The 268,487-nt window shown below is 44.2% G+C and overlaps 8 protein-coding genes across 18 annotated transcripts; 4 read left to right on the forward strand and 4 right to left on the reverse strand.

The window, feature by feature from the left end:
• Positions 1 to 72,083: 72,083 nt before the first annotated feature.
• LOC126536762 (uncharacterized) lies at positions 72,084 to 86,203 on the reverse strand. Its single transcript, XM_050183768.2, has 6 exons — positions 85,984 to 86,203; positions 82,141 to 82,200; positions 80,697 to 80,825; positions 79,733 to 79,792; positions 73,671 to 73,724; positions 72,084 to 72,355 (listed from the first exon to the last, which is right to left on the reverse strand). The coding sequence occupies exons 1-6, from the start codon at positions 86,062 to 86,064 to the stop codon at positions 72,194 to 72,196; spliced, it is 546 nt and encodes a 181-aa protein (XP_050039725.1). The 5' UTR covers positions 86,065 to 86,203; the 3' UTR covers positions 72,084 to 72,193.
• A 22,176-nt stretch (positions 86,204 to 108,379) lies between these two features.
• On the forward strand, positions 108,380 to 175,374 carry Naprt (nicotinate phosphoribosyltransferase). Of its 6 annotated transcripts, XM_055073892.2 has the most exons (15): positions 108,380 to 108,686; positions 109,119 to 109,289; positions 109,654 to 109,864; positions 111,633 to 111,763; positions 117,341 to 117,456; positions 119,997 to 120,187; positions 127,351 to 127,576; positions 141,253 to 141,285; positions 141,699 to 141,779; positions 145,228 to 145,330; positions 146,498 to 146,583; positions 155,721 to 155,792; positions 157,399 to 157,506; positions 158,767 to 158,880; positions 175,133 to 175,374. In XM_055073892.2, the coding sequence occupies exons 1-15, from the start codon at positions 108,599 to 108,601 to the stop codon at positions 175,163 to 175,165; spliced, it is 1,764 nt and encodes a 587-aa protein (XP_054929867.1). In that variant the 5' UTR covers positions 108,380 to 108,598; the 3' UTR covers positions 175,166 to 175,374. The 6 variants fall into 6 exon arrangements, with proteins under 6 accessions (XP_054929867.1, XP_054929864.2, XP_054929868.1 ...); XM_055073889.2 differs by lacking the exon at positions 175,133 to 175,374 and having other exon boundaries at positions 158,767 to 161,846; XM_055073893.2 differs by lacking the exon at positions 175,133 to 175,374 and having other exon boundaries at positions 158,075 to 158,948.
• On the reverse strand, positions 171,542 to 176,968 carry LOC126536262 (dnaJ homolog subfamily C member 27-B-like). Of its 2 annotated transcripts, none has more exons than XM_050183167.3 (7): positions 176,770 to 176,968; positions 176,096 to 176,178; positions 175,929 to 175,998; positions 175,689 to 175,850; positions 175,464 to 175,580; positions 174,666 to 174,826; positions 171,542 to 172,524 (listed from the first exon to the last, which is right to left on the reverse strand). In XM_050183167.3, exons 1-7 carry the CDS (start codon positions 176,821 to 176,823, stop codon positions 172,389 to 172,391), a joined length of 783 nt encoding a protein of 260 aa, XP_050039124.1. In that variant the 5' UTR covers positions 176,824 to 176,968; the 3' UTR covers positions 171,542 to 172,388. The 2 variants fall into 2 exon arrangements, with proteins under 2 accessions (XP_050039124.1, XP_050039123.1); XM_050183166.3 differs by having other exon boundaries at positions 176,525 to 176,812.
• A 115-nt stretch (positions 176,969 to 177,083) lies between these two features.
• Positions 177,084 to 178,098, forward strand: LOC126536263 (large ribosomal subunit protein mL64-like). The gene has a single exon (XM_050183168.3). The coding sequence runs from the start codon at positions 177,251 to 177,253 to the stop codon at positions 178,046 to 178,048; it is 798 nt and encodes a 265-aa protein (XP_050039125.2). The 5' UTR covers positions 177,084 to 177,250; the 3' UTR covers positions 178,049 to 178,098.
• Positions 178,099 to 180,714: 2,616 nt separating this feature from the next.
• On the reverse strand, positions 180,715 to 189,244 carry Sf3b6 (splicing factor 3b subunit 6). Its single transcript, XM_050183171.2, has 4 exons — positions 189,164 to 189,244; positions 188,835 to 188,953; positions 184,780 to 184,918; positions 180,715 to 180,870 (listed from the first exon to the last, which is right to left on the reverse strand). The coding sequence occupies exons 1-4, from the start codon at positions 189,185 to 189,187 to the stop codon at positions 180,790 to 180,792; spliced, it is 363 nt and encodes a 120-aa protein (XP_050039128.1). The 5' UTR covers positions 189,188 to 189,244; the 3' UTR covers positions 180,715 to 180,789.
• Positions 189,245 to 189,441: 197 nt separating this feature from the next.
• Positions 189,442 to 228,030, forward strand: LOC126536261 (tumor protein D54). 5 transcript variants are annotated; one of them, XM_050183164.3, is made up of 7 exons: positions 189,442 to 189,621; positions 205,831 to 205,964; positions 207,822 to 207,970; positions 214,387 to 214,446; positions 217,390 to 217,491; positions 220,627 to 220,687; positions 225,245 to 228,030. In XM_050183164.3, the coding sequence occupies exons 1-7, from the start codon at positions 189,570 to 189,572 to the stop codon at positions 225,374 to 225,376; spliced, it is 690 nt and encodes a 229-aa protein (XP_050039121.1). In that variant the 5' UTR covers positions 189,442 to 189,569; the 3' UTR covers positions 225,377 to 228,030. The 5 variants fall into 5 exon arrangements, with proteins under 5 accessions (XP_050039121.1, XP_072143954.1, XP_050039117.1 ...); XM_072287853.1 differs by lacking the exons at positions 189,442 to 189,621; positions 214,387 to 214,446 and adding exons at positions 202,770 to 203,285; positions 215,404 to 215,436; XM_050183160.3 differs by lacking the exon at positions 189,442 to 189,621 and adding an exon at positions 202,772 to 203,285.
• Positions 228,031 to 233,324: 5,294 nt separating this feature from the next.
• On the reverse strand, positions 233,325 to 235,384 carry HemK2 (HemK methyltransferase 2). The gene is made up of 6 exons (XM_050183172.3): positions 235,203 to 235,384; positions 235,063 to 235,149; positions 234,891 to 234,981; positions 234,685 to 234,768; positions 233,555 to 233,699; positions 233,325 to 233,459 (listed from the first exon to the last, which is right to left on the reverse strand). The coding sequence occupies exons 1-6, from the start codon at positions 235,325 to 235,327 to the stop codon at positions 233,341 to 233,343; spliced, it is 651 nt and encodes a 216-aa protein (XP_050039129.1). The 5' UTR covers positions 235,328 to 235,384; the 3' UTR covers positions 233,325 to 233,340.
• A 13,480-nt stretch (positions 235,385 to 248,864) lies between these two features.
• Positions 248,865 to 267,014, forward strand: LOC126536275 (pancreatic lipase-related protein 2-like). The gene is made up of 7 exons (XM_050183173.3): positions 248,865 to 248,969; positions 256,291 to 256,349; positions 258,521 to 258,774; positions 259,417 to 259,644; positions 260,711 to 260,957; positions 261,579 to 261,782; positions 263,745 to 267,014. Exons 2-7 carry the CDS (start codon positions 256,316 to 256,318, stop codon positions 264,044 to 264,046), a joined length of 1,269 nt encoding a protein of 422 aa, XP_050039130.2. The 5' UTR covers positions 248,865 to 248,969; positions 256,291 to 256,315; the 3' UTR covers positions 264,047 to 267,014.
• The last annotated feature ends 1,473 nt before the right edge of the window (positions 267,015 to 268,487 follow it).

Here is a 268,487-nt window from a genome sequence, read left to right on the forward strand (position 1 = left end):
AAACCCCATGATTTTTTATTATATTCCTCTGCGGATAGCGCTGGTTCACGTTTATCGGCGAGGGGCTGCACGTGTGTTGCGACACAGCCTGGATTAAGTAAAACTTGGCAATTTGCTCGGAAGCAAAATGGGTTGCAAAACTGTAATGACAAATCGTTTCCAATTTAATTCACTTATGGAAAACGAGCACGATTTATTTGACCACTGAGGAAACCAGCTATGAAAGTGGAGGCTTTTCTCCCGTGTTACAATGTGACACTTTTTGAAATAGAAAACGGAAGGCGTGCGCTTTCCTGGCGTACACACCGAGGTCAAAGAAGCAAGGATATCAGGTTGGCTCCAAGGGTCGCGCGTCACGTTCTTGGCTAATCTCGGTGGGCAGCTAGTCGCCTGTCTGGCGCGACGCGAGCAGATGCGTAATCACTTCGTGCCGTCGCAAAGCGCTGTTATGAAACCGGGCTTTTTCCAACACAGATCGTGCGCAGGGAGCGAAACAACAAAGCAGGCGAAGACAAGACTGAATGATAATAACGCATAGGGGTTGCTTCATCGAGTTATACACATGGCACAGCTCAGACTCTGGAGACTCAACTGCTTCGCATAAGTGCGCATCTCAATTCACGGAAGATTGACATAGGATGGCTGATACTTTCGCCAGTCTTTACAGCCAAGCGCTGTCAGATGACCTTATACGTGTCAAATGCCTTCATAAATAAGCACTCGAGACCTTCAAATCCTTCGTTATATAGGTCATTTCGTTGTAAACAACAGGCAACGTACGGCGCCCGACTGAGCAGGCTAAGTGCTCCCAGCGAAATAAAACCTTTATTTAACATGAATTCAATAAATATTTAGTGAAAGAAGTCGCTAATTTTCTTCTGCACAGCCCCTCCGACGGAATGTGCGAGTGCGGCCGATCCCCCGTCATGTACGTTTACGTATGCTCCGAGGCGAAACCCGAAAACGATGCAAGGTACCGCTGCAGAGCGTCCAATGCGTCCGTCTTCGCGAGTGGTTTTCGTAAAGGCGTCCACAATGCGCATGAAAGATGGGAATTCGGCCGGTGGCACAGGGAATCCTTCGTTGTGCACGTAATTCCGGTATAGTGGCGCTCGATGTAGAGCAGTTCGACTGTATTGCGCCTTTATTGTGAGTGTAAATCTGGGTTTCAGGACACGCAGGCGTCTCTTGATTTTTACAGGGAAGCTGTATGTGGCTAGCGGATTCGTCCGTCCGTCCGTCCGTCCGTCCGTCTGTCGCCTGTACGCCGAAAACACCTCTGGCGCAACCCCGTGTGCATGAGCGAAAAAAATATTATGAGGTTTTACGTGCCAAAACCACTTTCTGATTATGAGGCACGCCGTAGTGGGGGACTCCGGAAATTCCGACCACCTGGGGTTCTTTAACGTGCACCTAAATCTAAGCACACGGGTGTTTTCGCCCCCATCGAAATGCGGCCGCCGAGGCCGGGATTCGATCCCGCGACCACGTGCTCAGCAGCCTAACACCATAGCGACTGAGCAACCACGGCGGGTGTGTGCATGAGCGAAAACAAGAAAGAAAGTTAGGCACGCGATTGCCTGCGCCAGTAGTGACGTCGTTGCTGTACGTCGCAGCCAAGCGCACGAAGCAGTTTCTCTCCAGCTCCGAAATGGGTAGGCCATGCGCCATGCATACTCCCGAGGAACAGGCAGCTTTCGATCAGCAACGCCGCGAGCAGAACCGGGAACGAACTCGTCTACTCCGTGCCGATGCCGCAGCCAGGGCACACTAACAAGCTAGTGCAGCCGAGCGTAAGCAGCAACTGCAAACAGCAAACATCGGAGCCCCGCGTTTCAGCTGCGCTGCTTAATCACCTGTACGGAGTGCTTGGGCAGTGACTTTTTTTTTGTACATGTACGGGTCTATACTTTAGGCTGCGAGTAGAGCTGTCCGGTAGGCGTTTTGCCCCTTCCTTCTCTCATCACCACCCATCTTGTTCATTTCCCTTATCTCCTTTCCCCAGCGCCGTGTAGCTGCAGGCTATGCGAATGTGCCTCAAGCCAACTTCCGTGTCCTTCTTGTCATTAAATTTCTATATCTCGCTTATCTACATTGGCACTTTCTATCGTATGCGCGTCGCACCGTCCTGCATCTACCGTGCACGTGGCCTCTAACTACGCAACAAATATCCCAAGGCGGCCTGAAGACGAACAATGAGATTTGAAACTGAGAACGCTCGCCCATTGTTTGCAAACATGAGCTCGTCTATGCGCCGGATGCTGCTGTATAGCTTTCATACAAAAGTTTTTTTTTTCCCAGCAGGAGCACGAATTTACAAGGATACCCTCTACAACGCTGCGCAGGTCACGTGCTCTTGTTATTCTAGCGCCGAAGCAGGCCTTTGAATAGGACAAGGAAGACAAAGGAACACGGTGCCTAGCTGCGACGTACACCGTCTGTTCAACAGAACTCTCTCTTGAACCGCATGTTCCTATTCTCACATTCTTCTAAAGCGGTGCAGTCCACTATTGTAGGAGCCCCAAAGAAAAGATGATGTTCTTAGCGAGCGACGACTGGACAGAAACAGGAGGTCCGAGACAATAGGGATCACTCGCCTTGCTTTTACGCAACAAGTAAAATGTCTGGTACGTCCGCACTGTAATGTGGCGAAGTACACAAGCGTGCGGAGTACACCGAAGCGGTTTGTGTAGCTGTTTCTAGCATATAATACAAAAAAAAAGAACGCAGTGATTGGTGACAAATGACAAGGCTTAGACGAATCGTACACGCTCCAGCAACATAAAATGTTGATTTAAATATTTTCGCATAATGGGCACATATGCGAGCATTTACGTATGAACAAGACAACGCGGCATTCGTTGAATGCATTGATCCTATATTGTCTATCGCAAACGATCTGAGAGACTGTTCTTCAGTCTAAAGCACAGTTGACCTGATTTTAAGTCCCACCATAGGAATTATACCTGCGGACGAACGATAAATATAAAGGAGAGGAAGACACAATTCAATGATTGTAGAAAAAGGTAATAGCGGTGAAAGTAACAAAAAGCAAAGCTTAGGTCTTTTTATTTATTTATTTCGAAAAGCTATTCTTGATTAGGGTGGACTGCCTTCCGATGTCGTGAATACTGCTTCATTTAGACAAATTTGAAGCCCATGTTATGGCCAGTGTTGCTTTTAAGAGCCCATGTTACATCATCCATATTGTTGAACTTTGTTTAAGTGTATTTCCAAGGAAGTGCTGCTGATATAATTGAGAACGTTGTGACAATTGTACCGCTCTCGCTCTATTGTGATGCCTCATTGCCGCTGGAGGTGCCCCATAAATAAATGACAAATAAACAAACTTAAGTGGCGCGTAGAAATACGTATTCTAGATAACTGCGAAAGTAATAAACGAGCATTGAAGACGCGCTCGCGCGACTCGTTCCTATTTAACGGAGCGCCCTTCCAGAGGTCGTGCGGCCGGAGCAGGCGTCTCGTCGGCTGTGACGAAAAACTTGGAAGAGCTGGTGGGCTCTTCGGACATGGGTGACCCTTTTCCATTATTGGGCCTGGATAGTTCGCGGCCCAAGCGTTCGGGCCACCTTCCGGTGTCTCTGTCTGCACGGCAGTACGCGCCGCGGTTGTCGAAAACTGTCGTGTACGTCGCTGGGGGTGTCTTGACCGCGGTTCTGACGCCGCCGTCTCGAGCAGGTGTAGAAGCCGCCGTCGTCGACCTGGTGCCGCCCACCTGCTCGCCAAGCTTCTTGCTCTGGTCGTCCGTATGAAGGTTGCCAGATAAACCTGGGCGACCAACAAGATGGCCGTCTCGAAAGAAGGCAGAGGCTCCGGTGTTACAATAACAAACAAAAAATGAAAGGAACATTTCGCCTATGTAATGTACCGGGTGTTTTTCTTTTTCCGTAGACCAAATAGAATTGTTAGGAATTACGTGTGGCAGATAGCATATATAGTTCTATTCATTGAGCAGGATTACTCAAAGAAGCAGACATTACTTTCAGAAGAAATCAAAATGCATAGTGGACGAATTAACACAGACCAACTAATTAACTCTGTAATTAATTACATTATGGCACATATTGCAATTTACGAATTGCATCCAGTGAGTTCACAAGGTGTATCCGCGTGGAAGAAATTTTCAGGATGAGACCAATTTCGAGATATTCATTCCCAAGGCGTGCGACTAAATAGATGGATGTTTCAGTTTCCTCAATGCATAAAATGGCGCTTTGTTAAAAAAAAAAAAAGTAACTGGAACATTAGTGCATTTTTACCGCAAGTTTCACGGCGCATATCTCAAACCCACGTAATCCTTAGGACTTGTTCCATGTGGGTATGTCTTGCAAACTCACTGGCTACAATACACAAATTGTAATGTGCGCCGCAAAGTAAATAATTGAGAAGTGAATTAGCGAATTTTGTTAATTAGCCTATCAGCCAGTCCGACTTCTCGTGTGAGTAATATCCCCCGCTTCGAGTAACCCAGCTCAAAGACTGCAATTTAAACATCGCAATTAAACATTGCAATTAAACATCGCCTGCAAAACACGCGATGCTTAAAAATTCTGTATATGATCTACAAAAGAAAAACCCAATATATTCAAAGTGGGGTGTATCATGCGGAAATGTATGGTACTTATTCAAACGTACCTCTTTGAAGAATGCATTAAAATATATATATTTTTTCCTAATATTGAAAGTATATCTGTACTAAAGGTTACACTGATGTATTGCAAAAAATTACTTAGTTAATTCATTAAAGAGGTAAGGAAATGGTGATCAGATAAATTGATACATTGCTCAAGACGACGCCGCCTTGCACTACCAATTAACAAATTTTATAGCTGCTAAGCTGCGGTTCGTCGTTAGCAAGGGCAAAAACACTTTAACCAGTCTACCTTTCCATAACCCGAAAGGCTCAAAAGTGCGAGAGTGCGTCAAATTATCAAGGAATGACAGTAAGTAATACTACATCCTCAAAGAAAGTGAGAAAAAAAGCGGAAAGACTAATTTAATAATGCTCCCAGCAACTCGGTGAATTAAGAAGCCCAAATACGCTTATTCAGGGAGCAGAGCAGTTTCGTTCACTAAATTCCGCCAGGTTGTCCTTTCGAGTGGCTGCTCTTCTGATTTGCCGTTCTGGGTCGAGTGACGTCATATCTACTACTTCGCTCGAAGGACACAAGGTGGTATTCGGTAGTAGTCAAAACTCACTCATTTACTAGAAAGGTGTTAGGATCAGCATTCGTTCGAACATCTTGAGAAATGTTGCGAAGCATTGCTTTCAGCTTGACATTGTTGACTTGCACATTAAACGGACTCAATTGTTCGACTTCGTCAGCGTTTGTCTGCTTCTGTCCAGTACAGATACGATATTCTTGTTAGCTTTGTCATTTTCTGCGGTTTCCACATCATCTCCAAGGAATGCACAATTCTTTATATTAACGACCTTCCCTCAACAAGATCCCACGGCGGCGTCTTGACGCTACCGCCGGTATAGTGATGGTACCGCCGGTATAGTGTTCACGAGCAGAAACTTACAAACTTTCAAGCTCACGGTGCCCTACGTCGATTGCTACGCCTCTGATGATAAATCTTGCGAACAAGAAGTGCGAAATAAAGCGTTGTAGTACTGTGTTGCCGCGGGAGTGTCGCGGAATTCACACAAATTACGCGGTCGCGTAAATTGGCCATGATGACATAAGCCGTTACGCGAATTACCACACCAGGCCCGCAACCAGCAATCGAAGTTTAAGGGCTGCGCTTGTCATTCCACTCATTCAAAAATTGATATAAACTCCAGCTTCGAAAAAAATCCCGCAAACAGGACCACTAATTTCGGTGGGTATATAACGTTTCAAAACGTTCGCGCCAGCCACGAAGCGCCTAGGCCGCTCTTTCGTCATCATCACCTCTGCACTTGCGGGGAGAACCCGAGCACGGTGAGCCATCGCGCACTCCTTCGGGAGTTCCTGGAACTGCGTACGGCGGAGCGTCGACAGAACGCGGTGTGTGCGCTTCGCCGGTGCCCTGGGCCTGCATGTCGCGCGTTCGCTCCAGTATCGAGTGCAACGTCGAGCGGCGCCTCGCGTAGGCGTCCTTCCAGGAGGCGATCTGCGACAGGGACACGTGCGATATGCTGCTCGACTCGTGGTCGCTGCCGGCGTGCGCTGTCGCGGGCTCGCGATCGCTGTACTGCTTGAACATGATCAGCACCAGCACCTGCGCCGGAGTGGGCCATCGTCGCATAGCTGAAAGTTATGCGGAATTTCCGCCGTCTCGCGGTGTTTATCGACGTGCGTTAGGTAGACGCTGTCACGGGGCATTGCCGCGTGTCAAGAGAGAACGTTAACAAGGCCCGTCGAGGGGATCTTAAGCTATTCGGACAGAGCGCAATATGTAGACCGCCAATGTGAGACACGGGTTTTTCCTGAATGAGCAGCACGCACACATGCACGAGCGTGTGTTTGCACGCAACACTTGGGGCTTTCTGTCGACTCTGTTGTGTACCTGTAGTGGTCTACGGCAGAAGAGACACAAAGCCTTGAACATGCTGCCTGCGACACTTAGGACCACGGATATTAGCTCGTGGCGGCACCTTCCACCTTGCCTGGGCATCCAAGAAACATTCTTAGAGAGCGTGCTTCTGTGTGAACACGTGAGCGACCGTAGCTCACGATCTTTAAAAACCCATAATCCTTGCCCCCTTTCCTTTTCATCCATATATGGTCAATACCAATGAATGATCCTATCCAAATAGAGAAATGAACATGTTAAACAAGCAAGGAACTGGCACACGTACAAAAAGAAAAGCGTTCTTTAATGTGCATCGAAATCTAAATACCAGTGTGGTGTTGCATTCCGTCTCATTGAAGTGTGGCCCTATTGGCTGAGGATCAGACTCGTGGTCTAGCGCTTATCGTCAGAACATTGTAGGCAATGAACCACTGAAGAGGGTACGGGGAAAGGATACAGTAAAGTGCAAACAGAAGGAGGAAATTTATGCTAACATCAAACAGTAAATGTAAAAAGCAAATTACATAATGACTATGGCTAGTAATCATTGCAATTGTGAGTATGACCAGACCCAGTAGACCCACTAATCCGACAGTCAGAGGTGAAACAAGCCTGTCTACATGGACGGCTCCGGTTAACCTGAAGTCTCCCTGAAGTCTGACCTGACGTCTGACCTCAGGAGACCTGGTCTCCCTACGCTGTGGAACTCTTTTCCCAAACAATTTCAACGTAATTTATGACTAAAAGCCAATGAACGCACGTGCTTAATGTGTCACCATTGCAAGTTTCTCTCTGGCATCGCTTCAACGTGCAAATAAGACTCCCTCCAACTTGTCTTTCTTCTGTGGTTAATTTTTCTTACGCAATTCGGTTACTTACCTTAAATATCGCCACGAGAACAATTCGAGGAAGAGACGGCTTTGACTGGATTTTCTGCAAGGAGGAGGCATTACGCTCATTTCAGAATGACTTCAATATCTAAACTCATCAGCCTTGCCCTAGTTGCTCACGTAACGTTTAACGCATAACGCATTCTCCAACGCAGATAAACCAGTACGTACGCGTGCGTGCGTGTGTGTGTGTGTGTGTGTGTGTGTGTGCGTGCGTGTGTGTGTGTGTGTGTGTGTGTGTGTGAGAGAGAGAGAGAGAGAGAGAGAGAGAGGGGGAATGTCCGGGAGGGTACGTAAAGGAAGATTCGCTTTAAAAACCTGGCAAGCATCACCTGGCAAATATGCTGGCATTGTACAGTACATATGAGTTGACGTAGGTGCTTTACTAACAATCATGTATTTTTTCACAGCCCCTTTTTCGCATAACTGTAATGTAATGAATAACTGTAACTGTAATAACTGTCTTACAGGAATGTTCGGGCTGGTGCGTGTGCTTATGCAGTGACGTGCATACAGCATTCTTTGGCGGACCGCTTCGTGACTCAGGGCAATGGATTTCTAGCAACGGGCGGTCATCGCGAAGAGGCCGACACGTGCACGTTATTTGACAAATTGACTAACGCCAGAAAAAGAAAGTTATGTATGAAAAAAGCTGCACCGAATGTGGCACACGGACCTCTGTAAAGGCCACAACCTTACGGGGGAACGATTCTCTTGTAGTGATGCGTTCAGTCGTGGTCTCGTAATCCTGCGAAAACCAAGTTGACCTTGTAGCGTATACATGAGCACTGCTAAATGTCGACAACTCGACCTGTTAGTGTTCAAGGTCAAGTGCGCAGGCGCACATAAGCACTGTATACTTTACCGAATCGAAATGGTCACGTCCTAAAGGATATCTCTCCATTATGTTCTCTTGCACGTAATCCAACGTGGACGTTGTCTGAAGAGTAAAAAAATAAGCATGGAATCGGTTGTAACGTCGTAATTCAGGTTACGTGGGAGCTTCGAATACCGGCCGTGGCGAAACTACACGTATGCCTATTATAATTAATTACTATAGTATCGACACGTCTCGCAGCGTCCTTGGAATGATTTAGTTGCTTTTTTGCCTCTCCCCGTACTTCGATCCTTCATAGTCTGACCTCGCGTTTGTTAAATCAAAATGTTTTTCATTAAAAGAAAAGCAGCTACTTTCTTCGGTGGTTCTGCGTAAGAATAGAACATGCGTATGAGGGAGCCAGTGAAAAAAGGATGATGCAAAGGTGCAACATAGTTACGCATTGCTCTCCTATATCATCGCTGTTGCTGCGAGCGTTGCAACCGCTGATCCATTTCTCTTCGTTTTGTACAGCGCGATTGTTAGGACGGGCTAAATCATTGAATTCACAATAACTGACCAGATGTCCCACCTCGGCTATATACCCTGGTATTTAGGGCCGTCGCAGCAGAGGGTTTAGAATACTTTAAACCACATCTTCTTCGTTAAAGTGCAGATGCGTTACGAAAGCTCTTAAAGGCACATTCTCCCCGGCCTTCGTGGCGTGTTCTGTCACCGTTAACATCATCAGGTTTCCTTGGCAGTCATCGAGCGATAGCCTCCACATAGCTAAGTGAGCAATATTGGTAGAGATGGTATATAAACAAAGAAGACCAAGAATGGCTTGCTTACGTCTTCTCTTGTGGTCTCCGTGGCGCTTTTCAAGGCCCTGTAGCCCTTGAGTAAGAATGAGAACACCGGAATAAGTTTTACCAGCGCTGTTTGCACTTTGCTATTTCGTGCACGGTACACTGGACTCAAGTACAAATACGGCAACATGCATACAGGGCGAGATATATAAAATCATCCAGCTGGTTGGTTTTCGCAGATCTCGAAGTGGTACCGGTATGAAATTCTCAATCTGAGGTAACCCCGTAGATATAGTGAAGTTCCAGGAATAAAATTTAGCTGTGGCCTAAACCACGTCTCTATTGGTCTTAAGGTCTGTTGAGAAAGCCATCTTTAAAGGCATGTATACCGCAAGAGATTTAGGGTTAAGTTTAAGGGAATTTTATAATTTAGCCTATTGTGCGTTGTTATCTTTCGTGCAAGTAATGTCCGCCTCTTCAATTCCGTAATTATAGAGTTAAACGTTCCGAATTTGCTTAGTAGGTTACGATGGACGCCATAGTGGAGAGCTCCGCATTTATTTCGACAACTTGAATTTTTACAGCTGAGCTGTCTATGGATAGGGCCCCAGGATTTTTTTCGCCTCCGTCACATCGACAGAATACTCCGGGGGCCGAACCTGGCGGCAGTGCAGGGACAGGAGCAATGCCTCGTACCCCCGTAAGGCAGAGGCGTGACGCGAACTTACAGCACAGCTTCCGTTTCAATACGAAACGCACATATAAAAACAGCCGTCAAACCATACGATTGATGAAGAGGCGCGCGCACTGCCGCGTTGATCAACGTACGTTGTCGCCAATCCCTCGCTGATGGTCGTTGTCGGAGACTTTAACGTAGGCTTCTCAAAACCGGACACAATGCAATGGTTCACTCACTTCGTGGAAGACCTTGGCCTCGGTTGCTTCAACGATTCGATTCAACCAACTACCGTACACGGGTCATGCATGGATTTACCTCGGCCAAAAACATTTCTCAAATCAGTGACAGTGACAAGAACTTTATTGGAGTGTCCTGAAGAACTTGATTGGGGGGAGCCGAAGGGTCCCTAATCAAGTTGGTGGCTCCGCCGGGAGGCGGTGACTCTCTGCGACGTCGCGGGCCCTCTGGACGGGCTGTAGTTGGTGTGTGAATTCCGAGCTCTTCAGCAAGGCGTCCCACTTGGAAATGTATTGAAGTTCGGAGTCCGCGTTGTACGGGCACAGCCAGAGCATGTGGTCAAAGGAGCAGCATGCGTGACCGCCTTTGGAGCATGGCGTAGGAAATAGGGGTCTATCCAACTAAGCGCTCTGGGGGCGAGTTAGAATCTCGTCTGTAAGAGCCTGAAAGTAACGGTCTGAGCCTTGTTCAGTTTCGGGCTGGGGGGAGGGAATTTCCTCCTGCTGTGTCTTTAATGAGACATGATTTCGTGGGAGATGGTAAGAGGATCTTTGAAAGGGCAATCCTGTGGTAAAGCCGGACCGTTAGCTCGGGCGCGGTTCGTGAATTCACGTGCCAGGCAGTTGGCCCGCTCGCTAGCGTTGCAACCCGCTTGGTTAGTTATACTGTTCACGTGGGCCAGGAACCACGCTATGCTATGACCTCCAGTTTCTTCGCCCGTAGTAATGCGAAAGGAACTGTTGACGATGCCGGCTGCGTGTTTAGAAACTAGAGCGGACGAGAAAGCCCTAACCGCCTTGCGCGAGTCGGAGAAAATTGTTGTCGGGCGTTTTGCGGCTTGAAGAGCCAAGGCTATCGCGGTTTCCTTCGCCTCGTTGACGTGTTTAGTGTAGATTGACGCGGCGCTGATAAGTGCTCCGCGCGCGTCAACGACCGAGATTGCAAACGGGTCTTCGCTGCCATATTTGGCGGAGTCGACGAAGAATGTATCTGCCACGTAAGGATCGATTCGTTGAAGGATGGTCCTAGCTCAAGTAAGAACTGAAAACAACTGTGTCTATCATAGTGACTACAAAGCAGTTATAGCAGTAGCTTCAAAGTAATACATGTAAAATGAAGGTTTTGTAAACTGCACTGAAACATGTGTTTGTGTCGTGTATCACATTGAACGGCAATGTGAGTTATCGTTGTACATCATGGGATCAGTGTTTGACAAGTTGTCCTACATTAAGCGCAACGTGTCTACAGCTTCGCTGACCAACCATCTTCACAGGGGTGAATCGGCAGAGATTATTTTTAACGCGCACCCAGAGCAAAGTATACACAAGCGTTTTTGCATTCCTTCCCCATTCCAAATGCGGCCGCCGCAGCTAGGAATCAAACCCGCAACCTTTCTGCATCGCTGGTGCAAAGCAAACGCTATTAGACTGATCCTAAGTAAAACTGTTCTTATTGTGTTCCACTCAGAAGCTAAGAAAATCGCATATTTTACCGATAGCGCCATATAAGAGTTCTCCTATCTATCCTGCTGACCATCCCAAGTTTTTGGGTGCGCTAGTCGACTGTCATTTCAGTTCACATGTCATGTGCGTTCTGTAATACAAAAAGGTTTCCTATGCTCTGCACGTTCTCTCTCGATGCAGACATATTGTTGCCCAAGACATCCTATAGTTAACCTGTACTACGATTTTGTTCATTCACACATAAATTATCGCACAGCTGTTTGGGGCTTCACCAATAAAACGCACTTGGTACCCATCTTAAATTTATAGAAAAAGGCTCTTCGTTTAATAACAGACAAAATCAGCAAGCTTATTTAAATAACTTGGTATATAAAAACGTCTGTGAACTAACTACATATAAGGCTGCTTCCTTGACGACTGAGCTTATACAGAGGAACATTCGATTAACGACTGTTACCCCGCTTTAATCTGCATTAAAAATAAAATCACTAGACGCCGTTTCCTATTACCAAAAGTGCGCACTAATTACGGTTGATTTACCTTGGGATATTTATTAACTTTGGGTTGTAATAACCTGAACTCTAATATTACATGGCTTCAATTCTTGCACTTGTTTAAAGATACCCAAGGGTGTCGCTGATTAACCGTGCACGGTAATAAAACTGTTCGCCTTGTTGGTTGCTGTCATTGCAGCTCGCATTCTTTTGTATACCTTTAATTATTTTGGTATGGTACCCTTAAACAGTATTGTTGGGTCCCCGAAGTTGTTTATGTGAAAGAACGTAAATTCAACTCAAATAAACTTAAACTTAACTTGAACATCGTAGTCAGCAGCCGAGCGTCATAACAACGGAGCCTCAGCGGCACCATTACTTCAGCTAAAGCGGTGAATCTTGCTGCATGCCACCGACACTTAAAAAAAAGTGCTTAATTTAATAATAGCGGCTCTTACCTTTTCAGGACTGCGAAAGATTTGCCTTATTGCGCCACATGATTGATTGATTGATTGATTGATTGATTGATTGATTGATTGATTGATTGATTGATTGATTGATTGATTGATTGATTGATTGATTGATTGATTGATTGATTGATTGATTGATTGATTGTGGAGGGGCTATTCTTTCTAAGGTTTGTGAGGAAATTATTTTCACCACAGATACTAGTAACTTGCCTTCAGTCTCAGGGGAGGAGCGTTTTTGCATTCCGCCACTTTCAAAATGTGGCCGCCGCTGACGGGAATGAAACCGACGACTTCATACATAGCATTCGAACGCCGTGGTCTAGCCACCATAGCCATGACGGCAGAAACACAGAGGTAGGTATTTATTGGAAGTTCATTCAAACACAATGAAGTGTGATTTCCTTGCAGTCTCCTCTGAAGGTACTGAAAGGTTTTATCATTCACATTGAAGCTGAAAAGTACTGAAAAGTTGCGCGACTCGGGCGCTTCGCTTTGGCCCAGAAGCATGTAAATGTGTCGACTCATATATCGTAAATTTTTGGACTTGTTTGTCTTCCCACTGTGCTGTTCCAAAAAACACTGCAGTTCTGCATGCATTATTTCTCTGCGCGACTCCTTTTCAAGTGCTCAGACATCGTGATGGCCTTTGCTGCTACATCGACTTAGACGGGTGCCTCTCTACGAAAACAAGATCGACCTATAAAAAGTTATCGGCACTTTTGCTTAGCGCAGGGAACACTGACGATTATACTATAGTTTCTAACATTAATTCTCAGTGTTGATAGCAAATTCAGCCATCTCTCTCTAAATGCATATGGACATGTTCAAATTCAAGCAAGTTGCACTTCAAAATTTATTATTAACGTGAATTATTCAGTTTGTAACGAGATATCTTTTACATAACCAAGGTCATTTGTTTTCGCCTGTTTTGCGACGGCTAACCCTCCCGTTAGTCTTCATTCATTTGGCCACTCCGATGACCAAGTGAACGTTTCTTCTGTGGATATGTCTAAACAAAATTGATTACTTTACTCTCAGCACATGTTGCACGCATGTGGTATATTGATCTAAGTCAACGTTAATGCGTATATATTTCAAAGTTTTAAGCACTGATTAGACATTCTCTTGAGCATTAGTCTTGTTAGTCTTGGTATTTTTTCTGTGCAGTCGCTAAGGTGTTATTAACGTTTAACGCGTAAACAATGAGCCTGCCTACTTTTCAAACTGCACTCGGGAAGCGTGCTAGAATGTTATCGTGGCGCTTACGTAAAGAAAGCCTACGTGCGTCTACGTGCCAGTTCGAAAAAAAAAAATAAGGAAGAAATAGATAAAACGCACGAAGGCCATTCCTCGACATTAAGTTAAGGTTAGATTGGGTTAGAAAAAAAATACTGCTTTCTGAAGCGTACACGTCATAGAAATGCGCTTGTGGCTTCTTCTAAAGTAGAGCAACTCTGGGTCCACGAACAAGGTATAAAGGATTACCCAGTTTGTCTTTTTGTTTGGCCATTGTTGCGGCAAAGCGCAAAACGACCTAGTTGGGCACCGGTTCTATTATTTTACTTCTTTTACCTTCCGTGCCAGTGTCTTATTCCGGTATTTTTCCGCTATCTCGGACAGCAAAAGAATAGGCGACAGTAAAGTATATAGAGCAGGAATAGCGAGTATTCCGCAGCGGCAGTGTGACGTAAAAGACGTGAGCAGAATGTTCAATAGACATAATAAGTTGCATCACTTTTCTAGAGTGATGTACTTGCTTTAACAAAGAATAAAGTCTTGTCACGACGGAGTAGCTCGAATGTTGAGAACGTCATGGCAGTGACTCAATTCAGCCCCCCTTTTTTTACCTTTAGCCATGTGACATAAATTAAAGCACGTTCTACCTTGCATTGCTCAATGGGAGTCAGTGGAAATATACGGGAAAACACGTCCTCCCTGCATGCAAAACACGGTCAGAGAATTGTTTGTGAATGCGTTATTAATCCCCGGAGGGAAGAGAATAAGTGACCATATTAATGCAGGACACGGCTCAGGAAAACGTATCAGCAACACTGTCATACGCAGAGCTTACTCAGCATCAGCTAATACTTTCTTGGGTATTGTAGGCTTAATCGCCCTTCCCGGGTGGTCAATAATAACCTGGACTCCTGATCACTACAGCGTGTCTCGTAATCAAATCATGGTTTTTGCACGTTAAACCCCAGAATGTATTTTTTAATTAATCGTCCTCTACGTACACTGCAGCTGAGTCCTAATTTAAGTGCCAATGAGGCGGCATAACTGCTAAAGCATTGTGCAGCAAATCGTCGTTTCTAAATATTTTGATGACTTTGCTTCTCTTACCTCGTCGGATACGGACTGAACCAAATAGTATAGTGCGATGTCACACACGAAAGTGACGACGATGTCGAATGCGTTCCATAGAAGAAAGGCCCTGACGCAGATAAGGTTTCCCTGAAAAGAGTTTGATGACGGCCGTTTTCAAGCGAACGGTCGCAGTAGACGCGTTACACATTCTACAGAAATGTGCACAGAAGTTTGTCAGCTGGACTTGAGATGGACTCCCTGTATGAGTGGGACATCGACACCACTGATCGACTCAGAAATATAATCCCGAATCGTTGCGTTACGGGTATGTACAAGACATTTTTTTTTTTTTTACTATACAGAATTTTTGAAAACCGACTGCGGCAGATAGCACAATCCGAGCCTTTAAACTCGATTACTCGAAGAGTCGGAATTAGTTGCACAATAAATTGACATACATGTGGCTAAAGAACAAAATATCATTAATTATTATTTGAACCAATTACCTTACGGCACATATTGCAATACACGAATTGTAACCGGTTGGCTCGCAAGGCGATACACTTGAAACGAATTCTGAGGATGACACCAGTTTCGACATATTCATTCTCAAAAGAGGCGACTAAATACATTGGCGTCCAATTTACTTTGGCGTCTCAATGCATAAAACTGCATTTAGTTCAAAAAGTACGTGGAACTACAGTGCATTTTTACCGCAACTTTGGCAGCGCATATGTCGAACCTTGTGTCACCCCGACAATTCGTTCCAAGTTGATACGCCTTGCGAACTCGCCAGTTACAGTTCATAATTTGTACTATCTGGCGTAAATTTAATTAGTTCGAAATATAATTGGTAAGATTTTGTTAATAATTGGATCCTGCACTTTGATGCCTTGTGTTATTCTATTCAAGTAATCCAGCTCGATGATTAGAAATGTGTTAGCTGCAACACTCAGTTTAAAAATGCTGTATAGATAAAAAAAACTTTCGACTGAACTTATTTCACGATGAACGTCGACGTTAACGCAATTAGCACTAAAGAGATGTGGTGACACACTGGGCTGCCCCCGCCGAAATGCGTCATGTACGAGGCTTGTATGCAGCCGGGCTCCTCTCCCTCGCATATTATTATTATTATTATTAATATTATTATTATTATTATTTTGAATTATTATTATGTTATGCAGTTCCTCGTTCAGCTACAAGGTATGGCGCGGCCAGACGCTGTGCTAATGTGCCTGACATATTTAACAATTACAAGAAGACATTCTTAACGCGACATCAAACAGCACGCTCAAACACTTCTTAAAGCAGCTACAGTAAAATTAACCTCTTGTACATTTTTTTGCATCGCGATATTTACCTCTTCAACTTTTGTTATATGTAAATAACCAAATGTTATCTTGTTCTTTTCAATTTTTTGCCTTTCGTTTCATTTTTTTATTTTTTTTATTCATGTCTCATCAATTTATGTATACTTTTTGCCTTGTCTATCATATTCATTGGCACGGTCCTACAAGCCAACTGAGGCTTAGACCGGCCTGCTTGTGTTGTTTTGTATATTTTGTGGCAATAGACATTATTATTATTATTATTATTATTATTATTATTATTATTATTATTATTATTATTATTATTATTATTATTATTATTATTATTATTATTATTTACTGACATTCCCTTCGAAACGGGGCGGCGACAAATAGTCACCGGTCTTGCCTGAGCTAATCCAGTAATCTATAGATGTTTATCAGTCGAGCATGTTGTCTGTGTTTCCTTAATCTTTTCTTTCTCCCTTAAAACCTCTATCAACACCGGCTAAATTTTAAATGACATGTGTTCCCATTGAAGGCTAGAACACACCCAGTGGGACATACCCAGTGACTCAAGTTGACATGAAAAAGGTTCATTGAAGAGCGGCACACAACATGTTACACATACCTGCCGTGTTTGCTTAGCGGTTATGGTGTTGGGCGGCTAAGCACGAAATTCTCGGAATGGAACCGCTGCCGCGGCGGCCACATTTCGATGGGGCCGGTATGCGAAAACACCCGTGTACTTAGATTTAGCTGCACGTCAAAGAAGCGCAGGTGGTCCAAATTATTCCGGAGTCCCCCACTACGGCGTGCCGCATAATCAGATCGTGGCTTCGGCACGTAAGACCCCATAATTTATTTTAATTTTAACCTGTGGCGCATCTCCTGTGAGACGATCTTTGGTATCGAAGAGGTTCATTGAAGAGCGGAACATACTCAGTGGCCCACGTTGGTCTAACGGTTGGTTTCGAACACGGTTATCTCAGATCAGCAGCCCGAAGCCCTACCATCTGCACCAGGGACTACCCAGTGAAAGAAGTTGGCGGGAAAATGGTTAGATTCTGAGACAGATAAGTGGACAGACAGATGGGACAGACACTGTAAAATGCGTGAAGTATCCTAAGAAAGTTAGTCGCATAAGGACACCTTGTATATAGAGCAGTAGGATCAACAGTGGCCGAATTAGGGAAGGCTCAACCTAGAGCCAACGTTTGTCCTCTGTTGATCCCCTACAGTCTTTATCGTACTGCGAGCATCCATCTTGTTTGGTATTGCTGCATGTATTTGCTTGTCTCGTTTTTTTTTTGCTGCTCCAGCAGAACGCACTGCGTCGTTAGCATGCCAATGTGTTGCGGCGCGGAAGTCCGACGAATTTTGTGGCAAGTTAGCGCCCGGCGGTGCGTACTGTCAAATTAGGCGGTGAATTGTTTTACAAAGGACCTCCAGCTATAGCTCAGCAGGGCGCCCCATATAGTTAGAATTTCGCGCTGAACGCTTGGGCCTTTTTACTTTGCAGCATGTAACGAATGATATGCAGGTACGCTCTAATTCTCTGTGGCATAGTTCATGCAAACGACACGATAATTTACACTGGTTATTCTTGGATGTTGCACGCTTGCGCATACCTAACGGTATTAGCAAAGTGGCATCTCCCTTTTTTTTCCCCTGTGTTGTAGCGATTGTCTATTGTATAACATCCCCATAATTGTCAAATTACGATGCCAGGGAACGGCACCAGCGCGTCCAGTGCCAGCTGGAACACACGGAGTGGCATCGCGGCGTAACGGATGAAAACAAACACCAAGAACTGCCTATTCATGGATGGGGCCTTCTGCATGAGCCTTCGATTCCACGACTTCCCTACATAATTTGCTGTTGCCAGACGGCTTTATGCACTTCGTCAAAAGTATACCATGCCAAATGCTTGTCGTCAGTTTGCCTCCGCCAGGCTGACCACAGGCTATATTAAGGGAGTTCTTGTGGCATGTAAGTTCCAACGTCCTGGGGAAAAGAGAACTTTCGTGCTGCCCTTCCAGACGTGTGGAGTGACAGGATCGCCAGGGAAACCGCACCACAAAGCTGAACAATACGTATGGTGAATGCAAAGAGTAACCCGCACACCTTTCACATGTACTGTGGTTCTGTGGTTCAAAAATGAATCTATTCAGAGTTTTCGCTCGACTATCGACTAGTTCTGACCACCATGTAAGTACGACACCACGACCAAGAGTAGCACCGTGGCTGCTGACTTTCCGTCAATTTTCCACAACCTGTAATTTCTGAAGTTTTCCTTAAACGCATGATCTGATTTGTGGGGTTTAACTCTAGGAAGGTGAGAGACGTCGCGCTGTAGGGGGTGCCGGATAAATATTGAACTGGGATTATTTGACGCCCGCCTAAAGAAAGGTAATTAATTAAATTAACTTATGGGGTTTTACGTGCCAAAACCACTTTTTGATTATGAGGCACGCCGTAGTGGAGGGCTCCGGAAATTTCGACCACCTGGGGTTCTTTAACGTGCACCTAAATCTAAGCACACGGGTGTTTTCGCATTTCGCCACCATCGAAATGCGGCCGCCGTAGCCGGGATTCGATCCCGCGACCTCGTGCTCAGCAGCCCAACAGCATAGCCACTGAGCAACCGCGGCGGGTCTAAAGAAAGGTAGGCGAGTGTATCTGCATTCTGCCCCCATGGGAATGCGGCCGGATAATCGTATCTACGACCTCGTGCTCAGCGTCATAACGCTAGAACCATGCAATGTAAAGATCACCAAGCTTGTTACCACGTCAATCGGCGATCGCTGCTGAGAGCTAGGTATAATTAGACCTCCAGGACATCTATTTCAACGTATTGGGTGATCCGCTGGAAGGGCACAGGAGGCCGCTATATATCGCTCGATGCTCTTTTGCGGGATTCCTTCTCAGGGATCCTAAAATATCCACCTTATTACAGTGTTTGCATTGGCATATTCTCAACGTAAGTTATCTGTAAAGTAACTGAAGAATGGGAGTGATACCCATATTCGCAATGCAGTTAGAATGGGCTGGAGACCATAATAACAGAACAGCCAATCATGATAGTTGCTATATTATTCAAGGGACAGCCGGCTGATGACAAACAGTTCTTGCGAACGCTAACAATTATGAACTAGATAGTAGGTTCGTAAGCCTTTTCGTACGCGAGATCAGTTTCGTTAGTCTTGCTGAAGCTATCTATATATATATAAAAAACAGGTATAAGAAAAGAAAAAAGAAACGTTTTGTTTATTTCTTGCATTGGCCTGCATCGAATCGGTAACCGAGCGAATTACTGTAAAAAAGAATAGCTCTAACCTCTTAGTTTGCCCACATAGTGAAAAATGTTATATTGAAAAACCGAAGGGAACGGGAACACGGGAGCCGACGACACTCACCGTACACTGGGAGCAGAGGAAGGCTACGTCGGAGATGCAGCAGAGTGTGGACGAGAATACGGTTACGTACAGCACCGCCGCCAGGGCAGCTAATCCTGTGAGAGAAAAGACGAAAGTAGCGAGTCCTCGTTGTCTGCGCACAACATGTTGCGAGCTTGGCGACCGTTGCTTATCTTCCCTTAAAGAATTCTTCCTTAATGTCCTGAAACTGTACAGTGCCGTGTGCGGGACACCGTTGCGAAGGGTGTCGGATAAAGTTACACGAGCTGGGTTCGATAGCGTGCACCACACGAACACTTAGGCGCCAGCTTTGAATTCCGCGCCCGCCGTTAGACTGCAGCTGCCGCTGGGAATCGAACCCATGAGAGTGCGCTCAGCAGCAGGACGCCATACTTACTGAGTCACCACGGTGGGCTTTTCTCTTTACTTAATTTCATTTAATAGAACATAAAGCAGGGCTAGTTGGTTTACGCTATAAGCATTGGTCTTAAGTAGCGCTAACTGGACGAAACACAAGAACGAAGAAGATGGACACGCACCAAGCGCTCCGAGCTTCATTTAGTCTCCTTTATTTTTACGACCCAGGGCAACACCTGAACTATGAGCCACAGGGCAGGAAAAAGCTTTGGATTTAGTTTCTATCACCCGATGCCAGTATAAGGACCCTAACGTGTGCCACATTACCCACTCGCAGGCCTTTCTTTTCACTCCGTCGCCATATTATTGTTTGTGAAGAGAACTTCAGTTAAATACAATACAGCGCAAGGACTAAAATATAAGACCATCTTTAGTCCCGTTCTCACGGTTTCTTTTTTTTTTCTTTTTTTAACCGCATTACGTTGTCATACCAACAAGATTAACTGTCGGGCTACAATAACCAGCACTTGTTTTTAGTGTCTATATAGCGCGAAAAAACTATTCAAATAGCTTTCAGCTATAGTATGCATACTTGCATACTATATATTTACAAAAATTCCTTACGCTATAATTCCGTATTTACAAATAAAAATTCCGTATTTACAAAAATTCCTTACGCTATAATTGTTCGTAAGAGCAATTCTCAGCCAATGCTGATGTTAGACGTATAGTACTAGCGAAGGCGACCGGCCCTAAATACCTTTACGTGTGCATTCCGCCCCTGTTCCTTAGAACCTGAAACATACTAGGCATATCGCGCAGGCTTGTAGAAAAAAAAGGGCTGCCAGCACGAGTGAAATCGCGTTTCTTGACGCCTCCTGATTGGTTCTGAAGCTGTCACTGTGTCACGCGAGTATATGTTTAAGATACTGACAAGGGCTCCTAAGAGCGGTCGAGTATGACATTAAGAAGGCTCACCTCGAAAAGTTCTCGTAGTCTCCCTCCGCATATTAACTCGGAGGCGATGCCCTTCAGCAAGCGATTGCGCGTTCTCAAGAACCAAATAACAGTTCGTACACTGAAAGATAAAAGTATACATAAAAAAAGACCATTACTGTCCTAAGTTTTCGCGAAGTGGTGCATTTTTGTTCCCACACTGTTCTTAACGTAAACAACGGGTATAAAGTAGGTGAGAAAACGAAACGCGAAATAAGATTTGCTAATTTATTTGCTCCCCGATGCTCATAATTACCTTAAGTTCCCTAGGAAACCAACAGCGGGAACAAGCTCGCATGTGCTGGCCCGTTCACGTAAAAGTTAAACGATAGCCAGGCAGAACCTCGTTCCCTGGCTACAATAAAGATAATAAGGATCTTCAATAGCCACACAAGGTCTGACCTATAGTTGCAACGCGCGGCAGAATTTCATGGCAAAATTTTGTCATAGTTGTTTCTGTGTCGCTTTGACAAGTTGCTTTGTGGTTCACACATCGACCATACGTGTCTACTTCCCACACATGCAATATTCTTTACCCGCGTCCGCATTGAGAAAACAAGGTAACAAGGCTACAAGTACAACAAGCAACAAGGACAACAGGCTGGATTTTCTTACCAGGCAGTGTTCAACCTGACACCCAAGAAAAATCTAGAAGCTTCGCCGGCAGCTATATCCCTAAGATATAACATTTTGAGTATCTAGCGTTAAGAAGGCTCCAGCAAAACGCACGCTACATTTACGAAAAGCATCTACACGGAGTCCAACCAGGCGAGGATGAGACTTACAAAGCAACCGATGGCGATGATGTTGAGAAGGACTGTCCTAGACATGGAAGATTGTACTGCTCTCCCACTTCTAGCACGCATATACATTCAAGAACACTCGGCGCAAAAAAATTTGCACGATTTTTACGTGCTGCCGAGCTGTCCTGTATACGCTTGCGGCAGCGCAGAACGCTAGCATGGTGTGACGCAATGGCGATGTAACTGCGTTTGTAGCAAGGAAAGACGAAGCAAAACGCGCACGCTGGACTCCTCGAGTGAGGAGACAACCCACTGCAGATCGGAGGTGCTACCCGCGCTCGCTTCGCTCGCGTGCTGCTTTGGATGAAGTTTATTCCACTGATCTCTACTATTAGAGAAGACATCAGTGGCTTATTCTCCCCCTCCCCTTCTATTTCGAGTTACTGACGCCAAACCCGCGAGTTTTCCTGACATACCTTTGGCCACAGTAGCTTTCGGAGTGTGACTGCTGCAAAAATTACAATTTATATGACCGCTTCCCAAGTAAACCAGATAATCAAGGGTTTAGTAGGGTGGTGCCACACGTCTTGTGTGGATGACTTTCCTGTGACAAAATGTTGTTGTTTCGCCAATCTCGCGGTCCGAAAGCTTCTGTAGGAAAGCGTAATTTAAAACAGTACTTTGCGTTGATTATGTTCGCAATAAATCCACTTTATAAGCCTCCTTTTCTTAGGTGGAGGAAGGGGGAATCGTAGAGGATCACTAAAATGAAAGTCTTTAGTGCCACTGAAACTGCATAAGTTCGTCAAAAAACAACTCTCGTGTGTTTCCATAGTAGCCCTCATATGACCATTAAGCCATCCCATCCAATTTATCTACATATGTGTACTTGTCACATCTGTCTCTGTTATCTGATCGCTCTGTCACTGACTTTTAAGTATTTAGAAAGGATTTCCAATTTAACGCTGTCTTAGAATTATCATTTAGAACATGTAGCAAATCGTTTAGGGATGGTCAGTGCACTTCTGTATTCGCTGAAATTCATTTCAAGCTTGTTCATGCGTAACTATTCTATAAAGGCTTAGGTGAGTCAATTGTTAAATATGACGTGTGTGCTTACGGTTTAGCACCTCCGTATAGGCTCAAAACAATTGACTGCACCATAAGCATATTACATATTGTCATCATCATCATCATCATCATCATCAGCCTGATTACGCCCACTGCAGGGCAAAGGCCTCTCCCATACTTCTCCAACTACCCCGGTCATGTACTAATTGTGGCCATGTTGACCCTCCAAACTTCCTTATCTCATCTGCCCACCTAACTTTCTGTCGCCCCCTGCTACGCTTCCCTTCCCTCGGAATCCAGTCCGTAACCCTTAATGACCATCGGTTATCTTCCCTCCTCATTACATGTCCTGCCCATGCCCATTTCTTTTTCTTGATTTCAACTAAGATGTCATTAACGCGCGTTTGTTCCCTCACCCAATCTGCTCTTTTCTTATCCCTTAACGTTACACCTATCATTCTTCTTTCCATAGCTCGTTGCGTCGTCCTCAATTTAAGTAGAACCCTTTTCGTAAGCCTCCAGGTTTCTGCCCCGTACGTGAGTACTGGTAAGACACAGCTGTTATACACTTTTCGCTTGAGGGATAATGGCAACCTGCTGTTCATGATCTGCGAATGCCTGCCAAACGCACCCCAGCCCATTCTTATTCTTCTGATTATTTCACTCTCATGATCTGGATCAGCAGTCACTACCTGTCCTAAGTAGATGTATTCTCTTACCACTTCCAGTGCCTCGCTACCTATCGTAAACTGCTGTTCCCTTCCGAGACTGTTAAACATTACTTTAGTTTTCTGCAGATTCATTTTTAGTCCCACCCTTCTGCTCTGCCTCTCCAGATCAGTGAGCATGCATTGCAGTTGGTCCCCTGAGTTACTAAGCAAGGCAATATCATCAGCGAAGCGCAAGTTACTAAGGTATTCTCCATTTACTCTTATCCCCAATTCTTCCCAATCCAGGTCTCTGAATACCTCCTGTAAACACGCTGTGAATAGCATTGGAGAGATCGTATCTCCCTGCCTGACGCCTTTCTTTATTGGGATTTTGTTGCTTTCTTTATGGAGGAGTACAGTGGCTGTGGAGCCGCTATAGATATCTTTCAGTATTTTTACATACGGCTCGTCTACACCCTGATTCCGCAATGCCTCCATGACTGCTGAGGTTTCGACTGAATCAAACGCTTTCTCGTAATCAATGAAAGCTATATATAATGGTTGGTTATATTCCGCACATTTCTCTATCACCTGATTGATAGTGTGAATATGATCTATTGTTGAGTAGCCTTTACGGAATCCTGCCTGGTCCTTTGGTTGACGGAACTCTAAGGTGTTCCGGATTCTATTTGCAATTACCTTAGTAAATACTTTGTAGGCAACGGACAGTAAGCTGATCGGTCTATAATTTTTCAAGTCTTTGGCGTCGCCTTTCTTATGGATTAGGATTATGTTAGCGTTCTTCCAAGATTCCGGTACGCTCGAGGTCTTGAGGCATTGTGTATACAGGGTGGCCAGTTTTTCTAGAACAATCTGCCCACCATCCTTCAGCAAATCTGCTGTTACCTGATCCTCCCCAGCTGCCTTCCCCCTTTGTATAGCTCCCAAGGCTTTCTTTACTTCTTCCGGCGTTACTTCTGGGATATCAAATTCCTCTAGATTATTATCTCTTCCATTATCATCGTGGGTGCCACTCGTACTGTATAAATCTCTATAGAACTCCTCAGCCACTTGAACTATCTTACATATTGTGCGTGAGATATATTCAAATGCTTCCTGTAGCTAAATAGTTAACATTAGGTGTTTTATATAAGCAATATTTTTCCGGTGTCCTTGAAATTCCAGAACAAGAAGGCAGCCAACCGTACGTCGAGTCGTAAATCTGTTATTCCCAGACTATGTACTAATTACGGAACGATGACTCGTGCTTTAAGCGTCCCGTGTTGCAGAAAATCTGCTGTCGGCGTTGGCGGCGTTGTCCGCGAGTGACTAATCATCCCGAACCAACCCAGGCCCTTCGCGTGGCACATAGGCGTTACTGGAATAATTTACTTTCTCAAGATAAAATGCGTCGGGAAATTCGTAAAGTACGACTTACTCACAACCTACAGACATAATAGCGTTGGGTTGCAATTTCAATATACGGGAAAACATAATTCTGTAACGCGGCAACTCAAACAGGACCCCCTTTTCTAGCTGCTGTTTGAGGTGTGGCGCATGTGTGCACAGCCACCGCGATCGGCCCACGCAAGACGCCGCGTTTCCCGGTAAACATTATGGTTAGATAAGCTGCAGTTGCCGGGAAGCGTAACAAGCAGTCAGGGATCTTTGAACGCTATCTCGTTCCACTCTTATGGTGAATTTCAGTGGCAGATTCCATGCATTTCCGGTAGTAGTTTTTTTTGCTCCTTGCGGAGCAAGTCTATTCCATTGGGAGATTGAGGGTGCCTCCCGTATCTTTCATTGGATGACTGGAAGCAGCTCCACCGCTAGATGCACTCCACGGAGCAGCGCTCTCTACTCCGCAAAAAATTGATGAAGTCGACCGGAAGTCGCTTGATGTCATGGTCACCCAGAGCCAACGTACCGCTAAGGCGCGCGCACCCATGCACGCGAATCGCGGCCTCTCGGAAGAAATGAGTGGTCCGTCGCGTCATGAACTTGCGCTTTTACTGCTTGCGAAGAGCGATGATTCATCCAGCTCTAGATCCGATTCGACCAGCTGGGACTCAAGCGACAAAGAAGCTTCGGAAGTTATGGTGTATTCTGGCAAGCTTTCGACATCACGTTTCGGCCGCCGGCCAAGAGACCGAAAGTTGTGCGTTTCGTCGACGACATCGTTTCCCCAGCATTCGGATCAAGAGGTAACAGTGACTCCACTTTGCGAAACTCGCATTTTAAAAGCCTTTATTTTCGTTGATGAAATGCAGATCTGAAGGCGCTTCAAGCTGGCTCGATGCGTTGCCACCGAAGGGATTGCGGGTTTCGCTGCGTCTCCGACGTTTGCGACACACGATTACGGCGCACAAGAGAAACCGCCTTACATGCGGCGTGGCTTCCATTGGAGCGCCAGGAGGCTAAAGAGAAACATGAAACTTCTAAAGACAACGTGCGCGCGAGTTGAAGCCGAAAACAACGAAAAACGCGAGGAATGCTGGGCGCTTTTGGAAGCGGATGTGCGCTAGCACCCCCTGCCAATTGCTCTGGAAGGAGTGCCTGTGTTTCAGTCGCAGATTCCATTCTGTTGCGCTCCAGCATATCGGAGTGCTCTTGTGGATAGTTCGTCGGCCACACCGAATATGCCAATTGAATTCACTCTTAAATGCGAAGTTGAAGCGTCCTCCAATTTCTATTTACCATTGAACTGTGAATGGTTAACTGTGAACTCGATGGTAACAGCCATAAAAGCAATGAAGACGTGCCTAAGGTCATGGATCCCAGAAAACAATTAACACGACTCTGTCCCTTGCCCGTCAACACTATCACTGCGTCAATTCTCCTTTACTTATTTGTTGCGATAAGCATGTTACATCCCTGTTGTAGTTATTGATCGACTTTATTTTTCCTCTTCTTCCTTTTTTTTCTTTCCTCGTCTTCTTTTCCCCCATTTTGACACATCGGACAAGATTAACATGCACCCGCTTTGGTTGCTTAGTGGCTATGGTGCTGCGCTGCAAAGCACGAGGTCGCGGGATCAAATCCAAGCCAGGGCGGTCGCATTTCGATGGGACCGAAATGCGAAAACACCCGTGTACTTAGATTTAGGTGCACGGTAACGAACCCCAAGTGGTCCATATTTCCGGAGTCCCTCCCTACGGCGTCGTGCCTCATAATCTGATCGTGGTTTTGGCACGTAAAATTCTATAATATAATTTTTAAGCTTAACATGGTTTAAGGCTTATGTTCTACAACGCCCGTACGACACTTTGTACTAATCAGGCGCGCACAAGCACTTGTGCTTGTGCGGGCTCATCACATGGTGCTGTACCATGTTGGTACTATTGTACAAATGTTACGGGAAACAATAGATTTCAAACTAGCCATAGCTGGTACGACTATAATGATGTTGACGACAGAAGGACGATGACAACGGCGATGACATGAGGATGGCAAGGGCAACAGTGACGATGATGTCGCGACGACTGCGGCTATGGCGTAAGTACTGCTACTGAACACAATGTCGCTAGTTCGATCTGCAGCCGTGGAGGCCGCATAGCTTTGTGGGAGCGGGCTGTAGAAAAGGCTAGCGTTCGCTATGCGCTTGTTAAAAAACCTGCAGTGGCCAAAATAATCTAGAGCTGTTGGCTATGGGGTGTCTGATAGCATGTGCTGATTCATAAACATTAAACTAAATCAATCAGTCAATCAATCAATCAATCAATCAATCAATCAATCAATCAATCAATCAATCAATCAATCAATCAATCAATCAATCAATCAATCAATCAATCAATCAATCAATCAATCAATTATTCATGAGAATGCCGGCCTTAAAACGAAGGCTCGATGGATGGAATGTTCTGGAGCCTTGATATAATCCTGGGAAATTACAGATGATTTCTTGCTACATCTTTGTAGAAAGAAAACATGATTAGGACCCATTGAAACTTACCTTAAGTACCCTCGACAGCTATCATTGTGAAATGGTTAGCACGTGTTGCCTGCGAGCGTTGTCTGAAGATTCCAGTGGCTCAGTGTGTTTGACGGTGGAATGGCTTCTCTACATTTCTGACTAGGAAAGCTGTCCCTCTTTCAAGCAAAGTAAATAAAAACTGACTCGATTGGTAAGCAGTGCGCGATGCGGGAATAGAGAATGCATCTTACTGTATCATCGCTACGCTCAAGTCTGATACTTACAGCCGGCGGGAACCAGGCGCTACAATAACTTACAAGAATATATTGTATAGAATACACAGTGGCTAAGCTACGACGTAGTCGTACAGTAGGTGGAACATACGCACCCATCCAGAATACATTATCAGTCATTATTTTATCCTCCTGACAGCCAGCGTCAGAGCATTTCTTTTTTTTTTTTTCATCCGTTACCCTTCAGAGTAGCATCTACACCCAATATCTATCGGCAGAAAACTGTCAATGAAGATTTGTATTTCTCTTTCTCTGTCATGATCTTGCCATAAGAGTGTGAGAAAAACATGTTCACGCAGGGGCCTTATGCCACTTCTCCCATTAAAGCGTCGACACATTTCTTTACTTCAGGCTACGAAACAGATTTAAGTATCGCTAAAGTATGTTTATTGCGCCTTCGTACGGTGTTCTTTTGACACCAGTTGCAATCACGTGTCGAAACTCTATAGAGTCACGGATTCCATTATTTGTATATTGTCTATGCTCCAGAATTTTGTATGGTATTTTCTTCTTCGCATTCCGAGATGTGCCCTCTTCCGCGCAAAACTCTTAGCTTACAAACAAATGTTGCAGTTTCGCCATTAGAGTGAAGCAATTAATGCGATAGCAACCTGTTAGAATATTCCACGAAGTGTAAGACTCGTAGCTGTAGTGGCTGTATAAATTGAAGTAAACGTATAGCTGACTAATTAAAAACGAGCTGTTGTGCTACCAGTCCTCCGTTTGAATCCTTCCATCAGACAATGTCATTTATGTTTACTAATTAAGCCAACGTCTTTCTTAGTGGCTTTACCACCACTTTTTCGTATCGGGTATGTTTCAAACCTCTTTTCTGGGCCAATCCCGGAGGTAGTGCATGGCCACGCCAATAAAATTACATCATTTTTAGGTTTGAGCTCCCTGTCGGTGTTTTGTTTCATGACATTTGCTTAAGGGCTGCCATTCTAAAAAAAATTGAGGAATAATTTTGCCAAGAATGTAAGATTATGAACTTCAGTGATAGAATGGTGCGGCAATAGAACCAGCTTATACCGCATGTCGTATAGCATGGCATGACATATAGCATACATATACCTAAATATATACATAACCTCAGGGTGACGGTGACGACAAACGTTCGCTTGGAAAGTCCATATAATTGCTATCGCAATAATAATCTGTACCGATATGAACCACCGAACGTCTGGCAGGAGGTAGTTAGCGTGGACATTTGTGTACGCAATTTGCTGCAGTCTTGACGTGGACGCACGAAAGTGTAACTATTAAACTAAGAAAAGTACTATGATACGGTGATATCGCAAATACAAAAATAATTCTCCGGACATTGAAACAATTTAAGCGTATGCGCAAGAAAGAGAGAATGACAGCACGCCATGGACTACGAGCGAATCGGCACGTTGCCATTAAGGACAAAATTAGTTTACTTAAGTGTGCCATTTAAGGTAGTGAACGCGCATGCTAGCTAAACATCTAAAAGTGCCGAAAAACGTGGGATTCGTAAGACGTGCTAATGCAAGACATCAGCGGCCAAATTTTGGGCTCTCCGCAACACGCCGCTGCAGCCATTAATTTCACAGCCCGAAATATAAAGAAATGCGTGAAGTTTATTCCGTCGGCTAATTCGCGCCTCCAGCGTCGAACGGGTCTTTACTGGCTTCCGGTGGACCTGGCGATATTTCGGGTGGAGCTCTAGGAGGCAGATCTGGCGGGGCTTCAGACTGTTCCTCTGCAGCTTGCGGATAATCTTTCGGCGCTCTCTCCAGATCTTTCTCGCTTCTGGAAAAGGTCCCCGGAGTAGCCGGTGGTGCCAGAGGAGCCTCCGACGAGTCTGCTCCAACTTGAGGAATGTCTTGTAGAGATTGCGGTAGCTCAGGTGGGATTTTCGGCGGCACTTGCGGAGCTGTCGGCAACTTATCTGCATCTTTCGGCAGACCTTCTACAGATTTCGGCAACTCATCCGCCGGTTTCTTCAGGTATACAGTGCTGGCGGACTGTTGGGGCTGCTGCGGTTTTATATCCACAAGCTTTGGGAGAGACTGCGTGATGCCTCCTCGAATTACACACATCGGCATGTCATCCGATCCGGCCGAACCGGCAAACTTGAAAAAGGATGGTTCAATTCTTCGGCGCCGACTTGACGGCGGCGGCGGTAGTGGTGGTGGCGGTGGTGGCGGCGGTGGCGGCGGTGGCGGGGGTGGAGCTGACGACGGCGGCGAATCATCGGCGATCCCTCCGAAGGGTCCCCCCGTTGAGGGTAGCATGGCGGGGCCCTCCTGTGCTGCTGGTACCGTTTTGTCCGGCACTCTAGGAGTGAAGTTGGCTTTTATGAGCACCGACTGCAGCGCCTTTAATCGAGGGTCAAACCGTAACGCTAGCTTGTGCTGCCCAACTCTGTCCTCCGTCGATCGTCCGAGGGTTGCCTGTCGCACTGTTCCCGCAGTTCCTGCTTGCGGCAAATGCGGTGGTAGCGTTACTTCTGGCTGTGGGAGGCAGGCGGTCGCTCTCGCCGGCGTAACGCATACAGAACCGCGTGCTTCATCGGGAAGCGGTGGAAGCAGTGGCAGCGAACCACTAGGGGGTGGATGCAGGCAGTAGAATCCCGTCCGCCGCTGCGCCGATGCGTGGGGCGTATGTATTCCGGCCGTAATGTTTACGAAATGGGGAGACTGCATCTGTTGCTGTAACTGCCGCTCGACTTGCGCGACTATTCCGTGTACCCAGGGTGATGACGAGCGCGTTGTGCCGGTCTGCACGGGCTCCCCTCGGACTGTGGCAGCATGGGCCACTGTTTCGGGACCTTTTTCGCGCAGCAGGGGTTCGAATACGGCCCGTATTTGCACATATGGCTTGAACTCTTCTTCGTTGCTTTTCTGGCCTCGCCCTTCTTCTTGCCTGCCCATTGCACCTTGGCTGGCCAATTGTCCCGCGTGAGACGTTCCTCGCGTTGGTTCTTGTAACTTCTCGTGCCATTTTACCTGCTCCTGCTGCGACTCCGTCGCCGTGGCTGGCGTGAATCTGCCTTCCGTGCCAACTGGAAAGGCCGGCGGTGCATCTTCGAACACGGCGTTGAGATCCAATTCCCGGGTCTTGAAGTACTGCGCTCTTCCCACTGACCTAGAGGGCTTGGATTCCGTTAACAGTTCGCGCTCTGATGCATGTGTAGCTATTCCTCTAGTTATTCTTTCAGCTTCTACTGAAGCTTCAGCTCTGTCGTCACGTGCTACCGCGTCAGCTGGCGTGCTCCTCAGCATGGGTTTCTGCGTCAGCACTTGGGTCGACTTCCGCCCGCCCTGAGGTGCGTCTTCGCGTGTCAGCGCGGCCGTTTGAGTCGGAGAGCCTAGAAACCTCCGGATCTTCACAACGGGGCCCATAATTGGAGTGCGCCCAAGCTGCGCAGATCGTCCACGCACGTACTGGAAGCCTGCCTTGATTCTCGTAATGGTCTTACTCAAGGGAGGTGGGGCACGTTGATCCACACTACTATGCTTGAGCTTCTGATCCTTATCGTTGTCACTGTGCCTGCCCTCCTTCCTACTGCCCGTTTTGTCGTTAACTGCTGCTGACGATCGCTTCGGTTGTACTGGCGGCGCTGTACCTGGTTGTTCTTGCGGCGGCTGTTGTGCTGGTGTTGGCCTTAATACAAGCTTATTCAGCTGGCGCCTACTTGACCGTCGTTTCGCGGCATACCGTGCCAAGGAAGACTCAGATAAACTCTGGCGTAGGGCTGTCAACCGTTCGTCGCTTGCAGCCATCGCCATGCTGTAGCCGTAGAGGCACAGTAACAGCATGAGCTGTGATAAAATAAAGGCAAATATATTAGCACCTTCAACCGTTACAACGCGAATACAACAAAGACGACAAAGTAAGCAGGCTCGCGCGCAGCGGAACATAGTTGGTCGCCGTCGTGGCGAGTCAATTACACCTTCCACCACGGAAGGATTTGTCATAAGCGTGTTCGCCTTCGTGAGCCCGCATTATGTCTAAGAGGTGTCGCACCAGCAGCAAAGGCTATTTTAAAATGCAGAGCTTAGAAGCGCGCACATGCTATTCTTGTCTGTCTTATAGCCGATGAAATCTGAAATTAGAATCACTGTTCTTACCATCCCCTGACTGAAATGTATCTGAGGCGTTCTAGCTTAAAAATATTATACCTGCCACTCGCTGACAGCGGCTTCTATAATAAGTGCATCTTTTTTTCTTTTTTCGGAACTGACTGTCTTTTCTCGAGCATTGATATTAGATTTGAAATTTAATTACTTCTACTAGATTTTCCGCTTCTGCAAATAATACTCTTCTTGAGCACGCCTTAAGCAATATCACACCACCTCCAGTACAGGTGTCATTGACATGCCTATCACGGATCATTTTCCAATTTTTATTACCTTCGCCGAAGAAAAACCTATAACACTAGTTATTTCACTTCCAGTTTCAACCGGGATGACATTGTTAATACAATGAGTGGTAACAATGGGGCATCAATTAGCACTCTATATGATCCTGAAAAATCACTCGAAGAATTTTGTTCATTATTTTTGAAGGCCGTGTACGCTAGCACTAAAGTGGTCAATGCAAAACTATCTAATTTAATTTCCCTGTAATCCTGGGATAAACAAAGGTTTGTTAACCGGCATGAAAAAAAAATCGTCTTTACAGGAAGACTACAAAACAGCCGTTCAATGTAAGCCTAGCACATCGCTATAAAAAAAAATACAATATCATGTTGAAATATCTACAGAAAAAATCAAAACAGCTTTGTTATGAGAAAGAATTCTGCAAACCCAGAAATAATCTTGAGAAACACTGGCAACTTTTCAAAGATTTATAATGCACACCAGGGTATTAGAACCATTGATAAAATAACTTATGAACATTAAACCTGCACTGAATCATCTTGTAAGACAACTCATTTAGCAATTACTTCTATGAAGTATACAGTAATATTCCGACAGCCTCTTCGTATCCGTTTAACTGCTGCAATCATACCTTCTTTCTTTTTCGCATTTCAACCAATGAGGCCTGTTCTGCTATGTTAGATCTAAGAAACATTAGCCCAGGACTAGATAACGTCTCTACCTATCACTGAAGATTTGTTGCTCCTTGTATTGTGGAGAGACTGAGCAACGTAACCTAATTTTTAAATGTAGTACCTTTCCCAGTTCGCTTAAGAAGGCGAAATTATTTCCTGTCCATAAAAAAGACGATAAATTTGAAATGCCTAATTATCGCCCAATCTGTATTCTGTCCTACGTTAGTAACCTTATCAAGAAATTATTTCTGAAACATGTAAACAGCTACCTAAGAAAATTTAAATTGTTGAAACCTTGCCAATTTGGTTTCCGTCCTGGCAGTTCGACCAGCTTAGCTTTTATAGCATTAACCGATTGCATAAGGTGTTCTATTGATAGCAGTAAATTCGTCGGCACAGTATTTTTAGATTTTACTGAAGCTTTCGACATTGATAATCATACCATTTTATTCACCAAAATAAAATATTTAGGTATAACAGGTTCAGCCTTAACGGTTTTAAGAGGCTACTTACTTGACTAAGAGCAAACAGTTTGTGTAAGGGACGCTTATTCTGAGTCAAACGTTATTAATCAAGGAGTACCGCAGCGCTCAATACTAAGGTCTTTGTTGTTTTGCATTTACATTAACGACTTACTTAATTTTCCTAATCTTTCTAATACTACGACATATGCTGTTGATACCACAATTTCGATGTCAGGCAAGTCTTTAACCTTATTCCTTAAGTTGAACAATGAACTAGCGAAAGTTGTATAACAGTGTCAATTAAATCATTTAATTTTAAACCCTGTTAAAAAGCAGTTCATGTCATTTAAAACGAAGCATAGGATGTTTCCACGTATGCCCCAAGTAACCTTCGACCATCACTTTATTCCTGCAGTAGAATGTGCGTCATTCCTTGGCCTAAATTAGATTCTAACTTAAAGTTTACTAATCATATTGCTGTTGCTAAACAAACAAAAAAGGCTTCTTTCGGCATATGAGCATTGATTAAATCACGAGCTTTTCTTTTTTTACACAAACACGCATTATTATATTTATACTTTGGTTTCATTCATAATCATATCACCTATGATATTGCTTCCTGGGAAAGACATATAACTGTCACCTCTCGTCTATTCAACGCATACAGAACGAGCTGTTCGCATAGTCACAAACAGTTTTTTTTTACTCAGGTGATCTGCCGCTTCTTCAATCTAACATTATTCTACTTGTATCTGGCTTGTTAAGTATAATGCAAGTATATTCTTTTTTTTAAATTAGTTAACGAACAGGTACGTTGCTTACGAATTTGTAGAGTGTAGATTACTCACTAATACCAAGTGCACTAGGTTTGCGCATAGTTTCAGCTTTCTACTACCTAAATGTAACACCAACTATGGAATAATGGCATCCTCGTTTTCTGCGTTAACATGGAATGACCTACCACATCCCCTTAAACACCATCTTTTAATACATTCAAAGATGAATTGAAATTATTTTTTTTTTGTAAATAGTCTCATACTCGATAACATGTTCTTCTGCATAATTATGCTTTTTGATATATGTACTTCTTTGTTTATTGTCTCTTACATTACGCGTTCTTTTATTGTCCTGTTTTTTTTTTCTGATTTAACCCACATCCTGTATACATCTTTGTTTTAATTTTAACAGAGGGTCCCGCTGAAGTCGTTGACTTTGGGACCCTTGTCTGCATGCTGTCTGTTACTGGATGGATAATAAACTGAAACTGTAACTGAACCACGCCAAATAAGTGTTCGTTCCAACATTTCGGGGCTTCCAGGTACATCGGCAGCTGCTCATGAGAAAAGCCAGATTTTCGTTTATCTATGTTGCGAGCAGCAAACCGACTATCACGTCGTCTTTCAACAATCCCAGCATTCTTGAGTGACGCCAGCAACGTAAGCGCAACGGCATCGAGGCGTCTTACCTCGAGCCCGGATACTGCAGCGTCGATTACGAAGTCTGCAACCAATACCGAAAGCTATAAAAGAAAAGGAATGTGCGAAACAGTTATTCGAGATTGTTCATGCCCCCTCTGTTGTCGCAGCTCTCGGTTCTGTGAGACACCGTCACGTGAACACATTCGAGTACAGCGGGTGGTGGCTAACGCCGCTGTGTGCTGGGCAAGCTAGACCGGTACTATCTATGCACAGTCTCACCGAAAGTATGTGCGGCCGCGTCAGTCAGTCTGGAAAAGACTGCTAACTTGGGCTGGTTGGTAGATGCTATATAGTCAACTACTCGACGGAAACCTGTCTGGCGAGGAAAGGACATCACTGATATAAAACATAGACTCGCCAAATAAGTAAAATAAAATATTGTCCTTTGACGCTTCGGGTCCCGTACGGGTCTCCTTGTTCGCAATGGCCAACAAGGGACAAGGGACCCGTATGGGCCCCGAAATGTCAATCGCCATAATTTTATTTGTTTGCCGCGTGTATGTTCTATCAATGATGGATTGATAGATTTTACAGTAACAGCGCATAGTACAAGGCAAACGGAGTGGATGGACGAAGCCCTGAGGTCGGAGCTCTCATTCAGTTTGTCCTGTCCCGTGTGCTGTTACTCCAACTATAACACGTACTAACCTGCCCAAGTAAGCACTGTCTTGCAGTTCACTTCTATATTACATCGGGCATCACTTTACCCTCTCTCCGGACAAATTCTTCGATTGTTCGGGAAACAGCGCTTCGTCCGTTCATTCCATTTGTTCTGTCCTATATGCGCTGCTACGCTATCAAGGTGAGAGCGCCTCCGAGCGCTCTGATTTGGAGCGCGGCGCTCTGAACGAACAAAGTGTGTGTGTTCTGAACACCCACTTACGACCAACCGAATGCACCGTTAGCGAATCAAGAGCGAGACTCGAAAGAAAGGGTCGTTGGTTCCCCTTGCCAGCCATGCCGGACATGGAATTTGTTTCATTGAAGGATTACGGGTAGATTAGGGGCGCATCATGGCCGAATGAGATTTCTTTCTGGAGGACACACAAACGGTTCTCCTTCTAGGTTGGCTAATGGGATCCAACGCACAATCTCCGCTGTGCCGCACAGAGCAGTAGGTGAAAGTGTGCACAAAGCATAGCTACAGTATGCCGCAGAAAGGCAAAGCGGTAGACAGGTGGCAACCCTGCTTTTCAGTATCACCTTTTTATGACGTCATTTATTCTGGAATCCACCGGACGTGGTTGTCGCTCGTCGGTTACTTGAGTATTGAGTTATGATGCAACGCAATGCGATCCAATGCAATGAGTTACAGTACAAGATATATATACAATGCATGAATGAGATATGAGACTCTCTAACGTAAAGCTATTCCAATCTGTTTCTATTATATTCCTGCCACTAGCCCTACACGATTGGTAAAACGTATTTCGGGCCACCCCGACTCCGCCTATCACATGAGGTCACGAAAGGCGTGAAAACTCCTCAATTGCTTTGACGTGTACAGACTGATTATGCATGATTAGGACGACTAAATATATACAGGGTGTCCCACATAACTTGAGCCAAGAATTTAAATATGAAAGGGCATCGGAAGCGAATTGAACCGAACGCATACTATTCGCAATAGCATATAGTAACTCAGACAATTTTTGGTTTCCCTATAACTCACTAATTAATTAAGTTTAATTAGCCAACTTTTTAATTATTGGCTGAGGACCCCAAGTATGAAGAGAAGATTTGTAGAGCACCTTCAGAAACCACTGATCGAGTTGTTTCCTTTACGATACGTTTCACGTAGTCCTTTTGTCCGGGTTGCAAAGAAAGCACGCGAAATATGAAAAAAGCCACGTGATGGAGCGCTTGCGCAGTGGTATCGTGCTGCTCTCAAGCATCCGTTCGGTGAACAAGGTGGCCTCCCGTCGGATGACGGCGCAAATGCATGCTGCTGGCCGAGCGCTGCCGATGGGATAAAGAGCGCCCTGCCGCTTCCTCGTCGCCATTCACGATGCAGCCGACCTTGTGCACCGAACGCACGCTTGAGAGCAGCACAATACGAATGCGTAAGCGCTCCGTCACGTGGCTTTTTTTTTCATATTTCGCGGGCCTTCTTTGCAACCCGGAAAAGATGAGTACGTGAGACGTATCGTACAGGAAACAACTCGATCGGTGGTTTCTGAAAGTGCTCCACAAATCTGCGTATCATACTTGGGGTCCTCATCCAATAATGAAAAAGTTGGCTAAATAAACTTAAGTAATGAATTATGAGGAAAACAAAAAGTGTGCTGAGTTACTATAGGCCAGTGCGAATAATATGCGTTTGGTTCAAATCGCTTCCGACGCGCCTTTAATATTTAAATTCTTGGCTCAAGTTATGACACCATGCATGGAAAAGGGGAAATGTTATGTCAACATTTTTTGGGCTACGCACATTTCGCCTGCTTGTCACGCGACGTCAAAAAACGGCGAATACTCACCACGGCAATGAGACGTGAACGTTTTAAAGATGCATTAGTATGCAGAACAAAACTGAAATATTTGGTAATAACCAGAGACTGCCCCGTTTCGAAGGTAATAGAACCGATCACTCTGGAACTGGCTACTCGGAACTGCCGGGAAAAACGGATTTATTTGCGTATATTAAAAAAAAATTGCGTAGCACTATAACGTTGTCATGCTCTTTCGGCACATGCACGACATCGCTCTGCCAACTCTCCTTCACTGAGGATATGGTTTAGCGCCATTTTTAGACTTCCGTTGCAAGTCGCCACGATTTCCGACCAATCCCCTCAAACTGAGCAAGGGAAAGTGGACCAATCGCAGACGTCGGCACCGTTCTCCTTATCCGCCGTTATCGACTTTCATTGCGTTTGCTCAGCCAGGTGGATCCCTCTCCACTTCTTTCTGCGCGCTCCTGGCCCCTTTTCAGCTAATCAGATAAAAAGAAGCCTACCAAGGAGACAACGCTATCTGCTTTTAAAGCAAGCAAAAGTGACCTCCTATAAATGAGAAGAGCGTTTGATTGGGCTGTTCAAACAACAACGCGGGTCACTGCCCGATGCTTGTGTCGGCAGTTGAGTAAATTTAACGGCAGAGGTTTGGAATAAAACCAGAATGAAATAGGTTTACGTTACACAGTACATAGACCGGTATAAACTAAGGATTCATTTCGCTGGATTATGTTCCTTTCTCAGCATCGTGTACCACTCATGGCCGGCCAGTCACGGTGATAACGTGAGGGGAACGCCTCTCGTACCACTGACAAAGCGCGAAAACAAATAGCATTATAATAAAATCATTACATTACATTGCCGCCATGGTGTTGAAGACGGTATAAAGGAAAGAAATGAATCAGTTTACTCGCAAGCAATAAGCAATCCTGCCCGTTTGCACCTATTATGCGGAAAGTACGGCCAGTATTTGTTACCTCTGGGAGTGATAACAGCGGAGCTGTGGTTTAATCGCAAGGATAATATAAAAGGGCACGTCCAGCCTGTCTGGGCCTTCAAGTGCGTTAATAAGTCAGCGTTCTCTGCTAAAATAGAACATTGCCCTTCTTTCAATCTTTCTTTCTTTCTTTTCTTTCTTTTCTTTCTTTTCTTTCTTTCCTTTCTTTTCTTTCTTTTCTTTCTTTTCTTTCTTTCTTTCTTTGCACTTTTTAAACACTGACTTTGAGAAGTATACGAGCACAGCCTAATTTACTGTATTCTTTGTGCCCGTACTAACTTTAGTATGCACTATAACATGCGAAACTTTAACAGCGCTGTCAGGTATCACGAGCTGTAGCTTACCATTGTAAAGGAGTGCGAAGCAGGGGAGTCGACGCAGCTTACTCGAAGCCATGCGTGAACCTAATGAAACACGAAAAAAAGATGTTTTCTCATGTCTTACGTGCTGAAATTGGTATACAAATTTCCCGGATTTCGGGATTTAGTTGAGCCAAAGCAATGCAGTACGTACGTTGGACGACTGCTTGGCGTGATCGTAGTCGTCGCAAGCAAGGGCTAGCGACTCGGTGCAACGCAGCAAGAATATTGCCACGATCAACCAGAAACCGTTGACAACCAGGAATCTGATAGCCGACTTGGGGTCCTAATGTGATGGGAGAGTTGTCATTCAGGGGCGAATTAACGTAAAGTTATTCCAAACTTTTCATTTCCAATTCTGCAATCAGCTCTCCACGATTAGTCAAAAACTTTTTTGCACCACCCCAACTTCGCCTGTCTGTCATGCGACGTCACGAAAACCGCGATAGCTCCCAATCTGACATTACGTGTACACACTGTGGTTATGCTTGATTCGACCGAACAAAAGAAAATGATTATTTCCGATTCGACGCCTTTTCGACATTAACCCTCTGCTATTGGTCAGAAGGTTTCAGGCTGCACCCACTTTACTTTTCTGTCACGCGACGTCACAAAACCATGAATACTCATTGCGTCAATGTGACGTGTGCGCGTTAAAAATGCAACAATATGACGAACGAAATGGATTTTTTTCTGAATAGCCGCAGGCTGCCCCGTTCTGAAAGGAATAGAAGGCGGCTGCCGCCGATCGTTCAGGCACTGGATACTCACACCTGCCGGAGAGCATAGGTTTATTTGTGCATAACAAAACTCTTTGCGCAGCCGTATAACGTTATCGAGCCCTTTCGGCACGTATACGACATCGCTCTGCCAGCTATTCTTTGCTGAGGATCCGTTTTAGCGGCATCTTTAAATGTCCGTTGCACGCCGCCGCGATTTTAGACAAGCCACCGCAAGCTAAGTAAGGGAAAGCGGGCCAATCGTAGAACGCCGGCACCTCCCTCTTCATCCGGTTATCTATCTTCAGTGCGCTGGCTCGGCCCCATCGAAACCCTCTCCACTTGAGCGTGCTGCTCGCCTCTTTTAAGCCAATTAAATAAGAAAAACCACTCAACGTAGGCAGTGTTATTAGTATTGAAAGCAAACAAAAGGTACTTCATAGAAACGAGGAGAGCGTTTGATTGGGCTGTTCAGGCCATGCTGCGGGTCCCCACCCAATGCTTGTGTCCGCGATTAGGTAAATTTGACGTCAGGAAATTGGAATAAAAACATATTGGTGTAGTATTACGCTATATGGCCCCTGTTTAGTGTGACTATTGAAAAAAAAAATCGACCCATAATTTATACAAGGGTGCCACCATATAGAATGTAACTACAAAATTAACAAAAAGAATCACAAACAAAAAGCATAGAACAATATACCTGCCATGTTATGTTCGTCGTGGCATTGTGTGTCTGTCGTTGATCTAACGGTAATCATTACAAAGCTAGCTATAGTTTACCGACGTTGACTGGTAAATAACAAGGGCGTGCAGTCATTACCATGAAATCCGGCACGAAGGCAGGATCTAGAATAACTTACTTGCTTTTTCAGTTTTGCCTTATACTTTCGTATGAGGATTGTAACGATAAATGAAAGAAGCTCGGAAGAAACAAAACGAGCGAGAACTGGTTGCAAGAATTTGCCTACAAGAAGAGAGCGCACGCGTAGCGGTAGTCGAAGTCGCAATAGTCTCACCAGTATATCTTTCCACGGTATATAGGAAGAAAAAAAGATCCCCCGAAGCTTAAGGTGGACTGAAATTCTATGATTTTGCCATAGCACACTTATGCTGACTGTGGAAAACAGGGGGAATGCTGAATGTGCGATTCATAAATGTTTAATGACGTCACTTCCCTCACTTATTACCAACACGTGGTTGCCCAATAAGCTGTTCAAGCCCTAGGTGCTCGGGGCATGAACGGCGATGAGGGCAAGTACATTAGAGTGCATGCTACGCGTGGTGGCTCAGGCAGGACGTTATCTCATGTGAATCAACTTGAACAAGTAGGTTTTGGTTTGATAACGCGCCATTAAGAGCGGCAAGAGCGAGGTACATCCCGTTTAGTTAAGTAACAGACGCTGTGTATATTACATATTGGTAACTGGCAGTGGTCAGAGACCGAAACACACGGCGGGCCTACTACGTATCTAAGAATTGTTATGGGTTAGTTAACAAACGAAACGACTCGCCATTGTTTGACTTACCATTGGCACCAGCCACGATGAGTACCGGGACGCCGGAACTTCCCACGTGTACCAAAAACACAAAGTCTGCAAGGCGAAACCGTAATATAACAAACAAAAATTATGAAGGACACCGGTCGCTATCCGAGAATGTGTTTATCGTGCGGTGGGATGGGGTCATTTGTGGCACTATGTTGCACGTAGCACTATGTTGCACGTGGCACTATGTTGCACAGTGTTTACGGATGCCGTTTTCCTTGCCACCGTGCCTTACCCGTACGCGGGAGCCAACCGGTACTTTGTGCGCCACTTCCTCAAGAACCCCGTGCTGTGTTTGCGACCGTCTCAGGTCGGCGCAGCGCGTCAAGCGACAGCGTCTACGTCTTGGGACAAAGGCTGAGCATCTCAAGAACAGGGTCTCAAAACGCTAGCTGTCACGAGGGAAGAACGCGAGGAATGCTCACCTTGCCACAGGTACCACGGGTACCGGCACCACCGCGCGGTTTTCACTGCTGCGTTATACGGCACTAAGTTCGGGATCGGCTAACACAAAACGGCTTGCAAGCACAAATTGTGGTTAGTTACTAGTGTTAAACACACTAAGAAGGAACCGAAATTACCGTACCTATAAGAAACTTAGCGTGATACCTTCATTAATAGGTGATGCATTCGTAGGACTACTCGCACCTCTTCCTTTCTTTCTTCCTTCCTTTCTTTCTTTCTTTTTTTTTTTTGCAGGAAAGGGTTTAGCCACGGAAACAAATGTAGAATTGTTTTCTAAATATGATGCCCAAAATGCGGCTTTTATGACGTCAGTCTCACGTAACGTATTACGAAGTTGCTCGTCCACGCACTTCTTCGACATACGTTTATGTATAACTGTAGACGCATTTTCATATAGGTAACTGCGAATTCTATCTGAAAGGTGCATGAGCAAGATTCATTAAGTTTTCTTCTTTTCTTGCTTATTGTGCCCTCCATAGTTATAGTTGTGATGTACGACATCTTCTACCACCGCTGAATTGTGTCCCTAATATGCGTGCGACCAATCACTCTTTGCACCAACTGCGGGGCAGCATGCTATAGTAACAAGGGTGGAGAGAGACGGGGCAGTCGCACCAGAATTTATCTCTGGAAAATTGAGTTCCACATTAGACTTGCAGTTACTCCCCCAAAATTTACCGGTCAGCTGCACGATCATTTCTCTATCTGAAATGAAGTTTGATATTGGACAAACATTTACTCTCGAAAAAAATAAAAAGGACCAGCCAGCACTCGTTTTGTCATCAGGGTGAGAGCGATGTGGAATCGGGTTCAGATAGTGAGTGAGTCATTCAGGCAGGTGGGATCATGCGTTTGGTGAATTGTGTTGAGCGCGTCGGTCCGGTATTCGTGCGCTCCTCCAGTGGCGTGTCCGTGATAGCTGGCAAGCCCCCAACGTATGGCGGAGAATCCAAGTATAGAGCACAGTGGCGTGCCGCAGAGGAACAGGTTACCCTTCAACTAAATTTGGAAGCTCCAGTATGGGAAAAGACTGAGCAAGCGCAAGAGAATAGGACAAGTGCGCATTGAGGTCCATAATGTGGACCGTTAAAAACACACTATGACATTTCGTTAATTTGCTCGCTTAACAACGTTTATTAGCACATTGTTTTTCATTTGATCGCTCACTGGACAATGTTTATTAGCACACCGTTAAGTACTGATTTGATATCCACAGAAGGGCGTGTCACTTGGCGAAGTGCATGTGTGGCATTGGACATACATAAAAAACGTTTTATTTTCGCGTTGACTCTTTTGTTTCTTGCCCATGTCGTAAAATTTGCACGGCGCATGTATTTATAAAACATGCCGCACCAACCTTGTATTATTACGGGCTTTTCGTCGCTTACTTATATACAATGGCTTTACGCTTATCGACACGCTCCTTGTGCTGAATGAAACTGACGCGAGCGGCATGAGCCCAGTCTTTACACACAAATGGATGTGCTTTAAATTTTCTAGCCCTGAAATGCACCTTCGGCTATTTCTGTCTATATGGGTTTGACATGAAATTATATTAGTGCTGATATTAATTGACCTAGGCCCCGTAAAATATCACTAGGCGCTTCCTCTTTTGCCAACAGTGCCAAGGCCCCTGCAGCCCCTCTTCCTTTAAACGACTCTTACGTAGTACAGGGAAGCGAGTGCCACCAAGAAGAGGTAGAAGAGGCCTGCCCGGAGTACGGCCATGGCAATGTAGACGCATAGAAATGCTGCAATTGAGGAACAAGATGTGATCGTCACGCTCCTCTATAAGAAAAACTATGTGCTTCATGCTTCATAAGAGTCGCGGATTGCGCACGCATTCTGAATCAAAACTTACGTAATATAATCAATCAATCAATCAATCAATCAATCAATCAATCAATCAATCAATCAATCAATCAATCAATCAATCAATCAATCAATCAATCAATCAATCAATCAATCAATCAATCAATTGTTAAAATATATTGCACTTTTATAACTTCCCCCTAATACCTCATGACCAAATATCATACTGCCAGCCTATCGCTCGGCAAAAACCAGCGGGAAATAGTGCGTAATTTTCGTAATCACTGCATTTCTGTAATTAGCGTAATGAAGGCATACACACGAGGTAAACAAAGACAAAGTTTCTTCATCCTGGCCTCCGTAAACAGTACTAAAATTTATTAAAAATTAGGCGCCTACCGCACTGTTGTTGCAATACCGAGGATAGGGCGCTGAAGAATGCACAATCGAAAGGGTAGCTAGTTCAAAATCTAAGAGCACTTCACTCGACTAACACCTTCACGTTATCCTGGCTTGTCGTACTTAACATCTCACAATTTATTATCTTATACAGATCACTTTTCTTGTCATACACGATTGTCTGTCATATACGGGCGACTATCATAGCTAAAACAAGTTCTAACGGCTCCTGAAGAATGTTTTTACCAAGCTTGCGATGCTATGCACCGCCTCGACTGCACTGTAAAAGCAAAGATATTGCCCGCGACTCCTTACGCTGAAGTTACCGCTCGTACCTAGTCTGATTGGACATAATCAGATCAAACGAGTTTTCTCGGGTGAGTACATGAATGTGAGTACAATTGCAAGGTATAGGCACGAGAATGTACAAGATAGATATGAAACAAAAATTCAGGCCTGCTTAAGAGAGTTGTAAGCAATTGTCTTCCAAATGCCGCACCACCTTCTGGTCTCCACCAAGTGCATAGCAGCACCGCCTCTCGTTGAAGTATATTCGCCGCTTTTCAATGCCCTTCATCGACGATTTCTGAGCTATAGTTTCATTATCACAAAAGTTTCTTCATCTTATTTGAAGCACTGGAATAAATGTTTTTTTTTTTGCTAACTCGTCATCACAGATATGCCCTAGAAGGGCAATTGAAGCGCAGTGACTCCTTTACAGGTGCGACGCAGTCCTCCAGAAAAAGTTGAGAACATTCAAGTCGAAGAGCATCGCCGGAGCTGTCCGTGCACGGTCGTAACCGAACGTGTATTGAACGATACAAAGGCGGCTTCCCCGCAGCACGCAAATCTAATTTCTTGAGCAAGGTTGGTGAGGCAGGTGATGGGTTTTCGTCTTTGGCGACGCAACGGAAGGCGTTCACTCGAAAGAAAGGCGACGAACGATCGCGACAAGTGCAGAATGTGGCTGTCAAAGGACCTGCTTTCGAAGAACACGCAAGAATGACAATAAATATGAAATAAACTGTAAACGCAACTATGTAATTGGAACGTGGTGTCACACAGGGTGATCAGTTATACCTGGAGCTTAAGTTGCACGTGCGTCGGTGGCCGAGAACCAGTGAATATTACAATAGCTTTATTCAATGCATTTGAGTTTATCTAACTGTAAGTAGTGCCCGAACCTCTGCCGAGAATATCGAATGTTCGGCGTACAGATCTAAGATCTCAAATTTCAAATTTCACACTTACGAACAGCCCTCCGTACACTCGAAGTATATTAAAGTGTTGTTGATAGACTACTGATTGTTATGCGTTTGAAAGCTGCTTCAATTAAAACAGCCATAGAAAAGCCTTGCGACGAAAATAGAACATTGGTTTAGGCAAAACGAATCAACTCTGCCAACAAATCCTACGAGATCCTTGAAAATGGTTATAATTATTCATTAATGAAGCTCATTTTGTTGCGATGTGGTCGAATCTCAAGAGAAGCTTAGTTCCCAAATTGCGCGGAGAGGTCCACGTTATATGCGATAGACACTAACACGCAATCACCCATCAAAACAATGAAAATCTATGAAAACTATGAACGCTATAAAACACTATCAAAACTCTATGAAAACCAGCCGCCCCATAGAAACAGCAATTCATAGACTTTGGATCGGCACAGTCTATACAAAGTGCTTCTTGTACAAAATAAGAAAAACCGACAGCATCGTGTGCTCTTGTGAGTAGGCCGATCACGACATAGAATACCTACTATCACACTCCAAAAATTACGATAATCTTCGTAAAAGGCTTTTGCGAAGATACAGGCCCTGTACAAGACACCACTACGGCTAGATGAAATCCCGGGTGCATGCATGGGCATCAGAAAACTTTCAGAACAGTGCAGCTCGCGCGTTACTTCAGCTTCTTCAAGAATTGCGAATATCCAAAGGTCATGAAATGTTATTATTGCAACCTTGATCACGACGCTCTATTTGTCGAAGTAATTTATTTTCGTATATACCTGTTTCGGATATTCGCTCACGTTATCGTGTTCCTGGGGTTCTTGTGTTTGTGGTTGTGCGCGTCGGGTTTTCCGCCAACGAGGATAGCCGTGCCTACGCTAACATCACCACTCGAACGCTTGTGAACTGCTCAGAAACAATTGCCTTTGTTATGTGTATATGAACTCTAGCACTGCTGTTACTATTGACTGGGATCTATTCTTTTCTTACACATATTTTTGAGCTCGTCTATGAATTAAGAGAAGAGGAGTAGCCGTCACCGTCTAACGGGTACCAACATCTCCTTGCATACAGTTAATAATAAATAAAAAGGCGTTTTTCACACTCACCCCAGTTCAAAGGCCGTTGAAAGCCCTCTGGAAGAAAGTTACATACCCGTTTATACAAGCGCTGCATTTCTCTTCTTTACTTGAAATGCGACTATTGTTCGCCAAGTAAAATAAAAATAAAACAACTGTAAAAAAAATAATAAGCTACAACCGAACTAACCTGGTATGCTGAAGATAGCAGACTTAACGAAATGACCGAAAAAAAGTACTTGGACAATCTGAAAACAGCAAAGAAGCGCATAAAACCACAATGCAAGATTCATTTCACAAGCAGTATACTCAATGCAATCTAGGAGCATCACAAGAAGACTGCCATGTGTGATATTAGAATGGTCAAGCTGAAGCAGCTTCTACCCGGTCTTTCTTACTATTTACTCCTAGTACAGGAACTGCGAGAAAATAAACTAAAACATAATGAAAGAAAAAGCGCGAAGGACACTTGGAAACCAGCAGTGTATGTGCCACAGATACTAAATCCACGTGTATGCGAGGAAACCTATAGAATAAAATTGATCCGACAAATAATTCGAAGCCTTCGCCGCCCAAGGACAATTTATTTGTGTGGAGAACGCAGACGAACTCAGAACTCATTGTTTGGAAAACTCAGAGAGCTTTCCAAAGACACTTTAATCGTATGTCATTACCCCAAGGGGAAAGTGGGCATTGCTTTTAGTTGCCAACTGACTTGGGCATATGAATAACCTATTTGGTAAGACTCACTGCGACGAAGTATAATGACATAAAAGTGCTCATTTCTAATTCTAACTGTGACATTGCACAAGGCTACCAGGCCTCAAGCGTGCCCCTTGCGTGTTGTTGCAGTCGCCTGTTGCATGCGGGTGTTGTCGCACGTCGACTTATGCTAGGTATCCTGTTACACAAAATTTTCTGTGCGCGGGAAGGGGGGGGGGAGGGAGGGCAGGGCGTAACGCCGAAGCTACTGCCCGGTGTCATACATTCGAGTTTCACACATAATGGTCTTTGTTTTGACATTCTAAAGGTCCTCTCACGAAGTCTGGGTATTTCAGACAAACCGACTGCGTAGATCACGCGATGCCGATCGTATCTACAGAGTATATCACACTGACTCACGCCAATAAAACGGCTGAAAATTCAAACTAAAGCCCGCGCGTCAATCCTCGTTCTCCGAGGAGCCGCTCTCCACGCCATCAGAGACAACGTCACAAGCTCTCGTCTCTACGTCACAAGCACCTCCTACATCGCACAAATAGCCACCAGCAATGCTCATAACTAAAGCAATCCCGTGCAACGGTGAGAGCATGAAACCATCACCAGAAATTCGGCTCGCATAAAAAAGGCACGAAACTTGGAGGACTCTTAAGCTTCGCCTTTAAGAGTGGAACGCGACAGCATTTAAATATCCCTGAGTGCTTCTCACGCTTCCTGGGAACTGCAGCTTATGTAACCGTAATGTTCACCGGAAAACGCTGCACGCGAACGCTATGCACGAAGGCGAGCTTTGCGGAACCTAGGGGCCGCGTCGCTCCTACTAAGACAGACCTGAAACGGCAGCTCGAAAACGCTATCGCGTTAAGAGATGTTTGTGTTTGAGTTTCCGCGTAACAGAACTATGTTTTCTTGTATATTTAAATTGCAATCCGACGCTATCATGTCTGCAGGTTGTGTGTAAGTCGTACTTTACAATTTTTCTACATATTTTACCTTGAGAAATTCAATTGGTTCAGCAATTTGCTTGCGCCACACGGCGGGCTTGTGTGGTTGGATATGCGTGGTTCTAAATTGTACGCGGGACGCCGACGCCGAACATTCTGCGACACGGAGCCCTTAACGCTATCGCGTTAAATAAGAAGAGTAAGAGGAAAAAAATAGGCGGAATTCGTGACGTAAGCGTCACCTCGGTGCTCGGGTGAATGAATGTCGCTTGTAGGCGCGCTGGTCGATGCATCAAAAAGAGAGCATATATGCCTCGGTAAGGGTAGCTTGCCTATTCTCACCATTGCTTCGCAATATTTTGTTAGCTTCTGTCTCGGCTACTACTAAAGTATCTTTTAAAATATTGTTGCGGTAGAGTACTAGCTGGCCGGTGCTTTGCAACTTGTAGTGTACAATCAAAATTTCCTACAGGCCCTCGTGAGGTGTCCCTTAATTCCGGGGCTCTTGCATTCCAGTCGAATACTCAACTCAAATATCGAAGCAGTAAGTTGGCGTCAAGTAAAAGGAAACGTCTCGCAATGTCGGACCATTTTCAAGAAAGCGTGGGCCACACAGCCGTCCTCGCAAAAGTACTCGTTAACTCTTACTTACCAAAGCAAAGATGAGCAGCCAAATCATGATCTTGGTGACTTTCACCCGCATATCTGTAAGTACAACAGCGTCCGCCAAAGTAAAGTTAAAACAAGCGTTGACCGCAGACAAAGAACGCGGCAAAAGGACCTATTCGCAGCGTAAGCTTCTTGAGATCACCAGAAAGTTTGCTGGTACGCTTCCATCGCCTTGCCTTAACTCATATGGTTGGAATATGATTTTGCTTTGTAACTCTTCAAACGAACAAAACACATGATTTTTATCTTCGTTGCTTTACATGCGGCATAAGTTAAGGGCTGCAAAGAGGTTTTACGCCTTCGATTCGTCCGTTCCGTTGCGCTGGCGTCATGCGTCGTTGTGCTGTGACCAATAAATTGTTTAATTACTATAAATACGGTTGCCATAAGCCACGGTATACTGCGACAGCAGTCATGAACTCTAAGAAGGTTCACTCTATGTACTTTGTTACGCCGTGACGGGTGTCGTTATGCCACCGCCGTAGTTTTTGTTGCGTTGGCGTCGTTGCATATTACAGTTCACTGAGCCCGAACAGGAATGCACCAAGTCAGGAGCGTTGGAAGTAGTCAGATGAGCATCTGCTATTACCGAATAATGAGTTCACAACCATAGTAATTGCTGAAGTAGGCTGATATTTTTTTCCTTTTGTTTCAAGCGACCCTGTACAGTCGAACGAGAACATAACGAATCCAGATAGAAACCATTATTCTCTCTATTGATCATGGGAAAAAATATTCTAACTGAAGCTCAGGTAAAGTAACTCCCTCGTAACGAACTCGACATTAGCTGTATCAAGCTCGGCGCATTCACTACCAGCACCAAAATGCCGCTTGCATGCCGCAAACTCAGCCGTCAGGGGAGCGATTCTTTGGTGAACGCGCTTTCTGCAATGGATATTGGACGCTGGTATACTGTGCCGACATTGATGGAAGTAGACTAGTGCAGGTCTGCACAATTTGGCGCATCGAAAAAGTGAAAACGTTGAGAGACAGTCTAAGGCTATCTGTAGGTAAAAATTACTACCTACCAGGCGTAGTTTTGTGTTTAATATGTCTACCGCTTGTTTGCGTCTTTTCTTCCCCGGGGACGACAAATTCGCGTAGACAATATGCATCACAAAAGTTCATATGGGTCCGTTACATGCGAGTACAGGTATACAGAATTACCCGTTATATCGAACTACATTTAGCACACAAGCCTGCATTACCGCCTGTCTCTGAAACGTTAGCTGGAACTAAGCGTTTGTGTGCGTTGGTTCTTTGTTCTGTTTAGCGCTGGCCTCTCGCCGAGGGTATTGATGAAGTGTTAATGCGTAACACCTGCATCTTGAAGGAAAGACTCCGCTATAAATATCCATATAATGCCAATTATCTGGTAAACTATTGACCCCGGTACCAACTAGCCAGTGCTCATAAACTGCTATGGGTGAATACGTTTACCACCACATCCGACAATGCGATATAAACAACAAATGCATTCAAAGGCCCACGCCAGCATCACAAGGGTCGACAAGCGTCAGCTAACCTTCACGTACGATTAACAATGATTAAAATTTTGGAAGTCATGCAACCCCCCCGTGGTGGCTTATAGCGGTGGCGTTGCGCTGCAAAGCACAAAGTCACGGGATCGAATCCCGGTCGCGGTGGCCGTATTTATGACGGGGACAAATCGCAAAAACGCCCGTGTGCCGTGCATTGGATGCACGTTATAGAACCTCAGTTAGTCAAAACTCATCGGGAGTCTGCCCACCGATGCAATGGCGACGAAATATTTACGAAAATAATGCTTTTTGGGCTTCATGACAATGCCGTCATGCTGAAATGCTACCCCAGGTCAACAAATGCCGTAATAGATCCAAGAAAACGTTGAGGTGAAATAGGACTCCATATTCATTTTTACTAAACAGAAGTCTCTCATTCCAAAAAAGCTCTGAAGTAGTTTATTTATTGTTGTTTTATTTATTAAAATGTTCTCAAAACAAAGTACTTCCCTGCAACGTGAAAAAGAAAGGTGTAAAGAAATAACAAACAACTTTCAAAATTTTTTCTGAGTTTTCGACCAATGAAATATTTACTTCACAAGGTTCGAGAAAATGGGCCTTTTTCCTTTATTTTTTTTATTGAAATAAGAGTTTATCATATATTGCTGTTGGTCACTAAGTTCACTCAGAGATACGAGGAATACTAAACGTTCGTTATAAGAGCCAATAATAAAGAAACAGAAAAAGAAAGTTAATCGATTTGCATGTCATTTCGAGCCAAGAGTTTGGCTTTTCCTGGACCGGTGTAACGCAAGGAATCATTTGGCTCAATCCCATTCCTTCTGTATTACCCACCACTCGCGATTGCTTGATCTCGGTAATGAAGGCGGGTGCTGCTCGAACCATTAAAGTGCGAGGACAGATTGGGTTGGAGGAGAATCGTTACAAAGACCCAATCCTGGTACATTAAGGTACTTTGCCGGCTTGAGTGCACTTTGCCATGGACCGCGTGCATGTCACTGTGAACTATAAAGAAGGACTGGCAAAACAACGCTGCATAGATGTTCCAATATGAAGCTGAGGCAAAGTCAGTACCATAACTCAGTCAAAATATCGTGACAAGAGTCAAGCCACCGCCGCCTTCAGCAAGCTGAGCGATGAAGAGTTCCTACCAATTGGGCTTCCATGCTCTTCTGTACCTCCAGTTTCTGGTGAGGTCGTGGCTTTGAACTTAGATCCCATAGGCACAGCTGAAGCGTGGGGCGCCTTGTTGGAGGCCGGGGGTCCAGCGCGCTCAACGTTGGTTCCAGCCGCGTAGACGGGTGCCGCTGCGGACTTCGCGTCGGCGACCGCCATCGTGGCCTGCTGGCGGCCCTACTGTGGGCCCTGTGACTGGGTGATTCGAATAAACCGTTGCGCCGCAGTGCCGCCACTTGCTGCTGACGATGGCGATGACCCCAAATCATGGCGCATACCCACAAATGGGTATTGGCCAAGAATCGAGTGGCATAGGCAAAATGCATTAATTGAGCAGATTTTTAAAGCTAAACAAATGGAGCGAAGAAGATCAGAAGGGGTGAGATTGAACAGACAGACCCGGATGATGTGACTTCGTGTTTCAAAATTAATTAATTATTTATTTAATTAATTTTTAATACGCGAAAATGTAACAGAAATCATAAATAAGAGCTTAATAATGTTAACAATTCGTCAGTCAGATTCAGAAATGAAGTTATCTGTGGCATTGCATACATTTCTGTGCGCGTCCCCAGTACGTGTCGTTCAGAAACATTCCAGAAACACAGACACAATCGAGGGCACGACAAGCTGGCGCAGTAGAATTTCCAACGCACTGCTCCTCCAGGAGGAGCGCCGACAAGTCAGTGAAAAATTATCAGCCAACACCTTGCTTGCTGTCGGAGACGATGAACTTGAACTAAAGCACGTGCCCAATACTGCGGATTGGCCAGGACTGCTGAGCCTTTATTCAACGGTTGGTTGTGGTTGGTTGATTGACGGCATATATCCATCGGACACTTACGTCTCGCAGCGGGAAAGTAAAAAGGACTACACATAATGCCAAACTTAGCAATAAAAACAGTTAGTTTTATGTAGTCTCGAGAAGATGAGTAATAAAAGATCATAGTTCATTTACTGGTGGCGAAAAGTAGGTAAAGAAGAACAGGAAACACAGTAGCTAAGACGACTCCATTAGCGTAATGCAAGAAAAGCTTTAATTAGCTGATTCTGGGAGTGCAGTGCAAACTGTGCCGTGGCTTCGCCCAATGTGAACAGCGCCGAACAATAATAAAACTGTAACTACAATGAATAGCATAAAATAAATATGGCCCATGAGGAATATTCTGAACAGTGTGGTAAGTGTTGACACGCGAGAAAAAATAAAACGATTAATTCCCTCTTTCAAATTGCCTTTCGGACTGATATAGAGTAAATGATTTGGAAAGGCGAAATTACGTGTTAGAATGAGAAGAAGGGCAACAGTATGCATGAGTAATCATTATTAAAAAGTGCAAAAGACGACACAATGATAACCAGGCATTCTATTGGACTCGAAAGGAATTCCTGGACGCCGTTACAAACATCCTGTGGCGGAATCCCAGAGCTCCGAACGAAAGAATGACAAAGTTCAAGTCTTTATCAGCCCTTAAAGTTTAGTCATGATTATAACTTCAGATAATCTATTCAATTTTTCGGCAATCTCCCATAGAGGGTATGATCCATAATTTTGACTTTACAACTGTAATCTTACCATGCTTCTACATCTAACAAAACGAGACGCCACTCTTGTAAAAGAAAAAATGAAGTTTGCAGATGGAACTCTGCAACGGAAACTGGTCAATGTCACCTCACAGCAGGAAAAAAAGCACTGAACCACATCCCACGAACATCGTTAATGCTTGAGAAATACCAAAGATATCAAGATGGACTATACGGAGCGTTTTCATTATGAAAGCACCATTCCCTGTTTTCTAGCCACTTCCTCCAATCTAACTGCACCCCTTTGATCTTAAAATTTTAATAATTTATTCTTTCGGCCTGTGGCATGCGGCCTATTGACCCAATTCCTTCGTGTTTGCTTTTCGCAGGACACGAACATGAATGGGGAATAGTTGCATGCGGATGAGCCTGTTTCTCGAACTCTGGTGCAAACGCGTTAGCAAATAGAAAGAATAGCTGGACAGAACCGTGATAAACGAGTAAGAGAAAAGTGAACAAATAAATGTATTCACCCTCAGGGGTTTTTCGATGTCCCCGTAAACGCTTACTACCACGCCTTAAAAGGTACACACTGGGCTTTTAAAAAGACGCTTCATACAATTATAAACGCGGGAACATGCGGAACGCGGAAACATGCACTAATTTAAATGGAAACTGAAGAGAAAAACAGCTTGAGCTTCATTAGTAAATTACTCTTCTACAGTAAAAAAAGAATTCACTCTTACAGTAAGTAGAGGCTTGTTAAGGCAGAAAACACGCGAAAATGAAAGGCAGGTGGCGATGCAGTCTTGAGTTTCCGTACCAGGTTGACGTAACGTCACGGGTTTTGATGGCGCCTGCCCAGATCCAGTGAATTATTTATTGTTAAAGATGCGCATCACTGCATTCTAAATAGAGCCAAGGACTTCAAGAACCTTTACTGAGCTACATCATCTCAAATACGAAAAAAATAGCTTGAAATCCGGGACGTTGAACATTACGTAGCAGCGCTGGGGTACACAACAAAAAAGTGTGAACAAAAGAAATTCCAATATACACAGCACACGACAGCATTAAATTAGTGAGACAAGTTCCAGCAATATCCCTTGAAGATAAGGAATTCCTTGCGATTATTTACACGAAAAGCACAAAACAATTTGAGCACTGTCATTTATAATTCGGCAAAAAAATTGAGAAGGGGTGTGTCAATAACGCCAGTGGCTGACTATGTGACCCTGGAGGCAATTAAATACTATGCATGTTTCCGGGTAGAAAGCATGCGAGTATATATAGTATTCGATTGATGAGGAGCATGGACTTTTTTTTTTGTGGTCTATTCATTCAAATAACTTTATTCAGTGCCCTGCGATTTTGTGGGGTCGGCCTGGACCCTGCCTAGGTTTCGGCCAAGGGTTGTTGGCCCTTGGCGGCTTCCTCGGCTCGCTGGACGGCCTAGAGTTGGTACTGCAAGTCAGAGCTGAGCAACGCAGTTGTAATATGGTCTATTAGGGGAAATAAATGGTGGTGGGCGGGTGAAATTCTCGCGAAGATGGTCATTATGACAGCAAATTGTGGCCCAGTATACGTGGTATAAATAACTTCTTTAGGGTAATTGGAGACATGAAATGTTCTTGCTAATGTATTATAGTTTTTTATTGGCAACATAGTGTCATCAACGCAACATTATCAAACATCTTCCCTTCAAGAAAGTTTACTAGAAAAGTGAACGGAATTTATATGAAACCGAAGCATGAAACTTTGGTCATCAACGCAACATTATCAAACATGTTCCCTTCAGGAAAGCTTACTAGAAAAGTGAACGGAATTTATATGAAACTGAAGCATGAAACTTTGGTCATCAACCAACATTATCAAACATGTTCCCTTTAAGAAAGCTTACTAGAAAAGTGAACAGAATTTATATGAAACTGAAGCATGAAACTTTCATAATGGGGGCTTCGAAGCGCAAGTTCTTTTCTACAAGCAACGTCACTAAGCCCTGGTAAAACCGAAACAAACCCTGCCCTGGAGCACTGTATTTTTGCTCTTCTGTACTATCTGCTCTGTGAGAGGAACAGAATTGTTTTCACTCGAACGTTTTGCTTAACTAGTCGTTGCGATATAACAATATATCCGTGAAGAATCATGGTCGAGAACAGTAAAGTATTGAGCCATATAGCCGTCTCAAAGATGTTTCAGATAGATTAGCTGTACTGCGAATCATTCCCGTGCTAGCCGGACCACAATGTAGCCGGCCCCTCGGAGAGGCTATAGCGTCATACCCCTTTCTAGTGGCTTCACACGCGACGAAATGTCCGGCCCATTTTCCATACTTGGGTTCTTTACAAGTTCGCGATTAAAACATAGAACAAGTGTCTTAAAGTGCGTACAACTGACCCTCACAAACGTTGTGGGCCAACAGTTCGGTGGAGATGTCAACTAGCAGCGCTACACATACAACGCTACACATACAACATATAACACGAAATCGAAAATTCAGTGTGATATTCCTCACTGCATTTTTGCAAAAGAGGAAACAAACAAAAGAAGAAAGAAAGGAAAGAAACGAGACAAGGACGAAATGTAATGCACTTGAGCATCCCATTATCGTTGCTTGGTGTAATACTACGCAGAATGTTTGCTAACGTCGGTGGCCAAAACGGAGCATTTGTAAATGTATTCACGACGGGTACTTCGCTGTGTTCTCGAGCGGCGAAGAGGACACCTTAAAAAAATGTACGCATGGTTATTCGACGCACAGTGCCGCGGAGCGAGCTTCCGAAGTATAAAGTTTCATTTGCACTCATTTGCATTCCTTCAGCCCAATTGTTTGTAGCACCCAGCCAACCTTATCAGGAAAACAAATCGGGCCTCGGATACTGTGGAGGTAAACGAACAGGGGCCGCGTATGTAACACAAAGGATTGTTCATGAATAACCGTGAGATAACTAACATGCGCGGTTCGCGAGCGCTTACGCCTATAGTGTCTACACCTCTAGTGAGACGTGCTCGGACTTTCATTCAGCAATTGTCGCGGCCATTGCGACACACTGGCGTCCACGTCTCCGCTGGGCTGGCGGTTTCCGAGATTTGACGAGAGATCTACGCCACCAACATGGCGCATCCCTGTTGGTAATGCTCTGGCGTTCACGTTCTTATCGGGGACGTCCTCGGGCTTAGCCGAGAGCCCGACGTCCTCCTCCTGTTGGTTGGGAAACCCCGCCGAGCCGTCTATGTCGGACTCGGTTCCGGATGTCGCAAGATCTGCGCGGGCCCCAGTGGCCGGGTGCGGGTGCTCAAGCTGCGATCCCTCGCCAGGGCTCGAGGACTGCATCTCGAGCGTGTGCTCCCGGATTGTGCGAAGCCTCGAGCGGTGCTGCGCGTACACTGCCTTCCAGACGGCGATGCGCGACAGGGAGGAGCTGCTGACGTCCTGCGGATAGCTGCTGCTGGTCAAATCCTCGTGGTCCGCCGTGTTCTGCTGGAACATGGCAAGCACCATCACCTGCGCTCCATAATTATTTGGTGCGTAAATCACAAGGCGTAGAAAGTGAGCGCCTAAAGAATTTTTTGTTTAAATCACAACGCAATGTTGCACCGACATTGTTGGGTCCATATATTGACGCACGAATTGATCAGCAAAACTGCACAAGACCTAAACAACGCAACGATGATATTCGAATTATTTTCCTCTTTTTTTGCGCTCCGTCATTGGTCCGAGCGGCGCTTCGTCTACATTGTCATTATAGGATCGGCCGATCGTGAGCGCAGGGGATGATAAGAAAAGATCATAATCGAGCAAGAGAAGTCTTGCCTTTATACCAATCGCACATTATAGCACGCAGTAAGAGCACTGGTTTTAGAAACCAAGGGTTGAATTTACAAAGCTTTTCGTTCGTAAGTGCTGCTTTTCATTGGCTGATGGCCTTCCCTAATATGTTCTACATCATTGGTTGGCACGAGCGCTTTTAGCGTAAGAACGTTTTGCGAATACGGGCCCAAATTCTCAAAGCTTCACGTTCGTATACATGCTTCTTCCCACAGGCCCGCCGCTATCGCTAATGATATATTCGACATGACTTACAGGCATCTGATATCTCTTTTAAAAAGTTTTACTCCTTCGTGAATAAGCCTTCAGATCACATCCATAAGCATAATCTATAAATGCTGTAATATAAATTTATTTTAAATCGCTTTATCTTAGTGAGATCCATACTCAACATTTGCTGTGCTTGTCCATAACAGCAATAATGCAGCTCACGTAGCGACTGTATGAAACCGTACCACTTCGCGTACACTTCATTTCGTACCACTTCATTCCTTATTGGCGCCAGCCAATCAAAAGTCGAATTCCCAAACATTATCGCACGTTGCTGTGCTTGTCCATAACAGCAATAATGCAGCTCACGTAGCGACTGTATGAAACCGTAACACTTCGCGTACACTTCATTCCGTACCACTTCATTCCTTATTGGCGCCAGCCAATCAAAAGTCGAATTCCCAAACATTATCGCACGCGGTAACGGTCTACTACTGGAGGACGAATAGGCGCTGTCATACAGCGTTGCATTGCTAAGGTGACCACCAATAAATTCAGGGCTTTGCAAATTTGGCACCTGACGAGCTTACGCCAGCTTTAGCTTACAGGAAAGCTGCTAGTGAAATACCTGCACACCGATAGTTTCAATACAGAAGTGGGGCGCCTGGAAAAGGCTGCAGAAACGCACCAATTGTTTTCAATGTTGTGCACTTGGTTTATGGTTCTATACTAATGTTAAGTATGTATATCATATATATATATGATAATTCAGCAAGAAATTTCGGACTTTCTGCATATTGTAGTTGAATCCCCGACCGTCTATCTGTTTCATTAAGAGCGGTGTGACGCATATTTCTTCGCCCACCAAACATATTTGCGCGAGAGCGCAAGTTGCTTACCTTAAACACTGCCGCAAGAAAGATGTACGACAGCGACGGCTTCAGGCGAAGCGTCTGCAATGGGATCACTTTGTCAGTCTACATGCTCACACATAAACGGCACAAATTGAAAACATTGGGAACACAAGGACACCGTTAAGCAGTGGGGATAAATTAAATTCAATGCAATCAGTCCCTGAAACAATGGGCAATGGCCCATCAGAGTGCGTGAATCTACTTTAAAGGTATGTCTTCAGAATCAGAATCAGAATCAGGATCGGTTTTATTGGGATGATTAGAAAGATAATAGGCTGTTAATATACAGAAGGAGATCCCAAAGTCAAAGACTGCAATGGGACGTTCTTTACAAACAAAACGTAATAAAACACAGATTACAGCAGTTTAACCAAACAGTTAACAAAGAATTACAGGTTTTAGTATGAGTAGCATAATTGAAGAATTAAACGTGCATAAATACGAGTCATATAAAAAAGCACTGTAGCATGATCTCATTGAACGCTAATAAATTAACAGCGTAAATCACATGATGTACACAGCATAATTGGCGAACTCGAATATATAAATGCATATATATGCATGGCAAGGACATCAAGCAGAAACCTCATGATATGATGATGAAAATGAAATGAAGGCACACTGAAGAAATGATTGTGGGTACGAACAGGCATCAGTATTCGACAGAATATATTCTTTTAGTTGTTTCTTGAATTCGTGAATTTTAAGTGTTTCTACATCCAATGGTAGCGTGTTCTAAAATGCGACAGAAGGAAAATGGACGCTCTACTTGCATTAAAGGAAACAGAAAAAAAGAAAGATATCCGCGAGCGAGATCATGTGCATCAGTATGCACCTCAACAAAGCAAGAGGTACTTGACTGATTGATTGATTGATTGATTGATTGATTGATTGATTGATTGATTGATTGATTGATTGATTGATTGATTGATTGATTGATTGATTGATTGATTGATTGATTGATTGATTGATTGATTGATTGATTGATTGATTCTATGTCCTATAGTCAGCCTAGTGATCCGCGTTAACTTTTGGGGCTTCATGTTCAGCTCCAGCACGCAGTAGCCGGTTCAGGTCAACAAGGAGACCCATTCTTTGCGTACTTGGTGACCCGCCCCTTAAACAGGAAGACGCGCGTACTATAGATCAGACACGTTATTCTCCCCGTATATAGGAGCAGGCCTTGGCGAGAACATGAGAACTGAACGCTTCAGGAAGAGCCGCATATACCAACCTCTGCGAATGCTATGACCTTCTTAGGATAAGAGTCGCTTCTCGTTGTGATGACTTCTGTAGGGGTTTCATCCTGCGAAATGAAGTGGCCACCAACACACTTGCATAAAAGCAACGGAAAGATTATCAAGGCACTTAAGTAGCATTTGACGTGTTTTACCGTATCGACTTCTTCCCGACCAGACGGCAATTTGTCCATAAGAGTTGCTTGTATATAGTCCCACGAGGAAGTAGTAATCTTAAATAGCGCGTAAAAAGAAAAAAGATTAAAAATTTTTATTGGATGGCTACAGCAGGCTGCAAAGTTAACATACGTCTAGATTTCTCAAGATAATTACTAGGTGCGTGTATTTTTTTTTTCCGTACATGTTTATTGCTCCCCAGCTCCGCGCTGTCGCCTCTTTCTAAACGAACCTGGCGAGTCATAATAGGGTGCACATGACATGTGAGAGGGTCCTGCTATTAAATGAAAATTATTTTTCACTGTTAACACCATACATGAGCCTCTAAGAGGACATATGCAAACATTGTGTTCAGGTGGCATATTTCGCACGTGTTCTATGTAACGAAAGAAATAAAAAAAAATTGATACGGCCTTTGAAGAACGGCTACATAACATGTTACAGCTGGTTTGTCTCGCTTGGGCGGCAGGGGCCGCATTCGCAAAGCTTTTTCTTCGTAAGCACTGTTTGTATTGGCCTTTGCTAAAACTATGTCACTCATCATGACTGGCTGACATCTGCTCGTACAAACAGTTCTCGTGTAAGCGCCTTTTTTTGTGTGTGAATATAGGTTTCCCTTTTCTTTCTCTAGACATTAATTGTTCGTCATAGTTTTACATATCTACGGCGATAAGTATTCTATGAAATCTAGCAAACTTTACGATACCTTTTCGAGCACATCTTTGTCTTTTGCGCCAAACTACATATCTCAACAATTTATACTCTTGGCGTATGAGTGAAATCAAACGTCTTGTTGAGCTCAGCTTGCCTTTCATGAAGCAATAAGAAACCAAAATTGTAATATAACTAGAAGAACATCATGCTCACCTCCTCCTCAACGGTTTGGGTGACAGTCTGCAAGGCTTTGTAACCCTGAGCAAAAAAAAAAAAAACAACATCAGAAAGGAAAATAAACAAATAGAGGAAGAAAAAAAGGCAAGAGAGCTTATTTTTAGACTCCAACAGCTTGACGTTTCTTATGGTAAAAGAAATCGCGCGTTCTCTATAATAGGATAGCGCAAAGTGGTCGTCTGCTTTTAAAGTCAATAGCTTTCTTTGCCTCTTTCACCCGTTTTCGTGGTTCGTCGGCATTCGGACTCGGCAAGGAAAACGATCGCTCTCCCTCCCTCCCTCCCTCCCTCCCTCCCTCCCTCGTTCGTTCGTTCGTTCGTTCGTTCGTTCGTTCGCTCGCTCGCTCGCTCGCTCGCTCGTTCGCTCGCTCGCTCGCTCGCTCGCTCGTTCGTTCGTTCGTTCGTTCGTTCGTTCGTTCGTTCGTTCGTTCGTTCGTTCGTTCGTTCGTTCGTTCGTTCGTTCGTTCGTTCGTTCGTTCGTTCGTTCGTTCGTTCGTTCGTTCGTTCGTTCGTTCGTTCGTTCGTTCGTTCGTTCGTTCGTTCGTTCGTTCGTTCGTTCGTTCGTTCGTTCGTTCGTTCGTTCGTTCGTTCGTTCGTTCGTTCGTTCGTTCGTTCGTTCGTTCGTTCGTTCGTTCGTTCGTTCGTTCGTTCGTTCGTTCGTTCGTTCGTTCGTTCGTTCGTTCGTTCGTTCGTTCGTTCGTTCGTTCGTTCGTTCGTTCGTTCGTTCGTTCGTTCGTTCGTTCGTTCGTTCGTTCGTTCGTTCGTTCGTTCGTTCGTTCGTTCGTTCGTTCGTTCGTTCGTTCGTTCGTTCGTTCGTTCGTTCGTTCGTTCGTTCGTTCGTTCGTTCGTTCGTTCGTTCGTTCGTTCGTTCGTTCGTTCGTTCGTTCGTTCGTTCGTTCGTTCGTTCGTTCGTTCGTTCGTTCGTTCGTTCGTTCGTTCGTTCGTTCGTTCGTTCGTTCGTTCGTTCGTTCGTTCGTTCGTTCGTTCGTTCGTTCGTTCGTTCGTTCGTTCGTTCGTTCGTTCGTTCGTTCGTTCGTTCGTTCGTTCGTTCGTTCGTTCGTTCGTTCGTTCGTTCGTTCGTTCGTTCGTTCGTTCGTTCGTTCGTTCGTTCGTTCGTTCGTTCGTTCGTTCGTTCGTTCGTTCGTTCGTTCGTTCGTTCGTTCGTTCGTTCGTTCGTTCGTTCGTTCGTTCGTTCGTTCGTTCGTTCGTTCGTTCGTTCGTTCGTTCGTTCGTTCGTTCGTTCGTTCGTTCGTTCGTTCGTTCGTTCGTTCGTTCGTTCGTTCGTTCGTTCGTTCGTTCGTTCGTTCGTTCGTTCGTTCGTTCGTTCGTTCGTTCGTTCGTTCGTTCGTTCGTTCGTTCGTTCGTCCGTCCGTCCGTCCGTCCGTCCGTCCGTCCGTCCGTCCGTCCGTCCGTCCGTCCGTCCGTCCGTCCGTCCGTCCGTCCGTCCGTCCGTCCGTTCGTTCGTCCGTCCGTCCGTCCGTCCGTCCGTCCGTCCGTCCGTTCGTCCGTCCGTCCGTCCGTCCGTCCGTCCGTCCGTCCGTCCGTCCGTCCGTCCGTCCGCCCGTTCGTTCGTTCGTTCGTTCGTTCGTTCGTTCGTTCGTTCTCTTCGCTTACACTGACAATCATTGTTGATGGTTCCGCACTATGTTCTAATGTTATTTATTCTAGACGTGACATTACGTTATTACCTTGTACTAAGAACTGCCGGAAATTTTCAGTATTAGGTAAGATATTGCTAAGCAAACTGTCACACTTCGAAAAGTTCAAAGCATTACATCCACGCTGTAGCGTATTACACGTCAGGTAACGTCAGGCATTACCCTCGGCAATCGGGTAATGCAGAATGGCGAGCGACAGCGAGGATAAAAGGAACAATGTCCGAATAAGATCGCGCTCGTGATAAGCGCTCGGCCGCCACGCAAAAGCACTAAAAGAAGTCGTAACAACGGCCAGTTAAAGTTAAGTCCTTCCGGAACACAACATGAAGCGGAGAACACAACATTGTGGCTTGTGTCTTCGTGTCGCTTTGTTTTCTTTTTGATTCACTTCAGTTTCCAAATGTTACCGCTATCTACCACATGGCGGAGAGTTAGACACCATTCCACTAAAGAAGACTGTCAACACTGGCTTAGGCTTTCTTCGGCGTCCAATGAAAAAAAAAAGTATATATATATATATATATATATATATAGAAACGAAGGTGCACACTTACGAAAATAGCATCTTTAATGTTTATAACGTTTCGGCCGTGGCACGGCCGAAACGTTAAAAACATTTGTGCACCTTGGTTTCTAACACTACCTATGCACCGGACCTACAGAACGTCTCATTGAACTATATATATATATATATATATATATATATATATCCTGTTAGAGGTTGTGTGCCATCGCTTGGAGATACTCAGATTATTTTTTGCATTACGCCTAACTACATAATTAGCCTTAATTAATCACCTTCTGAAATATTATAGCTATATGAAAAGTGTCAATGAGAAAATTGTACAGAGCAACATACAGCAATACTGCCGCTCGAATAGACGCTTGAGGCACTTTGCGTGTATTCGGGGGCTACTTTCACGCTCGGAAAAAGCACTTTTATGTAGCACGTATTTAGCAACGGAAAGCCGTATCGGGAGTGTTTCACGTTGCTCTACAATTTTATCATTGACACTTTTCATTTGTTATATTTGAGAAGTTAATTCGTTAATTAAGACTAAGCACGCAATTACGCGGAATGCGAAAAATTATCTATCTCCAAGGGACAGCAAACAACATTACCTTGGTTCTGCCCAGCTACGTGGCTTTTGCGTATCTTTAAATCTTGGTGCATGATAGTTGGTACACCTTGTATAACCACTTTTTTTTATATGGGGCTCAGAGCGTCACGAAGTTTATAGTGTTAACAGAAAAACTAAAGCGCAAGCATATTATGTCATCAAGGGCGGCATTGATCAAATACAAATTTCCTCCTGCCATTCGCATCAGATGGAATACCAGCTTCTTCAGAGCAATCGCAGTTATCTACTGTAGAACGGCAGAATCGAACACGTGAAAGAACTGGAGAAGCTCTGGAATAAAGCTTGCAGTTGCATCGATTGCAGTCGCGGAGACAGGCGTTATAAAAGGACGGTCGCTGACAACTCCTCGCTCTATTCCGTTCGTCACAGAGAGGGGCCTTGCGTACAGCCCCTATATCAACGCAACCCTGTTTTTTTTTTTTTTTTTTCTCAGCCCCTGCTGCTTATCCAGCTGTTTTGATTCAGCATTTGTCTATACATATTACGCTTTTTTTTTTTTTTGTAAGCGGATGATGAATATAGCCCGCGTAAGGCTGCCATACCACACCATTAATTTCAACTTCTTGCTGTTCATGCAATATAAAATGAAAAAAAAAAAAGGAAGCGCTCGTAAAATACTGACGTCATCGTGCGTCATAGAAAAATGACGCATCAAACAGGATTTGCGAGTTCTGGCACCATTCATTGCTATTTCACATCTCGGTTTGCTTATTTTACTTTGTGTACCGGTTATACGGGAGTGCTTGATGTTTTGGATGGAAAACACAGGAACTACCCGTTTTCATGGCCGTGGTTTGAATTTAACACATTTCTCGAGGACAACAAGAAATAGAATAAGTATCTACAGGATACCTGTTGGGAAACTAAGCGTCGCTTTCGGCGTGCGCAACGCAACGTGGTTAGAATTTTAATGCCTGCTGTCAAGGATAACAGGTTACTGCAGTGACACGAGGCTTGTGCAACGAATGCTCGAGCTCTTCTGCGTAGTAGAAAATCTGAAAGAAACCTGCTTCATTGTTGCCTCTTCAGGCATCGCGAAATCAATCTAAACAGGCCTGCCAACGTTGCGTTTGAGCTGCGACAAATGTATTATGTGCACTCGACAGCAAAGTAAGGAGCAACACCATATTTGTTTGAAAGCAACTATTGCTTGCAACGTCTGGATTCGACCCATGACTTGTGAGTGTGGCCCAAGTATATTTCCCCTAGATCATTTAATTTAGGTTGCTTATTACAGGCGCTGATCGGCCACGGTCTATTCAACGCCAATTTTAAGTTTCCTTTCATATAGTTATCCCGGGCGCACAAAACCTAGCTTTTGTTTCTTTTCAGCGCACAGAACTCGCTTGAGTGTAGACCATTTCTGCAAGACTGTATCAGCCTGAACACACATATAGCTTTAGTGGCTGATTACGAGCACATAGCTATACACGCAGTATTAGTATTTGTCCAAATTAGACGCTTGAATGTTGTCATGTAGCAGTAGAGGTACTTCAATGTTCACTAATACTTCGTCGCAGTTTATTCTTTTATAAAAGGGTATAATATAAGCGAACTGCTAATCTCTTGGGTGACAATGCTCATGGTATGATAAAAAAAGATACCAATTTACGTATGTTTATATCCTTATGTTTTTCCCACGCCAAGCTCACCTCGTTGGTCACGGACTGCACCATGTAATACAGCGCGATGTCGCACACAAAGGTGATTAAGATGTCGATGGCATTCCAGAGTAAGAAAACCTTGAAGCAGTTCTGGTTCCCCTGAAAATTTTGTAAGTGACAAATTAGGGAAGAGTCACCTTATAGCGATACAGTATTACGGTAATATATTGGAAGCACACAACCACGAAGGAATACGCGGAGAAATTCCTACACATTACGTGCGCACGTAACTTGCACAAGTGTATTTATACATACATACATACATACATACATACATACATACATACATACATACATACATACATACATACATACATACATACATACATACATACATACATACATACATACATACATACATACATACATACATACATACATACATACATACATACGCACGCACGCACGCACGCTCCGTAGAATTTATCCCTACCTGCTGGTGAAGTTTTCCTGGCTTCCTGCCCACTCGCTACCCTTTTATGTAGGGTGTCCCAGCTAACGCTATAGTCAAGCTGTTGAAAGAAAAAAAAAAGAATAACAAAACATGGTGCAAGATACAGTTATAAGACCTACGGTGTTACGTCGTCAGACTTCTGATGACCGAACACCGTAGCTCTTGTAACTGTATCTTGCACCATGTTTTGTTATTCTTTTTTTTTTATTTGACAGCTTGGCTAACGTTAGCTGGGACACATGGTATAGCGTCAGTTCGCGTGTATATTCTGTTGGTGTCACACTGTTTTCAACAACCTCCCTACACCAATGTAGAACAGCACATCTAAAGTCATCCTGGCAACTTGATGCTGCTGCTGCGGGCCAGCTCGTAACAATTTACCATGCCACCTTCTATCGCCTAACGCTATTATGAAGATAAACGTTGAGAATCACTCAGTTGAGTCCTCCCCGTGCAAGTTGCGCTTCCGTCCTCCAACATTAACCATTCATCTGCAAGTGTCAAATGAGCGACGCTCGCCTACGCAGTGTGCTTATTGTTTATTTCAGTGCTTGCCAACAGCTGTAAAGCCTTGGCGAGAGGTTGCTAGGGCGTACACGAGCATGAACTTATACTAAGTGACTACTTGAAACAGGATCGACAAATTGTGAAGGGGAAGAAAGGTATTTTCTCCAGGTTATTGAAATGCAAGATTTACCCACCGAGATTACAGTTCGTTAGCGGACCGCGTGTAAGTTGCAAGATATCTGTTCGTAGCATAACGTTCCGCACCGTCGCCGTATGGACTTCGTACTTGCTATTTAATCAGGGATATACGTGTATTCAGGTATAGAAAACAGAGTTTAATGTCGCGTGACCCGAGCCGATGTGTGCGCCAATTATTCTGTAAAATGCATGACATGACTAACAAGGTAACTTTCCCAGTTTGAACAGTTCTCACGCGCACATCTAATGAAGGCCCATTAAAACCTCATCCATGGTAAGGTGAGCAGGAATGCTCAACAACATCTACAGGCTTTCTTTCTTGGCAGCGAAGGACACTGACTCAGCATTTGGTGTTTACACTTTTTGTTTAGGCAAGGACGTCTAATCAAAAGCTGCTTTCGTCAGGCCCTTTAGTGCTATCACAGTAAGAATGATTAAAACAAGCGTCCCGTCAAGTTTGTTTTCCTTTTTTTTTTCACTTTCTATATGCCCTTGTCCACATTTGCAGCGCAACCTGCTGTCGGGCAACATTTGCCGGTTTCGATAGCATGCACTAGAAGTACTGAACGCTGGGAGAGTTGGCATTCCATTCTAAGGAAGAATAGCGCGAATAAGCAAGGGACGAGAAAGGAACAGGACACGAGCGCTCGTGTCGCGTTTCTTGCTCATCCTTTATTTATTCGCACTCTTCCCCATTTATACCATTTCAGTACGCCTGAACAAAGAACTTCACAGCGAGCTTATAGAAACATTACCGTGCATTGAAAGCAGATGAAGACCACGTCGGAGATGCAGCTGAGTGTTGAGGAGAATATGGTTACGTACAGCACGGCGGCAAGAACTGCGAGACCTGCGATGGGGGAAGGGAACTCGTTGTGCGCGAGCACGGGGGAAGGAGTGTGGGGGGTTATGGAATGGGGGAATGGGAGAGAGCGGGGAGGTACAACATTCGTAAGTGCCAGCCCACCTCAAGTTCGAAGCCAAAAATGGCACATCATTGGCCTGACCTTCGCCGCTAAAACGCAGGCAACCGTTTTGATAGGTCCGACTCGGTCCAATTCGAGCGCCATCGCCGCAGTTTCGTCGTGGAAGCGGATCGAAACATGGGGCCGAATTCACAAAGCCCTTCGGTCATACGTGCTCTTTCCCATTGGCCGGCTGCCTTCGCTAATGATATCTGCAGCATCAAGATTGGCCCAAATTTTACCTTTAGAACTATTCTAGCGCAAGAGCTTGTTGTGAATACGGGCCTTGATTACTAGAAGGTTGTTATGTGTGAATAGAGATAATAATATAAAACATTATAAAAGAGGTCTCACTTCAGTATTGTACTCTAGAATTTGATTCGGCATACTGCTCCAGTGTGCCTTCTAATATGCATAAGACAACCTAAAAGGCCATGTATTGCTATTACTGCGACTACTAGTAAAAAAGAAAGAAAGAAAGAAAGAAAGAAAGAAAGAAAGAAAGAAAGAAAGAAAGAAAGAAAGAAAGAAAGAAAGCTGGAGCAGTGAAAATTTCATGCTACACGGGATACATATGCGGGTAAGAAGTACATGGGCCTGCCGAATAACGCTCACGTACCAAGTTGTAGTGCCAAGAGTAAGAGCAATTAGCTGACTGGCTTCAGCTTCAACTACGTTTGCCCCACAACATAACACACACAGTGAATATTTGGTCAGCGAAAACCGTAACTTCAATTTACTTGGCTCTTCTTTGCTATTGCCGACGCTGCTCGAAAACCACTGCCGAGCTCCCCTTGACAGCTTCGCTGTATAAAGATAAATTTTATTCACTAGTAACAGTAAGGTTTCCCTTCATTGCTTTCTATGTTTATTATTACTATTATTTATGTGTTCTTTTATTTATGTTTCGCGCTGCGTCGATGGCACCCGGTAACTACTGGCACGATCTCCATATGTTCTGTCTGAGAAAAATCAGAGGGCGCCACCAGCTCCGTTCATTGTGAGGCAGCATTTGCTGGGTTTTTCTCGCCGACTACGCAGTTCGCGATATATAAGAATGCTGGTTTACCCTTCCAAGACTGGTCCCGTCCCCAAAGCAGAATGTGAGACGCGGTAACCTTGTTCTTTGGACTCACTAACTACACTTTTCAGTTGAAAACGTCTGGTTAGGTCTTTCCGACTACCTATCCCAGCATAATTGTTCCGTCCTGTCCAAAATGCGGGGCATTTCACCACAGGATAACGTAACAATCATATCAGAATTTTTTAGTGGAATATTGCTTTTGCTTAATGCCAGGAACAATCTATTTCATTCAAATCTCCGACGAATTGCACTGCCTACAACTTTGCTCCATACTGCACCTTCACTGCATAACAGCTGTAATGCAGTGAAGCTACAGTATGGAGGAACGATGCAGGTGGAGCGAGCTGATGAAGAAAAAAAAATCCAGCATCCATGCAAACATTCAGCACAACATGCAATGCATTTCACAACAGGATTATACAAAAGTTATGTCAAAATGTCTGAGTGGAATGATATTTGTTTTTTCCAATGTCATCAAAATGTTTTTGAATTTGCATTGCAGTGCCTGCAGCTTTGCTCCGTACAGTACCTTCACTGCATTAAATACTGTATTAAAGGGAAGTTGCAGTATTGAGCAACGTTGTAGGTGGGACGACAAGTTATTATTATTTTTTTTTTGCACGAATTTCACTGCGTCACGCTGTTCAATCAACTACATCCTGTGTTACAATACAAAAAATACCAGCACAAAACTAGCATCTGGACAGATGACAGAAGTCCCGCCTTTTACGCATCTTCACACACATTTATTTTCTATCTACAAAAAAAGTTTTGGTAAATCTTACTGAAGCAATAATCGCTATGGCTTGCTATTAAGTGTACCGTATATTAAGTGTTTACATCATATAACAAGCCTCAAATCTCTGTAACACTGTGCTTCTTCATCTCATGTAAATGAGAAATGAAATGGCATTATATAAGAGAAAAAACTTTGGAATCATATTGAGGTGCCAAGTTATCGCAATTTTGAACATCACTATTTGCCCCACTCCGAGAAATCAAGATAGTGCTTACACAAAATACTTTTAAAAACCCTTCTTGATAATGAGAGCGATGATTTCTTAAACGAAATCGAATACGATCGAGTTGAACGCTTGGCGTAATTTGGCTGGAATGACCCTGTAAGTTGGTGGTCACCACTGCGGTGAAAAACGGTAGGGCATGTAGCAGGAAGCAGGAAGATAGGTTCGAAGGTCTGGTTCTGATAAGACCAAGAAAATTGCTTTCGTGAGTCTTACGAACAGTTGCTCTGACCGTCGAATGAGCCTCGCCCGGATCCCGGCTACGTTCGTGCATTTAGAACGGTCTTACCGCTGAAAGTGTTCGCCGACTCGCTGCTGACCCGCAGGCGGTTTCCTTGTGCCAGTGATTGAGAATTCTCGAGCACCGAAAAGCAATTGACACACTGTAGGAAAAACAGAAGTCAATGACTATGAAAGAGTAATAATAATAATAATAATAATAATAATAATAATAATAATAATAATAATAATAATAATAATAATAATAATAATAATAATAATAATAATAACCAATCCATCAATAAATGAGCTAATAATTTATTTTGCCCAGGAACAACGCTGAGGTCTGTCTAGGAGCTGGCGCACAGAAAAACAAAAAGGTAAAAAAAATATAGAGCGAGTACGACTAAACAGCTAAAACATGCGCACAAATACAGCATTAACACACATTGGAAAGACGGAGAACATGGATGGAAGGAAAGAGAAACTATGTGAAGTCTGGAAAGGAGTGCAGCTAGAAAAAGGCTGAAGAGAAAGTGCGAAGCTAGGAACAACACGTTTTTAAACATATCAAGATGGAGAAAATAACAATTGTAAACAATTGTAAACATTTCGCACCCTATTGAGAGACAGGTAATAATAATAATAATAATAATAATAATAATAATAATAATAATAAACTTGACATCATACACTGCCCCAGCAGTAAATTAAAAACCACAGACGTGGGCCTCAGAAACTGTTTTTGTAACCAAGCTTGCCGACCCAATTTCAATTTATGAAATGTTGAACAGGTGGGCATCAGACGATCGAAATATTGTAACAATGCTGAAACCTTCCTATCTGGTTTCCTTGTGATTTATTGTGAGGTTTCCGTACGTGGCTTGTACCATATGGAGATGGTACGCGTCAGCTACGTACCATCTCCTAAAATATCGCACGTAACAGTGTATGTAACAGTTGTATTGTGTGCAGAAGGTTTCAGCCGAGACTGTTAGTCGCCTTCCACGAAAATCAAAACATAGTTTCTCTTTCCTCGCTCACTCGCAGAAAATGTGCGAAACTAACGATTGTCACATTTTAACCACCAGTTAACATTGTTTATTATCGTTCACACGCGAGAAAACTATGCTGGCAAAGCATTTGCTCTTTATGCTTTGCGGTAGCAGCTACTGAATTCCCCAGAAAGTCGGCGGGAGCTCCACCGACCCATGATAGACATACTCCTAATGCAAGACCTTCAGCTGGTACCTTCAAGCGTCCCGACAGATATATCACTGCCGCTGACCATGCCGTAGGGCCAGATAGCAGCGCCTAGCATCAAAAGCATTTCCCAATGAGCATAAAAAGCGACTTACAAAGCAGACAGTCACTATCAAGTTGAGAGCCACCACCCTGCTCATGAGGAGTCTGCGCTTTGGTCTCGGCCTTCCAAGGCAGTTCAACGTCCAAGCGCCTTCAAAGGCATAGAACACTTCTTCTTGCCTTGTCTTGTTTCCTAACCCTGGCGCATACCCACTATGGGAGAGCGGCCAAGAAGCAGGCGGTTCCCAGTATGCCTACAATAAAAAGAAAACTAAATATGAATAGCAGAGCGTGGGAGCAAAGAAGTGCGCTTTATAAATTAAAAATATTTTTAGGAATTTTGAGATAAAATAATTTAACATAAAGAAGTGAAATAATAGAAATAATTGCTAATTTTAGAAATTCAGCAAGGTACTCTTTTTCTCTCTCTAATAAAATTGTAAACTGCGAGAACAGCATCCCTGGGGCTGGATCCCAGTGAAGTCGCGATCACCCCCAAAGAAAGACTGGTTGGCGAGGTTGGCGACGTTAGCGACAGAGACAGAGAGAGAAAAAAAACTTTATTCGAAGTCCTTGCTGGGGTCAAGGGAGGCGGGGGGCTGGGAGACTAGCCCCACCGGAGCCTCCCTTCCTCAGGTGGTGGCCAGACCTTGAGTCTCGGCGCCGGAGGTGGCCAGCCGGACAAGCCAGATTTGGTCCTTCGGGCATTCGCTGAGCAGCATGGCCTCCCAATGCTCGCCCAAGTTGGCGACATTAATTTTCCAAAAATTTTCTTTGTCTGAAAAATCGGCGGCACGTGAAAAAGAAATGCTCAGTATATTCAGGTGCATTGCAAAAAGAACATAGAGGGGACACAGCGAGACCTGACCTGCGTAAGTAAAATTTAGAGGCGGTATACGAGATTTAGATTTTGTAAAGGAAACATCAAATTTCCTTGAAGGGTACCAATTATTATTCCATGGGAAACAAAGATGGTGGAATTCCGAAGACGATGTTAGCATGGATATTGCAGAATTCTGCGATATAGAGAAATTTCTGTACCTAGTCGCGGTAACGTAAGCTGATGTCGGCAAAACAGACGTGACAGGGACGTTGAAGGATGCTGGTGCGAGTGATTCAGCCATTTCATTCAAGTGCAACCCACGATGTTTCCGTACCCAAAGCTGGTATACTTGCCGTTAGTACGAAGGTATGACCAAACGCAGAATTTTTGAATTTGAAGATGCATTAAGTGCTGTGCTTGCAGACAGCGAGTCGGTAACAATAACAGCTAATGGGTCATTTTGGGGAAGCTTTCGTAGTGCTAATACAATCTCCTTCTATTTACCTGTTTAAACATAACGCTTTCAAGTCCTTTTCTTTCATGGAAGAATGGACTCGCGAATGTACTCACAGAAGCACTCACAGAAGCGCGCGGAGAAAATGAGGAAGTTGGTAAACACGAGAAAGGAAGGGAAAGGAAGATATCGACCAATGAAGCAGTGTGAAGACAGGGTTTTATGGGCCTAATGAAGCGGACCGATTTCAATTTCCATTTCAATTTCAATTTATTCATTTATTGGTAAAACTACAGAAACATTACAGCGATAACAGCGTTTTCCTCGTGTATCCTTTCAAGGAATTTGTATCCTGGCCGGAGAAAAATAAAGACGTTAAATTACATTGATTCTGTGTGCTTCTGCAGTCTTACAAATATTGCTCGAGATGGTGAGTGAACTTGCGGCTGGGCGTTCGAGAAGACAAATGTGACTCGCAAATTGTATGCTCGAAGGTTTCTGCTAGCCGTCAGTCACCGGCGGTGCACGGCAGTGAATCATAGGCAGGGAGCTAATAAAACCTGCAGTTATGAACACTCACGAAATTTCTTTATTTAGGAAGTTGTGGAGCTACGCCGCCGAACTTGCAACTCCTGCTGAAAAATAATTGAAAAAATAAAAACGACAACGACAACCCCTGTAGACGAGCCCGGAAAATAACAAAGATTGTCGTTGTCAATGGCCACTTGAGAGCACGCAGTTAGGGCCGATTTACTCTCGAGCCGCCCATCACCGCAAGCAGCACCGCACACTTGCGGTCGCGCGAAATATTGCACGTATCCAGCACTTGTGCACAAATTACCATCTACACTGAGTGCACAGTGTATACCTTACACATTGTAAACCGAAATTTGTGCACAAGTGTTTGATACGTGCAATCTTCCGCGCGACCGCACGCGTGCGGTGCGGCTTGCGGCGATGGGCGGCTCGAGCGTAAATCGGCCCTTACAGGTTGATCACTCAGAAAGCAGCGCCACGATCAGGCTTGCGGCTAGAGAACATTTTGCATCAGTCATTGTACGTGACTGACTACATAAGACTGATTGTCAGTCCTATGTGCGTGGAAAATGTAGAGAAAGAACACGACTCCAGAAATAAAGCAGAAAGTCTCATGGTGGCGCTCTACGGTTCGGAGACGTTCCCACGTATTTCCCGTTACGAAACAGGATACTTATTGGAACTTGTACCAAATTTACTTTGCTTGTCTTTGTTTGAAGAGTATGAGTTCATGGTAACGCGCTTATTGTTGCCGTTAGCCGAAGTGGCATCGTGAAAGTGGCACGTACTCGGTATGAAGGACACATATTTAATGCTAAGCGGTCGTACACGGTAGACATAGTTCACAGGTAGAGCATGGGACGGCACGCAGTCAGACGCCTCGTCCAGGCGGGCCAGCATTCATCTACATGGCCAACGACGTCGCCTCCTTCGATTGGGCAGGACTTCCGTAGTAGCTGGGCTTGTCGTAATCAAGTAGATCTCGAACCTTGGTGGCTAGCGTGTTCAACCTGACCGTCTCGCTTATGTCGTCGTACAGCTCGAACAAGCGCAGCATGACGACAGCCTGAAATTTTAGGCAGAGGTGGACACAGTATAAGGGGTCTACGAGTGGCACACGTGTAATGAGACAAGAGGCACGTGGGCGCCCAATTGGCGAAAAGCGAATATTATCCTCGTGCGAATCCTTGTATATTGAAATGCGCGTCACTTAACATGCCTTGTCAAAATGAGCTCGGAAGCGGTTACGTTAAATATTCATCCTAGATATGAAGTCAGATGCGCATGGAACTACACTTTAATCGTCTTCTTGCCTTCGGGTTTTGCGAAAACTGATGCTAATTTTATTTTGTCATCACAGACGATGAACTGCCCTCGTGAAGTGTGTTTCGATGCCGCCAGTTGACACGAAAATTCACGACGTTGCACCAACATGCCAACCTACCACGCGATGGCACACGCCTTCGTCCCCGTGTTTAGGCAAACAACAGTGGTTTTACGACAGCAAGCCTGACAAAACCTACAGTTACGAACATTCACGGAATTTCTTTATTTAGGAAGATGTAGAGTTGATCGGATGGACATGACTGGACGGTTACTTTCTCCACTTATATGCATTACTTCATCCCTTAACCTTGGCATGAAAAAGAGTTTTTCCCGGACAAACCGCATCAGTCGGTAATAAGAACCGAAAGATAAAAGTGATTATGTCCCTGAGTTGTCTTTGGGTCAGAGGAGGACATGCCACATGTGGGTCAGGTGGAGCCACATGTGGGTCAGGTGAAACCACAGTGGGTCACAGGTGGAACTGTGCCAGACATTGAAAATTCAGAACAATAGCATTACTAGAGCACAATATAAAAAGCAAGTATAACAAGCGATTCACGGGTTCACTGCAGCACATACTAGAACGGATTCAAGTAAGCGTCATAAACACTTGATAAAGGAGAGGAAATGCTTGTATTTGCGCTGTTCGACCGGCGTAATGTAGAAAATCTATATATGTCACACGAGCTTGGGTCGGGTAGTGGATTTGAAACGAGTCCGCCATCCAAGTATTCACGGCCGACGTTCTATCTAGTCAACCCGCACCTGCTGAAGCCAGCGGTGTCCTTTCTACCCTAATTATGTAACCGCAGAGTGCGATTAAACGGCTTTGCGTCTTTCTCACCGTAAGCAAGTGCTGTTGTCGGCCCAGAACATGTCAAGCGCGGTTTCTTTTAAACATTTCAGTACACCAGTTTCATCTTTATTTTCCGCAAACCAGGGCAACAAGTGATTTAGGATACTCGCCCAGATGAACGTTGGAAGAAATAACAGGGTTTGTGATATTGTCGACGTAGCAAAAAGCAGGAGGTACCACTCATATAAGCACAACGTACCTTAAACCCGGTCATCAGGAAGTTGATGATGGCAAACCCGACGTACCTTGACACCTGAAATCACGTATGCAAATAAAACAAGCCTGCTGCATTAACGGAAGATCATAATACTGCACTCTATGCAATGAGAGCCCTTTGATCGGATTTGCGGAATTCGTACCGAGTGTTCAAATTCGTGGCTGCTGGGACAGCTCTTCAGCGCGCTATACAAAGTTACGCCATGCGCATGCGCATGCGTTGCCTGCATGCGACGGTGAAGCATGTGCTCCAGCCACTTCCCAAGTGACGAAGAAAATATGTTCGCCTAAGTTCGTCTGAACAGAAGTTATCAAACAATATAGAGACAGAAGTGTAAAAGAAGACAATTCTTGCGCTTGCCTTACACAAAGGGCCATATTTCATGCGCGCTTATTTAAGCCATTTGGCACGTTTCGTAGCACAGCTCATACTTGAACTAGTCGATCAGACGTTCTGACATAAGTATCGTAGCGCGAGAAGACGAGACCAAAGAAACAATGCACGTATATGTTTCTTTGTCCTCGTTTCCCCCCGCCATAGTAACTATACCAGAGCGTTTTGATTGCTAGCGCTGTGCACAAAATCTGACATTTAATCTAACTTGCTAAAAAAGAATCCTACATTTCCTTCGTCTTATTCAGTAAAATATGCGTCAAATTATTTAGGACATTGTCAGATGCGTCAAGCGTGGACAGCACTGGTTCTTGTGCGTCCTCGGCAGTGTCGTCACCACCGTTATCAGCCTGCGTCTAGCTGACCTTCCTCCAACGTCTCCACGGTGTCAGCCTTGCGTCCTCTTCGACGCTGGCACACACGGTTACGTCCATCAACACATATATATTTGCTTCTAGGGCGGTTGCTCTGAGCCTCTCGTTGAGCCAAGTAACAAGTCGAATGAAAAAAAACAGTCACAAAAGACAAAGGATAAGAAGAGACGTTCACACCACAACGACTTCTTGTCCTTTGTCTTTTGTAACTGGTTTTTTTCTTTCAACTATGTACCAACTGGCCCGGATTTCAACCCTTCTGCAAACCAAGTAACAAGCGTCGGTGTACGGCGATCGCGCAAGTTCGCCTTTTCGGGCACTGTATATATATGCATTTTGTAGAATGCCGACAGCCCTTTGCGCACACTTGATTAGCACCACCACCGTGAAGGATAAACGTGCGGGAGCCCGCAGGACGTTCGTATCTGCAGGCAGCGTGCGCTCTGCTACAGATCTCGTTGAGTTTGCGGTGGTGTACGAATATACACGTAGCCTGCTCGCAGCATAATGTGACCTGCGACCGCAAGGTTGTTTCCCCGTATAACAGGATAGGTGCAATATTTTGGCGCGCTCACCCGCCGCGATGGCTTCGCGTCTGTGGTGTTGTGCAGCTGTAGCACGAGGTCGCGGGGTCAAATCCCGGCCGCGGCGGTGGCATTTCGATGGGGGCAAAATGCAAAAAACGTCTTGTGTCCTGTGCATTCCCTGTGGTTCCCTGGTGGTCAAAATTAATCCGAAGTCCCCAACTACGGCATGTCCGATAACCAAAATCTTGGTTTTCGCACGTAAAATCCCAGAATTTAATTCAACTTATTGGCATATGCTCCTGGACTTGCACCACGAACGCGTCTTTGCCTATGGCAAAGCGAAAGCGGCGACAGTGAGAGGCCTTGACTGCAGGAGCTATAACTTGTTGAGTCTTGCATCATTCTGGGACCCCATCAGAGCGAAGTACGGGTAATATACACGAAAAAGAGGGAAGACAACCAAGAAGCGTAGCGTGCTGCGATATCTCGTGCACTCGTATAGCAATTTCGCGCGGTCGTCTATCTCACGGCTTCAGCGTGGCCTCGCTAACGCTATAGAGTATGTATGTATAGTCATACGCTCGGATAAGCTGTCGCAGCCTCTGTTAACTGGTATCTCATCCTTGGTTCGAGACATCCGACTGTCTTCGCCTACGTAGCATGGCTTTAGGCGAGCGACGTTGCTTATTACGGCGGTGTTGTAGCTGTAGCTCGTAAGTGTGAAAAACAGATAACTATATATAGTCGTGTGGCGGCGCTGTGCACATTCATTTAAATATACTGTGTTACTGTTGAATCATAGCTACTATGCTTAACCGTTACGATTAGGGTGAAATGTTGGCGAGCAGTCAGCCTCGCCAAGCAGCGGCCGAACTCGCAGGTAATGCCGGTGCACTGAATCTCCTTTCTTGCGCTGATGTATCTGGTGGCCGGAAATGTACATGCAGACACACTGCCTGCAGAGAGGCAAACAGCTGTCGGTTGACATGTCGCCGTTTCAGCGGGAAAACATAACAAAACATGCCAGAGCATGGTTGGGCAAATTGTGCTAGAGCCTGTTCGTGTTTATCACTAACAATGGCGGGCCCAAAAAATAAGCGTCTCCCTGACTGCAGCACCGGGCATCTGGAGGTATCGAGGGTATAGAGGGTGAGACTACATACAATACTAGTCCAGCATCCTTCATTGTAGAGAAAATTAGATATGTTTTAATGTGTCGGTATAGCTTTTGTGCCATCTTGCCGCAATGCCGAGAATGAAACAAGTGTTTGCACACAATTTACATCAACTTTCCTGAAATAAACTTGAAACTTGAAACATTGTTTAATTGTTATGGCACACTTCACTACAATATTTAAATGAACAGGAAGCCAACGATGACTCATACGAGCTGAGCAATTGCTGTCTATACACAGTGCCCGAAAGAAATCGCCCATGGGTGATTTCGTTTGCGCCCATGCAGCTTGACGTGTACTGTCATTCCGGTTGAATAATTTTGAATGTACATTGAATTTACGATGTGGGACGTATTGACTGGATGGTGCATTCCGCATTTGAAAGCAAACTAGAATATTTCACGCATCTCGGATGGAAGAACCTTCTAACTCTCGGCCCATGACGACGCTTGCATGAGGTAGCTTCAGCATGCAGCAATTTCGCTTGCGGGACGTGGCTCCAAGCTAGCATGGTCAAAACAATAAAACACGAAAAAAGAAACACTAAAATGGAATTGTAAAGTTAACCTGAATTGATGCACTACACTTTTGCAATTACGAAGAGGATGGGTTGGTGTGAGCGGAGGCTTGCTAAGCCAAAGCTCCCTGTGACGTCACAGATTTTATTACCATCTGCTCAGGGCGGCCTATGCGCTCTCCAGTAAAAACTGGTTACACGGCAGAAGTACTCGCGGCGGTGGCGCAGTGGGTATGAAGCGTTGTGCTCCTGAGTGCGGGGTCGCGGGTTCCGATTCCCATCCCGAGCGGTTGCATTCCGATGGGAGCGGAAGGCAAAAAACACTTGTGTGCTGAGCCTGGGGAGCAAGATGCGGCGCGGCGTATACAAGCTGCACGATAAAGCCCTGTCAGCGTCGGCATTCACTCATATTGAATTATTTAAGGAGCAGTGTAATGAAACCATTAAATTTGCAAAACACTACAGCCATCACATGGACAGCTATGAAGAAAAAAAAAATGTTTTCGTGCGTTGCGTATACAGATTCGTTCTCTGAATCTGAGTCACCGTATAGGCCCTTCATTTCTTTAAATAGCTTAGTAAACTGTGCTAATATCCAAAGAAATTTGTTTTCAACTATTCAAAGAATATTGTTTCAGCATCTGCAGCGCAGCTAAATGACAAAGGAACTATTCACATATCTAAACATAGTTTATTTTTCAGCCCACCGAGAATTTTTGAAGCTCACATGTTGCAGGTAGTGTAATTGTAGTACTTGGACTGAATTACTCGAAGCGGCGGCCGTTGCTTGCACTAGTAATTGTCGCGATAAAAGCTATACAACAGCTTTTATGGTGCCTTTGACGAGCCCTACGTTTTGCTGTCCCAGCGTCATAATAAATGCGACGCCACTTTAAGACTGTGCATGACGTGTTTGTATTGTACATGGTCGATGCTCTCGCCTCTTTTTGTAATACAACAGCGCTTATTCGAACTTTTGGACAAATTTCATCCATTAACTGCATGATTATATGCGTGCTACCAACGTCAAGAACAAGAGAAAAACCAACTTTCTGCAGCAACGAAAGAAATGTTACAGAGGCAAGTCATGCATGACCAAATGCGCTCATGAAAAAAATTCCGTGCTAGCCCATCCTGGGGAAGAGAAAACAGAATTTACAGCAATTAAACAAGGCCAAATACTCTAAAAAGCGCTAAATTTGACTTTGTTTTCTGCTTTTCTCTTCCGCGCGTTTAGGAAAATGCGAAACCGTCGCATGAGGAAGCTACGCTGATTCCAATGCCGTTCCGAGAAAGCGAAAACGCTGTCAGGTTCAGCCGGACTACTTGGCGCACTAAAACATGTGTAGACGTTCCGCCCCTGTAACTTTTACCTGCATTGCCACAGCAAGTTGTCCAAGGTTATCTAGCTTGTATTCCTTGTTTATGACGCGAATGCTAAGCCGACAAACACAAACGTCGAGCTGCGCTTTTAGTCCTTCGTGACGTGTCGCTTCACAAATGATTGCGTCGCATTGACTACGTCATTGATTGCGTCATCAATGATCACGCCACTGCAAAATGCCACGCAGGAACCTCTCCTCGTTACTAAAGAAAGAAATTGAAACCTCACTCACTCATACCGCACCCTTATAGGCGATATGAACGATAAAACACTTCCATCAGCTGTCTGGCATGGAGAAGAAGCAAATATTCTGCTGCCAGAGGCCCGACATTTGAAAATCAAGATCGGAGTCTGATTAAAGCATCTTATGAGAGAAATCTTGAACGACTGGACGTTGAGCAAGTTGGTAGGGTATCATGATGCCGAAAGTTAGGCGTGCAAACAACAACAAAAAGGACAAACACGGCTATCAACTGAAAGGACGCGCGCAATGGTGGAAAAGAAGATACAAGACTTATCAGCGCTTGCTTAAGGGAAGGCAACGCGACAGCCTGTCAATCAATAAATAGGTGGGCGCACTCCCGAAAGATAACTAAGCAAGATAATTCTTCATTGCGCAAGATAATCGATGGCTGACTTACGCACGTGCTACCGCTATTAGCGATATGCTTGGCCTCGACCATAAGGCGAACTTTTTCAATCTTGTGTCTCTACAAAACTATACTGTCTGCAAACTTTGAAGTGCACTTGAAATCGCGACAGTGCCGCGAAAGGTTGGACGATGTTCCATCAGTCAACGAAATTTTATGCTCAATTAATATCTGATTGATGCAACAAAAGGTCCTGTTTGCACGGCTGCGTTTCACTAACGTAATCTATGCTTTTAAATTGTCTCACTTACGAAGGTTCATCCAATTTATGAGCAAGAAGTGCGTGGCAGAGTTCGTTCAACTCTAAAAACATGTGCCGGTACCCCTTTCAACCAGAAAGAATTATGGCTTCCTGACACAGAAAGAACGCATACCATTGACTTATGCTTTATGTGCCAGCAACTGGATATGTACACGACGCTCTGAAATAAAACTTAGTTGAAGGTACCGGAGGTATTTGTTTCTATTCCTGCGCCATATACGCATGTTCATTCAATTGAAAATTCATATTATGCTTAACCAATGGTTGCCCCAAAGACCATTTAGTACTGCTGAACCCAGCGCTCGGTTTTGGACTCGCCTTCGCTTCAACCAGCAAAGCTGTCTTGATTTGAATATTGTGACAGCGCTAGCACATGCATCCACAAAGTAACAAGGACGAGACACAAGCGCTGTGTCTTGTCCTTGTTACTTTGTGGATGCATGTGTTAGCGCTGTTACAATATTAAAATCAAGTATGCACCAACTCGTCCAGAAAGAATTTTTAGTGAAGCAAAGTTGTTGACGCCCTTTCTGGCTAGGGATGTGTTGAGGCCCAGAACTGCAACCCAAGATAACGAGGAACGTTGACTACGCACTTAGGTGAAGCGCCACTTTTGCAGGTGTATGCTTAAACATCTGGATGCTAACGCGAACTAGCAGAGTTTAACACGCAATTTCATTATCAATGCGTAAAACTTATCGTAATTTAACACGTGAAGACGTCCACTGGAGATAATATTGGAGGCCGAATACTGCGACTTACTGTATTCGCACTGTACTCTGGGTTGTCGAAGCGTCCCCTGTGGTGCAGAAACCACTTGAGCTGGAATAGAATAGCAACGCACCTGTGAACATGCTGGAACAGCGACTTCCACAATCAGGAAACGCAATGCAACATGGTCGACACAACCTAACCACTTTCATGGCGCCAAGACTGGCATAGCTGGTATTGCTATTGCGTTGAATTTGTCATATTGTGACAATGAAGTCATAATGCCTGAGGATTTAGGATATAACATGATATGTTAGGTTATATTAAAGTATTAGGATATAGTACAGAAGTTCTCCCAGTAGCGGTTGACTTGTAGAACGGCTACAGAGAATGTCGAGTATCATTATGCAAAGCACCCAATTTTTTTACGTATGTCTTTGCTGTTCTTAATTATATGCGGGCAAGAACACAAGGTTAAATTCTAGAAATTAGTGTTCCTGTGCGTTATCCCCCTGCCTGGAGCATATAATTTCTTTTTCATGGGCGCCGCCATATTGCTTAGACAGTGGCGCCATCTATAGGCAATTGTCATGGTGGCTTAAATGGGCGAGCGCGCCATGTTTTATGCCAGCTGTATACGCTCGGCGTGTTTCTGGTGGTCGTTTCCGTGCTCGCGGGGTCTATTTAGTATGACGTGCGTCTTCTACGTGAGAAATAATCAACGCGAAACGTCGGTTCCATTTTTTACCTTGGTCTCGTTTTGCTCATCGCATTAAAAACTCAGCGTGCTCCCAAGAGCCACTCTCCATTTTTTTGTTGCAATCGCCGCACACATATTATTCAAGTAGACTCAGCAGTTGGCAAATGCGATCATTTCTGCGTCACACACACATTTGAATAAGGAGTGTTACAAGGTCTCCAGCGTATACGATCAACTCAGCTCGACTAAACGTGCACAACAGTGAGGAAGAAACAAGCGGGTAGAGCTACCTTGCGAACGGAAATAATAGCTCACCCCGCAGCACTCGGTAGTGTCGTACGGCGTAAACGTCATAATGTAGATTTCGACGGTCCGACAGAGAGCCGATGCGATGGTCAACACGATGGAGCAACCCAGGTACATGGCCAAGGCGTCCCGCCCATCCTGCACAACGCGTGAGAAGTTGTACTGAGCCCAGAAGTCTGGAGATCATGTTATAGTGATCGATGATCGATCCCTGCGAATTCAACTTACCTTGTATACAACTTTTTAAAGCGAAGCCTTATTTTCAGAATGGGCATGCGCCACCATGACACGGCCGGTGGGTAGAAACATCAAATACGTTTAGATATGTTTCACACTACTCCGTGCATCCCCCCTTCTCCCCCCCCCCCCCCCCCACACACACCTCTCATCACAATTCTTCCCTCGGCAAGAATCATGCGCCGACTTCGCGACATTGCCAGCGTCGACGTCTCACACTGTGCATCTGCGCCTGATTTGGTGTTTGCATTTCGGCATGTAGCTTGTGAACGGTGCATGCAGTGCATAAACATAAACATTGCATGAGACTAAGGTTGCCACCTTATGGTTGCCGCCTGTGCGATGCGCAAACATAAATATTGTGTGAGGTTACACGTTACATGAAATGGAAATAAAGACAATTTTACGCATTGACTTTAGCTGTATATGGCTTTTGACCGCCTCACGTATATTCCAGCATGTGCGTTGGGTCGGCATATCTTTTTTTTAAAGTGACATCGAAGCGCAGAACAAGGAAATTATAACTAAAAGATACGCGTTCACAACACGTATATTTCGATTGTAATGCATAGTTATATCCTACATCGTGGTTCAGGAATAATAACTATAGCCGTTCTGCAGATAAGCTCGCAGATTACAACAAAAACGCCCCTTTAATGAAAATGCGGCGGCCCTTAGAGAACTCCAAACTGTACATTTCTTTCTGGGGCCCTACCTCACAGCTTTTCTCGCCGCTTAAGGGCGCAGCTTGATCAGGACGTTAAATGCAACAAATTAGTTAGTTGTAACTTGCCGTCAATCGAATAGCTGAAATTTGGTGCCCGCAATGACTTGCATTGCACGTTTATACCGTCTTCTTATGTTTCAGCATCGTTTCGCAGTATGGTTTCATTACCAATGTAACATCAGCAGTCCCAAGCTATAACTCATTTTTATTTACCTCCGACACAGAAATCGCTCTGGGACCGCAATATTTTATATTCTTTGCACTGCGAAGAACTTCCTCATAGGCTTATGAACTGTACTGTGCATTCAGATGTATTAGACGTGAATGATGAAGGGGTTAATGTACATAAGACATTCCTATTGCAAACTATAGCTTGTTTCTTTGTCGTTGTTTTTTTAAAAAGCCAGGAGCTATAGAAGCGACAAAGTGAAACTGTAATGTGCGTTATGTCTACAGAAGGACGTGGTCCTGATTTTGTGTTATACTCACGCAGCAGCATCGGACCAGGATCCAACCGCTTCTGGATATTATGAAACCATTTTGCAGCGTCTGCGGAAGAGATGAAGACGGCTGCGTCAACAAGATTTGAAGTTGGACTGTGCTATTTTATTTGTTTCGAGTGATTATGACCACTTCGTTGATTGGACACACGAAGAAAGGAAGGGAAGTAAATAAAGACATTGCTTAACAGGGTAACCAATAAATACTTTCTGGCACACGTTCGAGGCGCGGTAGTCCCTTTTAAAGAAACCCACATTGCTCCAACGCGCTGCAATGTGACCTTCTTCGCGTTGATAAGACTTCTATAGATGGGCTATATTTGTTCTTTCAAGCAAGTATAAGTTGCGCTGCACAGGTTACTGGTAAACACGAAGACGGAACAGGATACAGGCAGAATAGCCATATGCGTTAGTGAGCCATCGGTTTCGCCATCTGAACAGAATAAATATATTTACAATGATGGAAGGTTGTAGCTGTATACCTGAATTCTTCCGTTTGATGTTGATCACGTGACCCATGAATATATATTTTCTCATAATGTCTTGTTTTTTTCTTTTTTGTTTTCACGTCTGGATATAAGTTTACGTTCTAAGAATAAACTTCAGTTGGTAACTTACACACTTCTTTTCATGTCCTGTTTTGTCTATAATTCGCGCTGTTTTTTAGTGAATTCGGTAGCGCAGTTTATTTTGACTTTGTTTTTAATGCAAGGCCCCAATTTAGAACCCATAGAAATTCGAGGAATGCAATCATGGGACTTCGTCTCCGGGTTCCTAGAGTACCAGCAGTCGTGCCGTTTATTTTAAACTTCCTGTCTATAGTTGCCTATGGTCCTATAGTTGACCAAACCGATTGCACAACGATTTTAGTCGTACGTGCTAGTTTTGTGCTGCATATTGTCACGTAGTAGTGACGGTGAAGAAGGCAGCCAAACTGTGATCATAGAAACTGGCGTTTTATTGGGCGAACTTGCGCCCTCAAAAGCAGGTTACACTCAAAGAACAACGATAGCGGCGAACACAGTCGGCGATCGGCAAAAATCAGCGGGTCAAGCGCGTCGGCTTTTATACATCAGTCGTCGAGTTCTACACCATTCGCGTCGCGCATGCATGCAATCAGATTACGCAAGGTTCGGCGACAACAGACAGCGGATGGAAGGATCGATAACATTCCGGAAACTTCCGATACATGCAGGCGCGTCCTGCGCTGTGCGATAAAATTTGTTAGGTGATGAAACGTACCGCCCGATAAATACAAGTACACGTGTCAGTATTGTTACAGAGAACGCACTACCTTCAGTGCGACGCTAGTTTTTCTGCCGTGTCATTGTTTTTCCAGTCACTCGCCTGTTCGCACGCGCGTGTGCGATAACGATTACCGTCCGCACGTCTGAGCAATCGCATCGTGCACTTTAACATACTCAGCTCATTCATGGTTGCATCACTTCGCTACGTTTACTGCGGTGCAGTTAGCCATCTTGTGTTTTTCTCACCAAGCCACTGTGCGTACAGGCCAGAGTTATCTGGTATCCATATCAAGTTGACTAACTTGGCACTGAGTTTGTTAGTTGGAAAAAAAAAGATTAGCGAAGAAAAGAAAGCAAGCTGAAATCGAACAAAAGAACTATTTTAGCTGTCTACACAAACAAGCTGGAAACAGCCGGTGCTTTTGTTCTCTCGGCAGAGCATTGTCTTTTCTCTCATTTTTCCTTGAACGGAGACGGACTCACGTTGAATCGACTTCCGTCTGAAATTCCATCATATGCACGTTACAGAGAACCGGTGCTATACGTCCTTCACTGAGTGCGTTCTATTACTTTCTCGTCCTTTCTTACACATGGCGTTCCTCTGATAATTTCTTTTTCTGATTTTTTTTCCTACCGACCTGAAATGCGTCAGACCTTCCGAAGGTCAACAAACACATGATCCTTGAAAATCTGAGCATTACACATCGCTTCACCAGTAATAAAGACAGTGCAAAAACGCCAGTGTGCTCTGATTTAGGTCGCTGTCAAAGGTCCGCAGCTTATTACGAAACTATCCACCATCACAGCTTCCCTCATAGAGCATGTGTTGCTTTCGGACGCTAAACTCAGTTAGCTATCAATCCATAAATCAACCAATCCATCAGTCAGACAGTGAGTCAGTAAGGTCGGTCAGTCAGGTCGGTCAGTCAGGTAGTTCAGTTGGTTACCTTACGACCACGCCACATTTCAAGAAATGTTCGGTCTCAGCCATAGTTTGATTACTTCGATTAATGTAGTAATAATAGGGTTTTACCAGTGACTACAATTGTTTTATTGAATTGAATGCTGCAGTCCTAGAGACCCATTCATAAGCGTGAATATAGAAGTAGCAGAAAACTCAGAAGACACGTTATTTTAGCAGTGCTCGACAGGCCAGGCAAGAAGCTTGAATTATTTAGCCGTGTAACGTCCAATAAGTATCTTATATGCTACGCTGATTCGTTACCTCAAAATTATTACTTTACCACGCATTACTACACTCAGTTTGCAGTAGCGCTTTGAATACGCTGGAGATAATTTTTAGCTGTGCATACTTCAGCAAATCATTCACTATTTAGTTAATCCCTTTAATACCTCAGATAACCTCAAATAACATTTCCTAGCTGTTCTTGTACAAATTTGCTGCCCGTGGCCGGAAATGAAGGTTGACGAGTTGTTCTGATTTTCCTCGATGCGGAACTGCGTTCGCCCATTACAGGGTTAACCGAGAATCCCTTTCGAAATGCATTGAGTGGATCAACTAAGCTTTGCGAATTAACTCAATTTTACCGACATTGCGAGTTCTCCGATATCAAGCTTCATCGTTAGTCGACTGTGGTCTTACCTCTACAGCGAAATGAAAATATTTTACTTTTATTGTTACGTCCTCATCATTGCCACCCGCCGTGGTTGCTCAGTGGCTATGGTGTTGGGCTGCTGAGCACGAGGTCGCGGGATCGAATCCCGGCCATGGCGGCCGCATTTCGATGGGGGCGAAATGCGAAAACACCCGTGTGCTTAGATTTAGGTGCACGTTAAAGAACCCCAGGTGGTCAAAATTTCCGGAGTCCTCCACTACGGCGTGCCTCATAATCAGAAAGTGGTTTTGGCACGTAAAACCCCAAATATTATTATTATTATTATTCATTGCCGCATGCCGAGTGGGAACGTCGGATAGTACTCACGGTTGGCATATCAAAACGATTACGTCTGAGTTCTTTTTTTTTCTTTTTTAACCGCGTGTCTGCAGTAGTCCGAGCGGCACTCCGCCGTTATCAGCAGTATCGGTTTGGTCGAGAGCGGCGGGTGATAAGAAAGGAATAGAATAGAGCAAGAGGGACCGCTACGCTATACAGGCCCAGTTATCGTGTAGGACAAATAGCGCTTTGAAACTTCACACGCCATTGTTTGAAACAACAGACAGCAGCGTCACATACGCTGCCACTGTACGTGTGAGACCCAAGCTGCTAAAATAACAAGGGACTTGCAGTTTCACGTGGAGCGCTGTTTACGAAGAAACCAAGAGCAACTAGGTCCACATGGTGAACCTTCATACCCGCTATAGTGGCGTACAACTAGTGGCTTCGGCCTTGCGCTGCTGGATCGAATCCCGGCCGCGACGACCGCATTTTGACGAAGTGAAAAAAAAAAAACGCCTTGCATGGGGTGCACGTTAAGGAACCCCAGGTGGTCAAAATTAATCCGGAGTCCCCCACTATAGGGCGTGCCTCGTAAACATATCGCGATTTTGGCACGAAATTTGACCCGAGAATTTGATTTTTCATGTTTTGAAGCTTCATTTTGTGCGTTCATCTGAATGAACTTACCCTGACCAGGGCGGTAAGGGCGCTGACGTCGACAAGTACATTGATGACGTTGAGCACGGTTCGAATGCCGTAGAAGGTCATGCTACCTGTGAATTGAGGTACAGGAGTGAGAGTAGGATGTTCACCAGGGATAGTCAGGACTAAGAAAGATACAGTGGCTGCTTTTAAATTTCGTCAAGGTTTGCAGCTTTGAAGTGTGGCAGACACGCAGAAACAGCGCTACAAGGTGTCGCCACGATATCACTGTATGGTGTTACTGCTTCCATCTACATATGCACCTCCTCGCCCCCCCCCCCTCCCACCCAAGTACGTACGCCGGTATTCATTAGGCATATTTCACTAAAACCGCATTTATCTATACTCAAAGGTTGTTGCGTCTTGCGCGTACGTGTCCTTCAGGGCACCCGATGTCAAACGATGCGTAACATAATCACTTTCTCACTGATCTTTATAATATATAGCGAGGTCTTATAGATTATAGATTGTAGATTATAGATTACATCAGGTGTTTTTTTTTTTGGCTGTGCTAAATATTAAAAAAATATCCTATGGCAGAGCACAATTTTAACCCTTGACCTAAATTGCTCAATGAGGCGACTGCGACATTTACGAGAAATCAAAATGCTTTTTTGAATAATTAACACAATTATACTAGTTGACTTCTTAATTAATCACATTACAGCATATGTTTCAATTTGCGAGCTGTAGCAGGTGAGTTCGCAAGGCGCTTGGAACGATTTCTCAGGAAGTTTCGAGATATTAATCTTCAATGTTTCCGACAAAGTGCATTGGTGTGCCAGTTACTTTTGTGCTTCAATGCACAGGACAGCGTTTCTTTTTTATGTGGAACAACAGCGCATTTCTTATCGCAAGCTTGACATCGCATATCTCGAAACCGGTGCCATTTTCAGAATTCGTTCCGAGTGGATATGCCTTGCAAACTCACTAGCAAGAATTCATAAATTGAGGAACCTGCCGTAATGTGATCAATAAAAGAATAATCAGTACAATTATGTTAATTATTCAGTTAGCCATTTCGATTTCTCGTAGAAGTAATGGGCCGCCTCATTGAGTCAGAATTGAGTCATTGAGTCATTGAGTCAGGGCCGCCTCAAAGGTCAGAATTGTGTTTTGTGCCACAGGTAAACTTGGCTGGAGCATCGGTGACAACACCAAGGACAGCCTTCATGCAGTACGACTTTTCGCATGCACGGGGCATCACTTCGCTCTTATCGCGTTAATGTTTTACGAGTCAAATAGCACGTGCACGAAAGTGAAGAATTATACACCGTGGCACCTGCCTCGTGCACTGCATGCTCACCGCCGTCAATTTCAGCCACTCGTATAGTACGACAGCATGGCTATATCACACAGCGCCACCGGCCATCAACATTAATCGAGGCCCCGTCGCTTCGATGGCAAACCGGACAAATGAGACCATTCGGGCTCAGTCATTTGCAGCACGTTTGAGCGGGCTGTTCTCGCAGCGCACAATACAGCGACCGGCGCGGCGCAATTTGCATCGAACAGCTATTAACGCCGCTATTCGGGTCAACGCTGCCAGTTCGGCGTCGCCTCATACATTTCTGACCTCGGATCGACTTGCTGTATACGGCCTGCTTGGTGAGCGCCTCCTGGAGAAACACCACGGTTCATGAACAGTGCACGTTTACGCACGCCTCATCTTCTAAAAAGAGTCATATTGTGTATCGAGGTGCATAGACACCGGGCCGTCGTAGCCGCGACCTTAGCGATGCCCTTTGGAAAATCAAGGAGCGGAATTAACCGCACAAATCCCAACGTATCATGACGATACGCTCAGTGTGATACCTCCGTATGATGATATAAGCGCGGGAATCTTTACGCCATAGCCATTGTTGGCACGCTGAAGCGAAATGTATAGTTGTGGATAATACAGAAAACCTGTCACTTTGTTCGTTCGTTCGTGTTTATTTATTTATTTATTTATTTATTTATTTATTTATTTATTTATACTTGAAATGACGGTTACTCACTTGTTAGCTTGTCTGTCTGTCTGTCTGTCTGTCTGTCTGTCTGTCTGTCTGTCTGTCTGTCTGTCTGTCTGTCTGTCTGTCTGTCTGTCTGTCTGTCTGTCTGTCTGTCTGTTTGTTTGTTTGTTTGTTTGTTTGTTTGTTTGTTTTTGTGCGAATTTGCGCTGTAGAAAATTCGGGTATTTCTTGTGATCGCGATCAGTCATTGTGTACATATCTTAACAACGCTGTGCAAGTGCTCGCCTATGTAAATATTCATCACATGTACAATAAAAGCTGTATCTTGTGCGGACGCCGTGGGCTCTGCTTGTAGACGTTGTCTTTAGCGTTTTTTAACTCAATGATACAGGTTTGCTTGATGCTTAAGCATGTATGGGAATTTTTCTATGTTTCTTTCCCTTTTTTTCATTTTTTCTTTCTTTTACGCGTTCGGGCGACCGCTTCCTATAAAACCCGGAGAACTGCTACGTGTATCAGCTGGGAGCAACTATATCTGCATGGTGACAGAGAACAGTGAAACAAGAGTTATATACGCGAAGATAACATTGTATTGCTTCTTTTAATGCATGGCTAATGTTATCTGGGACAAATAGTATTCAGGACGAGCCCTAGTATAACATAGTCTAATTGAGTAGAATTCGGACTTTGCCACAAATCCGACCCGCCGCGGTTGCTCAGTGGCTGTGGTGTTTGGCTGCTAAGCACGGGGTCGCGGGATCGAATTCCGGCCAGGGCAGCCGCATTTCGATGGGGGCAAAAACATCCGTGTACTTAGATTTAGGTGCACGTTAGAAAAACCCCAGGTGGTCAAAATTTCCGGATTCACCCGCTACGGCGTGCCTCATCAGATCGTGGTTTTGGCACGTAAAACCCGCTAATTTAATTTTTTAATCACAAATCCGTACGGTTACTTACTACTGTAGACTTCCTTTGCTTGCGCATTGGTGTTTTTGTTGAGCCCTGCAGCAGATGCCAAAAAAGGAAAAAACAGAGAAACGCGATAACAGAGATGATGATTGAACACCCTTATGAAGAACACACACGAACACACACGCGCATACACACAAGCCCGCGCGCGTGCCAAGATTGAAGTGTCGTTCTCCACAAATGCGCAGAGGGGATATATACAACAAATGTTTGTTTGTTTGTTTGTTTGTTTGTTTGTTTGTTTGTTTGTTTGTTTGTTTGTTTGTTTGTTTGTTTGTTTGTTTGTTTGTTTGTGTCACTGTTCTCGAAGATACAAATGCAAACTTAAATCCCTTGAGCATTCAAAAGGCAGGTCGCCAGAGTTCATTGACAAATTTTTCTTAACTCAGTTACTGCGACGAGTGTTCCAATTTGTGATCGCTTCCTGCACAATATCTGCACCCACTTGTTTATGTGCATTCATAGCGAATAAAATATTCAGGATCAACCAGTTGATGCCCAGTGGCGTAGCTAGGTCGCCTGGCACCCGGGGCCCAATTGTCTTCTGTCAACCCCCCCCCCCCCCCCCCCCCTCGGTGTAGTCAGGAAGGCGAGGATATCGAAAATTTCCGGGGAGTGGGGAGATGATGTTTCAGCACCAGCACAGCCGCCTTGAAACCCCCCAATCCCCTTTCGCTTTCGTTCCGAGAGATCGCTAATGTAACAGGTATACAGGCTGTTGTATTTTCTGTACTAAATAACACAGGGTGCTGCAGTGATAACATTGTGATAAGCGCAATTGCACATCTGCTGTCAGACTGTAAGGCTTGGCAGCCAATACAGATAAAGTTTTAATTAGCGTACAGTATTTACGGCGTGCAGTATTTTGGCTGTGGCCAGCCCTGAACCCAAACGAAAATTAAATAGCGTGTCAGTGACGCTGATCTCCCCACCCTATCAGAAAACGCCACCTGCTTCCAATTACGAGTTCTCTTCATTCTGATCCATAAAGCCTTTCTCTATTTGCTGCTATTGGCAAACGTGATCGCCGAGCTGCGGTATCGTCACAAGATTGGAAACGGAATAGAGCACGCTCCGCGTCGATTTCTGGCGTCACCATGCTAAAACGAGAAGGCCGCGATGAAGCCCGTGCCAGCAAAAGCTTGAACAACTGTTGGTCTGCACTCGCAATGAAGAGGGTAGAGATATCGACGTCACTGGTGCGCTATTTCATAGTTCTTTCGGTACTGCCAGTACCTGAGTGCCAAAGTACTTGAGGCTCTAGCGCCCAAGGCTATTTTGTTTAGAGAAGAAGCTTTTGTTGAGTTGATAATATTAATTTGGGTCCCCAATTCCCGTGCAATATTTCCTCTATAGTTGCTAATTAACCAGTTATTTTTAAGATATTCTTATTAACTGCCATATTTTGCACGATACCGAGTTCCTAGTGGTCACAAATACATATAACCTGATAGAATATCGAGAGATACCCTCACAAAATTCACCTTTTCGTAAAATTCCGTGTAGCTGAAACAGGACACTGTATTTGTGACATGAAGTCACACAACAACAACAACAACATGAGGAGGAGGAGGAGGAAAAGAAGGACGGAAAGGGAAGATAGGAAGGTCAACCAGACGCACGTCCGGTTTGCTACTCTACACAGCGGAATGGGCTTAAGGGAAGAAAGGAGAGGGAGGGAAGAAAATACTATCAGTGTGAATGCGTGCAGTTGTCCATAACTTCAGGTCTATAATCGGTCACTGAGGCCAGTCGATTTCATGAAACGTAGCAGTGCCCGCGTCGCTTTGTAAGCCTGCGATGCGTGGGGCAATGGTCTGAGAATCTTAGTCTCTGAAAATGATCTGCTATCTAATCGGTTTAATACCCTCCGATTGGATTGGATTGGATTGGAGCCAACTTTATTTGTGCCTGCAGTTGGGCGCTCGCGCGCGCCGACGAGGGCCTACGTCATCTACGAAGTCGCCGTTACTCGGCGCGGGTCTCCGCTCGCCGTTGCCGGCTCGCTGGGTCCCTGCCTTTCGAGTGCCCCGAGGACCTGCTGGACGGCCCAGAAGAAGGTCGTGTTCGATCTCATAGAGATTACAAAAACGCAATAAGTGCTCGATCGTCTCTTCACATTTGCACGAGTCAGAAATCGGTGTGTCGGTCAATGGGATAAGGAAGGAATAGGCTTTCGTATAAAAGCCACCCCTAACCAGAGGTTGCACAGTAAAGTTTCATCACGACGGGAGATGTTCGATGAAATCTGCAGCTTCAATGTAGGATCCAGCCGCTGGAAAAGACAGTTGGAGAAAATCAGGGTGTTCCACAAAGTTTCAGTCTTGGTTTGAGCAGGTAAACGACACCTCGCAGCGTCTGTCCTTGATAAGGGTATAGGAAGTGTCAGGGTTTTTTTATGGACTGACCGGGCGGCATCATCACCAAGGTCATTTCCGACGATGCCACAGTGTCCCGCAAGCCATTGGAAGATGATATCATGTCCGTTTATGAGGGCTTGATAGAGAACCTCTCTGGTGTCAAACACTAGTTGTTCATGGGTCTTGCGTCGTAAGGCTGACTGCAGACTCTGAAGGGCTGCCTTGGAGTCCCAAAAAACGACGCACTTTCAAGGTTTGGCTTGTGCGATGTAATTAACAGCGACACGTAGAGCGTCACATTCTGTTGCCGTAGAGGTCGTTATATGGGACATTTTGAATGTAATTGTGACTTGTATAAGGCCAGGATGATAACAGCGCCTGTGGAGCTGGTGGCTGAGACAGATCCGTCGGTGTAAATGTTCGTTCTTTGTTAATATGTCTCGTTCAGTAATGACAGTGTGAACTAGCGTAGAGCCACTGTTGATTAACGGGCCTTCTTCGTAATTTCCGGAATCGTGAGGCGTACTTGTGGCTTTCGTAGGCACCAAAGGGGTACAGAGTAATCTTGCTGCTAGTGTAAAGCCCAACAGAAGGTACCCTTGATGTGTCGCAACAATTTTTGGAAAATGATGTGCCTCGAGGTCTTTGTGCTGGCAAAGCCGCAGTATAGTGACTAGGTACGCGACACAGATGTTGAATGTGTGCTCTAAGTCTGTCAATTGTTATATATGTTGGAACCAAGTATAGTCGCAAGCAATCACGATTAGTGCGTGAGTCGAGGCGCATCGTGGTAGTCCAAGACCTCTCCGCGTGAGCCTGACCTGGCGAACTTTCGAGGCTACGAATGTTTGTTTTACATGTGTTTCCCAAAACCGACAAGCTTTACCCCTAGAACGCCCAGAAACAGTACTCTGTAGAGCTGCAGGATGGACCGTACCGACGTGCCCCTGGTTTTTCCGCACAGGAACCCCATTACACGTACAATAGAAATTAGTCTCCGCTTAAGGTAGATGCATTGAGAGCTCTACGAAAGGGGTTTGTCAATAATCACACCTAAGAAGCGGTGCGACTTCTGGTATTTGGTACCCTGGTCATTGAGAGGAACATGGAGCCATGGGTTAGCGCGTAAACGCAATTAAGGCGCATTTTTCGATGGACACACTAAGGCTGTTTGCGGAGATACGAACAAGTTCTGGCGACTGCCAGCCGAATTCTTGCGCGCACTTGAAGACGAGTCACCGTAGAAGACCAGAGACAAATGTCATCAGCGTACATTGGTATAGGTGAATTGCCTTGGGTAATATTTCAGCAAGGCCAACCATAGTTAGGTTAAAGAGAATAGGGCTCAATACCCCGCCCTACGGGACGCCACCGTGACAACAACAAAATGACAAGGAGATGGTTAGATATGGCTAGGAGGCAGTGTTTTTATTCAACACCGCGAAACTGATACAAAACTAATACGAACGATACAAAACTGATAAATGGAACACTGTATGCATACTGACGACACACATACCATGGTGGGGCATGAGCGCACCGCACATGAAACATTCTGCTAAAGCGCGTAGTTTAGCGACCACTTAGTGAATTAATTTTTTTAGCCCGCACATTCGTGGAATTATTGCGTAGGATGTTGATAAAGCTGCAGCCGACAAATCTGCGGCACTAAACATCTGGGGCATCGTGTACATGAGCTCGGGTTGCTGGTTACCGAAGCATTCTTTACCATTTACGCCCAATCAAGGCGGCAGAAAGAGCGGGGTCTTCAGACACCCCCCGACCTGGCAATTGACACCCACCCGTTACTACGCCACTGTTGATGCCCCAACAACTCGCTTAGCATGATCGTTGGTGGCTGTTTGTACGGCTGGTTATTCTTTGCGTTGCCGTCAGTGGCATAGCCAAAAGAATTTTTTAAGGGGGGGGGGGGGAGTGCAAGGGGAGGAGGACGGAGGAAGGCTGGGCACGCTGGCCGCTTACTAACACAGATTTCACAGGGAGGGGAAGGGGTGGGGGTGCAAGTGCCCGCTGTGCCACTCCCTGCCTTCGCCACTGGTTGCAGTGCAAGACAGCCAGGTTCACAAGAACCTAAACGCTGCGCCCGCGGTGTATGTTTTTATTTTTTTGCATCACTCTCTGTCCTTCGCTGAAACCCAAGGAACCGGCTGCTCTGTAGATTTAAAAGGCTCCTATGCGGAATCTTACGAACGCACTGGTGCTCCTGGAAAACACTGACAGAACTCCTGTGCCCCTTGAAGAAATCCTCAAAACTCCTACAGGCAGCGCTAAGATTCTCCCCCTAAATCTGAAAAAAAAAGCAAGCAACCTGCATGCAGCAGCGTACAAGCGCTGTTCGCAGCGCCATTCGTTGGCACGTCGGACAAGCAAGACCACTCTATGACTTCTAGATCACTCTACGAATTTACCATTACCATAGCATTTTTATCATATTTGTAACCATGAGCCCGCGAATCTCGCATGCAGCGCAATGCGAATGCTGCAGTGCACGGAGCGAAGAGAAAGGAAAGGAAGGAACTAGTAGGGAGCGTCGCGGGCTGGAATTGGAGCCAAAAAATGTCGGTCCAAGATCTGACCGGGTCAAGGTAGGTTTTAGTGTCTTGCACCGCCGCGCTAGAGTCTACAAGTAGCCGCGCCATTCTCAGCGCGCGCGGTCTTCCGGAAAGACAACGGGCACGAAAGCAACTGCCTGGCTGACACGTTGCAAAGAAGACGATAACTGTATATGTTGCAACAAACGATCGAATTCGCACAAGTATAGCGCTAGATATGAACAGAGTGGTTGGCAAAGCATCCGAGCAAGCGCGCCTCGACTAAGACCTATCGGAAGCCGCACACACTGGGCCGAGGCTGTGGAGCATGGCCACATGTTGGGCCACGTTTTGGAGGCACATGAGAGAAAAAAAGAAAAATTCAAGGCCACTCTACTCTGCGAAGGTGGATAACCAGCGAAGCTGTAAACATCGTGGTAAGAAAACTTGTGGCAAATACTTTATTGCATCACTCATTGTCAATTAGTAACGACAGTCACAATGGATTTGTGGTCGCTATGACGTACACTGACCGGCATATACTCACAACTGCAGACACATTCTTTGATAATGTCAAATCGATGCACGTAGGCCGATGGGTGTTCGGTTGGGCCGGATCGGTGAGGCATCGCAAGCGAAATGTCTCCCACACTAAAACGTGTAAACCGCTCCCTCTTCGGTCCCGACACGTCCACATTGAAATCACAGACAACGACCTCAGGAGTAGTGTCATCGCAATTAACCAACGCAAACTGAGTAACCATGAATGTTTCGACATCGCTTTTCGACACCGAAGAGACCTTTGCGCCTCTTCGCCGCATTCTCCGATTCGCGACACGCGTCATCCCGTCTGGCCTGCCGCTTACGGTCGGCCTCTCGGGCGCGACTTTCGGAGGTGTTTGCCGCGCGCCGCCGTCGTACTTTCGTCTAAGTTCGCGCCGTTGCGCTTCGTAAGCGAGCGGCTCTTCGGGAGTCCTAACCGTGCACGTTTGGCTTCCCCACCACAAATCATACTCAACACTACCCAACTAAGCTTCTCCGAGGCAGCCTATGTCAGTTTTCGACATGCTCACCCTGTTCTCCGTTCCTTTTCATTACCCCTTCCACCTTCCCTTTTTGCTCGTTCTGAGCTGCGCTACAAGCCTAAAGAAGGGCAATGAGCCATGGCATTTTTTGCTTGCTTAGGGTGTATTAGTGCTTACGTGGGTATGAGCCATTGATGATGATAGTTTTTTTGTGCGAACACGAAAATTCTATGGTACCCTAGCCATATACAGCTCCGCTGTAAAATCTGTCGGATCTCACACACTGTGGGAATAGATGTAAGCGAAGGTTCTATTAGCCCGCAAGACAAAACGACGCCTCACGAAAGAAACGCGCAGCAGATGTCGCCAACGAACGCGTCTCGTAACGGTCATCAGCCACGGGTAGCGTACGTTGCAGAGAAAAGGGAAGATTTATTCAAAGGCGATATTCTCGAGCTACCACTTTCGGTTGCGCTATAACCTCCGCGAGATTTCGCGTGACTTGGCACCGGAAGCGTCGAAGTAGACAGTTGGCAGCGTTTGTGGCACTGTGCGAAGATGGTGAGTTTGGTGCAGCGCCAGAAGCAAACGCTTTCACAAACAAACACGCTTTCACATATCGCACACATAGTTGCATTATACGCCAGCAACGACCACATTTTCCATTTAACGTATAACAAACGTTGAGGTTGTATCGTACAGATTACCAACGAAGTGGCTCATGCAAGAGTGTACGACCCTTTAGCTCTGCATGTCAGAGACCATACGCACCACGTGCTTCCTGCCATATAGTTTCGTACAAGGTATTCTATAAATAACAATAGGAAACTGACGCTATAAGCTGCCAAAACATGGAGATTCAACCCGGGGTCGTTCTCTGGACCTCCTGGACAATGCCAAATTCGCCATTTTGCCAGATCTTATTGCTGTGACTTTTACTGCTGTGACTTCTACTGCTGTGACTTACTTCTACGATTGCCTCAAGATGCCACAATTTACAAAATTTTACAATATGGAGGAATTGGGCGATGTTAAGAATAGCACCCCAGCATGGGAATGACGGGTAGTACATGGGTGTGCTTTAACATCATCCTTCTGGCTTCAAACGACTTTATAAATTTGCAGATTTAACATATGCAACGATATATTGCGTCATAAATACAAGAATTCGTGATGATTATTCGTGTGCGCCGAGACTTATTGCGTTCATTCCTTTAGTATACGCACGAATGCTTGAAAATTTGGAAAATATAAACAGCAATAAAGAATGTCTGATGCCACAAGCACGAATATTGAGAAATTGAAGTACTAACCATCATTCCCATGGTAGCTTAAAGATAGTAATTTCTGTGGAAAACTGTTTATTTGCGAATTACTATCCATCTTTCCGCAATTATTACGTCCCTATTATTTTTTTCTTTCCTCGCTTTTTATTCCCTTAGATTGCGCATATTTTCCTTTCCCTCTGTTTCTGCGCACCATTTCTTGCTAGGTGTCCTCTCCAACACGAGAAACTATCGCTACATGAAATGTTCTTGTTGTTGCTGTTATTATTGTTTTTTTTTTTCATGTATGCGTGCGCCAGCACTCAGAACTTGGGTTGTTCCTGGGCACGGCAAATAAATTATTGATTGATTGATTGATTGATTGATTGATTGATTGATTGATTGATTGATTGATTGATTGATTGATTGATTGAAAATAGAAAAGCGGGGGAATAGACTTAGATAAGCAGAAACTTCAATTTGAGCGCTGTCGTCCTTGCAAACTTTATTATAACAACAATCACTACAACCACATTAGACGTGTTGAAGGCAGCATGACATGTATTTAAAAATATTTCTGGAACTACGTGCGTTCTCACTCTTCACTGCTGAAGCCATCGCGGAACATTTCTGTTCTGCATTTGGTCTGAAAGATGCTTCCACCTAAGTAACCTTCTTATAGTCTGGTACGGTGCGTACGTTATCACTCAATGAAGCCCTTGCTTTCAATTGTATGGAGCGCCTCTAACCTTCCCTCTCTTGTGGCGCTGACCTCCCACAATGCTTAAGGCGTACGGAAGCATATATACTTGTTCCTGTTCTCACAAGCATCTTCAAGAGTTTCCTAAAGTCTAGTACGTTTCCTATCGCTTGGAAGGTAACACGGATAGTGCCCGTGCACAAATCGGGCGATAGAAGTGCAGTTACTATCAGTCTATATCATCCTCTACACTGCATCAAAAGTGTTAGAATATTTATTGCATTCCCTGGTGCTAAGAACATTTTATTATTATCTTATTATATTAACGACAGTATATTGTATTAGGGCTCCACAACAACGAACTTGGTCACATTTATGACCCATGTATTCCAGTGTGGTACATAGTAGGGGCCAATTAGATGCTCTTTACTTTGACCAAAGTAAAGAATTTGACGTAGTTGTCATGAGTTCCTTATCACAAAGCTCACTCAAATGGACATACCCTTTTCCATCACTGCCCTGGTATCAAATTACCTAAGCAATAGGTCGTGCTTCGTTGGCATCAACGGACAGAGTTAGTTATATTAGCTAAGAGGTCACTAGCGGAGTTCTTCAAGGATCTGTCCTTGGCGCTCTTCTCTTCCTACTGTTCATAAATGACATTTCGTCAGCGATTCAACACTCTTCATTCCTTCGATGTGCTGGCTACTTAACGCCATTTAAGACTGCCAACAGTGTCCACGACTGCATTGACCTACAACCAGTTTCTTTTTCCTCGCAAACTTATGCAGAAACAATAAGCTACTCTTAAGTGCTTCCAAAATTATGGTATTGAGTTATACGCAAAAAATACACCATGTGCTATTTCCATGCACCCTTCTGGATGCTCCACGGCTCAGGGTCGATGAAATGAAAGATCTTGACGTGTACATCGACAGAATGCTAAGCTTCTCTTCGGACGCTAAATATGCGAAACAACGTGGATTTGGCGCTCGTGGTGATGTTTGTCGCATATCGCGTGACTTCCACTCCCCTGTTGCCTGTCTGAAATTGCATTCTACTGTGCGCATTCCACTACTAGAATAATATGCCTCTGTAGTTTGGGGCGGAACGCGCGAACCTAATTATGCGCTCATTGAACGCGTCCAGAATAAGTTGACATCCATCTTCAAGCACCGCTTTCGCCGTTCTGGCGACCATAGTCCAGCCCTCTCAAAGATACTTCAACTCACACGTCTGAAATAAATACATATTAAATCAGACCTGTTGTTCATCTGTAAGGTGATCCAGGCCATTAAACATTGTCCAATGCTTCTTGATCATGTGCAATTTTCCAAGCAGCAAAAGTATACCAGGCAACATTCCACGTGCCCAGCCCTGTTGCATTAAAGATTGCCCTATGGCTTGACTTTAAAATAAAAAGGGGGGGGGGGGGGGGGCGGTAGAAGAAAACATGTAAGTATTCTGCCTGTATCGACATAGCTAAGAGTTCGTTTCCTGTGTTTTGTGTAATTTTATATAATCGTATTGTATGATGAATCTCTTTTACGCCCGCCTCGTTTTCTGTTTCCCCATTTGTTTCTTTATCTCACATTGTGTTGTCCTCCACATTTGTCTTCTCTGTACATATTGTCTCACATATTATATTTTAAGTATAACTTCAAGCAGCGCGAAGACGAGGACAGGAACCGAGAACAAACACAACAGGCCGAGCGCTGACATTTTAAGTGCACCAGTACGAAGGCTCCGTAGTTGTCCCTGGGCAATATAATAAACATTTATTATTATTATTATTATTATTATTATTATTATTATTATTATTATTATTATTATTATTATTATTATTATTATTATTATTATTATTATTATTATTATTATAAGCTTTTAAAGAAAGGGCCGTCTTCAATTTGAGGTTATCGTTTGTCGTATAGGTATATCTTCACTTGATTTAATTTAGTTGCTTTGAATTGTATTTTTTGTATAAGCGCGAAAATAAATTTTCTCTCTACGTTGGAATAAAATGTATTAGATATTTTCTTTTTCTTTTACAATGTTTGGTCGGCGTTAGGGCAACGCTTGTATATACTCTGACCTTATCATTGTTACCAACGCTGCCGGTCCTATAGTCACGAAAGCCATTCAGACTTCGACAGGCACGCCTACCGTGTATTTACTCTAGTGGTGCATAAATAATTTTTTATGTATACGTGTGCCAGCACTCAGACCTTAGGGTTGTTCCTGGGCACGGTAAGTAAATAAATGATTGATTAACTGAAATAATACGTTACTATTATTTCACTCAAAGAAAGAAAATATGCAGCTCTTGTGAACACACACGCCAAAGAAGGCAGTAATTCTACGAAGTCTGTCCTTATACTATGGTCTGGCCTCTTCATTGGCCCACGACCGTTCTACCCGACGTCTCCCTCATCCATTACAGAAGTCCCATTCTTCCTCCGTCCTACACTCCACCTCTTGCATATGTGGCCTCCATCAAGCCATTGCAACAGTTACGACAAAAAAAAAAATCATTTCTGTATCTCTGGGCTGACCTACATAGGGAATTGGAGAACAATACATATATCCATGTCAACCTGCCAACTGCCCGCCAACGAATACCCTCCTTTTAATATCTCAATATATTTTAAGAACTTGCGCCGCCACTTGTAAGAGAGAGGTCGAACCGATGGTTTTATTCGGCAACTCCCAGACAGCTAGAACACCCGCAAGAATATCACATCTATGATAATGATGAATATATACAATGAAAAGGATGAATAACATAGAGTGATTACACTATATATGAAAAATATGTTGGTATTAGTAGTCTCACGCTATATTCAAGAGTACGCAAAATTTTCAAACTTTTCTTTCGTGAGAATTTATTGAGCGAATAAAGTTGTTTGCGTTTTCTTTTTTCCTCCACTTTATTTGTGTCGAATGAACATCAGACCAAGCTGTAGGCCATTTGAAAGCAAAATAAATCTACAGGTTGCCGAAACTGACTCCCTCTTAAAGCGAATTGGAGAATGAGCGTTGTAAAACCTATGCATTCGGCATGTTTTGTAGCGCGTTGAGATAACATATTTGAGTGGAATGGTGGCTTAGCGGTTATGGCGTTGTGTTGCTAAGCACGAGGTCACGGGATTAAGTCCCGGCCGTGTCAGCCGCATTTCGGTGAAGGCGGGAAAAAAATAAAAGAAAAAGAATAGAAAGAAAGAAATGAAGAAAAAAGAAAGAAAGAAGAAGAAAAGGAAAACGTCAGTGTGCCGTGCATTGGGCGTGCCTTAAAGAAACCCGGGTGGCCAAAATTAATCCGGTACCATCCACTACGGCATGTCTCGTAACATCACTGTGCAGTTCCGACACGTTATGCTCCACAATTTATTTGCATGTAGAGCTGCACGTTCTGTGGACATTCTCGGAGAGTCAGGTCATCCGATGGTGTTGAGCTGTATGTCAAACGATTCAAATGTTTAATTGTGGGATTTAGCGCCCAGAAACTGGGCAGCTGCTTATGGGGGACGCTGTATAGTGGAGAGCTCTGGTTTAATCTTGACCCCCATCGAAATGAGGCCGTCATGGCGGGTATACTGTACGTGGTATTCGAACCCGACAGCTCGTGCTTCGCGGCAGAAAGCAGCAAGCACTGAGCAACCTCGTGCAGGTTAGAACATTAAGGCTGTTTCTGCTTGCATATTAATTTAATTATTGACCGAGTCATTTGGTAGCGGGTCGCATGCGCCTAATTATAGTCGAGCTTCATTTCGCTAACGGCCTTCTGCGAAACAGTATTAAAACTTTTAAAAAATAATAAAGAAAACTATTTCTGTCCTTTGTGCTCAATAACAGTATACCTACTAAATTTTAAAACGTTTTTTTTTTTCTGCAGTTAACTAACAGACGGCAGTTATCGAAGAGTTCCGGTTATGCAATGCTAAATTTCTAATGGATACGAAGCCCTACACTTACTGTATTTGTCGAGGCAGAGGAGCACATTCCGGAAGGTGTAATGTAAGAAGACGCAGTGAATAATCTGGAAAGAGAGAGAGAAAGAGTTGCACTGGTTACACAGCACAGTTTATGCGAGTGCAAATCGCCTCGGAAATGCTGATAGAAAGTAACGTCTTACGAGGTAAACGACAATGATGGCCACAGATACAAGCACCGCCTTCCTAGTCATGTCTGTGGCAAGAGAGCGCAAACTAATACGGCGTGAATTGTTGCTCGGAGGAAAGCTAATCGGTCACGCTCTTAAGAGAGGTCCCCTTGATGCCTTCGGTTCCTTCGGCGCCAACGCGGAAAGAGATGCTAATGTGTGACACTGTGGTTGTTATCGGCAGGATATACGCCCGAACCTGACAGGATTCACACAGGACGCACGCGAAAGGGTCTTCTTTTTCTCCGCACCGCACCTCGTTTGCTTGGATTTTACCCACTACGAATGATCGGCCATGAAAGTGGAGGTGAAAGTGGAGGAGAGAAAAGGTAAGGTGTAAAAGAGAAAGTAAGAGAGGAAAAATTTCTATGGAGGAAATTGTAGAAATCATGTTGAAATAAACTAATTTTAAGAGGAGGCTTTAGCTCGTGCCCAACTCCGACGCGGCCTATTGGAGCACATGTAAAACGCAGAAACGCTTTTCTGAGATAACCCCTGTACAGATTTTAATTAAATTTGTTACATTTGAGAAATAAAGCTAAATTCTAGTGACTGTTGAAAGCGGAATCTCGATTTAGGGCCTGAATTTTGTTAAACGAGTTTTTAAAAATTCGAACGTTCTAAAAAAATAGAAGCACGAAGTTTACGAATTGATAGCTCTGGATCAAGAACAGATATATCGCGGTTCTGTAAACGGCATTCATTATATCATTCAACGAGGACAAATTTGGTATGTCAATTTATTTCTTATGTGAATTCGTTACGTTGTGTACAAGGATTCAGCAAAAGTTGTATTTTCATATTACTAACTCTTTGAGATTCATGTTTAACGTATCAATTTTGTCCGCTGTAGATGTACTATTAGATTCAATTCACAGAATTGTGATATCATTTTGCATCGCTTAGGTACAGAGGTGTAAACTTGATAGTTTCGTTTCCTGAAAATTTACGATTTTTCCCAATTTTTAATAAAACATTGACGGACCAAACTTAATAATTCGAAACGAACAGTCACTAGATTTTAAGTTGTTTTAAATGCGACAAACCTCGTCAAATTTGGTGCAGTGGCTTCCGAGAAAAACGAGTTCTCCTTTTACATGTACTTAGATAGGAGCACCCGAGCTAAAGCTTCCTATTACGAATGATCTTATGCAGAAACGAAAAGAAACACATGATTTACAAAAAGAACAAATTTGGAGGTAATAAAACGATTTCAATTTTTTTATTATTCGCTTGGGCATAATGTCGCAGCATAATGTCAGAATGAAATTACATACAAGCATGGAGGTCAATGTTTCATGCAGATACTGCAAAAGCGACTCTTGGAGCGACTCTTTGAGGAGCTATAAGACATTGCTTAGGATATATTGCCCTTAGTGAGATAAGAAGAACTGGTGAAGCTTACACAGCACTTACTAACGGCCATGTCATCTACTATAAAGGTCTCCCCGATAAGAAGCAATACAGAGTAGGATTCTTAATCCATAAGGACATAGTGGGCAACATCGACGAATTCTACAGCATTAATCAGAGAGTAGCAGTAGTCGTAATCAAACTTAATAAGATGTAAAGATTAAAGGTAGCACCAACCTACGCTCCAACATCAATTCACTATGATGATGAAGTAGATCAGTTTTATGAAGATGCTGAATTAGCGATAAGAAAAGTGCAAACTCAGTATGCTGTAGTAATGGGCGATTTCAGTGCAAAAGTAGGGAAAAAGCAAGCTGGTGAACAAGCAACTGGCAACTACGGAGTCGATTCTAGGAACGATAGAGGAGAGGTGCTGGTAGAATTCGCAGAAAGGAATAAGCTGCGAATAATGAACACCTTTTTCAGGAAGCGTAGCAACAGAAAGTAGACCTGGAAAAGACCTATATAATGGTTAAACGAGAAATGAAATTGATTTCATACTTTCTGCCGATCCCAGCATAGTGCAGGATGTAGAAGTGGTAGGTAGCGTAAAGTGCAGGGATCATGTTAGTGAGGGCTAGAATTCACCTCAGTTTGAAGAGACAAAGAGTAAAATTGGTCAAGAAGAAACAGGTCAACTTAGAGGCAATAAGGGTACAAGCTGACACATTCAGGCTGGTACTTGCAAACAAATATGCAGCCTTAGAACAAAGAGATGAAGATGACATAGAGGTAATGAACGAAACCGTAACTAGGCTGGTTTAAGAGGCAGCAATTAAAGTGGAAGGAAAGGCACCAAGGCAACCAGTAGGCAAGCTCTCCCAGGTAACAAAAGACCTCATAAATAAACGACAAAGAATGAAAGTGTCCAACTGAAGAGATCAGATAGATTTCGCGGAACTGTCAAAACTGATCAAAAAGGCGAAAACAAGGGATGTTCGAAATCATAACGTGAGAAAGACTGAAGAAGCTGTAAGAAATGGACGCAGCCTGAAATCAGTGAGGAGGAAACTTGCCATAGGACAAACCAACATGTATGCACTGAAATATAAGCAGGGAAATATCATCAGCGATCTCGAAGGTATAGTAACAGCAGCGGAAGAATTCTATACTGGCCTGTACAGTACCCAGAGGAGTCGGAATGCCTCCATTCGAAGCAGTATTGAACTGGATACAGAAACTCCTGCTATGACTAGCGATGAGGTCAGAAGGGCCTTGCAAGACATGAAACGAGTAAGAGCGGCAGGAGAAGATGGAATAACAGTCGATCTAATCAAAGATGGAGGAGACCTAGTGCTTGGAAAACTGGCGGCTCTCTGTACGAAGTGTCAATTGACTGCGAGGGTCTCAGAAAACTGGAAGAATGCAAACATTATACTCATCCACAAAAAACGGAGAGGTTAAAAAATTTAAAAATTATAGGCTCATTAGCTTACTCCCAGTCTTATATAAAATATTCACCAAGATAATTTGCAATGGAATAAGGGCAGCATTGGACTTTAGCCAACCAAGGGAACAGGCTGGCTTCAGGAAGGGATACTCTACAATGGATCACATCAATGTCATTAATCAGGTAATCGAGAAATCTGCAAAGTACAATCAGCCTCTCTATATGGCTTTCATTGATTACGAGAAGTCATTTGATTCAATGGAGATACCAGCAGTCATAGAGGCATTACGTAATCAAGGAGTACAAAGCGCTTACGTGAATATCTTGGAAAATGTCTACAGAGATTCCACAGCTACCTTAATTCTGCACAACAAAATTAAGAAGATGCCTATAAAGAAAGGGGTCAGACAACTAGACACAATCTCTCCAATGCTATTCACTGCGTGCTTGGAAGAAGTAGTCAAGCTTTTAAACTGGGAAGGCTTAGGAGTAAGGATCGACGGCGAACATCTCAGCAACCTTCCGTTTGCCGATGACATTGTTCAATACAGCAATACTGGAGACGAGTTACAACAAATGATTGAGGACTTTAACAGAGAGAGCACAAGAGTGGGGTTGAAGATTAATGTGCAGAAGACAAAGATAATGATGAATAGCCGGGCAAGGGAACAAGAGTTTAGGATCGCCATTCTGTCTTTAGAGTCTGTGAAGGAGTATGTTTATCTGGCTCAATTAATCACAGGTAGCCCTGATCATGAGAAGGACATTCATAGAAGAATAAAAATGGGTTGGATCGCATACGGCAGACACTGTCAGCTCCTGACTGGAAGCTTAGCATTATCATTGAAAAGGAAGGTCTACAATCAGTGCATTTTACCGGGGCTGACACACGGGGCAGAGACTTTGAGACTGCCAAATAAGCTTTAGAACAAGTTAAGGATCGTGCAAAAAGCGATGAACGAAGAATGCAAGGCATAACGTTAAGAAACAGAAAGAGAGTAGTTTGGATCAGAGAGCAAACGGGTATAGCCGATATTCTAATTGACATTAAGATAAAAAAATGGAGCTGGGCAGGTCATGTAATGCTCAGGTTAGATAATCGTTGGACCATTAGGGTTACAGAATGGGTGCCAAGTGAAGGGAAGCGCAGTTCAGGATGGCAGAAGACTAGGTGGGGTGATGAAATCAGGAATTTCGCGGGCGCTAGTTGGAATCGGTTGGCGCAGGACAGGGGTAATTGGAGATTGCAGGGAGAGGCATTCGTCCTGCAGTGGACATAAAATGAACTGCGTATGATTATAATTATGATAAGCATCGTTCACAGTCTTCACATTGGTCACTTCTCAACTTCACACCTCACACTTTCGCGCAGACATTTCTTTTATACCAGGGCACGTCCAAAGTAAATGGCGGGCATCCGCTACAGGCGCATACGATCGGCGATGTTGTGAACGATTAAATTATTATTCTAGGAAATAAGCATAGCATTCTGCATGTGTCACAGAGGTACTTGCAAATGCCCATGCAAGCGTTCCTGTGACTGAAACACGATGCAGAGACACGTGAAGGCGATATCCTTTTGAAAATTTACAGGAGTACCTTGCTAAGGAGTACAGAGTGAGTGAGTGAGTGAGTGAGTGAGTGAGTGAGTGAGTGAGTGAGTGAGTGAGTGAGTGAGTGAGTGAGTGAGTGAGTGAGTGAGTGAGTGAGTGAGTGAGTGAGTGAGTGAGTGAGTGAGTGAGTGAGTGAGTGAGTGAGTGAGTGAGTAAAAGCTTTATTGAAAATAAATTAAATAAGGCACGATGGTTGGGGCGCCTATTCCAGGGCCCCACTGGCACGAGCGGCTCGCTGGGCTTGGTCCAGAAGAGCAAATTGGCTCTCCCGACCCTCGTTCGCAAGCCATGCATCCCACTTCCTGCTCCTCATTAGCGGATGTTGGTGTATTTGGGGCTGTCTACGTGCGGACGCCTCTTGGGGCACTCCCCTGTGATGTGTTTTAGTGTGGATGTGTCTGTGCACCACGGGCACTCGTCAGTGAACTTCGTGGGGTGTATTCTGTGTAGGCGGTGCAGGTTGGGGTATGTATTCGTCTGAACACGACGCCAGTCCCTCTCGTGTTCGCTGTTTAAATAGGAGTGAGCATGTCCAAAACGTATCCGCTCCTGCCTTTGCTGTAGGAAGATGTCACGAGAATTCGGTGGAAGGTCGTCGCTGGGCCATGCTGTTGCTCGGACGTTTAATCCTCCATCAATACGATCTGCCCTCGCGTTTCCTGCCAGTCCCTCGTGTGACGGAGAGCATATGATAGTGTGGTGCCCTTCTAGTCGATTGCCTAAAATTTTGATTGTTGATTGGGGTGCCGTTCCATTTGGAAACAGGCGGCAAGCCGCTTGTGAGTCGGATAATATGACAGCCTAATTGGTTTGGCACTCGGCGTCCCAAATGGCCAAGGCTATGGTTGCAGCCTCTGCTACGCATGCCGAGGTGGTGTTGAAGGATGCCGTAATTACGTTGTTCTGACACGTATAGACTATGGTGAAGGTGTCTGAGCTGGTTCGACTGACATATAATACACTCCCGGTCCCATGCCTAAACGTTTGTGAAGAGTCTTTATCCTTGGTCTGCGTCGTCCGGTATGGTTAAGAGGAAATGGTCAATGGTATCACGTTCTTTACAAATATGGCGTTGAGGGGATGGCGCGTCAAACCAGACCCGTGTAATAAAATGTTAGCAGTGTAATACAGCAGGACGACTTTGTGAGGGAAATTTCCACTTCACGTTTGCAGCACAACTGATCGTACCAAGGGAAAAGGGGACGGTTAAGGTCTGATACCGCAATCGCCAGTTTTGTAGAAATTTGAAACCTTAGCTTGCACCGGGTTATGGCTATGTAACAAATTTAACTCAAGGAGGAAAAAAAAACTAATTGTATGTTACAGCAACTGAAAATGAAAAAAAAAATAGCGGCAGAAAGAACCCCCACAGCATATTACACTTCCATTTTTCTTTCTTTTATTTTTAAGCGCTCTTTAGTTGCACTTTTGCTGAATGAAGCAGAAAGCAAGAACCAGGCAGAAAATAAGGTCAATAAAACGAAGTTTTTAAAAATATGGCGAGAGTGAATTAACGAATGAATTGCTTAGATATTGCTCTTTAGCTTGTCTGAACAAAGGCTGCTACAAAAATAGTAAAATTTTGGCACAAGGATGCACTGTTTATATGCAAAACAATTCCCTACAGACGCCTTTCGGTCTAATATTTGCTCTAAAAAACGACCGATTTCATGTTTTTTTTTTTTCAGGTGACACCATAACGCCCCGAACACAAAAACGCATGTCACGTTGATATCGTTCTTTTCTATCGCCTCCTTTATAGCACTATGGCCCGAATATGATAGTGTCAGATAATGCACTTGCGCGATTGGCACGCTTGGCATTCTCGCTCTTGCCAGTGACACTGCGCTCCCGGAAACACCTAGGCAATTGACCTTGGTCTTGGGAATGGAATAAGACAAAGAAGCAACAACCTAGCTCACATTATCCGAGTCATCGTCAAGAGACTCCGAATACACCAGGGTGACCGTTTATCTTGTGACTGGGAAAACCGGGGCATCTTAAACGCTGCTTAGGACCCTATCTTTGAAGCTGGTGTGTACTCTGTGGGAGCGACACGGCCGCATTTTGTTTTTGGTTACATAGTGAATTGAGATAATTGACCACTTGAAACCAATTAACAGCACCACGCAAACGAGTGCGGCCGTCTTTAACATTATGCGGGAGACAGAGCTTTGATCATAATAATGTGTAACACATTCCTTTTGATGCCGTAGGGCAAAGTAACCGACCTTTTGAACAAACTTTACTGCTTCTTAATACACTGGTTTTCGCTCGATAGGACGCAGCGATTTCAAGTTTTTTATTAGATCGGCGTTTAAACTGCGCCAGCGTCGAAAACACGCGACAAGCACATAACAAGGAAATCTACAAGGGGGCCTGTTCCTTGTTACTTTTTGTTTCATTTTGAGTTCATTTTTTACATTTACAGCTGCCAGCGAAGTTTTGCGGCTACATTGCACAATTTGCAGGGGGAACAACTGGGATGACATCTATTGAGGCAGTACTATTTGTTCCCAAATGACATTAACAATGAGTTGAGAAGCTATCGCATAAGTCCTTTGCAGATGTCTGTTACGTCGACAGGCTTCATCGCGGCATGCGTCATTTACAAGAAAATCTTCATTGCAGATGCGCTGACCATGTCGCTGGCAGCTGCATGCAGAACTCCTTGGTAATGAGAAGCTGGAACTCTGCTTGATCAAAAGCATGCAGTGTTACACAAAGGCTATACATGTATCGGCAGGTACGATTTTCGTTATGCGCGCGCGCCAGCAGTCTCGATCTTTCGTTCTAGCCACATCTAAATATGTAAGCAGTCTGTCTGTAATTCCTAGAAGAAAGATTTATGAATCAACCGATATCGCGCTGAACAAACGCCGATAGTTCCGGACCGGCGAATTGCGCGCCACACGGAAACTCTTTCACTTGGTTCAGCCCCATCGCAATGGCAATCTCAATTGCACATTGCATATGAAAGCCTACGCACGCTACAACCCTACAACTAGCGCAGCTGTGCGTTGGTTGCCTGCGCCTTGCCGCTTAGTCTATGTAACCTTGGCAAGGACCTGTTTGCTCGCAGTATTCTCCGTTGGCGACAGCAACACAGGCGTGTGCATGTATCTCGACTCGTGATAAGACAATAACTATTCGCAGCTACAAAATTGCGGGACACTTTCGGAGAGACGGCACACTTGGCATGGCACTTGTGGGAGGATCCCATCATGGGCCCGAAGCCCGGACTTCAACTTCGTTGCGAGTTGGCGTCGTCCAGCCCTTGCTCACAGGTGGGCAGGGGAAGTGTCAGTTAATGGAGAAGCGTTAGTTTTGCTTGCGTTGTGTGCGGCGGTGTGAGTGTGAGGCCAAGCTGCGGGTTGGTTTGGCATGCACTACGTGCAGCGGAGTCTAGTACTTTCTTTTTTCGCGCTGGAGCCGAGCGCGTAAGACGAGCCCCCGGACAGCGTGACACTTATTCATTCACGCCCGCTGTATTGTGTTTTGGCTGGAAGGGGGAGCAGCGGCTCCTGTGCAAGCTGCCAGGAAGCGAGCGTTGCATACCCTGTGCTTCAGTGGCGAGCGGGCTTTGGTTTCTGATCCCTGGGTATGGCGCTTCTTACAGGTATAAAGCTATAGCGGCACGCTTTTGTATCATATTTAATATGGACGTCGATAATCGACGCCTCGGTTACGTTACCTTACACAGTTTCGCTTCATTTCAGATCTTTACCAGATCACTATGGCCTACGCTTACTGGAAAAGCGGCAAGCACGACGACGGCGCCGTGTTCGACCTTTTTTTCAGGAAGAATCCGTTTCAAGGAGAGTTCACCGTGTTCGCTGGTTTGGAGGATTGCATTCGCTTTCTGCAAGCCTTCCGTTACTCCAAAAGCGGTGAGTTAATGTCTCCTACCTCGCTCGCACGAAATGTGATTTTCTAGCGGGTTAACTACTGCGCAATCAGCGGCACTACGTATACTCGGTAAACGAGGCATTTTCTCCATCAGCTCTGCTGAATTACAGCGTTCTTGCCAACTACCGGGAAGCGTTAAGTTTTCCAAGTTCCTTGCTTGATTTCGGCCTGAGAGAGGGAACTTTATATTCGGCCCATATTGGACAATATCCGGCCTGCTTTGACTGCATGTTCTTTAGGCAATTTCCTGACAGCAGTATGTTTGAAGTGATGTGTTAGTATTTATTTTGTTTTCTTACTGCGTTTCTAGATAAGGATGAATGCAACTAAACAACATATTTTCAGATATCGAATACTTGAAGACTATTCTCCCAGCCAGTGTTGACCCTGCTTACTACGATTACCTCTCGTCTTTAACTGCGGAAAAAGTGAAGCTTTATGCAGTACCAGAAGGAACTGTTGTGTTCCCAAGGGTGCCACTAATACGAGTGGAAGGTCCACTTGCTGTGTTGCAGCTCTTCGAAACCACACTGTTAAACCTTGTAAATTATGCCAGGTAAGTTGTCTATGACTGCACTTAGCATTATCTTCTGTTCTGAATACAAAGCATGGCCTTTTCTATTGCTGTTTGCTGTTTTTTACTGGCTGTAACTATTGCTTGCAAGTGTTATGTTCACATATATGTATTGACTTTCTATTCAGAACTCTCTGCTACCTGCATTTTTTACAGCTCATGGAGAAATTTGCATTAATGCAACAATGTTTTACATGTTAAAAATTAACATGGTGCTGTCCCTCAAATGCAAACTGCAGTGACATTATTAGGTGGGCTAGTTAGTGCATAATTTGAGACCAGACAGCGTTAAGATGGGACACAGGGCACACCTGGGCTGCAATTTTCTTGTGATGCCTTTTCCCAATGCTAATACTTTTTGGCGCTTTGTCGCATTCATGAGTGGTCAAAGCGGTGCTCCACTCTGGGTGGAGCATCATCTTCTGTTTCGTCTGATTGTGACCTTGTCTGAGAAAGAGAAAACTTTATGCTACATACTACAATGTGTCATGGTCGGAAGCTAGTTAAAGGGGCACTGAATTGAAATGCTAAATTAACCTAGACTGGCAGATTATTCTTTTGCAGTTGCAGATATGTCAGTCTTACATTGAGCAATCACTTGTTAGGGAAAGAAGCATGGAGAAACGAAAAGTTACTGGGTACACTGTCCTGAAATTCTCGCACCACCACCCCATAGCTCAGTTGATTTTGGCAGCTTCTTGGTGCTGGTTAACTTTTTACCTGTAAAAAGGAATTGCTCTGCACTTAACAGTTAACTTTCGCCCGACTTTGCGAGATATGTATACGTTTCCCGCTCCGAAAGTGCCCACATACACGAAAATACCATGAAATCTCTTATGATGAACTGATGTCATTGGCACATGGCTTAAGCACAAAATTCAGAAAGGGAAATGTATAGCTGTCACCTTCTCTGCTTCGACCTTTTTTCACCAATAGAGCCTAAATAAATTGGAAATGGATGCTCTAGCTTTCTAAGCAAGTTTAGTGTGTCAGTTAAGTGTTTTTTGAACTTCTAGGGAGCAATACACTTATGAAATGACCTAATATTAGTGTTAGGACCCGTTGTGGTTGCTTAGGGGCTGTGGTGTTGGGCATGAGGTCGCGGGATCGAATCCCAGCCACGGTGGCTGCATTTTGATGGGAGCGAAATGCGAAAACACCTGTGTACTTTGATTTAGCTGCAAGAACCCCAGGTGGTCCAAATTTCCAGAGTCTCTCACTGCGGCATACCTCATAACCATAGTGGTTTTGGCACATAAAACCCCATTAAAAAATATATATATATGTTTAGTTTTAGGCCGTGTTCACTTAGCAATCTGTTAACTATTGGTTGCATGTTGTTAAGGCATTGAATTTTTTTTTTTTTCTGTGGAAGTCGTTTAGACATGGCACATATTGCTGCATTTATTATCTGCTGGGCTGCAAATATGTAGCAATGCATTTTTTTTATGCAATTCTTTTTCATGCTTCATCAGTGGTCAAAGTGACACTTTGGTCACATTATCAATAGGATCAGCCAGCCATGAATGGTAGACGGTAAGAGTGGCAAACAATCAAGCAGAAGGCATCAGTACAAATTCATGCACTGCTTTACTTCTACAAATGGAGATATTTTATGCTTTTAGGTCATAAGTGACGCACGAGTGTCTTGGGGCTTTTAGGATAGGTGCAGGCAATGCTTGTTAACCTCCCATAGCTTTATCATTGAGCTTTTAATGAAGTTGCTGCATGTTGCATCTCTTTAATGTAGTTTAGTGACTACAAATGCTGCGAGGTTCCGGTTAGCGGCTGGGTCAAGCATAAGCCTTCTTGAGTTTGGTCTGAGGCGAGCTCAAGGTCCCGATGGAGGCCTGTCAGCATCCAAGTACACCTACCTTGGTGGTGAGTTTATGCGTTTTTATAATAAAATTGGCAATATCTTTTAAAAGCATACTTAAATAGCTGACAAACAGCAGGATTAACAATAAAAGTATTACTCTATTATTATTCATTTATTTCACCTTCGGGGCCTGTAGGCATTACTTAAGGGGAGGTACATTTGTGGTTTACATCTGTAAATCCCTATTTCTGAGTTGGCCGTAACAGGCATTTGTTCCGATTCACATCTGGAAATGAAGTGTAAGGTGCTGAGTAAGAGTAAGGTTGCTGGGGAGCCTTGCCAACATTGCCAAGTCTCGCCATTGAGACTCCATGACACTAGGAAAGTTCTATGACACTAGCGAGCCTCCACAACACTGTGACACTGGCGAGACTTTATAACGATAGCTAAGCCCCACAACACCTCCATAGATCTGATGCCAATGAGGCTCAACAATGCTTTAAAGTCTCTACCAGCAAAGCTCAGTGATACCAATGAAGCTCCATGACACCGAGGTGCTATGGCCCTGTGGAGGCACTACCAGTTGAGCTCTGTGACACCAGCAAGGCTCCAGGATACCAAGGTGGTGGCTTAGCTGAGTTAGTACTGCATTTTAACCTTGTATCAGAGAGAGAGAGAGAGAGAGAGAGAGGGCTCTTTATTAGAAAAACAGAGAATTTTGCCGGCGCGTATATAACCGCTGGCATGCTACTCTGTATAGGGATGGGGAATGGGATTAAGATTCCAGAAGAGAGTGGGAGAAAAAGAGGAGAAAAATAAATATGAAATGTCTGAGTGGACCTGATACTGATATTTACAGGTGACATGGCGGATAAATTTAGGCTTTTGTATATGAAGGGTGCAATTTTTAAAGCTTTCCTATTAGACCAATTTCTGATAGGTATTTGAACAATAAATCCAAAACCCTTCGCTGTTTTGAAGGGCCGGGCATTGGACCTAAGATGCTCGGTAACGTTAACGGTGCGTGGCAAATCATGTCCATTTGTTGCTCAAAAAATTGTCTCTCGTCGCGGTATGCGGGGCATTCTAGTAATATGTGCTCAATTGTCTCCAAGTTGCGACAGTTATCACAGTATGGGTTAGTGGTAAGCCCTATGCGGTACAGATAATTGTTCATGTATGCCACATTCAGTCGAAGACGATGGTACAACGTCTCTAAATTTCGAGGAAGTGGTCGTGGAATTTTCGGTCTCATTTCTGGGTCAGTGTAACGCAAGAAGTTATCTTGGTGAAGCGGCAGATTCCAGATGGAGTCTTTTTCTTGATAGGCATATTTTTTTGCCATGGTTGAAGCGTCGACTTTTGTAAAAAATGTTCTTTTGAACTTGCGGTATTGGAGTCCATTTCTGGCAGCTTCATCCGCTCTTTCATTTCCTGAAATGCCGGCATGGCCAGGTATCCACAGGAACTTTATGCAGTGCCCAGCAATCTTAGCCCTGTGGTGAAGATAAGCAATGTCACATGCTGCAGGTTGATTATTGCAATGCTTGTGCCTGTTCCACATATTTTGTAGGGCTGCTTTTGAATCTGTGAAAATCACCCATGTCTTTGGCGGCTGCTGTCGAAGTACATACACAAGGGCCTCCTTAATGCCATATAGCTCCGCTGAAGTGCACAGCAAATGGTGTAGGGTAGGCTTGTCTTTGTCCCTTCTTGTTAGCTGCACTGACATTCAACTATGGCATCAATGCTGGATGACACGGTTGACATCCCTACCAGCAGGGCTCGACACCAACAAGGCTTTGTGACACCAGTGACACCAATGAAGCTTCGCAGCACCAATGGGGCTCTACAGTGCTAGTGAGACTCAACAACACTATAATATTCGTGAACATGGCTCATTGACACCAATGAGTCTTTACGACATGGGTGAGGCTCTACAATACCAATGAAACTCCACCACACTGAGGCTCAACAACACAGAGACTCAGTGACGCTGTCAAGGCCTTATGGTCATGGTTGAATGACACCAATGAGGCTTTGACACAGTGAAGCTCCACAACACAGAGGCTCAACAATGCTTCTGAGGCCTTTTTGGCATGGCTCTACAACACTGAGACTCAATGATGTTGTCAAGGCTTTATGGTCATGGCCTAATGACACCAGTGAGGCTTTGACACGGTGAAGCTACATGACAGAAAGGCTGTACAATACTGCATCGTAAAAAAATGCCAGTTCGGTTCAGATTCGAGTTCAATTCGCTCTGGTTTTATTCCGGTTCAGCTCCAGTTTGGAGAAATAAATATTTACAATGCTTCAACGTAGTCTATTATATCTTGCCCCATGTGACATGCTGCAGAGTGCTATCAACCTCTCCACATGGTGCATGTGCTAGTTTTGTCTAGAGGAGGCATAGATGGACTCCCTGGTGAATGGGAGGGACGCAGATATTGATATTTTTACATAAATATCTATTAATGGAGTTTAATGTTGTACAGCTACAGCGGGCATACAGATAAAGGTACCTTTTTAATCGGAGCTGTCGTGACCGTGTGCGGCATGTGGTGTAGTTCCTCAGCACATCCATCCCTGTGCTTCCTTGTTCCCGTATTTGCATTTATAGTCATCCATACTGAGTACATGTAAAACCATGGATAATGCTGGGCCCTTCTAATGCGTTAGCATTATTATTGTCAAAAGTGGAAAACAGTGTATGTGTGTGAAGTGTGGCAAGCCAGTATATACAGTATATAGTCGTAAAAAGCTAACAAGCAAAGACGCAAGGGTCTCTGCTAACAAAAATTTGGCCCCTTGGTTTTTCCTGTTTTCTCATTCAGTGTGTGTGTGTGTGTGTGTGTGTTACACACGCACACACTCAACTGATCGTGGTATACTTCGCACCTCAGAGGCAGGACGTGTCGAATGAGCTCCGGTACAACACTTTGCGATGTGGTGAATGTGATTTAAATCAATGGATCATGGAATTGGGATCTCAAAGAGGTGCGATGGACTGCTAACGCATTTCTCACATTTACTGCCAAAATGCCAGTGAATATTTTTAAGATGCATATAGCATTCATTGCCTATTTCTGGAATTTTGAGTCTATTCATCTTCGCCATTCCGTTATTACTGCAGCGGCATCATGCCGTAGCGGCCATGGCTGACTCTGGCGAACAAGTTAGGTGAAAAGTGGACTGATCCTGAAGACAGTGTATGCCTCATATTGCCAAGGCAATGGAAATCTCAGATTCACCACTATAGAGTGTTAATAACTGTCTAGCAATATAGTGTCTTGTTGCATTGCTTGAATGCTTATCACATTAACGTCAACAGTCATCATGAGATAAGTTCTGCTGAAGCGTTTTCGCTATAATGTGCAGTTAATGAATAGATTGCACAAATATGGGGGAAATGTTTGTACACTTAATAAAGAGAGAGGCAATTAGTGAGAATCGCCGTGTCTGCGTAGGATGTTTCCACACCTCAGTACTTTGGCAGCAGTGCAGTTTATCTCCATTTTGCATTGGGTATTTGATTTGGTCGGGGATTGATTGTGAACAACAAACTGTGGCATATGATCTGTGGTATTGAAGACAGCATGAATTCGCATTGTGTTACATAAGTTACAACTCCACATATCCAGTCTTTAGCAAGGAAAGATGCCAGCAATTCATTCACAATTTGCATAGTATTTGCTGCTTTTTTATAAGTAGGGGAGGATATTGATACTTATGGACAAGGATGGTTTGTTCTGAGCCTCGCATGAACTTTTGTTGCACTTCTACACGTGTTGCAGAGTCTTGCACTGGATTATAAGGGTGGACAAAAGTGTCTAAATCACACACATTGTACCCCAAGAAAGATTTTGCAACTCGAAAAGCATTGTGCGGTGCTTAGAAGTGCCAAGGGTGCATTTAATTATTGCTTGTAACAAAAGCAGATGTTGTGTGTTGTTTACAGCTGTGATTATCATGCACTGAGACAGTGACGGTAACCATTAGGAACAGTCACTGTTATAGATACTATAATTAAGCCATGCAGCTGAAGTCGCTGATATTCTTATTTTCCCTCCTCGATGACCTTGCCACCCGCCGTGGTCAGTGGCTATGGTGTTGGGCTGCTGAGCACGAGGTCGCGGGATCGAATCCCGGCCACGGCGGCCGCATTTCGATGGGGGCAAAATGCGAAAACACCCGTGTGCTTAGATTTAGGTGCACGTTAAAGAACCCCAGGTGGTCGAAATTTCTGGAGTCCTCCACTACGGCGTGCCTCATAATCCGAAAGTGGTTTTGGCGCGTAAAACCCAATAATTAAATTTTTTTTTTTTCGATGACCTTGCCTTTCCTGATCTACGTGTATCCTGGTGTGGATGTATTACACTTTATCTAGTTGTAGTAATGAGCTGACCTGCAGCATCATGGGGAGCTTCAACAGAAATGCTGATTCCACAGAGCCTCTGAGGCAGCATTTTGGGTGTGGTACATGACTGTTATAGACAAGTTCAGAAGTGCAAGAGTCTCTGCTGAGGTGACCATAGTAACCAGCACATAGCCCTAGTCTATCCCTGTACTTGCACATAATGCAAGTGAGTTGAAACAATCTGCTAGTGAGTTGCACTGAGTGCAGAAGTAGTTATTCTGAAAACTCACAAGTCTAGTGAGCACTTGTTCTTACCCAAAATGCATGAAACACTTCGTGCCAAACCAGTAACCATTGCTTATCTTTTTTCAGGTTCGGTTTCGGTTCAGTCACATTCCAAGATTATCAGTTCGGTTACGGTTTTGGGTTCACATTCGGTTCAGCACCCTGGTTTATGCACTAGTTTTCATGATGCATTCATACCAACTCTCCCAGCTTACTGTGCTTCTACAATACTGAGACTCAATGATGCTGTCGAGGCCTTGTGAACATGGCCCAGTGACATTGAGGCTTTGCATCACTGGTGAGGCTCCATGATGCCAATGAGCCTTTACAACACAAAGGCTGTACAACATTGAAAGACTCAAAGTCGCTGTCGAGGCTTTATGAGCATGGCCCAGTGACATCGCCAGGAGTTTACGACACAAGACTCAATGACAGTGTAGAGGTCTTATAAGCAAGGCTCAGTGACACTGGCAATGCTCCACATTACCACTGACACACTATGGACAGAGAGAGTCCAGCAAAAACTGACCTTAAGATGCCTATAAGCATTTTATGCTTGCTATGCTTGCATCTGCTGTGACTTGCAAAGCATTGTTTTACTAGTGCTCTGCCCTGCTAAACATGCCATCACACAAACTAGATGCTTAGGATGTGCTCGCAAAGCATTGAAGACAGTCATTCACTCAAGCGTATTCATACTATTGAAAGAGCTGGTGGGTGAATGTTGCATGTGAATGTCATTCAAGTGCATCCTATTAAATATTGTTCAGTATTGCTTGTGGACATTTGCATTAGAGTAATGTGTCAATGAAACATATAATTTTAGTATTGCTATTGCAGCGCACAGTCTAGTACTTTGGTAGCTGCTAGGAAGAAATTCTTGGGTATATTGTATGGACAGGCTCAAGCACCTTTGTTTGTGTTTACATGTCTGTTGAAGATGCAAGAGATCTATTATGCTGTGCTTTCTACACATAACAGTACTGTTTTCCAGGGTTTGATGGGACAAGCAATGTGCTGGCAGGAAAGCTATTCAATATTCCATTGAAAGGAACCCATGCCCATGCTTTTATCATGAGTTTTTCTTGCTTGGAAGATTGCAAACTCCGAGTAAGTATCATACCAAAACTGGTGCTAAGCCTCAGTGATTTTACTGCTTCACCCCTCTTGCCTTCTGTATGAAAAGGGAGTCCTTACCATTGTGTTGTGGTTTCTTCTCACATTTTCACTGATATTTTTTTAAATGGACAAACTGGAAAAGTAAGTGCTTTGGTTCCTAGACATGCAGCGTACGAGTGTGTGCTGCATTTTGAGTGTAGAACCTATGCTTCTTTATTTTCAGCCAGACACTGTTTCCACACCTGGCCTTGAGCTACGATAAGTTTACCATAACAGTAGGGTTAAAGGGGCCTTAAACCACTTTTTATCTAAGTGGAGAAAGGCATTTGAAGTGAAAATAGGCTATTTCAGAAATACTTTGCTGCAAAAAGTACTTCGATACATTCAGCAGAAGCGGAGTTATTGGCAGTCAAACACGGCCTCCACTGTGCTCTTGTTCCTTCTTCAATGCTTTGCACTGCAAAGGCTACGGCACGGTGGGGCCTGCCCACAACGCTCCACCTTCTAAATGTCACTGTGGCACACAGTTCAAATTTCATTTTAGATGTTAACGTAGATGCCATGATTTCCGCCTTTGGTGCCTACGATGTGCTAAACATAAGCCAAACACAGTTGTTCTCAGCGAGTCGCAGTGCGCTTATCCATTGGACTCGTGGTGGCACCCCACGGCGGCTGCCGTATCTACGCCATGTAGCCGACCGCAGCATGATGTCAGCTATCGGCCAATAGTACCCGTCTAAGGGAATGATGAAATAGTACATCCGATGACGAAATAGTGCGTCTAGAAAAGAGTGAGACTTCGCGATCTGCTTGCAAGTTCTACGCTCTGCGTACGACAGCAAAACTTGGCAGAGATCTTCGCAGCAGCTTATGCTACCCGCGGAGTATGTTATTTCACAAAACTTGGGGGGTGTTTTAGGGCTTCTTTAATGAAGCAACAAGTGGCAGCAGGGATCCATAAAAAACAGACTTTGGCAATTCCTCCTGCTTTGAGCGCATCATGTTTTCTGCAACAGCAGCAGGCTCTCACCACCATCTTAACACCGCCATCTTAAGAACGTCTTTGCAAAGTATACAATGTTGCCTTGTTCACTACAGTGTCTCTTGCTGTGGCCTCTGAATTTCATGCACAGGTGCACAAATTGCTAAGTGTCAAAGCAGTGCAACATCTGTGATTAGCATGTCTGCCTCCAAATTGCGCATTGCCAAAGAGACAGAATCTTGATCCCCATGTGACGGTGAAGCGTAATTATCCTTTATTTTTATTTTTCGTCGAATGATGACGCTGAAGCTAATAACAAGGTGGTGTGATGACGACATGTAAGTGAGGACAACTGAACTGTGAAGATGATGGTCATCATTGTTAGCATAACTGAAGAGACGTCTAGACACAGCAAAACCAGTTTCCAGCTCTTTACTGGTGTTGAGGTAAAACAATTGCAAAAGCCAGGCTGGTTACTTAGCTACCAAATCACTTCAAAAATTAATCCTAATTCATCAAGACAGCTACAAACAATATGCTGCTGGTCTTATTCCCCAAAATGGACTTCTTTTAAATGTTTGATTCATGTTGCATGAATCACTTTGTACAGTTTCAGTGTATATTCAGTATAGTTCGGTGCATGTGTGCAAAAGATGCTTGTAAACTATCGAAAACAGAACAAATGTCTTAAATGCAGCAGTATGCTCTAAATGGGTTACATTGCGTGGTTTATTATTATTGCCAATAGTAATGAACCACACAATGCCCAGACACTCCAGGCGCATTTCTGCTGTTAGCATCGCCTTGAAATTCCATATAAAGTCCAAGAGTGATAAAATCGTCACCGCGCACTGCATGCTTTATGTGTGAGTGAAAGCTTGCAAGGGTGAGCCGGCGATCACAGCTCAGTCTTGTGCACACAAGGGAGGACAGCAGGTAGGAACCGCACCGTCTTCCGTCGCGCTCATGAATTCGGGGGGAGGGTAGAGTTTGGGGGCACATTCTACTCCAGGTGGCCTAGGTGGCGGTGCGCACCCAGCCAGGCCGCTTTATTTTGAAAGCCATCTGCGACAGGTACAGAGTCTGTGCTGCATTGTTTTCGCAGCGTAGCTTGCATTGATGCGAGTAGGCACCATGAAGGTCGATTCGCTCGCTGCTGCTGCACACTTCCTCACTACAGCGTTTTGACAGCGAGTTTCCAAAGTCAAGTAAGATGTGTTCATGTTGGCTTGTGTGCACGTGATACCAAGCTTGTTAATTTATTTAGTATGCCTATGTTTACAAGTATATATGGCCGATTAAGCTACTATCCTTAGTTCATATAGATGTCCACTAATTTGCTATCGCAATCAATGCTTCTCCTTTTGAGCATGACTGCGACTTTTTGGCAAGTAATACAAAAGGTCTTGTGACATAGTTGTGTAGGACTTGCACTTAGTGGTATTGATGCAATATGCTACAATGAGTGCAGTTTGGGATTGGGAGTAAGTTGCATAGTTCTTTCCTTGTTAAGTTCGTATTTTGTTGTCTTTATTTTCTTGCATGGTAGACACTGAAGGCAACTGGAGGGGATGAAGTAGACTTCATGGCGTTGTGCTGCAAATGGCGGAAAGAACTGACTGGCCTGTTCAAGACCATAGAAGATGAGGCAAGCAGTGGGGAGTTGGCTGCGTTCATCTCGTATGCAGTTTCCTTTCCCCAAAATTTTCTCGCATTGGTTGACACCTACGATGTCCTTCGGTGAGTCCTGCGCTTAGAAAACATGTCTGACAGTGAGTTTTTGAAAACATTCTTCGCATCAGTCATATTCATTAGAAAGCACGCATTTTTTAAATAAATGTTTCTCAAACTGCAGGTCATGACCCCTTAAATGGTTTAATGAGCTTTTCTTTCTGGGGGTCATGGAAAGTCCAACGATATGTACATCCTGCTTGCCAGAAAAAAATATTTTTCAGGCTCAGTGCCCATACTCATGCCCATGCATGCGTTGGTATATATATTGCTACAGCATGGTCCGGGAAAGGAGAACAGCTCCTTTTGAAGACTAAAGCTACTCTTCAAAGCCTAAAGCTAGTGGCAGTCTCGAGGCCATCATTGACGCCTGTAGATAAACCCCAATAACCTATAACAGCTTGTGTTGGAGGTGTCGGGTACGTGACAAAGGAAGATGGAGCAGCCGCTGCCAGTCCCACATCAAGCCCTTCCCTCGCTTGCCTGTCTCCTATTGGAGAGCCTGATGTCGCACAATGGGTAAGGACAGCTATCTCTGGCAGCCCTTGCGAGTGCACCTGGTTTCTGGATAGGGCCGCATTCCTTCTCTGGAAAATCTGGCGAGGGCATGGAGGAATGGCTCACGCTCTACAAACGTTGAAAACTCTGCACGGCATTTCTAACGCCGAAGGGCATGTCGGTAAATTCGAACAGCCCAAATGGTGTGACAATGGCGGTTTTGGGGACGTCTTCTGGAGCAACGATAATTTGGTTGTATGCCTTCTCAAGCTCAAGCTTAAAGAATATCCTGCATCCATACAAGTCCATCGTGAAGTCTTGGATGTTGGGTAAGGGGTAGTGGTCTGGAACAAGTGCCAAGTTGAGAGTGTGGTAATCCCCACAGGGCCATCAGTCCCTACTTCCCTTTTTTTGGAATCATGTGCAAGGATGCCGACCAGCTGCTTGATGACAGGCCCTTGATTCCAATCTCAACCATATGCTTGAACTCCTGACATAAAGTACAGAGTTTTTCAGGTGTGAGATGGTGGTGTGTCAGCTGGTCATTGGTGATGATATGATCGACGACGTCATGCTTCACAGGCTTAGTCCAGTCTAGTGCAGCGGGGCTTGAGGGAAACCCCCAGATATCCGTAAAGCAAATCCCCGTGTGGTGTTGGAACTGGCACACAAAGTGTAAATGCAAACAGGTAGAGGCAAGAAGCACCCGTGACTGAGAGACCTACGCTGAGGTCGAGCATTTTCTTTTGGGCCATATCAACCAGAAGAGAGAAGTGGGAAAGGAAATCTACTCCCTGTATAGTATGGCTTACATTGGCGACGAGGAAAATCCAATGGAACAATTGGTGTCAGTACACGGGAATGCTCGTAGCATTCACCAGTTGAAGATGGCAGATGGAGGAAAGGGTGCACTCAGCACAAGATCCAACGGAGCGATTGGTGCAGGCGTAGGCTTACAAGCAGCAATCGGCATCGGTGCACAGGAATACTCGTAGCATTCACCGCTTCAAGATGACAGATGGAGGAAAGGGTGCAGTCAACTGAATTTGCGGACAGGACACTGACCTCAGTGCCAGTATCGACAAGAAACTTCACCCTGCTGGTGGTGTCGATGACTTGGAATGTTCAGAGAACTGCTCATTGCCATTAGTGGTTCTTGTCGGCATTTTCTGGCCAGGCACATGTGCATGTGCAGTGCACTGAGGCAGCACTGAAATGCTGATGGTACCAGCAAAAGCAAGTGCCATGTTGCGGGCTGAGTGAGCAGTTCGGGAAGATTGAGTGCAGCAGCTGGTGTAACTAGTGTAGGATCGCCCGGAGGATTCAGAGCATGAGCCGCGGTCACCATTTGGATGGGTTTGTAGAAGCATGGATGCAAGAAGTTCCCCAAGGCTGTGTTGTCTTGGTGCAGTGCCCTGATCTCGTTAGTTGAGGTGCCAGACTTAGATAGATCGTGCGGTGAAACCACAGGATTGTGCGCTTGTGTTATTGCTGGTGCGATGGGAGAGGGTTCAGCAGCTTCTATAATTTTGGTGCTGGGGACAACCAAAGCCGACAGGGAGAAGTCTTACGCCATGGCCAAGATCATCTGCATGGACGCTGGTAGATGCTGGAGGAACAGCTCGTTCAGGAACTGCTATTCATAAGTTGCTGCTTGATCTCCTAACAGGGCTTGCTTGTGACGGAGAAGTTCTGTAAGTCGGCGGTCACAGAGTTACGTTCGGACAGCATGGTATGCTAAAGGACAATTGCCTTGAGAGTGTCATACTTGTTTGCTGTGAGTGGATTGGAGAGGACATTGTACACTTCCAGTATGATGTCACTAGGAAGGGAAGACTGGATGGGGGCAAAGTGAACATGTTGAGATGCGATACAGTGTAGGCAGTCCTTCAGCGTGTATGAAATAGACTTTGTGATGTTGTGCCCAGAAAGGAGGAAGGCGAACAATGGTTGCTTGAAAAGCTGGTGGAGATGATGCATCAAACGCGGTTTCTTCGTTGGAAGCATTGTGTTCAGCCATTCCAAGTCACCACTGTATAGATGAGGCTCATGGGGCACAAACCCTGGTCAGGGTAAAAGCCAGTCTGCTTTATTGCTGCTGCTGCTGCTGCTCAAGAGACTCCATCTTCCTGTGTCGAAGGGCACCACCACACATATAATTTTTTTATCGGAAGTATGATGTGTGGAATACAAAAAAGAGCACAGAATATCCTCAACACCAGATGCCAAGATTTAAAAATGCAAATAAGCAGCCGGTTGTTAAAGAAAGGGTCAGCTTGAACCATCGATGAATGAGATTTCAGTTTTAGTGTGACCGAGGGATGCCAGAGCCCAGCTTACACAAGTGTCGCTGCTTCTGGAAATAAAGCATGCCCGTATGGTTTTCCTCACGTCATCGTCGTGGTGTCAGTTCTGTCTATATAGGTAATGTCTGTTATTGTGCAATTCCAGACATTTACTGGTGCAAAAATGTACTGCCTCTTTGTCTTTACTGTGCTATTCTTAAGACATCACTTTAATGTCTTTGCTGCAGCACCCAGTAGGTGAGCATAGTAAATATCCATGGCCAAACCATGTAGCGCTATAATTGTATGCATCATTGTTTTTTATGCTGGTCTCCATTTTCTCTGGATTGTCACTGCTATCAAGTTATTGCTCAGCATAAGACACACCTACTGTTTAAAAATTTTTATGAACATTGTCACCAGTTCTGTAGCAAAAGATACACGTCTAATCAGCTTGAGTGCATATAATGAACAATGTGCATTCTCAAACACACATAAGCAATAGTTTTTACTCTAACGTACAGTGATGCTTGTATAAATAGCAGGGGTGTTCAAATACGAATACAGTCAAACCTCGATATAACGAACACGCATATAACGAATTACTGAATATATCGAACTCTCCCGAAATATTTTTCTCAAACACGTGTATCTTTAACTTCCTATAGCGAACGCGGTTTGGCATAAAACGGATATAACGAACTTCGCGACGCCAAGCCCTACCTCACTTTAATAGCACGCGGCAGGCTTCGTTGCACTACAAGTGTGTTGTGCGGCGCAGCAAACGTTCAGGACTACCTCGCAGGCGCTGACAGCGCCACAGATGCCACGTCTGTGCCCGCAACAGATGCCCGCAACAATGACTGTGGAAGACTTCGTAGGTGGCGACGACATCTCAGCGACCACGGCTGTACTGACGGACGCCGAAATCGCTGCGGAAGTCTCTGAACATCTCGCAGACGAAGCTCAGGCTGACCCTGTAGACGATGAGAACATTCCGACTTCACAAAAAGCACTTGCTGCGTTGGATTTACTGCGCCGCCACTGCAGTGCTATTGAGGGCAGTGGGTTTGCCCTTGTTGAGTGTTTGCAAACTGTGGAACAGGGCGTGATACGGAATGCGATCAACACCAAGAAGCAGGCCGCGATAACGCAGTTCTTTCTGCGTAAATAAATGAACGTGACCCAAGTAAGCATCGTTCGAGTTGCTGTGTCTTCTCCGATTGAATTTTGCTCCTCTTGCATGTATTTTTTACGAAATTTTATATTACGAATTATGGATATAGCGAACTAATTTCCGACTTTTTAACTGTTCGTTATAACGAGGTTTCACTGTATTAGAGAAAGGCAACCTGCGAATATTGAATCAGATATACAATACTTTTCTCATTTCTGAAGAAACACAATTTAAGAAATTTGCTCAGAGTCTGTTTAGCAAAAAAAAATAAGGCTTGTATATACTGAAATAAACACGTAATACCATAACCATTAAACATCCAGACAACTGAGGAGCTTGTAAATGATAAACAGCTGCTTTCAACTATTGGGGCCCCATGACAATAAATGTAATGAAACAAGGGTACTGCGTGTTGCCAGATGCGTGTACAGTATTGTGTTCACAGAAGGAGAGAAGTGTATTACGACAGCATTACACTTGTTTGAAAGAGATGCTAACATGGTGAGACAGGCTGATTATAAATTGGAACACATTTGCATATAGGCTGCCTAAAAGTGAGCCATTCTTATTGAGTCGCAAATATTGAGCCAAAGTTATCTGCCCCTTGCAACAACCGCAGCTATCCTGTTGCAGAATCATTCGAAACTGTCCTCACGTTTATCGTTCTGTCTCTCTTGAGACTCCAATAACTGTTAATAAGTGCTTGTATTGTTTATCTGTTCGAAAGAAACAAATATTATATATACCCGCGTAATGAACGCACTTTTTTTCTCAATATATCGAAGTAAAGCTGGGGGGTGTGTTGATTATGTGGGCTAAATTTTATGGAGACATTTTCGAAACAGCAAAAATGGAAAAATAAGACGGTAATGATTTGGAACAGGCATAAGGTAACTTATCTTTGCAGTATATATACATGTATACCATTTGCAAACCATAAATTCACATTGAAACCACCAGACCTGCTGTTTGAGTCGCTGGCCACTTCACCCACATCGTGGTTCCACCAAAGAATAAAGAAACAAAGTGTCAGCCGTGTGAAGTCGGCAGAGGCTAAGGCAATCACAGGCAGCGAAGCTGAACGCGCGCTCCGAACAGCGTTCTTCAATCGCGCCCCAGCTTGTCTTTCCAGCCACTTCCGGACATCTGCCATTATCATAAGCATCAGGTAGTAGCGCGCACCTTTTCACGCGAAAGCATTATTTGCCCCCATATCCAGAAAATCCAGCGTCTGCATTTGGCATCCAGCATTTGACGTCGTTTCGGCAAAGATTTTCGAACTATGCATACCCAGGCTCTCCATGTTGCACAAGGAAGTTACCGAAGTAACTTAATTTCTCTAGCTGCAAACGTCTGGGCATAGGAGGATTGTATGACCAGGTTTCACAACATCACGACACACTACCAGTTACAAAGACACGCATACCCATTTCCTCACGCTAGGTTAGACAGGACACAAGCAGTATACTTCAGACAATTACAAACGGATTCTTACAGAAACCCCAGACAAATGCACGCCATGTATCCAGACATGTACACTACAAACAGGTGCACATCGTGTGGCGAGATTGCCGCACTTAATCACATGCTATGGGAGTGTCGGGACTTAGCAAACAAGTCGGGCAGCGCCGACCCCTCCGTCTCTTCCACCGCCAGCCTCAGGTCGCGCTGGAAGATCGCATTGCTCAGGTCGAACCTGACAGCACAACTCTAGGCCGTCCAGGGAGCCGAGGAAGCCGCTTCGAGACAAGGTTTCGGAACCGCGTCTGCGGTGGGTGCCCAGACCCACTAAAAAAACGCCGGACTCAAATCTTATTGATTTGAAAATAAAAGTTTACGCTCTCTCTAGCTAAAATACGTAGAAAAATCGCAAAGTACGACTTACACACAACCTACAGACATCATAGCGTTGGATTGTAATTTGAATAGACGAGAAAACATAATTCTGTTACGCGAAAACTCAAACCCCTTTTACCAGCATTTCTGCCATTCATAGACTGGCCACAGTGTCCACCATTTACATGCACCGGCATGCGAATATCTTGGAGGCCACGGAGCAACGTGCCTGGTTCCTTGCAACACCTCCAGATGGCACTCACCTCCACCGCCTCGCGGCCCACACAAGAGGCCACGTTTCTACCAGAAAGCTCGCCTTCATGCATAACGTTCACTGCCAGTGTTTCCCAGTAAACATTACGGTTACATATGCTGCAGTTGCCGGGAAGCATGAGAAGCAGTCGGGGATCTTTGAATGCTCTCGCATTCCACTATTAAAGGCGAAGCTTAACCACCCTCCAAATTTTTTAACAAGCACACTGTGTGCGTTTCTTTATGTGACCATCCTGCTCATCGGCATGCCAAAGTTTATCAGTGTTTGATCAGCATTTCCGTTTTGTGAGCAGATAAACTCTGTCGCATAGCAGGCGTGTAAATCGACTTAAGGCCCATCACACACATCGAAACCGAAGGCAGGCTAAAAGAGAGCCACAAACATGCGAATTCGACAATACACCTGACTATGACCACTGTGCCAATCAAGTGCCGGCTGCCCCTACTCTCCCGTGCACCCTTCCCGGCCGCACATCTCGTGCACGTGCTCTTCTGTTACGTCAGCATAAAGTACATAAACTGTGTATGTGGCAGAGAGCCAGATGCATTTTTTTCTCTCTTGAATCGGCAAGGTGCCTTTGCGCCGGCACTGGTGGAAAGGATGCATGAAGCATTAAGCGCATTTACCTTAAACAAATGTGCAAGAGTCAAAGATTGTAGTCTCTTCGAAAAACTACAGCACAGCTGTTCGATCATGGGACTGCACAGTAGCAAAGTTGGGGGTGCATTCATTACGCGAGGAAAAATTCAGATTTTTCGCGACTAATTTGCGGGCGCGTTCATTACACGAGTGCGTTCATTACACAAGTAAATATGGTATTCAACAGCTTCAAATAGCGAATTTTCAAATCGAATATGAATCAAATAGCAGGAACTATTTCATTCGTATATAAAATTTCGTATGTTTGCACACCCCTAATAAAATACTGATGGACTTAATCTGCCAGGTCAGATTCGACGATAGACCACTGTGCCGACTGCTATAATTGTGGTGTGAGCGTTGCTTGTCTTTCTAAATGCAACTTGCACATTTGGAATTGTTTGGTTTTCTGCCGTCACTACAATGTGACAATACGAACGTTTCTCTGACAACCATGGTGCAGGAGTGGACTGCTGAATTTCTCTGCTGTAGCCATGGCACTGAATGACCTTGGCTACCGTGCGCTGGGCATACGCATTGACAGCGGTGACCTGGCCTATCTCTCCTCGTGCGCCTACCACATCTTTAGTGAGCTCGCCGACAAGTACAGACAGGAGTGGTTCAGGAGCCTCACCATTGTGGCCAGCAATGACATCAATGAGGAGACCATCATCTCACTCAATGAGCAGGTTAGAACCAGAAATTTTAAAAAAGTACCCTTTTTTGCATTTGTTATGTCTCTGTTACTTTGACTAAGGCTTCGTGGCAAGTGGAAGCAGAGAATGCCTGGCTATATGGTTCCATTTCCTTGTTAGTTTACCTCCAAAGCAGAAACATTAACCCTTTGAGGGTCGATTTTTTTGCATCATATGCGACCGCCCAGGGTTGATTTTTTTTATTGTAGATTCCAATTCATTTAGGGACTTATTTCGAAAAAAATTTACCGCAATTTTTCTAGGGTGACCGTAAAGTGAGAAAAAGATATTTTACGTTGGTGTATATGTACACTTCATTCATGAATAACAAAAATAAAAAAGGAAATAAACTTATAAGGATTAAAAATTTCATGCATTTTTATACACATAGTTCAAGGCCATCGATGGGGGCGAATTGCGAAAACAGCTGTGTACTTAGATTTAGGTGCACGTTAAAGAACCCCAGGTAGTCGAAATTTCCGGAGTCCTCCACTACGGCGTGCCTCATAATCAGAAAGTGGTTTTGGCACGTAAAACCCCATAATTTTTTTTCAAGGCCATGAAAATGCGCACACGAGAATATTTCGCAAGACCCATATGTTCCTGTTCTTACACTAATATGTACATCCATAACGTAATCGAACTGCATAGGTGTGCACACTCAAGAAAACTGTGTGGTTGTGTGCCCGTCAAGAAAGCACAGTGCGTGACAAACATCCGCTAATCTTCATCTTATCGCCAACCAGAGGCAATTAGTTTCCGCGAGTGTAAAAAAAATAAGAAATAGAAGCAATGGAAACGCATTCACGGCAGCATCCTTCCTATGCGCACCCCTGTGAGCACTAAACGAGCGAGAAACAAGCAGTCACCCTTTGAGCGATTAGTAATGAGATAGCCATCAGTTTTGCAAGCACAAGAAGCCGAAACCGCCTGTGGAACAAAACCCAAACCACCGCCCGCCCACATGCGCGCCAATGCGCGAGCGGAGCTAACTAGCACTAAAACAAACCATGCAATGAAAACCGAGAGAGGGAGGCGCGTGAAAAAAATTCCCTGTATCCTCACATTGTGGCAGCACATGACAGAAAAGAAGATGTTAGGAAATTGGCGCGTTTTTTAAACGTACAGACGGCGCCATAAATATATGGCATCAACCATTTTTGGACTTGTTCGTGGCGCTGCATATTTACGTCATTCACCCTCAAAAGGTTAAATGAGTAATGACGTGACATTTATGGCGTTATATATATATTTTCTTGTGTGTGTGTGTGTGTGTGTATGAAAGCCCAAGCTAGCTGAATCCAGCTAAACCTTAGAAAACGTAATGACAAACATGAGAGTGGCCTAAATAATTTACCATAATACTTGTCTTCAAACCAGTTTCGGTACCCAAGAAGTGGACTTGTCATGACGTCACACCGAACTGGCTCCCTGCATTCCTGTGAAAGCTGTGGCTGCTACATGAGAACACAACCAGAAGAAACACAAGCAGCACTCGTGCTTGTTGTATAAACAATGTTATCATACCCACCCTTATTGCTACGCGTTGGCAAAGCTTATGCGGTGTCATGACGTGACATGAATGTTGATGACATCAAGTCCAACATTTTAAGGCCAACGTTAGTATTAAGTTCAAATATATCTGCCAACCTCTGTACTCATTAACTGTAATGCTTTCGTATGCAAAATACATGAGGCATAGTTTATGCAACTTCAAAAATATGTCAGTACTCCTTTAAGAAATGGCTTTGTGCAAGTTTTCTGCATTGTATGTCATTCCTACTATGAGACAAATGAATAATCTTATGAAGAAACCACTTCGCTTTGTGATTCGAATGCATTAATAAAAACATGACCTTGATACACACTAGAGCATTCATGGCCAAAGTTTAGTCTATCTTGCATATGCTCCATGTGAACTAGACGATGAACCACCAGACTGTTCAGTCTCATGTACCACATGCAAATTCATTCATGACTGGTCTTGCATGTATCTTAGGGCCCTATATGTACTGATCTTTGCCTGTATGTAGAGCTGCATTTTATACAACGAAAGCATGAAATAGTTGTTCTAAGTGTGCTTCCCTTTGGTCTAAAAACCTCTACTTCAAACCTCTACTTCATATACTGAAACCTCTACTTCATCATCATCAACTGCAAGACCAAAATGTTATCACAAGAATCTCGCTTACATCTTGCAATGCTTACAGAGCATTTATACCATTTCCACTGAAGTTTATGCTGCATCAGTACTAGCACTCAGTCATATGTGTGTGACTTGTGCCAATCATACAGCCACTTGATAAGGAACTTCCTGTGGCCTTTCGTATGCACTGAAACTGATGACGTACGCATTGCCGCTAGTTACACTCTGTCTCGGCAACCACGCAGCAAAGGCTATGGTTTGTGTTCAGCAATCAGTGATGAGGGCTGGCTGTATGTTTCTAAGCAGGAAGGAAGGCTCACCATTGTATGCCAATAGAGACCTTTAGCGTGTCCGCTGTTCCGGCAAACCCGGGCAGCTTGGGCGGATTACTGGATGGTGGGGGGCGTAAACGTGAGCAGTGGGAGCGGTGCAGCCGCCTGGTGTTGTAGAGCTCAATAAGACAAACGCAGAACTAAAATTGCAGTAACCTACTTTATTCTGCTTCGCTGCTGGTGCAAATTCTTGGCAGCGGTGTAATTGTGTTCACAATTACGCCGCTGTCGAAAACTTACTCCCCAGCTAAGAAGAATACAGTAATTGGCTCTGTGTTTAGGTGGTTGAGCTATGCACTACCAGCTGGTGCCACCAATCTGGCCGCTCACGTTTATGCCCCTGACCATCCGGTAATCCACCCAAACCGCCCTGGTTTGCCGGAATATCGGACACGCTAAAGGTCTCTGATAATATGTACACTCAACCACAAAATTTTATGGAACACGAAATCTGAGAAAAAGCTGAATATCTAGACAGCCTCACAACACAGCCTCTACCAGTATATGTGATCAACATTGTGATGTTCTGTTTTTCTGACTACTGTTACAGGCTGCTTGGCAATTGGAATGTTTTCTGAAATACTGTGGTCCGTAAACTTTTGTGGTTGACTGTACTTGCATGAAGCTTCCATTTAGTTGACATTGTGCTGAAAGTGATTGGAGGTGGGCATTCGGCTTTTCCTCTGGTTCTGTTTTAATTGGCTGAAGCCACCCATAGCTTTCTCTGCAATGTGTGTAAATGGTTAGAAAGTCCACCTAATAACATATAGTGTGCTTGCCTAAGAGGGGACACAAGTTTTAGAGGCAAAAAGAAACGCAAGAAAAACAGTATTTTGAAAATAGTATTTTCGGAATTTCCAACTATTATTCTACCACTTTGCCAAGTTTTGCGCATTATAAATCAATATTTCAGCCGTAATATAAATTTTTGGCACCAGTATGGGCTAAAGATGAGCCATAGCTTCTGTAAAAAATTGCTTTTTCTGCAGCGCATGACGGCCCCCACAGTCGTTTGGTCGTGCCGACCCATATGTTGTTTGAAAGAGCAGTCTCTTGCCTTCATTTTCCTGCCACCACTGCCTTCATACGCACATTGGTAGTGAAGAAATTTTGCCTCAAAAATAAGACCCAATGTGTGCTGTAATTGGTCGACAAAAGCATGTGACCCTCAGCTAGCCATGCCATTAGCTAGACTGGCGTTATCTGCATCGCTCCGTGGCCACTCTGCACACGTCATGCGTGCCAACGAGGTTTTCCACGCTGACAGCGATGCCGACCTCGACTCCAAAGTTCTCTACGAAGTACAAATTTAAAAGAAAAAAAGGAAGAGGAAGTTGGCATACAACGTCAGGAACAGTTTAAATTCTACCAGCACCACTTACTTCTTTAACTGCTTCTTAATATTAGGTGGTTTTTCACGTGTTTATTTTAAGTGGCGGTAATTTGAAGTAAGGCTAATTGAGGCTTGCAGTTGTTTGTAGAATACGAAGAGGAATGTACAAATATATTAATCCCTTTTCCGTGCTACACGTTCAACTCACTTCAGCAATTTACTGATATTTGTTGCTTGCGGAATATACATGACGAATCTATTCGGCGAACTGACACAGGCTGCTCGGCCCAAATTTTTTTGTGACATATGCCTTTTGGACTGTATGGCCACAGCCAGAAAGAAGCCAAAACGTCATTCATTAATAGTATGAGACATATTGAAGATGTCATAATTCCCCGGTGGAGGGTGAAGTGATATATGTAAGGCTTGTGGTGTCTCCATCAAATCCATCAAAGCCCTCAAGTGATATAACCTCAAGCCCACGACAGCAACAAGTGTCCTCAAGGTCGCAGCAGAAGAACAGGAAGAACCAAGAAAAGTTGTTAGATGGTAGCACTGCAAATGAGATACCAAGTATGCTGATTCCCATGATGTTCGCCGCAATCAAGGCTATTCTGCGTGCCAGCCCATCGTTTAAGAGCATCCCTGAAATAGAGGCCGTCCTGGCTTTGGAACCGCTAGTGTCGTCTTCTTTCACGGCGCAAAGCCGTGATTCTTCGCAGTAGCAACGATGGCTTCGCCAACAATCGTCTCACAAGTGGTGTCAACCAACAAACACTTCCGCACATGTACTATATTCCAGTACTATTACGCTCGCGGCTTGCGCTCGAAGTTAGCAGACTTTAAGCATCTTACGCGAGTGTACCGATTCCCTTTTTTAGTCATTTCCGAGTCTCGCGTCGACGAGCACTTTAGGATAAAGGGGTATTATTTTCATCATTCAAGGCGACAAAATGGAATTAGCCGACTTCTCGTTGGATTTCGCAACGACATACCTGCCTCTGCGATTGACGTAGCACCACATGACAAGAACGAATATATTTGCGCAACCACAGTGATTGCATCTAAAGTGTTTACCCTGATCGGCGTCTACTTGGAACCAGGATCACCTTTCGACGTGACAAGATTGGAAAACTTGTTGACAAACACTCAGTCTCCACATATTATTTGTGGCGATTTCAACGCACATAACGAGATCTGGGGCAGTTCACATACATGTGCTCGGGGTGCCAAGCTGGCGAAGCTTTTTGCAAAATACGATATAGAGCCCTTGAACGATGGCAGCATAACATACCTGAAAAATCCGACGACTGTTAGCTGCATTGACGTCACATTCGTATCAAGTCAAGTGGCCCCTATGTTCGGATGGTGTACAGATTTCGAGACTCGAGGTAGTGATCACTACCCGATCCTAATCTCTGCCCTCCATTTTCGGACGTCGCCCAGAAAAGTGAAACTGAAGTCGGTAGACTGGGAAGCTTACACAGCAGCCGTAGACAAAGGAATCACAGCCTCAACTACGAATAGAGAAATAATACCGACAATAGCTCATTGCCTTAAACAAAGTACCCGCTCTGCCACTAAGCATTGTAATGTACCAACAAACGACGAGGAATTTGAAAGGTTATGTGCCATTCGAAGGCGTGCCGAAAGGAAGGCTCTACGTACGAAGGATATCGAAGACCTCAGAACTTGTCGACGGGCACAAAGACATATACGACGTTACCTCACCAAACTGGACCGAAAAAGGTGGAGGGACTTTTGTGGGACACTGGACATACGACAACCGCTGAGCAAAATCTGGCGAGTCGTCGGAGGCATTCGCAAAGAGCCGCAACAGCTGTATCCTTTTATCGCCCTCTCATTACATGAGCGCGCATCCCTGAAAGAGGTGGCAGAGCAGTACTGCAGGCTCCTTTCCAACGGGGCACAACCTTTGCGGCAAATTGCAAGTCGTCAGCCTAGTCCACCTCGAGCTACCCTTCCTGACTTAGAATTACCATTCACCATCGAAGAGCTCACGGCAGCAATCGGCGACGTAAACAAGCGATCATCACCTGGCCATGACGGCGTGAGTTATGAAGCGCTCGCAAATCTATGCCACACATCTCGCCTACGCCTTCTGGAGTACTACAACGCCTCATGGATAACTGGGGAGGTTCCTACGGAATGGAAGCTTGCGAAAGTCATTCCTATATTGAAACCAGCGAAGCAGCCAACAAATTACGCCTCCTTCAGACCCATATCTCTGCTTAGCTGCGTAGGGAAGCTATTCGAAAAAATGATCTACAAACGACTAAATTGGTTCTTGGAAACTGCAAAAGTTTACCCGGAGGAAATGAATGGCTTCCGGCAAAATAGATCCGCAATTGATAATGTCATTGCCTTGGTCTCATCAATTGAAGAGGAATTGGTCTCTGGAAACATACCTACTGCATTATTCTTAGACATTAAGGCAGCATATGATTCGGTCTATCATAAAGCAATACTTGACGCTTTGGAAACCCTTGGTCTTGGAGGGCGGCTCTACGCATGGATTGAAGACTATCTTCAAGGACGCCAACTTTTCATGTGTACCCCGGATGGCCCCACGGCGCTTTATGCCGTCGAGAAGGGAGTGCCACAAGGAGCTGTGTTAAGCCCGGTATTATTTAATTTAGTCCTCATCCATCTGAAAAGAAACCTGCCCCCTGGCGTCAAAATCACACTGTATGCGGACGACATCTGCATTTGGAGTGCGGCGCGTTCCCGCAGTACCACCCAACAACGCCTCCAGAGAGCGCTAGCAAATATATCGGCCTACCTAAATCCAAGGGGTCTGAAATTGTCCCCCGACAAAAGCGTTGCCATGGCTTTCACGCGGAGGTGTATGGAAAAATACCCACTAGTGTTGAGTGGTCGTACCCTTCCATACGTCAAGACGCAAAGGTTTCTTGGAGTGACGATCGATAGGAACCTCACATGGTCGCCCCAAGTGAAAAAACTGAGTGAGAAGATTTCCTCGGCGTCGCACGTATTCCGATTTTTAGCCGGATCACAGTGGGGCAGCAACTGTAGATCAATGGTGCTCCTCCATAAGGCCTACGTCGACGGAACACTACGATATTACTTCCCGATCCTGCACAAAATATCTCCCACAAGCAAGAGAAAACTCGAGGCAGCACGAAACAACTGCCTTCGCGTATGTCTTGGCCTTCCGAAGGGGTCATCCCGGTCAGGGACTGTAGCAGAAGCTGGATGCCTGCCTCTGGAAGTGCTATGTTCGCAGGAGACACTTCGGATACACCTCTGCCACGTCATTCATACGAAGACTCACTTTTTAAAGGATATTTCCAGAACCCGTGCTACATCTAGCTTTGGGCAGGCCGTCGGAAGCATATCTATTTCGATTCCTGCTCAGGCGTCACAAATTATGCCGCGAAACATTTCACCATGGACACTGTCCCCACTGGAAATCGTGCCATATATACCTGGAATCAGTGCGAAAAAGAAAATGCCTCAGGCAGCGACTTATCAGATAGCTTTAGAATATATGCACAAAGAATACGCAGCCGCAACGCACATTTTCACAGATGGCTCTACAACTCCACATCGTTCGTCATGCGGACTTTTTGTAACCTCTACAGGGCAACGATTCTCGTTTCGTCTTGAGCAAGCGACATCATCTACTTCAGCGGAGCTATATGGCATTAAGGAGGCCCTTGTGTATGTACTTCGACAGCAGCCGCCAAGGACATGGGTGATTTTCACAGACTCAAAAGCGGCCCTACAAAGTATCTGGAACAGGCACAAGCGTTGCAATAATCAACCAGCAGCATTTGACATTGCTTATCTTCACCACAGGGCTAAGATTGCTGGGCATTGCATAAAGTTCCAGTGGATACCTGGCCATGCCGGCATTTCGGGAAATGAAAGAGCGGACGAAGCCGCCAGAAATGGACTCCAATACCGCAAGTTCAAAAGAACATATTTTACAAAAGCCGATGCTTCAAACATGGCAAAAAAATATGCCTATCAAGAAAAAGACCGCATCTTGAATCTGCCGCTTCACCAAGATAACTTCCTACGTTACATTGACCCAGAAATGAGACCGAAAATTCCACGACCACTTCCTCGACACTTAGAGACATTGTACCATCGTCTTCGACTGAACGTGGCATACACGAACAATTATCTGTACCGCATAGGACTTACCACTAACCCATACTGTGATAACTGTCGCAACTTAGAGACAATTGAGCACATATTACTAGAATGCCCCGCGTACCGCGACGAGAGACAATTTTTTGAGCACCAAATGGACATGATTTGCCACGAACCGTTAACGTTACCGAGCATCTTAGGTCCAATGCCCGGCCCTTCAAAACAGCGACGGGTTTTGGATTTATTGTTCAATTACCTGACAGAAATTGGTCAAATAGGAAAGCTTTAAAAATTGCATCCTTCCTATACAAAAGCTTAAACTTACCCGCCATGTCACCTGTAAATATTAGTATCAGGTCCACTCGGACATTTCATATTTACTTTTATCCTTTTTTTCTCGAACTCTTTTCTGGAATCTTTTAATCCCATTCCCCATCCCTATACAGAGTAGCATGCCAGCAGTTATATACGCGCCGGCAAAATTCTCTGTTTTTCCAATAAAGAGCCCTCTCTCTCTCTCTGTGGTGTCTTCTTTATGGAGGTTTGCGAGGTTCTCTCTTATGTACTGATGAAGCGGATAGTTCTCCATTTGTATAGTTAAACAACGCTGGATTGAGACATGGTGAGGCAGAAGGTGCTTCAATTTTCCTTTTATAAGCACCCTAAGCTGCGCTGTAGTACCTCGAGTATACTTTAGGCATTACAATTGGCATTGTAAAGAACTGCTTCATGGTTTCGATTCGAAGTTGTAGTGAACTGATGGGTTTCGCAAACAATTCGTGCCTCGCCATAACGACAGTTGGTTGCTACCGTTGTGTGAGGGATGTACCATATTGTCGATAAAGGCTACTGAGGGCCAACATGAAACATTTCATCGCTTGCACTTGATTGGCTCTCGATCTTAACCACGAAACTTTTCTTTCATGTTACTGCTACTATGGTATTTGTGAATTAACTATGTAAATACTCTACATGACATGCCATCATGTTAGCAGCCATGAGAAATTCGTTTTATGGGGGCCTGTTTAAGAGAGCGGTGAAAGTATCAGCAAACTTTTTCATATGAAATGCATGCCCAACTCTTTTCTTTTATGCATTAATAAAGTGGCCATATTTGACTAGAACAACTCACCAGAGTAATAAGAATCATGATGACAGCTTCAGTGGGCAGTGTCTTCCTAACACGGATAACATGTTGACACCAAATACCAAGATTTTCCTTCCATGTAAAATGCAACGTCTCTCATAGCTAAGTACTAAGGGAATATTAACTGTTTAGCGAAGCATCATATACAACTTCGCATGTTGAATTTGCAGACATTCTTTTTACGTAAAATTTATGGACAGACGATGCATATATGCATTGCAAAACCAGTAGACCCCTTCAACGCTACATAGCTTGCGATATCAAAGCTGCAAATTTTATTGACTTGCGCTTTTGAAGAAGGAACTGTGGTTCAGGCATGGCAGCAGCAGAAAGCTGACATCACGAGCCACCCATACCCCAAGCATACATGAAGGGAACGAGTGCGCTCGGCAGCTGAGCAAGCTGGAGCGAACAACGTCCTGGCCGTGACGTCACTCGCGATAGGGCGCCACTCCAAGTTCTCGCCGCTAATAGATGCTGTTGTTCTCGCCAACATGAGTTAACATGTGAGCGTGCCGATGCTATGTCGGACCCGCCCGCTCCCGCATTCGAGCGATGTTGGAGATCCCGATGTTGTGTTAGGCCTAGTCCCCCAAAGCGCTCCTGACAACGGCCGCATTTCATCGACGTTTCAGCAGGATGCTGCTATTCTGCAGCCGGAATTTTTGTGGCGTATTGACAGTGAAACTCAAGGAAAACTTCAAGCATTAGTGTCAACTCCTGCTACTGACCGAAAATCGGAACTACTAGATCGCATTGATGACATCGCTGCCGAAGCAGACGAGCTGGCTACATCTGCTAAGCATGCGTCTGCTGAAAACTTGCAGCAGATGCTCGGAAGGCATCACCGTACTGACACTAGCCAGACAGACTACATTCCTGGAGGCTACTAATGCAATAGCACTTCTATATTTCAAAAATTTTGTGGTGTTCTGTTATAAAATTAAGCTCATTTTGTTTTTTCAAGTTTTTTCAGAATCCCATTTTTGGTGTTTTTAAGCTTGCCAAAGCGCTATCTCGGTCTTAAGGGCACTTAGAACCATAATTTTAGGTGACATGTAGCTACATGTGTGTACTACACCATGCTAGGAGCAGATTTCTTAATTTCGCTTTTGTAAATTTTAGAATCTGGCTACTAATTGGACCACATGATCGTCATGTCTGGAGATCGAAGTTCAAATTGCTGTAAAATTGGTAATACCTGCAGTATAAAAAAGTAGCCCTACAGTTGTGTTGCTTACACTTTGTAGTTTCCAGCCATTTGTCTTTATAAACATTCTGGTTGATACTCTAGTTACAATTGTTCCGATAAACAATAGGTGATTAATTTTAATTATATCTGGAACCACTCAGTCAATTTAAAAAGTTATATTTTTTAAATCGGCTTGAAAAGAAGTTTCTAAACACCTTTTCCCCCCCTTAAGCGACAACTTAGTGCAATGCATCTGTGATGTGCTTTTGCCGTCAGCTTCTTACTGTTGGTGTGTCTATTTTGTGCTACGTGAAGAGCACATATTATTATTCTGAGTAAAATGTGTACCATAGTGCATGCCCATTACACAGGAGCCACACAAAACACTTCTTGGCAGAGGCAAAGGGTAGTAGGAGCATGATGAATCGACCTGGTAGGAACATTTCAGAACTTGAAGCTAACAGTGCTTCCTTATACTGATATTGACGTTGACATGCACTAAAATTTGAACTGTGCTGGCAAAACTGGTGGTTGTCAGCACAGTGTTTGTCTGCTCTGGTCTTGCTCCTGTATTTAGTGCTCTTACCTTCAAGTTCTGTAAAGTGTCAATGATCTACTTGAAGCACAGTCGCCTTCAAGTAACTGTGCTAGTGGTGCCATAGAGCATGCATCATACAATATTTTCATTTCTGCTTGTGCACAAGGAGGTAGACATAGCATTGTGTTCATCACAGTCATGATCACCAATTTCAGTTTCGCTAGACAGTGACCGCAAATGTAACCAATAGTTTGGTGCGACCCACGTGGCCATACCTCTCTATTTTCACTCAGTGGCTGTGTTAGTCCTTTCAGTTTCTTTTTTTCCTCCAAGCAGTGGTATTCTCTGGACTTGCAAACAGAGAACTGGAGTGGAACCTCATTGCTACGATCTTCATGAGAACCAGAAAATAAAATGTAACATCCGAGAATCATATTATCCAAAGCAAGCTCATAAAAGTATGAAAATCTGCATACTCAGTGACAAACTCAATAGTAAAAATTCACGTGGCGTGGAGTGAACCTGCTCTGCATAACACGTTATGAGAAGCAGCATCACTCGACGCCACACAAACCGCAGCAATCGCACTTTTATTCCGCAATGCTTAACTAGATCATTAGTTTGCGCTGAACGGTCTTCTTTTCAATGTCCATAAAAAATTTATTCTAGAAGTTAAAAAAAGAAGCGGCTCTTCCCTTACTCAACTGAGCAGCGATGCTCCACCAGTCTGTGTGTGTGTGGCCACACTGTCGCAGCAGCGGTTTGCAGATGCTGGTGCGCCGCGCGTGTTTTCCTCCAGTGTGGCTGGGGCTTCACACATTTTTCGTGAATCGTTGAAATGTCATTTAAGCTAGTACACTACAATATAAGGTTCTGAGTTTTATAAATGCAAGTACAAGCCTACTTTTACAGTCCTATTATCCTACTTCAGGTGAATACGCAATCAAAATAACTATATTCAAATACAGTTAAACTTCAATATAATAAACTGAAGTATATCGCAATACAGCTTTTGTTTGGGCCATTTGGTTCATAGCTGAAAACCTTGACGAGTAACACAAAAAACATGGACCAAGAAAGACACAAGTACACAAGATGAGCGCCATCTTCCAGCTGTATTCCAGAAGCCGTTACAGACGCTTATATATGCACGACACCAACCCGTGCCACACAGGTTTCATGGAGTATTGTTTTTGCCGTTAACATGATGGTAACTTGGAACTATCATTTGTCAACGCACTAAGACCAGTCAAATTGCACTTGTCGATTTCTTTATGAAAATACGAGCGTGCGCACTATCTCAAAATAACCTAAGCAAAGCAAAGCTAATGAGTTACCCAAAGCAAAGGCGGCGCTTCGTGATTTCTGGTGCGCGTCTCGGCTGTGGCTGCGCATGGCTGGTAAGCGTGGGTGAGCACACACGCAGCCGCGCACCCTGCTTTAGAGGTAATCTGCCGCGTGTGCAAACACTGGGCGTGCTGAAACGGCTTAGCATGATGTTAGCTGTCTTCCCGTTTAGTATTGGAGGTTGCGTAATCTTGAGTTTCGGTGACTCGTTGGAGCAAGAGGCAGATGAAGCATTTGCACCCCGCTGCCGGTGCTTTTCATGATCGCGTCGTCCCAGTGCGGGCAACGCTATCAGCTGCGGAGGCGGAGTGCACGAGAAAGTGTGGCTAGCTTCGCTTAATTTGTACTGCCAAGAAATCATCAACGTACATGGCATGAAACCGTATCATTTGCCTCCGACTTCCTAATTCATCAACAAAAATTTTCTCATTCAAATTTGCTTTTTGCGATTGGCCGATAATTTGCAAAATTCTGCAGCCTTTTTTCATGTAAGAAAAATCGATCGGCGATTATACATAATTGCATAAAGGGTCGAATTTCAATCCAACGAAATTTTGATATAACAAAGCAAATTGCCGATTTCACCTACTTCGTTATATCAAAATTTAACTGTACATTGCTCCTGTTGGAAATTGGCCGGGAAGTGAAAAACAAATGTATTACCCCGCAAAACTTATTATGCAGATTCTTATCGAGAAGATTCCACTGTATATTTGGGCCGTGTATTTGTGCCATGGAGCATGCATCATGCACGATTTGCTCCCCAACATTTCACTTATCACCTTCCTTTCTATGTGTCTACAGCAAGTGTGTCATGCACAGCTTTTTTGTGTGTCACTTGGAAATGTTGGTTGGGAGGAGAAAATTCCTACACATCAGGGAGGATCTCTTGCCCCCTTGCAAAAATGTCTGTCATCATCTGATTTGTCTGACTCTCCATTTTTACTCAACCCTTATTGAAGAAGTTAGTGCCAGAAAATGTTTTTTGAGTGACTCTTTACAATTATCGGTGTATAATACTACTTCGTATGAAGCCTATGAAGCTGACCTTTAAGGCAAGCATTATTGCAGCTTGAAAACCTACTCTTCATACAAGTTAGCTTAAAATAAGCCTATAGTACCTTGGAAAAGAGAAGGAAAGGGCTTCCAAGTATTAAGCTTATCATGGAATACAGATTTTGACACATTCCTGGAAATAGTTCATGCACTTTGTTTTTACAAAGGTTTGGTCTTGCTCCTCTCGATAGTGCAATGCTGCATGATAGGTTACACTCTGTAATGAAAAGCTCATTGCATGTTGCTTAATACTTAAATATCAACAAGCCACTCACCCCTCACTTGACTCTCCCTTGTCGTTGCATTTGTTGGTTTGGAAATGTTCAGTGTTGAAGTTCTTTAAGCTGCAATGAGCCCTTCTTGTGCACATTATTAATGGGCAAGCCAGCTATGCTGAGTTTTGTTGCCACTATTTCTCTCCTTTTCTTTCTTCCAGGCTTGGAAGAGTATAAAACATGGCTTGACATGTGTAAGGACCTTTGCTTGGATATTATCAGTGGCTGCAACATCTTTTCTTAAAGCAGGGTTTTTTTCCTGCTCTTGTTGTAGTTTAGTCCTGCACATTTAGAGGAAGCAGGCAGTGCTCCAGTTTGCTGTACTTGTGTACACTGCACTCCACTCTTAAGGGAACATTAATTTAGTGTTCAGTCTTGTGTAACTCAAGAAGTACTTGCATTTTTTAAGAAAAGAATCATTGGCCGATGTGATGCATGAGGTATAAGAATAAAGATAATTGCAGACACCTTGCCTAATCTGAGTAGTAAACTGTGCTAGTAAGCTAATTAAGTGTTCCCTTTAACAGTGGACCATACTGTGTATCTTGTGTCTTAACATTGTTGCTATCTTTTTGGACACAATTCCATCTTTCCAATTTCCTTGTAGGGGCACAAGATAAATAGTTTTGGCATTGGAACTCACTTAGTAACGTGTCAAAAGCAACCTGCCCTTGGCTGTGTCTACAAGGTAAGCACTAAGACAAACTGCAAATAACCGCATTGCTCTGATTGACTTTTTGCCAATCAGTGCAGTTACAGATGTTATAGAGATGGCTTCGGCATGTAAGCATTAGCCAGAATATGTGAAGTGAGCATTGCAGATTAGTTTACTTTTGCAAACAGGACAGTCTTATACAGGATGCAATGAGAGCTTTTTCTATTGCTGCTGCTTTAGTTAGTTTCTATCTGTAAGTGAGGTGGTATGTCACATGTGTTCACTGCTATTGAAACTCTGATCTTTTCTTGAGTCCTGTGATCAGTGGTCTCGTATACTGTGGATGCTTCTTAGCAGTCCACTTCCAACATTAATTTTGTGCTAGCTTTCCTTAACCATATGGAGAAGCGTTCACTAATTAAGGAGGGAAACAAGAACAGGAGGCTGCCTAAGCATATTTCAAATGCTTTTAGTTGTTCCTAAGGCCATGGAGGCCAAGAGCCTGCGCTGTGAGGATGTTGTGTTCATTGAGCCACATGTTTGTAAATGTGAAAAACATGGTAAAATGTGTATTTCACAGTAAGGTATCTATATGCCTAATGTCTTGCACTAGTTTTACCCACTCAAATGATAAAGAAATGTGGATGAATTCCAACAGTTCTTCAGTGCATGCTACCATCTGGCTATATCAATGCCACTATTGTGATCTCGCCTCTGACACAGTTGCACAGTCGTGGCTTGAGAGAGGGCGTGTTGTCAGCATGCTATTGATTCTGGGGGTTGTTTCCCTCCTGTTTGTAAACTGTTTCTCATTGACAAGAATTGATCATATTTTAAAGAAAAGCGTTGAGGAGAAGGTGGTGTTCTGACCCTAAGGCACAGCCCATTGCTATGCCACTGCATGGATAAATGACGTAGTCATGGTCTTTATTCAAGCCCACACAGCCTTGTTATGATCGTATTTATGTGGTTTAACTCTCTCTAAATGCTTTTTTTCTGCAAGTATTCTTGTGTTGCCTTTTTTCACTCCACTGTGTTACCCTTCATAGTGGCTTTCTACTGCTGCTCCAGAGCACAGGGTTTTACATAACTGCTGCAGCCACATTCTGATGGAAGTGGTGGGATACAAAGACGCCTGTGTACGTTTAGGTGTAGGTGTCCGTTCAACAATTCCAGGCGGTCATAATTACGAGAGCCTTCACTATGGCATCCCTGCATTCTCAATGGATCAAATTTCAGTGATACATTCTCTTCTGCTTTGTGATTCTCAATACATTGTCTAACTGGAGCTTTGGATATTCTGCCAATGCACTTGGCAGCTATGTGATCTTAAAATAAGAAATAAGAAAATAAGAGAGTTTGCCATTCATATTTACAAGCGTGGCGAGTCAGTGGCAATTGCATTCTGCTGCTGGGTACGAGGTCCTGAGGGAATTCTCAGCTGCAGTGGTGCCTGCATTCCAATGGTGGCACAATGCAAAAACACTCTTGTACTTAGATTCAGATGTGCATTAAAGAAACACTAAAGAGAAGCACTAAATCAGTCTAGACTATGCTCATTAATTTCAGGGCAACCGCAGTCATGGCCTAGTTTTAGAGGGCCTGCTTCGCCTGCGAGGAGTTGTGGGTTCGATTCCCACTGCCACTGGGTACCCACTGGTTCAAATGGGCACAAGTTTGCCCTGGCCTGGCATTCGGCCTTCTTCACAGGTGATACGCTTGGGAAAGGAGCCTGTGCCCTAAATTCCTGTCGAAACCCTCTTGAACACACACAAAAATAAAGTTATGTTTGGGCCGCTCCCATGGCGAACATTTTTCATGTGGTGCCCCAAATGCACGTATTGAGGTGGGGGGATGCCTTCGGGTTGGAGACAAGCACCCCTTTCCAAGCGTTGATGTACCGTGATGGCTAAGCACCAGGCCGAGAGTGTGCTTGTACCTATTTTACCGGTAGGTACCTGGTGGCAGCACTCGCCTCCCGCAGCCATGGCAGGTGCTCTTCAACAGGGCTGTCTGTGGTTGGGCAACCATGCGTCTAGCGACAACTTGTAAATCTCTTTTGGGCCCCTATTTGAGATGTGAACCCCCCACAATAGCCGAGCACCAGGCCAGGGAACATATCTATCCATTACAAAGAGCCGGTGGGTTTCCAGCGGCACTGGGATTTGAACTCAGTACCTTCTGCACACGAGATGGATGATCTACCATTAGGCCGCCGCTGTGTTAGAAAAGAAAGTAAAAGTAAAAGTTTCGGTTTTTCAATTTTATGCTGAAAGTCTAGCACCGCCATGTCAGTGTGACGTTATGAAGTTTAAAGTTTTTTCTCAGTATTTCTACCATTGTGCCGCAGAAAATGTAGTTGAAACTTGTTAAGTTCAGTCTTTGGCTATTTTAGAAAACAGTGCAGTCCATCGTTACCGATAAAAAAATTAGCTAGTCCCGAGAAGACTCCATCAAAGTGTATGTCATGGCAAACTGGTGAAGGAACTTCAAAGTGTCATTGCCACTTGTCTTTCATTCTTGCATCTTTTCTGCCCCACAAGGCATGCTCTCACTGTATGAGTGAACATTTTATTATTGTAGGAGGGTAATTTACTAATGACGCTCAAAAAATTTTTTGTTTAGTCTCCCTTTAATGAACCCCAAGCGGTTGAAATTTATCTGGAGAGTCCACTATGCAGCGTCCCTCCTAGCGCACAAGCTGTTGTTTTTGGGTATAAAACCATGTGACTTGATTTGAGTCTTGACCTCCACTACCCTCTTTGCTTAGCCAATCAATGGAAACTGAAAATTCAGGTTATTGATCAAAAGTACAGCCTTGGGGTATAATACCTCATTAATTACTAATGAAAGTATTGGCACCACAGTGTGCTGGGCTGTGTGTGCATAGGTACTCTCCCCTGGCAACAATGTATTGCAATGTATCGCAATTTATAACTGCAACACGTGAGCCATGGTTGCAGCTACGCTCTTGCGAAAAAAGTGGAGAGGGTTCGCCATTCCAGAAATGCACATAGCCTCATGCTTTATGCTGTCTGCCATCTTCGTAGAGCGATAATACAGTGGCCTGCAGAGCAGCCTCCGAGTCCATACCCCTTAGCGCGTTGTGCTTCGTCAAGGCGCACGCTGCCTTAGCTATGCAACTGTTCTGGTTCTTTTATCCGCGGTGAAGCGATCGCTGCTCAGTGGGCCAATGTATTATCGCTCTGCAAAGAAAGCAGATCACTGAAAGAAGGGGGTTTGTGTATTGCTCAAATGGCAACACCCTCTCCACTTTTTTTTCGTGAGAGCGTTGCTGTAGCCACGATTCACATGTTGCAGCTCATATTAAGTGCATTAGTGCTATGCTTGTGGTGCAAGCTTGGACACTTTGAAATAGTTTGCACTTGGGTTGTATACTGTACTCTTATTGCTGTGGCCACTGTTCATGTTCAACTGAAAAACTTTTTATTATTATTATCATTATTATTGTTTCATAAAGCTAGTGGAGGTGAAGGACCTCTCTTGCATCAAGCTCAGCCTCGACATCCAGAAGGTGACAATACCTGGCAAGAAGGCCTGCTACCGCTTGTACGGACAGCAAGGTCAGAGCCAGACAGTAAATTGTGGTATTCGGGCTGTGGAAGTTGTTGCGCAAGATGGTACTTGTTTAGTACTAGTACTGCTTTACTGCTTGAAGAGCTATCCATTCTGGGATGACACTTTCTAAAGGGACACTAAGGAGAGACACTAAAGTTTATCCTGGTGAATGGGAAACTTCCTGTTCTCATTTCATGACCAATGACCAAACTGCACTCTTTGGTTATTACATTTGTGTGAATCTTCATTTTCATTTTATTTTCACATATTTGGACCATTTTTATCTAGCAAAGGTTGCCAGGTATTATAGTCTTAGCTAATGCAAGGTTTCCTAATTGATTATCAATTAACTTGCCTCGAGTAGGCAGGTCTCAACATCTACGACACTATAAGGAGTTGGCGCGAGAACTTTGAAAGACCATTGCCACTAATTTTCTATATTTACATTTTTGCAGGCTTGACAAGCCTCGGGTAAACATTGACACTGGCCTGTTTGGTATTCCAACAAGTGCAGTTTACCCGTGTAATTGACTTCGCATTTCTCATTAGTGTCCTTTTAAGATGTGCATTCAGATTATGTGAAAACAGGCATTCGTTTATAGCAATGGAAGTTGGTTTTGTTCATTGGATGTGTTCTGATTTGAACAGCGCCAAAACAGTATGACAAGACGAAAAGCACAGTGTGCATCTTTCTTGTTGTGCGCTTGATTTGTTTGGTGCCATTCAAATTCGAATAGGCCATTAAAACTGGGGAAAAAACTAAACAACTAAAAAACATTAAGTTGTTATCAAGGAGGCAACGAACAGAAATATAAAAAGCGAAATGCTAGTGTAAATAGCCTGATGTACAGTGAAATCAAAGACAAGTGTTATGGATTTCCCCTTATTTGAGATAATTACTATTACCAGTGAAATTTTCAAATAGCTTTCTATTTTGTTTCTGTGTTCAATTTTGCTCACTTTCTTGCTTTTTTTGTTAATTGCAAATAATGTTCTACATGTGCTTTTCTTTCATTTATGTTGAATAAAAATGTGTCAGAAGCAAGTACAGGGTACAGGTTTCTCGGTCATTATTCTTGTTGTTCCTACTACACTGTGTGTCAGTGCCGCATAACCAACAAGCACAAATCCACACATACTCTCAGTCCCACATACGAATGGCTTTTATGCAGGTTATGCACTGCTGGATCTAATGCAGAAAATGGACGAGCCACCGCCTGAGAAAGGAAAAAGGGTTCTCTGTCGGCATCCTTTCCAGGTCAGTTGCCCTACACCCTGTGTGGTGCGGTAGTGGTCATAGTTTTGTACTAAAAGTACTAGAGAAAACTTTCAATAGATGAAGCGCCAATAGTGACGGCACACAAGAAGGAACACAGACAGGACAAGTCTGTCTGTGTTCTTTCCTGTGTGCCGTCACTATTGGCGCTTCATCGATTGAAAACTGTGCACCAACTAGCCCCACAACGTGTTTGACTGCACTAGAGAAAAGACTGGCATTAGTGTCTGCCATAGCCATCAGTACAGCTTTTCATCCTGCATGATAATGATGGGTACCAGGCATGAATTTGTCTAAACTTCATCTTTGTGGCTTTAAACAATCTTCGGTTTCCCATTCTAACATTATATTGTCCCATCAGATTCTTTCCTTTATAGTCGAACCTCGATATAACAATCAGGGATACAAAGAATTATCAGATACAAATAAGTAAATATAAAACATTTCTCACAATTGTCAACAAGGGATAAAAACAGGTAAACTTCTATATAGATGCATATCTCAGCATTGTTCTTGCGAGACGCAATTATTAGAATTAACAACTGATTTGCATACTAACATGGAAGAGGATCTACAAACTGATTGTGCTTTTCTAGACTTTTCAAAAGCGTTTGACCTCGTAGCACATTGCCGTTTGATTTTGAAATTATCTGCTCTAAAATTAGATTCTCTTACACTAACATAGATTCGCAATTTTCTTTCTAATCATCAGCAATTCACAGCAGTTAATTTTTCCTCTCCTCTTTCGAACGTTACCTCAGGTGTACCACAAGGCAGTGTTCTTGGGCCATTACTATTTCTAATATACATTAATGACTTACCCAATAACATTTCCTCACACATGCGCATTTTTGCAGACAACTGCATTCTTTATCATGCCATCAAGTGTGCCGAGGATCATACAATCCTCCAAAAAGATCTAGAACTTCTTTCTCTTTAGTGTAACACTTCGCTAATAAAGCTTAGTGTCTCTAAATGTAAAATTTTCTCTTTCTGCCTCAAGCATACTAAATCTATGTTTCTTTATCACATAAATAACACTATTGTGTGTGATGCTCAATATAAATATCTTGGTGTTAACCTAACTTCGACTCTTTTGTGGTCAACGCATATTGAATACATATGCGCCAATGCTTCAAGATCCTTAGGGTACATAAGACGTAAGTTGCATAATTCTACTCAAGACATTCCTAAACTAGCTTATCTAACATTTGTTCAACCTTAGTTTGAATACGCCACATTCATCTGGTCTCCCCATCAGAAATACTCAATCGAAAAACTTGAATCTATTCAGAACAGGGCTGTGTGTTTTATTTCACGTTGTTATGACTTTAACAAAAGCATAACACAAATTAAACTCGGCCTCTCACTACATCCCTTGCGTTACCATTGTGATATAGCCCTGGTATCGTTATTTCATAAATATGTCCATAATACAGCGCCATCAGTTCTGCCTCTTGAAACTCCTCATTACAGGTCATACGGGTTGTACAATCAGTTCAATTTCAAGCGCATCTATGGAAAGACTAATTCATTTAACTATTCCGCTCTTCCAAGAGCCATTCGCCTTTGGAACAATCTTCCGAACGCCATCGCTTATGAGTGACCAGGAAAATTTCCGGCATGTTCTAACAACTGATTTTTCAAACTCGACATAACCTTACGTGTTATTTTTTTCTTGCCTTTCCTGTTGTCATTGCGCTACTATCCCTTAAATACTGTTTTGTTATAGCCAAATGTGTCCCGCTCACTCTGTAGTTCTGTTGATTTTGTGACCTCTTGCATTCAAAAGCATTCGGTTTGTCCATTGTACAATTTTAACACCACATTACTGTGCGTTAGCGAATTTCTTATACTGTAATTTTTGTGTATATGTATTCACATACATATTCCAGTTATTGTATAATCTTTAAATAAATAAAAGAATAGTGAAGATGGTAAACTCGGCGATTCGCTTCAGTATATTGAAACTACATTCATTATACCGAGTTCATTATATTGAGGTTTAACTGCATATGATAGTGACGAGTATTGGATATAATGGAGGTGTTCTTGTAATGGATGTAACTTCATTATAATGAGGTCTGCCGGCACCTCAGTCTGCGGGCACCTCATTAGAAGACTAAGTTCTGCTTCCACATGGCACCCCACGCTCGAGCCAAGTGGCACACGAGAACATCTGGGCATCAGCACAGCGGCTTGTGGTTGCCTACGTCCAAATGAAAAGTAAAATAAAGATGTTGGAAAGAGATCACCTCATGCCTTCCCACATACTATTGCAATGATTAGCGTCATCTACCATGAAATTTTTGCCATTGTAATGTTTTTGGAACATCAAAAATAAAAACTTCTTAAAATACCATATTTACACAAATATAATGCACTTTTTTTTCCAATAACACGAGTCCCAAAATTGCGTGCGCATTAGAATTGAGTACGACCCTAAATCTGTGTTACCATATTGCCATCGGCATTTCAAAATGGCCGCGTCATACGCGCTTCGAGCCTAGCTGCCATAGCTTCCTCCATGTGCTGCAGTACGTGTGCTTAGGCAATGCTTCTGTTGGCTTAGGTTAGTGCGTTGTCCATCTTCCCATTTTCTGCGTTTGCTCTATCAGCATGGAAGTGCCAGTTGTAAAGCCATGCCGAGTTCATCACGATGCCGCAATTAAAAGGAAAGCGATCACATGTGCAGAGACGATAGAAATCGGGCCGCATGACGGGTGTTCAGAGTTCTGAAACTTGCGTGTGGGACTGGCGCAAACAGGAGAGGCGTTTCACACCGACGGTTGCTACGTACGGTGCGGCCGCACGGCCCCTATCTTGAGAGCGATATGTGACAGAGACAAGAGTCTACACATCTTGGCACACCGCGCTGGGTTCTTGTCGCTTGGTTCGCATTGAAGCGAGAGGCCGCACAAAGGTCAATTCACTCGCTCCTGCTACCACATTTCCTCACTCCAGCGTTTTGATACAGAGTTTCCGTGGTCATTGAGTGAGATATGTTCATGTTTGCATGTGCGTGCGTGACACCGTGCTTGTTAATTTAGGTAGTAAGTGAATGTTTAAAAGTTTATATGGCCGATAAAACTAATATCCTCACTTTTCGTGTAGCTGTCTACTAATTTGCTATCGTAATGGATGCTTCGCCTGGCGAAACTGTGACTTTTAAGACAGTTCCCCGTGGTGAATGTCGCTGCCCGAATGCCATCCAGATGTAGTGACATGCTTATTCAGAAGTGTCGATACTACTTTTGCAGTTGAAATTGCATAACAAAATGAAATAGTTGACAAAGTAGAACATTCTGCTGCTTTATAATGAAACGTTGTACAACTTGCACTCGACAAAGCTGAACCGCAAAAATCTGAGGATACCTAAGCACTTGTGAGTTGTAAATGCGAAGTCATTAATGTACAATTAAATGCCACTGAGCGGTCCTTCAAGTTGTGAACTCCTCACAGGCAAATGAGCACATTGAGGCGCTTCGTGCGTTTTTATTTGACCTTACCAAGGCACAGTTATAATGCAGGCAAGAACTTGCGAGGGCAAGGAACGTGAGGATAAGACAGGCTTCCGAGAGTGAGAGCGAGGGTGACATGGTGTTGCCCTCTCCCCTCATGCAATACCACAGGAGCAGGTGTACCCTTTCACCCACTCTGCTCCGCCTAGGCCTGAGCCAGCAAGTGCAAGCCAGCCTCACGAGCGTGCCTAGCATGCTTGTTACATGGCATTGCATCCGATAGGAAGTTTCGCTGCTACAAACGGTGCTGCCTTTTTCGCTCAGTGGGCCACTAGATGCGAAAAAATAAAAATAACATAAAAATAAAGGTTGCAGCTTGCTTACTAAATGTAGCCATGCCAAATGTGTTGTATGGATGTTTGATGGCACAATATTTCCTCAGACACAGATATAACGAATTATCAGATATAACAAAGTAAATCTGAAATGTTTCTCACCTATATCAGCATGTAGCAAATTAATTTAATAATAACATATTTTCACATCAGGCACAACTTTGTTAATAACAAGCTTTGACTACTACCAATCACACCCCACAGTGGTTGGACGACTGTAGCACCAGAGTTGCCTCTTGTAATTTTAGTAGGAGACTCTATGCTAATAGTAGTCTCAGATTATGTAATGGGAAAACTGTTTGTTTAAGGTGTGCTGTGTCATGACCATTTGCAACTACATTGCTTGCTCATCTCAAGGTACCTGTCTAGTTTTTCCATACTTCTGTCATTGCTCCTCCACTTGCCAATTCAGTGCCGCCATCTTGTCATAGATGCACAAACCCATCTATATGAGGCGTAAGACAAATCTGTGGTCACATTCACGTTCCCGCTCAGGCAGAGTCAGTTTCCAAGCAGTGTGACATGATTGGCTGGTTCAGTGGAAATGGATGAGTCAGTTAAATTCTGATGAGAAGCGTCGATGCACTGGCTGTAGGCTGTAAATAGAAGTGATGTGGTCTATGGCTTCTGAGATCAATAACCTCTTCTGTTTAGAATACCACAGTTCTGCAGCTTCTACAAAAATTTCCACAACTGAGCATGACATTGAAAACCTGGGTCATTACAGCTGTAGCTCTGCACAGCTTGCAATGCATGTTAATTGAAGTCGTTTATAATGAAACTTAAAGAACTACGTTTTACGAGCAGTTGCATTAGTTTATAAACATTACAATTACGCATGTCCTGTCTGCTCTGGCAGTGTGTACCAACGCACTGTGCATTGTTACGAATCAGTTAATGATGTATGTATGGATCAAGGACAGCACAACATTGCAGTGCATGGAGATCCTTACCAAGGAGATCCTTACCAAAATAATGTGCGAAATTTTCTCGGTTCACAATTGAGCTCTGAGCGAATGGCAACAATGCTGGTGAATGTTAGCGCCATCAGGATATTTATACATACACAAGAGTTTGTGCATTTCTTGGACATGCTTTCATAGCGGTGGGGGCATTTCTGTAGACAGCCAAATCTTGTAGCGCATATATGAATGCTGATGCAGACAGTCATTAGTTTTGCTGCTGTCACATTGGCATAGTGTACAATGCGAGTTTGTGGTCATTGCGAAAGCAACTGCACTTTCATCTGTCTTTGCTGCCCACAGTTTTATTGTCTTTCTCTGTTTTTTTGTCACTGCACTTTTGTGTCCTCCTTCTTTGTTGGTTAGAATATGCTTGGCTTTTAAGTTATAAGAATGCAGCCAATTGATCTTTTTACATGTAGGTCATTTGATAGTAACTGATATTTGTGTCATAACACACAGAAGGACTTGCTACTTGTAATAGGAAGCATGTCAGCACTATGGCCCAGTAGTCAAGATGCAGGTATTCTGCAGGCAGCATAACATTTATTTACATTTTTACACTTTTCCCCTGTAACCCTCTTTAGACCGAAATTCCAACCTTCCTGTTTCGTAGTTGGGCTGTTCCAATTTTTTTTTCTTCCTTATTCTTTTTTTCACATATGCTGAAATATTTGCATATACAGGACAAAACGGGGGACGGGACAGCAGCAAAGATGGATGCTGACCTGAATTCATGGGTAGGCGTAGAATGCATTCTACATTAAAACATGTTGAGGTAACTTTTTGACTGGCACTCTGATGAAGAACCTCTGAAGCACTTCATCGAGACTATTCAAAGCACTGTCACCCTTCAGGACACCGTGTTGATACACTGCCTACCTCAAAGAGCACATGCAATTTTTTCTAAAGGGCACGTATTCTCACCTGGAAAAACACTGTTCTTGGAACTGGGAACTGATTTTTGAAATTGTGTGCGCTATGTTGACCACTAAGGTTTGTGACAAAGGATTTACGAAATGTCTAAATTCTCATGAACCCTGGGCACATGGCCTCTGATTCAAAGTTTTATATCTATAGTAGTTGTTGCAACCTACATAGCGATCCATTAAATTAGAATTGCCATGCCTTAATAGAACATAAATTCGCTTTTGTCATGGAGCCCATCTCCTGTAAACTTCTGTGGCCAGCTCTACATTGTTCTCCTTTGAGGACAGTTAAGCATGATATTGCCCAGATTTTTCATACTACAAGATGTACAAGAAGACTGTATAATCAAGTCTTCCGTAAGCTTTTCTAGATGTGATGTGACATCGGTGTTTTGTACTTCACATTTTCTGTTACCTTTGTCATGTTTTCTTTTTATTTTACCCTTTTTCTTCCCTTTGTTTCCATTGTCCGATCTTGTCAGTATTTGCATGACCTGCATGCGCATGGAGTGATAACAGATGTTTGTACTTCTGTTACTCTCACAACAAGGTTAGTTGCGAATCATTGCTGTGCATGTGTTTCCAGTACTGCCCGTCATCCTTTGCATTATGTCGTAGTGAATCTGTCTTATTTATTCTATCATGCTACATGACTGAAGTCTACTGCAGCAGAAAAAGAGTCTGAATCATTTGGGATTATGTTTTCTGTTTTATGTGGTATTACGACTCACATTCATGTACAGCTGAATCTACATATAACAATGCTGATTTTAATAGTATATCAGATGTAACAATGAGCAGCCGCCTTCTGTGTGTTCTATGGTAAAATAAACCACTTAGTATCATGCTTCCATGCTGTGTTATCAGTTATAACAATTGAATCTGGCTACTGAGTCTGTGTGCCAAAAGAAAAAGCAACACAAAAGTTCTTTAAAGAACAAAATAAAAATTCTGCTGCCTCACCTGCCTGCATGCCCACACCTACACTACACTTGCCTTTGCGCCATGCACCCCATGACACACTTTCGTCATAGTCAGACCTTCGTGTGCCTCTCTCTTGTGCCATCTCCCTTCCACCCCTTTGATGTCGACATTGTTGGCCCAGTCAACCAACACCACCTGTAACGTGTTTCAAGACTGCAGCACTCGTGGTAATCTGTGATGCTACACCATCAACCGGATGCGACTGAAGAAATGCCTATCTCCCTGGCCATCATGCTCGTTCATGGCCGCGTTGGTACGCGAGCACATTGCTCGCATTTCAGCGTGGTTGTGGCTCATCAAATGCTGCGAACAGCCACTTTTGTCGTATGGAGGGTGCCGTGGTACCAAGCCCTGCTTTCAGGATGTGAACACTGTCTCTGTGCAATATTAATTCTCACCTCCGTCGTGCCACCTTCGCGCTTGTGTACAAAAGCCGTCTACATTTGCCTGGGAAAAGTGAGTCAGAAACAGCAGTTTAGTGAAAGGAAGGGTTTGTTTTAATAAGATATTCACAAAACTGTTATAAACATTAAATTAAGCATTTAATAGAAAGGTTTATTCAGCAGCTGCTGTTGAAATATAGATATAAACAGAGAAATCATTGTTGTTTGCAATAATTGCACCAATCTTGAAGAGGTTTGTTGCATGTAAAAGCAAAACTCTACAGACTATGGAATACATACACTCGCACACATAAATACATGCATCACACGAAAGCATGTACAAACATGTCACACACACAAACATACGCACATAAGAACATGCACACATAAACATGGCAAACATGCAACCACATAAACTTATACATGCATACACACCCATACATTTTCTGCTGTACCGGAAGTTTAACATTAGGAAATGCAAATATTGTGAATATGTTTCTTGGGGCAAAGCTACTGTGACCTTAATGCATTGAACTCCAACCCATGGTGTCACACCAGCACTGCTGCTGCCTTAAACTTGTCCTAGGTGGTGTCGAGTCAACTTGTGTTTCGGACGGGTGGAAGGGTTCTTCTTCTCGAAATTGTGTTCCTTTTCCTTTTGGCAAATACACTCAATAGCTAGATTTAATTGTTTTGACCAATAATTCTGGCGCGGGGATGTTGTAGTAACCATTTTATTTTACCATAGAACGCACACAAAAGTTCACCATGCCGTGGCTGCTCATTGTTACATCGGAGCATTGTTAGAACTGGTGATGCTACAAGTGGGTTCGACTGTACTTTCTGTCTAATTAAAATGCTTGGACGTGTGTTCCCTCTGCTTTTCTCATGCAACCCGGTTATAACAATGGAATTTTCTTGCCACTTCAATACTGTTATAAGTAGGTTGGGCTCCTGTACACGTACCATAACGGATACAAGTGAATGTCACTCTGGCAGTAATCCATCTGTAATGTTTCCATGTTCTCTCAGGAACAGTGAACTGATACTTTTTCCATATCCATATTGATTTGGGGGGATGGTGGGGAAGGCTCCTCTTAAAGACTGAAAATGGGGCCAAAAATTATGCTTTCAATTTAGTGATTTTCGTGTCTACGAAACCCTTAATTTTCACGAGATTCCAAGACCATTCATTTCCACAAGAATTTATAAGTTGTCACAGTAAAGACGCTTTGAAATATTCTTCCTTGATTTCTCAAAATGACAATTTGGCACATTTGCGATATTGGAGAGAAAATAGCGTCTGCTTTATTTTAGCTATCATAAGAATACTTTACCAAAAAGGCAAGTACATGGAGTGTGCGCTAAGCCCATATTTAATATAATATTATGAAAATTTTTTAATTAGTCATGTTTCACATTTCAAGATCAAACGTGTTTCAGGCAACTTTGATGGGTTCTATACTACAAATTGACCTTGGACATTGGTTTATACTTTTGTGCACACCTTAGGCGTTCTAGATTATTTATATATCCCAACCACTGCATTCGACCACTGTGTTCAACCTCTGTTTTTTTTTTCTCTATAGATTCTAACTTTCCTCCAAACAAAAAAACCCAATTTCTATTATATATCAGGTACTGCTTGTCATAGGACAAGAATAATTTCAGTTTTGGAATCAGCACATCAAAATACACAAGGTGTGCAAATTAGGCTAAGATTTATCCATAAATAAGAAAGTTAGCATTCAAGTGTAGCATTACAAGTCCTTGCTTAATGCATTTAAATATTACATGTAAATGTTTAGTTTAATTGTAATGAAGTCATGTTCAAGGAAAGTGGAACAGGGGTATTGGAGATGGTGATTATGTAAATGTACATTTTTACACCACAATAAAAACCACACTTGCAATTGCTGGTAGTGTAGACTGGCGGAAGAACTTGAAAGGTTGTTATATGTGTTGTTCATGATCATGCTTTCATTGTCTTGTCATTGTAAAACAGGAGTCGAAGCGTGCGTACGTGATTCCCGACTATGTTGAAGACCTGTGCCTACTCTGGTGGGACCATGGCAAGGCAAGTTCTTAGAATTGGTTATCAGGCAATTTCATGTCCATTACAGGACAAAGGCCTGTCTCAGTGATCTCTAATTAATGCTGTCTTGTGTCAGCCGATGACCATTCTATCATTACAAACAAGACTCAGCAATAACACAAGGGATGAAAACAGAAGTGAACGACTCCAGCACTTCTTTCTTTGTTCCCAAGTGCTTAATTAGGGCTGAGTGTTGTTTGTGAAAATGAATTAATTCCAACTATACCAATTTGCAGTACTACTTAACCTTTCTATGCTTGCAGATTTTCACGTTTGATATCATTTAACTTGCCTTTGTGCCCATCTTATTACTCACATGAACCACCAGTTATCTGTCCTGTGCGTTACATGTGCTCAACTCAACTTGCTTTTAATCTCAACTAAAATATCAAGTAATTGTGTTAGCTCCCTCATCTGTATTGCCAACTTGCTCTCTTGCTTATCAATTTCTTTAATTGCTTATCTTGCAATCCTTAGCCTCCTTTCGAGATTATTCATTACCATGCCAAGGTTTAACCCCATAGATTAGCCACTGGCAACATTTGTATTCTTTTCTTTTAAAGGATATTGAAAAGCTGCCATTTAGCAGTGCCTAGCATGAGCATTCTAATGCATTCTCCAAATTTCCTGGTGCAAACATTTGTAAATTTTTGTCATATGCATTGTGGGAATTGTCACTGCAATGTTGCCGCAGTACATACCTTTTGTTTAAAATTGTAGGATGACAATTTCTTGATATGGCTGATTGCTAATAGCAGTTAACTAGTTCAGTGATACACTTTATGCATTGTGTTCTTTATTTGTTAAATACATAAGTGCATTGCTGGTGTATGTACTTAATGGTGAAGTCTTATGGGTGGCAGTGCTTTCCATTTAAAGTACATGAAATTTTGTAAAGTTTGTTGTTTCAGTGACAACTGGTCACTAATTGTTAAAAATTGGAGGTTAGAAACAAAATACTAACTTTTTTGGCTGGTCTGACTTCATAGCAGTGGCAGACTCTGCAAACTTGGTAATAATTATCAGTGAGGTCATTATTAATTCGTTAAATTACCTCTAATTACTTCTAGTGCACATATTGCAATTCAGGTGTTGAAGGTGGTCAGGACTCAAGAAATGTTAATCTAGTTGTATTCATCAGACTGGCACCAATTTCAATATATATGTCTGCAAACTTGTAGCAAAGATTGTACTGGTGTCCCACTTATTTTTTCATATAGCATTGCTTACAAAATGATGGGCTAAAATATGTTGAACTCCATTTTATATCATGGTAGATAGTAGTGTGAAATGAATATCTCAAAACTGGTGCTTGTTTCAGGATTCCTGCCAAGTGAGCTTGCTTTGAGCACTAACCAGCTTCAATTAGGCAATTGCTACATGTGGGACTGTATGGCTTAGGAAAATTTACCCAAAGTACTTATTGGCAATTATCACATAATTTATAATGTCCACTGCTCTCATGAATCTTGGCTAACAAACACTGACAGTTGCTGAATCGCCCTGTTCACTTGTGTGCTTTGCAGTACACGCTATAACATTTACCGTCACATTTACGCGCTTTCCTCTGATGTGTAAATTTACTCAGATTGCCAGAGATTTGCCACCACTCGATGCCATACGAAACAGAGTCCAGGAGTCGCTGAAGACTCTTCGGCCAGACATCAAGCGAACCTTGAACCCAACACCATACAAGGTATGTTTACAAGAGGGAGCTACTCATTTTGAGTTTGCATGTGCGGGAGCAGCCCTGTAGCTGATGGCTTTTTAAAAAAGACAGTAGGGTGGCACAGCAACTGCAGTTTTCTTTGATGAAATCTGAGCAGCATGTTTGGTCATTTTGCTGCGAATTGCTTTGAAATGTGTCGTGCTAGTGCTCTCCAGCGTTCACTGAACCTTTGCAACATGGGCATCAACCACAGACATTTGTACACCAACTATCACACATCAGATCACACTCGAAGTAAGCATAAAGTAACTTTCCATTTAGCTTGTATGCTTTCTTCCTCAAATGATAAAGGGGCCAGGCTTGTACCTTCGCACAAACTTTGCTATGGGAGCACGGACAGACATCGCACTGCTGTACACAATACCTTCATCTTACTCCTAGAAGAACCTGCCCTGGTGCTTTTTCTTCTTTAAGTACATGTTGTATTTCATGCCTTGTTTATATAATTTAGATATATATTTGTGAGCTTCTCAACATCGAGTTTGTCTTTGGTGGTGATTCACCATGTTGTTTTGATGCCATCTTTCTGAAACAGGTCTCTGTCTCGGACAACCTCTACATGTTCATGCATGAACTGTGGCTGCAAAATGCCCCCATCGGAGAGCTTTCCTAGCGCATCAGAAACTGTGCATTGTTTGGACCGTATCAAGGCATCTATCTGCACCCAACGACAAACGAAGAGCATTGTGCTCCAAATGTCGTGGGCTGTGCGTTGACGCTTGTTGATTAACGAATTGTTAGAACGATCACAAATTTATGCCACTTTGGTATTTGTTACCAGCTGCCCAGATGTGGTAACAGACGAATCAAAATAATCCAGCCGTGGATTTGGTTTTGCATAGTTGCTCACGGTTTGATGCAAGGCAACACTATCATATAGCTGCTGAGGCCGTTAATTCGGTACATGCACGTTTTTTTTTTTTTTTGCAGTTATCACAATTTATTTCATGTGGAATCGAAACTCATATTGCAATTGCCGCATCTTCTATACAGAAGTATTTTATCGTAAAACTCCTTTATTTACGCTTTCGCTTCGGCTTGGTATGGTGGACTGCAGATGTAATGTGCATTCCACTACACATTGCCTATGTTATAGTTTATATGTAGTATATTTATCTTTGTGCATGTAGCGGATATTATGTTTTAGTGAGCTATATTTACATCGTGTGGTGTTTCATTTTGTGTCTGTATGAGATGCTTTACGGACTTTATTTGGTGCTAATGCAGATTCTTTGTCACATGCAAGAAGTCAAAGATGTCTTTCTGCATGGACTTTTTGGTGCACTGCCATTTTTGGACACTACAAACAATTTTAATTTTGAGGAGACTGCCCTGATAATAGTTAGTAAATCTTTTATTGCATTTTTGACAACATTCTTAGAAAGAAAAAGAAAAGATGTTTAATTGTGGTTGGTGTTCTTTCTTCAAAATAGGCAGACCGTTATTTTGTTTTCTGGAGGAATAACTTGCCATGGGGGGGGGGGGGGTGGCTTCTACAATTAAAAGGGGTAACTACATGAAGTAGCATCTCTCTCTCTCTATCTCTATCTCTCTGTACTCTGGGTGTAGCTTTTTACCAAGTGCTGTTCAACAAATGAAGAGAACTGAAACTTCAGGTGCTAGCATATGACTCAGTGGGTTGCTGCAAGGTTTTTGCTGTGTTTTTCCATTCCTTGTCAGAACAGCATGCATTGCTGTCATGACCAAATTGTTGTTTGCAACATTTTTTTGAGAGAGAAATGATTAGCAGACAGTGGCATTCTCTGGGCTTGCAATACCAAGCATCAAAAGCACTTTTTTTTTTTTTCTCCCTAGTTTGTGTTGCTAGGCAAGCTTTGTTTGTATACCTGTCCCAAGTGGTGTTATAACCTGTGTCTAGAACAGGCAGAGGTCTTTGTTGGTAATGCATGTAGTACTTCTTTTCAGGCAAGTCTGTCACAGAGTTGCACTCCATCCCAGAACACAGGGGCAGGTCTCAGCTTTTGGCTTGATTGAGGAATACTGAGTGTGTGTTTTTGTGCTTAGATAGCATCGTTCAGGGTGAGGAATGTTGGTAATGCAGAGAGCCATGTATGAGCACTCGTACGTGTTTCCAATTGGTGAAAGCCACAGAACTTAATTTCTTGCAGCCAAAGATTGAAAGGTGCGCCATGTAAAGCAGTTACTTTGGTGACTGTGGTTCTGGTATATATATATATTTTAAAGTGTATTGCTTTGGCACATCAATTTTATGTTGTCCTATAATCATGCTTTTATTATGTCCCATGCATGCACGATCGGGGAGCCACTTAAATTGACAGCTATGCTTGCTGCAATCGCAGTACTGTCACCATGCAATGTAAAATGTTAATCGACACATTGATGCCTGGCAATACCTTGTTGGAAAACATGTCCAATGATAGTTGCCACTTTAAAGTCATATTCACTGAACATGGGAGCAGTGAAGTCTGTCTCGTGGCTTCCATATTTCGTAAACATCTATAGGGCTGGTGTATCAAATAAGTATTAAGGTTGAGTACCTGGAAATGTTAGCTCTAATGCACCTAGTAGCCTTGATATATACCCTTGAAAAAAAGACCCACATCATTGCACAGTGAAATATCAGTTATGCCTAGATGGTTTTTAGGCATGTATTTTATGGTTGGTGACAATTGCGTAGGTGATTTCTAAAGCAATACTTCTGTTTCTAATGTTGAATTGTAGTTTGAAGAGCTTTACTGTTTCTTTATTGTTTCCTAAATTTTTTTTTACTAGTCCCTCCGATGCTTTCACCTTGTAGCCTTTGGTGCTTTTCCACATTAGCTGATTTCAGCCATAGTATTATGAAGTACTTATACACAACGTAGTTGACGCCAAGTGTTTTCTGCTTGCAACATGTTAAAGGGACACTAAAGATTAATATTATTTTAAGCTTCATTGGTGAATCACGCTTTTCAAATAGCAAGAAGGTCAGTCTTGCCACGAGCAGAGGCTTGGAAGTCAGAAATAAAAAAAAAAATGAAGACGGGTGGCAATGCCATCTTGAAAGTTTTCGCATCAAGTGAACCCATGCCATCATGGATTTTGATAGCCTCCGCTTGGGTCTACTCAATTGTCTAATGAGAAAGAAATATTTCGTTGTGTTCTGAAGGAACCAAAGACTCAACTTGGAAAGTTTCGAAAACTGTTTAACTGTGCAAAAGCTGGCCTAATATGAGTAAATACATAGAAGTTTGTGATGTCACACCGAGATATTATACTGAAGGAATGAAATGCTAACTGAAAGGACTAATTGATGAGCATACTTTCTTTTCCACAGTCTCCAGTTCATATGACATAGGTGTAATTTTGACACTTGGATCAGAGTTTACATCAGCTTTAGTGACCAGATTCGTAGCAACATGACATGGCACTCTCGAGTAATGGCACATATTGGATGTTCTACTTTAAAGCTTCCTGTCACATTTCATTTCATGAGTATAGTGCGATGGTATTGCTACAAAATTTAAGAAAGGAGTTGGGCCTCAATTTTCCCTGCAAGTAATCAACCTTTTCTTGCCAAATAAATGGAAATATAGATTTGAAAAATATTTACCAATCTAGGCTTCCTTAACATTGCACTTTAGTGTCTCTTTAACTTGCCTTCATAGCTTGTCATGTGCACTTGAATAGATCTGCTTGTTATGGAAAGGCAAAATGTACTTTTCACACATATAAGCTGGTGTTGTGTTTAAGCACTTGGAACGAAACTTGTCTTGTGATCGGTCTGCAACCTGCTGAGAGGTATGAACAAAGTATGGTAAAAATGGGCGATCATAAGTGCAGAGCTAGATTTTTATTTTATCCCAAGAGCAATAGTATTTTTGTAACCAGATGTGTTACTAATCTGCATAATTTTCTAGAAAGACGTTATGCACAGATCTGAATTGAACTGTGAATTTTCTTTTAGGGTTTTATTATTAACGCCGATTGACTGGTTCCTTTGCTATCTCAGGAGCTGGCGTGCACTCTTTTGAGATTAGCAAACTTGCAACACACTAGTGGTGCTTGTGGAGACTTATTTGTCGAGTGAGAAATGTATCTATGCAGCAGCTTATGTATATTTACTGTGTATCACAGATGCATGACTTCTCTAGTCCTAGTCAGTATTGTGTAGATACAATGTTATTCAGTGTATTTTTTTTCTTTTACCTATTCACATATCTGCAGATTTGCTGGCTGTTTTCTTTTTACATGATGGTTTCCAAGTGTGGAAAGTAACATCAGCCGTGTATAAATGGCTTCACTTTTGGTTATAATCTGTTCAATAAATGCTAGCTTTTATTACAGATGGTTGTCATTTTTTGGGGGGTTAAGCATTCAGAATTGTACACTCGCAGTACTGCTGGCATTCTTTGTGGCAACACTCTGCACCGTTAATGGCACACCAGTCCTGTACTCTAGTCATGATGATACGGTATTAGATTCGTCGGACGATCCTACCGCTGTCAACCAGATGTAGGAGTCGTCTGACAACCTTGCCGCTGCCACCATTTGAAAGAGTTGAAGGTCGTAGAGAGAAACTCGGTGAACAGGATTTATTTACATATTAACATTTTAAGCAAGATACATTGGCAGTCTAGTGCGACTCCCATGTGGAGCCCGCAAGACTAACATACAGCAAACAGCTTACAAGCACACAGCTCACTAATACATTTCTAGCATGACAAAGAGCACTCAGCTCCCGACGACGAGCACGACACGAGCACACACTAGCAGCCGGCAAACGCTGCTTATAAGCCCTTGTTTCCAAGCGAACGGAAACGTTCGTCCCGTCATCGTTCGACGTCACCGTTCGACGTCACCGAAGATGACCCGCCCTTTTGGAGGATGAGGGCTGTTGAAGGAGGATGATGACTTACATACACGTGCCGCACATACACACAGGATTCAGTGCCGCACAGTTCTCAGTACTGCCCAGCTTTCAGTGCCTCAAAGCTTTCAGTGCCGCAAAGCTTTCAGTGCCGCTCAGCTCTCGGTGCCGACATCAGAGGGCTTCGTAGAACTCTGCTCCGTCCCGGGTGGCGCTGGCGGGTAGCACATTCCTGAGCTGACCCCGCGCCACGTGGCTGCCGGTCATTCGCAGTTCTCTGAAGGGTGCCCCGTCCGGTTGGATAGGAATACGTGCAGCGGGCTGAAAGCTGGCAAGTTGCCACCCTGTCTGGCCATTCCTAACAGCTCCTCCATGGCCCGGAAAATCTCGCCTGGCCAGTGCTGGCAACCGCTGGGCAGGAAGAGAATGGCTGGCGAGCAAGACGATGGCTTTGCTCTCTGCAACCCCTGCGTACTTGGAATGCCTTCAACCATCTTACAACAACTGGCACAGAAGAGTCGACCCGGCAACACAATACCGTTCAGCGTTCAAACGCCCGGAATTAGCTGTTAACCTGCCAGGCTTCCTATCAAAATTTCAATGCAAGTCACTGAACTGGGAACCCGAAATTTTGCCCCAAAATTTTGTGCCGCCAAAGCGAGCGTTCACGTTCCTCTTGAGGTCGACCAAACCTGACCGTCACGCTGCACAAGAGCAAAGGTTTACGCAGAATTAAACCGAAGGCTCTCAAACTCCAATACCCAAACATATCTTAAGCAGCCTAACTTCACGAACAGCCTGTTCTTACCCTATCGCAGTGGCGTACTTGTCTCACGTACTGTTGCCACTGAACAGTCTGGCCAACTCCATAGGTACGTAAATACAATCACGCTAGCTTTGTGGTCTCTATTCCGAACTCATGCTTGCATCATACAAAGTTTTCATCACGCTGACTCACATTTGTTCCTTTAATTCACACAGGACACGTTCCTTAAACAAACAACCAAACTTGCGTAACTTACGCAACACAGAGGAACCTTCGAACAAATGTCTTCTAATAACTAGCTCTACGCACGCGTACTAGAGAAGTCAGAATACGGCTGCCCTCGACACACACGAGCAACCCAGTCATAAACGTTCTGCTTCCTTCCGTCCGCACAGGACACGCGCTAATGGACCTAAGAGCTCTTCTCAGTGCAAATCACGCACTTACTGAAAATCTACGCGCTTAACCTTAGAAAATTCAAAAAAACACTTAAAAAGAAAGAAGGTTAAATAACACACACGCGCATTACGATAGGCCTCTCAACGATAACCTTGACCTTCAGGTTACTCACGCACACAAAAAGAAAGCCTATCTATTCATTAATGAACACCTTGCAAAACTACATGTTTACATAAAACACCTCTTTCAAACCTCGGAGCTTCTCTAACAAAACACAAACAAAGCTCATATTTTTACATATCGAAAGAAACTTAAATTGCGAAAATTATCCGATGCTCAAAAAATAAAACGAAACACGTTTCACTTCTACGGAAGCCCTCTTGGCTTCCCCCCCGTTTCAAACGGTTACAACTGACTCACTTTTGAGCCGTACCCGAGGTGGTCGCGGTCCGAAAGCTACTCTTGCTACCGAGGAAGAACAAAAGGGCTGACTCACTATCAGCTCCCCCAAGACATTAGTCTCCTGCCCATTTGCGTCCTGGCGCCCCGCTTTCATCATGACCTCGATTGACTGCGTCGCTACTCCCCACCTGGTCTCGTCTTGCCACCTTGCGCTTCTTTGTACTGCACGCTGAGCTTCGAAGAGAACGACGGAACGATGAGGAATTTAACTGCCCCGTGCCCTTTGTCCGCGTCCGTGCAGAACATGCTTCTCAGTCCCCCTTTGACCGGTGGCTCGAACGTGTTTGATGCATCAACATCGTCCGTGACCACCGCACCTGTCTTTTCTCCGCGCTCTGCCTTTTCGCGGCTGTCGCCGTCTTTGGCGGCGCTACATTAGTCACCGCATTCCTATCTTTAGGGCGCTTCTTTCGGCGGCGCTTTCTCTTTGCATTCTCTTGCATGTCGCCTTCTGGCGCCTCGTGCTGGCCGTTACACATCTCATCGGCCCGGATCTGTCTCTTACCCGCACAGTCTGAGTGATTATCATTTAAATCGACTCTATCTTTGCCTCGACTGGCGGACAGCTCAACCGACTCTGGCACAATGCAGCAGGCTTTACTCGAGTTATGCAACTCGCACTCTTGCGAACTGCCCTCTACTGCATTGCCCAGCTCGCGCTGTGCATCGACACACAGGCCGTCGGTCTCGATCGATGTCTCACGCGCACAGTCCGAATGATTCCTAATTAAATCATCCATCTCTAGGCTACCTAGACTGGCGGAGAGCCGCACCGATCCCTGAACAATGCAGTTGTTCTCTCGTGAGCTACGGAGCTCGCCATACCGAGAACTTCAACTGCATCGTCCAGCTGGCACCTCACTTCGGCACGCAGATCTGACTCGACATGGGTGCTCGTGTCTGTCAAGTCCGTAGCATTCTGTACCTCGCTAACGACCTCGCTACCATGAGACGCGACGCACACGCACGGTAACTGTGCCAATTTGTTCGCAGCTGGCCTAGCTGTCTCTACAGTCCTCTGTTGGCACAGCACCTCGTCGCTCTCACTCTTTCTTTTAATGGCCTCTGTTGCCACTAAGGCATCGTTAGCTGCTAGCACTTCGAGTTCACCTGTGAACGTGCTGCTACTCTCACAGGTACTACTACTTTTCTCGGCTTTCGACAAAAATCTGCAATCTACTTCCTCACACTTTCGCTGCGTCCAGCCTACAGATTTCTCAAGCTGCTGTTGACTTCCTGCGTTTAGCTGCTGCAAATCCTGTATCTGTTTCTTTACTGCTGCAATTTTTTTCAACCTCCTGCCGTTTTTGCTCACGCTCTTAGCGTTTTCGCTCGCGCTCTTGGCATTCTTCCTGAATTGATTCCTGTTCCTGTCTTTTTCTTAGAATTCGGTTACTTAGGTTTTCGATTAGTTTCAAATCATTGCTACTTGCGAGAATGGTTTTCCGAATTTCTGCTTCCGTCAACTCTTTCTCTACGTCTACCTCGAGCTCTTCACACAACCACAACAGGTCAGCTCCCGTCAAACACATTAGGACCATGGTCGCTACTTTAAGCTTTGGCTCTGCTGTCACACAATACTTGCTGCGATACCCACGCAAATCAAAATACAAGTAAAAAGATCCCCAGCGAATCAAATCAAAAACACAGAGAAATTGAAGCCTGGTAAATCTTACAGCCAAAACCAAACGCTCACCCACTGAAGCAGCACCATATCACCAGTCCTTCCCCGCCGTATCCAGTCAGTTGCAAGAGGTGGTCAATCCCAAGTCGCCTCCAACTTGATCAGGATGCCGGTCGGTCACCATGTGCCAACGTCCGTCAGCTGCCGTTGCTGTCTCCGAGTCGTAGGCCGATTTACGAGCCGTAGGCCGATTTAGGAGCCGTAGGCTGATCCCACCACTGCCACCAGTTATTAGATTCGTCGGACGATCCTACCGCTGTCAACCAGATGTAGGAGTCGTCTGACAACCTTGCCGCTGCCACCATTTGAAAGAGTTGAAGGTCGTAGAGAGAAACTCGGTGAACAGGATTTATTTACATATTAACATTTTAAGCAAGATACATTGGCAGTCTAGCGAGACTCCCATGTGGAGCCTGCAAGACTAACATACAGCAAACAGCTTACGAGCACTCAGCTCCCGACGACGAGCACGACACGAGCACACACTAGCAGCCGGCAAACGCTGCTTATAAGCCCTTGTTTCCAAGCGAACAAAAACGTTCATCCCGTCATCGTTCGACGTCACCGAAGATGACCCGCCCTTTTGGAGGATGAGGGCTGTTGAAGGAGGATGATGACTTACATACACTTGCCGCACATACACATAGGATTCAGTGCCGCACAGTTCTCGGTACCGCCCAGCTTTCAGTGCCTCAAAGCTTTCAGTGCCTCAAAGCTTTCAGTGCCTCAAAGCTTTCAGTGCCGCAAAGCTTTCAGTGCCGCTCAGCTCTCGGTGCCGACGTCAGAGGGCTTCGTAGAACTCTGCTCCATCCCGGGTGGCGCTGGCGGGTAGCACATTCCTGAGCTGACCCCACGCCATGTGGCTGCCGGTCATTCGCAGTTCTCTGAAGGGTGCCCCGTCCGGTTGGATAGGAATATGTGCAGCGGGCTGAAAGCTGGCACGTTGCCTCCCCGTCCGGCCATTGCTAACAACGGTCACAGTTAAAGACACCATGAACCACTCTTTATCAAAATGGAGAAATGCATTTGAAGGTCATCATCATCATCATCAGCCTGGTTATGCCCACTGCAGGGCAAAGGCCTCTCCCATACTTCTCCAACTACCCCGGTCATGTACTAATTGTGGCCATGTTGTCCCTGCAAACTTCTTAATCTCATCCGCCCACCTAACTTTCTGCCGCCCCCTGCTACGCTTCCCTCCTCTTGGAATCTAGCCCGTAACCCTTAATGGCCATCGGTTATCTTCCCTCCTCATTACATGTCCTGCCCATGTCCATTTCTTTTTCTTGATTTCAACTAAGATGTCATTAACTCGCGCTTGTTCCCTCACCCAATATGCTCTTATCTTATCCCTTAACGTTACACCCATCATTCATCTTTCCATTGCTCGTTACGTCGTCTTCAATTTAAGTAGAACCCTTTTCGTAAGCCTCCAGGTTTCTGTCCCGTACGTGAGTACTGGTACGACACAGCTGTTATAAACTTTTCTCTTGAGGGATAATGGCAGCCTGCTGTTCATGATCTGAGAATGCCTGCCAAGCGCACCCCAGCCCATTCTTATTCTTTTGATTATTTCAGTCTCATGATCCGGATCCGCAGTCACTACCTGTCCTAAGTAGATGTATTCCCTTACCACTTCCAGTGCCTCACTACCTATTGTAAACTGTTGTTCCCTTCCGAGACTGTTAAACATTACTTTAGTTTTCTGCAGATTAATATTTAGACCCACCCTTCGGCTTTGCCTCTCCAGGTCAGTGAGCATGCATTGCAGTTGGTCCCCTGAGTTACTAAGCAAGGCAATATCATCAGCGAATCGCAAGTTACTAAGGTATTCTCCATTAACTCTTATCCCCAATTCTTCCCAACCCAGGTCTCTGAATACCTCCTGTAAACACGCTGTGAATAGCATCGGAGAAATCGTATCTCCCTGCCTGACGCCTTTCTTTATTGGGATTTTGTTGCTTTCTTTATGGAGGACTACGGTGGCTGTGGAGCCGCTATAGATATCTTTCAGTATTTTTACATACGGCTCGTCTACACCCTGATTACGCAATGCTTCCATGACTGCTGAGGTTTCTACTGAATCAAACGCTTTCTCGTAATCAATGAAAGCTATATATAAAGGTTGGTTATATTCCGCACATTTTTCTATCACCTGATTGATAGTGTGAATATGGTCTATTGTTGAGTAGCCTTTACGGAATCCTGCTTGGTCCTTTGGTTGACGGAAGTCTAAGGTGTTCCTGATTCTATTTGCAATTACTTTAGTAAATACTTTGTAGGCAACGGACAGTAAACTGATCGGTCTATAATTTTTCAAGTCTTTGGCGTCCCCTTTCTTATGGATTAGGATTATGTTAGCATTTTTCCAACATTCCTGTACGCTCGAAGTCATGAGGCATTGCGTATACAGGGTGGCCAGTTTCTCTAGAACAATCTGCCCACCATTCTTCAACAAATCTGCTGTTACCTGATCCTCCCCAGCTGCCTTCCCCCTTTGCATAGCTCCCAAGGCTTTCTTTACTTCTTCCGGTGTTACCTGTGGGATTTCGAATTCCTCTAGACTATTCTCTCTTCCATTATCGTCGTGGGTGCCACTGGTACTGTATAAATCTCTATAGAACTCCTCAGCCACTTGAACTATCTCATCCATATTAGTAATGATATTGCCGGCTTTGTCTCTTAACGCATACATCTGATTCTTGTCAATTCCTAGTTTCTTCACTGCTTTTAGGCTTCCTCCGTTCCTGAGAGCATGTTCAATTCTATCCATAGTATACTTCCTTATGTCAGCTGTCTTACGCTTGTTGATTAACTTGGAAAGTTCTGCCAGTTCTATTCTAGCTGTAGGGTTAGAGGCTTTCATACATTGGCGTTTCTTGATCAGATCTTTCGTCTCCTGCGATAGCTTACTGGTATCCTGTCTAACGGAGTTACCACTGACTTCTATTGCACACTCCTTAATGATGCCCAGAAGATTGCTGTTCATTGCTTCAACACTAAGGTCCTCTTCCTGAGTTAAAGCCGAATACCTGTTCTGTAGCTTGATCTGGAATTCCTCTATTTTCCCTCTTACCGCTAACTCATTGTTTGGCTTCTTACCATCCTATGGTCACTGCAGCGCACCTTGCTGAGCACGTCCACATCTTGTATGATGCCAGGGTTAGCACAGAGTATGAGGTCTATTTCATTTCTAGTCTCGCCGTTCGGGCTCGTCCACGTCCACTTTCGTCTGTCCCGCTTGCGGAAGAAGGTATTCATTTGAAGGTAAAATAGTGTATTTCAGAAATACTTCCACAAAAAGTAGTTAAGTGCATTCAGCAGATGCAGAGTTTTTGGCAATCAAACACTCCCTTTGCGATGCTTCCACTCCTTTTTCAATGCCTTGCACTGCGAAAGCTATGGCGGAGCGGGGCATGCCCAGCACTGCTCCGCCTACTGAAAGTAACTTGCATGCAGTTCAAATTTTATTTTGGATTTGAACATAGACGCCACTACTTTTAATTTTAGTGCCTACAATGCGCCAAGCATAGGCTAAACGCAGTTGTCCTCAGTGAGCCAGCCTGTATGACCGCCTGTGACTGACTCAGTGATGCACGCTTGTGTGCGTAACAGTGGAGACTGTGACCTTCTTTCTTCCTTCTCTTTCAATCACCTTTCCCACTTACCCTCTGCAAGGTAGCCTACTGAGCATTAGCCTGGTTATCCTCCCTACCTTTCCCTAATGACTTCTCTCTCTCTAGCCAGTGGACTCGTCGCGGCTTCCACAGTGTCTACGCTACGTAGCAGACCGCAGCTGCATGCAACTGTAGTGCTTATGCGCAGCGCTAGCTTTGTGCACGACGGCTTGAGGCCATGTTTATGCTCATATGTTCATCTGACCGTGCTACGTGGTGCAGACTGGCTTTGTCCTTCACCAGCTTGACCAATGGATAAGTGGCCACATCCAACCTGCACATTTTGAAGCCCTATCAGTAAATCTGCGAAGACGTCTAACCAGGAGTGGCCAGGAGTGAACGCCTGCTGGCAAGCGTGCATGTGGTCTGGCCTGCCGGCTACAACGCCATTAAGCAAGGTGGCCAAAATTTCATTCTTACGCAGGAGACCACGGCTGAGTGTGAGCAAATGATAGTTGGCTTCCTTAGGAAGTATGTAATCATTATCAAAATTCAAAAGCACATTTTCGCTTTCTTCAGCCTGTTTATTAAACTTTGTCAATAAATATACGCAGTAACAGTAGGAAGAGGCGTACTGATCCAAACACCCTTCTTGATTGACGTCAGCTATTGACCAATAGCAGCCGCATATGGGAATCTGCTTTATTACGAAATAAAGCGTCCAGAAGAGAGTGAGGAGCAGGTTTCTGTTGAAATGTGAGTGTTTGAGAGAAAGGTGACTTTGCTCGCTGCTTGCAAGCTCTACGCGCCACGTACAGCAGCAAAACTTGGCTGAGATGTTCACAGCAGCGTATGTTATCTGCGGACTATATATTTTTACCAAGCCTGAGGGATGGTTCAGGACCCCTTTTTAGGTGCCCTGAAACACTTTTAGAACATGCTAAGAGAATGGTGCCAATCTGTTAATGAGGGCCGTGTGAACATGCGAGCCAAATATTGCACTGCATGCAGCAGGGAATTTAGAATCTTGTGTCAAAAGCAGTGAAAAATCGTTTTGGCAATGTCGTCATGCAGCATTATCGCAAGCAGCTGGATCCACAACAGCTATTGGCTGATTGCGTGATCGTGAAAACATTCTCAGTGTTACAATTATTGCTCATTTGAGTGAAATAAGTGAAAAATGTATGTGTCTGCAATCTCAAAAAGACATAAAAAATACTTCATCTTTGCACTGTCAGTCTAACCATGACACTTGAGCATTGTTGCATCTGCTGTGCTTGGCCTTTGAGATGGAAAGCATGGCATAGATGCCACAGCTGGCACGTGGTGCCGCCACGAGCTGTCTCGCGTTCAACTTTTGGGCGGAGCCAGTAAGGCATTGCTTGTACCCCCGTAGCATGTCCCCAGTGTAGCTTCCAATGTGCTAGTAGAAATGAAATGAGAGAGCAAGCCACCGATTGGCCTGATAACTTAGCTTGTGCTCTAAGGATTAAAAATATTATTGCGGCCACAAATTCGTGAGGCGATGTAATTTAATAGTGATGTCATTCTATAGTTAGTCAGAAAAGTGTTTCAGGGCCCCTTTAAGTACAATTCGTTCTGACTCGTGATGACTTTAATACTCTCCCAGGTTGCAGTGAATGATACGAATTTCTGAGCCACCACAAGACCTCTCATAGTCCAGAGGAGCATGGGTACAGTTGCAAAGTTAGAGTTTGAAATCTTGGTCATTCATGATCCTGGCAGAAACCTGCTGAGCTGTGTTGCCCATGGTTTCACTTTCCAGGGTCACTTAGCACACTCTCAAGAGCTTAATTTGCAAGTGCTGGCAATGTAGGTGAAGAAATGAGCATGAGATTTCACTCATTCCAGAAGGGTCATCTTGACAACATCGAAGTACTAATATATAAAGTGATCAGGAGTCGCAAAAAAATAAACACAAAAGTCTTGCCCTTAATATGGTGCTCTGGTGATGGTTATTTATAGCTCATTTGATTTCATATGGCATATTTTAAGAGGTCCTGAGAAATTAGTGTTGTCAAGGTTCTACTGTATTCTTGACCACTCTGATGCAACAGGCCAGTGAGACTGGCAATCTTGCAGGAATCGGTCAGTAGTGTGTGAAGGGGACACTATTAGTCTTGTACAGGCATTGAGCTAATGCTTTGTTGCACTGGTAACTAAAAACTTGCTTTGAACTTTTTCTTCTTGAGCCCACTTATCTAACCTTCACAATATGGTAGTGCATACAAAGTGGCGATTGTTTTTATTTGTAACCTCTTTCTTTATTAGCATTTTGACATTGGTTGGTTTCGGTGCACCAAGTCCCATCAAAGCCCCTCAAAAGTTGAACTGTAGTGGGGTTATTGAAACCACTTATGTGGTTCAGCCTGTATTACATACCTTTTTCGAATGCTTCCAACATGTCCTCATAGGCTTGGTCTGCTGTGCTGTTAATGTCTACATTACAGTAACAAATTGGAATCCACACAAGGGGGAGTGGTTCACAGGCAGACGGAGACCTGAGATGATGAACAGTGGTTGAACAATAGATGTCAGTGGACCATCATTTCTACAAGGGACTTGTCTTCCCACGCAACCACTGTTAAATTACAAGTTGGGCAACTCTTGTAAAATAAGCATCCATTAAATCAACATTTTGCAATATGCATACTTGACTGGCTGACCAACCGACCAATTTATTTTTACATCCGAGACTTGCACAGTGGGCTATGAAGGAGGCTTTAGCAGGAAGCCTCCGATCAAATTTGACCCCATGTGCACCTGAATCAAAGTGCACTCGTGCTTTGACCTACTGCCCTTGCTGACATGCAGCCGCTGTAGCTGGGACTTAAACATGTAACCTTGTTCTTAGTTGAAGAATGCCATATCCACCACGGCAGAGGTAGGGCAGGTGACTAAAGGCACACTGTGCGATAAGCAGACACCTTTCAGCTCAACCTTGGATAAGCGAAACCAGTCCCGTGTTTCCTGCCAAGGATGAATAATGCAACTTCCTCGCAAAAGGATGGGCACAGGGTGAGGCATTCTTGCTAGGGTATTCGTAAGTGCACTGTTTGGCAGGCCTTGTCAGTGCAGTAAACGCTTCAGCAGAGCAGTTCTCGCTGCCACTAGCATCTTGAAGGCTTCTTCGCAACCAGGTGCTGTGCTCTTGTCTGGGTGCAGTAGGACTGCTAGGCGCCGGTATGACCTGTTGATGTCGTCCCTGCAAAAACCAGTAATGATGGTAGTGCCTTCACCATCATGTTAATTGGTGCACATTTTCAGTCATAATTACGATTCATGAATCAGGTGAGCAAGTGCTAAAAGGGAGGGGGGCAGGTGATCAAGCGCAAGCTAGGGGGCTCTTTTACGCTCCTTTTAAACCGCTGAAAAAGGAGGGCACGTGATGCCCTGCTTGCTCCAGTTCAGGCTCGGCTCCCCATTCGTCTTTTCTCCTCATTTTTATGACGCGCAACATTGCGGTAGCCAGCAACGCACCGAACCCTCGCCTTTGGCTCGGGTTTGTCTGGAAAATGGTTCGAAATAACTATAGCGCCATTCTTGGCATTTGAGTTTGAGAGAGATTTACTCTATTCATATACATAGGACTTTGCTGGAACCAACAGAGCAGTTAGACTTATCTGTCAGTTTATCTGTTACTTATCTGTCACTTATCTGTTACCTATGAAGTAGGTACAGTGAAACTTGTGAGTACTAACATCGGTTGAGAAATTGCAACATGTTCCCCTAAGTAGTTGCGGCATTTGTCAAACATTCTTACATTTGTCAGTGTAGATTGTATATTCCCATAAAGCTAACCATCTCTACTGCACTTTTTTGCTTTCTTTGTTGAAATGCATGGTAATAAATTGGGCACAGCGGGCAGAGGTGTGTAGATGAATGCTTAACAAACATGCCACCTATCGAGACCAAGTAAAGCCCAAAATGATATCCTCTGAAGGCAAGCCTGTCATTTACACAGCAGTAGAGACAGGTCAGTGCAAATATGTTAGATTTTTCTGGTATTGCTTTCGGGTTTTCTTGCGAGATCAGGTTTCGCCATGTGTATAGAAGTGTGGGCAGAAGCAGCACATTCAGAAGGATACATGTGCATTACAGTTTATTTCAGTTGTTGGCTTATTCCATTTAGCTTGCTTATTGATTTGTTGACGCTACATGGCAGCTTAATGGTATACCAAAGAAGAATGTTAAAGGGACACTAAAGATAAAAACAATTCGAGCTGTATTTAGTAAGCTGTCCTCCTTCAATGCTAACAAAGCCACTCTTACCGTGGAAACAGGCTTGGTAAGCCAGAAAAGGCGCAAGTATGAAAGATGGGTGGCGATGATGCCTTGACATTCCTGTACCAGCCAGTTGTGATGTCATGGATTTTGACTGTGCCTGATCGGGCCTAGTTAAGTTTGTCTGTAAAGATCTACTGCATTGAATTGTAAAAGAGCCGAACATTGAACTTGGTAAGTTCAACTTTTGCTGCACCACAATGGCTGAAATACGAAGAAGTGAGTTGAAATCCATTATGCCACAATGACATGCTGATGCGGGAATTTCGGTGTAATATTGAAGAATTAGAACTTGGACCTTCATTTTCTCTTCTAATATTTAACCTGTTATTGCCAAATTAGGTAAAAGACTGTTTTGAAAGAACACTTTATCAGTTTAAGCTGTTTCATTCTTTCTCTTAACCTTTAAGTTAAAATTGATAAATTATATTTCTAGAATACTTAGAAAGACGGGCTTCAAGTTGCCGTGGTAGCTGCTCGTGATGCCATAACATACTTGGACAGCATATGCTTGGATCCCGTTAATTCTTTGTCAATAAACAATGATTGCATTGCATTCTAAAGGTAACAATGGTTTGCTGTAGTATGTTTATAATTTTAGAATATTTACTGAAGAATTATGGACACTCCCCCCCCCTCAAAAAAGGAAATGCTTCGAAATCTGTGATGTCATACTAATGTACCAACACTGCAGCTAGGGCATAAAATTCAAGATTGGGAACTTTGCCCTTCATTTTCTCTTCCAATAAGCAACATTTTGCTAGTAAATAAATGCGAAGAGAGTTTGGTAAAATGAAATGTACTTAGCCAGATAAGATAACTTATTGTTGCTCTGTAGTGCCATTTAAAGTCTAGTGTTATCATAGATTTGGCATTATAACTTGTAGACTTGTATGCGTAGAACTCCTCTTCAGAACTTTTCTTTATAACTTTTTGCTGGCTCACAATATGTATAGTTGGCATGTATATTTGACTGACTGGACAGGAACTTCTCCTCACTAAATTTCACACTTGTCTCTCGGTTATGTGTTGTCTTGTGCACCCGTACAATTTATCACTTACCTAGATGCCCTCGAATCAACGCCAAGCTTCTCGTACTCTGACCGAGACCACCGCACTTGGTGGACTGCTTGAAGCTCCTCTTTGCTGTAATTGCAAGAAGACCACAGCGCTACAGGGTCTCTTCCGGTGTCTTGCACTCTGAGAACTTGCAACAGCAGGCTCTGTGGGAACAGCAAAAGAAACTTACTGTCACTGCGGCATCCTGACATCTTTGGATTTTTGTTCACATGCATTAGCATCTTGCAAACTCTGGATCTATGCTATAGCTGTGCTTGACCTTCACCGGCTTCCTCTTTTCAGACCGTACTACTAAATTCTAGTACCTAAGTTATAAGGCATGGTCAATTTTGAAAAATGATTTAAAGCACTTTTTGTAAAAATCCCTAATATTTGAAATGAAGACAACATTCTCACAAAAAAATTGTTTGTTCTATGCGACTGAACCAGTATCTTTTGTTTCTTTGCAGCTCAAGACATTCGCCGTAAGTCCCGCTGGTTAAACAATTTTTTACAGTTGTTTATCCTTTCAGAGTTTCTTGCATATATGTGATGTTTTAGTCATTTATGAATGCCAGAAGCTTTCTAATTCTCTTAAAGAGGTTCCATCCATGCACATTGTGCCAATTAATATCAGACTGTAAAACAAGATAATGACAATAAGTGCAACCTGAAAATAAAATGGATAATTGCCTGAATTTGCTTTGGTGGATGAGATGCCTGTGTGTCATTGTAAAGCTGGACGTTTGTCTTTGTCATAGGGAAATGCCAGGTATGTGAGCAATATACATACATACATACCTGAAACATTTCATGGATGCCGGTGCCATTGCAGGCAGAGACGACAAAGTGCGAGAATTTGTGCATATCCACCCATCTTTCAACTTCCTTGTTTTGCATGCGTGTCCCTTTGTCACTCTGAATGTAAATATAGAACAAGAAAATTATCTGTAAGTTTGCCTTTTTACTACGGAAGCTGCTGCTTTGGGGCATGCAATTTTTAGCACTGTTCAGTTAATTGTATACCTTGTTTCTGCATACAACACAGACCACTGAGGTGTTGTCCATGCCTTCTGCCATCTCGTGGAGCCATCGCTCGAGTGTCTCTGAGTGCTCGGTGTTTGAACTGTTGCTGATGTCATACACAAGGAGAACGGCATCAATGTTTGAGTAGAATTCCATACGTACCTAAGACAAATCAAAATCGTAGAAATTGGTTGGGCATTTATATATTTCTAAATATCATATATGGATACTAGCACTTACTATTTTGAATACAGGATGTCCAGAGAGGTCGAATATGTTCGCCATAACTTCGATGCCGTCAATAGAAACCCTGTGGCAATAAAGTATGAAGAGGTGAGAACCTGCACGAGTTAGGCAGGAAGTATTACTTTTTCTTTCGTTTTTTTTCTACATTAATAGCTGCATACCTGGTTGTTCCATAGTCTACTCCTACTGTTGGTTGGTACTTCGAAGAAAATCTTCCTTCGCAATACCGCCTGATTATGCTGGTCTGTAAATGTTTCGTACAAAAATTCATCAGCGCGCACACGCTTTGATCGAGTTAGTTGGCTTACTTAAACGCTCAGAGACTTTGCTATCACCCAATTATCAGCATTCACACTAGAATGTAAAACTATTTTTTTCACTTGATTCGAGTTGGCATAAGTGCTGTAGCTCAGAAAGGAATGATTATATACAGAGGAATGATACACACAACCTGCAGGGAAGGCGCGTTGTACTATCAGCACAGCCCCTCTGTATACCTCCTGTCGTGTATTTTGATCGGTGCGCTCTTCTCTCAAACCAGAGAGCAATAAAGTACATTTTCAAATCGTGCGTCTTGCATGCATTGGTACCTTTCCGGCTTCTACGTTTCCAACTGTAATTATTCTGACGTGCCGAGGTCGCCTTATCTTGCTGTGTATATCCATTGCTCGCTTCACCTGAAACACGCACGAGGCCCGCGCGAATACTTCGAATATCTACACCTCTGCTCTTGGAATTGCGAGAGCATCGAAAACTGTTTAAGGCTCCCAGGGTCGGCTTAAAATAGACCGCACAACCGCGCTCTGCACGCCACCGCCGCTGCAGTTTGCTGTACCTGCTCTAGTTTGTGCTTGAAGTGATCAAGTACAATGTTTAGTTTCCCCAACATTTCTTCTCATCTATCGGTATCGCATCGACTACGCCAGAGCTTTTTGGCCGTTTTAGCGCTCCACGCAGAGAACGCTGCGCTGGCGCATTCTGCTCGTGCGCTCAGTTTCGGTTTCGTGTTTCCTCCCCTTTTGCTCTTTACTTTTCAACTAGGTAGGGTGGCGCTGTTGAACACACCATCTTCAGGGTTGCTACTATCATACATTATACTACCATAGCTCAACCCAAGCCACATGCAAGCCACCGTGATCCAAGCCACCGAAGCTCACACAATACAATATGGTGACTTTCTCGCGTGCGTGCCTGCATGTGTTCTGCTGGTGCGCCTGCTAGTTGGGCTGGTGTGAACCTTGCGTTCAGGTGAAAAGACACATAACCTCTCAAGTTCAAAACGTCGCTTTACTTCTGACAGTACATTACCGCTGAACATGTTCGTTGCTTGTCGGAATTCATTTCTGTCCTCACCGAAGCTATCGGCGAACTCTCTTCGTTGCTGCACCGGCTCCGCGTCGGAAGCGTCAATCGGCTTGACTACGAGCGCCGGTGTAAGAACACTTTCCAAAGAAGAGATCGACAGAAAGCGCGACGTGTCCCGTATAGTTCCACGAAAGTACTCCAGAGGCGTCAAGCTCGAGTACACTTTCCCAGAGTACGAGTATGAATATAGGATCAGCTACATGCGCAAGGACTACGCCAAGTTCGGTCGCGCTACGGGCATCAACCCGGGCTTGTTGTGGCCTTCTAAGGATGAGCTGCAGGACTTGGTGCACATAGAAAATAAGTTCTACCCGACGCTTCAAGATCTGTGGGACAAAGACCGAGCCAAGCAGAAGGCCGAGGTGGAGGCGCGACGACAGAGGGAAGAGGAGGTCGAGAAAAACATGGCCAAGTTGGCTGACGCGAGGATCGCCATGCTCGAGCGAGAAGCCACGAGGAAGGCCAAGGCCGATGAAGAACGACAGCAACGTGAGCAGATGATACTGGAGGTCCGCGAGTACATCGGCTACAACGTGGAGCCTTCCGATCCCAAATTCAAAGAGGTGATGGCGATGAAGGAAGAGGAGAGAAAGAAAGTACAAAAGGAAGCCCGCAAGAAAGCCAAGCAGGAAAAGATGCTTGCCAAACTCATGGCCATAGGAGTTACGGGCAGCGATGAGAGTAAGGCTGCCTCAGATAAAGACGACACGGCACAAGATAACAAACTCGCCGAAAAAGGAGACTCGTAGGAATGTTACGCTGTGCTGATAGAATAGTAATAAAGTGCAATCAGCAATTAGCTTATTTGCACATTTAATGTGTCGCACTTGCGGCTGTAGTGTTGCCACGGAATAAATTCATTAATGAATCATTAGCGGAAACTACCAAGTCCAAGATAAGCAGGTAGATTATGCTTCTGAGTGTAGTAAATAACTACCACTGCCATGATGCATGCCTTGTAGTATCATTCAAAATCACGTCCCCACAATCCACCGGCAATTTGCTTTCAGCTCCTGCACAATATTCACTAATGATTTTTGTCGCACACCAATACAGCGGCAATATGAAGCTTCCACGCCTTAAGCAGCATAATAATGATAAAAACTATATTTAGCCTAAAAGGTCATATCATTTATATACACAGAAATGGTTTCTTTGTGGCAGAAGGTATGAACAACGGAGAAAAACACTATGTGACACAAAACCCAAGGGTACGGTTGAACAGCTCCTTGTAAAATCACGACCTGTGGCAACAACTGGCAAAACCAGTTTACATAAATGACATTACACTTAAGAATAAAAGAAAGTTAATGGTGACTTTTGGAGACCAAGGATCCAAATACATAAGGAGATTGCAAACGTTAAGATGTCATAAAACAGAGTTAATGCCAAATTTTGGCAAACAAAAAATGGAATTTCCCAATTGTGATTTGCTCTGCTAATGACCATTGCATGGGTGTAGAGAGCTACAGTAATGTTTAAGAAAGCTTGCATAATGAGCTGAAGGAAAAACAGCACTGAGTGAAAACACAAACGATGAAACTAGCCCTACTGCGCATGTTATTGGTGTACTTTACTGGCTACATTCAGTATAGTCAAATGCCGTTGTAACAAAGTGCTTGGGACCTTTGAACTTTTTCGTTATTCAGGTCACGTCGTCGTAACTATCACAGACATACTGCTCGCTATAGAGCAGTCTAAGCATGTTCGACCAAAGGAAATCTTTTATTTAGCATGAATTCAAGAGATACTTCATGAATTAAGTTGCCAATTTTCTTCTGTGCACTTAGTTCGATGGAATGTGTGACTGCAGCCAACACTATGGCAAAAAGGTTTGCATAGTCCTCGGTGGCAAAATCTGGAAGTGAGGTACAGCTGCAGAGCATCGAATGCTGCCAATATTACCTGCCTCATAAAAAATGTGGGTTAGTTGGCAGGCTCATCACCACTGCTGCCTTCGCGATCTTCACCTCCATTTCATCCTTTATGGCCTCAACGATGTCGCGTCAGTTCAGAGAAGATCATCACGTGTTTTGAAAGAAGGAGAGGAGGGTGACTATGATAGCAAGTCCTGGACCCTCCTGTACGTGCAGTGGCACTTCCTATGCGCACGGCCACTCTACAATAGCTTCAGAGGGAAGTGGTGGCGCGGCCACATGCATTTGTTGTAAAGCAATAAATCAACCCTCGGGGTCATCTATAATCCTTTGTTGCACTGTAGAGGCATTCACAACACATGTGGCAGATTGGAATTCAGCTGGTCATATGAAGTCCTTCATTATACAGGTTGTTTCAGTGTTATAGTGTTTCAGTTATAGAGGCATTGGACTGTATGCCTTTGTTGTCTGGCTAAGAGAAAAGCGAGAATGTTACTTTCTCATTGCCTGCACTTCAGAACCAGAGCACTTTGGACTTATGGCATCAGTGATGTTGTGCTGAGGGTTTGGATGACATGACACACTGCAATCGTTGCTACATGGCTGACTTTGTCCGTCGCTGTTTTCCTCTTTTTTTGTGTGTTTGTTTTACCCTTTTCACAACTTTCAAAACAGAAAGCCCAACTGTTTATTTACTCTGCCACCTAAAGCTGCTCAGCAAAAGCCATCACTGGCTTTTCAAGGTTCATACCCCTAATAGCATACAGTTGTTGAAGAAAATCAACCGCCTGAATGACACCTGACCACTTGCAGTGTTTCTCTTTGCCACAGATTTGCCACAATTGGCTATGAGATCTTGTCCCATCTGGGAAAGAAAGGATTTTGCCATATTCAAGAAGGTGCTGGTCTCAAGTTGCTGTGATCAGCATGCAAGGCAACCAGGACTGCATGTGGCTTCATCTCCTGTATCAGAATGGAAGCAGCTACCTTGTAATAAATGCCCTAGATAGATGAGAGAGAGATTGGTGAAGACAAAGTTAAGCACATAGGCAGATGAAATGAGGCTGTTAATGCCTATGGCGATTCGAAGCCATATCCTCAAATACCTTGCATACCCCATTTCTAGACAAATCCACCGAGTGCTGATGAACTGAAAATTGTGAAACATATTTTATAACTGGCATCAATGCTTTTCATGCTTTTCTGAGCATGGCCAATAGTTTCGACACTTCCGCTTGTAATTTAACCGCAGGTGACACCCAGAGTTCTAATTGCCCAATATTTGACCCTTTCAAATTGAATAAGCTCTCTAATAATGCCACAAGCACTTCTTGGTACCTTGGAACAGCGTTGTAATAAAATAGAAATCAAATTGACAAAACTACCATATTGGCACGTCTCTCAGTTTACAATACCAATGCTAGTTCGTGTTCAATCTACATTTTATTATCCTTTCTCTCACTGAGAGAATACATTGAATAGCATGTACATAATTTCTGTTTTCTTCAGACACGGGAACAAGCAAGAAAAACAATCAGTGAAGCTGTGAACATATGGTTTTGTTTATTGAATACAGATGATCAGTGAACAGCAGGACTCTGAGCTTGCGGACTTCAGTCATCAGACACACCATACTTTTTCTTGACTCTGTCAATTTCTTCTTTTTTCTTTTCTTGGTCCACTCGTTTGAAGGCCTGCAACAGAGGCAAAAAAAGAGAAGAGGGGGTGGGTTGGGGTGGGGGGGAGCGCATTACCTTTAGAACTAGTCTTCCTGCGCACAAACACAAATTCAACAAGGACCAAAGCCATTCTAAGTTGATTACTACAAATGGTTTCAGTGAATAAGCTGTTGCAATAATTGGCACAGTAAACCTGAGGAATGAGAAATAGCAAAGATTAACAGCTCTGGGCAAAAAAGATGTGCTAAGAAGGTGCCAAACCTATCTGTCGTAAGGCTTTGCAAAGCTTTAGCCTCTTCATGTACAGTGCTCACGGAATAAAATGCAGCAGGGAACCTTCCAAGTAGAGCACTCCATATGTGCAATTACTCGAGAGTACCGTATCGTGTAACAACGAATCTGGTCACTAAAGGTGGTGTGGACTCTCATCTAAGCAATACATTTGTCACGCATACTGCAAATGGTAGGAACGAAAGTACAGTATGCACATTAGTAGAGGTGTGCAAATAGTGATTTTTGAAACAGAATCAAACATGAATTGAACATTGAATAGTTTTTGAATAATGAACAGCCATTATCCCAATTAATATATAAAATGATGTTTCAAACAATGATGGCTGCCAGGAAGTAATCAAACCTGTGACCTTGAGTTCAGCAACAGACTATCATAGCCACTGAGCCATTGTGGCAGGTGGAAGAAGAAGAGATTGAGCAAATATACATTCATAGAAGGTTATGTTGCTGCCGAGTCCTTTACAGCAGGCAGTTAAGTAGACAGGGTAGTCACTGCTGTGACAAATTTATGTGCTCTGGTCCAACTCAATGTCATGAGATTTTGCCACAAGGTCTGCTGTTCACACTCAAGGTACTACATTAACAGTGGTGTGCACAGACAGGTTAACTATTGTACAGTCAGCACACTTGTCTAAGACGCTAGAATGCGATGCTTTGGGCTGCACTGGTGCCATCTACCGATAACACTTGGCTCTAGATAGCTGTCTAGATAGCTGACTTTGCAAGTGCTGCCACACTGATAACACTGCCCTGATCTTTTTCGTCTTGCCAATTAATGAGGCTTCAACAGCTGTGTTCACCTGCGAAGATGCTGCAGCACCTCTGAGCAAAATTACAGATAACACATCTCGGAGTGCACTCCACTGAACGTTTTGTTGCATGTTGTCTTCGATTTTGCTCAGCAACTCTGCAGGGCTGTCAACGGCGATTGCTAGCAATTGCATCTGTTGAAGCCTTTGCACTCCGCAAGTTGAAAAAGATGAATGCATTGCCCTCAGTGTGGCTGTGCATGCTCACATGCAAGCTATCTTGAACCAGCAATTATTGACAGACTGCGCCCGTGCAGCCCCAAGCACAGCTCCGTCTTTTACTTACTTGAATCCCTTTAAACTTAGACAACTAGTCCTTTACAGTTCCTTGCAATGTTTTTCAGGAATGAAAAAAAAACTGGTGTCGGACAGCCAGATGTCAGTGATATAAATGCAATTGATGTGAATGTTGGGCAACACCAATCTCTTGGCTTTTATAAAGTAGCAGAGAAGCGGATAGTTACACATCTGTTGTATGCAAAAGAGACCTAGCGCATTCATGGTATGAAAAGGAAGGTGACACAAGAGGAACAAAAAAAGCACGATACAAACGCTGCATTTCTTGCGTGCAAGTTTTGCACACCTGCCTTTTCAAGCCATGAATTCCAACCAACTTGCTCAGTTTTCTGTCCTTTTAAGCAATAGTGCAGTGGGTGTGCACATAAGTAAGAAGTGAGTATGTGCCAAAGTTTAGAATTTGAGGCAGGCTATCGATTCCATAAAGAAACGACAGCAAGCAGTGTGAAAGGCTCAGTGCTCGCAGTGTGTTCCTCAACCTAAAGTGCAATGCTGGGCACAACAGGATTGCAATGTGGAGGCAAAATGTACACTACAATGGGTGAGCGTGAAACAGTGAGATACAGACACACATTAAGTTTCCTAAAATATCACTAGAGGGAACCCTGATGCTAGTGTCTACGGGAACTGCAAGCATGGCGGTTCAGCCAGCATGGGAACGATGGGCCGTATATGGATTTGCCTAAACTTTATCCGTCTGGCTTCACATGGCTTTATGACTTTGTAAACTGATATTCCAACAAAATGATGAGTTATAAATGCCACAATTCCCAATGATTACTATAAGAACCCGTATATAATATAAGAATTTTTTCAAGTTATTAGCGTCCCAGCTTCCCGCTTTGTATAACTACATATATGCGGGTCCAAACCAAAATTTTAGTTGAACAACAGGCTCAAAAATTTAGTTTGGTTATAACTGCATGGCTACCACCATTATGATCGCCCTCCAGCTTAAAGGAGGTATTATCTAGAGACAATGTGGGCTTGGCCATCACAACATGATGACATAGCGAGCGAGCGAGCATTTCGGCAGCATATGAGCTACCATGCTAACCACGTGAAGTACACGCTATTGGGAAAATGCATTTTTTCTCTGCAGTGAAGCAGCAAAATGTCTGGACCACAAAAGCAGTACTCAGTTGCCTTCTAGAGGAATATGATTTTAGCTGCAGAAAACTGGGGGTGACGAAGATTGAAGCACAAAGTCCAATGTATATACTATATATGTTTTCTGTGAGTTTGTCTCACCTGTATTTAACGCAGATGAAACTTTTTTTAGTCCTCTTTTTGATATCCCGATGCCTTGTATTATATGCGGGTCCATATTATGCAGGTCCTTACAGTATGTATGTTTGCAAAGTCTTACTGCCTTTTGCGTTTAGAAAATAGCGCTGCTTCTAAATTTAGGCCAAGGAGGCAGATAAAGTGCAGTGAATAAAACCACAAGAACATCTGAAGCCACAAGCACAAAGATCACACAAGTTTATGCGCTATGCATCACAGTCATACTAATCGAACGATCGCAGCACTAGAGTTCTCTCTAGTATTTTCAGTAGGAATCTCTATGCAGACGCACAAGCAGCAGCGAATGCCAAGTGTAGAAGAATGATTATTGAAATGTGTGGTACCATGAAGACAACAATAAGCACCAATTTCTTTGGTAGAAAGCTTCATGGCAGCGAATGTGGAGAGATAGCAGTGCATACATATTTCAGCACACACTCAAAGAGCATGTACATGTGGTGTCCTAAAAGCATCATTGATAACAAAAGTTTGGAGACCATTACACTAGGAAAAAAATCCGAACAATCTTGAAGCAGACGCTGCAGTAGGACATACTTCATTAGTTGAACACACATATGTGCTACTATACTATGTACTAAACATTTGCCTGCACTATGGCCATCAGTGTGCCGGAACAAACAAATACATAAAAATAAAAGAAAATACATCACTTAACTCATTGGCAGCCTATGTACAGTCACCCGCAAAAGTTTACGAGACGCGGGATTTGCGAAAGAGCGAAATTTCCGCGAAGCCTGTGCACGTAGCCTCCAATTAAAAGCTTTGATCCGTAGCAGTTCTAGCGAACTAAACTGTGATCCATTAAATTAGAAGCGCTACACCTTAACAGAGCAGAGATCCACATTTGTCGTGAAACCCGTGCTCCGTAAACTGTTGCGGGTGACTGTACATGGAGAATGTGTAAAGAAAAACCAAAAGTGTTTGCAAGAACAAGAGAGGGAAATGCATAGACAGCACCGTTTTTTTAATACAGATGCATTAAAATAATAATTAATGAACGGAGGTGGCGTGCAAAAATTACTCTATACAATGCCACGACTGTACAGGTACTCTCAGGTTGCAATCATTCAGGACACATCTTGTGGGCACTTTTCAAGCTACTTTCTAAGAAATGATTTCCTTAAATTATGCTGCAGTCACATTCTGTGCTGAAATATATTGCCGTGTTGCCCAACCACACTGCACTGTGAAATTGGAGCAGTGAACAATCCCTTACTTTAGTAGGCTGGTAGTACAAGACGACAAGGTAGCGATTGCACACGTTGAAACCCGACAGGTGATCACAGGCGTTCTTGGCATCAAAGATGTCTTCGTAGACAACAAAAGCCGTACCACGAGTCTCTGGTGTATTTCCACTGCATGTGAAAAAGAAACATTAGTAAGAACTTGCAGAACTCAAACACAATATATTTGGCACAAGACCATTAGCACACAGGGTGCACGAGCTAACTTTAACAGATTTATAAAATTGTCAATGCACTTATAGGAGGGCATCATTAAAAGCACGTTGTTCATCACTCTGTGAAGCAAGCAACACACTTTCTTATGTTTAATTGCCATATTTACTTAAGGTTATATTAACCAGCTTTACAAATATCACATTTACAGTAAAGTTTCAAATGAGAATGCCGTAGACCTATAAGCCTGATGGAATCATCCAAAAATTCTAAAATTTAGAAAGAATAACATTACATAGAAACCTAGAATGATCAATTGATCTCTACATCAGAGCAATTATTTTGAGCACAGCCCTTTAGGTGCCAAAGACAAGCCTTACACATGCAGAAACGATTTTGACAAGAACTAGCAGAAAGCAAGAGCCTGACTTGTCCACACATTCTGCTGCTCATTTTAAATACCAGCGAACGAGGTGCAGTTGTACAATGTTTGCCTCAACTATCTCCGAGGAAGACTTGGTGCTAAGTGAGTACATCAAGAGCAATAGTCCTTGGTATGTTGTTGATAAGGTGCAAGGAACACTGTTTTTAGTTTTTAAATTTTGCATAAATGTTAATTAATACACACATGTCATATATGTGTTTGGCCTCAGTGGTAATTATCTTATTCTCTTAGGGTGGAAAATAAGAGGAACATATATCTTCTGGTCATTTCTTTCAGATTTTTAACCAGCGATCAAAAGCGTTAGCGACGACACTACATGTTGCCGACAAAGCCCGCAGAGGCAGCACAGTGTGACGTGGCTGATGTCCTTAATGGTAGATTTCATTCTGTGCACTGAAATTTTCTCTCATAGTTTCATGTTCATTGCATGCATTATGGTACCTAGATTTGATGTTTAATTGTACCTTTCACCAGAGTTCATCTGGAGCACACAGAGTGCAACAAGTCTCCTCAGGCTGCGAAGTGCTAATCGGAAAATGTGGTGTCAGTTGTTTCAAGGCAGAAGAGCACCATATGGTACTCAGTTTCATACAGAAAGCAACTCTATGAAGGCTAGAGAGACTTCTTGCACTGCTTGAACTCGCAAACAAAAATTGTGCATCACGCATGAAAGATCGATATTGTTATGGCGTCATGTAATTCAATGTAAAGCTCAATCTCATAATTTTACATTGCAAGATATGATGTAAACATTACATGGAAGGCGTTCAAAATCTGAAACTATTTATTATAGAACAAGCACAGTGACACATTTCTGCGACGAGCGGCCACGGTACACCACTTGCGCTAACAACCTTAACATAGTATGTCACATACTGGAAGCACGGAGGTGCGTAAATAATATGCGACGCCATGTAATCTTATGTCTGCAAGTTGCAGTAGTAATATATGACGTAGTTAGCCCAAAGAAAGCATCGCAGATAAATAAACACCTGTACTACTGCAATAAAAAGCATAGAACGAGACTTCTACGACTGCACTACTTGCGTAGCTCCCACAGCATTGCCTGATAAGTATGAAAACATGTATAGGATGCCTATTGTGCAGCTAAATGCATTCAATGCTGCATTGTATTGATATGGTATTGAATTAGGCATCTATATGTGGAAGCAATGCTTAGTCTCAGATACACGCTTTTCTGTGCCCAAAAGCTTCACTTGGCACTTGTCTTTTTTTTAAGGGTGGTAAATGTACAGCAGAGGACAAAATAATACAGGATCTGTGAGTGCGTGCTAAACACATTCTTGCGCCTTTTAACAAAGCAAGTATCTTCTGTTGAGACATAGCATAGTGCATCCGTGTCTTTTCATGCTTGTGTGCTTGCTCATACGAACACTTTTTGCCAGCCTGTTGTCAGAATCACAATGATTGCAGAAGATTACACTAGGAGAGCACTGTTGTTTTCGTTATTACAGCCAAAACAGACGGTGCTCTCCTAGCGTAATCTGCTGCAATCATCGCAATTCTGACAACAGGCTGATGAAAAAGTGGGCGTGTGGGCAGGCACACAAGCATGAAAGGACATGGATGCACTATGCCATGTCTCAACAGAAGATACTTGCTTTGTTAAAGGACACAAGAACGCAGTTTTGCAAGTGCTCGCAGATCCCGCATTATTTTGTTCCCGCCTGTACACAGTGTATGAAGAAGACCATGCCACATATCTGATTCTGTTAACCACTCACGGATACATTCTCATGGCCACCACATGGAGGAACATTGATTATGTTATAAGCCACTATATAATTGACTTTTTTCCAATAGCATCATGTAAGCTATGAATAGTGCTTCAGCATGTTGTGCAGAACGTCACACACCCAATCTCACAAAACGCTCTGAGAAGCAGTTAGTGAAATACATACTGTTCAGATTCAGGCACCACCTCGCAAAGGGGTTGGTGCAGGGTTTGATCCCATGACAAGGACGAATTCTTCTTCAACTGCGAAGCTTTCCTTCTAAGAACCCCGTGACTGTTTCCTCTGCAGCTTCGCACTGCCCTTAGCTACATGGCAATTTTCATTTATTTTTACGAGTGCTAATCAGTCTTGATTGATCAAACATAGCCAAATTTGCAACCTCACCGTTTTGCAGGAGTAAAACATAAACGTCTTGCTTAATACACCGAACGCCTTGCTTTAGAGTATGAACAATGTCCGCAAGATTGCTAAAATCACATGAAATTTTCCACAGGGAACATGTACTGGGTTATCATATTAGTGCTACATTACTGTCAGCTCCCAGTAAAAAAAAATTGAGTCTAGTTGAATTTTTCAATGGGATTCAACTGGTTCCAATTGGACACCATCGGAGGCCCAAGTTCCAGTTGGGCATCATGAGAAGTCCAGTTGGTTCCAGTCAGGCATCACTGGAGCTTGGTATGACAATTGGTCCAAAATGGACCCAATTGGAAGTCGATGAGTAATCTCGCGAAACAACAGAATAGTTCATAACAATAATAGCAGAATTATAAGGTTAGGTTTCAAGTAAAAGATCTTTGTATTTTGTTGTGATGAATGGAGAGAAGCATTTAGCTTTCAGTCAAGTTAAATATTTATCTTGAAATTTTACCAATTTCTCATGAACCACTGGCACCACTTGGTCAACCAAATTTTGTTCACATATATAGCACCTGACATGCATCTCTCATATATTGAAGTGGTGAGTGTTCGGTATGTCAGTGAAGAGAATTGCCGTAGTGTTTTCATGTATGAGCATGCTTCTCAAAAGGAGTTTCAAGTATATATGTTTCACATCATGGTTAGGGCTCACCTAGGCTTTTTTTTTCCTTTCCTTCGGTTTTCATGTTGGCCCCAAAGTCTAATTCAGAGACCGATTGGGTGCAATTGTGTTCAAAAAACCAATTGGTCCTGTTGGACCTGTTGAATTTTTTCCAATGGGTATCCCAAAACATAATTGGAAATATCCAATTGGTTGCAATTAGAAATTTCCAACTGGTTTGGGCATTTTTGTTTTTTAACTGGGCTTCGTGATGCAATACAACGCCCGAGACGTTATAATCACCGACACATCGCTCTCTCTTTATATATATATATATATATATATATATATATGAATAATTGAGATAAGAGGACCAGCTTTCACAGAACAATAGCTTTTTAGTGTGACGATCAAACGGGAGGAGTGAATCAGAGTTTTAAAAAAAAGTTATGGGGTTTTACGTGCGAAAACCACGATCTGATTTTGTGGCACGTTAACGTGCACCTAAATCTAAGTACACGCATGTTTTCGCATATCGCCCCCATAGACATGCGGCCGCCGCGGCCGGGATTCGATCCCACGACATCGTGCTTAGCAGCCCAACAGATCAGTGAATTTGCTTGTAATAAACAAGATGAAAGTGTCACTTACACCCTAATCTGTCTGATGGCTCCGTACTTGCCGAAGATATCGTACATTTCCTCCCCTGAGATCTTGTACGGGAGATTCCGGACGTACAATATTCGGTTCACTTCTGGCGGCAGCCGAACCTGCACATGAAAAAGCAAATAATTAGCTGAACGCTTATGAAAGTGTGGAAACACTACAGGCACCTAGGCAGGTGACAACACACCTTGCGATCAATCGAGAAAAGAACGAGGGCATATAACCTACGTGTCTTAAAGACCTTTATATTTGAAATAGCACTCTTAAGAGATACAATACAAACAGATACAACACAATACAAAGGCGAAACTTACGCTAGTTTTCCTTTGCATCGCCATGATTGCGTTTTGTTTTAACCGACTACAACATAAAGAGACAACTAAGGCATAGTTTGACTCGGCTTGGCTGTGAACGCAAAAATTGGTTGTAACCACAAATAAAATCAATCAACCATACTTTGTGTTTAAATAAATAATTAAGCAGCAATACCATCGGCGTATTCAGTTAAAATAGTTTATTCCTGAGTTACTTTTTTGTAACAGATTAATGTGAGTTGTAGCAGTGGTTGGTATGAAGTCAGCGTAAGCCGTGCTCGTAGCCGTCGCGAGTACGCTTTGGTTGGCTTTGCGAGGGTGTTGTAAGCGGCAGCAGCTTTGCGTCGGCGTAAACAAATCCGCAGAAGAATCGTCACCCCGGCACTTGACAACCGCGCCTGCGTCTATGTCTACTACCCCAAGGGAAGAACGGAAGGCGTTCACGATGTCGGGGAGCGGTAAGAGCAACTGCCGAGCTTTGCTTCAAACAACGTCGTCGTGTAGGCTTAGGTATCAGCTGCTCCACCGGTCGAGTTGGCATTCCCTACTCCGAGAAAGCTTAGCAGCTGTTATGTTTTAGTTGGTCCTTCACAAAATTACTTGACGCCGTGAGTCGCCGTTTGGTTGAGAACCAAATTGAGAATCGTCTTGTAACGAAATTCACGTCGTAAACGGGAAATTCACGTCGCTCCGTGGGAGGCGTACTAAAATCGATAAATTCCGCAGTAGCGAAGCTGTGTCGTGCTGCACTGTTCTAAGCGGTTGACCGCTCTTGCGCATGAGGCTAAATGTGCCTTTGCACTTTTCATGTGGTTCACGTTGCCGCATGCTGGAGCACCTGTTCGCACGCCCACTTAATGATGAGTGCACGGGCTTCTCGGGGGTTTTATTCCGTGGCACATAATAGCTCTCAAGCGACAGCCAAGGCAGCCTTCACCGTAACTATCTAATTGTGCAAATTTCGAACGACATACGCCGAGTTGGTTCCAATATTCGGCCCGTACGCAAAGATTCATTACGGCAATCCGACGCCACTGTGCTGGCAGATTCTGTAGGCATTGTTGTGCAATGACTCGCGGCCGGTGACTCGGTCGTTCGCTCCCAGACCCGCGCACAAAAGGAACCTGTTTGCATGAGGTAGTTCTGTTGCAACCTAGATGTGTGATCGGTTTTCGGGTGTATCCGGCGCGGTCTTTTCTTTATGGATCTGGTTTAGTTTTTGGCTGTTACGGCCATGCTGGCGCAGCGTGTGGGCGGGTGCACTCTGCAAAATGGAAGCGGCCGGCGAGCGAGCTTCGGATGCGAATTTAATTCACCGACCGCAGCTGTCGCGAAACGCTCAACAGAGTGTCTTATCTGGTGTCGTTATTGCTAGCGAACAAAGCTGTAATGAAGCGAAGTACTATGTAAAAGCTTCCTTTATCCGTGGAAGCAACGTTATGTTGCGCGTCCGGCAGTATTTTTTTGTGCTTGCACTGTGGAAATCGAAAACTCGTAAAACGCTACAGACATGCTACTGTTGCAGAGTGTTTCTGAGCTTAAGCGTCGACTTTTTCTGTCATTTTTGCTGCGTTGCCTGTGATTGCAATCAGCGTGCCCCTCAGCTCATTGACCGATACCGCAGATAGCTGTTATTCTTTAGTTGTGCTTAAGCTACTCATTGTCACTTAGTCTCGAGACGCGTTTATTGACAGTGCAACGAATAAGTGTGATGAGTGGAATAGTGATACTTTTACGTGACATGCACTAGAGAACCATGCATAAATAATAAAATTCTAAAGCGTCAAACCACACCAGTAAACATCTATGGGCAGGCAATTAATGAAAATATTGCAACATGGAGTGAGCACGCGACCGGAGTGGCAATCCACAACATTATTGGGGTTATGTGAATAGCAAGTCACCGCCAAAGTTAATGAAAAATGGTAAAATTACTTTACAAATGTAATTATTATGCTAATTACATCTCGAAGAATTGTGCAAGTATAATTGCAAAAAAAAAAATATGCACGTTTTTTTGCGGACGGCAATGGTGCAGTGTGCATTATCTCTTAAAAGTACTAAGATGTGAACTTGCTTCATTGAAGCCCTGTGTCAGTTCATTTGATCACACATACCCATGACTTTTCTCATGAAATGCCTGTATGAAAATATTTTTACAAATAAACATCTCGTATCTTTGAAATTACAAATGCTGTGACCCCTCTTGTCTAATTATCACTGCAATAAATATTACCTCAGGGGAGCAGTTTACATACTACAGTTTTACTTCAGTAATGTCAGTGATTTTTGTTTTCAACAAGTGAACAAACAAAAAGTTACACGAAATCATTTTACTCAACTGTCAGACTTATCGTACGTTATCAAGATTTCTTCCGGGGAGCTTCATGCCAGTAAGTGTTGCGCATGCAGAATCTCTTATTACAAGTAAGCCGAGATGTCTGGCTGATAATACACCACGTCTCTGGTCTACACCTCACATTTTCTCATATGCTGCAAACATAGGCTAACTTTGGGCTTTTGTCGGTTGCATTACGCCGGTCTAGACGAGATGGCTTTTATATGCATTCTAAATTTGGCACGACAGGACAGGCTTGGGAGATTTATAATACATTCATACCATAAAGTTGTAAAAAGAAGTTTAGCCAGTTGCGAAAGGCCCATAAATGACCTCTAAACATATAATAGCAGCTCCGAAAAGCAAATGCAAAAGTAGTGTTTAGCAAAGTAAATATTAAAACATGAATTTGCATAAAGTTACACATTTAGTACATGCACACACAAAAACACGTACACGTAAGTACGTATACATGTGTGAGAAAAACGAGATGCTCGGCAGATGAACACAACAGAAGCCAGTAGGTTTAAAACGTGGACGCACTCCGGAAGATATTGCAGGCGAACACGCCCACGTTTGTTGATATGCACGTTATGTGTATCAGCATCTCTGTGCCAACTGTACTCTGCCACGCAACATTTTAAGTGCAATTGTTTCTCGCATGTTGGAGGCCACCGAGTCGGCGACGTGAACGCGCGCGGACACTCGGTCAGATAAGCGGAGAAAGCGAGTGGTCAAAATGTGTCGCGTCAAGTGACAGAGCGCGCGTACCGCAGCGCTGTCTTTCGGATTGGCAACTGCCAGAGGCGGCCACGGGCGTGGAAAGCTAGGCGTCAGCACCCGCCCACGACGGAGGGGCCAGTGACTGGGCTGACTGGCGTTGATCTGTATACTATCGAGCCGTCTGCACGATTCGCGAGGGCAACTGACAGGCGTCTATTTTCGCCTTGGGGCTGTTGGCGTTTCGAGGAACATTTTGTCATCCCGGCGCTGCTTCTGGTAAGCGGCTGTTGGATTGCGGCCAGCGGAAGTGGAGCGCGCTGCCTCGTCGGTTTGATTGTTGGTGCCGAGTACAAGAGCGAGCTGCGCAATTTGCGTGCGCCTTGCGTTGTAGCTGCAGGGCTGGTATAACGTAAAGCTATTCCAATGTGGTCTGCGGTTGGTTCCCTGTGCCCGAACAATCCTTACGTCACTAACCGCCCGTCACGCCGCTAGAGTCAATAGGCGGCGGGCTCTCGGGGGAATACTCTTGGAAAAACTTTGCACCCTTTGGGGTGCATCTTGTCCCACAACGATAATCGTCATCTCTTACCCGCAGTTCCTTTCCCGCACGCTGCGAGCCCGGTACTTCCAAGTGACGAACGGCACGCGCGTGCGACAGGAAAGTAGCGAGCGCAGCGTTTCCAAGACAGGAAACGCAAGCAAGACAGACGACGATTATTGTTGTGGGACAAATATACACCCCGAAGGGTATAGCTGTTTCAAGAATGTAGTAACGGGAACTTCGCGAGTTCAAGCCCTTGAGCCGACGCATACGCGACTCCAAAGTGTGTTCCTTGCGAGGTGCTTTATTTTTTTGCCCGCCCTATGTACGACTAATTGTGCACAGAATAATATTGTTCTGTCTGTGTTCGTGTAATCGGAAATTCGTATGATCGAAAACGGACTAAATAGGTAAACTCCAAGCCCATAATTGGGAATGCCTCGAGTCTGTACGCAAGCGTTCGGGTAATCGGAAATTCGTACGGTCAGCAACGACACGGATTATTACTAAATCCAAGTCCACAATGAAGAAAATCGTGTGGCTTTGAAAACGGCGTCTGATCGCGCTCATGTTGTACAGATTATCGTGCAGATGCTATTCACGAACGGCACCGCGAGTGCAACTGAAGCTCATTTCCGTTACACCGATCGATAGCGCTTGCCGACAGCCGTATTATAAATATTTGCGCAGTTTCGAAACTCTGTCCATTATATGTTTCGACCCGGACCTTTTGCCTGCATTACATGAACATTATCGCATGTCTCACCCCCGGACGCAGTCGATCGTTGCCTTTCATTTAATTCTTTATCTTCCTTTTTTTTTTTTTTTTTGCACGCTTTCCTGCCTCGCGCTCGCCGCTACATTACTCCATTGTTCGGCTGGCTTCTGTATGCCCCCGTTTTGCTCATGTTTCGCACTTGCAAGCTTTTTCGGCGTGACGCACTCCATTGGAACGTCGCTTCGGCAGCTAATTTCTATTGCCTGGCTCGCGCTCGCACGCAGCTAAATAAAGGTGTTGTCACGCATCTGCGCGCACGTATTAGCGGTACTTTTTTTCCGCTTGCAAAAAAGCAAGACTCCGACGAATTGTCCACAGGCCTAACGGTTCACGTGGCCCGAGATTAGAAAACGGTAAGCTGGACGAGTTATGTTAATATCGGACGTGTTGTGTTAGTTTGTCCGTTTCGCGCTGTTAAGTTTCGAGAGAAAAAAAGATATTAAAGAAATCCAGATTTTATGCGTGTGTTTTGCTTCAAATGCGGGGTTAAAGTGGATTGCGCTTTCGCATTAGCCGATTCGCAAAGGCTTCGTGATGGAAGCGCAGTTAAATTTGTAGCGGTTACTTTTTAACGGTTACTAAGAAAACCTACTCTTGTCGCGCTATGTTCACTTAAGTCCTTAAATCTACAGTTCGCGGCGAATAGCTCGAAAATAAAATATATGGAAGCACCGTAGTGTCAGCATGATGTGCAACAATGCACCAAACATTGCAGCCTATCGTAAAAGAACAGTATATAATTAGAGAAGGTTTGCGGACACTCCGTTGCGCACCCAAGGCCTGCTTGGGTTTTGCTGGCGCACGAGCGGTTTGCGCAATCTTCTTGCGTCTCCTAACCTAAGACTCTCTTGTAGCGCACTAACGCCTATACGTCTCAAGCTGCAGCCGTGTATTTCTAGCATGCACGTTAGAATAATGAGCAGCTGACGTTATCTGCCGACGTTTGTCAAACATACTACTTGTTCGCATGCACGTTCCTAAGCAAAATGCAGCTGTTGCTCCAACACAAGGAAAAACAAAGTGGTTTTGAATACGGTACAAAAACTTGATAACTCGGCACTGCCGCTCGGCAGACTGTGGGCTGTACACCGGCAGACAAGGCTGTCATTACCAACTAATCGCTTAGCACATGCCACCTGTAGGCTTTTGGGGTAGTTCAAAGTCGGTAACAGCTACAAAAAGAAATAAGTACATTCATTGACTCTTCCTTTGAAAAGGTATACATTTATTTGGTTGCGTAGCTCCTGGCGATTCGCCTTGCTCTCTGCGTCGAAGAAGGGTGTCACATCACCGGCGGGCGAAGCTTCCTCTCAATGGGAGCCGTCTTTCCTTTCTTTAGATCACTATCATCATCGAAGTTTGCCCCGAAGTGCGTCGGTGTGGTTCTACGGGTGGCAGCTATGTCCCGCAGCTGTGTCGCGTCGTCCATTTCCGCTGCATTGTTTCGACGCTTCCTGGCAGAGATAGCTGGCGACCGGAACGCAAGGTAAATGCGAATTCGCGGGCACGTTGCTACGAATTCCAGTCTCGTGCCCTTCTTGCAGACCTCTGACCGTAGGACTGACGAACACCTATATCGCACTCTCACTGTCGACGAAAAAGTGCTTCGCGTGTCTGCTTTCTAAAGCGAGGCTTTCTCGGCGAACTCCCCCGGACTTTGCTAACCGCGTGGCTGCTGCATTGCCGCGAGTAGAAGAAACGAAATACGTGCTCCTTGTGGGATCGAACTTCGATCATACATACCCGCCCCGGTAGCTTAGCGACTATGGTGTTGCGCTGCTAAGCCACGAGATCGCGGGATCAAATCCCGACCGCGGCGCTCGCATTTCGATGGGGGCGAAGTGAGGGGGAAAAAAAAGAAAAAAAAAAAAAACTCGTGTCCCGTGCATTGGGGGCACGTTAAAGATCTCCTGGTGGTAAAAAAATTCACCCAGGAGTCCCCCCACTACTGCGTGCCTCGTAATCAAATCGTCGTTTTTTGGCACGTAAAACCGCAGAATTCAATTCAGCCTCGGGTCTCCCACCGCCAGAGCCCGGCGATTTAATCAGTCGCACGCGTATACTTGTGCCAAACTTCGGACGACTGGCGCGTGCATTGCATCGCGTATGTAACACGTTTCCGCGAGAGTAGTTTCCATTTGGCCACCGAAGCTGAAATGAAACCTTACCAACACTGTCTTTCGTCGTCGTGCTTCTCTCCGCGTGCATCCCTCCTCGCAATACCTCCCTCGACAAGCACATGGCCTTAGTTCTTCGCCACATCACTGCGTCGACGTCTTCCTTTTCCTTTTTCTTTCTTTTTATTTCTTTTACAGTACGCATTTGCTTGAACTGCAGTTAGCATTGTCGGCATAGCTTGCCAACGGTGTAGCCCGTAAGCACTGCATGACATTAAAGTTGGAACAAACATTGTTCAATAAAGTGAACACGTTGCTAAGATGACAGTGCACTTTTACAGTGCTCAGAGATTGAAACTCGATACTCAGACAGCATGGCAGCCGGCGCTTTTTGCGCCACCGGTGATCGCTGGGTGATCGATGAGGAGGCCGAAGGCAGTTACAGTGCATAAAAAAAAAAAAATCTGGCTTTCATGTGGCACAAAAATGCATCATCTCAGTGTCACCAGCGCCCACCGGTGGCGCAGGAAAGTACCGGTCGCCATGTTAGAGTATCGCGTTTCAATCGCTGAGCACTTTACACATCGCGTTTAGTGTTGGAACACTTAATTAGCCGCTTCATGAAAAGCTTCGCTTTAGATATTCCAACATGTGCATTGGATCTGCATTTGTTTTTCTTTTGTTTGACGGTTACGCTACTGCGCCAAAACATCAGGACAAAAAAGAAAAAGACGCAGACAGGACGAAGTGCAGATTTCAACCTTTATTGATCGAAACATCGCAAGCGTACGTATACTGGCGAAATATCGCGTGCACAGCAAATCATAGCTGGGTTTACGTCATGTATCTCTCCATCTTCAGTTCTTCACGACTTAAGAACTAGCTATCGTGCTCGGGGAAGTTCATGCGAGTACAGTGGGACTTGAGTGTTTACCGTTGGCTATACATATCCTCCGTCGCGGCGAACGAGGAAGAGACGCCGCCGACTGTAAAAAGAGAATTTGTATGGTGTGTGTTCCGCGCAGTGCTGGACCAACTATAGCCCGTTTTTTACCGCAGAAAACACACACTAATGACCGTGTCCCTTGGATGCGTGCAGTGGAGTTTTACTTGATGTAGTGTTCGTTTCTAGCGTCTAACGTCAGCGTGGTGTAGAGTGTGACCTCGTTCACGCACGAGTGCTTTTCATTTTTTTTTTTTTTTTTACCATGCAGAAGTATTAAAAATGGCCTGTGGCAGGTAGCGTAATTCTAGTCGTTGAGCTGTATTACTCAGAGGCGGGCGTTCCTGGCGCAATAAATCTAAATGCATATTGGAATAATGAACAAAAACTCACTAATTATCTCCTTAATTACTTTACGGCACATATTGCAATTTACGAGTTGTAGCCGGTGGGTTCGCGTGGCGTATCTACATACTTGGAACCATTTTTCAGGATGACACCAGTCTCGGGATATTATTTCCCAAAGTGTGGAACGAAATGCGTGGTCGTTCCAGTTACTTTTTTGCTTCAATGCGCCTTGTCGCGCTTTGTTGAAAAGTGGAACAACAGTACATCTTTACCGTAAATTTCACGGCACATACATCTCTAAACCCGTGCGATGCTTAGAACTCGTTCCAAGTGGATATGCCTCGTATAAACTCGCCGGCTACAATCCGTAAATTACAATATGTGCAGTAAATTAATTAATCGAAAGGAGTTAAATTTTTCAACCTCCGCACTACGCGTGCGTTGCTTGGATACACGGCGCGGAGTCATTCCGCGTCCGCGTTCTTGGGTAAATGTTTATACTTAGATGGTCTTTTAACCCTGGGAGTCTTAGCGCCACTCGTGTCCATGGGGGGGCGATGTGGAACATCTTTTTTGACAGATGGTGTCGTGTAGTATGTGTACTTTAGCAGGCAGCTGACCAATAAGATTAACCCTCGTATATATACTACCTGAATGCATCAAACCTGCCGTAGTCGAGACCCTCACTATGCAATAAGCAAGGTCTCGTACACGTACATAAATCCCCAAGGAATGTAGACAGAGTCCGTCGTAGCTCAAGTGGCGAAGCTACTACGCACGCGTAGTGCGGAAGGAGCGAGTTCGACTCCCACCTGCGGCAAGTTTCCTGCTTTTTTTTTTTTGTCCACTTATGTTTCGGTTTACCTCATCGCTTCTGCACTTCAATCAAGACAACAAATAATTGCAAATTGCGGTGATTCAGGCGTGCCTTGCCCACATAGTTACGTTAGCGTTGACTGCGCAATAAGTTCCGCGTCGTCGAAGCTCGACGCGGTATGGGTTACAGCGTCTGGTGTCCGCCCATAGCGCGTTTTCCGTTCCCACCGGACAGCTATGTTCGAGGTCGACTTGTTCCACCGTGCGCGTGCGTAAAGCTCAAGTCACGCACGCTCTGGTTTTTAGTTTGATTTTATTATTCGGCATGCGGGAGTCTGCGAAAACTTCGAAGTTTTCGCAGACGCTGACAGCGCGAAATTTGCGATCCAAACTCGAGGTTTGAAACTATCTAGAGCGCTCGCCTTGGCTTTGCGGGAGTAGTAGTCGTAGAATATGTTGGTTGTTTCATGGAATCCATTCAGTTGCGAATTATGGACTGTCGGTAAACGTGTCAGTCACATAAAAATTTTATTTCATGGCACTGCGGACTCCTTTGCGAGTGTTGTGAGGCTGCTCTGGGCATTATCTAGTGAGCCTTTGTAACTGACAAGCTCTTAGACATCGATATAGCGAGCAGCCATGTTAGCATGTTTTTTTTATATATATATAAGCTTGATTGAGTAACCGCTTTAAAGCACGGGAACACGTTATTGACCTGAAGCATTACGAGAAACCGATGATTTCGTCATTACTACATGTTTAATGAAACGCGCAGCTAGCCGAGCGTGGTAGTGTCTTCAGGAAAACGGTCGTGTGTAGCAGTACTCGGTACACAGGCAGTTAAAAAGAGCCACAGCGAGTAAGCGGAAGGGTTCAGTTTACTCGCAGCTCTACTACGTCCGTGGCTTGTTTCTCGACTCCACTGGACAAAAGTGATAAAAACAAGTCCCGTACCAAAATTTACGTACACCGTGACTTGGAAGGGTTGATTTATAAAGGAAAGAGGCAGAGAGGGAGTTGGCTGCTGGCTACAGTGTAGCCGTCTATAGCTTTGGCTGCTGACTTTTATTGAACTAGATTATTCCGCTATACTGCTACAGCCTGAGCGGCGGCCAGCGGAGGCGGATATGGGGTGCAGGAGTATATGTGACAAAGATAAATAATGAGAGGATAGAGTGGTAGGTGAAACTTTATACATTTATTTACAAGTAGTGCATATGTCGGCATTTTGCCCATAGCTCGCCCGCAGGGTCACGTCACCTAGTTTTCTCTGCGCAGCGCACTATCACTGCGATTATTGCTTGTAGACCAGCCGGGTTGTAAGGCCCGGATTCGTTGCGAAAATTATCTTCCATTTCCGAACACGTGGTCCGCTTCTTGTTGAGCTACCGGAAACGCGATAAGGTGCGCTTGAGCAAACAGGCGGCGATGTGTGGACGCGGGCTCATTTCCGGCCCCGGAAGCGGCATCTAAATGTTATGGTGGCCATGTATTTATTGCTTACTTTTGCTTTTTTGGGCTTAATATTCTTTGATAAATTTCATCGCCGCATTCGCACGGATATGGTGTGTTCTTTCTTCTTGTAAGTAAATATTCGTATTCGATTCGAAAATTTTACTTTTGAATACCCCTATAGTAATGGCGAAAAACAAAACAGACGCCGACCTAGGCATGCATATATATATATATATATATATATATATATATATATATATATATATATATATATATATATATATAATATATTGGGAATTGACGTTTCGGCCCCAACGCGGAAGCATTGTTCACACTTCGGCTTCAGTATGGGGATTGGAACGTTTTTTTCACCTTGGTCGGCGTCTGTCTTGATTTTCACCGCGATTCCTCTTGACCCGACGAGATTTCGTCAGACTGTGGAGTTCACCTTACAGTAACAGCAAACTGATAGTGAAAGCTAAAATAAAAGCCTTTATTATGGGACCTCTGGTTTATTTTGCGCTGTATAGAATTGTATAAGACTCGCCCAACTTGCTGTGTTGATTAAAAATGAAAAGACGAAAATTCAAACAAAAGCGTGCGCTAGACAGCTCACGCGTAACATTGTACCGACGCACACTGCGGAAGTGGACGGCTCGAGCGTGTAAACACGTGCGTCGGACTACTTTAGCGTAGACCTTCTCGTGCCATACGGAGAAGCGACAGTACGGGTCAGCGCTGAACGTTATTCCAAGTGCAGTAACAGTGTTTCCCGGGATTAAAAATAATCTTTAAAAAACGCGTTTTTGGTACGACGTGTACAATCAGGCAAAGACTGGTGTTTGGTACGCTTCTCTGCTTTTTTTTTTTTTACGCGGTAGCTTATTGTTATTAATTATTGGACAGTAGCTTCCTTTGGTCCTTACTGCACAGTGCAACTAAGCAGACGACGTTCGGTTAAATCATTCGTGAAAAGGACTTACGCAAAACTTATATGGACAAGGCAACGATTTTGCATAATTATGGAGACTAACGTGTTAGATTTGTGCACGTTGAACGCTCAAATAGATGTAGCTTACAAGTATGCTATCCTTATTTGCAGTGCGCGGTTGGAGGACAGCGTCGGTGCGTTTTGTTTTAAAACTTACCAATTGGTCGGTAGTTTTTGTGAGGAATGCTTGGGGTATAAAATAAGGGAAAAAAGTCCTTCCGAGAGCCATTTCAACTTCTTTATTTTACGCACAAATGTTATTCAAGGTTCAGCACTTATCTGATAAAGGATGTCAACAGAGAGCTCATAGGTGACTCCGAACTGAGGCTTTTTTTAAATTCTGGCGTTTTTCTGACGATATGATTATGAGGCACGCCGTAATGGGGAACTCCGGATTGTGGTGTGCGTATGACCTTTCTGGATATCGTCGACCGCCGCAGACGTTTAAGTGCATGAAGCGAGCGTCATCCATTCGACTTGTGTCAGCGGTGGCTTTGCGACGATTCCGTTATGATACGTTTGGCTGTCTGGTAGGAAGTCCTCTCGGTCCGTCAAGGCGATTAGGTGGCAAGCGTGAGCCTTGTCTACACTGTGCAAAGCGCGCGAGTTCTCACAATTTCTTTTATAATCGTTATATGGTTACGACATAACTGTCATTGTTGCTGTTTCCCCCCATTATGAGCTGGTAATTAAGAGGCGTTTCAGGAAACTAGGGAGCCTGCATGCACCGACATGCATTTTCTCAACATTTGCTGAAACTTGGAGCTGCCAAGTTCTTGATTTTCAAGGCTTCGACGGGTACAACGCGAGCTTTGCTCCTGGGGCAAGCAGTACACTTGCTTATATTCTAGTTGAACTGATTAACTTTGGCGAAAGTTAAGCTGCGTATCTTCCTCCTTCGACGAAACAATTTCGCCAAACGACAGTGTTGACACCTGCAGCGCAAATGCATCGAAGCTCAACTGCACCAATAGCTGTCCGTAGAAACTGAATTTCTAAATAGCTGGTTATTGTCCTTGTTGTATCTAGTACCTTTACAGGCGACGGCAGCTGATAGTAAACGGCAGTAAAGCTCTGCGCTTGTGTGCAGTGATGTGCCTCGAGTAGTTGCGAAAACGTGTTTGTAATAACTCGACACACTCCATCGTTTTTCATGTAGACACAGTTCGATTACATACGTATATTACGGGAAAGAATCATTTTCAGGAGATTTATGCAGCTTACAACAATCGTCCGTTCAGATTCACTGCGGTGCTGTAACTTTGCCATTTCGTTGGTTTGATTGCAATCAGATTTTCTCGGTAGCTTTGAGAATTTTCTACCACGTCTGTTAGTGTTCATGGCATCTGGTCACGGGCAGAATGTATTTACGTTGTTCTTGTAAAAAAAAAAGGGGGGGGAGAAATCTGTTCGTGACACCAAGCGTAGATGCTTTTCTCGACTCTGTAGACTGAACAGCGAATGAGTAAATACCATGACGAAATACGAAAGGAAAGCCGTATTAAATATGGCAGTTCGTGGTAGCAAAGACATTGATAACGTTCGCTAGTGCGAAGCGCACTGGCACTTACGCACATCCATAAACCACTTTTGCGTAGAACAAAACTTTATTGGTAGAAAGGATTTCGTTGCCCCTAAAACGGTGTAACGTCGTGTGGTCGGGCCCCTATTCCAAGGCACCGCTGGCTCTCGCCATCCTTTCTGCCCTCCGGACCAGCCTGAGCTGATCCCCGAGGGCGGAGCTGGATAGCAATGCCTCCCACCTCGCTCTCGTATTATCTTCTTGTTCTTCTGTGTGAGCTGTGCAACTTCTTATTTTTTTCAGTAGCTGCTGAGCACTCAGTACTTCTGTAACCTAACATTATCTAACCAGTGTCCAATATATAGCTAACCGCTCTTACATCCCGTCCGGTTTCCTTCAGGCGCGGATCGATTGCATCTCGCACAGCCAGTCGCATAATGTATGCTCGGCCACGTTGCCCGTCTGCGTCCACACCTCCAAGAAAAAGAGGAGTTGGCTGGGCGGCTCGCCGCGTTGTCAAGAAGAGGAAGAAGGGTTGACGCGACCGAGCGCGGTTCAAAGGCCCGCGCTGACCCGGCCCTCCATGACGGCCTCATGCGGCGCTCGGATGGACGGATGGACGAAGACGTGAGGGAAGGAGGGGAAGAACGCACACTCGCCACCAGCACTGGCGTCAGCGTCAGCTCTGCATTGGGCGCCGTGGTCAGCGCCTCCTCCTCGAGACAGCAAAATGCGAGCTGCGAACACGAACGGGCGAGAAATGAACAGAAAAGGGGAGCAGGCGGCCACGGCGGCAGCGCTTCGAAAGGAGCTGCCTGCCAGGTCGAAGACGACGAGAAGCCCGTCGAAGAAAGAAAAGAGTGGGAAATGCCTGAAAAAAAGCAAGGGCGCGCGCGCGCATGAGTCACACTCTGCGTACTCGACGGTGCGGTCGGTGGCGAGGGCGGCGTACGCTGCGTCGAACGGAGCAGCCAGGTAGCGTAACAATGGGGAAAGAAGAAAAGAGAGCCCGTGAGAAAGGGTGACGGCCGGACCGGTGGTGGTGGTGGTGCTCGGGCCGGCCGCGGCGAGGGACGGACGTACTACGTCGTGTGGGGCTGTGCTCCGGTACAACGATGCCGTCGGCGTGCCTTTCCTCCTCGTCGCGGTGACCGCGTTCCGTGTGTACAGCGCTGCTGCCTGCCTTGGAGCCGGTCGCTCGCTCGCCACGTCGAGCGCTGGTGGACCGTCGTGCGGGACGGAGTAGCAGCAGCAGCGAAGTCGGTTCTTCGAGCGGCCGCCGTCATCTGGCTGGCCCGGGAAGAGCGCGCGCGCGTCGTCTGCGAGCAAGCGAGCGGCGCGGCGCTCCGCATGCATGGACCGCGCCGGGGCCGTGACGTACGAGGAGGACCCGTACCTGCCCGACTGCAAGGGCGGCGAGGAAGAGTCACCCGCGTACGACTCGGGTCAGGACCTCGGACAGGTGGGCGCGACCGACCCAACGCTCGACGACGAAGGGCGCAGTCTCCTCAGACTGGCAGCCGGCGAGGAGCTTGAGGAGTTGCACCACGGTGAGAAGCTTACTACGACGCGAGGACACGACGGTCCGTTTATTGCTTCGAGTTGCTTGCGTCGTTGAAACACGCCGGCCGAAGCGGCGACGACCAAGACTGCAGCAAGATGTGCGCCGTGCGAGCCCCTCCGTCGGCTACGCTCGCGCTCTCGGCCTGTGTTTGTTGCCTCGTTCTGGCAGTCCTTTATCGCAGTGCCATGTTTTCGCACTGTACTACCAGATGTAAGACGCCTCAACGTTATTTGCTTTTATGAGCACAATTTACTGGTCTTTCTCATGGCGCTGGGTGCTGCACCGGGTTGCGCTTCATGAACAGCTGTTAGTTGACTGAATGAGTATGGCATACGGCTTTTTATTTCATGGCCTTCTGGTGCACATATGGTATGTCTACTGTCTTGAAAGTTCATTTTTGTGCCTTATTTGTCCAGAGACTATTCAACTGAAATGTTGTGCACTGCTGTGAGAGCCACTTCGCTGCTGAGCATTTGACTAACTTGACTGTTTGACATCGTGTATGAACACTGCTGTGCTCTATGGATGCGTTCAGAAAATACTTCAATATAGAGTTGAAAAAATCTCACTACGAAGTACAGTATGAGATAATTCTGCATATTTTAAGGGCTTTGTGTGCTCGTTGGTTTCATTACAGTATTTAACATAAAGCAGCTCATGCTGCTAATTTATTAATCATGGAATTCAGTATCCTCTCTTGAAATGTAAAGCAGTTGCTGCTGAGTTACTGTTTTCTAGACATAATGTGGAACACGCTAGCATTGTCTGCAGACACTTTCATTGCAGTATGACAGACCTGGCATATGTACTTGACACCTTGTCATTTGATTGTGGCTTTTGCTGCGTGTACGTTGGATGATTGCCCAGTTTGCTCAAGCACTGTGGCATAGCAACTGAACTTTATGCACCTGCATCTGCTAGAGCTGGTTGCCCCGAGTTGGTTTTTAATGTTTCTTGGACAATAATTAATTTTGTCTTCAGCAACGTTAAAGTATTGAATTGTTTCCTTTTGTCTCTGTGCCTTGTTTCCAGCTGCTATAGCTGCATTAAAATTTGGGTGCAACGTAAAACTGATCCTGTACAGATCATCAGCTGATCGTTAAAGGAGTGCTAACATGTATATTCGAAGTTGTAGAATCTATACCACACACTTCTAGCACATAAAAGGATGACATCTCTATGAATGTCAGAAAATACTTATATTTTATTTGATAATAAGGTGCATCTTGAAATGTTGGACCTAGTGCTGCCAACATTGAGATAACATGAGAGAACAAAATTTTCTGACATTGTTTAGCAAGAAGGCTACATATGAGGGTGTTGCTTATAAAAAGAAAATATACACAAGAGTGCAGAACTAGCAGCGATCGTAGGAACAGAGCGGATCAGTGTATCTCGTGATGTCATGACGCATCTAGCTCCTGGGTACTGAAACTGTTTCATAGAAACAAGTATTATAGTAGGTTATTACTTAGGCCATTCTGGTGCTTGCCAGTTTTTTTCTTAGCATTTAGAGGACTTGGGCACTCACCTAACGTGAAAAAATGACCTCATACTTCACAGGGTCAAAATTAGTTTAGAGCTCTCCACTACAGCGTCTCGCACAACAGCTATTTTCTGAGACAGTAAGCTACATTATATAAATCTGATCTGCAGCCCTGTAGGGTTCCCCCCCCCCCCCCCTTCTTTCTTCAGACTGCTAGCTTTATTAGGTTCTTGCAGAGTGGATGCACAAATGATACTGAAGCATTACACACTAACAAAAGTGCATGCAGTTTATATTTACTATAGTCTTTGCAAGTCGGTTATAATGTAATCTGGATCTTCATTTATGGAAGCAAGGCCCTTCTTGGAATCCAAATTGCAGAATTTTAAGTTTACTTAGTCTTTCTTTATAACCTAGAAGTCTCATCACTCTTCTTTTTAAATCTGTCATTTATTAGACATTAATACAACTATAAAGTAAATGTAGTACAGAAGGAGGTTCCAAAATAAAACTGTCCAGGTGACCTCCTGACTCTTACCACTAGAATGGCCCAACTTCCTAGCTGATGTTTCTGCACACTTACCTGGTGCGGAAGTTTGCAATAACGGACTTTGCTTAAAGCTTCTCGTAGCCCTGTGGTAGGCATCGTCAATACTTTCATAATTCTGCTGTGCAAAGTGCCCGCTCCACCAAATAATGCCGAGCATAAAGCAGCAGTAGTTGAGCATATTTGAAAACAGTCCACAGGAAACACACGCTTTACTGTCAATGTCTGGAGCAAGAGGAAAAGAAGGAAGGAAAGGCAGGAAGGTGAACCAGATGCGCATCCTGTTTTCTACCCTACGTTAAGTTGGCTGAATTATGTGTATTACACTAAGACTCTTTAATTGTGTGTTTTACTCTAAGAAAGTTTTTGTTAAGGGTGTGTTTTGTTTCCCATGCACTGCAATTTAAGAGGCAAAGGTAACCTGTGCAAAGCATTCTTTAGATTTGCACGCGTCGAAGTAACATGCTGATGGCTTTCGTTCTGGGCTGCTCTTTGCAGAGAACTTCTTTGATGCGAGTGCCGACGTGAAAACAACCGACGCAACTCCAGACAGTGGAGTGCATGACCTGTCGGGAATGGACCCTGAAGAAAAGGCTCGCCAAGAGGCTGTGCTGAGGGATGAGCTGGCACAGGTGAGGCGTTGCAGCTGCACTGAAGTTTTGTCAGTTGTAGGGCACCAGTGAGGCAGCGTACCAGACACATTCAACCACTGTGCTTGCAGCTATGAAAGATCATGAAAAGTGCGTGTCAAGAGTATCAGAGGTGCAAATTCATAACAACCAATTTGCTGGCACCTGCTCAGCAGCACTTGCCAACATGTACAGCAGCTCGAATATCGTGTGTGAACCTATTGGGCATTCTTTTCTTATGAACATCCTCTCATTAACACTCTCTGGCCACGTTGCAGTACCCTGTGAATCCCAGAAGTTTGAATTAACTGAAGGTTTCATTCTAATTGAGCAAGTTCAAGGTGCATTAATATGTAATGAGCCAGCCTCAGATTATTGTGATTTTTCTTTCTTTGATTTTTCAAGCTTTATTAAATCCATGCGATCGATACAGTGTAATAAGATGCAGTGTAACATTGCTCCAATGGTCCCAAGTCTTGGGGATCACATCAGGGCCCTTGTTTGAATGAATTAGCATCTAGAATCATCCAAGTTTGAGTCATCTCAAGTCAACTGTAGTTTCTGTAGGGAAATTCTCACCGATCTTGTCCAGTGTCCCTGCATGGTATTGTGCCCACTTCAAGTGGATGCTAATAAGCAGCACTTTGGGCAGGTCAACTATTCTTTCAAAACCTTAATATCCTTCATTTGGCAGTAAAAAGTTGACTTTACAGGAGAAACTGAAGGCCAAACTTTGTTTCTTTAATTTCTTTGCAGGACAAGCGAGCTGCCAGTATGGCAGTGTGACATCCTGGATTTCAAAGTATTTTCATATGTTTTGGCACGAAAGCTCCTGGAACTTGCTGGGTTCACAATGTTGTTCATTTACAATGCAATGTACCGTATAAATCTGAATATAGGTCCACCTCTGGCTGTGAGGGATGTCCAAATGAGAAAGTAGAAATGTGCCATACAGTTAACTAAAAAACATACTTTGTTTGGTCAGTTCGCTCATTTGTCATCAGAGACTGCAACCGCACGTCATGATTCTTGTCTGAGGACAGCTGCTAGTCACTTTTTGACATCCCAGAGCTCATCATCGGTGATGCCCAAAAATTTATTATGCAGAACTAGGCGTTCACAACACTGTCATTGGGCATTGGGTGACTTGCATTACACACCACGCATGCATGTGTAGCGACCATTGTAGCTGGCCTGTAGGCAATAGCAGCTTCAGGTATTTTGCACCGTGTTCGCAGACTACAGTGACTGAAAACGATATCTCTTGTCCTGCCAACATGTCCTAGCAGATAACTGTCCTTCCGCTGTAGTCTCGTTACAAAGTACTAAAAGCTCATAATTACAAGTGCCGAAAGCTTTCGCAGATGCAACTCCTCCTGGGAAAGTCTAGCCTTTCCGTTTCATGAAGTTATGCAATTATGAGTGAATTTAACTGCCTTTGTGATGAATAGCACCGACCGTTACTGGGAGAATTCAAGCGTGATGCTCACGAGAAAATTCCACTTGTCTTTGGCATATTCACTTCTGCATATTATATCTCATCGTTTTGGAATGCAGTACTAAATCCAAACCGAGGCCTGCTAATTTTGTGCCCAAAAATAGTTGTAAAGTTTTTACAATATTCCTCCATTACCGATAAACAATCAGCTTTCTGTGTAGATGCTGTCAAAATCCATGACCTCTCTGCAAGCTGGTGTGAGAACTTCATTAAGGTGTATCCTGTCTTTCGTTTTTGTTATTAGCCTCCTCTCATGGCAAAAGTGATAGTTTCTCTGTTGTAGAAACGTAGGTTACTGGTGAAGCTTTAGCTTCTCTTTAGTGTCCCATTAGCCCACTACATTCTCATTGCACGCACTGCAGGTGGAGGAAGAGATCCAGTCCCTGAGGACTGTGCTGGCAACCAAGGTGGCCAGGTCTCAGGAGCTGAAACGCCAGCTGGGCATCAGTGTCTGGAAGGAGCTCAAGGATGACATGGAGCAGGGTATCAAGAACATCCAAGACACTGCAGCGTAAGGGGCACCCCTTTTTTTCTTTCTGAAGAGTCGAAGGTGACGGGGAAGAAGTTGGTAGATGTGACTATATGAAGAAGAAATAATGAAGCACCAAGCAGCTGGGTATCTCGTTACATGTGAACTGAAGCACAGTTGGCCATGGCCTGTTGAAGTGCTGGCTACAATCATGGATGCTAAAATTAGGGCTCGGGGTCTCCAGAAAGCGCAGAAAAATTCCCACATGTGAATGCAGTCTTAAAGGGGCCCTGAACCGCTTTCTTTTGAAGCTGAGAAACACATTTGAAGTTAAAATAAGTTATTTCAGAAATACTACTTTGCTGCAAAAAGGAATTCAATGCGTTCAGCAGAAGTAGTTGGAATTAAACGGCCCCTGCATGGTGCTTCCTCTCCTTCTTCAATGACTTGCACATGGCTTGCTTTTCGGAGGCGATGGTGGAGCAGGGCGTGCCCACATCACTCTGCCTACTGAATGTCACCGTGGCACACATGTCCAAATTTGGTTTTGGACGTTCACGTAGACGTCACTACCAATTTTGGCGGCCACAACGCGCCAAACTGGCCAAGTGTAGTTGTCCTCAGCGAGCCGCAGTGCTCTCGGCCAGCGGACTCTTTGCGGCCCACCACGACGGCTGCAGTATTTATGCTACGTAGCAAACCACAGCTACATGTAACTGTAATGCATACGCGCAGCGTTTGCTTTGTGCACAACAGGGCTTTAGTGCATGCTTGTGCTCGTATGCTCCAGTCTGGCCATGCTACGTGGTGCGGATTGGCTTTATCCTGCACCAGCTTGACTGACAGATAGTAGCCACATCCAACTTGCACATTTTGAAGTGCTACCAATAGCTCAATGCCAAGAGAAGTCTGTCAAGGCATCTAACCAGAAGCAGCCAGGAGATGAGCACAATGGCAAGTGTGCATGTTGTCTGGCTTTAAGTTTCACTTGGTTCGAGGCTAGTTGAGTGTCAAAACTAGTCAAAATTAGTGAGACCCAACGGTTGCAACACTGATAAGCAGGGTGGCCAAAGTTTAATTCCTGCACGGGCAGCCAAGTATGAGCAGACTATAGTTAGCTTCTTCTGGAAGTACATAATTATAGAGATTCGAAAGCAGATTTTCCCTTACTTCATCTTGTTTCTGCATCAAGGAAATATACACAGTAACAGTAGGAAGAAGTGCACTGGTCCAAACACCCTTCTTGATTGATCTCAGCTATTGGCCAATAGCAGCCGTCTATGAGAATTCGCTTTATTGTGAAATAAAGCATCCAAAAGAGAGTGAGGAGCAGGCTTCTGTTTAAAAGAGAGCATTTGAGAGAAAGGTGACTTCGTGCACAGCTTGTAATCTGCACGCGCCACATACGACAGCAAAACTTGAGTGTGATGTTCACAGCAGCGTATGCTATCTGCAGACTGTTTTTCTAACCAAGCCCGAGAAATAGTTCAGGACCCCTTTAATGCAACCTGTGCTACCAAATGGGCCTGTATTCGCAGAGCTGTTTATAAACTAGAGCAATTCGTAAGGCCAGGCGCAGGCCACTTCGCAGTGGTGAACAAAAAATATGATTGAAGGCAGCTGGCCAATAAAAAATAGTTCTTTTGAAGAAATAGCTTTGTGTAGCTCATGGACTCCGTTGTTTTACAGGAAGTGTTCAAGAGAAAGGCATGAGAACATAAACGTCTGGGTGCTTTATGTAGTCAACTCTCATTGCAACAGACCCTGATAATCCAACAAAAGATATCCGTTCTATCCGAAGTCAGTAATATCAGAGACGACTCACTTCCAAAACTTTCACCGCTATGTCTAAGAACTCCATTGCAAAGAGTGAGTGACAAAACGCCCAAAGTAAAAAACGAAAAAAAAAGTTGCAGTTTCGCTTGAAAGGCGAAGCATTGATTGCAATAGCAAATTAAGCAAGATGAGTGCGGCAACAGCAGCAAGCGAATTTACCTTCCTGCTGTCTCTCGCTTCAATGCGAACTAAACGTCGAAAGCACAGCACATGTGAAGCTACCGACACTGCGTGCATTTTGTCCAGATCGCTTTCAAGATACAGCGCCCGTGCAGGCGCACCGTTAACTGCGGCCACCGGAGTAGTACTCCTTCTTTCCCTCACCTCCCCCCATGCCTAGCACGCGAAAGACTGTGCGCTTCCGCCCTGCTTTCCTCCCTCCCTCCCACGATCGTCTGCTGACCCTCACAAGTCAATTGCCAGCCCAAGTCGACAAGGCAAAAGTCCGTTTTATATGCCCGATTCTGACAAATATTCCTGCTAATTTTGTCCGCTGTAACCAATAGTTTGATGTAGCACGGTCCATTAAAAGTGAACTTCATTGTTATAATAAAATAGGCAGACCAAACTAAGGTTGAAATATGGTCTTTTACGTATATCGGAAAGTTTGTTGTATGCGGGTCCGCTATAACGAGCGTAGACTGTATAATACTTGTGTATAAAAGATAGAACGTAGGCGCAAGACATGGGGAATAGAAGTCAGCTGCCACTTGGTGATTTGATTAGGAAAGATTTGTTGTGGGACCGTAAAGTTATTTTTATGCTAAAAAATCTTTGTTGAATTCTGCATCAACAAACTATGTTCTGTTTATGTGTAACACCAGTCGCTGGTGGCAGTGGAAGCATTTGTTAGAACGATATTACAGGAAGAGGTAGAATGTTTATTGTGAATATGCTGCTTCAATTACACAACCTACGAGAGCATTAGAATCTAAGCATTCTGGCAAATTGGTGCACCTCCTTTTCTAGTGCAGCCATGGCTGGGCGTGGCTGTCAGCATGGCTGAGTGCATACGCAGCCCGCACACCCTATTTTTGAGGTAATCTGCCATGTGTGCAAGAACTGGGTGAGCTGAGATGTCATGGCATTGTGCGCCGTCTTCCTACACGTTTAATGCTGGAGGTTGTGCAATCTCAAGTTTTGGAGAAGCATTGAAGTGAGAGGCAGATGAAGCACTTTCTCCTCACTGCAGGCACTTTTCATGATACAGTGAAACCTCGTTAAACCGTGGTTGGCCGGAGCTCGGAAAAAGTATTTACTAAACGGTAGTACTGCTTAACCAAAATAGCATGAGATCGCCCACCTACCTGTCAAAAACGGAACTCAGAAAAAGTGTGATGAAAGGGGGAGAAAAAATTCAGTATTTATTCACTTCGCGCGACAAGTTATTCTCGTTTGATGCCGCGGTGGCCTAGTGGCGACGACCGCGGCCTCAAACTTACTGAAACTGCAAACCAGCTTTTCAGCCAGGCTCCTCTTCTCGGCAAACACTTGCATGGCAGATTCCTCATTGGCGTTGCATGTTCTCGTCGCGACGATTGCATTCATGAGGCTGACGTAATGCGCAGCTTCTGCCACTGTCGGGCCTAAATTGCCCGTGCTGTCGCTTTCCGTGTCCTCATCACTGTCGCTAGTCGACACTTCTGCAACAACAAAGGCAACGATGGTGAAAAGTCGAACCTCGTAGCTGACATCTTTTCGCTATCACAGCAGCACTGCCGAGCAGCTTCTTCGCGCTCCAAGTGCCACACACTGTAGTCAACAGCAGATCCCTATCGCGTGCCAGCGCCGACTTTGTGTCGCGTTCGATAGCACGAACGATGTCTAATTTTTCTTCTCTGCTGAGCACCCGGTGTCTTTTTTATCCGAGCTTCGGCATGACGCGAGTCCTTATTTCCATGACGCTACAATGCTCTCTGGTCTGGCACCACGCCAAAATGGATCTTGATGCGGCTTCACGCGCAAACACACAGAGTGCTTGGAGGCTGTTGTTCTGATCTCTGAGGCTTGTTGTTCTGCCGGGCCACCCGCTACAACCGATGCACTGCCATGTTTGCATGACAAAAAGTGGAAACACTACGTGTTAACCGATACATACGCAATAAACTAGTACGGTTTATGCGGATACGAAACACATTATTGTCAATCGCCGCTGAGTCGGGGATTTGAGTTTACTACTTTTAAAACGAAGCTACTATTTAAGCAGGTACGGCTTAACGAGGTTTTACTGTAGTATCGTCCCAGTGTGGGCGACACTATCATCTATGGGGGCGAAATGAACAGGAAAGCATGGCTGGCTTTGCTTCGTACCACTGATGTGAAGTTGTCAACACTGTATAAAACCATACCTCTCGTTGCAGACTCAAATTCAACAAAACATTTTTTGTTTTCCTCATTCAAATTCGTTTTTTTCGATTGCCAGATGATTAAGAAAATCTCGCGGCCCATTCCACTTAAGAAAAACTCGTCGGTGACTGTACTTATTTGCGTAAAAGATCGAAATTTAATATATAATGCAGTTTCAGTATAACAAACCAAATTGCCGATTGTGCTTGTCACATCCACGGCGTATGAGCAACGAAGTGTGATTAGTTTTCTATGGAGCAAGGGATGAATGGCCATCAAAATACACAGGGCAATGCGGCTCGCATGTGGGGAAAGATGTCTCGCTTTGAGAAGTGTGAGGTGGCAGTGTTGTGAGTCAGCAAAAGGCCGTGAAGACTTCCATGACAGTGAGCATTTGGGGATGCCGCGTGCGTTGCTGACTGACAAGGTGGCACAGGGGCATCTCAAATGTAGTGCTGCAATTGGACAAATGTCTGAACTGGTGTCGGGACTATGTGTAAAAATAGTGTAAGGTACGTAGAATAGTACATATATTTGTAATTACCTGTATGTACAGTATTTTGGCTTATAAAGAATCGGTGCAGAGACTTGCTTATTTGCGCTCATATTTGCAACTTGCACCAGGTTGCTGCTGTTAGCCTCAAAACATATGTTGTAATTAAAAAAATTACTGTGTTTTCAGCACTTAGTCATCCACAGTGAATACATGTTTGAACTCGCCTCCCATGCAATTTTCGTGCAGACCTGTGCAGCTTTGTGCTCTTATGCAAAACCTAAAGGTGCACGCACAGTGTTATTGCATCAAACTATTGATGCCGCTTTGCCTTGTGTGCCTGTTGTCACAATACTAGTTAATATTTATGAGCAACTTGAATCATAAAAAAATTGGCGATGAATTTCACAGGCACCATTTGCCTGTAATCTGTTAGCTCCCTGTCAAGTGTACTCCTGTCGACAGTGCCCTGGGCTTGAAAATAGTGCAATGAACGTTTTATGGCTATTGGTTTAAAATCCAGGAAAATTACTGGAAGAGTTTTCTGCTTGTGGTTTCAGTGAGGGCAATGTGTTACATAGGTAAAGCTTATAAAGTTCGACTTATGCGATGAGTGCTTTTTTCTCTGAGCACCTCATTCGAAGTCTGCACTTTTCCGCATTTGCAACAGTGTTCTTTATTTCGCCAAATATTTGGGGGTGTAAGCAAATATCCTCTCACAAAACCTTTTCGTGCTGCAACACTTGCACCTTGGGAGTATAACCTCTGGTATCTATAGCTCATTATGTACTGCTTGAAATTACAGAAAACAAGAGAGGCTAACTTTTATTTTAGCATCATTGAGATCAGAAATGCTCTAATGTGCTCATCTGTTGGTGCATTATGCAAGTACATGCATAGATACTGGATCACAATCGGTATCGTGAATGCATGGCATTTAGTATCTGATAACTAAAGCAAGTACTGAGAGAAAGACACTGCTTAGATGTGTCTAGCCTTAAGTGGTTACTGTATTTACATGATTTTAACACACCCAGTTTTCATTGCTTTAAAGTAAGAAAAATAAAAGTGGACCTGAATGTAAGACACCCCCAATCTATAAAAGTAAATTGTAGCTTCCCCCCTCACGTTCAGAAAACATGAGACGTGCAGAATTTACTTTCACAGAAAGGAAAGTTCTTTAAAGTGAGTTTTCATAACGATAGTGGCACATTGTCGTCATCACCGTTTTAGTTTCACTGGCCACAGATACCAAGCATATTGGGGCAGTATTCTCGAGTGATCACTTTTAGAGATACTGGGATCACTGTCGCAAGATTTTACGTGACTGTACTGAACTTGTCAAAGTATGCAACCGATATCGTTTCTAGCACTGTGCGCAGATACCGAGCTTAGCACAGCGGCCAAAACGCTGGCGGTCATACCCACTGACGTATCTGTTGACGAGTTGCACGAAATCGTGCAGAAGTGATAGTATCTCCATAAGTGATTGACCAACATAACTGCTTCAGATCATAGTCGAGCAGGAAAACGTGCCTCGTCACCGTCTTGTTGATGGCGATTGCGCTGTGTTCGACAGCTATGATAACAGGCTCGCCGCAAACACAGTTTTTGTTTCATATCCCATTGTAATGCACAGGCAATTTTCATACACCATTTTCTTGGAAAAAAAAGTGTGCACTAGAGTCGTGTGAATATGGTAATTATCTTCAGCCAGCTGGTCATGTCTTATCATGTGGGCACTCATCTGAGAGGAAGTGTTCTGCCTCTTTTGTTGACTCAGGTTTAAAGATGTCAGTGGGAAATTGGTCGAATGGAATGCTGCTATCGCAAGTGCTCCCATGTGAGTCCCTGCCCCTGTGCAATTAATTGGCAGCAACGCTAGCCATCATTCATTCCTGTACGCCATTGTGTCGTGGCCTGTGTCTACCGCATTTGCTGTCTTTCCGGCCTGGAAACTCCCTTGCACATGTATGTGCACAGAGACCTACATCATCGGTGCAGCGACGTGCATGAGCATAAATATTGCACTGTGCCTAACACTTTAAGTGATGAGCAGAGAGAGGGCAAAGCGAGCACAGAGAAACACCTTTCGAGTGCATCAGAAGCACTCTGACAAGGGCTTGTCACTCTTTATGACAGCACTGAAACTGGTGCCAGCCCTTGTCGCTGTTCTTTTTGAGCGGTTTCAAGTGATCCACCGGGAAGTGTGCCTGCTGGAAATGTGAATTATCCAGATTAAGAAAACGTTGTGCTAAGTGGCTGCAAGCTGATGTGAGGACCCGTGCACATGAACTATGAGAATAAGGTTGCTTTCACCATGGTGCACAAGTAATGCTAGTTGCATCAATTTGTTCGGCATCTACCTACGTATGAATGTGTAAAGGTCACCTCTGCATTAAAAATGACCAAACCAAATGGTAACTCAGTTTCACTGCATAAAACTGTTAGTATCACTTTCCATCCACATTGTGCACCATGCATAGTGAAAGCATTGCCTTGTTTGAAGAGTTTCCTTGCCTCACCATGCCTGACTTCAGTGTCCTTGTCCACATGCTTTTAATGACTGTTGCCATGTGCTGATGTGTGCAACTAAAGTCCCATGTTTTGGCCATTTCATTGTGTACTCAAGATGGCTCTTTTCTTATGTGCCTTGCAGTTTTGTCCTTGGGAGTGAAATTGAGCTCACAAAGGGCACTTGACAGTTCTGACACACTGACTGACTGACTTCTGGACTGTGGCTGCTGACGTGCCTGCTTAATCTGTTCATTCTGTTTTCCTTGCATGTCTGTGCTCTCAGTCAAAATTTCCCAGGCCTCTTTAACTCTACCACGTACGTGGACTGCTGCTGCACCTTTCTCTGCCTGTGTTTACTTGGACCTGCTTCGAATACTGTGTTTTACTTGAGTTTGGTTTCTCTGAAAATGATAGTGTGTCCTTATTTTGTGTAAAAGTTAGTTCCAGTATGCTGCTGCTGTCATAAATCTAGTCATGGTAAAATAGCTTTCACTGCAGCGTTCAGTTAACGTCTGTCTTAAAGTTTGTTTCAGAGAAAGTTTTGTAGGCAATAAGTACAGCTGGAAATACCATAATAAATGTACTACTGAAATTTAGACACTAAATTGCTCAGAATTAGAACATTTTCCAAAACAGTATGCACCTCTGTAGATACACTAGAAGTGCTATTTAGCACTTGCTTTTTCCCCCCTGGTTTGTCACCAACAGCATCATTCTGTGATTCTCTTGCACTGAAGCAAGTGGTCAAAACTATCTGAAGTTTCTTTGCGTAAGCCAAATTTTTCTTAAACTGGGAGAAAAATTGATGTGCTTCTATGAAGACACGACTTACAAATCTGAGTTGAAAGGTCCATGCTGGGCTTGTGCAAATATTCAAGCTTCATGTTTTTGGTTGCTTACTATTCAATTCATTGTTCACTTTGATTCAAATTTCAAGATTCGGAATTTTTGAAGTACATATTTGGAATATAAATTGGAAAGCTTATACAATTGCCTGTTTAGGTTTGAGTGAACAAGTCGCATTGCCATTAACACAACTCGTAGAATTCACTTGCCAGGCGACTAGCCGACAACTACAGTTAGCCTGCCTACCAATTTCGTTCTTGCGCTTGCTAGACTGAACAGGCTAAGCTTGCATGTAAACAAAGTACCGAGCTGAATTTGTGCTACACAGCCTAAACTGTAGGCGTCACACATTCGAGGTCGCATTTTGCAGCATCGTGATGACGTTTGATGAGCAAATGCGCATCGCTCCCATGGCTTCAACTATCACAAAACTTGAAGTAGGCTAAACAACAGTACTGAGCAAAACAAGGTTTCTGTACTGCTGGCATCGTAAAATATGTTGAACTTGCATTTTTGCATGGAAATATCTGAATAGCAGCGCATTGAAAGTGAAGTGTTTTTGAGATGAAAACGCTGTTTTTACATTTGTCAACTTCTGGCCATTGTGTCACTGTTTTATACAAACCCCATAACCATTCGAACTATTTGCTTCGAAATCATTCAACATTATTACCATTGCTTCGAACCAAAAGGAAATTATATTCGCACAAGCCTAGGCTATGACCTCCTTGGAATGGTGCTGTTGCTCAGTCAGAACTAGCTAATTACAACTTAACATAAATGAAAGAAAAAGAAAGTTTGCATTTGCAAGCCACCAAAATTTAAAAAGTTCGCTTCTTTCAAGTTTACATTAATTACTTTGCCAGTAAATTTTTCTATGAAATGCACCCTAGCTCACCTTAGACAGTGAAGCAGTTGCCTAATGGGTGTTTGTCGTTTTCGTGTGTGTATATTGTAAGAAAAATTGTACTTTGAGGGCCCAGTGTTGAACTTTCTGCTAGGACACCAGGGTGTCAGATGCTAGGAAAGTATAAGGAGAAGGCCATAGTTTTAAACCACGCGTGCAGTACTTCTCTAGTGTCCACGTGCTTGCATTACGTAAATTTTACTAAACGTAGAAACGCTCTCGGGCATCTGTTATTTTGTGATGATAATACATGTACTTACACGAGGTCAAATTTAATGCTGACACTCCTTACTGGTATGACTCATCTTTTACCTCTTTCTTAAAAGGCATGCTATGAAAAGTTCTTTTTTTTAACATCCTGCATGTAGCAAAAGATCATTTCGAATCGAAACCCTGCTAGTAACGCAGCATGCATTTAGTGTACATAATTTGTAGCCAATTTCAGTACCTCACAAATGTCTGATCGGCACCCTTTTTCTCTCTTCCCCTCCCCCTGAATCCCACCGTCACGTTCAGTTACCAGAAGACCAGCGCTACTATCAAGACGGCCGGAGAGAAGACTACCACAGCTCTTGGAAGCCTCGGTGCCAGTGTCTCCAAGAAGCTGGGGGAGATGAAGTAATTCGCTATATCCTATTTAACAAAAATTTTTGTCTGTTTCTACATCCACTGCTGAAACTGACTGACACAAGTACAATATAATATCTGTAAATGGGGCTTGCAAACCGGATGACCACCTCTAAGTTCGTTGGTTTTGTATTTGGGTACAATGCCAGGACTTTCCATAATCGGAACAAAAACTTTCTATGTGAGCAGAACCACAGGTGTTCTGGGCAGAAATGGTAGTGTAAAAGATTTGTTTTTCAGAAGGGACAAGGATGTGAAATTTTTTTTGCAGAACCTGTCTTTCACAGAGAAAGCCATCCTTAAAAAGCAGTGGCAGGAACTCAAGGAAGCGATAATTGGCAAAGTTATAATGCATAAAGTGTAGTGATTCGAGAATAAATTTTGTGAATTCTGTGCTAGAGCACCTTGTCATTTTCTCTGCTTTTATAAAAACTAGCTGCTTCGTTCACTTGATTGCCTAACATTTCTGACAACCACGTTAAGGAGGTGTGTAACATATAGTGTGCAAGCACATCTTCCGAGTTAACGAAACACCAGTTAATTGAAATGCAATTCTTCCGTCTCTTGGGGTTTCATTTGACATAGTACTGTAATCGCTAAATGAAACTGCTAACTCGTTTCTCCTCTCTATGAATACACTGGGGCACTGTTAGGCAGACTATAGGAAATATGTAAAATTCTGTAAGTAGGCTTTCTTGCATCTAGTTCTTACACACGTACACTAATTATCCTGCACACCTGCACAAAGTGGCTGCCCACCCAAACTCCGCGTAAGCTTGCCATTGCATACAGGCGCCCTTCTATGTGTTTTTACATGTCTGTAAGACAAGCTCAGTTGCGTAGGAGCGTGTGCGGGTTCAGACATCCGCACCGATCAGGTATGGGTGCACTTATGTCACCACACTCTTGATGTCACGTTACCAACAGACTTTTCAAAGGACGCGACTGTCTGAGCGCCACAGCAGCTATGCAGCTGTGGCATGGTGGAGACCGGCTTTCTCCTTCACTGGCTCAAATTTATGTTGCGTTAGGGAGCGCTTAGGGAACCCTCTGTATCGGCTTAGCGGCTGTGGTGTAACTGCTAAGCACAAGGTCGCAGGATCAAATCACAGCCGCCGCAGCCACTTTTCGATGGCGGCAAAATGCAAAAACGCCCGTGTCCTGTGCGTTAGGTGCACGTTAAAGATCCCCAGGTAGTCAAAAATTAATGTGGAGTCCCTCACTATGGCGTGCCTCATAATCAGATAGTGGTTTTGGCACATAAAACACCAGGCTTAATTTTTTTTTAGCGCTTTCATCTTTTTTATTTCAGTCTAATTTTACAACTACAACAGGAAAATAGATGTGTTTAATGGCTTTAATAAGCATTTCGAAGCACTGTCAATAAGCTCCGTACAAGGCAACACCTGCCAAGGTGCCTAGTAAGGAATGGGCGTGCACTGGCGATAATTTTTTTTTAGGTTCTTGCCCCCATTCCTCGCTAGGCACGGCTGGTACATAGGTGTGAGAAACCAAGTGGGTTTGCACTGGTCAGCATATGCGGAGTCCCGGATTTGCATTCGCACCATGGCTGAAGCTGGTGGTCCTGTGAAAAAAGATAGTGAGGGAGAGTGTGGCAGGGATGCTGGTGCCAACTGGCGCACTCGCTCTTTATTTCTGCTGTCAGCACAAGGTCTGCCATCTCTTGTGGGTCAAACATGTTGCGCAGAAAAATTCGCTCATGAAATTTTACATATAACTTTGGAAAGAACTCCGTTTTGTTGCTGACAAATGATCAGCACTTCATAGTGACAGGCCAGGCTTAAAGTCGCACCTTTTCTTTTTCTTGATTATATCATTTCTTCTAGCAAAAGTAAACTCTGCATGCATGATGTCAAACAGTAGCACTTAAAATGGCTGCTGTGGAGGCAACTGCTTTCCACAGGCATCTTTATGAAAAACACTTAGATTTATGTTGATGTTTCAGCAGAGTTACAAGCTACTTAGGTAATTTAAAAAAGAACACTGCAACACCATAAAGTGTCCTAAATAAAAGTGGATCGCATCAGGGCTGTCACATTGTAGTGATGCCTTTTTCCGATGCTAATGCCTTTCGGCGCTTTTCACATCCATGAGCGGTCAAAGTGACACTCTATCTGGATGGAGCATCGCCTTGACCTCTCGCATATGTGAAAATCGCCAAAAGGGATTAGCATTTGGGACCGAAAGGGACCAGAATTTGAGTCATTCCAGCCCAGAAATGGTACTCTGCAGTATGGAACAAAGGCATTGAATGTAACTAGCACGAATGCTTTTCGTTTTGCAAACCTTAGTTGACTTAGTTTTGTAGCACCACTCTGCCTGCCGGTTTGTATACTCTTTCTCACATTTAACTGATTGTTTTGGAGCACTCTGGCAGTGCTAGAAAGAACAGCATTCAAGGTGTACATAGAGGATACAAGGGCTATAGCATTGATAGGGCCAGCCTCATCAGACACATTGGAGCTGGCTTAGTATCCTAATGAAGCGTATGGTACATTTAGATTGGTTCCTACCATGCTACAGCTTGATTTGCTGCAATGTTGAGCCCTCTCAAGATTGGAGCCAGAAAAATGCTGCCCAAGCTAAATGTTTAGCTGTTCCCAGAGCATTGGCAGTAGTTGTGTGACCGGAACTCTATTGAATTTCTCTCGCGCTCCGAGCTTGAGGGCGAGGGCGCCTCCAAGCGCTCGGAGTTGGAGTAAGGTGCTAGACCGAACTAGGCGAATGTGTTCTGAATGCTTGATTTCGAGCTGATGAAAGTAAAGTGTGCGGCCAGGGCATGCAAAAGTGACTAATCAACTGTACCATTAGTTCCTACCCCAAGGGATCAATTTGTCACTGCCAGTGCACTCTGGAACAAATAATCAATGAAGGCATAAGAGTGCTTAGATTAGCCATTTTAGAGGCATAAGATGGATATGGTTTACGCGAGAACTGTGGGGGGTGAGTGACGATCTCTCGGTGACTTTCATCCCCCAGCAGGCTTAAAATAGGCTGATGATGAGGAAGGGCAGTTTGGCATTATAAGAAAAGGGTGCCTAGATTATATGGCAAATGTTTGGTGGCGCAGGCCATGATCTGTGTTCTGTTCCGTTTCTATTGCAGGAACTCCACCACTTTCAAGTCAGTTGAGGAGAAAGTTGGTTCGGTCTACACCAACGTGAAGGTACGTAGCAAGAGACACTGAATGTTGCATTTGAACTGCATCTGCGCTGACAGATTCCACATTGTGTTACTTTTCTTTCTTAAGAAACATTTTGCTGGCTCTGTTATTTTTTGCCTTGCCCCTTTCGTTACGCTAGGTGTAATGCCACAATGTCACTTGTATGCTTTCTTTTGTTGCAGGAGTCGATCTCTTGAGCCAAAGCATAGCTTGTTTTCATAGGAACCTCGGGCACCAGCAACCCCTTCTTGAAGTCTAGATGTCCGGCCATTCGATAGGTTATATATAGAAGCCTCCGTTGCCTTGCTGGCTGTCTCGTTCCTAAATTTCTTTTTTTTCTCTCCCCCTCTTTTTTTTCTCTGCTTGAAGCAGCTTGTAAATTTGTGTGGCTGCATTTAGTCCTCCCGAGTTCCTACAAACATGCAGGCAGTGAGAGGGACGTGGTTGTTGCAGCTTTTCTGCATGGCAGTACTGTGAAGGCCTGTGCATTTACCGAGCCACTTCGGTGATTTTTTTCTCTTGTGCTTGGTGCTGCTTGTCTTCTTGTCTTTTTTTTTTCTAACCTTGTTTTTTAATAAAGCCATGACCTGTCTTTTGCTTCTTGTTTTGTGTTTGGGTGTCCATCTCGTCTGTGCATGTCATCCAGTTTTAGTTGCAGTGCTTGATACAATCATTGCTATAGGGCACTCTGGTGCTGGCCCATTAAATGCTAACATCAAGGTACTAATGCACACTTAATGGACTCCTTTTGCCTCATGTAGGAATATAATAGGTAGCTCATGGATCTTTTTTTAAGTCAGCCATATACTTTGGACACCACAGACATTACAGCTGTTTTTATCAGTTCTTTAGGTTTTGTTTTGTTGCTTGCTTGGATTGCAACATTTCTCGCAGGTAGTCTATTAAGTATAGTCTTGAGATTCTCAATGAAATGGACTGACATTTTAGTGCTTAGTGCTCGTGTTTTGCTAAATTTGGATAATTGGAACAGCAATGTTCACTTACGTCTCTGAGAAGCTACGCAGCCACATCACTGGCTGCATTGAAGGGATACTGAACAAAAATCTGCAAGGAGGGAAGCATTGAAGTTCGACTCGGAAGACGCTACTGTTCTGATATGCAGTGCTTATTTCACATATTTTTCCATGGATGGCTGTATTTTTGGAGGATCGTGAACGCCCGGCGGCTAAACACTGGTATACGCGGGGCTGCGCGCCGACCGCTGTGACGTCATGTGTGCGTGGCTTGCAACAGCAGCAGGCATTGTTGTAACAAGGCGTTGAAGTTGTTTCGAAATTGTTTGTGCTTAAGTTTCTGAACACTGCACAAAAACAGGGCAGCCATTTGCATGTTGTGTCGACAATATTCACACACCGATACAGGCAGTCGACTATTGCACAATAGCGAGCGTACGCATAAAACGCCTGTGGCGTCCGTTAGTTGTCCGCTCCAGTCCACCTTCTGCTTGCGCCAGCACTGGGGTGCATCTACTGCTGATGCTGTACAAAGCTCTCCCATAGTGTTACGCGGAAGTTTCATCACCAGATGAACGTGCTCCCTTGGGGTTGTAGAAGCAAGCATCTTTTTACTTCAGATCACTGTTTATCTGACCAGATGAAAAGTATTGAAGGATCCTGCTGCTACGATGCCACAGTGCCCTTTCGCTGACATGCTGCAGCTATGCAGCAAAGTAGGGCTCGTCTGACAGTCACTGGCATCGAAGTGTTCGGAGCACTTTGACGGTGCCAATGTTGGCTGCGATGGGCGCGCAGCGCTAATCTATAACCTCGGCTCTGCCGTTTGACACCGCTTGTCTCGCCCGATCACACTTTCCCCACATGCGCAGCAGCGTCAAGGCATTCTCCTGCCTGGTGCTTCACACTACAAAGCAACACACAACACAAACGGCGACTTTCAAGACTTGGGCACAAGCTCCCCTTGCGGAAACAAGTATGCGGCCGCAAACAACTGCGCATTTCAGTTCGCTGTCGTCCATGCAGGATGATAGACGCGGGCAATGGCTGGCACACCGGTATCCGGTACACACGTCACAGGAACACCACATCATTTCCTCTAGTTCACGGCGCGGCTTCTAGATCCGGTATATTGTGAAAAATGCATTGAATTCATTGTTTTCCGTTAGTTTCTGCCTGGAAACACGCTTGTGTCAACCACTTTCAGCACGCAATCTTTCATTTGCGCTATAAATCTCAGCAGCAAAAGATTTGTTCAGTATCCCTTTAAGTGGACTCCCTTGAAGATGCAGGTCGTCAAAGCTGAATAGTTCGGCGACCTGTATTTAGCATCACATATATACAGTGAAGTTGTTTGCTAAATCTGAACAGAATTCTGACATCGCTTTAGTTTGTCCTAAATGGAATTGAATGCACATTAATTTAGCAAATCTCTTCCAAGCCAAAAACATGTTCAAAGGGGGCTCATTACTTCACAAAATAGATATGCAATAGCAATCATTTCTTTTGTTCCACTGCCAAATTGGGGGCACAGCCATCATTGCTTTTTTCTCTAGCAGTTCTTGGATGCAAATTTAGCTGCGTCTCTAGATGAGCGCTTTTGTTAGAGGGCTTTGCATAACCTTACATTTGCAGCATCATTTAGTTAACTAGTCTCTCTAGCTTCCTTAGATTGTGCATTTGTTACATTTAGTTCTCTCTCAACTAAGCTGAAAGACTGTGCCTGACAGATAATTGCCACTGATCCACCACTATGCTGTTGGCTGTGGTTATGCACTTTGAAATACTGCTTTTAAAGGTGCTACTAACAAGGCCTAAACACTAGCAGAAGCATTAGAGACAAGGACCATAATGTAGGATAGGATATTGATACTAAGTCTTTCTCCACATACGGGCTTTAGTGGAAGCTGCTCCCAACTAGCAATAAATGCCGATAAGATGCAGCTATCTTGGTTTCCATAAAGGTAACTAAGTAAAGCTATGCTGTGGTTCCTATACTTCATGCACCATTTGAAATGGACACAGCTTATGCATCAGTTACTCATGTTTTTCATCATGAGAAGCCTGAAACAATGTATAATTTATGAATAGACATGCTTACCAACTACGGTATTGTCAACTAAAGTTTTGCTTTTCCCACCTTAGCATGAATGGCGTATGTCCTCAAAACATAAACCATGTATGCGATGAAACATCCCCTTTTTTTGAATAGCTCGAACACAAGTAGGAACACCTTGGTTTTTTGCTATTGCTGCCCTTAAATTTAGAACTTAGTTGTTGGGCATCATGAACATGGTTTAAACACTTAATATGTAGCGGGTATATTTGCTTCCTTTCCGTATATTAGGATTAACCCAACTTCTGTACAAAGGCAGTGTGGCCAGATATTAAGCATATGTGTACAGGCAATGTGTTTTACGAATTGGAAGGCTTTAATATATGCCCCGTAATGCCGTCTTGTGCAACAGTCAAGTGCTAGCATGCATGGCTGCCTGCTCCTTGCGCCTTAGATGCTGAATCAATCTAATTGTTAAATTAACCTTCTAGACAGATTGCAATGTTCTGCTTTATGCCAAGGGAACACTTGAGAAAATTGTCACTGGAGGTGCCACCCAGTCCTTCTGCAATTAAGATTGCCTGCAATGAAGAGCTGTCTTTATGTAGCTGTGCTGGCAATCTTGGAGGTCATGTTCTACTGGGTAGGGTGGAAAAAGTGCGGCATCCTCTCAAAAGGCATGAACAGATAGGCAGTTTTTTCTGTAAAGACACTCAGTGAAATTGCCATACTTTGCACCATTTTCTTATGAAGGCAATGTTCTCTGTAACAAAGTGACACTTGGGGCGGTCTTCTGCAAAAATTACTAGAGGAACTCTGGTGCTAGCGTCCAAGAGACTGGCTGAGTATGGTGCTTCAGCCAGCATGGGAATGATGTGTAGTGCATTGATCCATCTCAACTCTGTCCTTCTGGCCAAATGGCTTTGTGACATTGCAAATTGAACATTTGAAACTTTGCATTGCAAGTGCTACATTTAGGAATGATTAGAGATGTGTTCAGAAACGTATGGCCTTTGTGCATTTAGCAAAATTTAAATTCTTGAAAATTTAGAACAATCAAGCATGGTAACCCCACGAGAATGTCTGAAGCCACAAGTAGAAAACTTGGACAAATCCATGCACTACTCGTCATTCCCATGGTAGTTGAATAATTGTTGCGCCGGTCTTCCCTCTAGTAATTCTTGTAGGGAACTGTGACTTTAGGTACTGTGGAACACTTTTCGCTTTAGCCAATAGTTGCCTTTTGTATGCCTTGTATCAATTCCATAGCCACTAATAATTGTGAAATAGTGTAAAATGTGGAGAAATTTGTGAAATGGTCTCTAAATAACTTGCAACATTCAGACCAATGGTCCAGACTTTTCTAGCTGGAACTGGTCATGAAATTTATCTTTAAAAATGATGCAATAAAAATACCCAAGAGGACTGGTCTTTTCCTAAACTTGCTTTACACCTTCCCTTGCTCTCCCCTCTTTACTCTTCCCCTCCTATATTTTCCCCTGCCTCGAACAACCTGCTGTCCATTTCCAGTCCAAGGTGTCGTCACGAAGCAGCAGTGTCAACAGCTTTGAGGACGCACTCAACAGCCATGCAAGCAATACTTCTGTCTCAGCAACACCTGCAACAAGCCCCATTTCCGAGGAAAAGAAGCCGCTGTCCTAAAAGTGGCTGGGTAATAATCGTTCGGGGTGAACTTTGGCTTTCCCCAATTTTTTCCCTCTTAAAATCTCTTCCCAATGTGGACGGCCCTGCTTGCAGTCCCTATTCTTGGTCTACAAAGTGAACAGTGTATTAAAACAAAAATGGCTTAGAGAAAGCATCCAGACCCCGTCGAACGTTTGCAGCAACAGTTGTAAGTGGCAGAAGTGCAGCTCTCAGTGCACAAGTGGCCATTGTTGTATGTCCTGAACAGCAACGGCGAATAGCAGCTATGCATTCGGAGAACAACACATCTGCCTGTCTGCTTCTGGAGTAAAGCATCTAAAGCTGTAAAACAATGAGTTTGAAATATTCCCTGGCATTCATTTAGGCGTTGTCACCCCATGGAAAAGAAATGGCTGCAATGTAATAAACTCGCAACTCTGGCACCACATGCCTTAGCGTTTGGGGCCCGTGTCCTTGCTTGTCCTGAAATCTATATATATATATATATATATATATACATATATTTTTATGTGCACAGAGTGATTGGAGAGAGTGGATGGCAGATGAAAGATTTGGAAAAAAAGATGAAGACGTTCAGACTGTGTACCTTTTCTGTCTCCTAGTTGCATGTGTACGTTTTGTTTTTCCTCGTGCATAGTAAACCAGTGATTGATGACGTGCACACTTGTTGTGTTTGCAGTATTTGCCATGTGCGTAATGCACCAGTCTCGGTGTGGTGTTAACTGGTGCATGACCATTCGCGGTTATATGATACAGTAGCTACACTTATCTGCAGTGAGCTGATACAGGGATGCTAACAAGAAGTTCCTGGAATTGTAGCTTAATATGTTAAAGGCCAACTTGCAACAGAATTTTGAACTGCATGAAAAAGTCGTTTCGAACAGTGTATCAATAAAGCAGCCTCCGTGCAAAATGTCATGTTAGAAATTAAGCATGCAAAAATAGACGTTCTTGAAAGGGAAATTCCAAAAAAAACAAGAAAAGCAATACTCGCCAAAAGTGATGCATAGTGCAAAGCGTTGAGAACCGGGGCAGCTGCCTGCAGTGTGCTAAAAAATTTTGGAGGCAACGTGCTGAGATTTACATTGTATCTACTAACCACCAGGTGCACATGTCTGCTTAGGTGCTATTCAAAGGCTGCTGATAAGAAAATCTGATGATTACCAGCCCTGCAGCTTTGCCAAGATCTCTTCAATAGCTTATGCTGCTAATTTCAAACAAGCTTACTCAATGTGAAATTTCATTTCAATTGGGCTTAGTGGAACCTACCCAATGGCTGGGCAATGAGGCTGCCACTAGTCATTACCTTGTGCACAGCTTCACATCAATTTTTAACGAGAGTCTGTTCAGCACTGTAATCCTCAAACTATGTGAAATATCAAGCACATATTTTTTTTCACTTGGTTGAAGGCTTGCTTGAAAATGTACTTGTGGCTGCCTTTATAATGTGTATTCTTTTTTTACCTATTTGCATTGTGATGTTCCACACAGCAAACATGTTTTCAGTGTTTTATAATGCAACTTCCTGCAAAATTTTCAGACCAATGAGTAAATGACGGTGCTTTGCATAGAAATTTTGCTAAATTTCAATAATGTTTGAATGTAGCAGTGACAATTAGTAAAATGCCTTTGCCAAATTTGTACCACGATAAACTTTGAAAATATGTAAATAATGAAGTTGTGCTCGCCACTGTGTGACAAATTTGTGATGACCAGTTAACTCCAGAAATTTGATAATGCAATCCAGAGGCAGTGCGAGATAATGCAGAAGAGGTTGACAAAAAATATTTGAGTTTTTGAGCTGTGCTTCTTGTTTTCATATTTTCACTGCAGACTTTCATTTTCAAAGATGAGGTTAATTGCTATTAGAGTGCAGGACATTTAATTACAAAAGAATGCCAGGAACTTCTGGGTAGTATCTCTTAAGATAGCAATGGTCTTGATTACAAGCAGCTTTGTGTTGCATTCTGGAGCATATTTCACTACTGAAGCGAGTGAATCTCCTTTCAGGTACACAGGCAAGAATGTGTGCACAATAGGCGGGGCACTTTATATATCGAACACCTCCTGCATGGCAATCATTGTGACCGTGAAACTTGTGGTCAATTCACATTACGCTTCTGAAGCCCTTATTGAAAAGTTTTTTTATGCAACATTTGACGTGCTGAAAAACAGTACACACTATTTCACTGGTTCCTCTATTTTTCTTATTTGTAACTGAAAGTTCAGCGATACGTACTCAAATTATTTCTTATGAGAGTCATATTTTGGGAACTCTTTACAGGTTCTGTATCTTTGAGTTATTTTTCTCCCTGTGGCTGACTTTTGAAATATTGTGTATGTTAAGACCTAAGTGTCCTGTACTTAAGTTTTGTGAATCTGTCCTGTTAGAAATACAAGCTGTAAATGAACCTATGTTCCTTTAAAGGGTTTCTTTGTGACTGATTACTTTCTAAAGTAGGATGGGAAATAGGGAAGTTGGGGGGTGGGGAGTGCACGTATGGACCGTGGAACTTGTCTGGTGCTGTTAGGCACATTGTTCCAGTGTATCATAAAGGTGAAGATGAAATGACAGCGTTAGTGACTTATTGGATTTATGTTTGGAATGGCTCTGTAAAAAATGATAATAAAGCTTCTTTGGTGTATCCCTATTCATGTAGCTGCTTGCAGTTTTTGAGAGGAATGGCATTTTCATTGTACTGTTTAAATGCATGTTCTCCAAGTAAATGGAGCCCTACTGCAAGCTCAGAGATATGCCTTTTCCTTTGAACCAGATCTCTGCGGACGTCGAGTCTTGAAGCTGCCATCAAACATGCAGCATGTTGCTGTTTGCCAAGCTGCTTTGAATATTTTTTACCAACTTTGATAGGCAATGGCTGTAATAGTTTTTGAGCAGTTTCAGTGAATTTTCCCACTTTTTTGCCCCCTCAGTTTCATTTCATGCCTCAACAGCATTTGGAACGGTATGATCATATGGACTAGCGTGTAGCACACAACTTGTAAACACAAGAAATCTAATAACACTGGAGAAGAGTGCTCAGGTATTGCAAATATGACAGACCTTCAACGCAGGCAGGTCTCCCGCATTCGTCAATGCCGAGTGGTTACCCTGCGCATCTGTTGTAAACCACGTTCGCCGACTAGGAGACTTGTGGCACATAACCCCCAAGGGTAAACTCTATTGACTCTTTGAACACACGGCTCAACACATATGGTGGTGGAAACCTATACCTGTTGAACATGTAACAGATGCCACTGCCACCGATAGCAGGCACATCTAAGCGATTCAAGAGCCCATAACTGCCATCACCACCAAAGCTTTCTAGTGTTTATGTTCACTTGACCTCCAGAATCGTACAGCTCGGTGCACTTGTAAGTGGAACAGATGAGCCTAGAGCATTTTTTTTCCCCCTCTGCCACGCGTGCAAGCACCTAGCTTTGCGGCAGATGACATATGATTAGCAGTGCTGGCATTTATCTACACTCCTGCCCGCCGCAGTGACTTAGCGGCTATGGTGTTGTGCTGCTAAGCATGAGGTCGAGGGATCGAATCCCTGCCATGACAGCTGCATTTTGATGGGGCCGAAATGCAAAAATGCCCATGTCCCGTGCATTGGGGGCATGTTAAAGATCCCCTGGTGGTCAAACTTAATCTGGAGTCCCCCACTACGATGTACCTCATAATCTAACCCCAGAATTCATTAATTATTTAATCTACACTCCTGCAGCTGCCCGCACTTGCAGCTGCAGTGCCAGCAAAGTAATTGCTGCACATTAGAGTGTTCCTTGTACACGATTCTTTAGCTACCAGCTCCAGTACCAAGCTTCACAGTACCTGGCTGCTTGCATCAAATCAGTAATGACTCAAGCAGCCAGTGATCTTCTAGACTGAGGTGGCTGACAATAGACTACTAACTTGTTATTTATTCAAAAGAATCTTCTCTTTTCCTACAAATTGACTTAAAAGAGAGCAAGTTTTGTGGGGTGGGGTGACAGATTCTGTTCCCATTGTTTTCCTTGTTCATGCTTTATCAGAAACAGAGCAGTGCTCCCCCCACTTTATCACCACGATCAAGTGGGCACGAGGGGTGGATGATAAGAAAGCAGTTGCTATATTGTACTGGCCCTGATCTCTATTCTCCTAGTGTAGCATGTGTAGACAATGCTTGAACTGTGGGCTGGCACATGAACTCTGTCAGCAGCAAGAGCAGACAAGGCTCTGTGCGTGTCTCAAAGGCGGGAAGAAATAAACAATGAAGACCAATGCTGAGCTCGCAACCGCCAAGGGCTCTCACGAGAAATAAAGAAGGGGTAGTCCCTTTCTGATCTACACAATGCTTGCATGTGTTTGATGCTACCACAGAACCCACAGACAATCGATGGCCACACCATGCTGCAAACTCAATTATTCACGGTTCATATTTGGATTGCTTTTTTTTCCATTACTTGTCGACTGACTAAATGGGGAGACGTGATAAAGGAAACTTGTGGATGAGTGTAATTTGCACCAATCATACTTTTCATGTTCAAAAAGTTGAGTCCACTGACAGCATTTGCGGAACATGCACTGAAATGCTGTTTGCTTCTATGTGCTGCCAAATTCTTGCTGTTATGGTGAAGCATTATGTGAAGCAACCTATGTTTCGGAAATTAACAGCGCAAAACAGAAAACAAAGGAAAAGAAGAACATGACACTGGCGCTGACTCGCAACTGAAGTTTATTTTGAGGAAAGTCGCATTTATATATACAGGCCAACATTTCTGCCACGTTGGCAACATGTTGGCCTGTGTATATAAACTTGACTTTCTTCAACATGAACTTCAGTTGCAAGTCAGTGCCAGTGTCATGTTATTTTTTTTCCTTCGTTGTCTGTTCTGTGCTGTTAATTTCTGAAATGTGAATTACCACCAACTCACCCAAGTTTCTCTTCTAGTGAAGCAACGCTTTAAGGACAATGAAAAAAATAAACTTGCAATAAAGACAATTTTTTTTGTGGTCGAACAATTGAGTGCAAAGATTATTTTTTATAATTTTTACACTGTAATGAAGGTGGGCTTCACTGCACACAAGTGGGTTTCATTGAATCTATTGGCTTTTCCTATTTACATGCTTCAAGACAATGCCTGTACAGCAAAATATTTCATTTGACGAAGCTGAGCTCTCCAAGTCTCCACACACTCTCTTCAACATGACCGAATGTTCACTCACCCCACCGAGGATACCGCATTAAAATAGACTGCTGGCAATACAACAAACCATGTTTACAGCCATATACTGTTCAACGGTCTTCTAGTGCCCTCAGGTGTTGTTTACAACAAGCAAAGAGTAACGTACGAGCTGGAATCATCTGGAGGGCTCATCCAAGTTTTTTGCAGGCACGCATTTCATGAGCTCAGCTTGTCTTTCATAGCGAAATTGTTAAACATATAAATATTACTCCGGTGACATAGCCATGCTAATAAGAAGTAGCATTTTCAGCTGCAATTTAGAAATCATGTCAGAAGTGTAGAAAATCACTTTTTAAAGTTTGCTTCACATTGTGAAAGGTCAGTATGGTACAGAAGTGAAATACACACATGAACAGAAATTGCATAGCAGCTTTGAACCTTTTCCATATTTTCTACAGGAGAGAAAATCAAGCGTTTTTAAATGTGAAGCATTTCTTGGCGAACATATGCCACTTTGACAGTACCTATCTAGCCACCTATGTCTTGGTGCTCTCGTGGTCGTTTCGTTAGGTTGGTATGCACCAAAGTTGGCACAGTATGACGAATTTGTGTCGAACATAAATGATTGGTCAAGACATGAATATCATGAAGGTCATGAAGCAGGTCCTGAAACAGCCAATTACATCTTGGTGCTCTCATGGTCGTTTCACTAACTTGGTATGTACCACAATTGGTATAGTATGATAAGAGTGTAGAACATCAATGATGGGTCATGACATGCGTGTCATGTAGGTCATGAAGCAACCGTCTTGGTATGTACAGAATTGGTATAGTGTGACAAGAGCGTATGACGAGCATAAATGAACAATCGTCACATGAATCATGACCTGTGTGTCATGTAGGTCATGAAGCAGCAGCCTACGTCTTGGTGCTCTCATGGTCGTTTCGTTAAATTGGTATGTACCACAGTTGGCATAGTTTGACAAGAGTGTGTGGCGAACACAAATGATAGGTCATGCCATGCGTGTCATGTAGGTCGTGAAACAGCCACCTATGTCTTGGTGCTCTGATGGCCGTTTCGTTAACTTGGCATGTACCACAATTGGCATAGTACAAGAGTTTAGGACGAACATAAATGTTGGGTTATGACATGAATGTCACGACATACGTGTCATGTAGGACATTAGACAGCCATCTACGTCTTTGTATGTACCAAAATTGGCATAGCATGACAAGAATGTATGACAAACACTGGTTGCGACATGAATATCATGACGTGTATTATGTAGGTCATGAAACAGCCGCCATCTTGGTGCTCTCATGGTCGTTTCGTAAAGTTCGTTTGTACCAAAATTGGCATAGTATGACAAGAGTGTATGACGAACATAAATGATAGGTCACGACATGCGTGTCATGTGGGTCATGAAACAGCTACCTACGTGTTGGTCCTCTCATGGTCGTTTCGTTAACTTGACAGACTTTACAGGCATGCTGGTTCATATAACATCGACTCCCACAGGGCGTGGGACCTGCTGGATCTCTTTTCCCCTGCTGATCTCTCAAACTAGAGTGTTTAGTAGATTGCAAAATTTTTTTATCTGTTACTAGTAAGGCACATATTATGTACTTCATTTCGGGCTGCATGTAGTTTCCATATTTGCTTTGAATAAGCTGTCATCCAGAATCAACTTTAGTGGGATTGCAGCAAAGAGTTGAATGTATCAGAAATATGGAGCTGGCAAAGTATTTTCAGCCATTTTCATTAGACGAAAGTAAATGTGGCATGGAAGTGGTATGCAAGATTTAAAGGAAGTTGTAAATTTCTGTGCTTAGGGTGACAGATGCGTAAATAGGTTTGTTGCTATCAGAAGTGTGTTTACGAATTTCAAGCTTATGTTTACTTTTCACATGTGTATTACTCATGCTTTTGGCACATGCTTATTGGCTGAGTAAACGTGCTCAGACTGTGTCACTGTGCAGTTTCTAGCAGTGTTCTTGCATTTGAGTCTGAGAGACTTGTTCTATGATCAACTAATTTTCATGCTAATTGCATTCCTCACAGCAGCACTGCCACATTGTTTGTATGTTACTAAGTAGAGGAACTACTACTTGCCAAGAGGCTCTCACAGCCCAATTATAAAGGGTCATTCTAATTGGAAATATTGCTTTCGAATGAACAAACAGGCTGATTTTAATTTCCTGTACATGAGGTGAGTGTGTAGTAACGCAACCTTAACTGTAAAAGAATCGACTTAACTAATTATTTACAAACATTCCAAAACTGGTAGTTGCTTTGTCTAGCAGCACACAGTCATGTTCAGCACATTCTGGGCTTCTGCTGGAGCAGCACAGCACTAGGTGCCATGTCAACATGCACCTTTAAATTATTACATCAGCTATCTTAAAAGTGTTCACAGTTGCAAGTGTATTCATTAGTTGCCAGCCAACGTTCAGGCCAGACTCGCGCAGCTGTTATGGAAAGACATAAATCACTCAGAAGGGGCTTTTGTATTAGATCATCAGCCGAGAGTTGGCAGTGATGTGAAAAAAGAGGGAGATGAGACAATAGGAACTATGCTTGTTTCTTCACGAGATAGTTCTTCCCAGTCAGCAGACATGAATATGAATCTTTCTGCTGCTACCTATGGCACGAGTCTCTACCTGGCGATGCAAGAGCTGTTTTGCATGGTAGAGCTTAACATGGTTGCAAGTATGTTGCCCACATGCAATGTTAGGCAGCCAGCAAGTACTACAGCTGAGCATCTAGGCAGCTAAGTTAACAATGTGGACTGTCAGGATTTATTCATGCACTTTTCAAATCGCAAGACACTAAGGTGTTCTGCTCCACATCGCCTAGCAATAACACATTTTCCCTGTAGGCCATGTGTGGACATCAACTTGCAGACATCATCTGAAAAACGAAAACAGAAGAAAAGTCCAGTATAGCAGCATTCATTCAGGGCACCCGGAAGCACTGAAAGCATCAAGCACACATGGAAGACGTACCAGGGTCATTTTCCTTGATGAGAAGTAGAAAATACAAGCCATGATCGCTCAGTAATTGAGACACGTATGGAGCCAGCCTGTCCATGACCTCGCGGCCTTTTGTGCCGCCTGCCCAGGATCGAGTCAGCAGCTGATCACCTTGCACCTAGAGGACATGCAGTAGTAACTGTGATCCTTGCTGTACCTAAAGAACATGTGGTTATTGCTGCTTGGTTTTGGCAGTACTGCCTTATATAGCACTGTGTTGCTATCTTGCTTGTCACTATTCTTCCAATAATCCCTAATCTTCCCACCATTCATGACAGCACCCGCAACCGGTGGTCTTTAGAAGAAATATTATAGGTACAATGTGATGCTGCTAGTACAGTAAGACATTAAAATATTTATTAAACAAAGCATAATAGTAAAGGCCTCTTTCTAACATGTCAAGCTTCGAGGGAGCGAGCAAGGGAAAGAATGTCGGGGTGTTTTGAGGACTGGAAAGGAAAGGGTCATAAATGTAGTGCCAAAGCGTGTACCAGAACTGGCTGTAATTTGTGGGGGTATACAGGGTACCCCACAGATTCCCATCCTCGGCACCCATGTGATGTCGGCGGGGCCGCCACGGCGGCCACGCCGACATTACATGTTATATGCAGTGAACAAGGCTGTGAAATTATATAGAAAGCGTCAATGAGAGTCGGCTGCGCCTTCAAAGAAAGGGCAAACTCAATGCGCTGTACTGGGCCTTGGGCAGACGAAACATCCTAATCAGGTACGTAGTGAAAGAAAGGCTGCCATTTAGCAGGGAAAAGAGGTATACCTAATGAACAAGTATCTTGGGTGAGGGCCCCCTAACGCTTGAACACTAGGCCACACATACAGTTCAGATGGCTTTCCTAATCCCTGCAAATACATATCCTCGAGATATTTTTGGACGCAAGAAACTGCGGTCATGAAAAGCATACTTTCGTACAGCAGTGGTACGGGAAAAAATCGTTTTAGATTATTTAATAACTGCAGTCATAAAGGGGAAACAGGCCGCTACGCAGCACATAAGTCGCCCATTTATACTTAGCTTGCGTCGCATTAAAGGAGTGCTGATAACAAAGGGCAAATTCACATATGCGCGACGGCACTGAAATGATTACCTCTTCGGTTGGCGTTACAACGTACGGCGGATTAAAAACCAGAAGGTCCACTTTCTTTTCAAGGCGGTCGGCAAGGCATCCTACCTGGAGGAACCGGCACCACATCAGGCACGATCACAGTTAGCGTGCTCGCGCGCTTACTAAATCCATGAAAGAAAATATTAGGCATAAGGTGAATAAGCTGCAAAGACGCAGTTATTGCTTACGAGATCGCTAACAACGACGGCAACGTCCGCTCCATTTCTTTCACAAGTTCTTTTCGTCATTGCCGCAGCCCTTTCATTTATGTCAGTGGCTCTGTAAAAAAGAAAAAAGAAACTAAGTTTAGTAGTTTCACTGAACGGAACAGGCTGCCAGTGATAAAATATCTGCACTTACATGAAGCAACAACTGCGGCCTAACGCTTTTGCTATGGCTGCAATAACAATCCCTGAACCGGAGCCAACCTCGACGCATAGTGACGGCCTGAAACAGAAACAAACGTCTCAAACCATGCGATATGTGTGAGTCCTCTTTACCTCCTCTTGACAATTTCGGGTAGCTCCTTTTCCAGAGCATCAATTAAAAGAAAACTGTCCTCGGCAGGCTCATACACGCTGGCTGCTTCGCTTTCACTGAAACAAGTTACAATCGGCGTTTCCATTTGTCGACTCCACGCCAAACGCGCTTCTTCCACGCCGCGATTTGTTTACACCAGAGTACGCAGCACTTTTTGAGATGTGGCTGGATTTGGCGGCTTGCTTGTTTATAGCTTCAGATGACTGACTGATGGTGGTGCTGCGAGCGCCGCTTCCGTTACCTGCACCTCTCACCTGCGGTCGTCTGCTCGCTGAACGCAGGTGCCGTATTTTGTAACGATTATTTTTAATTGCCATTATTTATGCCCATCGAAATTGGCTGGCATGGAGCCAAGCCTTTGTTATTCCCATTGTCGGCCACTCGCTGCGATGTGTGGTGTCAAATGAATAGAACATCGAGGCAGCGTTTTCTCTCCTGCAATTAGGTGCGGCTTTCACATTTCGCCCTTGAGCTAAACTCTATCCTTGTGTTATATTTTCTTCATGTGTGCGAGTAAGTGTGAGTGTTACATGACAAGGACGTACATGTTTCTGCTTGGCAAGGAGACAAGTCCAACTTTATTCCATTTGACAGAATTGCAGCTTCCCAGAGCCTGGAATTTCTCAAAACAAAAGCCGTTATGCTGATCTAATGAGACGTCACTCAATTTATTATCGAGCACGAAAGTGAGTGTAAATTCATTAAATTGCTTTTCGTAGCGCCTAGTCATTTCGATGCATGGTAACGCATAGTATTAGAAGGATCGTAATGTTTTTAATATTATTAGGGGATTTAGCCGCAAGATATATATATATATATATATATATATATATATATATATATATATATATATATATATATAAGAACTTCAGCTATGCTACAAGGTAAACAGAACAAGTACTTAATTTCAATAGTTTCGACCGGTAGACCGATCTTCATCAGGGTTTACAAGAAAATATGTAAACCTGTTGTAAACCTGGATGAAAATCGGTCCACCGGTCGAAACTGTTGAATGTATATACTTGTTCTGTTTACCTTGATCAAGTTCTTTACGTTTGAAAGGTAGCCTGAAGAATTTCTCATTTCTCTGTACCTATATATGAACGAGAAGAAAGGGGGTTAACCGAAGGGCCCGATTTTTATTAATCATATCATAAGAAGCCAACAAACAAAGACACCAAGGACAACATAGGGGAAATTACTTGTACTTGCTAATTCAATTAAATAAATTATAAAATAATGGCAATGAAAGCGGAAGAAAACTTGCCGCAGGTGGGGAACGATCCCATGTCTTCGCATTTTACGCGTGCGCGATGCGAAGAACATCGCACGCGTAATATATATATATATATATATATATATATATATATATATATATATATATATATATATATATATATATATATATATATATATATATAATGTGCATAGTCATATGGAACATCAGGCTTGAGTGCCCTCTTTCCCTCAAGTAGAGTGACCTAGAATACTAGGTCACTGTACCCCAGAATCAAGTTTTATGCTAATATTTGCAAAAGATGTAATTTTAAGGCGACATAGCAAATTTTGATCGTACACGCTGGAAGTTGTTACGTGCCCTCTAGGGAGCGCTCTACCGCAAGAATTTTTCAAATTGGTTCATTAATAACCGAGATAGAAACATTTCAGTGCCGTGAGCCTATGATACGGTACACTGTAACGGGAGGGAGCAAGTGGGGAGAGCGTCTGTGTTGGCGGTGACACTCACCTGCTGAAATCATGGGTTCAGTGTACCAGAAGTGCCTTCATCTACTATACACTGTACTCTCTTTTCGCAAGCGAAATTCCTTCGCTGCATTCTCCCATACCGGAGCTGGAGGATCGCGTGACGCATACGTCACGGGACCAGCCTTATTATTTTATCTTATTTTTATTTTCTCGCTTTTTTGCTTTGCGGTGCACCTCTGCTGACAGTCTCGTCATGGTCTCGTGTGCAAGCTGTTGCGTTTGTCTCGTTTCGCGCAGCGGACGATTTTGCGCGCTGTGCACGAGAATACCTGACTATACTCGCGGTCAACTTTCTGTGGCTATGAAGGGAGAGCTGCGGGGTCGGACCTTCTGCACATGTGTTACCGCACCAAGCAGTCCGTTAGCGTTTGACAGTGCCTTTGGTTGCTCGGAACAGACGGTCAGTCAACGCAGCTTCCACGTACATCGGTTTCGTATTTGCCCAGACGCGGAAGGCGAAAACCGCGAAATATTTTACAGTGAGTGGTTTGCTTTGCCTTATTTAACTTCATAGCGGATCAGAGCACGATCGCGTGCGGGAACACGGGGAAAAATGACATAGTTTCGCTCTCTCTGAAATCAGCGTTGACCGTTGCGTCACCTTTCAGTATTTTTAATTCAAGCGTAAAGGGTCATTTTCCAGTGTGTTGCACTGCAATATCCGATCAGTTTAATTTTATTTTAATGCGAAAGCATTATATATGCCCCATTACACGAAAATTCCGCGTTGTCGTCGGCGGCGTGACCGAAAGATGGTACCAAAAGTGGCCCACGGCTCGACGAGTAAGAACATGTCTAAAATGTTCGGATTGACGTCAAATTTGTCTGGCAGGTTTCTGTGAACAACGTCTATTAATGGAAGGGAAAAGGAAATTTGGATCATTTCGGTGTGAGTGGGAATCGAGCCCAGGTCTCCAGGGTGCCTTAAGAGCACGCTTCTCCGACGCCACAACGGTGCCACGGTTACGGTTGACTAAAGTTGTGCCTAATGCATGCGTCATTGCACACGTCACGTCACTGCTTCCGTCATTGCGTCGCACGTGTCAGTTGCTGTTCGGATTTCATCGGCGCTGTCTCTACTGCGATGCACGCTCGACGCCAAAGCACGAGTGTATAAAATGAGGTGTGCCTAGTGCGTTCGTTATTGCGTCGCTGCCTCTCGCGCGTCATTTTCTCTTCGGATTCTATCGGTGCTGTGTCTACTGGGATGCACTCCGAAGCGTCTACCTTCGCGGCATCTGTGAAACGTGGTCGCCCACTGAAGCACGCCGCAGAAGACTAAGCAAGGGAACAAAAAAGGAATGCCGTGCAAGTTTACAACGTGCAGCACGTCATACGGATGAATACCTAAGCGAAAGCTTTCCCCAAAGCGACTACAATTATTTCGAATTCCCACACGTAAGCTGTTTTAAGTGTCTCTGCCGAACTTTATATTCCTTAACGTCGTCGAACTTAAGTAGTGCCGCATTCACTCGTCAACGCGCTGCTGGTATGATTCTGGCAATACCCGTGTGCGGGAGTTCTTAAGAGTCTCACCTCCCCGATGCCTTTATTCTACTTTTGGCTGTACAAAAGCGAAAGCAAATCGTGCACGGGGGACGAGAAGTGTCGAATAGTTATCGACTCAACTAAGGGACAAACAGTTATTCCCGCAAAAGGAGTTCCTATCACACCCTTTTTGTCTTAGAGTCTGTAAAACGAGGCCGTCGGTGAACTTGAAATGGAGTTCCTTGACTCCAGAGTGCCTCTTTGCATACGCCAGCTTTCTTGGCGAGGCTCGGCCCGTACCTTGTCGCTTACTGCACAGTCCAGTACTACCACACCTAACACGTTGCGAAGGTTGTGCAAGAAAGCCAACGCTAGCCGGCAAACGCCTGGACTGTGTAGTAAGCGACATACCGCCAAGCCTGTAGACTGCGAAACCCATGTAGTTTATGTCATTCCCAGCTCTTGCGGCTGTACTTACATGGGGCAAACGGGACGCTGCCTTAATGAATTTTTACGTGAGCATGCGCAGAGTATCAAGATTGAGACTGGTAGTAATCTAGTTGTTCATTGTGCAAAGTGTGGTTGTTCGCCCCGCCTAGAAGGCACGCGTATGTTGAGTAGGTACATCGATCAGATGGCCATGGAAATCTTTGAGGCCTTTTCAATTTGCCAGTTCGGAGCCACTTGCGTAAGCGCCCCTTCTATAGCTCTTCGCGATAAGGAACTTACGTTCTTTAGAAGTTACTCAGTTTCAACTGTGTCCATATTATGTAGTTTTACGTCTGTGAAGCATGCGCAGCAGGAGTCGACTGACGATGGCTCGCCTTCCCTTTCTCTCTTTCAGCCCGTTGCGAATAGTGTATATTCGTGCAGGCTTCAAAAACATGTTGTTGGCAGTGAGCGCTGCTCCTGTGCTCTTACTTGTCCGTGTGTTCTTTGGCAGATGAATGGTCTGAATCACATCCATTTACAACGTAAATTGAATTGCATTCGCAACAAAAGCTTGCTTGTCTTTGCTGTGAAGTCCAAGAGAATATCGTCAAATGAAATCGATGTCGCGGCATCCTGCTCTACAAAGGGTCGTATCAGCCAACGAAGCCGCTCCTGCGACATCGTTGTCATATCATCGTTTTCCTCAGCTTGGTCTTTACGTGCGTCAGCTTCGAAAATGTTCTTTCGCAGGAGCAGCTGCAGCTGCAGGAATAGTAGAAATAAACGAAATAGAAAAATAAAACAGATAGAAAGGCGACAAAATTGCTTGAAAACTGTTGTGTTCAAACGATCTTCCCTGAGCTAATCAAGCCAGCCACAGAGGATCATTCCAACTTTTTTTCCCAAGTCATCCGAGATCCCGGGAGTCGAATTTTAGCGTGTAAGCTGAAATCGTCTACTTCCAACAAGTCGCAAATAATCGCCATCTTCTCATCATTCGCTTTCTTCTTTAATTATAGGGTTTTGCGTGCCAAAACCACTTTCTGATTATGAGGCACGCCGTAGTGAACGACTCCGGAAATTTCGACCACCTGGGGTTCTTTAACGTGCGCCTAAATCTAAGTACGCGGGTGTTTTCGCATTTCACCCCCATCGAAATGCGGCCGCCGTGGCCGGGATTCGATACTGCGACCTCGTGTTCTCATCATTCACTGAGAGACTGAGCAGGTTCTGCACGGTACCCTACGAGCTCAAAAGTTTTTTGTGTGAACATTTCCTCAACGCCCTCGATAAAGGCATCAAGCATCGGAAAGAAAACGGCCGAACGATACTGCTCGTGTGTCGTTTCAATGCCATTTTTTTTTTGTCTCGCAGATAGAGCAAGCTTCTGAAAATAACTTTTCAGACACTGATATACTTTGCCTCATTTCTTGCAGGGCGCCTCGTAGATGTACAACTTCAAAAAAATTAAATTGTGGGGTTTTACGTGCCAAAACCACTTTCTGATTATGAGGCATGCCGTAGTGGAGGACTCCGGAAATTTTGACCACCTGGGGTTCTGATGTATAACTTCATTAAGTGCAGTTGTGAGCTCAGTATTGGGCTCTTGGAGAGCCCGACTAGCCTTCAGGACAACCTGGAGAACAGGGTGAGCGACTTCCATTCAGCACACAAAGTTGAAGCTCATTGGAAATAATTTCATTGCCTGTTTGCCCGCTTCTTCGGGTGCGTCGTTGAGGTTGCAACTCTAGTAACGTACTCGGGAGCTCTGTGTAGCTCTCGCAAACGGCCTTCACAGGTTCCGCGCGGCACGCCCACCTAGTCATGGACAAAGACTTCAGAGTTCCATGCTTTGCGCCGAAGGCATGGCGAATTCTATCAAAGAATATTTGGCGCACAATATTATATTCAGAAAAGTTGTAGGCAAGCTGCAGAGTCTCTGCAGTCTTTACTCACGAGAAATATATCCGTCGGCGAGTACCAGGTTTATGCAGTGGGCATAACAGTGAACGTATACACGTTTGCTGTTGTGTTCTTTGCACTTTGCTTGGACACCAGATACATGGCTAGACATGGTAAAAGCCCCGTCAAAATACGCCCAGCTCACAGACTCCAGGGAGCCTCGATGCCAGCGAGAACAGCTTGCAGTGTTGCGAAAACCGACTCGCTGCCCAAGTTTGTGAGCCTCTCAAGACAGAAACCCTCCTCATTTGACTTATTTCTAACCTTGCGAAAGTACCTGATAACAACAGACAGCTAGCTGCTCATGATCGCCGCACTCACTAAACTCTTTGCAAATAAACGAATATTTTTTTATTGTGATAGCAATTATATGGGCACTCCAGGCGCATTTTTGCCGTCGGCGTCGCAATCGTCGTGATGTTTCGCATAAAGTCCAAGTGTGATAACATCGTGGCCGAGCGCCCTATGCTGTATGTGCGAGTGAAAGTATGCGAGGGTGAGCCGAGGTTGGTGGCTCGATTTCGCGCGCACATGAGAGGAAGCCGGGGAAGAAGCGCGTCGTCTTCCATCGCGTGCAAGGCACCGGGGTTGAAGGGGAGGGCGTTATACTTTGACGGCGGCTGCGTATAGTGCGGCTGGCCACGGCTGCGCCGGCCCTATCTTGAAAACAATCTGCAACGAGGGTAGAGTCTAGGCGCGCCGAAGGCTGATAGCTTCTTGGTGTGCGGTGTGCTCTCGCCGCTTAGTTCGTGGCGAAGCGAGAGGCAGCACGAAGGTCAATTCACTCGCTGCAGCTACCGCGCCTCCTCACGCCAGCATTTTGACAGCGAGTGTCCGCGCTCCCTAAGTGAGATGTGCTTACGTTTGCCTGTACGTGCGTGACACGATGCATGTTAATTTAGCTAGTAAGCGAATGTTTACGAGTTTATACGGCTGATAAAGCTACTTTTCTCACTTCGTATAGCTGTCTACTAATTTGCTATCGCAATCGATGCTTCGGCTTTCGGGCAAAACTGAGACTTTTTTCTTTGTATATGCTCGATAATTGACGAAACTGGCTGTGTACAGCGATTGTAAGATTATTTTGCATTCTATTACTCGTGCAAGAAGCGTTCTTCAACCCCGACTCAAGTGATCGCGCAAGGTTGGGTAATGCGCTTTCAATATAGATTGATAATTTCTAAAGAGAGACACGTTCTCTACATTCCCTCCTTTCAACGTGCCCTCCGAACGGCTTTTTTTTTTTTTTTTTTAGGACTACGAGATCAAAAAGCGGCTTAGAACATCGCGATTTCATTGGCATCGTTCCTCTGCTTGGTACTCTAGTCGAACAAGGTCTTCATTTAGAAGAAAAGCAACTGACTTATTTCTTTTGGAACTGTTCCACGACAAGGTAATCGGATTTCTCATGTTGGTTGAACGCTTGCATCGTGTTCTTTCAAGCCCGAAATCCAGTGGATATAAATGTAGATGGTGTCGGCCATCATCTTTATTAGGAACCCCCTCTCACTTCGTCGTCTTCGTTAGGACCCTCTCTTAACTTATTCCCACCGTCCACGTACACTCCCTCTCTTTGAAGACAAACCTCCTGGGATGATACATAAAGACGTTTCCAATGTTTTCAAACTGGAGCACGCCGTCATCGTTGACGTAACCAACTGTTTTGAGAACATCTCTTTATATTACAGTTTTGCACCATGCGATACGGCCTCATGTACACCTGCTTCGTACCCGGAAGGCCTTTCCTGACGACTACTAAATCGTTCAGCTGTATAGACGAGGTATCCGCGTGTTGTGGCGGCGGTCGAAATGTCTCGTCACATCTTCGCGGTATCGCTGGTACGCTTCTGCAGTTTTCCACTTCTTGCACAATTGCAGGCGGTCAGCAATACCGAGCTGTATGGCGGGGAGCGCCGGTGCCTTTCCGAATGCTGCGAAGTATGGGAACCGATGCTCGCAGTGTGCGACCAATTGTATACTGAGCCACAGCGGCCTCCAATCAGCACTTCCATCCGCCTTTGAAACTTGAATACATGGAAATAAACAGCTTCAAGTCTCGTATGATTCTTTCAGCCATGCTATTTTCTGCAGGAAGATAGGGCGCGCAGCATCGCGAAATAACTCATCGTCCCTTCGCAAACTCTTGCAGACGCTCGCTTACAAATGTTGGTCTATTGTCTGATATTACTTTTTTAGTATTCTTAAACATCTCTCGGCTCAAAAGGGCAATCAGACTATTAGCGTCTTCCCTTCCCGGTCGTGCAGCTACTATTCTAGTGCGCTGATATATATATTGCCATTAAGAAATACTATGTTTTAGAGCGAAGCTGTTTATGCGGACCCTGTGCCGTCGTTGTCGGACATCGCTAAAACTGTCATCATCAGCAATGGCTCGAGCGTCGTCGTCGTCTTCATCCACAGCTGGCTCGTTGGCGCCCCTCGGCGCTACTGCGCGAACGCGCTCGTGCCACTGCTACTGCGTTCGTCCTCGTCGTCGTCTTCCACAGCTGGCTCCGTTGCCACACGTCATTCTAGCGTAGAATTTCACTTCTCTTCTGTCGTCGTCATGGGGAGGCCGCGTTTACGGGGGTATGCGCCATTGCTTAAGGGTGTATGAGCCATTCATCGTCTTACGTGACGGACAGATTTGATTTTGAAGCAAGTTTGAAGAATCGCAAGCGGCAATACCGGGCGTATGCTACTAACCACACCACCGAGCAAACTCGAGACATCGAACGCAAGCGACAACGGCGGAATGCGGGCATACGGTCACTGACGTCGTTCTCTCCGTCGCAGCCGAACGTGTGTGTACCCTATTAAGAAGCACAAAGACGTAACCAATAATTAAGAAAGAGTTTAATGAACCGTCGGGATTTACCCAGTGATAAACACCGGGGCCACACGTTCCAGCTTCGCTGGTTAACAATCTGTACAGAGTGCTTGGGTTGACAGTATTTTTTTCTTACTCCAGTAGCCTCTTTCTTGAGCTCTGCCAAATCCACCTGGAGAACTTCGAACGATATGTCAGAATGTTGAGATAGGACCATCTCGTCTGTTCTCTGAAGGTACTTGGCTTTGTGGACTTGACATTGATGCCAAGAGTGGACATATCGCTGGGCGTCATCTTTCATGTGTTTCCACCGGAAACGCTGAATTATCTTGCGGTAAGTTCGCCAGGACCCGTCGTGCCCGCCGTAGTCCGGGGAGTCGTGATAAATTTCCAAGATTCGAGGCACCATTGTTTCCAGGACTACGAACTTTCCATCGTGGAACTCCAGTACTTCAGTTCCGCTCCTACAGGAAAGTTGTGCTGATATTCTCCTGATTTGGGGTTTACAATTTGGGGTTTACTCAAGCCAACTAAACTTCGCAAGCCACTATGCACAAAAGCTGCTTTTGTGATTATTCCTTTCTGTTTGAGGATAGCTGCTTAGGCTCGGTTGGAAGGGGCCACGTACTTGCCTGACTTGCTTCTCTATGTCGTTAGTGGGCATGGGCAATGATGGTTTAACACCAGACACGTGATGCTTGCTAACGGACATCGAAACAGCCCCAGTTTGTTCGTCCTGTTTGTTGCCGTCATCGCATACATCCGTCTCATATTTGTGGTCTCCTTGCTCGGACATCGCTCTTACGACAGGACGCCCGGGCCGTGGTGCCGAGGGTCGACTCCGAACGCCATTTTCTTGTCCGCTGCTTTCTGTTGTACTGCGCCGATGTGCTTGCTCTGGAGACCGCGTTTTTGGCGAGGTGTGAATCTTTTTTTTTTTTTATTGCGATAAAGGCTTGCCCTTAAGGCATAATTCTTGGAGCGTATATGTGTATTATATGTGTGCTGTGAGGCCTGTGTTGTGTATGAATTGAAGCAGTGTTTTGCGGAATCTGTTGTCATGTATCCAGCGGTCATAGCTGGTTGTCACACTGTAGCGGAGGCCGGCTTGCAGTAGGAGACGCGAGCGTTCCGATTGTAAACCCGTACATGTCCATATTAGGTGGTATGCATCTGATTCCACCACAGGAATGGAGCAGTATGGACACGTAGCACCCAGTGGTAAATGCGACCAGTTCCACCTTGAGACAACAGCCGGTGTAAGGGCCACCCCGGCCCGAAGCCTCCTAAGCACAACTTCCTCCGCCCTAGTGAGATGAAGGGGGAGGGAGCAGACACACGGTGGGATAAGAGCGCGTGTGTCCTGCCGGAGAACATTTTTACGGGCTCGCAGCGAGTTACGGGGTTGGGGTACGGGGTGTGAATCGTAACACCGCCTATGCGTTAGGGTTGTTTGTGCTGCGCGCAGGTAGCTCAAAACAGATGTGTGCATATTGAGGAAATTTTGGGGGTACACTGCTTTGCTGAAACAGCGTTTGCGAAGCCGCAGGTGTCCTCTGTCCGCCAGCAGTGGCCTACTAATTCGTCTCTGTTCGCGTGGCGTGTGGCGCCTCTATCGCGCTTTTCTCGCGCCTCTTGCGTCACAGAATTTACGTCCCTGCTCAGCCAACAGGGGGAGGGGGAGGGGGGACCTGACCACATTCGTGTGTCCTCCTATGCTGCCAACGTTTTCTCGCATTATGCAAGTGTAGTAGCTGGTCGAGAGGATGAGAGCAGGAAGAGCCTTTAGACCCACTTCCCGCGCTTGATCAAAATCCGGGCACTCCCACAGCATGTGTCGGGAAAACGCCGGTCCACTACACGTGCTGCAGTGTGCTTTCCTTAGAGGCACACGCAGAAAACGAGCCCCGTAGTCAGGGATGGTCACAGCGGTCGATTGCAGCAGGGGAATGGTGGTCCGCTGTTTTTCGGGTGTAGTGGTCCCTGCGTGGAGTGTATGGAAGCGCACTGTGAAGAACACTATCTTTTTATTATTCCATGGATGCATGGTGAACCGGGTCAAGGAGCAAGCTGGCGAGTGGGGGGCAAGGCTTCGAGGCAACGGTGAGTAGAGGACCTCCATGCATGGATGCATGTTCTCTGCGCTGCCATGCTATAGCTGTCATGAAGTTCAATCACGGAACCGCTAGTAGCAGAAAAAGAAGAGTCGATTACGGCGCCAGTCATTATTGTGAGGTTGATGATTGATCCAGCATAGTCATTCGTGGTACATTTTGCGAGGAGGGCAAAGCACTTTGGTGTCATCTTGGTCGGCATGTCGCTAAGCCTATACTAGGTTCGTCCTTACTGCAGAAGGCTTGGTTTTATGTAGAGGAACAAAAAGGCGTTCACCGTTAGAAACCAGCCCACATCACTTAGGTGACATTTAGAAACTGGTATCTCTTTCTGCGGGAGACATGCCGACGTCGCAGTAATTGTTTTATGCTTCATAACCTCTGAGCACGGCTTCGTTGCTTACACAAAACAAGTGGCTGCCATTACTCGTCTCCCCAGCTGAATTTTTACGATAGCGATGCGCGAAGGCTTTCGCGCGTCATTGATTATGTAAGAGAACACACAGATACATCATTTTGGATATTGCTGCAAACTGCAAATTTGTCGTTGCCCTTTCTGTGTTCGAGGCACCGCGCCATGTCATAGATTCTACGCGGATCGCTGAAGCCATTGCCAGCCAAGTTGGATTCAACGGATCCAATCCTAACTTTGCTTTTAGTTGAGTGCATCATCACGGTAACAATGAAGAGTCCGTTGCTGCGTTCCTGACTAATGACTGACCAACATGTTGCCCACCCACGCCCGTAGGGGCGACGGGCCAAACCGCAATCTGAACACTGTGGCATGCGCATAATAACCAAACTATATTGGTCCTGCGGGCACGTACAAATGCGCTAGATGACGCACCACAGGACAAACCAAGCGGCCTATGGCCCATATGTCTGGAAGAATGGGTCACTTCAGAAGCTACTCCAAGGAGCACTGAATAACTATCATCTACAGCCTGGCTACGCCCACTGCAGGACAAAGGCCTCTCCCATACTTCTTCAACTACCCCGGTCATGTGCTAATTGTGGCCATGTTGTCCCTGCGGACTTCTTAATCTCATCCGCCCACCTAACTTTCTGCCGCCCCCTGCTACGCTTCCCTCCTCTTGGAATCTAGCCCGTAACCCTTAATGACCAACGGTTATCTTCCCTCCTCATTACATGTCCCGCCCATGCCCATTTCTTTTTCTTGATTTCAACTAAGATGACATTAACTCGCGTTTGTTCCCTCACCCAATATGTTCTTATCTTATCCCTTAACGTTACAGCCATCATTCTTCTTTCCATAGCTCGTTGCGTCGTCTTCAATTTAAGTAGAACCCTTTTCGTAAGCCTCCAGGTTTCTGCCCCGTACGTGAGTACTGGTAAGGCACAGCTGTTATACACTTTTCTCTTGAGGGATAATGGTAACCTACTGTTCATGATCTGAGAATGCCAAACGCACCCCAGCCCATTCTTATTCTTCTGATTATTTCCGTCTCATGATCCGGATCCGCGGTTACTACCTGCCCTAAGTACTACCTGCCCTTACCACTTCCAGTGCCTCACTACCTATCGTAAACTGTTGTTCTCTTCCGAGACTGTTAAACATTACTTTAGTTTTCTGCAGATGAATTTTTAGACCCACCCTTCTGCTTTTCCTCTCCAGGTCAGTGAGCATGCATTGCAATTGGTCCCCTGAGTTACTAAGCAAGGCAATATGATCGGAAAATCACTAGTTACTAAGGTCACCATCATCAGCCTGGTTACGCCCACTGCAGGGCAAAGGCCTCTCCCATACTTCTCCAACTACCCCGGTCATGTACTAATTGTGGCCATGTTGTCCCTGCAAACTTCTAGTTAACCCTGTTGTCATGTTGTCCTGTGGCCATGTTGTCCCTGCAAACTTCTAGTTCTAGTTGAGAAGTTGCTAAGGTATTCTCCATTAACTCGCATCTCCAATTCTTCCCAATCCAGGTCTCTGAATACCTCCTGTAAACACGCCGTGGATAGCATTGGAAAGATCGTATCTCCCTGCCTAACGCCTTTCTTTATTGGGATTTTCATGCTTTCTTTATGGAGGACTACGGTGACTGTGGGGCCGCTATAGATATCTTTCAGTATTTTTACATACGGCTCGTCTACACCATGATTCCGTGATGCCTCCATGACTGCTGAGGTTTCGACTGAAACAAGCGCTTTCTCGTAATCGATGAAAGCTATATATATAAGGGTTGGTTATATTCCGCACATTTCTCTATCACCTGATTGATAGCGTGAATATGGTCTATTGTTGAGTAGCCTTTACGGAATCCTGCCTGGTCCTTTGGTTGACAGAAGTCTAAGGTGTTCCTGATTCTATTTGTGATTACCTTAGTAAATACTTTGTAAGCAACGGACAGTAAGATGATCGGTCTATAATTTTTCAATATACGCAATGTATACGCAATGCCTCATGACCTTGAGTGTACCGGAATCTTGGAAGAACGCCAATATAATCTTAATTCATAATTAAGGGGACGCCAAAGCCTTGAAGAACTATAAGCAGCTTTTAATGCAGGAGTTTAGTGGCTCAGTGGCCATGACGTTGCGCTGCTGAGCACGACATCGCGGGTTCATATCCCACACATGGCTGCCGCATTCGGATGGAGGCGGAACGCATAAACGCCCGTCTGCCCTGCTTTGGGAGCACGTTATCAGAAAGACCAGGCGGTAAAAATTAAATCGGAGCCTTCCACTATAAACGGCGTTCTTCATAACTTACTGTGCAGTTTCGGGACGTTAAAACCCATAAATTGACTAAAATTTTCAGGTTCAATAATGGGTTCGTACTTTATATATACCCTTCTTACGCATTCTGGAAATACAGTCGGGCAGCTATTAAAAAAATGCCAGACAGGATTGCGTGCCGAGCTTTCCCTGCACAGTGAGCACACACACGTGCCAAAAGTGTTGAGATAAGCGCCGATAAGAACGCCAGGTGAACCGCTTGTTCTGCCGTGTGGCAGGAAAGGCAACTGCGAACCTATTATCAGCCCCGTTGCCGATGCTGCGTTATCGAGGAGAGCCAGTTTGTAGACTCGTGCCGGTTTCGGCGAGTCGCCGTGGTCCGCGATGTGCGAAAGAAGCGAATAGCCTCTCCGACGGATCCTCGTTACTCTTTCCACGTAAGTTGTACGCTTGCTGCTGCTGCAAAACCACGCGGCTAAACCGTGCTGACGTTGCTGTCCTTTCAGCTTGTCCCGCAACGGCAAATATTTGTCGAGGGCGCAGAGATAACGAGATACAACTAAAGAGTTGAACCGCTGCTTTCAATAAGAAGAAAGCAATGTGATATTACTTTCTCCCTTTCTTTCATAATAAGATGCTGCAGAAGATACTTAAGAAATCGTCACAATTATTTTTTGATGAAAATGTATTGTCACTGCGTGAAGTTATGTAGCCTGAGGCATATTGGAGTTATGTGTACTTCCGCCAAACGGTATGTCTTGAACCTACAATAGTGAAAGCGAACTGATTTGTAGGTATTTTTGAACTAAATATTCTCTTTCCTTCTTTCTTTCTTTGATACGACATGCTTCTAATCATAGTACGTATTTGCTGGTTTCCTTATTGCGGACGAGCGGCGCTGGACTTCATGACGTGCTACTGATTGTGGGCTCGGGCCGTAGATTGGTGCGTTGTGTGTATATCAATATGAAAATAAACTGAAGGTGTTGTTTCTGGAGCTATAGATGACTGTAATAGTATTGCAGCCACTCTAGCGCTTTTGCGAAGAGACATCAAGACCGGCATTTCCAAATGAATCAGGTGGCAAGCCCGTACGTATTAAGGATATCGTAGTGAAGTTGCCGTATTTGAAGTATGTATTGTAAGAGTGTATATAGCTCTTAGGCGCCCGTTCCTGAGGCGAGCGTCGGCGTAAGCGAGCGAACGAGCCCAGCGAAAGACGAGAGCGAACGCGGAGCGTAGCGGTAGATGGAGAAAACTACGAGAATGAAGAGAGCGCGAGGAGGAGGGCGCAGCGGGGCCATCAGGAGGAAGGCGGAGGAGGGTATAAGAGTGAGAAGAAAAGCATAGTGCTGCTCACGAGGGGCTTTGCGGCGATGACTACGCGATGGCTCCAGAGTAGCGCGCGTCGTCTGTATGGAAACAAAGCGCTGCATGAGGGGAGGTTGTCTGCGGCGGCTGCTGTGAATCGCGCCCACGCGTTTCCTCTCGCGATCTCCCAATTAGCGAGGCCGTCGTGCCACACTTCGCTCCGTTTGCAACGTGCCGCGCGAGGCAGATTGTCCGCGCCAGCCAATATATCACGAAATTAAAGCACGCAGCTGCGCTCAAATTTCGCACTAAGGAGTATCGTAATCGTCGGTGAATTTTTTAGATAACTCCGCATCCCTTTAAAACACTTACGTGAAGCAGCCACCACATTGTTTTTTATAATTTGCGTTTTTCAAGAAATAACATGACGTGCCGTAAGTCTTCATATCCCATAAAATGCAATTCATGAAATGATATGGAGTTTTCATATAGTGTATACTCGAGTGTAATGAGGGCAAACGGCTATCACTGCTTTAGTTACTTATGAGATGCTGTGGAAGATATTGGAAGAATGTGTGACAACTATTACTTTTTGATGAAAGTGAAATGCTACTTACTGAAATTATGCGGCCTCAGATATGCCGGATGCTTTCTTCTTTTTAAATCATACGGAATTTTTAGTAGTCACCTGTGGCAGATCGCACAATTCTAATCATTGAGCTGGATTACCCAAAGAGGCGGTCATTACATGCACGAGAATTCGAAAAGCATAATCAACTATTTAGGAAAAACGCTACTTAATTTTTAGATTAATTACTTTAGAGCACGTATTGCAATTTACGAATTGTAGCCGGTGAGTTCGCAAGACATACATTGATACATACATTGATGCCCCACTTATAACGAATGTTCTGGATTATTCCAGTTTCAACATAGTCATTCCCAAAGTGAGCGACGAAATGCATAGGCGTTACAGTAACTTTCGTGCTTCAGTGCATAAAACGGCGGTTTATTGAAAAGGTAAGTGCAATAATAGTGCATTTTTACCCCAAGTTTCACAGCGCATATCTCGAAATCCGTGCTACCCATAGAAGTCGTTACAAGTGGATATGCTTTGCAAGCAAACCGGTTACAATTTGTAAATTCCAATGCGCGCCGCAAAGTAGGGAAATTAAAAGTTAATTGGTGGAATTTCCCAAATCGGTCAATTATGCATCTCGGTTTCTCGTGCGAGTAATTTACTCCGCTTCGAGTAAGGTAGTTAAAGGAATGCGATTACGCTATATATAACAAGCCGTTTCTTAATATTTCGTATATTCGAAGAAAAGAAAAAGAAAGGATATTGATGTATTTTGCCGTAGAAAGGTGTCTGAGCACGGCTTCAACTCAGAAATAGTGCGTTGCAGCTGCGGACCGCTGATTTGCAGGTATTTTTAAACTAACACTAATTGCCTTGCGCGCTTAACCGAGTACTGAAATTTTCGTCGTTGAACACTTACTGTGCTGCTGAATCACTCCTTATAGCCCTAACTGAGTTCATAAATATTAACTGTTGGGAATTTTCTTTGTCTGTTAGTCGATTGTGTTAGAAATTGAATAAAGATGTCCTTCTTTCCTACGCCTCAGAAGAACCCACCATTCCGGCTCTTAAGTCAAAAACGATAGCAGCAACTTTGCAAGCATTATTTGGCTCTGTAATGTGCGCTGACAACACTTAATTGAAGTCAGCGTTAGATTAATTAGCTCACGCCGGAGACTGTTTACGTTGAACTGGTTTGCCTAGCGGCCTAATAACAAATTCTTTCGACATCAGTAACCACCAGATACGTGACATCAACCATTTTCCCACCTCCTTTGTGTCTATTACTAATACGAGAGACATTTAAAATGCGCTTGGAGTGCATGTCGTGACGCGATACCTATATTTGTGCTTGCAGTGCTTGATGCCCCCATTTTCTTCTGTAACGCCCTACGGGCTCTGAAAGGATTTAAATAAATAAATCACGGATTCATCTGACCATATTAAGGAGGTGACGCTGATCACAACATTCAATTTAGGTCCAATGTACTGCGCTATTAATTTAATCACCGTTTCAATTACCAGAAATGCCATGAGGTTCACTAAAACACTATGGAAACAGGAATCAGAGCAACAACTAGATAAATACCAAAAAGAAGAGAAGATCACAGGCACTGATCGTCTCCGTGATCGTCTCTTCTTTTTCTTCCCTTTCTTTGTTGCCTTTGTCTAGTTGGTGCGATGACAGATCAGGAACATGTACCAACTCGGCAAGTTCTCGCCACTCGAGGAATGAATGTCTCGATTTGTTTTACTGCGTACTCTGTTGAAGCTCATATTGGATTATGGCAATGTGATTAGCTCGTGACTAGATGTAAGCCCACATTGGATACTGTTATTCGCAAGATATTCAATACTCATTCTGCTGAAATAGTTACTTTGTGATTGCAACTAATTATTCTTTTTAAAAAACCATTCGGTGTGGAAGAAATTTCGCTAGAACCCATCTCACAATGAATGTCGAAATTAATGCGATTGACATTAAATCAATGTAGCTACACACCGTATTGCCACCGCCAAAGCGCGTCATGCATGAGGCGCGTACTGCAGCCCGACTCATCTAACGCACTTCCCTCTTAAGGTCCTTGTTCCCTCTGGACACGCAGTGCCGTCTTGCGGCGCCGCCACGAAGTTCCCGCGGGGCCTTCGAAATGCGTGGCGCGCCGGTGCGTGCGAACGCTGAGAATTGTTCCCTCGTTGCGCCCGCGCGTTCATGGCGCTGCGCTAATGCACCGGGCTGCTGTGCCTGAGAAACCTGTGTGACGCAGGTTCGATTCGGTCCAGCACCGGAAATATTATAAAGGATTTTTTTGTCATTGAACAGTGGCGTGAGAGAGGTTAGATACGGGCATACATACATGCGCACATATAGACTTACGGCAGAAAACTGGGCTATAATCGGATTTATGATTTCAGCGTCTTCCCTGTCCAGTTCTCTTTTACTCTCAAGATATTTTTCTGTTTGTTCCGGGGCGCTGGAAATGCATTAGTTAACACACACAGACGTACTGCGAAGTGGGTGAAGTTTCCCAAGAATGTTAATGTCGTTAAAAAGATAGGACTATTCCCACCGACAATGTTCTGAGTGAACAATGAGCAATAAGCGGTATTCCTCGTGAGAAGGGCTTGTGATGCAATATCTTCCTGCAGATAATTTCACTCGATAACACGATTTACGGCCGTTATCGGAACTCGCAGAACAGCTTTATTATGAAGCTCGCATGACGTAGTACCCGCATAGGTGCGCTTTTCAATCTTGCATTTGTATTGTGGTGGGATGCATGCGTGAGTTGTCGGTCACAGAGTTTGAGCGGGTCGTTCTGGTAAGCTCGCTATTGTTTACCGTCTCTATCAATTTCCAAACAAGGCATATAGGTTCCCCGACTAGTGAGGTAAACATTGCAAGAAGCGTGGCCGTAAAACATACCGCACCCGACGCTGTCGCGTTGTTCCCGTTGTCTGTCGCGTTGTTCATTAAAATGGACGCGCCCAACTTAACCCTGCAAATGCCTACAAGAACTTGTGCGAGCAAATTTTGTCCACCTAAGCCGAGCACGCAATTTTCTTTGCCATCGTTGCAGGTCCTAAACGTGCTTTGAGGGGCGTTATACCAGCACTCGAGCAGCCTATCAACTCATATCAACTCTCACTAGGAAGCATATCAACTCTCGCGTTGCGAGGCCACTTCACCGACTTTACTGTGTCGCTTGTGGCTGGATTTCGTTTCCACTGATGCTTATTCTTTTATTGTCCGAACGACTGACAGTGTCACGTCCAGCGCTTGCGGTGCGAAGAGAGAGAGAGAGATTGGCAGATGACAAGGCGCGCATGGGTTGGAACAAGCACCATCAATAACGCAACCCGGTTCTTACGTTCTTATGTGTTCTTACGAAGGTGTGCTAGTTCGATTATCTTAGCAGTATGCACTCACATGGCAACTAATGAGTCCTGACTAGAGGTGAATGCCCTTTGAACTCCCGACATGCCGCGCGAATAAATAATTTCGTACATATCTCGCTATCAGTACAACGTCAGTATGGTGATAAATATAGAGGTGATTTTGACTCAGATCACTATTTTGACAATAAGAATAACGAGGCATCATTCAGATCATCCTACTAAATTTAGTTGAGCGGTTCGTTTATAACTGGTGTGAAGCAAGGAGAAGCCAGGTATGTTTATTGGGAGGCACTGTTATAAAGTTCGCTGTCCCTTTCGTGTTCAGTGACACAGAGGCAGTGAAACGAGTGTTGAAAAATTAAGGTAAATACATTCAGTTCAGGGGCGCTATAACGTAAAGCTATTCCAAACTTTTGTATTCTAATTCTGCAATCAGTCCTCCATGATTGGTAAAAAAAATTTCGTGCCGCCTGCACTTCGCCTGTCTCTCACGAGACGTCACGTAAACGGCGAAAACGCCCCATGTGATATGATATGTGCACACTGATTAGGCATGATTAGACCAAATGAAAGAAAAGAATAATTAGTTCTGTTTCGACGCCTTTTTAGCCATAAAACTCTGCCATTGATCAAACGTTTTCGGGCTGCGTTCACTTCGCCTATCTGTCACGCGACGTCACAAAACCGCGAAAACTCGCCGCGTCAAAGTCACATGTACGGGTTAAAGACGCATTAATATGTCGATCAAAGCTGAATCTTTCTCTGAATAGCCGGAGACTTCCCCGTTCCTAAAGGAATAGAAGATGGCTACCAAACGATTGCTCTGGCACTAGCTACTCGGAGCGGCCGGGGAGCATGGATTCATTTGCGTATGACAAACATTTTTTTCCACGGCAGTATAACGTTATCGGGCCCTTCCGGCACGTATCCGTCATCACTTTGCCAACTCTTCTTTGCTGAGGATCCATTCTGGCGGCGTTTTTAATGTTCCATTGCACGCCGTCGCGATTTCTGACTAGACACTGCAACCTAAGTAAGGGTAAGTGGGTCAATCGCAGACTCTGGCACCATTCTCTTCGGCCGGTTATCTATACTTTGATTGTTTTGGCTCGGCCCCATCGAACCCTTCTCCCCTTAAGCTTCCTCCTCGCCTCTTGTGAGCAAATTTGATAATGAGATCTGCTCAATGTATGCAATGCTATTCGCTTTGAAAGCAAAAGAAAGTGACATCCTATAAACGAGGAGCGCGTTTGATTGAGCTTTTCAAACAATCCTGTGGGTTACCACCCGGTGCTTGCGTCAGTGGCTACGTAAATTTGACATCAGGAGATTGGAATAAAAACGGATTTGAATAGTTTTACGTTACAATGCCCCAGTAGTTTTTCAAAGTGAAATCAGACATATGATGCTATTGTTGATGTAACTATAGGTGAACCCTGTGAGAACCGTAGCCGCGCTCCTAAATGACAATTCTTTCTAAGAGTACGCGGGACAAAAGACATCTCTGTGACGCTCTGCTGGACCCCGTCACTCAACCGGCAGACAGCACTGCATGCAGTAGCAGCGGAGACGGTGTTATAAGAACTTTACGTAGTATATATTTGGTGCTTTGCATTGATTTTGTTTATATTCTTTACAACCAAATGAAAAGGAAATAATATAGAGATTTAAAAGCTAATATCCCTTGTGCTTTCCTTGGATTCATTGTCTGTTGACCATATGGGGTCGTAACTAAAGAAAAAGAAAGTTGCAGTCTCGCAAATAATACGGAGCAGTGACTCAATAGTTGGAGCAATGTTGTGCACAGTAAGCCTTAGACTTCTTGCGGTATCGGCTTGAGTAAACATTCGACTAAATCAGTGCGAGCAATCTTCTTTAAAGAGGAAGAAAATTTAGTCAGTGATGCCTCTAGTCTGAATTGATTTAGTTTGTGTAGGCATCGCCCACCGTATGGTGGAGAAGCATATAGAGACACTGCTAATAATTGCTTCCTCCTCTTTCCTATCCTGACTTTCGGTTTCTTCCACTGGCTTTGTTTTGGGGGGAGGTAAACTTGAAAGGATAATTTATGAAACTACAGTGTTTTCGTTTAATGCACCGAGGCAATGCAAGCCAAAAAAAAAAAAATCTGCATACTTCGGGCACTCTAAGCACATATATATGATGCAGCTCAAGTAGCTTTAGACACCATTGCTTACCGAGCATCTCACAAGAGATCACAACATTGCACTGAGATGCGTCGAATGTGCGGGGGGTCCACTGCTATCAATTTAACAACAACAAAGAAAAAGATCCATGTAATTTCACGTTCAAGGTTTAATTAACGTACTTGCAGAGTGTCTGCTTTTTCAGACCGCAGAAACAGATGTACTTGAGTTGACAAGGCGTGCAATGTGCAATGCATGAACAGCCGGTTCCTCACAGTGCCCATTTCATATGGTTACTTCTTCGTACTTGTTCCGTTTCAGGTACTCTGCACTACTGAGCAAAGTCATGAGGGTGCTGGCAGTACTTTACACGCTGTTAGGTATGTTGCATGCTGATTTATCGCACGGGCTTATCAAATGCGATGTAAATTTTAGATAACCAGCGCAAGAAAAAGAGAAAAGAGATGGCTACTTCAGGAAAGAAGAGTACTATAATTCGGATGTGGTAATGAGGCAGAAAGAGCTTTATGTCGTTTTTTTATTCCCAAGTCTGACTGGTATCAATGTTGGCAAAGACGACAGGCATTTAGCTTTGCTTGTAATCGAAGAAGCATCTGGCGCTTTTTACACAGTGTTTCGGACTAAATTATTCGATGCACTGCTATAGCTGGCCGCCAAACGCAGGAACAGACTCAATGACAATGCTTCGAAGCTGCGATTTCAGGTTTCAACCTTAGAGATCTATGCAAGATTGTTGACAGAGAAATATGCAGTATCCGGTTATAAACAACGCTTTTGGTATTCAGAATTTTCTTGTGAGTTAATAGCGTGCTGGTGCTGATTCTCTTTGTAGCCTGAATATTCTTTAAATTATGCGTTAAGGCATGCTCAATTTGCAATACCAGTATACTTAGCTTTCTCAGACTAATGCGCATTCTGAAGAATCACAGAGGTGTGCAAAACAAGGACTAACTGTGCATGTCGCCTTTCCCTTTGTACCTATTTCAAGGCATGTCTGTTTTAATGCAAGCGTTTACATGACGTGTATTGATGGCAAAAATAACGGATTCCGTGCGGCACTCGAGGGTTATGTAAAATGCGCATGAGATAGAGATTTTACTCTGACTATGGCACCCATTTCTAGTGAATATGAATTTGGTGTCATGACCACTTATCCTAAGACACTTGGAAAGAGCGAATACACGGCCTTCTCAAGCTCTCCAGCCTCTGCTGAAGCTATTTTTACAATGACTGCACTTTGACGACAAACATTTTAATTACTTAGCATGCTCACTGGCCATAACGTTCGCCCAACTTTCACCAAATTCGATCTTGGTGGCAGTTACAATTCTGTCGGTGCAGTGGGATAAATTCTGCGGCATTCATAAAACACACCTACAACGTTCCGGAGTGCTTGGATGCGTAGTTTACTGCATAGGTTGTAATTAACCTACATGCTTTGTACTTCTTCTACACGTTACCCGTAACCTTTCCCTTATTTTCACATAATATAAGCTACGTATACGTTGTTTACTTCACTGAAGACACAGAGTGAACCGACTGCGAACCTCGTATAACACGTGAAAAAAATGGAGAAAACGAGGGTTGAGTATTTGTATACAAAGTTCGGAATTATGCCAGAAACGCTAACGTTTCGCCAGACATTACACTTAACACGCGCCCTGTTTTCACCAAATATAAGCTCGGTGGTACGTAGAGTTATGCGGGACATTGAGAAATATAGTTGATAACGCGCATAAACGCCTTCGAGCACTTGCTTAATGAGTTTTTCGCAAAGCCCACAATGAACTGATGCTCTGAAAACTTTGCCCACGCATGACGCATAATATGTCCATTGTTCGCTCAGAATATCGACTTTGTGTTATTACCGATAAAAAACTCAACTAGGCTGGAGCAGACGCTGTCAGAATCCATGACGTCACGGGCCATTTGGTGTGGGAACTTGAAGGCAGTGTTGCCACCCGTGTTTCGTTTTCGCGCCTTTTCTGGCTTACCAAGCGTCGTCTCGCGGTAAGAGTATTTCTTTTGTATTGCCCCCGCCCCCTCCAGAAAAGTCTTGTGGGGGGTGGGGAGCAATTTTAAGACCTACGGTGTTCGATCGTCAGGCTTCTGACAACAAACGATGTAGGATATATAACCGTGTCCACCGTGTTATGCTAATATTTCTTTTTCGTTGAACAGCTTGGCTAACGCTGCTGGGACACACGGTATGCGTGTATGCTCAAATACTGTAGGAAACGTTTCGTTCAGTAACTCACCTTCGTTGTTGATGTTTCGTCTCTTCTTTTTGTTTCACTCTTGTACGTGTTACGCTTATGTGTGCTGAAGTCTCTTATTATTTACTTACTTATTTTTCTAAAAAAAAAAGCGTTTTGTTTTTTGTAGAATTGATATGGAGCAACTGGAGAAGCATACCGATTCCAATCTCTCCAATCAGGCCCCAATATAACGCTATAGGCAGGGCGGCTAAAGCTATTATAGGCTTACCCGCCTACCGTTCCGGGCGTCTTTCGTTGACCATTGGAAACAGGGAGCGCCGTACTGCGTTCCTGCTGCGAGCCTTCGTCACCTTTGCGCCCCACTGCCGACGACGAGGACGAGTACGCGGAACTGAGTCCCGCGGAGGTCGAAGACGTGAACAGAGCCTTCAGGCGCTTCCTCGACGGAGCGGCGGCGTACTCCAGCGACGACGGCGCAGCGTCAGCTCCCATTACGATCGCCGGTCTGGTGGGCGTCTTTGAAGTTGCCCGGAACCTGGCTCACCTGCGGCCGCGCTCACCCCAGGTACACCCGTGTGCTCGTGCAAGAAACGGGAAACTCTGTGCTCTTATATCGCATTGGATTACGGAAACAACGTATACTCCTTACTTAGGTTATTCGTTAGCCCCCATAGATCTGCAATAAATTGAAGCAAATAAGGCTTTTAGTGGCATTGTAATGCGCTAGATAAAAAAAAAAAGTAATGTTTTTACCTCCACTGCACTCTTATTATAATTTCTGATTTCTTAATTTGAAGTGGGTTGTGTAAAAGCAATGCTTCCCAACGTGAAGAGATTAAAAAAAGAAGCAATGCTGTAAAACACTGCTAACGGTCGACTGGAACGTAAGTTAATGCTCGCTAAGGTTGCAGGTGAGAGACAGGAAGTCACCATTGCACGAAATGGTGAGATGGCATGCATTCTTCAGGCCACAGCGAAGCGTCTCGAGGAGCTTAAAAAACTTGTCTTTAAGCAGATGTCACATGCCTCGTCTAGGATTCGAAAGCGACTCGGTGGTACGTAACGTAACGCAGCGTAGCGTAAACCTAAAGGCGCAATACGTAAGACAAATCGCGATGAAGCGAAACTATAAAAAAACATTGATTGAATAAAAAGGAATCACCCCCCACTACGCGCAAACTATTTTGCATGATTCCGCCACGTTGAGGCCGTCGACCCAAGCTTCCTGATCTACACGAACGCCAAAAATGGAAGCGGTAGACCTTCGGACGAGCCTGCGAGAGAGCCCGTCGTTACTTTGCGCCACGACGGGGACTTCGGCGCCGTGGCCAAGCACCTGGACCGCGACCAGACCCTCTATTTCGTTGTCCATGGCTACCGCAGCAAGGGCTCCGCGCATTGGGTGCAGCGAATCAAGGACGAAATACTCGCCGTGGTACGTACACCCTTAGCGTGCGTGCTTGACAGGTGGTTCTCGGTGAAATTCAAGGACTATGCGTATGCAAAAGCCTGTTTCGGTAACAACGACTATTTTGTCTCACTTAGCTTTCTTTCTATCTGAAAAATCTGCAAAAGCAGGTCTAATAGCCACCGAAAGTGGCCGTCATCACATGACATTCCAAGCCTGTAGCTAAACCTATACCTCCAGTTACCATTGAGCGTCGTATTTATCAATGTATTATACGATAAGTATTTTTGCTTTCTCGCTTCTTTGGGTTGTTGAAGACGGAAGACATTCGACGTTCTGTTCAGCACACTCCGCCTCTTAATCATAAAACCTACAACTTTCCAAAATCCATCGACGCGCATACTCTCTGTCTAAAGATGCGTAGATCGTACGCACGAAAATATAATAGGTTTATTTATCATCCGAGGACGGCTACAGGGGACATTCATTGCTATTGCAAACCTAGCTTAGCTTGGCCCTCTTCCAAGTAGAGGCTGAATATATCGTTAACTTCCGCTATAATCCCCAAAATATTCGAGGAACCATAGTTTTGCTACAACCAACGTATATTTTTGCAGCTGAGACCAAGATCGCGGGTTTTACTCCCCACCGCGACGGCCGCATTCCGATTGACGCTGGCTGGGAAGACACGCTCGTGTACTTTGATTTAGGTGCGCGTTAAAGAAGTACAAGGGATCAAAATTGATTCGAAGCCCTCCGCTTCGGCATGCCTCATAGCGGAAAATCAATCAATCAATCAATCAATCAATCAATCAATCAATCAATCAATCAATCAATCAATCAATCAATCAATCAATCAATCAATCAATCAATCAATCAATCAATCAATCAATCAATCAATCAATCAATCAATCAATCAATTGATCGATCGATCAATCTCAAATTTAATTACATATATTTAATGAACAGTAAGTCACCTAATTAAATATTTGTTTATCAACGTATACTCAGACCAGGTTAAAGCGTTACCTTGCAACTCAAGAGAACCTTATCGATCCCTCGACTTCTTGTACGGCCCGCTCTCCGATCGCAGGAGGACGCCACCGTGGTCGTCGTGGACTGGTCGCGGGCCTCGCGGGTCGCCAACTACAGCCTGGCCGCGCGCAGCACTCGCACAGTGGCACGGCTCGCGGCCACCATGGTCAAGACGCTGGTGGACGCCGGCGTGCTGGTCCCCTCGCGCATCCACTACATCGGCCACAGCCTGGGTGCTCAAGCGGGGGGATTCTTCGGGCAGGACGTGCTCGCGCTCACGGGATCCAAAGTGGGAAGAATAACGGGTGCGTACGTGGGCGTGACGCCGTTTCCAATGGGCGGCTGAGCGTCTTGCTATGGCGAATTTACCTCACGGTGTGCGAATAAAGAAAGAAAGAAAGAATGAAAAAGGGAGAAAGAAATAAAAAGAAAGAAAGGCTGCAGGACATCTTGTGACAACTGCAATATGGGGAAAGGCGATAAGTGACTTCAGCATGCAATTTATTTGTTGGTTATGAATACTTAGGTCAGGCGCTCTCTGGCCTAAAGCTAAGTGAAATAAATTTCAAATAAATATTTTTTTATCGTAAAGGAAAATAATATCGGCGACACGTTTAGTAGCGTTGCCAGAAATTCATTTCTAGTGCTGTTTTCTAACTTGTTCATAATCAGTTCATTTCATAACCAGTTTATTAATAATCTGTTCATTAACAAATGGTAGCTCTATATAACGTTATTATATAGACTTTCTTTTTTCATTATTATATATATTTATACAGTGTCTACGAAGTGTTCTTGAAATACAGAGTGTATATAACTTTTGATCAAGAAACCTGTACATCTGGATACGTGTCTATCACCAGACAGCTCAGTTTTCTCAAGGGATGTGCGATGAAGTGGCGGGCTTTCGCATACCCTGCGTGCAGGCCTCGACCCGGCCGGCCCGTTGTTCGAGTACTTTGACGCTTACGTGCGCAAAGAGCACGCTGACTTTGTGGACATCATCCACACCAGCATGGGCATGGGCTTCAACTTCGTCCGCGGTCGCCTGGGCATGACCACGGAATCGGGCCACGTGGACTTCTACCCGAACGGGGGAAAGCACCAGCCCGGATGCAAAAGCCTTGGACGTAAGTCTCAGACGCTGCCTAAAAGCCTTCTGTTCGGGAATTTTGCGTGTCTACTCGATCGTCTTCGTCTTTCCGAGTAAGGTGGGCCCGTCTTGGACGATTGTTCAATAGTGAACTTGGCCGATTCCGGTGGCAGTGTAATGAAAAGTGGGCGCATCTCGGAGGCAGTGTAATCGGTGATGTCGCGTGGATTACGTGACGCGTTGTTTGGCTTCCCGCGTGCTGCTGATTTGCCTCGCAGGCACGGAAATCGCTATGCTGTAAAAGAGTGTTGCAGAATATGAACAGTCTTAATGCATTCAATTAACCGCTTCATACAGATTTCAATATGGGTGCTGGATATGCACAATTTATTTTTATACCTTTGCCGCTTGGTGCGCATGCATGTATACAGTGTGCAATTGAATTTCTATGTTGGAAACGCGCGCGGAAGATGTATTCGTATGAGCGATTTCGGCGCATAAGATTTAAATTAAATTAAATTATGGGGTTTTACGTGCCAAAACCACTTTCTGATTATGAGGCACGCCGTAGTGGAGGACTCCGGAAATTTCGACCACCTGGGGTTCTTTAACGTGCACCTAAATCTAAGTACACGGGTGTTTTCGCATTTCGCCCCCATCGAAATGCGGCCGCCGTGGCCGGGATTCGATCCCGCGACCTCGTGCTCAGATCTGATAAAGGCACAGATCTGTCTATGGTCAGGAAGAACACAAATTCAAGACAGAAACTACAAATACTTCCGCTTTAAGGGAAGATTTAGCTCGGGGGCTCCCATCTAAGTACGTTGCAAGGTATAGATAGTTTTTCTAGGCAACGACTCCAGTGATTTTGATCAAGTTTGGTGCATTTAAAAGAAAAGGTTAAAACATCGTCACATTAGGAAGCGAACTTTTGATCTTTTTTATAACAGTTGTTGAAAATCGCAACATATTGAAAAAAATAACCTAACAAGTTTACAACTCTGTAACTCAGCAATGAATAATGATATCACAATTTTGTAAACTGCGTATATTAATGCATCTAAGGCGGACAATATTTACCTGTTATAAACCGTTCTGAAGAATATCCACTATTATGTGAGTCGGGCTTTTGCAATACCCTTGTAAACACCGTAACAAATTCACGTTACCGGTAAATTATTATATACAGCTTGCTGCTTTAGTATATCAAACACATGCCGTTTACAGAAGTACGATATCCGTTTTGGTACAAAATTACAGATGAGTAAACCTCGTGCTCGTATTTTTTGATATCCGTTACTGAAATGTTAATCTGCAGTTCCTCATATTCGGTTTACGCTGCAATGCATGCTTTAAAGCTAATGAGATGCGCATACTGAAAAGGCTGGCTGCCTGTAGAAAAAAAAGAAAGGAAATAAATAAATAAATAAATAAATAAATAAATAAATAAAAAGAAAAGCAAACTAATAAACACTTACCCGCCCCAATTTTTGCACGAACAGGAGCATTTGCGAACAGCCTCCCCCCCCCCCCCTAAAACGACCACTTACTAAAATTCTTTACAAACAGATGCATTCCAGCCTAGTAGTTTAAGAGGTTCAAAGCGTGAACCGAGACAAGACGCACACTAAAGAGCTCAAGTTGATCAGAATATTACCAGCGTGTCCTATAACCAGTGTGATGTTTTCAGAGGTAGAACCTCACATATTTTTTGTTTGCTTTTAAATTTCGGAGAAAAGGTGTTTTGTGGGCTAATTCAAGTGCTGAACTTGTCCGCATTCTGCCTCAGCCTTAGATCCCTCCACCTCGCCCCCACCTTGCATGCTCTCTTTCGCCGACACACTCAGTGTACGGTCGCCTCTCTTTAGTCTCTCCACGTGCTTTCTTTTCTCTCTCTATTGTAGAGTTCATTGACCACGCAGTGAGCAACCACGCAACTAATTCTCTTTTCTCCTTTCTCTTTTCTCATTCACTCTCCCCTACAATAAAAAAAAAAAAGGCCTGGACTGCTCCCACTCCCGTGCCACACTGTACTACGCCAACTCGATCCGTACCTGCAGCTACCCGGCGCTGCCTTGCTACGACTACGGCGCCTTCGAGAGCCGCCGGTGCACGTCCTGTGACCGGACGCCCTGCGGTGTCATGGGGCACAACGCCAGTGCGAACTTGCGCGGAAGGCACTTTCTCAGCGTGTCCTCCCAGTACCCGCACTGCCCGGGCGGAGCCGTGACACGAACCGCTTCTCTAGTCCTAGTTCTCTCAACGCTTTTCAGTGTGTCCACGAGGTTTATTTACCGCTAGACAATGAGACGGTTCGCGAGACGACGATGGCTTACATTGCGGCTGTGGATGTGCCGGAGCAGGGGTAAAGCTTTAGGGCTCGTAATGTGACTAGGAGAGTGAAACAGGTCGCATTAATTTCAACGTCATTTTCAACGTCATTTTCAACGTCATTTTCAACGTCATTTTCAACGTCATTTTCAACGTCATTTTCAACGTCAATTTCAACGTCGAGATTACGCGACAGGGCCGAGTCAACATTGTTATGATGAAAAGGGGGCTTGAGAGGTGGGAAATGTGATTATAGTTATTGCGACGACGTCTACTGGATTCAGAGATATTTCATGGTAACGTAGCGACGTTACTGCATTTTCAGGGTGCGTAAAAATTTCCACAGGCCTACTACTTTCTCTTCATGGAAGGAATACTGGATGAATACGGTATTTTTACAACTGCAATCTAGTTTGGTAAAAAAGTAAAACTAGAACATTACTGCAGCGCAACAATTAGTTCGGCCTACATTAACCCCTTAACTGCCTTGACAAATAAAAAAAATAATTGATAGTGCGGTAGTATTTTAAACCTGCATGTATCGCGCCAATTTAAATATATATATAATACCAGGGATACCTATTGTATTTTTACTATGCTTGTTGAAAAAAGAGATAGCAAACGTCACTGACTGCGGTTTATTTGTCGAAATTGGAAGAAACGGCAGATATACACATCTGCAAAAATGGCGGAAAGTTCAGGACAAGTTAACTCGTCGTTCGGCACCATAGGACGCTCACTGCGAAGACGAGTTACCTTGTCATCGATAGCGACGGGGTTAAGTCATCTATTTGTCACCCATCTGTCTGACGGTATTTCTTAATTAAATATACAGATAAATCAATGTGGCCCACGTAGTACTAGCTAGTGAAAAGTGTGAGAAATGCAGTCGTCACAGGGTCACATGAATTGCAGTAACTGACTCGACTATCGCAGTGCACTTGTATATATGAAAAAGGAAGTTATTTCTTCCCTACACAAGTCCTGCTCTAAAGAAACAGCGGGATCCCATACATCCCCATGGCTAGGGCAGTGGCGAATGTCCCAAGCCGAACTAAGAGGCTAAAATTGTTAAATTCTTGCTTTTAGCTATATATGTAACTTCGTTAACACAACATACGCACCTGTCGCTCACGAAGAACTAGTCGCCTTTGTTAACTGTGATACAAAGAACTATCTTCGCCGCAGTTTTCACATTTATAAATAGTGAGCAGCAACATTTATACACCTTTTATTATTCTAGGGTGAAATGTGTGTTTTTTTTTAATCACTGATTTAAACAATCCTGTAAAATGCACGAGCTGAGCTTTTTTTTTTCTGTGCTGAAATGCCGCTCATATATGCAGAATGACTTTCCATACCTTGGTCCATTTCTTTTATACAACGGTTCAGGGAATGATAAAGTGGAGAAATAAAAATGTTAGAATAACAGCAGTATTACTTTACAAAACTGTTGATTGAATCTTGGTTGTTAGAAAAAAATTTTTTGCATGTTTGTGACTTCGCGGTTGAGTTTACTCTCGCGATCGCTCGAAATTACAGCAATGGGACCAAATTTCTTCTCATGGGATTTATTTGAGAAAAAGGTAATTTCCTTTTTTATTTCATAGGTTGCCTGGACTGGATTGCGGTTACTTTCCCGTCACTGGCATCGAGGAAAGTAAAGTTATGTTTGAGGGAGCCAAACTGTGTCACTCAATGTAATCTGATTTTTAATGGTCAGGCGATGAAAAAAGAAAGATGTTACTTGAACATTGTACACTAACGGCTATCGAACAGTCATTAGCGCAATACGCTCATGTTCTTTTTTAGAAATCCAGCGCCGGGGAAACAACCTCTAGCTGCCCCTTAATCTACTAACCTCTAACTACGCCTTAAAAGTGCTTCGCCGCAAGAAAATTAACCGTAAGGAAAAGTGAGCTATGTTGATGAAAGATGTTGGTGAACGAGGCCACGAAGGAACAGCTAGAGGTTAATTGCGTACTTAGAGGTCTCGTTACTTTCAGAGAAGCATTTCGAAAATGTTATATAGTAATTTTAGAAGAAAAAAAAGGAAAGAAAAGAAAAGTGACAACTCGCCCGCGTATGCTTCGCTATAGCGTACGATGCGCACCGCGGTGTGCGAAGAAAACATCCCGTGATATTTCAGTAAAGTCTCTTCTTTGTCCATGTTTTTTGCGACTACCTTTAAAATCGTGAATCCTCAACAACTCGCTCAGCCTGATTAGGCTTCAGAACGCGAACTTATCTACGTCTTCTGCTCGAACACTTTAATTCGAGTTGTAACACTTGCTGAGGCTTCCTGCAACACATGTTCAGAGAACTCGTTTGACTTGTCAGTTGCAAAAAAGAAACGACAAAAAGACAATAGAAAAGAAAATTAGGACAAAAGACAGAAAAAAAAATGAGAACCCTCAGCCTGTACATAAGCGTGCACAGAAAGTGCTCGAGCTAATTATACGAGTTAAGCGTAATTTCTGCCCAACTCGTAGCGCACTTTTGTTGGTTATCGCGGCGCGAGAACGATAAAAAGGTGCTCCTCTCTCGACTTCCTTTATTTTCTTTTTTCGACGACAGTTGTCATATAGAGTATTATTTTATATGTATGTCGAAATATTTGTGTTTCACATGTATTGATCCAGTGCTTCGGTACATATTTTGTCGTTGACCTAGCAATCACAGTGGATGTGGCACTGCAGTCAAATCCGGACGACTACGGGATATTTCCGAGTGCGGGTGTGTGCGTGCGTGCATCAGCATTGCTGTTATCGCTTTAACGTTCCATGTCATTATGATTGTGTGAAACTATGTTTTGTGTGACGTTCATGTCTCTCTCTGTGTGACGCATGTTCCTGTGTGCAACACATGTGATTGCGTCTGACTGTGTCGCACATTAATAAACTCGGCGTGACAACGGTCACGCCGATAGTCTCAGATAGTCCCGTGTTTCCTCATTTCTTTCGCTTACTTCTCTGTAACGTACTTTTTTTTCTCTCCCCAGTATAGAGTAGATAGTCAGAGTATATATATCTAATTAGTCTCCCTGCCTTTTCTTTTCTTATCTATTGGGCCACTAACCACACGTCCCGGTCACCAATTTGTGGGAGGCGGTGCGAAGAGGTAGCCGCCGTAGCCACGGTTTATTTAGGCCGGCAAGCCATGCGCCGCGGGATCTCTGGAACGGCCGATACCGCGGCCGCTTTGGTCGAGCGCGCCAGTGTGTTTTATTGTCGTGCTACCTGCACGTGAGCCGACTTCTTTCTTACCAGCTCTGGAGGCAACAGCAGCACCGCTACAATCTGTTTAGTTATTATAGCTGCGCCAGCTTTCTATTCCGTTAGTGATCAACTTTATTGTGAGGCCACGAACTACGAAGCCCTCCTGACTCGGCGTCTTGTTCTATTGGCTATTATTTTCATTATATCTTTAACGTAAGCGTACTTCTTCTAAAGAAAGCGCATTATTATACACCAAACACACAGCGATATTGTCGATTAATAGTCCTAGCTGTCCCCATAGCGGCATAACGGGCCAGAGCAAATTGTTTCAAGAACAATACTTCCGAGTGCTCCCCCCCCCCCCCTCTGTTTTGATGAGGCCTTCTCTTTCCGGGTCGGGTAAAAAATAAATAGTTTTCTTCATTTTCGCATCCATAACCAGCTTCATGACACATCGGGCTAAATTTAATTTCGGCTCGTGGAACCTTCGGACATAAACTAACCTACTTGGGTAGTTAAAATATAGGAGTCAAAAAACGAAATAATGAAAGCGTTGTAAACTGCAAATCAGGACGTTATGATTTAGTCGCTTTCACAACAGCGGCATGGTGATGCAAGATTGTACATTTCAGTTGCCGTTTTTCTATGAACGTTAGGTTTCGGAGAACTGCATGATTACTAAATAAAAGCGATGTGGTAAGGGCTGTTGTGACAAGGGCTAAGTATCACTTTTACCAGATGTGAATGCTTCTTTAAACAGTTTTATTAAAGTGTATTTTAAAATGAAATTGAACGACGACTTTGAGCACTGATACGAAGAAGAAATCTAGTTACTATCTAAAGGTCTGCGGCTATTTTATTGATTTTAGTGCCCTTAGCCAGTGTCTGGGTAATTCGAAACTTCTCTACAGCTGCTGTTGCTGAAACTGCTGACGCCAAAAAGTTACTTCACTCCATTTTAGAGTCCAGCCGGACTTTCTGAGGAGAGACTTAAGACGAAAGGTATTCACTTGCATTTCTATTCACGGGGCTACATCGAGCAATGCTCCGCCAATTCCTCTGTAACGCTGCTGTTAGTTCAAAATGGCCGTCGTTGTGTTCAAACAACGCTTTTGCACTATGCTACACTTCTAGCACAGACGTGGAACTGCATTTAATTGCAGTCTTGTTACGCCAGCTTATTTCGTCTTACT

Source organism: Dermacentor andersoni, chromosome 4, assembly GCF_023375885.2.
Source record: "Dermacentor andersoni chromosome 4, qqDerAnde1_hic_scaffold, whole genome shotgun sequence".
NCBI classification, from domain to species: Eukaryota; Metazoa; Arthropoda; class Arachnida; order Ixodida; family Ixodidae; genus Dermacentor; species Dermacentor andersoni.

What these genes read in the sequence shown, in the direction of transcription:
- LOC126536762 (XM_050183768.2), bottom strand. Translation starts at nt 86,064, where the DNA reads ATGACCTTCTACGGCATTCGAACCGTGCTCAACGTCATCAATGTACTT. An exon ending in TCCTGGTCCGATGCTGCTGC is followed by an intron (nt 80,826 to 82,140) that starts GTGAGTATAACA and finishes CGCGTTGTGCAG; the next exon opens with GATGGGCGGGACGCCTTGGC. An exon ending in TCCTGATGACCGGGTTTAAG is followed by an intron (nt 72,356 to 73,670) that starts GTACGTTGTGCT and finishes CTAAAATTTCAG; the next exon opens with GCTGTCGTCATGCTGCGCTT.
- Naprt (XM_055073889.2), top strand. Translation starts at nt 108,599, where the DNA reads ATGGCACTTGTGGGAGGATCCCATCATGGGCCCGAAGCCCGGACTTCA. An exon ending in TGGAAGATTGCAAACTCCGA is followed by an intron (nt 117,457 to 119,996) that starts GTAAGTATCATA and finishes CTTGCATGGTAG; the next exon opens with ACACTGAAGGCAACTGGAGG. An exon ending in TGAACCCAACACCATACAAG is followed by an intron (nt 157,507 to 158,766) that starts GTATGTTTACAA and finishes GTGCTAATGCAG; the next exon opens with ATTCTTTGTCACATGCAAGA.
- LOC126536262 (XM_050183166.3), bottom strand. Translation starts at nt 176,599, where the DNA reads ATGGATATACACAGCAAGATAAGGCGACCTCGGCACGTCAGAATAATT. An exon ending in GCATCCATGAAATGTTTCAG is followed by an intron (nt 174,827 to 175,463) that starts GTATGTATGTAT and finishes CTGTTCCCACAG; the next exon opens with AGCCTGCTGTTGCAAGTTCT. An exon ending in GTTGATTCGAGGGCATCTAG is followed by an intron (nt 172,525 to 174,665) that starts GTAAGTGATAAA and finishes TGGTTTTTGCAG; the next exon opens with GGACGACATCAACAGGTCAT.
- LOC126536263 (XM_050183168.3), top strand. Translation starts at nt 177,251, where the DNA reads ATGTTCGTTGCTTGTCGGAATTCATTTCTGTCCTCACCGAAGCTATCG.
- Sf3b6 (XM_050183171.2), bottom strand. Translation starts at nt 189,187, where the DNA reads ATGGCGATGCAAAGGAAAACTAGC. An exon ending in CGATGCAAAGGAAAACTAGC is followed by an intron (nt 188,954 to 189,163) that starts GTAAGTTTCGCC and finishes TTTCATGTGCAG; the next exon opens with GTTCGGCTGCCGCCAGAAGT. An exon ending in GCCATCAGACAGATTAGGGT is followed by an intron (nt 184,919 to 188,834) that starts GTAAGTGACACT and finishes TTTCACATGCAG; the next exon opens with TGGAAATACACCAGAGACTC.
- LOC126536261 (XM_050183160.3), top strand. Translation starts at nt 203,090, where the DNA reads ATGGACCGCGCCGGGGCCGTGACGTACGAGGAGGACCCGTACCTGCCC. An exon ending in GCTTGAGGAGTTGCACCACG is followed by an intron (nt 203,286 to 205,830) that starts GTGAGAAGCTTA and finishes TGCTCTTTGCAG; the next exon opens with AGAACTTCTTTGATGCGAGT. An exon ending in CGGTCTACACCAACGTGAAG is followed by an intron (nt 220,688 to 225,244) that starts GTACGTAGCAAG and finishes GTCCATTTCCAG; the next exon opens with TCCAAGGTGTCGTCACGAAG.
- HemK2 (XM_050183172.3), bottom strand. Translation starts at nt 235,327, where the DNA reads ATGGAAACGCCGATTGTAACTTGTTTCAGTGAAAGCGAAGCAGCCAGC. An exon ending in GGCCGCAGTTGTTGCTTCAT is followed by an intron (nt 234,982 to 235,062) that starts GTAAGTGCAGAT and finishes TCTTTTTTACAG; the next exon opens with AGCCACTGACATAAATGAAA. An exon ending in CCGTCGTTGTTAGCGATCTC is followed by an intron (nt 234,769 to 234,890) that starts GTAAGCAATAAC and finishes CGGTTCCTCCAG; the next exon opens with GTAGGATGCCTTGCCGACCG.
- LOC126536275 (XM_050183173.3), top strand. Translation starts at nt 256,316, where the DNA reads ATGAGGGTGCTGGCAGTACTTTACACGCTGTTAG. An exon ending in AGTACTTTACACGCTGTTAG is followed by an intron (nt 256,350 to 258,520) that starts GTATGTTGCATG and finishes CATTGGAAACAG; the next exon opens with GGAGCGCCGTACTGCGTTCC. An exon ending in TGCGGCCGCGCTCACCCCAG is followed by an intron (nt 258,775 to 259,416) that starts GTACACCCGTGT and finishes CGCCACGTTGAG; the next exon opens with GCCGTCGACCCAAGCTTCCT.